Source organism: Nesoenas mayeri (assembly GCF_963082525.1).
Source record: "Nesoenas mayeri genome assembly, chromosome: 2".
NCBI classification, from domain to species: domain Eukaryota; kingdom Metazoa; phylum Chordata; class Aves; order Columbiformes; family Columbidae; genus Nesoenas; species Nesoenas mayeri.
The window spans coordinates 35,804,174-36,092,531 of NC_137543.1; the positions used below are offsets into that span (position 1 = coordinate 35,804,174).

Genomic DNA, 288,358 nt, shown 5'->3' on the forward strand with positions numbered 1-288,358 from the left:
ATTTAAAGACAGCTAGCAAAGTCTTCAAGTCTACATAAAACCTAATGCTTTCCACCGTTCTTTCTTTTCAGCTTTAATGCCATGTTGTCCTATATAGTGAGTTGTGGTAATTAGTACTAGAAAAATCCTTTAAAATAATCCTGAAGGCCTGACTTATTTTTATATCAATAAAGCTTCTGTAATTTCTTGACTGTCTTGTAGCTTCAGAGAAAATTCAGAGTACCAGCAGAGTAAGTGTAGTGTGGGAGGGGTTCAGCTGAAGCATAAATTAACTGGTTTTCATTTCCCCTTAATAAAGAATTTCAGTTTTTCCACAGCTAACTGTATAATCAATTTGGTCCCCTGCTGGCTTGCTAACTTGCTGTTGGCTTTGCTTCAATAATATCAAGCCTGTAATGAGGGAAATGGGAGGCTCTAATCACACAGAGGAGAAATAAGCAGCTGCGATTGAACGTGTAGTTTAGCTGTGCAGAATTTTGCTGTGGCTTTTATCGCCAAAGAGCTCAATTACATTTCCCCCCATGCCCGCCTTGCTTTGGAGGCTAAAAAGCAGTGTACTCCTCCATACTCATTAATCATATTTCACTGATTGGGTGACACTAAATACTTAAATCCTATTCAGTTGTCGGCAGCCCTGAGCTTACTCCTTCTCTGTAAAGTTTTACCTTTAAGCTGTACTTGCGTAGCCAGGGTGCATTGCAGCTCTGCCTTTCTATATTAGTAATGTGACATAATTTCATTTCATTCTGCTGTAAAATTGTTAGTCAAAGTGTATTTTACTTGTAACATTATTGTACCACAAGTCTCGGAGAGATTATAAGAAAAAAAAAATAGTATAATAACTGCTGAGTTTGTTTTTCCTGCCTTCACCATGCCTAGAAATTATACCCTGTGTTATGGGTTTGTTCAGTTAGTCACTTGTAATTCCACATTTTTTTCCAGCACTTTGGATATACAAGACACAAGTTAAACATACAAGATAAACAAAGATTATCTTTAGTCACAGTATCGCCAGACAAAAGGCTCTTCTGAGCTAGCAGTCCCCACCCCTACATTTCTATTTCTGCTCTTCATTCTAAACGCTCTACTTCTAGTTGCAGATAATCTGCCTGGCAGAACTATGCAGAAAGAAAAGTCTTTATGTCAAATTAAACCTACTATTTTTTTGCTTGCTTGTTTGTTTGACTTCAGCATTTTTGGGAGAATGACTTTTGAATTTTTTTTCCCCCTGTCAGTGCAGGGGGGCATAAGTGGGGGGAGGAGATGGAGTTAAAGTTCAGTTTTAGTTTTCTGTGTCATTTGGTCTCATTTTGACTTGTGGCCATGTGACTAGACAGCATTCAGTGTCAGGGAAGGCAGAGTGGGGGAGGCTGAGCCAGTGGCAGAAAAGCTTAGAAGAAAAGTAAAGATGATTAATTAAAAATTGTGTATTTACTTTTCTGCATTTTGTATTATTATGGATACACAGTTGTAGTTCATAAACAATTTCTTGTTGCTTCTTGTGGTGTTTTGGAATCTTCTGTGTTCAGAGTCATGCTGAAAAAAGCTTTTTTTTTTTCTCTTGCACACCAACAATAGAGGTTCAATATTGCTGCAGAGGTTTCTGCCTATTTTCTGTGTCATCAGAGTCCTTGCTGTCATTCCAGAACATGTGCCCTGTTTGTGATGGTAGTTTAAAAAATAAAGTGATGTGAGTGTAATTGCAGAAACAATCTTGTTTCCATTTATGAACAGGATGAATCTTAACATTGATTCTATTAATATGGTACCTTTAAATGCACAAAATGGTCTTTATTTTGAGAGAAGAGTGATCAGAACCAACAACATCCATCCGTCACCTTTTTTAGTGGCTTTGAACATCCGACATACTGTGTGTGGGTGCATGGGGGTACGTGAACATGCGGGTATGTGCTCAGACATCAGGAAGTCAGCTGAAGGTAGGCCCCATGGCTCATCACCCTCTCACTCTTGCAGGCCCAGAGGACCACGCCATTGCCAACAGTACTGGACCTCTGGTTGCTTTACTGCTGTATTTGGGCTGTACTTACTAGATACAGTCCAAAAACAGAGCACAGAAGAAATTGTGTGGGCTACACCCTGGCAGGGTAGAGGCCTGGAGGTGCCATTCAGCACTGAGGAGAGGCAGGAGGTGCCGCCATGCAGGAGGCAGTCTGGTTGCAATGCAAGGATGAGCCAACTTAATCTGCTTATTTCAAATATAATGGGTACTGCCAGTGGATGAGGCTTTAAGGAGTGGAGGATCCTACATATGTGATGGCAAACGTTCTCTGATAGTCCTTTCTGTGTTGGCTGGATTAAGCACACCCAGTCCCGCATTCACTTTGTTTTCTGGTTGGATCCCAAGATTTATGGACCGTACCAGGCTTTCTGTCTTGGCTCATAAGACAGAGTTGCATTGCCTTTTAATTCTTGTGATTCACCATTTTCAAATCTGAGTGCGTAAAATTAAGGATGAAAAGCATGTTGTTTTGGTTTTAGTACTTCAGAAAGAAAACAAAACCAACAAATACACACAAACCTAGTTATTGATGAAGTTTAGTATTTCTCGCTCTGCAGAAAGCAGAATGGTTTGTATTACAACATGACTACTCCAAAGTTTGAGAGAATAACAGCAGCAGTGATAGCTCTTGTGAGCAAAAACTGCACACAGACCCTACTGGGGCTTTAGTAGTTCTGGTTATATTTATTACAAACTTGGCCAGAAACTGTCCATGATCAAGGCAGTTGTCAGTAGCAGCCATTACTTGAAGCACTGTTTGGGAGAGAAGAGCTGGAAAGCCTTGAAATAGAGACTTGATTCAAAGGAAGCTTTGGTGGGATGAGGAAGTACCGAAGTCTAATGGTAGCACTGCTCTCTGCTAAACAGTGAAGTTTGTGGCTTTCCACTTCAGATGATTTATCATTATTTGAGTACCAGCTTTCAGACTGACATGTTTTTAAAACATTGGTCAGAATTCTTGTAAAAAATGCAGATAGTGAGCCCCTAGTCCTCATGATGAGTACTGTTCATGAAATAATTTAAGAATTATTGAGAGTATGTACTTATGAAAGGGATCTGTCTTCTCCTTTTAGTCCTCAACTCTTTTGTTGTGACTGATGGAGATACAGTTTGGCCTTTGCAAAATTAAGTCCTTCTCCCTGGGACTAGCAGAAAGAACCACAACTCATTTCTAATTTGCCACCATTCATCTGTAAGGCTTTGAATGGTTTCTGGCTGGAGTGAATTGACTTAATAGAAAAAAAATATATCCATTGCCAACCCCCTCCTCCATTTTCCTCCATCATCCTGTTTTATTTAATGTTTCCAAACTTTCATAACATTTGTGAAGTGGAAAATTCAAAGCCTCTTAACAGTTTAATGTTTTCCTTACAACCTTTAAGACCTTTTATCTCTTTCTACCCTTTGTATCAGTTCATTCCAATCTATGCCAGTGTGCTGCCTGTCTTCTGGGAATTAAATCTGAACCAGATTTAACTAGTGAAAGTGGTCTTCTCTGCTCTATTAGAAGAGAAGCATCACAGCAGCAGCCTGAATTCTACATACTTCTTTGTTTTACTACATCACCTTGTGAAACCTCCTCCAAATTGCTGGCTGGTGTCCCCTGCAGGGCTGCTCTGGCATGTCTGCTCTTACCAGCTCAGCCTTCCCTTCGCCGACTTCGCCTGTGCCCTCCCTGAAATAATTTTCAAAGCTTGTTATTGTATTTTCTTAGAGTGTTTTCATCCTCTCTGTTTTTTGTATTATCTTAATTCTCACTAATGCCATCAGACCCTCTTATTTTAGCATTATGCGATGTGATTAGCATGTTGTTTACAACACGCTCTGCCATTTTATTAATGAAAATGCTAAATGAGACGAAACCAATTTGCAAAGCTCCTTAAGCCCATGGAGAGCTAAATAAACTCAAATACTCACTGCTTACCTTTCTGTTTTTTAAAGGTGGCTTTAAATGGCTTTCAAGACACATAAGTCAGTTTGAAGTCTCTCTTTATGGGAGATTAACAAGACACATCACCAAGCAACATGCAAACCTGTGAAACAGGCCCTACTATTTCATGAAAACAACCTAGTTGGGGACTACAGGTGTTACTTCAATTTTTAAGGCATTTTAAATAAGATTGCATCATCAATTTTATTTAAGCAGTTGCTATTTCTTTCAGGTGGACTTCTTGCTGCACCTTATTTGGAACAAGCTTTTTTCTCTTCTGATCTGCTGCCCTGCAATAAAATGAAAGCACTCCAGAATTTTCTTTGTGAGGTTATCATCTGTGACACGTATTGAAAAGGTATGCTGAGGGTTAAATGTTCTCCAGAATCCTCTTCAGTAATTCCTGACTTTCAATTTAGAAAATAGGCACCCACCCATGTGACTACGGGTCCAGACCGCGGGCTGTAAAATCTGCTGGATGTGAGGATGAGGAAAAAGGAAGATTTTAAGCACACCCAAATATATGGCTTTATCGATTTTTTTGTCTGATCTTAACTTTCTACAGTACATATTAAAATACCTTTGAACAATTGTATCTTATTTTTTCTGGACAATAGTCTTGAAATGCATTAGTATTTTTTGTTGTATCATCACGCTTGAACTGTTTTCTTTTTGTTGATATCCTATATGCTCTGCTATGTTAAAACCTTCTCAAAGACTTACCTACAGTTTTCTGGCTGAAAAATAAAGAGTTTTGTATTAATAGTAATAGAAATACAACATGTAGCACTTTAGAGTTTTATAGTGTTCTACGGAAATTAAAGGCCCACTGCTTCCTTTACTATTAGTATTAATTGCACCACCTTATCGTGGTGATGTGGTAAGAGTGAATTTCCTCAGCGTCACACAGTGATGTGGTTAGATTGTCAGATGGAGAGGTGTTGGGCATTTCTGGCCTTTAGTTTGGTACTTTTCCAAAACATTTTATACATCTGATATTGATTTTGCTTGTTAGTGATTATTCTGCCAGCTGATGTGCTGGGGAGGTTGCTTCTCCTTCTTGTAAATAAGTAGGATTATTTTTTTTCTGTATAAGTTCATTAGATGGGATGCTGCATCTTCGTTTTTCTTTTTAGGAGGTGTGACTTACGTGTTAATGCTCATTTTTGGACATTCCACTATATTCTGTGTTTGCCCAAAATTTTCACAGAAGACAGTCAGAATATTCATTGAACTTTGTGAGGTTATCTATTTCCTGAAGGTATTTTCAGGCCACAGTTTTAACAAATTGCTAGTTATTCTCTGTGCCCCAGTTTTTGTGGAAACATCAGAGGGGACCTGATTTTCAGAAAGCATTGAGGACATGAGAACAGACCACATTAAAGTTTCAAGTACCCTGAAATTGCCAAGTGTTGAATCTTGGCCATTACTGCATTCATTTCCCCAGATCGTACTCTGTACTTTGCATATGATCTAGCATAAAAATAAGGAGTATTTTCTCTTGTTACATATTTGCTGTAGAAAGCATCTAATTTAAGGAATTTAAATGGATGTATAATTCCTGTGCTTTACTGGATTCATACTAATGATTTCAACTATGTTAAAGTGTGTAAATACCAGCTTAAAATTTCCTCTTCAATTGATTTTATCTTGCCTACTTACCATGCAACCAAATATTTTTCACTTTGCTTATATATTTTGCTTGGTATTCCTGTGGAGAATCTGGAGTTATGATGGTATCCCTCTGTTTCTCCTTATATTCATTTGTTCATATCAACTTTTTTTCTTAGGAGACCAAAGTTCTTTCATTGATATCCTAAAGATACCTTGCTCTCCTGTACAATACTCTTCTTTCTGCACAGTGACTATTTGTTTGGGGTATTGTTGTTGTTTGTTTGTTTGTTGTGGGGTTTTGTGTGTGTGTGTGTGTGTTTTGTTTTTCCTTTTGAAATGTATTTAATGCAGGTATAATTCTTTATTTGACTTTCATCCTCAGACATGTGGCTTTTTGTTTAATTTCTAATGAAATTAAACATGGATGTCACAAAACTTGCTCTCAGTGAAAAAACAAAGATCTGTTTTGTGTCTCAAGTTATATTGTAGTATATCAGTGAAGGCCTTGGAGAACTGTTCTTTGTTTCTTCATGGAACTGTAAGCAAACCCATGTTACACAGGGTCTTTTTACTGTCCATTACTTTGTTCATTTTGAAAGATGATATCTCAGTTTCCCATGTGAAGTTGCTATGTTCCTTCTCCAGCTAACCTAAGAAAAAGATGTTGTTTACTTTAAAAGATTTCAAAGTCTGGGCAAGCTAAGATAGGCAAACAAATCTGCTTGCATGACAACATTATACTACGGGCCTGTATATTCTTTTCTTCATCAGAAATGGGATTATGGCACGAGGATACAGGATTTCTTATCCATATAATTTGATGGCAGGAAATATTAAAATAAACTATAAACTCAATTTGCAGCTTGTCTTAGAGAGGAAATTGGGATATGACTGGGTAAAATACAGATTTCAGACTAGCAGCTAAAAAATGTGGATTTGCAGAAATAGAATGATTACATAAGGTTCTCTGTCATTTTCTTTCAGTAACATTGAATATAATTACCTTACCATTTATCTTAGTAAATGTTAGGTTCCCAGGGAAAGCTACATAAACACGAATTTTTGTATCCCTTAAAAAACCTGAAGAGACTTCAACTAACTATATTCTCGGTGAAGCTTCTCTGCCTTAATTCATGTAACCAACTAAGGAATTGAAATCCAGAGAAAACAGTTATTCCTTTGTGGTAAATTCACTTCTACAAACAGAACTACTATCTTGTTAATTTTTTAGAATTATGAGGGCCTACTTTTTAAAGGTGCTGAACCTCTTCTAATTAGTTTGTAGGTGAATTAATTGCTTATGGAAGCTATTCTATTGAGATACAAGGAAATTACAAGATGGGCTTTGCTGCTGCAAACCCCACCCCTGTGCCCCAGGCCCGTCAGCATCAGATCCATTTTCTTTATGCTCATTTTGAGCCTGTTCTCTTTCTGTATGAAAAGTCAAAGTGGGAGCCTGTTGGTACTGACTTCTGAGGCTGCTCTTGGGGGTGCTGCGTGGTACCTAAAGCTGTGCTGCTTCTGATGAGATGCACTGCCTGGGAGAAGCAGCAGGGGGTTGCCCTTTTGTTACCATCATGTAGGGATTTTGTTTTGTTTTATTTTTTTATTTTCCTCACCTCTGCCTGATGCTCAGGTTAAAAAGAAAAAGAAAAAAAAAAGGCAAGAAACAAACCAACCTCAGAATTTTTATTATTTTTGTATTATTTCTTCACCTGACTATTGCTTCCAATTGCCAGTAGTGCGATGATGTGGAGCCCTGGCTTTGGAGGGCTGTGTGAAGCCACATTGCACTTGCCAAAGCCCAGCAGGGCAGGAGCCCCCAGCCACCCCATGCAGCATGTCCTTCTCCCCCAAACCCTCCCCTCCACACACACTTGCTCAATATGGGAGAAAAAGCAACTACTCCATGGTAAAGGGAGCCTGGGGATTTTTTTTAACACTGTTGGTGAAAGAAGAAGTAAAGACCAAGAGAAGGTAGGATGGAGGCAAAAGGAGGACACAGCTAGAAACCTCATGTGTGCAAATCCAAGAGGTATAAATTTGTGCCTCAGTCCTGGCTTATACTAAACAGACCCATTTGCCCAAGTGGTAAATCATAACTCATTATTCTGGCTGAGAAGTCCAAAGTAGTTGATTTGTTTTCTAAAAGTCAAATACTTGCATTGCTTTTTTTCACCATTAAAACCATACTGGGATTGCTAGTTTATGTCAACTTTGAAAGTTCAGCTTACATTGTGTTTTTTTCAGAAGTTTTAAAAGAAGTTTTTAAAGGTTTGCCTGACTTCCAATGTCTGAGCCCCTCCTGCATCTGGAACCCCAAATGCACAGGGGTTTGGATGTGAGGCGAGGGCTTAGTTTCTAATGTATAAAACACACTATGCAATCGGCTGTGAAATAGGACAGATGTACCATGCCTTTTAATAGAGTTAAAAGCATAGTATGTTTAGGGAATTTTAAGCCTTCAATTTGGAGCTGACACACTGCAAGCTGTTCAGCTTCCATTGCCCTGTTCATAGGAGCATTTTCTCCAGGGTATTATTTATACTTCAAACAGGCAATAAGTAGCAGTATTAATAGGAACAGCTTGCAATGCAGAGAGAGGACTGCTGCTGGCTGGAAAAAAGCTCAGGGTATGGGGAGGGAAAGGTTGTCTGTGGTCTGGTTTTAATGCTGTACAACTTATTTTGCTTTATGTGAGTGATGTCAGTGTTGCAGTTCCATCCTAATGCATGGGATGAGGTAAAGGTAACATTTGGCATTCATAGAAAAAAGCTGACGCAGGGTTTTGATGCAGATTTCTACCTACCTGTGTGTGAACCTGTTACACAAGAACTACAAAGAGCTCCTTTTTTTTTTTTTAAGTAAGTGGTAGTTGCAGACACTACGATTTGAGGTAGGGCAAGATTTCTTTTCTGCTTGTATCTAGAATAATACTTGCATTTACAAAACATGGTATAAGGTTGGATCACATTATCTCTCTTGGCAGCTTTTTTCAATAAAGCCATGTTGTATTTCAGTGTAAATTCTATCCTTATTGCAATCTGTACAGTGTTTTCTCATGTTTTTCCTTTCTGGATTATAGGTAGGTAGGTCTTAGAGGAATATAGGAAGTCTGAGATCCCATTGCTGCAGGTATAAATAGATACTTTACCAAACCTTGGATATTAAGGGTTTTTTGTTTGTTGGGGTTTTTTTGTTTGTTTGGTTGGTTTTTTGTTTGTTTGTTTGGTGGGTTTTTTTGTTGTTTGGTGTGGGTTTTTTTCAAAAAAACACTTTACTTAATCTGAAGTAGCAATTCAGTCATGATTTGGTTATGGATTATGGAATATCTAATATGTATGTACATTTCCTCGTTTAAGAAATAACTTGATTTTCAGTTTCACTTTCATTTGCATTTAATTTCCAGGATTTCTTACTCAAGTCACCAAACTGGCATTTTGCATGTAAAGAGGAGAAATTATCTCTTGAAAGTATTCTTGTTTATTAGAATTTTATCTGCCCAGAAATAGACATAGTTTGATCTTTTCCTCTTTTAGCTTCTGTTACTTTGTCTCTTTGCTTTGACTTCAGCATGTTTAATTACATTTTGAGATATAAACCATTATATTACAAATTATAAATACGTTTTTTAAAAACAACATATTCTGAATGGTGGTGTTCAGATAAAATTCCAAATGTTTAAATACTCTGCTTCTACAAAATAAACAGCATTAATTAGGAATTATTCTTGCATTACTTCTTCATTCCATTGTTTGGGGTTTGCCAGCTTACTTGATTTTCTTGTTTGAGTCATGTGAATTAGGAAGACTTACTCGATGTAGCCAAGAAACTCCTTGCTTGTGCTCTCCTTGGTATCCGTGGTTATCATCTACTTTTTCTACTTTTTGAAAGAATAGTGAGAAAGTACTCAGGAAATAAGCTCACACAGTGAGTAAACTGCAATTTGTTACTACATATTTGCATAGGCCATCTGATGGTTACATCGACATACAATACATGACTTCTCTAACCAACATGTTTTCTTACACCACCAAAAATTGGCAAGTATTCACAAACAACATGTCAGTGAAGAGGATGCTAAGAAACAGACACTGAGGTATTTCACACACTTTAAAGTAATGAATCAAATAAAATTATTGAATAATATCATGAGCAGCTCCTCCAGAGAAAAAGGATGTAATCCATTTAATAGGAATATGTAATATTTTACTCCGTTCTTATGGGTACCTTTTAACTTAAGATGCATTTTGTCATAAAATTGCATGTAAGACAGTCAGCATGGAAAACCAAACTATGTGTTTTGTTATACAACAAAACAAAATGTATTATATTTACTAATATTGACACATTCATAATTACATGCAAGTTATGCACAATTATATATTGGTTTCCTTGAATAACATTCATTCTACATGTCACAATCCAGGGTTCCTTCTTTATCATCGTTATTAAAAGAAAATGAAAGATTTTATCAAAGCAGTAGGGGATGAGATGTAAGTAATTTCTAAAAAAGCTTTTTTATGTTTGCAAACGTGGTTTGCCTCAAAATTGTAAGTATTTTATGAATATTGAAGTGTTGGACTGATTAATTTCTTTTATTGATTTTATTTTAACAGAGAAAAAATAATACATGGATCTACAAAAATGAGTATGAAAAAAGTATCTTCAAAAAATACATAGGTAGAAAATAAATTCAACCAAAGGCACATTTGGAAAGCATACTGTATTACGCATGATTCAGTCTTGCAGGAACTGGCTAAAACCAGGCCCACCGGCTTCACACAAACACACACATTTCAATTTCGGACTCCAAATAGCTTAAATAGCCTCCTGATTAGCAAGGTACTTAGGCATGTAAGTAGTCTCACTGAGTATCCCCAGCAAAGCTAAATATATTTGCCAAATCACTTACCTAAGGGTGTCTCCTGAATTTTTTGAATTGTTGCATTGTTTACCCTGCTCTAGTTTCTACCAAGAGTGACTCAACAACAGTTAAGCAGCCTCTCAGTGTAGGACACCTGTCTATGGTACCAAGCCCTGTACTTGGCCAGTTTTTCATTGTTCCTTCCAGTCACTAGATGCAGGGTGGGGATGGGGATTGCAGGATGGGGTTTTATTTATTTTTAATTTTCAATCCACCCATTCCTTATCTGGTATTAAGCTTGTAATGTTTGGCCAGGAAAAATCTTTTTGCAATAAACTCATACAGTCCTTAGCAAAATGGGATCCCATTCAACAATTACTCACCGAAACAGCAGCAGCGTGGTTCCCTCCTTGAACCTATAGTTATGTGGTCTGTTTCAAAAAATATATAGATATGGACAGAATAGCTGAGCAAACGTGACCATCTCAGTTTCATAGACAGAAATAGTATCTTTCTCCACCCTTGGAGGTATTTTTCTACAAATCAGACTGTTTAGCTTAAGACTATAATGAGACATTGTTAAGACTTTCCTGTAGTTAAAAGAGTCGTTCTCTGATACTACAGAATCACAGAACAGTTGGGGTTGGAAGGGACCTCTGGAGATCACCCGGTCCAACTCACCTGCTAAAGAAGGTTCACCAGAATATTCCTGATGCTGATTGGTTGAAATACGACCAGTACAGAAAATGTGCCATTGTCTTTGAAAAATTCAGGCAGATCTATACATAAGAAGTAGCACTATTCTTTGTTTATTATATGTTGATTTAGAATTTTGATTTTGCCAAAATGTACAAAAAATAGTGTTCTAAACACCCCTGTTAGACTTATTTCTTTAATATGTTTGAAAAATAATGACACGATGAGGTCTTCAGTTGAAGTGGTGTATGTCTTTACATCAACATAATATCTGTGATAATAAACTGCATTTTTAAATTTAAAGGTCCTAAAGTCAGGATGGTAGATCTGATCTCTGAATAGCAATGAACAATGCCATGTTGTTAGAGGGGTGAGGGAGAAATAAAATGTTTATTAAGATGTGGAAAGGCATATACAACCCAAGTGGCAGATGAAGTAATGCGTCCGACATCAGTAAGGCCCCAAACTAAGCAGTATGCTCAGCATCAAAAATGCATCCTTTTCTTTGCACCGTAGCAGTTTGAATGAGCAGGGACCAGCATAACGTGCCCTAAAAGGAGAGCTGGAAGGCATGGAATTTCTCAGGCTGGAAGAAGACTGAGAAACACTGCAGCAGCTCTGCATGAGGGTGAGAACAGGCAAAGAGAGAAGGGGGAAGAAAAGTCTCCAATTCTTTGGCAGATTTGAGAAGATAGAGGCCTAAAATGCAGCAAAATAAACCATGTTTAAGCGTTAGGAAAACTAATGGTGAGGAGAATAGAGCAATGCAGTATCCTGTGAGGCTGAGCTGTCTTCATCACAGGTCATTAAGAACAGGTTAGACCAATCTATTAGGAGTGAGATGGATGTTGATCATCCTGCCTTAAAGGAGGGGGTGGACACAGATGGCCTCTTGACCTCTTTCAGTCTCATGATCTTGTTTCCTTTTTTCTGGATTCAGGGTATGTATTTACCAACTCAGCTGAATTCAAACTAAGAGGGAATGTGACAGTTTTCTATATAGAAATTAAATTCTTCCTCATACTTTGTCACTCTTTCATGTGAAAATAAACACCTCTGTCTCAGCTCTCTCTGTCCTTCATGGGACTATTTTTCCCTTTGGTAAGCATAAGACTGAGACTGGATAGAGAAGTATACAAAGGACAATTTGTTTTAGAAGCCTGAATTTTGGCAAGCACAGTATCTGTAACCATCTCCTCAAATATACTTGAATTGTCTAATGCAGGTCTGTCTTAATTAGAGAAGTCAATGTGAGGAGGGGAAAGCTTAGGCTGCAACTTGTCTTCTGAGAGGGACAGCAGAGAAAGGACTGTAGAGGTAGTGGGGGCGAGAGAGCTTCATGCCGCTTTTCTTCACAATGTTTGGGCCACAGCAGCTCTTGCAAAACACTTGTTGATTTAAACAGTGCAAGCCGAACTATTGACAGAGCCGATTACCTCAGCTGTCAGGTTGGAGTCACCAGATAATGGTAAGGTTGAGCTGGTTAAGTTATGTGTAAGTGCACACATGGTTACAAATTGCTCTTTTCCAAACCATTCAGTGCATTTGCATCATCTTTAAAGCACCCATTCAAGCATGTATTATGTTACTGCAAATACAAGACATAAGTTAGTGTATCCATTTCTCTTTTAGTTCTTTTTTTGTTTGGTTGTTTTTTTTATGGAACAACTTTACTGTTCAATATTTGGGTTTGCACTTACTATGATAATTATTAGAAATGTATGTGAGAACTTCAGTGGAATGGCTGGGATGGTATGGCATAAGAAAAAATACCAAAATGTAATACAATTGTAGCCTCTTCTTCCTTCAGCCTTGGCTTTGCTAACATTGCTGTTTCCTGATGAGCCATATTTAATGGCTATGTAACAGGCACATGTAGTAAAACCAAAAGCAGTATCTCTGTCTACAAATCCAGAGATGTGAGAAGGTACTATGGTAGGTAGGATCACAACTTCGGAAACATGAACTATCTTTTACTGGTATAGAGCTGTTTCCGTGAGTATGTGAGGAGGCTGAGGCTCAGGCGCTAGTTCTGATGCCCAGTGATTATTTAAGTCTACACTGTTACCTTTCCTGATACAAGAAAGGAGAAAGAAAACCAGATAATTGATTGCTGTATTGTGAGCAATATGTCATCTTGATCCTGCATATGGAGATTCATGTGTTAATAGTATCTTCTTCTAAAGCCCAGAAGTGGTGGAACCCTGACCTCCAGAGCCTGCAAATCCAAGGACCTGCTCGGAGGAGGAAAGGACAGATGTCTGAAGTTGATCAGGGAAATCTTCACCTCTTCTGGTTATTCTGCACTCTCTGGCCCACTCTTTTAGAATGACTGTTCCCCATCCCTGATGCCTTCCTCTGGTGAGTCAGATGAGGTTGATTGCTAAGGTGCTTTCAGAGGACATGCCGTTAGGTGAAATGGAGGTATTCTGAGGGGATGGAAAATTTCTGTTCTACTATGTAGTCCAAAAAGCTCAGGGACAATATTTTTTTTTAATATTTGTTTTATTAAAATAGTTCCATATATAAATTGGGTTATTCTGGAGTTTGGAGGTGGAAGTAGAACCACAAACATGAGCTTAATAAGCTCTGATGAAAATGCAATTGTAACAATAAATATAAAAATAGATTGAAAAAAAAAAGGCAAAAACCACCAAGAAACTAAATGTCTGGATTTACTGAACTTGCACATACATAAAACTCTTCACTCTGTCCTGAAGGGAAGCCAGGCTTCTTATATTTCCTTTTTCATACTGTCTGGACTTTATTTACTTCAGTTAAAAATGTGTAAGATCGAGCTTCGGTGCTACCTGTAAATCAAAAATCTATGGCCTCAAGTTTGGAAAGCCATTTAACTGGTTCTGTGACTAAATCACTGTCATCCTTCCATCTTGATTTCATCTCTTTCATAACGCATTAAGAACTTCAACACAGAGAGGCAGATCTTAAGTCTGCTGCGTGAAATGTGCTGCTTGTACAGACATGCTGAGTTTTTGCTAGTTAAAAACACGCTTCACCACCACTCTGATTTTTATTTTTTTTATATCTTCTGTGCTCTGATTACATAATCTAGTAAATTTATGTATGTACATAACTCTAGATTTACATAGCAAGTGGCCAGTGGAGAACACAGATTGACCATCCTCAAGGTGTAATCAGCTTAACAGTGAATTTTAAAAGTACATTATACACAGAAGATGTAGGGCTGAGAGTTGCACAATCATTATGATTTAGGAGGAAAGCATTCTAATGTGGGTGGTCAGTGATGAGAAGTAATCCTTAAATATGAATTAATAAAGCTGCCTTAGAATAACTTTTAGTACAACCCAAAGACAACAGCACAAAGTGTGTGTCTAGGGGGCTTGGTGAAGTGTACATCTCCCCTTGCTAAAGGTGGAGTTGCTTTTAATTCTGCCCTTCCTTAGCAATGCTTTCTATTATCAAATTCCTGTCAAAGTACAAAAATGTATGCATTCAATTGCAGGAAATCAAGGGAAGAAGACAGTGTTGCACAATTCTAAACAAAAGGTAAGTTAACATATTCAACAGTGTAATCACCAGGGGAAAAGAACATTGCTCTTTAAACAGCAAAAGCATAATGAAACACTTGTAGCTCTATTTCTTGCATGTCACTTGGTTATACCCCTTAACATGTATGCTTGAGGGCTGTTAACACTTTTGGTTAAAGTCAGAACATAGGGGTGAGCTGGACTGTGTTCATCTTCCTTAGGGGAACAGCTATGTCTTTTTGACTAAACTGCATGAATATACAGAATATGTCATAGCATAACTGTTGTGGAGCACATGCTGAAGGATGAGAATATGGCAGAGACTAAAAGACAGGCAAAAATAATGATGAAAGAGGAAATACAGGCAAAAGGGGAAAAAAAATATGGTGAAAGAGAAAAACAATTGGAGATTTGGGAGAGCAGTAGGAAATTATGTCAAGTAACAGAATGATTTTTGTTTTCCACAAAAGAGTATCACAGAGCCACAGGATTCCTGAGGCTGGAAGGGACCAGGTCCAGCAAGGTAAAAATGCGAGATTGTTGGTATGATATTAAAATGCAAGAAAAATACACACATTTTTGGTACTTGTATAGCAGTTTTGCTTTAGCTCTACAGGTGTAGTTCCCTCAGTTAAACATTATTTTGTCTTAGCATGAACTGCTACCAAGGTAGCATGAGAAAAAAAAAGTGATTTATTCTAGTATAAAAAATATTTCCACAAATAAACATTTTTATAAGGTGAAACTGATCTTGATAATTTTCTTGTATTAGAAAAGTTTGGAGCTTTTCAAGGTTATCAGGTTTTTAAAAAATATGAAGTAAATTACTGAATTAATAAGACATCAATGTAGAATAAGATGTTTAGTTAGCCACATTTTATTTACAGGTTTGTTATTTGAGGTGCAAAAAATATTTTTTTATGTCAAGTTTTTCTAGGACAAAAAAAAATATCTACTTTTTAATTTTCGCATAAACACTATATGCCTAGGACATCTTCATCACTGCAAGCTCTTAATTAATCTGGTGTAGCAATGTATTTCAAAAATACAAAAAAGCCAAAGTGCTGTTAAGAAGCTGAGCCAGATCCTAGGTTATTTGAAAGAGCATAGTGCCAGGTAAGTCAATGTGTTATTTTGAGAGGAGAACTTGGTAAAGTGCTAACGGAAGGAGATCATCAGCGATACTTTGGAGATGTGATGTGAGGTCAGAGGGGCAGCATAATTCTAGTAACAATAGGGTATGTGTATCCTGACAGGTTTGGGTGCGTATGGTGTAAGGGTGGTGGTGACTGGAGGAAGCACTTGGTGGCTGGAAAAAGGAGGGAGATCCAGAGAACCACAGGCCAGCCAGCCTGACCTCAGTCTGTGGGAGGATTAAGAAGTAAATCCTCCTGGATACCATGTCCAGGCATTTGAAAGACAAGAAGGTGACTGGGGACAGGCAGTAAGGGTTTGCAAAGGGCAAATTCTGCCTGACCAACCTGACTACTTTTTATAACAAGATAACTGAGTCTGCAGAGAAGGGGAGAGCAGCAGATGTCATTTAACCCTGACTTTAGCAAAGTTTTTGACACAATCACCCATAGACCTCCTTTAACCACATTGGAGAGGTATAAGCTAGGCAAGTGGAAGATAAGTTAGATGGAAAATTGGCTGGACCATTGGGCTCAAGGGCTATGATCAGCAGTAGCAGGTCCAGCTGGTGGCCAGTATGCTTCAAGGTTGAACACTGAAGCTGATACTGTGTAAAAACCTTTTTGTCAGTGAACCCAGTGATGAGATGAAGTGCAGGTGGCAGTATGTTGGGAAGGAGTGGTCAGCGCACTGGAGAGACCTCAGGAGGCCTGAGAAATGGGCCAGCAGGAATCTCATGAAGTTCAATGAATGGTGGTGCAGCATCCTGCATCTGGGACAGAATAGCCGTTTACTTTATCATCTGGGGGACATGTGGATAGAAAAGAGCTTTGCAAAATAGGATTTGGAGGTCTTGGTGAGCAACAAGTTAGCTAGCAGTGTGCCCTTGCAACAAAAAAGGCCAATAGAATCCCTGGCCATAATGTCAAAAGAAAAGCCAGCAGATCAAGAAAAATGGTTATTCCCATCCATGGAGTACTTGTGAGATTCCATCTGGACTACTGTGAGCTCCCGAGTCCATGAAAGACATGGACATAAAAAAGTGTATCCAGAGGAGGGCTGCCACGATGGTGAGTGTGCTGGAGCACATTCAAGAAGAGGCTGAGGTCAGGCTGTTAGTCTTGAGAAGAGAAGCTGGCATGAATGTTATAATTCTCGTCAGCTGCCTAATGGGCAGTTGTAGAGAAGACGGAGCCTTCTTTGAGGTTCACAGTGGCCTTTTCACTGTGAGAGGCAATGAACACAAGCTGGAACAGACCTGTTAGATCTCAGGGGAAAAGAAAAATTCACAAATATGGTCAAACACTGGAATAAGTTGCCCAGAGAGGCTGTGGACTCTCTATCCTTGAAGACAGTAAAAGTTCAGCTGGATATGACCCTTGGAAATGGGGCATAACTTCAAAATTGGCCCTCCTTGAGCTGAAGGCTCAACCAGAAGACCTTAACAGGTGCCCCTCACTCCGAAGAGGTTGAAGATGATACAGTAGGTTAAAATGGCTTTAAATTTCATTTTATTTTCTTTGTGGGTTTGAGTAAGGTATATACTGTGTCAACAGAAGTCTGATTGGTTTCATAAAGACCATATTTAAATCCACTTGGAAAAGTTAATAAGTGGGGACTCAATTCTCCATAAAGTTGGGCAGAGTGAATCTACAGGGTAAATGTAGCTGCTCCTGAAAAAGACTTTGTGCGCGAACAGATCTGTTACATGTAGCTCTGGTGCCAGCAGAGCTGCACCTGTGCAATGGAACTGCTTATGGTCATAGAATTAAAGACTTTCTTCTTCCCTTCCTCCATTCTTCCCTTCTTTCCTTTCCTTCTTTTCTTCCAGCAGACCACATAAGGCCTTATGTGTTAAAGCCGCAGACAGAGACAGCAGCCATACCTGAGTAGCCCACCAAGTTCATAAGCATTCCACAATTTGTCCATAATCCTGTGGAAGAATAACTTATTTGAAAATCAGTTAGAAACACACCTGCATATGGTAGTTTTACTCACAGTACCCTGCGTACCAATATTTTAAGAAATATGTAGAAAAAGTAAGTAAGAAAAAAGAACATTGACAATATATGTTTATACTGATCAGAAAAACGTAGTTTGCATTCAGGTTCTGATTTTATCCTGCTGATTTAGGGAAAAAAAAAAAAAAGTTATGACAGAAAATGCAACCAAGCTTCACTGAAAGGTTTGTAGATTTCAGTGAATAATGGAGTGAATGTATAAAGTGAACAAAATAGCCAGCAGAAGTATAAATGGGAGAAGGATGAATATGAGCTCATGGCATAAAGTTTATATTACTCTTGTTTAGAACAGATGAAGCTGCTTTTGCAAAACTGAGCTCAGCTCTAGTCAGCACAATGCAGCAATGGTGACACAGGAGGAGGTTCAGAGAAGAGCTGTAATGCTGAATAAAACCCGTCACAGAATTGTTTTTATCGAATCTGTTTCCCAGCTGCAAGATGGTGTTTTCCCTTTAAAGAACAGCAGTTAACAATAACAAAATTACTGGTCTTCTCACACAGTGATACTTGTAACCAGGGGGTTTCGATTTTGTCCTTAGATGACAAAATGTATTTGCTCACGAGTTAGAAGCTTATAATGAATTTCAGTGGATCTGAGCATATGTGTGTAGTTACATCCCCTCTCTCAGCCAGTTTGACAAGGACACTCAGCCGCATCAGATTCATGGGGTTTTGTCTATGTTGAGACCATAAACTTTGTGCTATGTGTGCTGTCTTTTCTGCGTGTACTGCGGCAAGTTAAAAGGTCTTCCTTACTCTTAAAGGTGCATTTAGGTGCTAGTTTAATAATGATTTTTGGTTATGTTAAAGGAAGTGTGGAGTTGGAAAAAAGTCAAGCTTTCCTAAATGAGAAATGCTGGAATTAAAAGTACCTGTGCAATGGAATGGCTTATGGTCATAGAATTTAAAACATTCTTCTTCCCTTCTTCCATCCTTCCCTTCTTTCCTTTCCTTCTTTTCTTCCAGCAGACCACTGTTTCATTTAGCATAGGAGAACCAATGAATCACGACTGTGAGGTAAATGAGATTATTGCCTGAATAACTGCTAGTTTATTTGCTACAGAGATTTGCACAGATATAACAAATGAGGCCAGAGGAAAAGCTCTGTCTCTCCAGAACTCTTTGCCCCAGGTTTTTTTCTCATACAAGCAACTCTTATTTGCCATGTCATTTCAAAGTAATATTCTGAATTCTCTGCACTCCAGACAGAATTAACCTTCAATAACTTCGCTGCCTGCCTGTGTATAGGCAGGGTAGAAGAGCTTCATGAAGACAGAGTAATTTCTCTGCCAATTATGGCTGATGTGGAGAAACATTCAGAAAGGTTGTCCTCTCCAGCTGCTGCAGCCCAGTGCTGGAACATGCTCTTCTGGACATGTCTTCTGGACATGATGCCAAAAGTACTCCCCCTAAAACAGTCACATTTAATGTAGGTAGGATGTCTGGTTAATTTAGCAGCAAAGCTCTAACTGAGCATATGCAAACTACAATCCCTCCACCCCCATTTCCTAATGGAACTGAATTCAAATAGATTTCCAATGGTCATCCCTCTCATACCCCAGTTCTTTCTCAAGAAGAGGAAAATATTAGAAGTTTTCAGCAATTTGGTTGCAAAGACTTTTTTTCAAATGGGAGAGGAGGGTGGGAAAGACAGTTTTATTTTAATTTGTTTGGAGAAACAATTGAACTATTTTTGCCCAATGAAAGAAAAAAGCTTAAAATAAATGAGCCAAACACAAGTGTGGGAAATTGTATGCAGCGCGGTAGGACAAAATATAACCATGTGAAAAATAAGAGTTATGATCGAAAAAGTATTGGACAAGCCTAATTGCCAGCAGAGTTAGACATACCACCAGTATCAATGTATAATCTGTGGATAGCTGCAGAAAAACTTGAGGCCGCACACCCATGTAAGAAAATGTAAAAAATAACAATTGTTACCATGTGTAAAGTACAGCTCGTCATTATCCACACACACGAAAATGTAAAGCTTTTCTTTTAAGATAGGATTTCTGCAGTGTGGAACGCTTCTTGAACTAAAGGGCAATGTTTAACAAACATCCTCCAGCCCTTAATAATTTTTAACTCACATATGCACTCCAACCTCGGAAAAGCCTGTATCTTCATCCCCCAGTTCCTGGGAGTGAGATACAGTTGATGCTGTGTATTTGTGACACGATTTCCAGCATGTGTGTGTTTTCCTTAATTTTTTCTTTTCTATTTTCTGTTTTTCCAGGGGCAAAGAAAGGAAATAAGAACGTCCCCGCTGCCCCCTGGCTTTTGTGTATATGAGCCACTGAACGCCCTATTAAGGCTGATTGCTCCAGTCTCGCTTGCGAGCGAGGTTCCTCCGAGAGCGGACCGCAAAGGGCCACATTTAAAGTCTGGCTCTCCGAGGGCGAAGGACTTTTTTCATCTTTCCCTTCCCCTTTCTCTCCCGTTCGGGTACCGGGGAGGAGGCTCCCGGGATCGCTGCGCAGCGCTGCGAGCCAGCGGGGCGGCTGCCATTGTCCCTGCGGGCGGGGAGCGGGGCAGCCCCGCGCTCCGCCGAGCGGCATCGGCGACGGGCGGCGGCGGCCCCGGCCGCGCCGCGGTGCAGTGCCGCCCGCCCAGCACGGCACGGCCCGGCCCGGCCCGGCCTCCCCCAGCGCGGGGCCCGGCCGCTGCCGTCGTGCCCGGGGGCAGGGGGGAGTGACTTGTGCCTCCCCCCGCCTCCTCCCCGTCCAGCCCTCCTCTGAGTAGAAGGGGAGGAGGGCGAGTTGTGGGAGGGTCTCCATTGAAATAAACAAGCAGGCAGTTATTAAAACGGGAACATGGCGGCCGCAGCCCCAGCTTCAGCTTCATCTTACAAAGCGAAGGTCAGCGCTGGCGGCAGCGGCGGGAGACGGTACTGACCCCGGTAACGGCTCCCGCACGCCCCCTCGGCCCCGGCGCTGCTGGGGGTGTGCCCGAGCCCCCCGCGCCTCCCCGGCCGCCTTGTGTAATGCTGGGGGGACGCCCGGGGCCGCGCCGGTGCGCGGAGGGGCGGCGTTGGCGGGCGGCACCGCGGCCGCGGTGAGGCGGCTTCCCCTGCGCCGGTGGCGGGGGGGAGTGGGGCAGGAGCCGCGGCCCCCTCCGTTGGGGAACCGGGGGTGGGGGTTCGCGGAGATGCCCCTCGTCAGGGCATAGTGCTCGCACCTCGGGGGCCCGGCGGGGGCGGATGGGGGGGGCACGGGCTTACTTCGTCGGGACGTCCCCCATTTCGGCTGAGCGGGAGAGGGAGGGATACGGCACCCCACCCTGTGGAGGGGGCTGGTTTCCTGCTCCCAGGCCAGGCGGAGGTCGGGTGCCGCCTCTCCGCGCCCCTGGCTTGGGGCAGTAGAGGGAGAAAGTGCGAGGAGCCGGGGAGGCGACGGGTGCTGCGGCCGATCCGGGGGGGCAGGGAGCTGCCCTGCCCGTGCTGAGAGAGGATGGGGCAGCTGGGGTGCGGAACGCAATTTTCAAGGGATTGGTTAGGACATTCCCCCCCTCTCTTTCCCAAGCACACACAGACGGAGAAACTTGGAGGGAGGGTCTCTCCCCGGTGACAAAAGGGGTGATTTGGGGAACAGGGCGGTGTTCACCCATTCCCCGGGTGACAACGACTTGGCGTGCAAGGGTGCGGGCCGCTTCGTTTTCCCTCAGCGGGGCCGAGCTGGCCGTCCCGTTCCCCGCGCCGGGCAGGAGCCGCGCTGCTCGGTGCCCTCTCCCCTTTCGCCGAGGCACCCCGCCGTTGCTCCGCGCCCGTAGAAGACGCGCGGGGCTGGAGGGGCCAAAGCGGGCAACTTCTGTAACTTTCTGCGCGGGGGTTGCGTCTGTGTGTGTGCGCAGCGCAGCGCCGGGCCGGGCTGTGCCGCGGGGGCGGGCGGCGGGGCGCCGCAGCCGCGCAGCCAGGCCGCGACCGCACAGCTGCGTGCGAGCGCAGCCCGGGGCGCCCGGCCGCCGCCTTCCCGCGGCCCGGGGAGGGGTGGGGGCCCGGCCGCCGCAGTGCCGTGTGTCTGCGTGTGTGTGCGCGGGGCGGGGAGCAGCAGCAGCAGCAGGAGGAGGAGGAGGGGATGGCAGCCGGCTGGGCGCGGGGCCGGGGTCCCTGGGCGGCTGCCGCTGGCGGGGCGGGCGGCGCCGCTCGCTCCCGCTTCCCTGTCGGGGGCGGCGGCCGCAAGGCTGCGCATAAGGTGGCGGCGGCTGCAGGCGGGCAGCTCCGCGACTGCCTCTGCCGGGAGTGGGCCCCCACGCGTGTGGGGAGCGGGGGAGGGGTGAGGAGATGTCCCCCGCCCCCGCAGAGGGCGGGTGCTCAATCCCTTCCCGCCTCCGCGGGGGGCGGTGTGTGCGCTGCCGCCTCCGCGGGGACCGCGCTGCCGCTGCGCTCGTCGGAGGCTCCCGGGCGAGGTGTAACTGGAGCCTCGTCCCTTTCCCTCGCTACCCCTTGCTCCTTCGCCTGCGCCCGGGCGTTTCCCCCCCCAGCCCGGGAGTCACATGTTTCTCCTTCCAGAGAGGGGCGTTCAGGCCGTGTAGTTCGTCTGCAGGAAACCTGCCCGAGAACCTGGCAAAAAAAGGGGGTGGAGTGGGGGGAGGAAGGTAAGGAGGTTGCTGGTAGTCACCGGGAAATAATGATACCTGAATCGTAGTTTTGTGTTAGCCTGTACACTTCTGTTTGAAGTGTGCATAGGTGGGAGCCCACTGTCCAAATACATTTGTAATTTAGCAGGAAGAGGGTCTCCTTGTGAAAGGAGAACAGCTTGTTTCTTCAGTAATAATGGATTGGTTTTGTATTTCTCTTTTTTTTTTTTTTATCTTTCGGAGCAGTAGGGAGCAGGTGAATAGACTTTAAAATAGATAGTATTTTTATGGTATTTAAGTAGAGTTTGAGCTAAGCATATAGTATCTGGCTATGACAGTTACAGCAGAGCTCTGTTGCTACTGTAAATAAGTAAGCAGTTTCAGACTGCCAGGCTTTTTACTTAAAGCTGTTTTGTTGTTGTTCTTACTTTGCTGCCATTGTGGCTAAAAGCAGTCATTTCTTTTTTATCCCTTTGGGTTTTTATGTACCGAACTATAAAATCAACTCTAGCCAGTTAATTTCCTGGCTCTTTACAACCAGATAGCGGTATTGGGCCACCTGGTGGGCTCCTCTCATGGGGGAAGCCTCTGTGAGTGTTTGAAGGGAGGGGGCTGCTGGTCCTCTGTGTGGGATGCTCTTGGAGAAATGACAGTGTTGCACACCATCGTTAATGTCATATTAAAACTATCATTCCCCAAGGCAGGGCACTTATTTGCTTACATGCAGCTTAAGACCCCTGTGAATGGAAACTGATTGTTTTATCGCAGTTGGCACCTCCTACATAGTTTTCAGGATGCTTGCTTGTTTACGTCAGCATTGGTGTCACAAATAGCATATACCAGGTTTGTGCATATTTACGTGTACAGTTGCGTATGCAGGCACGTATGGATGCTCATACATTTGCGTCCCTTCTTTTGGCATTTGCTACTTGGGGACTGGAACACAGAAGTCAGCTCCATTGTGTCATGTGAGATAAAGATAAAAATTGCTCCCAAATGGTTAATCCCCAAGTTTATGAGAAGTGCTGTGGTAAGTTTAATGTTCATAGCCAGTCTTGGTCGTTTACAATTTTGAACAAAATACTTTGCATATACTCAACCTTGAGAAATATTAAGAACAACTTTGAAAAGGTTGATCATGCAAGTATTTGAAGAATCATGTAATTTTTAATACATCTTGATTGGTGAGCATTATGCAATAAATGCCTGACAAAGGTGGTGTCATCATCTCATTTTTTCAGCCACCATACTCTTATTTTGTATAAAAACTGAAGATTTCTCAACTTTGTTTTTTCTCAAGCTTCTGGTCTTTACTAGGGAAAGGATCCACATATGACATGCAGTATCTCTGCAATGCCTGAAGACACTTCTTCACTGAATGTGTAAATCTCCTTGTGTTCCTTGTTGTGCGTTCTGGTGGTGTCAGTGCTAAATTTGAAACTTGAGACATATGAGGAAGGAATGCTTTACTGCTATCAGGAATTACACTTTTGGAATAAGACAGTTCAATTTAAGTTTTTAAACTGGAGCTGTGCTATTTGGGAGAGAAAAGAGTCAAAGATTGTGGTGGAAAAATTACAAAATACTGAGGATTTACTTGCATGTGATGTATTGCATTAAACAGAAGCTCTGAAGTAAAAGTTAATTAAGAGTAATGTTTTTGTTTTTATAATCATTTAGGATGTAGCTTGCTCATTATAAGGTTGAAAGGCTCTGTCGAAAGAGGCTCGTAAGCAGGCTGTAATGTTGACATTGCCAACTTTTCCCTCTGTCCTGAAACAAACCCAGTCAGAGCTGGCCCATCTGCAGGGAGCTCAGGTTTTGCAGCAGGAAGAACAAAGTCAGCGAGCGAGCCAGCTGCTGCTGCAATGCCCACTGTCTTCTGCTCCTTGCCTTTGTTGCCGGTGTCACTGCCTCGCTGGCAAAATCTGGGCTTCTGCGCTCAGCTGGAGTTTCTTTAGCACCTGACACCAGAATTGCAGAAATGGCAGAGGCTCACGAGGTCTGAGCGTGGAGGATGCTGTCAGTTCATTTGAAAGAAAAAGCCGAACTAAAGACTGGTACCGAATTCATATATAAATGTAACTCTCTTTGTCTGGCGAGTGCTCGTAGATTGTGCGTTGGAGGAAGGGAACACTAAAATAAAACTGTTCTTGCCGTGTTCATTTTCTGTATGTTTGCTATGGTTGACATATCTAAACAAGGCAGTTTGTATACAAATAGGTGTAAAGTATTTAACAGATTCAACACATTTCTGCAGTATTATAGGCATTAAAATGCTGAGTATTCATTTATTTCTGTGTTTGGCTTTGGAGGTCAGAGGTCAGATGTGTTGTTACAGTATATGCTCTTCTGTGTGACACAACATTTTAAACTAAGAACAGAGTAACATTGTTTACTTTATGGAAGGCACATTACAGCATCCCTTCATTCATGTTTTTCTGCTATTATTTAATTTAGTTACAGGCAGCTGCTCTGGCAAGATCTCTTATTTTTATTGTTAAATGAGGTGAAGTTCACTGCAGTACTTGGGGTTGTTTTTGTTTTTGTTTTTGTTTTGTTTTTTTGGTTTTTTTTTGTTTGTTTGTTTGTTTTTTTTTTAAATTAGTTGTTAAAACATTCTCGTACTCCTGGTGGCAGATAATGTCAAATTCTTCAATGTAATGCTGGGAGCAAGGGAGGCAGAGAGGAAGAAACAGGGAGGGTGAGGGGGGGAGAAAAAACCCTCCTGAGCATATGGAGACATCCAGAAAAAGATGTGCATCGTCAGCTGTGATTCCATTGTGTGCTTGCAGACGGGATCCGAGCTCCTCTTCTCTTGGGAATTTAAACCTTACAGAAGTATTCTTTGGCTTTTACCAGTCAGGATAATCAAGCTTAGATAACATATATGTCACATATTTACTATAAATAATATTTTGATAATATTTTAACATTTCAGGGAATAAATACAGTTGCCAGGATTCCTGCTCTGTGTTGGAATATATTTTTGAATAGATATACATATTGGTGAAATGGCAACTTTGAGTAGTAAGAGTAATTTGTAATATTACATCAGTGGCTACATATTACTAAGATATCTTACCAGTTCTATAGTTAGTTTGTCAGCAGTATTTACATTATGCAAACACTCCCTTTTTTTTTTTTTAATGATTCAGTAGCTTAGCCTTTTCAAAACATACGAAGCAGAAATGTGACATGAAAAATGCCAGCTTGTATAGTTTAATCAATTTAGGATACAGAATTAAAACAAAAAAACCCCCACAAACAACAAAAACGAAACAAAACAAACCACCACATAGGGATTGTTTTAAAGCAGTGTTTGTAAATAAAGCTATTTTTTCCGTATTGTGAGTATTCAGAAATAGTATTTACATGATTAAAAAACTGAGTGGAATAATTTAATTTTCTTTTATTCAGTCTTGCATTTACCTATGACCTAGCATAGCATTTCCTCTCCTGAGCATTTGTAATACTTCTGAATTTATACAATTATTTTTGAGTTGATAAGTAGCTTGAAAAAGAGATCTTGAATGTGGTGGATTTACTGCATTGTGTTTATGTTACTGTTTATGATTTTTCAGTCTTGTTCTATGGAAATTGCACATTATTCAAGTTACAGACTGATGTAAATTTTCCCTAAGAGTTCTATGGAAATACACATAACTCCTATGGAAAGTGTATGGTCACTGAGGTGCTTGGCATTTTGAAGTTTGAAATTAGTTCATTAATTTAAATGTCTGAAGCTGTACAATGACTTATTAACAATACAGACATTTTTTTCTTCTGCAGCTGCATATTATACCATTCCAAGTCTTGCATTTCCTTAAATGGCTTCCATAACAATCTCCCATTAATACAGTTACTGGCAGATATGATTCTTGCTTTGCCCTCATTTTAGCAGTTATAACTGATAGTAAATCTCACTCTTTCTGTGACTGTCCTGCCATTACTTCAGTATTCAGAAGCCTCTTTGTAACGTGCATTTGCTTTTTGCAGTTAAGATACAATGTCCTTTGTAAAAATCCTAATTACACTTTTCCGTTTGTTTTTAAACTTCAAGAAGTTATTGCTGTTTGGAAAGGATAACTTATATTTTGCTAAAATACCCCACACTATATGGAAACCATTAATGTATTAATGAGAAGTCAGAGAGTATAGGTGAGAAATTAATTAAAATATCTACTGAATGTGTTGATTTATCCATAAATCTTAGGTAGCATGGATCACATGAGCTGCTGGGGGGCAATCCTTGGACATAGCAACAACAAATATCTGATGCAGCAGTGACTCTTTTGATGCTTTTTTTAGTGAGCTATGTAAGATGTATTGTTGTTCTCTGGTAGGATTTATAGTGGGCATATCACAATTTGCTGCTTTATTGGCTGCCTCAGTGGAAAAGTCTGAGACTGAAGAATAGGCATGGAAAGTAAAATAACATTTGACTTGTTAGGTCAGAATTACTATGGAATTTTATTCTTACTCTGCCCATGTTGTAATTCATCTGTGTGTGAGTGGGTTTAGTTTTTCATTGCTGTCAATATTGATCTCTAATGAGCCTTGCCTATGGATTTTGAAGAAAATCACTCCAATTAAAAACAATGCAGTATGTCACCTATTTGTGCCTCACAGATTATGTAGGAGGTACTAAATTGCATTTGAAAAAGAACTTTATTAGGATGTAGGAAAGTCTGCCTATGAATAAATTTGATGGTGTATGTACTGCCACTTTTATTACAGGTATTTTTATGTACTTAGAAATTCATCATATGTCTGTGTGACAGAATAAAATCTAAAACAAACAAAAACCACACACACACAAAACAACAAACAACAAAACACTACAAAGAAACCCAAACCCTGAGGTTGTATGTTTTAATACTTGTGCATGTGAGAGTTCAAATATCACCCAGTCTACACTGGAGGTAGACTTTTCCCACCATGCTTTGAGCTCACAAGGTAGTTCTTCACTCCTTATTCTTTATAGTTTCAAAACTAATGTTAGGACTTGCTGACCAGCCACTTGTGTTACTTCCAGAAGTAAATGCAGTTATCGTCAACTAATTTTACTTGCTACCCTTACATAAGTTTGAACTTTGGTTTCCAGAGATATGAGCAATGACCTCCTCCTTTTCTATCATTTTCCTAAAATAGATTATTTGTGGAGGAAGATTATGAATATATACAGATAAATACATTATTTATTTTAGCCTATTTCAATTATATTTGCAAGGAGAAAAGCTCATCTTCAAGTCTAAATCTTCATACTTTTTTTCTGAAATAAAAACTTACAACCAGAAACATACTGTTTTCTTTCAGTATGGCCAGAATACTTGTTGCCTTTATCTTAAAAACAAAAGTCAACCTGTTGATACTTTACTGGCTATAAAATGTAGCTCTAATAACATAGTTTAAGGCTTTTTTAAAAATTATTTTTTTATTTTAAATTGCTCGGCGATTTGCGTTGGCATTTGCAGTGCATACGTACTTCTGCTGCTTTTGCTGTATTTTTTTAGAATCATGGCTCACTTTGATATAAAGTTATTGAATTTTTAACGAGGCCTCAAACTGTTTTCATGCCACAGTTCTGTATGAAAATAGTATTAACTGCACGATGGTGAGATGATTTGTGACATCTTCTTTGTGTAAGAATGAGGGAACCTGAAGACTGTATGTAGCTGAAAAACATGTTCACTAAGCTTGCACACTGTAAATGATGGTCTCTTCGAAGTACGTCTGACAGTGGTGGTCATTCACTCACTTCTAGCTAAGCTGTGGAGTTGATATTTTGTGTTTTGTTCACAACTTAGAGTTTTTGTGGGGTGAGGAGGTATCGCATTTTAGGTACCTGGAATATAGGTGTCCATTTGCACTGGAAAACAAATAGTTGGCTCTGCATGAATGGAAAGACTAAAGCATTCTGAAGTCAGAGAACTGTGTGTTACTCTGGGCCGTGTCACTTGTGTTTAGTTATTACGTTGACCTTTAAAAGGTTTTCTTTTACCCTTTGGGAGATGGGGGATTGAATGACGATGTTGGAAAACAGCAAGTGTGGAGAATGGTGGCTATGGTGTTGTCTCATATTGTAACTAATGCTGATAATTGTGTACTGTTTGAGGGAGAGACCCGTTTTTCACGTAGGCCTTTGTGCAGGGCCTATTTACAGGCCCTTGAGCAGCACCATTAACAGCATTATGTTGCTGTGAAAGCTGACTTTATGCAAGAGTGGTTTCTCTTGAGATTTGAGGGGCATCCCAAGAACCTCTCGATTCTTGTGGGAATTTGCATGGGAATAGGTTACTAGCATTGCCTTTTGCTGCAGTGTTGGCTTTCTTTGGTTTCAAGCTTCAGAAACGGCTTGAGAAGGGAAGGCAGAGGACTAATTTAATCGTTCATTACTTCACTGACAGTCTAGTTTAAATAGAGGACTAAATCTGGAATATACCAGATTATACATCTGTTGGGTATGTGAGTTTATTGCTAGTTGGTGCATAATTCAAGATTTACTTGGGAAGAAAGATCTCATTCATAATATTTCAAAGGTAGTGCTTCTACTGCGAAACTATCATGTATTGTCTTGGCTTTTCAGTCAGTATATTGTTAAGTGTTTTATGAATAGAACAAATGGGAATTGGCAAAACTTGTCATTTCCACTGTTGCTACACTGAGCCCCCTGGGCCCCAGTGTAATGGTCAGGAGCCACGTTACCTGTGTGCCGGCTCTTGAAGCTGCAGTGCTGGAGGCCATGTAGATCAAGAGGAGAGACCCAAAAATAAATCAATGATAGGAAAATACCAGTGAGCAGCCATGCTAGTTATCAAGAAACAAAACGGTAGCAGAATAGTAATTCTCATTCACTGGCATATGGGAGCTGAAAGACTGGAGATGAGTGGGAAATACTATTGTCTGCATGGGCACTCTCATTGTCACTGTTCCCCCGTGGAAGAGGTCTCCCCACTGCGGGCCGGGGCTGCATCTGCGGGTGAGACAGCGGCTTCTCTTTGGTGTGTCTCTCTGAACTGCAAGTGCATAACAGACACTGTAAATCTCACAAAATCGCCAAAAAAGTCTAGTAGTGTTTTACTTAAGAAAGAAGTTGTTTCTAAATTCCATTTCTCTTGAGGCATAATTAGTGTGCTTTTTTCTGTTGATGACTCTTGCGGTGTATCTTTCATTTTCTTTATGTTCTGCCTTTTTGTTTGTCAGAATAAGTAAGTAGAAAGCTCTTCTTTGGTAGCTTGCTTGGGTACATTTGACATAAAGTACTGTTTGACCTACAAACAGGAGTGCAGGTATAATATTTATGTGGGTAGTGACATGCTCCTCTTCCCTGAAGAACTGCATATTGCTGTGTGATGTACGTCATCTGCTTTTCTGGAGTCTTAAGGACTATACTAATGAAGAAATTTCTGTTTATGTGTCCACTGATAATTGTCACTCGGGCCAGGAGTATTTGAAGTGGAGATTCGGAGAAGAAACATGCTTCTGTATGTGCAACTCTAAATAATGGTTGAAAGACATTTTAAAAGAACACTAATTTCTCCTTTTTAGAGATTTGAAACTTGTGTGTTATAAAGTCAACCAGCCAAGGAGTCAACCAAAAAAGGAACCAACCCCTTTCACAGAGTTCCCACAGATTCTTTTGTGAAAATAAAGGCTGTGTACCTACCATGTAAGTTAATGTAAACATCTTAGTTGCTATCACTGTGAATTTGCAGTAGGCAGCAGAGGTAGAGAGGAAGTCGTGTGCCTGGAGTGATTGTGCAACTGGAAGGGGGTTGTAGTTATGTCTGGAAAAAACAGATAATGCTCTGCAAAGTTTATGTTTCCCTCCTTGTGTTTTGCTTAAAACTGCGGTGTGCTAAGTGTTGTATTTTAGTTTTCCTATGCCTGTCTCCAAAAAAAGACTAACATTTTTCTCTCAATTTTGTTCCTAGTATGCCTGAGAAGTATCTGAGTCGTGAGGCCCCCTGCACGCACAGCCCCTAGAAATCATTGCCTGCCTCACTGAGTCTTGGTGAGTTGTCTATATCCTATTGCGTTTAATTGGACTGTGTTACAGTTTTATCTTCTTCACTGGGGAGTTTGATGTGAGATGTCTTAAACTGATTGTGTGGATACAGCAGAAGCCTTGGTTTTAGAGACTTTAAAAAATAGTGCCCAGGCTGGTTATGGAGCAGAGACCTTGCTTTAGTGCCAGGACCAGAGATGGGACTCTGCTGAGAAAGGCTGAAGGGATCAACATGTGATGTTCTTCCTCATTAAGTTTGTTTGATATTTTATACTTAACTACAGAATTGGCATTTTTCAAATGTGCTGATTATGGTCTGTCTTATGGCAAAGGTTGAGTATGAAATAATACAAGCTTTTTCATCCACCTATCTGCACTAATAAATTACTTAAATTGAGGGTTGAAATTGGTATAATGACACTGATGACTTAAACTGCTTGTTGCTCAAGAATTACTGTCTGATGACTCCATCGGGCAGTGCTGTGCCTGTTTAACTCCGCTCATAAGAAGGGATAATACTGCTGAGATTTAGAAAAAGGGACCCCTGCGGATTGTTTAAACACAGACTAGTAATAGCTTGGTAGTGCAGTGAAAGAAAGTAGAATATAAATGCCATGTTTTTATTTTAGGTATGTTTAATATATCAGTAGACTCACTTGGTATAAATCTTTTACAAATATGCATTTGAGATTTTATGTGAGAACCTTTTCAGGGTACTCATGAATAAATGTCTTTTAACACATAGAGTGACTTATTAAGGTCAGAAATATGTATTTTTGAGGTTCGCACACTAAATATAGAGGTGGGAAATGAGCCTGCTGAAAAGGTTTTCAGTTGTTTAGGGGATAACTTTATAAAATACTGACTGTTTATGAGTAAAATTATGAATGTCCACATCAAGTATCATTTCCTCTTGTTAATTATGTTGAGCAATTTTTGCAAACTAATAATGTTTTTCATAAATTAATTGAATTTTCTAGAATCTGTGAATGAAAGCAGATTAAGAAACTTTCCAGTGCTTCTGTTTTTTCTGCTTTTTCCCTGGACTGTTCTGATAAAATAATTTGTAGTTCATTGCATTCAGTGACATTTATAATACTATTTATTAGTTTGTTTGTGTATTATGTTAACTTGAAAATGCTCAGCCACATAGATGTTATTACTTATTTACACTTATTACTTACACTATATTACTTATTATTTATTTACACTATTTATCTGGGCTGCATAATGATCATAATGTGCACGTGAAGGTCTTCTCAAAAGGAAATAGTAAGAATCTATTTTTTTTCTAGTGAAAAGGACACAGAACGAGTTAGATATGTAGAATAAAAAAAAAAAAAAAAAAAGAGAAAAATGTCACCACCAAAATTCTCGAAAGAGAACTTGAAATTTTGTTGTCAAGCTGATAGCATGTTTGTTTGCAGTTGTCTGCATTGTAATTTTCCATTAAAAAAGGAAGGCAGTAGGTAAAGACTGAAAAAGGTAAATATTCAAATAAAAAACAATTTGCTTATAGTTAGTTGTGTGGTGGCTTTTTTTTTTTGTTTTGTTTTTGTTTGGTTTTTTTCCCTAATATATGTGGGCTAAAAAAAAAATCCCTCTCTTTTGTTTAGTATTGCTGCATTCTGCACCAAAATTATAAATTTGGTTTTCAACATGCCAGAACGCAATATGATACGTGTACAGATACTGAGTAAAACATAATTGCTGTGTTTGAAAAGTTCAAAACCTTTAATAAGAGCAAGTAGATAAATATTTGTGTATGAAGTTTATGGTGATGACAGTGAGTAAAATACCACTGTAAAAAATGGATGTAATGAAAGGGTTTAGAGGGCAAGGATGAAGTAGAGAGGCAATCCTCCACTCAAAGTATCCTTTTGCTCTGAAGTGGTTAGTTATCCATGTGTTCAAGTGACAGACAGTTCAGCAAAAGTAAATTGTGTAACACAAGGAATAATTTCAAATTTTTATTCCTTTGAATCCTTAGGAATTCTTCCATTGATTTCTGAATGTCCAGGATTTCAGTCCTGTCTTAGACATACTCAGATGTTCACCTCCGTCACAAAATCAGAGAGCTGTAGCTGTTTGTTTTAACCAGTACACCCATCTGGAATTATACTGGTGCCTGAAGGATGTATTGATTGGAATTTCATTTAAGAAATCCTGGTCACGGCTTTTGATGGGAGCTGCTTGTGGAACAGATGTTGAGTTTGACTGTGTGTTTTGAGACTGCACCACCACTGTGACTGAAATCGTGCACATTCAGCCTGTCTAGCACTGTATTAAGCTTTTTGGAAGGTGACACTTCTGCTAAATACTTGTTGGATCTATTTTTATATGATATAATGGCTAAGAGTGTGAATCTTGACTGGTTAAATGGCTTTAGAATATATGTATATGAACTGGTATGAAATGACATTAATGACAGAATTTGTTGCTGCTCTCTTGGAATGTTGTTAGTTGGGGTGGTGGGAGGTAGCTGCTGTGTCCCACCAAGAACCTGTGCAATTAGGATGGTGAGAAGTTTAGCCTTTAAAAAACTCAGATAAAAAATACGAACTTTAGTTCCTAGTGTAAAAGTTTCCAGGCAAAAAGCATTTTTTTTTCTCTTTCTCCTTTTTCCATGAAATGGCTTGCTTTGTAAGGAACATTTCTCAGCAAAAAGAACATAGATTAGAGAAATCTCAGTTTTCTGTCACTCTCAATCTGGAGAGTCTGTTTCAATCTAACTTTGTAGTGATTGCATTGGCATTTGTGTTGTAGTTAGTGTCAAGCATGATAGATAGAAAATATTTGTGTGTCTTTTCCTTCTGAGTTATAGTACTCCTTATTGTTGTTTACAGCAGTAGTAGATGAAGAAAATTCTGACAGATGTCTCATTTTTGACTGTGTCCTCCTATTGCATGTGTGTGTGAAGGGAATGCTGTCAGAAAACAAAGTGCAATACTGAAAATAGAGTGCCTTACATTGGACTGAGTTCTAAGAGCCTTCAGGATTAGTTTAAGGATTCAAGTGAGGAACCTACTGAAGGTTCCAAGTACCAAATCTGAATGAGAGAGAGCTTATTCCTATCAGCATGCAAAGCTGGGCTGGGCTGGTTCCTACCTAGAGCTCTGGAGTAAGTTCAGAGCACCTTAATTCCCCGAGGAGCTGCATTTCTGAAACAACTGAAATAAAATACAGATACTTATCACAGGTATAGATAATCTTCATGGAATCGGGTCTTCTCATTTGCAGAGGGATCTGTGAGGGATATTCAACCTATGTTGCATTGGTTTGTGATCAATAAAGGGAATGTATTCCCATTCCTCGACCTCGAAACTGGGGAGTTGTGTTTTGTATGAAATAAAATCAGATTTTTCTGTTTTTAGTCAGTCCTGTTCAGTAGCAACATTAGTTAACATGAATTGCCTATAAAGATGCCTGAAAAAGTGGATGCTTGATTATAGTGGATTTAAAGCAATCAGTGTTAAAATGATACTCCTAATCTGAGAGTGAAGTTCTGTGTGGGTGGTACAATGAGAATGGAAGTGTTGAGAAATGAACATCTATTAAGATTTATGAAATTGCACCCCACAGGGTTGGTTTTTTTTCCCTAAAATTGAAAATGGGAGATTATGGAGATCTTTGATTTTTATTTTGTAGAAAAGCTGAAATTGACGCAAATGTAATATATTGCATTTCCTTTAAAACTGATGAAAATTGAGAGTATTGTATCGGGAAAACTCATCATGCTTGCAACTAGCAGAACTATGTTTCTTAATAATGAAAGCAGTTTTAAAGTACTTTCATAGTTTTGAGGCCACAATGTTCAAATTCATTATAGAGTAAACCATTCTAAAATATGTAAACCTCATTAATTACTGTGACTGGATTTTAGTGGAGTGCTCTTTCAGTGAACTTTACAGAATTGGTGGAATCGGACTTCATATATACCCAGGACTGTTGGAAACACTGTAATTCAATTGATTGGAACTTGCCTTCTGTATGTAGCTATATCCTGGAAGAGTATTTTTAACACTTCAGTTTCAGTGAGATAAATAAAAAATATTTAGGAAATGAGATTGCTAACTTGGTTTTATTCACTTCTTAAATATTGGTTTTGACTTAGCAATGGGCTTTGCTAAGAGTTTTTCATTTCTTAGCTTGATAGGAAGCTTTTTATATGGGGAAAGGTATAGTATATATGCATTTGCAGAAGAAATAGCTGTCATTATCATCCGTGGAAAATCAATATATATTTTCAATATAGATTGATGGCATTGTACCACCAGTATTGGAGCCTGGGAATTCTAGAGGGGTCAAGAACAGGACAATTGAGCACTTGCATCATCAAAGAAGATGAGATGCATTTACTTGGGCAGATTTTCCTCTGGGCCTGCCTTTAGTCCCTGAATCGGAAGAGTGAAATATTTACCTGGCTTGGCTCTTGACAGTAAATAGTATTAATTAAATACAGGGCCTGAAAATGACACTGGTATTTCAGATTAAGGCAGCTACATTTTGCCTTGGCTTTCCGGAAATTGAATTCCAGTAGTCTGTTTATTTGACAGCATTATAGTACAATAATTTGAGGTCCATGGATATCTCTGTACATTAAAGTGGGTGAATTTTCATATTGTCACAATGCTGGGATGTTAGGCTCAGAAGACTTATGTGAATAGAATAGTAAGTGAATTTGCAGCTGATTAATGTAAAGTGTGGCACAGTATGTTTCCATCTGATTAATTTACCTTTATATAACTGGACTGGCAAGAAATTACAGGTTTTCTTTTTGAAATAAACTTGGGATGTAGAAAAATGGTCTTAGATGAGTTACAGATGTTAAGAAGTATTATTAAAATATTTGGAAATATCAGTGAGTTTTGCAGTTATCATTATGAAGGGCTGTAACTATTCAAAATGTTTTACAAAATCATCTTTTAGTCATCTTGCCACAAACAAAAAGGGGTACTGACACTCCTGTGTACACATTATCTGTCAGAGTGTAAATTCATTGGTGAACATTATTTAGAACAGTGGCCATGATAAATGAAGAATGTGCTCTCTTCTGTTCTGACATCTCTGTTTTTGTGGTCCTGATTCTTCCCTTTTTCCATTATCAGTGGTTTTGTTCCTTCAGTAACCTCAGTTCAATAAACTACTGTGTTCTGTATACAGCACACTCTGTATCTTTCCAAATGACAGCAACAGGCAATCTAGGAATATTTAAATTTAGAATTGAGAACAGAATTAGAATTAGAATTTATAGTGGGTATTGTAGGTATTACAAATCAGTTCATCCTTGAGAGAAACTATAGTAGTGTCAGAGGGAGTTAAAATGCTTCCATTCATGGTTTTTCAGCATGTTTTCACTTGCTTATATTTGGATATTCTTACTTAAATGTTGAATCATCATCCTTACAACTAACACATGGAATTCAACATCCCTTTTTATGTTGGATGCCTTTGTCCTTCAGTCTCCAGGTACCTGTTTTACAGCTATAAAGAGTGCAATGCCTTCTGTGTGTCTTTGTTCAGGTTGTAAGCTTGAAACTCTACTGTGTGGTGCCACAGTTTAGCAGTATTTTAAAATGGGATAAAACCATCTACATTTTTCTAAAAGTAGGTGGCCAACACATCTGAAATTTCACTTGGGTTAATTTTTATGGCCTTTCAGTTTTCAGTTGTGGTTTTTTCCTTGGCTTCTCTTCACAAATCCTGGTTAACCATGTTTTTATTGCTGAGTCCTGCTGAACAGACTCATGTAAAACTCTTTCTGTCTGGAGTTACTTTCTGAAAGTTACATAATGTATCCTGCAGTTGAGCAGGGTTTATGTGTGGCTGATGGTACACGAAGCTTGGTGCATGACTACTGATGTTTAAAATATTCCTTGTTCCTGACTGTGATTTTAGTCTTTCCTTCCTCATGAGCTCGCTCTTTTTGTCATTATCCAAGTTCCGAGCTCCCGATCAACACTGGAATCTTTGAGGAATCAACACGTGAGTCTGTTATATAATATTATACCGAACTTAAAGCATACTTGACACAAATCCACAGAAGCAAAAAAACCCAAACCACCCCACATTAGGCCATTTTATATGAAATATCATATATTATTCTACCACTATCACACTGCAACCCCTACTGTATACTACAGGCTAAAGGGTTTAACTTCTAAAGGGTTAAATAGATTTGTTTATTAATTTTCTGCTTTTATTGATTAGTGTCAAATATACTGTGTGTATAGCACATCTGATTCACAATAGTAGGCATTTATTTTTGAATATCAGTATGGAACCATGCATATGGTGTTCTGGTCCTGTTTTAGATACTGTGGGCACTTCTTAAAAGAAAACAAAAAGTATCAGCCTGCTGCTGCTGAACTTGTTTCCAGTAACAGTAGTTGTCAAAGTTGCCTCCTACTTGGTCTTCCTCTTATTCGTTTCATCTCTCCATTTATGAGCTATTTCCTTCCACCCCCAGCTTCCAGGAGAAGTGTTTTATGTGTCATGGTCTTCTGGTACAGTCTGATAAAGCTTTGGGATGGTCCATTCTCCTCCACCTTTGCTGTCAGTCAGAGCCCTCAGGCAGCAACATAGGAGATGTGATGCTTTGGGTCAGGACAGCTTGATCCACAGTTGTGAGACTCTGCGATGAGAGTTGGACGTATTTGTGCGTATATGTGTATTTTGAGGGGGAATTACTTGCTGAAAATGTATTTTTGGCTAGCTTGAGGCTATCAACAAGTTGGTTTGAATTTCCTAAGTAGCTTCATTGAGGAAGGAGGAAAATTCCCTTTTGATCAGAAATGCTGGAATGGCTCACATAGGAAATTCTGAAATTTAAAAGTTTTGAATTGTTAGGCCAGATTCATAGAAAGGGAGTGGTAAATAAGCTGTGGGGAGATGCCCTCGCTGTGGGGTATGACTCTGAGCAGGGAGCTGCTGTGGGTGTGTGAGGCGAGGGCTTTTGCTGGGTAGAAGGCAGAGGGACATCTTGTGATGGGGCAGATGTGACTCTGCTGCCTGGTGCCCCATCTCACTCCCCAGGAGCTGCAGTTCGATCTGCTGCGCCTGGCCTCCACTACACTGGGGGCAGGCAGGTCGCCAGTGGTTTACAGCTGTGGCAAAGAGCATCTCCTGCTTCACCTGGGGTGACTGCAAGGGCTGGGGAGCCTTTTCCTGTACCCACAGGGGCACTGGCATGCCTGGAAATAGGGAGATGCCCGTCTTTGCCACAGAGAGGGGAAACAGCAGGACAGATTGCCGTGTGCCGCATCCTTCTGAACACCAGGATGCGAGTGCACAGTGAGATGGAGGAGGAAATCATGGTGTTCCTGATTTAGAGCAGAGGTTTGAATTTGGGTCTCCTGCTTCTTAGGAGATTGCTGCTGTCTCTGGGCTGCTCAATGTTTTTGAGCAGAGCTTTGCTGCTCCTGAAAGAACTCTGCTTTTTTTTATTGGTGTGTAAATACTTTGTTGGATAACTGATTTTCCTACAGGGGCAGTGAGCACTCTATCTATTGTGTGTGCCCTACAGTAAAGGACAGTAGTTTCTTCACTTGCTCACTTTTATAGATTTAATTTATTTATATGCTACTCATAAGGTTGTCTTCTCAGACAAGGTACTGCAAAGGAAGCTATAAGGTATACATTCACAGATATATTTAGCAATTAAATCCCCTTGTGGATGCTCTTAATGCTTTGAGATAGCTTACTTCATGTCAAAGTAGGGTAGGCTGTCTGAAACAAGGGCATTTTTCATGGTGAACTGAATATTTGCACAACTTGAAACAGTTTTAAAATACATTTTTGTTTTTTTGTTTTTTTCCCAGTTCAGTGGCTGAAACGAAAAATCTATTATAGGCACAGCTCTGTTCCTCCTATCAGAGGTATCATTGTCCATAATTAAATGGATACATTTGACTTCAAAGGTATAATACAAATTAAAGTTTCACATGGTTGCCACTGTGTATGCCGTCGTTTTTTCCAAATTCTTTGATAAGGTCAGTGTGATGTGTTTTACTGTGTAAAACTGATGAATTCTTGAAAACCTAAAAGGATCAAAATGAGACGTATTTAGATCTCCCAGAACAAATGAAAAGTAAAAATGTGAACAGTATATACTGTGTCTGGCAAAGGTGGAAACAAACCCTTAAACATTTCAAACCACTGGTGTTTTAAAACTATTTAGTGTTACAGTAGGAAGGGTCATATGCTATAACTTTTCTTTCTGTTCTCGTGATTTGGGGACTGTTCTTACTGTTCTCATTTTGTGGAAATATCATTGTATAAGCGTAGCGGTAACTTTTTCATAATGAGCTGTACTCTGTTCTGTTATGCTTGTGTAAATATTTTTTATTCAAGTTGTATTGCAGAAGCTGAGAAGGGAAGATGGTGAGTCTACCCTCAGAATTTCCTAGGGGGAGGAGGGACTTTTTTAGAGAGACGAGATTCTGGGAAGGGAAGTAGGAGGGTTTCTTGCAGAAAGATTGAGCTAACTAGCAATACAGAAAAGGTGAAAATGTAAAATCCAATATTGGGTCAAACCTTCTTCTGCTAATTGAAAATATTTCTCACTTGCATTAGCTGAATATAAAGACAACACTGTGTTTTACTGTTTTTTAGCTGATTTTGGTTACCACTGGCAGGGAAGGAAGTCTATAAGATGAACTGCTATTTTCTTACACAGACAATGTCTTGAGGAGCAGAATAAATTAAAGCAACATGGTTTTCTGCGCATACCTGCAACGACGTGAGAATTTTTCATTTAATATTTTAATAATTGAGAGTGTTTTTCTTTCCTGTGTGTGTATGTTTGTTTCTAGGTTGTAATTAGTACTGCAATTGTAATATCAGTTTTTAGTTCTGTCCTATTGCTTTGTTCAGGGTACTGGGTAATACCAGCCTCTCTTAAACTGTGCTGGTGCTGGGCTCTGTGGCTCTTGCTGTGCCAAGCTTTTGCTGTTCTTGTGTTGTGCTGAACAGGCAGTTAAAACTATTTATTCAGGCTGGCTGAGGGTCAGTTGCAAAAATTGAACATATTGTTACCTTGGACAACTTTTTTCTTTTTGTTTAATCAACAAATAATTTAGTTATGGTGACAGGAACCATTTGTAGAATCTGGGGGCTTACATGCCCCTACATGTGATGGAAATGTCTCTGTAATTATGCCTACGGGAATGATTTTACATGGGTAGCAACAGCGATGGAGCTTGTCCTTGTGCGGGAAAACTGGGAGCTTACACTTGAGTGCCAGATTTGCCAGAGCTGGACTAAACAAGTCACTAGAGCTGCAAGGCCCTCACTTTCTTAGCTGTAAAATGGGGTTAACCTTCATAATTATCTCCGTATGCAGAATTCAGATTCGTTGGTGTTTGTGGGTTGTGTAGGGAAAATAAACAGATGTTTATGTATTTCATTTCCTCAAATGTAAATCAAATGCCTGCTTCTGTCTACCTATGTCGTGATTTAATACTGAAATTGTAAAAAATGCCAGAGAGTACTTACCTACTAAAATGTTGAAGTAATGGCTTTTTGCTATTTTATTAAACAATCAACCTAGATTGTTTTGATTTAGCAGTATTTTTGTCTACTATGCTGTAAGATAAAACATTGAGTATTGACTTCACATTTGACAGAGGAACAATTAAAAATTATCTCTGTGAAGGGTGACTGTGGAGTTACTGTTTGAAATTCTAATTTAACATTTCAGTAATGGGTTGAGCCTGCTCTGAATCCTCTGTGGGATTATTTGATTTGCTATCGGGTTAACCTCAAGGAAAATGGGATGTCTTTAAATTACTAGAGGTGCTAGCTATCACCTTATCATGGAGCCACATGGGAGAATTTGTTGTTTTAAATTAGGATTGTCACCTGGTGTCTAAGGGATTATATGAATGGGATTTATTTTTAAGATGTACCTTGAGCTTGAAAGTTGCCTTTTTTTAAATTACTATCAACTATATAATTGGAGATTGATATACCTGAGGGATAAGGGGAAAATGTTGTCTTTACCTGAGGGAAGATGGACTTAGGATTTTGGTATATCTTTTGTCTTCAATGTTATTTATGCATGGAGAAGTTTTTCTTTTGTGTTTCTTTTATTTGCATAAATGTTTTGTGCCCCAACAAGAATAATATTTTTTTCATAATAAAATTGATTATTAAATGGCATTCATGTGACTGTGGAACTGAAGGGAGAAGTTCTGCTTTTTATAAGTAGACAAAGAAGCAGCTTGAATATTTTGCAAGTTTATGCATGTAATGTTTGTCCTGCCAAAACCTTTAAAATTAATTTGCAAAGTATCGAAATACAAGTACTCAAATGTTGTATCCTACATAAAGGAAGTATTCGGCAGTTAATTAGTAACTTGAATTTGGGAGGGGAGGGGAAGGCAGGATTTCAGTTAAAAATGAATTCAGCGTTTTACTTTGCACTCTATTTTATATTGAATATTCTGTGCATACTGCTGTTACAATTTTTTCAGCTGCGGTTCACCTTTAGAAGTCATATAACATACCTAGTCATATTTTTAGCAAGTTACATATTTCCCAATCTTACATATTAAATTAAATTTTTAAACATCTATAGTTTGTGATGTCATAGAGTATAAATTAATTCAATGAAAAGCTTAGCATAATATATCATTTTAATGGCACTTAGTGTCTCTTCAGGAGTACTGAATGGAGACAAGCTGTGCAGTGTGCATTGCATATACTGAGAAATTTCACAAGACTCTTTGACATGGGTTTTGAAATGAGTTGTGGGCTCAGCTCCAGCGCTGCTCCAAGCGTAGCCCTGGCCTGCAGAGCTTTCTGGTGCCAATATGTCACATACCACATGCTTGTATTTCACCTAAGATTTGAATAACCATGGCTATACACTGTTTGAATTGAGTTTTTAACATAATCTACTTACTGTTGCTTCCGAGAATTTTATTTTGCGCTTTTTTTTTTTTGAACACAAGTATATTTACTCCTATACAGTTCCATGTATATGAATTTGTAATCAATTTTTAATTTGTATATTGACATGTTTTTGAAGTTGATGATAGCTATGGAAATATAAGTTTTGACCAGGTCTGAGGACTTGCGATTTTGGAATAAAATACTGGGTAAAACCACAAGAGTCATCAGTTTTGTACACATACAGGGGAGGGCAACTTTTTAGGATATGAAAGTTTTTTCCATGCTTTCTAGGAGCTGACAGATGTAAATAACATAACACAATAAGGGTCATAAAAATAGGAAATAGGCAGATTTATTTTACAATGTTTCCATCAGAGGTTTGTTTACAAAAAGATTTCTGTCTACTGCGTTGAAGTGCACGTAACTGGGTGCTGGTTGTCACAGGGGCCAGCAGGGCCGGGCCTGCAAGGCTCTATTAGAACTGCTAGCATGCCCGAGCTGGGCTGCCTGGCTACTTCAAGATAGCTTTCTGGTGATAGGAGAGGTCCTATAGCTACTCGTTTTCTGGTTACTAAAAATAGGGGTGCTGGAGTAAGGAGTGTACAGCAGCAGAGCACAAAAAGCCCTCCCCAGGCCTCCAAACTAAGATTTTTAACAAGTAAATGCTTAAAACAAAACACAGCATCTCCCCATGGCGGGCAGAGGCGCAGGCCAGCTCACCCCGAGTTCTGGAGCGTGCTTGGAGCTTGTCTGAGCTGTTTGGAAAAAGGGTGGATTCAAGCTGCAAAAGTAAAAAAGCTCTTGTAGGGAATGCTTAATTTGCTTCTCTTCTTTTTCCTAGAGGGGAAATACAAACCGAAGTGCCTTTTCTGACTCCAGCTGTAGTGGGGGTGTGTGGGAGTTCACACAGACAACTTCCAGACAAGTAACCCCAAATACGAAGTATTATTATGAAATAGAAATCTTCAGATTGGGGCTGCTATCGAGCGTGAAGAAGAGAGACTTTATTATTGGTAGATTAAATGCATCATATTTGTCTTTCCTTTAACCCTGTTGTGACCCTTCAGAAGGTGAAAGGTGGCTCAAACTCTTATTAGCTGGGATCTGGAGATTTCCTGGATATAAACTTATGTGTTTCACCAAATGATATGGCCACAAATCATCAGACTTTTTTTTAGAATTTCAACTTGCCCCAAAGGTAGAGTTCAAATAAGAAAAAAAGGCTAGCACTTTATGACATAATTTACACAGACTGTTTAATGTGACAACATTTTGTTTTTACTAGCTACTATTTTTATTTATTTGTTTATTGTTTGTTTATTAGTAGATTGGTGGTTTAGGCTGTATTTCAGATACGTCTTCTCTTCTGTATTTATAGACAATACCCACAAAGAATAAAGAAAGAGATATAGATTTTTTTATTTCAAGCTTGCTTAGCATGCATAGAAAAGTGATAAATATGTTCCAGGTCCTAATGGAAAACTTCAGTATTGTAAGGAATCTTTTTTTAAGTCATATTTTTGGGGGATTCTTTGCCATGGAAGTTGTCACTCAGCAAATCATCTGCTAGTAGTTTGGGTTGTATTTTGGAAAGTAATGCATAAGACATTTTCTCTTTGTTTTCACATTGTTTCCTCCAATGGCAACAAAAACTGCTTCCATGGGAAACTTGTAGTAAGAGTATGGATTGAAGTATTTTTAGTTTTCTTTAATGCAATTAAACATCTGGAAGATGGCAGAGCCTTCATCATGTGAGCAGGCAGCTTGCTACAGAATCTCAGGAAATACTCTTGACCGCTTTTTGTAAATGGCTGCTATAGTTATCTGGTGTCTATTTTTTGTTCAAGACACTCAATTTAGTTGCCTGTACACATTGTTAGGGTTGGTTTGACATCTGGCCAATATTCATTTCTGCTTACCATTAAATACTTACTATCGTGCTTTTTGCCCTGTGCGAAATTAATACGTATTAAGCTTCATGATTGTCTTGTGGTGGGGGTTGTACAGGAAAGTTGGTGACAGAAAATAGTCTAAGAACCTAAACTGTGTATCTTCTAGATATTAATGAGAAAATCAATAGAGTGATGACTAGTTGCAAATAAGAGAGTCTAATTTGTAAGCATTGCTAACAGCTCAGTCAACTGAGTTCCTTTTGTAGAAGCACACTGTATTGCAGAATGAGAAGCTGGTAACCCAGTAGCCTCTGTGTAAATAAGCTCTATGATAGTGAACTTTTTGCCTTCAGATCTGTACCGTGTTTGTATTAGCTGGGTTTTTAAATACAGAATAAATGAACAAGAAAAATAACTCTCTGGCAACAACTAAGAGGAACACTTCATAAGGTGTTTAAGAAAAACAACCTTGATTTCCCTCTCTCCCCCCTCTACTTCTCTGCCTTCACAGTCTCTGCTTTCTGCTCGTGTCCGGCTAAGATAATATAGTAAATGTCTGAGCTCTTGCAAGTAAGGCTGTCACATTGATGTTTAACTGACTTTGAAGCAGTGCAGCTGTAAAGGGGAAATGAATTCTGTTCTCTGTCAAAGCTTGTAAAAAAGTGTTTGTTTTAGCAGCTACTGAAGATGGAAGTATTTATTCCATGACTGCGTTGGTTGTCAAAGCTGGACATATTTTCCTGTATTAATAATATTTGGAATTTTTCATTAGTTATCATTTCCTGTTGATTCTTGAAAGGAGTATTGAAATGCTGATCACTGTCCCAATCTTTTCAGCTCTACTTTCTGCATTTGAATGGAAATCTTGGAATTCCATGGGGAGGGGGGGAATGGTGTGGTGGTGTGTGTGTATGTGTGCGCATGCATGTGTAATTATGTATTATATAAAACTTAAAGCAGTTGCAAATGTTTGACACTTTTCAATACGGAAAGGCAATAGGTATTTGTACAAGAGAAAGAGGGTCAGCCCTTCCAGTTTGTCAGGTGATGGAAGACTGTACCTAATATGCATGAAACACAACTGATTAGTCATATTTCCTTTTTAATTTTTTTTTAAATATGACTTCTGACATAGACTTTTGGTCCTGTTATATAGAATTCTCTCAATATGAAAAGACTGACTGGGATTGGAATACTTACTGTTACTGAAACGTATGTTATTCTGTGTAATTAATTTAAAACCTTAGCCATTCAACACAAACAAAATCCTCCTGAAGTCTTTCTGATGCTATCGTGAAGTGTTAAAAAAAGGTGAAGTAATGAGGCTGGAGTATTTTTGGTTTATTTGGCTGTTTAAGATAGATCATCTAGAGCTGAGACTTAATTAGGTATAAGGGGTTGAAATTGGAAACAATAACCATGCTAAGTAAGCCTGTCAGGATCTTGGCATCATTAGAAGAGAGAGCAAGTGGTGGGGGAAGCTGGGTTTGTGCTGGTGTTGCTTACAGTGGTATGTAACTTACTAATTACCTCTACTGCAAAATGGTTGGTAAAAAGCCAAAATACTGCTTCCCTAGTTCCCTAGGATCCTTGTTTTGAGAGGATTACACTTCCTGGTGTTTTTACAAGAATTACATGGATGCCAAATTTTTTCCCAGGCTTCTCTTTGATGATCGGTACAATGTAAGAGGGAAGACTGACAAAAAATGACTGAGGAAGTGGGTAGGGGAGAGAGAGAAAAAGATGTGAGAAATGAACCAGATGGCTGTGTAGTTGTGTGTCTTCCATACCCTCCTCATTTTTAGTCTGGTTTCTAAAGGAAATGAAACTCATGATCATGACTGAGACAAAACATGTTTATGTGCCTTTGAGGGGTAGTGTGTGTGTGTGTGTGTTTGCTATTTCCTTCCTTTGCCCCAATGAAACTATGCTTCCACAGGTTGCAAGAAAATATGTGATCAGGTAGATGACTGCAATCCTGTTAGTGAAAAAAAGGACCTTACCTGTTGACAACCCTGGTTCAGCATCAGAAAATCATCATGGGAGAGCAAAATTATGGATGGCTGAGGGCACAAAGTCGGTCAAGTGCAGAGGTGTTGGCGTGTTTGTCAGACTAAATTTCCATGCACCTTTCTCTTTCTGCTTGTCAGCTGGAGATTGAAACATTTTTTGATGCAGAAGAATTGTGAGGTTTGACTTCAGTGTTAAAAATCAGAACGTATGTTATATCAAGATGCTGTTTCATGTGCTTCAAAATCTACTGATGGAAGTCATGTTTGATATTAATATAATCTTCTGAGATATATCTGGGTGATTAAAATTTAGAACTCCCTTTCTTTAAATAAAAGTGTGAAAAGCTTTCTATACACTGAAAAATTCAGGTTGAGCATGCAGATTGCAGATGGTTTCATTCACCTAAAGTTATTGTGATAGTTGTAGTCTTACTTTTCATCTGTGGGTTAGCCATAGCGCCATGTCTTAACAACCATTATTTTTTTTTTTATATATAAATCTCCATTGATTTTTCAAGGTGGAGGCAGGAGGAAAATATAGAGTGTTCTTTGGCAGTGGGGCAGTGCAGGCCTTCATTTGTCCTTCCCCACATCTGACATAATGATTTTGTCTGTCAGTGCTGTGAGTTGTTTCAGCTTCAGATAATCAATCTGATTAAGTATCTTGGCAGTATTTGATATTATACAGAAAGCATTTGAAATGGCAGTGCTATTTCACTGAGCTACTGCTCATATGTAAAGCTTCATTTTAATAGTCTTGTTGAAAACGAAAACTGAGAAGAGTGAGGTGGAGAGATATATATGTGTATATATATGTACGTGTATGTCTTTTAGCACAAGTGGTTGTAGACATAAACCACTGTGAGAACTTTTTCTTGTGTGCCTAGTTCCTGTTTGGATGAGTGAAAGCAGTGAGATTTATGTATTAGTTGATTTTAAATGTTACTCAATAAAAAGGCTGAGGAAAAATGTATCTGAATGGTAACATGGTATAGACAAGTGTCACAAATTCAAGCTGTTACTGGCCAGCTTAATGTTTATCAGAGATTTCTGTGAGGTGGAAGGTGCCCTTGGTCAGGTCTTATGACCCTGGTGAGGGCAGCTGTACTTCAGGAAAACTGGAAAATGCAATGTCTTCTTACTTGCCCTGGACAGAGGTTCTTCAGCATGATTGCATCCCTCACTTCAGTGGTTGGTTGGCTTTGTTTCAGTTTATCTTGCAAAATGACACCTCTTAAAATTTTTGTACTGGGATTTCCCCAGAAAAGCCCATCACTTGTCAGCTCCCCCTGGGACTCACCAAGTCCAGTGCCCGCTGCAGTCTCTCTAGAATCCAGGAGTCTTGGTTTCATCCCTCTCATCTCACCTGTCTTCCCTCCCTTTCTCACTGCACAGTCAGTGTAAGAAAGGCTAAAACTTTTCAACTCCATAACATCAAGGCAGAAATTAACTTCACAGAGGAAAAATGAAACAAAACAATCAAACTTTAAAGAAACTTACTTTCTAGTGAAAACTTTCTTCATTCACCTTTCTCAGCATTAAAAGTAAAATAGCACAATGTGCCTGGTATGTGCATAAATGCAAGCCTGAATTAGCTTCCTGACTACAGCAGAAAAAATGCAGGGATGCTTTTTAAGGAATGGTTATTTAAAAGTAATGTGTTTTTGTTGCAGCATGATTATATATTTAACAGGAAACTAGGCTGCAGTCTTTATGACTAACTCTTATTACTAGTGCTCCCTCAGTTTCCAGGAGATGATGACTATAATGCTATATAAACTCTTCAGGTATGTAGCATCATCTTTTTTGTCCTATGGTATTACTGCTCAATCATGATTTTGTAAAGCAAGGTATTATATTCAAAACTTGTATTAATGAGATATTTTTGTTTTCCTTATAACTGCTTGTTGGTCTGGGTGGACCGTAGGAGGATCATAATGGGACCACATCCTGAAGGTTTTGTTTGTTTTGTAGTTCTTCATATACAGAAATACAAAGTTTATCTGGAACTTGTGTTTTATATGGAGGAAAAATATTGGGGTTTTAAATCAGTAAAACATACCAAAATAAATCTCTTTTTGAGATGAAATCAAACAGGGAATTATTGTGAAGAATTTTTTATCCTCTTACATATATTTTTAAAAGGCTTTTTTATTCACAAAGGTGAGTATATAATTAATAGCGTTTCTCAACCCTACGTTATTTGCTGCATAGGAACAGTACTTACCTACAATAACTCTATAAAGGATGGCATGTGTAATTGCTCAGAACTCCAAGTAACTTTTCCAAAAAGGTTTGTGTGGGAAAGAAATAATTTGAGACTTGTCCTGTACAGACTTCCACTTTAGAGTCAGAAGCATTAAGCATTAATAATTTACTGAAGACCACTAACCCTATTTGGTTATTTTGGTAGCAATGCAGGTATTTTCTTATAGATTCATCGAACAACTTGGGTTAGAACGTACCTTAAAGATCATCTAGTTCCAACCCGCCTGCCATGGGCAGGGACACCTTCCACTAGACCAGGTTGCTCAAAGCCCCATCCAGCCTGACCTTGAACCCTTCTGGGGATGAGGTATCCACAACTTCTCTGGGCAGCCTATTCCAGTGCCTGACCACCCTCATGGTGAAGAATTTGTTCCTTGTATCTAATATAAATCTTCCTTCTTTCAGGTTAAAGCCATTACCCCTTGTCATGTCACTACATGCCCTTGTAAAAAGTCCCTCTCCAGCTTTCTTGTAGATCCCCTTTAAGTACTGGAAGGCGGCTACAAGGTCTCACTGGAGCCTTCTCCAGGCTGAACAACCCCAACTCTCTCAGCCTGTCTTCATAGGAGAGATGTTTCAGCCCTCTGATCGTCTTCATAGCGCTCCTCTGGGCTTGCTCCATAGCTGCATGTATTTTATGATTGTTCTTTAAAATACCAGGAGTGTTGCTGTCAGTGTGCCTTTTAGCATCGTATATTACCATGATTTGACAGCTGAGAAAACAAGCATGTGAAGACTGACATTTGTGCCAGATGTCTTTCATTATAGATTTTATAGCCTTAATTTTTCATGTGTACACTTTATATTGGCAGCTTTAATACTTTTTGCACATGAAGCTTAATTGTCTTTTATGCACACTTACATTTTAGTAGATTTTAGTAGATTAAAATTTTACCACAAAATGTACTTGTAATTTAAATTGCTGTGCAGAAAGTAAAAGCTTACTGAAAAGATGACCTAAAAAGTTCTGACCAGGCTTTTAGAAAAATTAGTTGAAAGCATCTTATTTTCATAGAGAAGCTTTGGACCACCTGAGGAGCTCGATGCTGTATTTTTCCTTTTATTGCCTTATGGTGGCCCTTGAGAAACTCTTGTGATGCTACTTTAAGGAGTAGACAGGGTCCTGTTAGCCATAATCAAGTGTATAATTTAAATTTTTGCACTGACGTAGCTAGATTCTGATGATACATATTATTTTATGGCGGTCTCCGAATCCTTGACAAACCAGTGCTACTTGAAGCTTGAGCTGTCTCTTGGGTTGGGCCCTTGTGCCACTTGGTTTCCTAACACATCTGAGAATCGTCTCCCAAGGAGGACCTAAACATAATGGAATCCTTCCATGGTCCCATAGCTCCTGCTGTATATTCACACCAGCTGTCAGCCCCTTTTCATGAGAGTATCTTAGGAGATGGGAGTGAAGGGTAAGAAACACAGTTTAAGGCTTTAACAAGTGTCAGAAGTTAAGCAGGGTAGGACTAAGCCAGATGTTTATTTTCCTTTTCTCAAAAATAGGGAGATATCTGATATATGCTAGTTATATCTGAGGATGAGATTATGGTTTCAGAAGTTTTTCACAGACTATGTGGACAAATGAGAGAATCTGAAATAATGAATAGGTAATGTTATGGCGTTTTACTGTGGTGACAGGGACTTGAGTTGTAAAATTTCCAACTGTTCTGATTCAAGTAAAGATTTTAAGTATCTGTAGTAAGAAGCAGGGCTGTTCAAGTGGGTTGTCTTGGAGTGGCATGCTTATCCTCATTCAGAAGTTCATCCTGAATCTTCTTACGACAGGACTGTCCTAAAACTGGAATTTTCTTGCAGAGGAACTGGTTTTGGTAAGTTAGTGGTTTTTAATGAACTGTCTTTTAGAAAAATCTGAGTGCTGCTAATCTGAACAGCCTGCAGTTGCAGCAGTGCCACCTGCTTCCCTGCAGTGGGAAAGAATGTGGAAAGGAACAGAAACTGAGTACCATGGCGTTTGCCCTAACAAGTTTATGCTTTTCTTCCAAATGAGATTTGATTCTGGAGAAGGTGAAAAATGGTGGGAAAAAGACCCATGGTTGCAGTAATAAGATGGTGAGGGAATCCAGTAAAGTCCGCTGAACATGATGGAACAAAATTTCATGGGTATTTTTAAAACAATAAATATAATAGTTGACTCATTTATGTATTTCCTTTTACATAATGTCCCACCCACACACTTGTTTTGCTCCACTGTACTTTACAAGGCTCTCTGTGTTTGTGTGTAGTATCGTTGCTGTAATCCTGTCCTTCCCTCTCTCCACTTCTCCCTTAAGAGCTTTCAAATAATGGTTTGAAATGTTAATACTTCTTTTTCAGAAACATTTTTCCTCAGCTTTCAAATGAGCACCACTTTGAGTTGTACCTCTGATACTTTTTGGTTTTCTGCATTTAAGAAAACAAATGGAGCGCTCTCATTCTTTGTTTTACCTTTGGTAACAGAAACCATAAAAATGAATAGGACCTAATTTGTGCTGGCATTACAAATCCAATGTTATCTGCATACATTTGGACACAATTCAGAATTTTAGTTTTATGAAAAATATTTTCTCATCTCCCTTTACCAAATGCAGAATTTATGTGCATTTTCATATAGCATAGTCATAGAGGTAAATGAACAAAAGCATGTGCATGTGGAAGGGCAATAAAATGAGAATTTCAATTGCAGAAGGCTTTAGAAACTTAAGATACTTGTTTATTCTACTCAAGTGACAAATGTTTTTGGCAAACAAACTGTTATGACATGTTAGTTCAATTGTAAATATAATAATTTGTGTATTTGACTACAGATACTATGATAGATATTTTTATAACCATCCTTTAAGGACATATTTTATTTTAAAACATTGCAGTCTCCAAAAAGTACATAAATTTCTGCTGCACTGTTTACATCAGTAAGATCCAGGAAATTCTAAATTGAGACGTACTTGTGCATTTTTCATGCACAAGTATATTCTAAGGCTTCTGGTCTCAAATCTCCTAAATCAAGAGCTCAAATGGTGACTTCAATAATCATAAATTTCTGTGTTTGTTTTAGTATGGACAACATGTGTGGCATTGTTTCAACATAATTATGTGAATTAAGTGTTTATGTACTTTCTGTATACCTCGGGATTTGGTCAATAGAAGAAGTTAAAAGTCCAGCCTCTCGGGATTCAAACAACCAAGTAAATAAATAAATTGTCATAAAGTCTGGCAGAAGTGGAAAGATTGGGGTATTGCATCCAGCGCTGTTCTACAAATTAAATGAGTGTTTAGCTGTCTCTCAAGTGTAATACACAAATAGATGGTACTAAAATATGCACTGTTATTACCAGGCAAAGGACTTATGAGAAAAAAACTTTAGAGCAACAATTTTACTTTTCACATAAATGTGTTTTGTTCGTCTCCTCTACACGTAGTTTTCCTGTCCTTTTGTATCTACTGGTGTTACATCACTTGCACACTTGGTTTTTAAATGCTCTTGTGAAAGTATCACTCTATTACTTCCAGCTGAGTAAGTACTCAGTTGCCCTTCATAAGCATTCCAAGTCACGTCTTGCAACAGTGACAACACTGTTAGGAAAACAACTGAGTTTTTAAAGCCGTGTTCTAGTTCTGGTGCACCATGTTAGTGATACTTGGAGCTGATTGCAGGCCTATCAATGAATGGTGATGCAGTAATTTCAATTACTTCATTCAATAGTGATGTACATGTTGATTGGTTTTCAGATACTAATCCTGTTCCTTAATGTAGCCATTGGCCACATACGTGAGCTTGTCCTGTTGAGGAACAGCCTTTGGGGAAAATGAGTCCTGAAACATTAGGGCCTGGACTTCATGTATTTGCTATGCACTGGAAAGTAAAGAAGAAATGGGTGGACAATTTCAAAGACAATGACAAATTACCACTGGCCTATACCAATATAAAGCAAAGAAAGCATCAGACTTTTGTAAGTCAGAGTATAACATTTATTTCCTCAATCACTTTTTATGAAATTTGTCTCGTACTTAAACTTTTAAGTTCTCTGGCCGTTAAAGTGCTGTCAGTAGTGAAAAAATGTTGGAAGGGTACGCAAGACAGGTTTTATTCTAGCGCCAGTTGTACTATTCAACTTTAATGTCAACAAATTTTGTCACCAGGAATGTAGTATAACCAATAGAAGAGTAAAATCTCAGCCCAGCTGTCCGGGGATGATTACTCTGCTGTTGTAAATTAGTGGCAAGTCTCGCGAAAGAAGCTTTCCACATGGGGAGTGCTTTGGAGAGTATCAGCTCAGGCTTCAGCTGCCTTTCATTTGCCTGCCTTAACTGTATGTTATGTCCATCTTTGCTCCTTAAAGTTATGCGTAAATAATTACCTGTCATCCTACAAATAGCCCAAGAGAGCTGTGACTGCAAAGCCAGCTTGGAATGGGCTGCACACAAAAGGACAAGTAGTTTTTCTATGCATTTGTTTGTGTTCGAAATTGCTTTTTGTTGGAATTTTTCATTGTGCTGTCATTCTTCAGCTCTGTAATTTCAGGCGGCTACCATACATGAAGTTCAAATCCTCATGGTAACCTGTTAGTACTTTTAAGTCCATGTATTTTCTAACATTTTATCATTTTTCTGCTGAATTATGGATGTTTCATTTAGTTGTCTTGCTTTAGCCAAACATTTTTGTTTGATACTGCCAATTCCATGATCTGTAGGGAAGGTATGCTTAATTTCAGATCCAAGGACACTTGTGAAGGGCACACACATGTGTGTTCAAAGACAGAATTAAGAATAAATTTTATGAGTTTTTTCTTTCTGACCTTTTAAAACTACAAAAATGTGTTTTAATGGGTTTCTTCAATACCATAGTGTATGGAAGCTTTGTATAGTTTTTTGTTCTACCTTGTTCAAAACCTGCTTTTCATTGCGTCTTTGCTTTTAGTTTGGATCCTATGAAATGTGAGAGTCAGATTTCTAACGTACAGCATGTTGGAACAGGTTTTACTGCATCTTTCTTTCCTTTAGTGTGTTTGGGTGCCTGCAGATTTGAGAATTATCTGCCTTCACTTGCTGATTAGAACATTTAATTTCTTTGAAGGGTTAAAAAGGACCTACCTCTGTAAATCAATACAAATTTACCTATCTTCAGCTGAAACTGTAGTTTTTATGTATTTTGTACTTTTGGTAGATGTGACTTGCTTATTTTAATTAACTCCTGGGCAGAAGTCAATGATCCTGAGAGGGAAAGACCCAGCCAAACCAGGTGTATATTCCAGCTCTTGGGGTTTTCTACTTACTGTCAGAATTACTTCAAAACTATATCACCTTGTTTTCTCATTAAAACTAGATTCAAGGCTACAGCCTTGCATGCCTGCCCTTTTAAAAATTTACTTGTTTTCCTCCTCCCTCCCCTGTGTTTTAAAATTACTATTATTTTTGTATGTTCGTGCAGAAAACCTTAATCACTGAAGCTTCTAAAGTTGAGGGGTCAGGGTGCTCCTCAACTTTGCAGTAGAACTATGTAGTTTATCAGTTTTATGTAAATTAGATATGAAGAGTATTTTCTTTAATTATAAATTGTAGGTGCGGCTGTGTTTGATTTTGGTGGCATTTTGGGCAGATCTACTGGTATAAGGATATGCTTGTGGGTTTTTAATTTTTTAAGTTATTTGACATTTTTGTGACACTAAAATTGTACTATGGCTAGAAAACAAAAATTGAAGCTCATCAGCCAATGAAGATTTTTTCAATCCTGTTGAAATTAATGAGGAAATTCGAAGAAACAATGATTTCCAAGGGCATCTCAGGTGTATATGCAAGACCTTTTTAGACCTGATTTAGTAATCTGTGATTTCCGTGTTCTGAATGGCCGCAAGGAGAAATGTTCTTAAAATTTGTTTGTATTGTTCTTCTCTTATGGTGTTTGTACATCGTGTTTCCTAAAACCTCTCATTAGCTGTTTTTAGATAAGCCAGAGAAAAAAATATTGTGATCATGGCTTGTAAGTTCTTAATTTTTGCTTTATGAAGTTAGCTGTTCAGAGGACTCAAGTATATGTCTTATATTGTTTCACAGAAGCAGAACAAAATTCTGCCATCTTTTAAATAAAGATGGTAAGTTTGACAGTTGGAGCAGTTTTTCCAATTGTCCAGGTTTCTAAGGCCCCTATCATGCTATTTGGTTTTGTGTGAGCTTTTTATTTATTTTGGCTTACTCATTTATGGCTTTTTTTTCTTTGAAGAATTTCCCTTTGGAGATTTTATGTGTGTGTGTGTTGTTATTTAGAGATATAACAGAAGCACTGGAGAGAAGCTTGCTTCTTTTTTTTTTTTTTCCCCAAGAGATAGTGTCACATTTTAATTTGTTTTAATTTTTTACTGCCAATGTTCCTACAAATGGAGGCAGTAATGTTTTGTTACCTGAGAAACGTTTGTACTGCACTGAGTTGTATGTATCTCTTCAGAAAACTTTAGTGCACTACTGTACCATCAGATTTTCATTTAAGAAACCAGGAAGATACATGTTTGTTTGTGCACCAGTATTAAACTGAAGACTTGCTGGATACCAGTTCCACCTGTAGTTCCCCAGGTCGTGCTGCTTGTGCAGAGATACTGATCTTTAAGGACGTTCAGCAGTCTGTGCCAGTTGCCCCTTTGTATGTTGCAGAGTTTGTCAGACAAGGTGTATGTTGCCCTGGAAGGTGGCTCGTTTGTGAGGAGGCTGCATGTTCTCCCACTTGGGGCTTTTGCGAATGTTATGAAGCACAATTTAAGTTTTGCAGGAACGCTTAGCCCCGTAATCTCTGTTGTCTAAGTTTTAACATATGTTGTATTAGCTTGTTAACACATGAGACAAACCTGAATGTTTCCAGCTGTTATTTGAAATCCTAGTTCAGAAGGACACTTGTTCCAAGAACTGAAATCTATTGCATTTGTGTGACGTGGAATAGAAATAAATATGCTATCATGTAGATTTAGTTACTAATAGCATAAATTGATGGAAGTGCAATGTTTATGTAGAACAATACTTCTTGGAAGAACATTTGGGGGAAACAAAATCTTTATCGTTTAAAAAAAACCAAACCACCAAACACAAAAAACCCACCCAACCAAACCCATTAAAACCTAAAACTGAGGGATTGCTGATGTGCCTTTGCACCATACCACAGAGCAGGGAAACATGTTATGTTTTTTCTTCTTCGCAAATCCTGTGATTTCTTGACTTCCCTGGTTATCTTTTAAACCTTTCTGGCTGCATGGTGAGGATACAATGGCATGGTCATAGGAAATCCAGAAGAAGCTGCTTTGCATAGTGAAGTGGAACCTGCTGTGTGCTTTGTTGTTAACAGAACTGAAAAGCACAGCCGTGTAGGTCTCCAGTTATAGCTGGTGTTTGTACGGAGCCTGTGTTACCCTGGGAAGTTGTGCTGGCGGTGGCAGAGTACACAGAGCAGCATTCCACAGAACTTGTGACTTTGTACCCTGAAAGTGTTTAGCAACCTGTAGAGATTACAACACCAAATATTTTAACTAACTTTGAAAAAGTTGCTATTACAGGGAGAAAATAATCATTTAACCTTAAATAAACACTTTCTGGAATTTGTTAGGAAAAAAGATACGTTTTTATTCTTATTTTCTGGTTTTGTTTCTGGGTAGACTGTGCACATGTGGAAAGGTTTTGCCTTCTCTTTATTATAATACTTTATCATGGTGGCCATACAGGGTGGTGGTAGCAGCAGCATTTTATATTGAGTACAACTACGTAAATACTAATCTAGCTATGAAAAGACAATAAAAGGTAGCTTAAAATACAACTGAGGAAGAAAAATCAGTTTTTCACAGTGCAACGTAAATCTGACTATTCTGGACAAAATACAGTTTGGAACGTACATACCCGTTTATTGCCAGTCTTATGACTGTGTCTTGGCAAAGTGCATTGACTTTTTATCAGGTGGACAAAGTAAAAAGTAAACTTTGTAGATATCAGGGAGACTAGAAGCTCAGTTCTGGAGCAGCAAATTACTGCCAGGATGTAGGTATTATGAGGCCAGAATAAGTTTAATAATAATAGTGAAATTGTTAGCAATATGAAATGCCTTAAGCCCATCTGGAGGTGGGTGAGACTATAGGAACAGCACCCTTTTCTCCTTACAGCTCTGCAAGTATTTTTGCAACAAGCTTGCCTTATGTGTGACTGAGTAGGCTTTAGCCATCGATTGGGCTTGACTGTGAAATGCTAGTGGAGCATGTTACATTTTAGATATTTTTGGTTTACTTTCTGAAGATGGACCCTTAGACATGGGTTTGTTTGTTGGCCATGCATAAAATTGTGGTCCACTACATGCTCTAGACTATATATGTGTCCATGCCACATTTAAGTGAGGGTTGTGTCAACCTGAAAGGCTTGCATGCCAGCCTAGCACAAAAATATATCTCACAGTACAGACTGAGGTGTTTCCTCAATTTTGCAGTGGGCAGAAATTGCTCCTGTGCTTGGACGCTTCTCAAGTTTAGGGGTAAGTGCCTGCTTGGTTCCTGTACTTGTGTGTCATGTTTGACTTTTGTTCAATGAAAGCCAGTCTATATCTGACAAATCGCTTACTTTATACTTTCACTTTGGTGTAGAGTTTAAGGGTTACTTCAGAAATAAAATGATGTTTCTGATTTCTTTGCCAAGGATAGTAAATTCTGCTATAGAATTCCGGTGAGTCATTGAAACTATACATGTAAGTATTAAATTAAAATGGTGTTTCCAAAGAAGTTTTTTAAACAAAACATTGTCTGAGTGATGTTCAAAAAACATTTTTTTGGTTTTTTTTTCAATTGGCTTAGAAAGCTGATTAATGAGAGGGCCTTTGGGTCTTGAAAAACCCTGAGAGTTTGTATTTGCTTTTCAGATGTGAAAAAGGGTTGTATAATTGATTAATATGAGCAGCCTCAGTCTTTCAGAGTATAAATAAGGAACATAGCTCCAAAGACACCAATTTGGCAAAATAGCTTGGATATGTTTGAAAACATTATTAAATAATTACTAGTTTTGACTTAGCTACTATTTCTATAGAACCTCTAATGGGTATTGAATAGGTATGAAAGGAAAGGTTAACTCCTTGACTTCTTAAACACATTTTTTTCTTTTTTAACTTAAACTGAGCCAGAGTTTTCCAGAATTTTTTAGCAATGGAACAGCTCTTCTTCAGTATATTCAAGACCACTGTGCTCTTCTAATAGAGACTTACAGAGAAAATACTCTAAATAGGACCATGTGCCAACCAAGGCCTTTTGGACCACCATTTGGAAACTACTGCTTTTTAATATATGTTTGTAAGCCTGTAGTATAACTCTTGGCCACAGCATGAACATGCATTTTAATAGTGTTACCTCTGTAAAAATGACAACACTGACTGTCATGATTTTCTTCTTAGATAAATCTTCTACTATTACTACATTTTTCCAGCTTTTCCATATTTGACCTGCTGTATTGGAAAATGTAAGTTTTCACACTTGAGTAACTGTACATGTGGAATCATTTAAAATAACAATAAATACACTTCCACATATGGACTTTTCATGGGCCCTGATTTTCAGAACAGTGATTAAATAAATGCTCTTTTTTAAGAAAACATTTACATAACATTTAACTGAGTAACATACAGTTTGTTAAACAGAGATATCTCCTGAGCTGGAAATTAACCTTGCTAATTTATTTTCTTGATTCAGTTTTTATGAAATGTGAACAAGTCCGGCTTTCATAACTTATTATGGACATATCAACTTGGATATTATGAAAGTGCAATTGCAGAATTTCAAACAGTAAAATAAAAAAGTTAATGTGGTTAAATTTATTCTCATGTTCAGACTGAAAATGGGTTGAATAAAATCTGAGTTGCTTTTATGCCAAAAGCTTTCAGATTTTGGTTGATGGTTTCTCACATGTATTTCATCAAGAAGACTATAAATACTTGAAAATAGCAGCAGTGAATTAAGCAGGGTTTCTTCAGTCTAACCATAGTGCTGTTTCTGTGGCGTTCGCAGACCTCTTAAATCTTGTGGCTTTTGGCTTACATTTTTAAAAGTAATTTCTTGCTTCATAGTTATTTCTGTGGTTCTGTGATTGTGTCCGCATAGAGTCGAAACCTGGCACCTGGGCTGTGTGCCCAGATTGCCCACGGTAGCTGTGCGTGCAGGACACCAGAGCTGTGCGGCTGCTGCCCGGGGCTGGTGCATGGGCTTTGCCTTCCAAGGAAGTTGCAGCAGATGAAGCAGCATCAGCCATCGCTCTGTTAGGGGTAGCTGCACTCTCCTCTTTACTTGCAGGTAGTTACCAGTTACTTCTGCTAGGGCAGTTCTAGTTAAGCTCTTTGGTTTTTACCATGATGTAAGGCATACATCATTTGGCTTTATCTTTGTTTCTTGGGACCAAGGTCTGTGTCTGATGGCAGTCAATAGGTGCTTAGCCTAAGAATGTCCACACCTACAATTTCCCCTGCAGACTCCCCTTTCCTAGCACACCGCTGTCTTGTGAGCTGCCCAGTCTGTAGGTCTTGCTGTGCCAAGCAAGTGGAGGTTGTTGAAGTGCCTGAGGTTGTGTGTGCGCTGGAGGCTGCTCTTTGACTGCACCTGATTTTTGTATCTCATTATCAGCAGAGTGAGCAGGGCCGGTCTTGTTGGTGGCCTTGGGGCAGCCCTAAAGAAGCAAGATAGTTACAACCGAAGTATTTGGTTGTTGAGATGCCTCTTGCTGTACAACAGTTGTTCAGAGGGCCTGTTTTCTTGCATTCCACCTGTCCTCTTTACTAAACTCTTAATGGAGGCTATATGGGAAGTCTGTGAGGCTTTCTGGGAGGTTTGTGATACTTGTCTAAAGTGATTCTTAATGGAAAAGTTAATGAAGAGCTGGTGTGACTCGGAGATGCTGTCTCAGTAATTGGCTCTGTCACATGTTCTGGCTTCAAGAGCCAGCTCCAGGAGACATGATGATTGAAAAGAAACTTCATGCCATGAAGAAATGCTCTGACCCACTTCATCCATCTGTCTGGCATGGTGGTTACTCATTCCTGAAGCAACAGAGATCAAACATTCCCAGGTGTGGCCCAGCATCATTTGCTTTTCACAGAGCTGGCTAAACAGGGGGTAAGAGATTTCATGAGGGTTACTCTAAGCAGGCACACCTCCTGTGTCAAAATGATGTCAGTTCTGTGAGGTTGTTAAGGCTGGAGGATTACATACCTTGGAGTCAGCACTGCATCCTTCATCTTCAAGTGAGTCCAAGTATGACTCTTTCTGCAATGTTAATGTTGTCATATAGGTACTTCTTGGTAAAGACGTTTTCTTCTACCAAGACTACTTGGTGTCCAGTGCAGGTCTGAAATCTTCCACCTAGGTAGTTTCATTCTCCATGTATTTCAACTCTCCATAGCAATAAAAAAGTGCTGCTTTTTCCTCTTAGAGGATTTCTTTCTTCACTTAGGCATCCCTTGCAGAAATCTCCTCAAAGATTCTTTACCTTGAGAAGTCTTCCCACTTTCCTCTCTCATTGTGTAAGAAGTGCTGATAGAACACAGGTCTGAATTGGTTTGCCTTGCAAAATGATCACCCTTGGCTTCTTGGACAGTTCCATCCAAAGCAAAATCAGTTGTCTTTGAAAGGCCTGGGAAGATTGCAGCATCTTGTTTGCTGAGGCTCTGTCTCTGCTGTAGCCAAGACTTCCTCAAGCTTTCTAGAAGTTCTTGTTGATATATCATGGATATCATATGGGAAGATCTCAGTTTTCTTTGATATTCCACAAGTGAGCTACTGAGCTACTTGGTCTTGTTCAGCTATTCTCATTTAAGTGCATAGTCTGAACTGTAGTAGGTCTCTGTTTCCCTTCTAGAATTGCATACAAGGGCAGATAGCAGTTATCAATTTTTCTTTAAAACATGTAAATACTACTTTGAATGTTTTAATGAAACCATACAGAGCCACTGAGCTCTAGCCTGTAGATAAATTACGTGAATATAAATAGAGATGAGAAGAAGTTTTGCTTGGAGAGTCTTGTGGCTGTGCTCAGGAAAGCCTGTTTCTTTCAAGTGACTTAGAGGCATGTATAATCCCAAAGCTGGATGAATGGTTCATATTCCAAAGTGCAGCAGGGCAGGAATGCCCAAGTATAGTGTCTGGATGGGTCCATCGTCTATGGAAAACTACAGACTTTGGTTGTTGCCTTGAGAGGTTGCCCAGAGAAGTTGTGGAGTCTCCATCCTTGGAGATAATCAAGACTTGTTTGGACATGGTCCTGTGCAGCCCTCTCTATCTGACTCTGCTTTGAGCAGAAAGTTGGACAAGATGATCTCCAGAGGTTCCCTCTAATCTCACCCACTCTGTGATTCTGTGATGGTGTCATAGTGATTCAAGAGTAACTTTCACCAGTTTGGGCATGATGATGGGAAGACAAGGATAATTCCATGCACTTCAAAGCAACAAGAAGAAAACTTCAGGCAGTATCTCTCTTTGAGATTCTCTCTCTGGTTGGGTGACAGAGCAGCAGCTCTGAGCCTTTCTGAGCCAGCATCAGTTGAAATCTGGAGCTGTGGATGAAGGCTGGGGGTGCTTCCCACCATATACCCCTCTTATTTCACTCAGTGTGATCAGCTGTTCTTTTGGGTCTGAAAATGGACCTCTTCTGTCTGGAAAAGAAATATTTGTCTGTCCTGTGTCCAGAAATACGATAGAGGTTGATAAGATCAAGAATGACGTGGAGATATTAAAAGGGGGACAGTTGTCAATTAATTCCACACCCCAACTCCGCAGTCCAAGAACTAAGGACACTAAATGAAATTAGCAATGGTTCTTAACCCAAAGTGTGATGAACGTGTGTAAGCCCTTATTTCTGAGGCAGAGGAATGCAGTTTGCATTCTGCCCTAGTGGTACTGTAATTTGTGAACTCTCTTGTAGCATAACCCTTTGTTCTGTTCTTCTCTATTCTGAAGTGGGAGGGGAGAAAACAAAGCAGAGTTCAAGGATCACTAGATGAAAGCTGCTTTTTCTTATTAATACTGAAAAACTATTTGGCATCTTGAGGAAGAATAACATATTACCAGAAGAAATCGTCCTGTGGCGGTGATTTGAGAGTATATTCTTCATCTGGAAGTTGCTGCAGTGGGAGGGTCTTGGTCTACTTGTATTTTTGGTTGCTGTACTCATTTGCCTTTTTCAGACATTTGTATATTATTTTTCTTCACAGAAAAGAAGATAAAGTTAATGAAAGAATTGTGTTACATAAGTAAAAAACTCAGTCATAATGCATTTGCATGACACTGTAGAATATCCAAAGCAGCAGTGATTGATGACTGTCAAGCTACCATTTCCCATGTTTCAAAGTCTTGAGTGTGTAATGTAAACTACATTATCTAATAATTTGTGCAGGAACATTCCTGAGTTTCATTAGTGGGAAACAATAAGGTTTTAATTTTGAACTGCAGCATCGATGTTTTAACGTATGTGACTGAACTACAAAATTGTCTGCCATCAGTCTTCAATAGGGTGGATAGTTTGATTTAGGTTTTAAGTTGCGTGAATGGTCAAGAAAAATTCTCGTCAAGACTGGTCACGAAGTCTTTTCCCTTGGCCAAGATGTAAGAAAATGATCCTCTTTGTTACCCCTTTGTGGAATATTTGCCACTGTGACTGCATGCTGAATCCATGCTTTTTTTAGGATCACTGTGACATGGCTGTGAGTTAAGGGATCTCCTAACCTGCATGATGACTTTTGGAAGGTAAATCAAGAGGACATGGGAGGAGACAGTTCTCTGCTGACCAGTTAAAGTGATTCTGGCAGTGCCATTTCTGCTTTGGTGGTGAAGTGAACCCAGCTTTATAACTGCTGGTTATGACCATGATGTGCTGCCAAAAATTTTGTAGGAATGCAAGAGAGGAGAAAAATTTCAACTTGTAACAGCTTATACATAATCCAAAAGTGAATGGAATTTCATGGGGCAAAATGAAAACATTTATGTAGCCCACGGGGATTTCCTCTGCTGAGTATCAGAGGTATACAGTAAACTGTTGAGGTGTAGGCACTGCTGCTTGAAACAGTTTCAAGGTCTTTTATAATGAAAGGAGTTAAGCGGTTCAAGTATAAGGGTTACTAACAAGTCTCATTAGAAACTACATAGCAGTGTTACTTGAAATGTCCTATTGACCTCAGTAGGTCTTTGTTTTATTTCTTTTTTCCTTGTTGCTCTTTGACATTGAGACTGTGTTGAAAGATACTGCGATTTGATGTTTTTGGGTATACCTGGCGTTTTTATCTCAGGGCCTGGCTCACTCTGGGCCAAATTCAACTTTGGCAAACAAATGTCCTGAAATTACTAGAAACTTAATTCTTTTTAAAGTGAGTCTTGAAATTACAGGAGTTATATATCACGATTCTGAAGTTGTTTGGCGTAATGTAGTTAGATGTATGCATTGTAGTGTGTGTATTATATAGTTAACTATTGGACAAAGAATTATTTCGATGTGTTCTAGAAGATCATGGTGTTTTCCAAATCTACAGAAGTCCTAACCAGATTCTTATTACCGGGCAAACAGCAGTCTTGAGAATAATAGGAAACCCCTGCAGGGTGCCATTAACTTTCCTAGTAAACCTTGCAAGACAGAGGCTGTCACCTTATGTTTGTGCAGCTCGCAGAACAGTGAGGCTTTAATTCTAAATAGGATCTTTGAGAACAACCAAAATGTTTTCTAAGAAAGAAAAGAAAAGAAAAAAAGAAAGAAAAGAAAAGAAAAAAAAAAATAGAAAGTTTAAGGATATCTGAGTCACCAGCTCCCCATTTTGCGACACTGGCCCGTTCAGTTAAAGATTGTAAGAGAGAACTGGCAGGTATGTTGCAGTTTTGGAAGTGTTACTTCCCTAGGTATACAAAAATTTTTTAAAATTGTAGAAGGCAAATACAGTTGATAATTATATAATGTAGATTTAATCAGGATATGACTGGAACTGCCTTAATCTCATCTAGCAAGCACCTTCAGTGACTAATTGTAGCTTGACTTTCTGGAGCTGCTGTTCTAAGATCTAATCTAAGAATGAAAGAGTTAATGAAAAGCAGTGTGATAAGAGTGCCGTTGAAGACTGAGGGGTTTTCCAGTTCTCATGTAGAAGTATATTGAAAAAAAAAATCAGAATTTCTGGAAATTATAGTTCAGATAAATTATCCTTTGGGTAATTTGTTTCTTTTATGTTTCTCTGAAGTTAAATAAGCAAAGGTAAAAATGTTTGTAATCAGTCTTAACTACTTAAAAGCTTTTCAGAAGGTAAAATTCCTGAAGGCTGTGTAGCCCCTTCATATCAATGCCACTGGTAAACAAATAACAGAAGGAATTGCAGGTAAAGAAAATAGTTAATTGCTGGCAATACCACCTTCATTGTGTGGGGTTTTTTGGTTTTTTGTTTGTTTGTTTGTTTCGGTGTTTTTTTTGGCAGAACTCCACACAGGGCTCTGCAGTTACACGGTGAAGTAGCAAGTGATTTTATTCTGCCAGCCAGGCCAATATAATCAACATCAATGTGAAAAAATTATAGATAACTGCAACAGAATTCTCTCTAATATTTAACCTGGGATCTCTGGAAGTTGAGTGCACACGTGTTGTCAACAAGTAGGTCGCAGTACCACAGCCGACCCTTTTTTTGTGTTTGTTTTTTTGTTTTGTTTTGTTTGTTTGTTGGTTTTTTGTGGTGTTTTCTTTTGTTTTGTTTTTGTTTGTTTGGTTTTTTTTTAATCTTGTACAGTTTGTGTATGTTTTACCTGAGAAGCTTAAGGGTCCTGATTTGTTTATATTGATATGTTCCTCATCTGTGCACATTATTCTTGGTAAGTACCTTACGAAGATGGAAATTTAAGGACAGCTAAAGTAAAAATGTATCAGTAGTGTTGTTTTAGTAGAACATACTAAGATGGCAAAGGTTGTAACAATAAGAGGCATAGTTGGTGGGTCTATATACAGAGGTCTTGGCTCCCATTGCAACTAGACTGGCTGTGGCATAGCAAAATTACATATAGGAATGTAAGGAATTAAGTCATAAGATTACCAGGAGTTGTAAGACTTGACTGAGTCTAAGTATATAAGAATATTTTAACACTTTATTAAACTGGACAGTTAAACACAACTTGCAGAAAAGACCTAGAAAAGTCATAACCCCAACCCCAAAGCACAGTTTTTTATGAGCAGGAGCATATGAGTAAAATAAATTTTGAATCCATGCTCTTAATAAGAATGCAGTGGTAGATTTATGATAGCAAGGAAAACCTCCTTTGAGATTTTTGTTTAGCAGCTAATTCTTATAAAATTATGCATTACTTGATACATGAATCAAATGAAAACAAAAGGAAGTAGAGAATTAGAATAAGCAGACTAAACTGAAGTCAAGTATCGGAATAAGCAGACTAAACTGAACATTTAATACTCTCATGAACTTGAGTTCAGCACAGGTTCGGTACATGTAAGATTTTGTGCTTACTAGTTGAGCTGTTTTGTTTGAAGCTAATGGTTAATAGCTTAGAAGTTGATTAACTTGTCATACCAGTCTCACCATACTTTTGTTTTTCCTCAAACTAGATGAAAGGTTCCTTTAAGTATGGTTACTGTACTACTGCATTCCTGCTGATGCTGGTAGCTAATGACACGCTTTGTTGTAGAAATCAGGAAATGTGGGTTGAGCCTCTGGGATCTGTGTGGCTGGAGTATGAAAATATTATGTCTTAAATGGCAAGGTCGTGCTGGAGCAACTTGGTATGTAACATGTCTGTAGCTTTTGCTTTTCAGATTAATTTACTCTCTGTGGTGCTACTTCATTTCCATCCATGCCAAAATACTACTTCTAAAAATAAAAAATACCTTTCTAATAATAAGACTTCGCCATATTTCTTAGGGTGTTTGGGTATGGGCATCTGGCTTCTGTCACCAGTGCTGTCTGATGGCATTTTCATTCAAAATCTATTGGACACACAGGTTCTGGTTTGTTAAGTGGGCTGATATTTAAGATGAATTAATTTCCTTATATTAATTTAAACAGCCCTTGTGGTATGCAGCTTTATATTTCCATTTGAATTTTTAATTTAAATACAAAGAAATTATTCATAAATGTTTACATAATAGAATGCCATGAAGTGCAGTTAATGTACGCCAAGCTCAAATGTTTTTGCTATGAGACTTTCTTGCCTGTTTGGCTTGTTTTTCTAAGTTTTCAGTGAAGTGTGGGTGGGGTAGAATTGGCATTGGAGATTAGAGAAAGATTTCTGGATTTGCAATTAATTTTACAGAAATGTTAGGATGCTTGTGCTTCTTAGAAATTTCCTTTTGACTACATTTGATGAAAAGCAAGATGATCTTACTGAAATTATGTTGACACGTCTTCCTAAATTAAATACCTGGACTGTATGCTGGATGTTTATGGAAGGTCTTAGATTACTTTTTTTCTGTCTGTGGAAGTACAGCCTCAAAGTATCTCTTGGGGCTGCTGGTTGAGTTGAGAGCTTAACATTCTCCTTCTCAACGTCTGGTCTCCCTACTGAACACTACATCCCTTGGAAACTATTATGTACTGACTCATTGTATTTAGCTGCATTAAGGACCAGCTACTCAACCATGATCACAAAGGATAATGTGGATAGTTCACTTCTGCAGAAACAAATTTCATCCGATTGAGAACACAGTGGATATTTGCGTGGTAGATGTTGCAGTTTAACTCCTGCCTCTCTGTATTGACTTCTAAGTAGCTGTGCACTTCCATCTTCTGAGCCATGTCCTTTCATGCAAAAATGTAAATGGAAAGATCAAAACCTATAGGTTTTCAAGCATGCCTGGACAGATTATCATTGTTATGGTGTGTACAGTCAATTCTCTGGGCTGCCTCTTGTGCATTCCTTATTTATTCACAAGGAAACGTGACCTCATTTTAGTGGGATTAACTCATTGAGAAAGCCTGGTGATTTTAGCTTTCATGAAGACTGAAATATAGAGAGAATTCACTGAGGAGTGTGATGAGTAGTGACATCCCCTTGTATTTATCCTCTCTGGCCTGCCTGGAGGTAGGGAATCTCCTGCAAAGAACTGAGAACTGGCTAGAAGTGTGTACTTATGGTCTGCTTTTGGGATACATGGCAAAATGTCATCATTTCCTGTAGGTTTCCTGGACAGTAGTGAGGTTTGAGGAATTATATAGTGGTTCTAAAATAATCTTTCAAATAAACTTTTAATATGAGAAGGAATCTGGTATTTCTTTAGTCTCTTCCCCCCACCTCCCCTGCTGTGATCCTATAGAATGATGCAAAAATCCATGTTTTTATAGCTCTCCCATTTTTGTTCACTTGTGGAAAGAGGGAAACTCGCAGTATCTTAACTCAAACTTTTCCTTCAATAAGACATGTAACAACATTTTGCATATAAAAGCAGTACATTAAATAGTTAAGTAGACTTATTATTTGGCAAGAAGGCTGCAACTATTGAAAGGGTGAACTCATCACAGATAAGAACTGAAGAAGTGGGTGAATTAGAATATGAGAGATGGATTTTTGTAAGTAGACTGGGAAATTAATATTCCTAATTGGTCTACAAAATGGCAAGATGCCTGTCCTTCTAGTCTGTATTTGTTTATTCAGGTTTTAAGTCTTTTAGTTATCTTTTATATGATCTTTTAGAAAGTGCTTGCTAGTGTAATTGTGATTCAGTAGAGTAATGCTTGCTTCATTTTTTTTGCTTTAAAAACTATTCTTTTGTCTTCTACTGAATACTGTGTTAGTTTCCCCATCTGCTTTAAACAGTTGACTTTAAAGTTTGTAAGCAACATTTGACCATAAAGATGTGACCAAATAAAAAATATAGCAGAATACTTATTTTGTTTTCAGTTGACTAAAGCATTTTTTTAGCTACAACCACAATTTCTGTATGTTGAAGATGAGGAGAGTACAAGGATGGGCTATTTCATCTGTAGGCAGGGATGGAAAATGGTTACTGTTTTAGGATCTTGTTTTGAGTTGTCTTTGGGGGGCCTGGGGTGTGGTGTTCTGGTTTGTGTTTTACTTTGTAGACCAATATATTAAAACACACACACAAACATCACTGCTGAAAACCAAACCAAAATACCAACCCCAAAACTCTGCTAGGCTTCCAGTTATAACTTGGAGTTCCAAACAGGTGCCTCCTGCTAAGAGAATGAGATATGCAAATCCAGCATCTCTTAAGTTTTCTAGAATGATATTAAATCTGCGAAGAAATAACAAGGTGGTGAATACAGTGCCTTTTAAAGGTTTTGTTTTCCACTTCTTTCCATTACTTTTTATCTTGTTTTATTTTTTGCTTCATGAATAAGAATAATGAATTTATAGCCAATGTTAGAAAATCTGGCTATTTTAAAGTATTACCAAATGCAGACATTCATGAGGTTGGAGCCAAAGTTCCATGACTTGCCAAGGCAAGACAGACTCAGTAGTAAGAGAAACTGAGTACATTGCCTTCAGGAAAGCATTCAAGTCTCTGATAACACCGGAATTCTTTTGTTGGTTAGATCATTCATGAGGAGCTACCTGCATACAATGGGTATCTTGCCCTAACTCACCTAAAAGAAGACCAGTCTGTAGAAATACTAATGTTTTTCTTTCTTTCTTCCTGCCCTCCCCCCTGCTTTTGGCTAGAATACTGCTGTCTTTTGTTTGTTGTGTAATTTGTGCAATGCTGAAGCAAATTCGAAGGAAAATTATTATGTATACTGAACGTTCTAAAATGTAGTTTAGAACTATCAGGACATAATTTTACCATAGTCCATTGAAAACTGACCTTATATAAAATCTGTAGTGTATTTGAACTACTTGTTGGATAAGGAGAAAAATCAGAAAACTGTTAAAGCATGTGTTTGTTGACCTTTGTGTAGTATAGTTGTTGCATTTAGTCCTGGTTTCAGACTCTGAAAGTCAGTAGTGCTGGTTGAGAGAGACTGAAATTAGGATCTTTCTCCACCCCTTTTTTAATTTAAAAAAATAATCTACATTATTTTGCAAAAGTTAAGGGGAAATAATGGAAAAATTGTCTGATAATTTAATTGGTGTTTTAGCATGACACTTTTAATATATAATCAGGGCTTTGGATTGAGTCAAACTTGGAAAACTTTGCCCTTATAAGGGAGGTGAATGGAAGATGAACCTAAAATAGGAGACTTGGCACATGCTTAACATGGTCAGAGGGGTATGAATGTAAGGACTGTTTCCAACAAGATAGCTCTAGAAAAACCACAGCATTTTAATCTGCCTGAAGTTTTGGGCAGCAGGATTTCCCAGTTGTGTGATAACCTCAAATAAAACTGTTCAGCATCAAAAAGCTGTAGAACTTGTGGTTCGGAAAGAAATCTGGAATTGTTCTTTCTAGCTTTTAAAAAATAGAAATATGAAATTGATATATCCCTCTTGTAATAATCTCTGAAGTAGCCTGTACACTATGGATGCTCTTACATCCTGCTGTTCTGAGATATTTGCACCTGAAGCCATAATAAAAAGGAAATATAGGTTGTGCCTGCATGGTATGTACTCAGCCCCTCTCCAGAACTACTCACTCATGTTGCTAAAATGTTCATGGACTAATGAGCTGCCCTTCTTTCTCCGTTAGAATTACTTTTAAAGTTTTGCTTAGCCTGAAGTAAGGGAACTTGCATTGGTACTGCGTGAGCAAGTTACTGTTTGTCAGCTAAACCTCAGTTTTCTGTGCGTGCTCTTACCCTGTTAAATGTATTTCCATTCGCCATTATTTTTGGTAGCTGTACAGCATAGATTATCCCTCAGTGAAAAGCTGGACTATTTTACAATGAATGCAAGGTGCTGTGGGTGTAATACCATACACCAGGATCACGTTCGTGCTGGCCCCAAGGACCTTGCGTCCACTACAGAATTGTCATCATCACTTCAGAACTAAACCCATTTACAGATGATGCCTTGCTGAAGGCTTTAGCTAGAGATATTAGAGCTAGACCTTTATCATTTAAGTAACGCTGGGAGATGGTAACCTGTATCCAATTAAAGGAAAAGTGTATGTCGGGTTTAACTGGCATGTATTCACTTAGCTCAACATGTCACCACTTTTCTTTGTTACAATAAACCTTTGATCTGTTTATATTATTGCACCTTATAGACATTAATGCTTACAAGCCTAGTGGGATATTTGCTAGGCAGTTATGCTAATAAATCTATCCATTTAATATATATTAGGGTTAGGCCTTGCCTAGTCCAGGCTTTAGAGGTGTGATCCTGATTGATTTACCTAGCTCCATCTAATTAACACCTCTAGTTAATGGAGTTAAAGCCTAGGGGAAAGCTTAAGCACTAACTCGTGAAATTTAGCACTTTTTGAAGAACAATTGCTTTGTCTTTGCTAGAGTTCTAGTAAGGAGTTAATTAGATCAAAACAGGTAGCGGATCCAACATCACTCTTAATTTCCAGGCAAGGTAGTGCCTTAACTGTGTGCTTCCAGAATTTCAGGCTTTCTGTGATTCAGGACGGTTTTTCTGTTCAGCTTCCTAGAGTTGTGGGTGTTACAACACAAATGTGATGAAATGTGCTATGCTTTCCCTAAATACAAAGATATCCTGCTTTTAGAAAGAACTTAATGACCATTTGAAACTCAGAAGTTCAATATTTAAACTTGTTTTGCATTAAAAGCAGTGATTATGATTAGGCTGTCTGCCTGTCTCAGGGTTTCATCGCTTAGTTTTGAATTATTAGCCCTTTTCAATAAATACTGGCAAATACCTCAAAAGGAGGAGGAATAAATGTCTCAAATGCATTTATAACAACACAAAGTCAAGTAAAGGAAAGAGACTTCATTAGTGCCTGAACTGAGGTGTTAGACCCAAAAGAAAATGATATAGGTTAGGGCGATTTCATAAATGTCTCATGCATGGGAAGAGCTTTAATTTGACCCAAGTCAAGTCAACCACGTCACACAGTTCTGTAGGAGAGTAAGCTTTGTTAGTCACAGTGCTTGTTGAATGACTTTGTTTAGCAAGCACATACTTAATTTACAAATAGCTTTACGTTAAGCAATCTGTATCAAACAAGATGGCTATTGGACGTCAGCAATTTGCGTGCATGGTGAGTTAACTGATAATTTTACTTTAGATTTCAAAGATGCATGCAAGATACATTACATTGTCATGAGTAAAGTCAAAGCTTAGTCTGGGATGATGAACTGAAGTTGATTCAGAACAAAAGCTGACAGTTTCATGAATTCATTTATTTGTTAATGCTGTTCTGTAGGCTCTTTAAAAAGCCTTTCTGTAGGATGATTGAAACATCTCTTGGGTGTAATCCTCCATGTAAATGATTTTATTTTTTTGCTAATAAGTCTTTTCAAGTAAGTTGTGTCGAGGTGTCAGATCAGAGAGGTTTTCTTTCTGTATACAAAAGTGAAAATAAAGTTTAGATGCAATTGTAGGGGAAAGATTCTGCAGCTTTCTGGTAAGTGTCAGTCTGTCATCCCAGTTAGAGATGGTATAATAGAGATGGGCTAATCTGAATCTTTCATATCACACTTTGCTGAGTGACTTGATGTCTTGATTCTCTGTGGGAACACATCTAAGGCTTTTCTTTGAATATTGACACCGGTTAGATAATTGATTATATCTTATCACTCTTCACTGTGTGTGAAAGTCAACATGTATCTGTACATAATGGTTGCATAATGGCATCGGTAGGCTGGTCACTTTTCTGATGTATGTAGAAGTGCTTAGCAAAGGACATTTTTAATGAGGAATTTATTTTCTTTTTCCCATAAGAATACTGTTTCATGTTTGTAATGTTATTTGTTAGCTAATTGGGAAGAAGTGGGTTTTTTTTGCCTGCAAATGTGTTGTCTTTTCTGTTCATTCAGAGCTCATTTATTGTGTGATGGGATGAAGCATCTTTGGCAAATCTCAGAACTGTCTGATATCTGTTTCTAACATGGTCACTGCCTTGGAAAGATTTTAATTTAAAGCATTTCTTATGTAAGTCAGAAATGTAAAAGTGCTAAACTGATATTTATTGCTTTTAGCTAGAATTTTGTTAAAGTTTTAATAAAATTTAAAATTTATTAAGTGTTTTAGAACTGCTATAATAAAGCATCTTTTTAAAATTAGTCTTTTTCTATTTTGAGAACATAGCTTCATTTTTCCTCATCTCTCCTGTCTGCTTAATTAATTAAAGGGATCAGTATGGCTTCTGTTTACATCTCTGTGGCCTGAAATTATTTAATTGTCCTGCTTTGCTGTTTTATTCACTATATATAGAAGGAAAATGAAGTCATTGTGGTGTGGGTTTGTTTGTGTTTTGTTTTGTTTTGGGTTTTTTTGTTGGTTTGGTTGTTTTTTGGTTTTGTATGTGTATTTGTTTTTTTTAATGTGTGTCAGAGACAGATTATGGTACTAATTTAATAATGCCCTTCTTATGCACAGCAGATCTTTTGGCACATGAGGAGTAATGATGGTAGTAGACTGGGGCGTGTAAGATAAACTGGAGTCCTTGGGCAGCGATGCAGGGTGCCAGCAATTCCAAGGCAAAGCACTTTTGTTCCTAACTGATGCCATCAGCAAACCAAACCAGCCAATTTTTTATGGAATTACAACGACATTCCACGGGTAATGTTGACAAAATTTAGGGATTTAATGCATCTTTGAAGCCCAAGTAAAATTATTTTGGAGGGTTTTAGCGATGCTGGGCTTTTATTAGAGCAAAGTGCTGGAGTTCTCCTGCCCTGCGTGCTGGTATGCACATGGCAGTTCTGTAGCTGCGTTAACTCGAGTGCAGCTGGGATTAACTTGTGCTGCAGAATAGTGAAGTAGTCCCCAGTTTTGCCCCTTTCTGCTTCTCGTTTGAAGATTCTCTTCACTTTCCATTCCAATAGAATGAAGATGGTGGTGAAGGAAGTGAACTTTATGGTAAAGAAGAAAAAAGTATGTATACAAATACTGATGATTTTTGGTTTTTTTAATGTTAGGAAAGTGAACAATTTACATAACTCAAAAAAAATCCAAATATAAAAAATTACAGAATAATGTTGTTTTGATTTTTTAAATTATTTTTTAGATTATTGACTGATCTTTTATGTGGGGAAGCTCCAGGAGTTAGAAATACATGGTCATTAGGGATTGTCTCATTCTTTTCAATTCCTTGGTGAAAGGAGTCTCTTAAAATTCACTTTTTGGTATAAGGAAATTGGAAAGTAGCGTGTGAAGGAAGAGCAATAATGCAAATTGGATGAATATGTTTGTATGAAGAAATGTGAGTGAAATTATACTAATGTTTTTGATCCAGAAGAACCTACTGTGAGGAATATTTGCTTCCATAAGAAAATCTTTCCCTTTGTTTGAAAAAATAAACTAAACAAAAGTGTCAAAATGCCACCAGCAGAAAAACCCCACATCACATGCCAATTTCTGATTGGGAAACTGAAACAGATCTAAGCGTATTGAGGACATCTGATTGTCAGAAATGGTGTCACTAATTATCTGTGATTTTTAGGCAGCCCTCAGGGAAATTATTTTAAGTGTTAATGACAGAGCATAAGATTAAGATCTGCTAAAGTCACGCTACAAATGAGAACAGTTGACCCTCCAGGAGATGAGGAAGAGGAGAGGAGGATATTGTGGGAGATCTCAACCTGAGGGGTAAATACCAAGTGCTGGTAGTACCATAACTCTGGGCATTATAGAGATGGCAGCTTCCTTATGGAAGACATTTTGCACCCTGCTCTGAAAAAAGGACATTACATCCCACTGTGTGAAACAGAGGAGGACTGAATACACAACTGAAAAAATTGCTGTGAGTTTCAAGGCATGATCAAGTCTGAACTAGTTGGGGAAAAAATAAATTATAAAGCTAGGTGCACATAAATTTGTGTATATTTGTGTATTTCACACTGAAGAAAGTGTGAAATACACAAACGACAAGCCACATGATTTGAAAAAGAATTGCTTTAAAAAAAACCACAACAGCAAACCAACACTCTGCAGATGAAAAATGATAGTATAAAACCCCTCAGTATTATGAAGAGAATGAAGGCAATTTGGGAATGGAGTGTCACAAATCAAGGTGTGTGCAGGGGGAAGAAGATTGAATCTAAATCAGAAGCTTGTGATTGCAGAAAATAACAAAAGAAAAAGCAAAGCAAGCCAAGGAAAAAAACTGTAACTTAGCAATTAACAATAGAGAAAATGAAGAATGTATCTCTCTTGTATTTAAAACAAAAAAATCACCAAAACCTAAAACAAATAAAAAACCCAAACCAATCAAAACCCGCAATATGTTGTGGTATTGTGAACTAATGATAAAACACCTTTCCTGTCCTGGCTGAGGAGGCAACCAAACAGCAGAGCAGTTAGTTTGCCAATTTCTGTCCATTCCTTTGTGAGATTATCTGCAAAGCTATCTGTACTGAAGATGTTGGGTTTTCTTTTCCATTCCACACACACCTCCCAACCCATTACATGTGCAAAATTTAGATATATTTGGAAGAAGTTTAATATTGTCTTGGGCAGGATGAGCTGCCTATTCTAGACTTAACAGCCTGACTCCAACCTTAGATAAAATCGAAAAGGCTGACCAAGTACTTGATTAACCAGGAATTAAAACAGAGCAACTTAATTAATTGCCAGCCAATATAGTTTATGTGACAAGATCATCTCTGATTTTATCTGGACCAACAATTAGTAGTTATAATGTAATATGCTACAGTACAATACAAAAAGAGCTCAGATAAAGTTTAGGTGACTAAGTGCAGAGATTGCTGCCCAGCTCCTTCCTTTCCTCAGTGGTAGCTGTGCAAGGACAGTACAGTGTTCCCTTATACGTTTTAAAAAATATATTTTGTTTTGTTCTTTTAATCCGGAGCCATTGAAAAACAAAACAGAAGTAGCCTTGGAACAAAGAGTAGGAATCAAGACTTTCTTCTCCTTAATAGAGCTCTCTAACTTCAGTCTAAAAAAAAAAAGGTTGTGTATGTGATCACATTTTGCCCATATTTCCTCCAGTCATTCTGCACAGTGAAATACATATAAAGAGAGCGCAAATGATGAGGATTTGGATACTTTCAGGATTTAAGGTATAATTAGATCCATAGTTGCCATTCATTCTGGATACATTTTTAGATGGCTGTATGGACCATACAGTTGGAGTTGATGTTGCACAGAATTTTAAGAAATTAGAATAAGGCAAAATCAAAGGGATAAATACCTTCTATGGTAATATTGGCTAATGAAGATGTTCTGAATGAGGAATCGTTTAGCAGAAAACGAAGTGACTGATTTGGTCATATGCCCTTAGATATTTGTGTTAGAAATAGATCTTTGTTATGAAAAATGTCTGCAAATGATACAAAAATTTTAAAAATCATGAATAATGGGGAGAACAAGCAACTACTAGAGAGCCCTATGGATTGCTTGACAAGTGATAGCAAGGTAACAAAATGTGCATTTGAATAGTCAAATATGTGTCCTACATGCAGAAACTAAATTACAAAGGTTAGAAGGGTGAAGGTGAATAATCAGCTGAACCCAGAAGTTCCTAAATAAGCCCGTTGAAAAGGACTAATACAAATGTGGGTGTGTAGACAGCATAGAGCAGAGGAAAGATGATTGCAGTAGTCGGGATGTTGTATAATTTCTGTATTATGCTATGGTAATTTAAATTGCTGTCACCCACAAGTTTGGTTCATAAATTTGAACTCCTCCAAGTCAAATCTTTTGATGAAAGAATCAGAAAAGAGCAGAAGGAGCTGAGAACCTGGACATGCTTCCCTTTGAAAAGACAAGGCTGAAGTTGGAAGAGATGGCTGTCATCTGCCTCTGCATTCCTACACAAGGAACAGTTCTGCAATAGTGGGCCAATAAGTTAAGCAAACAAATCTATAAGCAGATCCAGGGGCAGGAAGTCTAAATAAATTTAATTCAAAACAAAAGGTGCATGTTTTTATTGGAAAGATAACAACAGCAGAATATTATATTGCCGTATACAGGAGTGGATTTCACAGCTATTTTTAATCAAGATCAGATTTTTTTTGTGAAGTAAAGCACTACTTCAAAGATTAATTTAAAAAATACTTTAGTTTTGTTACATGCAGTAAGGTTTTTGGATCACAGTAGATTTTCTGGTTTACTAATCTGTGCTCTCTAATGTGATCAGGTGTTTCCTTACTACATGTTAATAGTGTGAGTCTCCTTCAAAGGGAACCCAAAAGAGACGGTAGAAAACATCATCATATGAAATCCCCACTTCCCCAGCATGATAAACATCTGGTTCTTTGTAGGAGACTTGAATTAGTTCATTATTTTAAGTTCACAGACATCTTGAAGTGGGGCTGTGTAATTTACACATTATATTTGTATTAAAACTTGTGCTAGTAGTCCTTAAATGAACAGTTCAGCAACAAATACGATGCCAAAGAACCAGAGTTGCCTCTGCAGTATATTTTTGATGTTTTTCACATTTAGTTGAGAAGTTTTTCATCAAATGCCCCTGTTTACAAAATGGATGCTTTATTCTTTCAAACATGGTTTACTTAAATTAAGAAACATTATCTTCTCTATTCTTTCTCTCTAAAGCCTGATCTATTAATATTTAAATATAATTTTGGCTATAACCTTTTATATATAAGACATAGAAACCTATTTATATACAAAATATGTAAACAAGTAGAAACATATATTTATGCATTTATATAAAAATAAAACTCGCATAAAAAATTGTGGCCTGTAAAGCTGACAGCCCACATAAAAGGGGCAAAGAGTTGGAGAAGGTTATATTTTAAGCCAAACTGTTAGTATAATGTCTATAATTTGTGTTGACAGATCTTTGCATGAATATGAAATCTGATTTTCAGTTGCTTCCATCTTTACCAAGTTTTTTTGTGGTAGGTGTCTACCTACAGCTGAATTAATAGATACTTGTTCTGTATTTTTTAGTGGAAAAATTCTAGCTGTTTTTTTGAATGAGACTGGCTAAAGCTGTATTGTGTCCTTTTTTAGCAGTTCGGTAGACTGTATGCTTTGGAGTGAAAATTTAGGTTATTTTTTTGGATTAAAAGATACATTTTGCAATGCATTTTTTTCTGTCCCCAGGAAAAAAACAAGCAAACTTGGTCAGGGTGTAAGCTTTAAGATACTTCAATATCAGTAGTTGAAACACTGGGAGATGTTGTCCGTAACAAGTAAACTTGCGCTTTGCTCAGCTTCTTTTGCAAAATAAGTGCATTATCTGCATGGACTAGCTCTGCCCTCTTTTCTTGACGTTTCTTATTCCAGGTGGGGAACATGGTGCTTGGCCAGGGGGATGGCAGGTGGGTCTGAGGGCTGAGAAGGAAGGGAGAACCACATTGGATCGAGCTGCAGATGGAGAGGCAGTTCCATCCAATGGTACTGTGTGTGCCAAAGAGGAGGTGGGGTAACATATTTTCAGAAAATAGTCTTATTTAGGGATGAAAGCAAAGATTAGAGACTTACTGTCTTTCTGCTATTCATAATTTCTGTAAAAGTAACCCATGTGAGCACGTGGCTTCTTGCTTGCCTTGTGAGCTTGAGATGCTGGAGATCTATTCTGGAACTGCGAGGTATTTGCTCATCGTGACTTCATCGTGCTTGCAGTCATGATGCCAAGTGACAATTTGTTATTGTTGCTGTTGCTTTTTTCCAAAACCCAAGAAATGACATACCAAAAGTCTGGCACAGAAGTTAGAAATGCCAAAATTCACATTGTTTGTGCAAGTGTAGTTCAGTTCCTTGGCTTCATATGTGTAATGTCACAGGCCACAGGCTTTGACTTTGCCACTGTGTTGTATTTTACTGCTGGATTTCTGTTTTATTTAGCACATATGATGGACCTGTTCTTTGTAGGGGTGCTGTTGGATTGCTGTCTTAATGATAGAAGAAAATGGATGTTGAGAATAGAACTAGGCAAGGATTGCAGTCAGAAAAATGCAGTCTCTGGACCAAGGCAACTGTAAAGAACTGAATTCTGCCCCGGGCTCTGCCACCCACTTCCCGTGTGATGCTCGCTTGCCACTCAGCTTTTTAGGAGGTCGGCACTAAATAGGTGTCTTGCTTGCATGTGCTCGGCTTTGGACTGATTTGCAAAAATGCTGAGTGCTCAGGATTGTCAAGGAGAAGCTGTACTTCGAGTCAGGAGATGATGTGCTTTGAATATTTAAATAAATATATTTCCTGAGTAGTCTGGAAAATAAGAGCCTAACTTTCTATAAAAGCCACCTACGCGTATATGCTGCCTGTTGCTCATGCGAGAAGCAGGCATAATGCTGATCCTACACATAAATGATGCTGTAAGTGAAGCAGGTCAACTTACTGATGAACTTCAGACAAAGTTTTCTCAGGAAAATAATCGTCGCCACTGGACTGTTCTGAATAGTGCAATAAATGATGCGTGCAGTCATGCAGTGGGCAATGAAAGAAAAGAAAGACAAAATTTTGAATATAATGAATATTGTACTGAAGTATAGAGGTCAGCACAATTGGAAAAAGGCATGTATGTGGTTAAATGCATTATAATTCATCCATGTGAGCAGACTGATTTGCTCAGGCAAGCTAAGTTAGGTCCTAACTCAAGAGCTTGATTTTTCTGTTCCTCTGCTCTATTTGTTTGAGTGGTTTTGGGGTACATTAACATGGAAACAAAGTGAATGCGATGGTAACTCATGTTGTCATGTGAAACCTGTTTTGGGTGGTGCAAAGGGATTTTGTGAGGGTTTTTTCATGCTTTTTCCTCTTGTGGTTTTATAACTTAACTCTGTTGAACACTGAAAAGTTTTATGTGGATGGAAGGAAAGCAGTGTCTCTTTCAGATACCAGAAAGAAGTAGCCCTGGAATCACTTCCACTTGCTGTCTGCAGATGGTTTTAATGGCTTTAGTCTCCTGCAGATACTCAGTTGCACTCACGCCAAATTACCTATTATCTGGTAACTGGTTATAAATACCAAGGGATAAAACAACTCTGAAGAAAGCTAATTTACGGTTGGAACTCCAGATCTTCTCTCATACGTATTAAATGTTGTATTTCATTCCTCAGTTCATTGCCTTCAGCCTTTTGTCAGGTGTTTGGGGTAAGGGAAGCCAAAATGCACTGCCCGAGATGAAAGCTCCTGGGACAAAACTAGGACCCATAGGGGTATTGCAAATACAAGCAAGTACAGAATTTGCTGATGCTCAAAAGTGTGTGTAATGGAGGGGTTTATTCTGTCTCTGTGGATGATTAGTGCACACATGTTGTTTTTTTGAAGTTGTGTACTTTAAGAGACATCTTAAAAGCTCAGAAAGAAAATTACTGCTTTGGAACTGAAATAAACATTTAAGAATGGCCAATATAGGAAACATCCGTACCATATCACAGAGTTTGGTTAAAACTTGATGTACCTCTTCCTCCCCCATCTAATAAACAACCAAATCTTCATTAGCTGCTGTACTTGTGAACAGCCACAAGTAAGTTATCAGATGATCTCAAATATCTGGTGCATATGTAGCAGAAAGGAAACCAGTCTGGGACAGATAATGCAGAGTATTTTTTGTGCTCTGCCATGTGAAGGGAGACTCTGCAGTTCAAGAAATCCAGATGTACACATAGTAAATTAAAATGCATTGAAGATCCAAACATTCAAATGAGTAAACCTGTAAGAATAACCAGTATTGCTTGGGATTGTGTCTTTCTGCTGTTTTTCTTCTGTTCGGGAATTTGAAGGAAGAAGGACTTTTGTGGTTGGTGGTGGTTGTTGTTGTGTGGGTGTTTTTTTGCCAGGAGGATGGTACTACTCAGAATAAGGCTTAGTATCCCTCTGTTTTCCACCCTGAGATGAGGGGCAAGTATATTTTTCTTGGAACCAGGAAATCAGTTTCTTCTGATGATGTAAAAGTACAAAGCTAGAAAGCAATAGAAGATGAAGGATTAAGCAATTACAGGAACCGTGAAAGGTAATGTGCACACCGGAAGAAGTGCGTGTTTTCAATGGCTAACACTGTCATCAATTGAGATCATATAATGTAATTTTAATCTTAAAATTTTGCTGTTCCATTGTCAAAACACCCAATTAAAAAGACAGTTTTGTTAGACAAAACGATTTTGCTCAGAAGAGCTACAGCAAATGGATAATTAATCAGCACTGTAGCAGAGCTCTGCAAATTTTTGCTTGCATTATTGATAGTGACAGCCAAAAAATCCCAAGGAAACAGAAGGGGACAGTTGATTTGAGATCAATTGATACACAGATGCTTTTACCTGTAAAGAAAAATACGATTCTTACATGCTGAAAGCATGTTTTCAAGCAGTTGCTTGCTTTTGAATTTTAGGTAGTGTTATGGAATTTGATTCTAAATGTATTAACATGTACTGCTGGAAAAATACAGTTGTTAGATTTCCAGCAGTCAAATAGTATTAGTGGTCCCAAAATGTGCCATTGGTTATAAGTGTTTTTTTTCTGGGCTTCAGCCTTTTCTGTTGATAATGCTTGATGCTTGTGACCATGTGTTCTCTGAGCATCCCACTGCATATATTTTGCAACAGAAGTAGATAAAGATTTACAGGTGCCTTTTTGGCATTAATGCAGATGCTTCTTGCAGTGAAAGTTGTAGTGAGAAAACTCAGGGTCAAACCTCGCAACCTTATTTGTTGATGTTGCTGCTGTTAACTGAACTCAGTACAGTCCTATACACCCTTGTGAACTTAATGCTCTTGCGTTTCCTACTTGAGCTTTCTCTTCGATCTCTGAGTGATTTTGGCACATCTCTGAATAAGGACTCAAACCCAATTACTTTTCCAAGTAAGAGATTTTCAGCAAGTTCTTCCCTCCTTCCCCCAGCCTTCTGAACTGTTTTGAAGACTGGTTTTTAGAAACGCCAAGCTGCTGCATCTTGGTCAGGATATAACCTTTTTTTGGTCTGTGTCCACTGCCAACTTTAAAATTAAAATGAAAGTGAACATTTCTAGTCAGTTTAAATATCTTGTGGGTTTTTTTAATGTTATATTTAAACATATATGTAATTACTGTTTAGTTTTGCCTCCCCTTTTTTCCTATTCCAAGGAAGCTTGTTTGGTCAGGTATTTAAAAATAACCCTCTGAGAAGAACTCCTGGAGTCATGTTTACTTGTGCAAAGCCCCAGCTGAGGTTGTCCTCACATTAAGCCACGGAAAGCTCTGGGTTGCTGCTCCCAACTCTCTGGGGCCAGGCCTGCAACACCGTGTTGGTGCTGCCACGTGCTCCTGCTCGTCCCTCAGCCAGCCCCTGACTTGTCGCAATAGCCAAGTTTTCCTGCGACAAGCATGACTGGTCGACTTCCTTTGCTTGTTTGTAATGCCCAAGCTTTCATGTAGTGTCTCTTCAGCATCCCAGCTGGACAATTGCTCTGTGCCAGCCTTTCCTGTAGCCTTCCATGCCAGGTCCCTGTTTGTTCCTTCCCTTAAAAAAAGAACAGAACACCACAACAGAATCTTCTTAGAACTTTCAAGATAGGGACTACAGTTCTCACACACTTAGAATACTTTGGTTAGTGCTTTGGTTAGGGTATTAGTATAATTTGTCTTCTTCGGGCCAGTGACTTGCACTAAAGTTGCTACTAATGGCTGTAGAGCTGGGGTGAGTGGAAACCATTGCAGGGAGCCTTGCAGGGCACTATTGGGAGATGCTTGGTTGAGCAGGATTCGTTCTTGGGTTTAGTTACCATGATAGGCTTGTATTTGCATACAGATTTCCTTTGTTTTTCCATGAATCTGCTCTGACTAATCCTTTGGCCTGTATTTCATTAAAAGTGTTGACTGCAGAATGATGGTTTGGTAAGAGATGAAACAAAACTTTTCCTTTTTTCCTTTGCATGTGCATGTACAAAATAAAAAGTACAGGATGACCTTTTTTATTTGATAATTAAGAATGTGCCTGATGTTGTTAGGAAAGCTATAGTCTAAGAATACAATTCACTGGTCTTTTTCTAAATTAATGCCAGTATGGTGTATCAGTTCTCACTCCCACTTATCCTCTTATTCACTCCCCTTCCTATCCATCCCCCACTGCTCCCTCCCTATTTTTAGAGACAACACAAAGCTGTTTTGCTTCAAGTGGGGGACAAAGATTAGGAGAGTTTTAACGTTTTGCAGCAGATTTCTAGCAAGCAGATGAGCTATGTTTGCAGATTTTACTCCTACAATCGGTCTAAATTGTTTCTACATTGTATTCATGAGTGCTGCGTTTGTTTACCTCTAAAAAATTTCACTTCTTACCCTCAGGCTATCAGCAAATTGCGGCTGAAGTTTGAATTGTGGCGAATCTGTGTGTAAGGAGTACAGATTCGCTTCTTCTCCGTATGAGAAATGGTGGTGTGTAATGTTCCCTGCGCTCCTGCACAAATGAAACAAAATTCAGAATCTCTGCGCTCCTGTGATCTGCAGACTGCATTGTGAGGAGAGGAGTATTAAAGAAGGCTGTTTATGTGGTGGTGATAAAAATCACACATACTTTCAGGAGACCCAGAGACCCTGCAGGTTTTATTAAACTTGGAAGAAAATCACATCTGTGTTTGCATATTTATCTATATCGATAAATATTTATAACTGGCATGGAGAGGTGTTGTTAAGACTGCTAATGTTTACGTTTGCATCAGATGCAGATCTGCAGCATTGCGAACTTGATACTGGATGAGGATACTGGACTTCTAGGTTATGTGAAGCATACCGAATGTTTCAGAATAATTATTTGTTTACAGTACTTAATAATGTGGGAAACATTCATGCATTAGTTTTCAGTTCCTTTTATCTTAAAGAACACAATAGAATCTGTTGCTTAAAAAAAGGGACGATTCAAGCAAATGTTGTCAGTATAGACAGGTACAGAGCAGTCTTGGCATAGTGAGAATATTTCAGTTGAATAAAATAATTAATTCTTTCAGCTTTAAAGTCTGAGATAAAAAAGTGTTGTGCGTGCTATTATTCATAAACTTCTGCTATAGAAAATGTAAGTTTCTGCTACAGAAAATGTAAGAATGTGATGCTGGGTGTGTTTACTGAAAATTGAAGTTTAACATTTTTCCCTGGATGTAATATAGCGTGCACCTGCACAAGGCAACACATTTTAATCAGTTCATCAAGGCCATCTAGGAATCTGTCCTTGTAGTTAAAAGCAAGTCGATCACTCCACCCTGGTAGTTTTCCTCTTTCCTGAAAGCCCCATCCTTCTGAAGAAAAGTTCTTTTTGCTATCTCAGGTTGCGATCAGCACCCATTCAGCTTAAGGCCGTGCCTGTCAGTCCCGTGACAAATTCTGGCTACTCTGCAATCACGAGTGAGGTGATGAAACTGGGACTTTAAGTAGCATAGGTGCATGCAGTGGAGCAATCAGAGTTATTAAAATTTAAATAGTTACCCAGCTTGCTTATCCACCATTATAGGAGATCTTGTTTTATATTTTATGCAAACTTATCTAGCAAAAAACCAAACCAAACCAAAACAAAGAGATCTTAGATTTTAATGAGAATTTAATTTGGCACTGCCATTAGGTGTGTTGGTTCTTGGGTTTTGTGTGTGTGTTGAACTCTCAGTTCAGGTTTTTGCTTCCTTTTATAAAGGGTTGCAGTAACACTCTTTGGAAGACACCAAAGGTTTGTCTTTTGTGAAGTTGATACTGATAACAGGTTGTAAAGGATTATGGAATCTGCACATGGCTCAATGCATTTGGGCTTTTACAGAGCAGGTTTGACACCCAGCCAGTTTTGGTCTCTGTAGACCTAATAAATGAAAGAGATTTTTCCACTGCCCGGTCACAGAAAACAAAAACGCAGCTTACTGAATTGGCTGGTCACTGCCAGTTTAGGAAGAAAAAAAAGTCATTTTCTTGCCTTGTATAATAAAAGCAGTAATAATTAGTAGAAAGCAGAAAAACAATCTCATATGCTTTTTGTCCAGTATTTCAAGCCTTAAGAAAAAATCTTTTTTATGTATGGTTGTTATAAGAACTTTTGAGAACTTTAAGTGTTAAACTTCAGCAATCAAATTGCATATTTTCAGACAGCTCTTAAGCAGAGGGGTTGTTACAAGAGTCTCTTTCAGGGTTAAACTGTTGCTTTTCAAACTCTTTCTGACACCTCCCCCTATGAAAGCAAAATAGTTCTCCTTTTCTTCTTTTTAAATTCAAAATAAACCTATAATTGGTTTATAGGACCTTGCACTCAAGTTGATGGCATTTCTGCCCGTCTGGGATGCAGAAATGGAGGAAGGAGGGGAGCCCCTTGCATCTGGTTAGCAGATCCAGCTCTGTAATTGTCTGGAGATCAAAGAACCATTTGATGGTGGCCGTTAACACCTTCCAGCATAATATCCCCAGCTCCCTCCCTGCCCATCCTCCTAGTGCTGCTCAAAAAGTTGGCACCCTGAAAGACTTACCTCCTGAACGGAAGGAAGATAGATGGGATGAAAGAGGAGGCAGAAGAAATGTGAGGTGGGAAGCCCTGGTCGTCCCAAAGGGTGATTTACGAAACCTTTTGCAGGCCATTGATAAGAATGGGAGGCTAGCTATCCTGCTGACAAGCAAGAGGAGAAAAACAGAGGGTTGGGCATGCCAGCTGGCCAGTTATTAAAAAAACCCAAGCAATGTGGCATCTAAAGATGATTGGTTTGCACACTCAGATGCCCTGTGTGTGTGCAGCAGTACCAGCCATGCCAAGGGTACGGAACAGGAGTCTGCAGGGCCATGGCCAGGCCTGTGCACCAGCCTCTCTACACATCCCTGGGGGGTGGAGTGGCAACTCAGAAAACTGGAAAATTCAGTTGTCTCATTTGCAGTCATTAAGACAGCAGTAAAACTGGCCTGCCTGGTTAGAAACCAGTTGGGTAGCAAACATATAAAAGGCCCTTAGCTTCCTAAAAAAGTGGCTGAAGGGAGGAGTAGTGCTTGTGTGACTCAAGGGGTGGATGAGGTGGGTCAGTAGTCTGAAATAGAGGAGGGTGGAAACTGGAAACGTGACACAGGGGTGTTCAGGATGCTCGGAAGAGGTGCGATGAGCGTGACTGACAAGTCATAGCAAATTGTGAAGCTCTCTTTACCTCCTTTAATTTATCTGTAGTCAGAATTACTTTGCACCCTATCTTGCATGGAAGCATTACTTTAACTTGGTGAAGGCTGTGGACTGAAGTTGCACTGAGCTGTAGATACAGCAGGAATCCATTTACTTTTGCTTCTACTTAAACTTCAGGAACACTTGAAACAATTAAAATATTTCTATCTCTTGTAAGAGATGCAACTTATTCCGTTTATATTCAGCAGAAACAAAAGCAGTTTCCTCATTTTTGGAGGTGTCTGCAGAAAGATCCTGGAACCAAAAAAGAAAATGATTCATCAAATTTAGTCATAAAATTGGAGCTGTTTTGATTTTTAGAAGAACTGAGGAGAATATTTGGGGCAGGTTTTTTTAACCAGTATTAGAAATTATATATGGTTTATAGTTTTATACATCATGTGTTTATCTATATAAATACATGTGTGTAGTACAAGCTACCTGATGTTTTAGTAAATAGAGTAGAATTATCTAATTTAAAACTTGTATTTAAGTGCTGTACGTTCTTTTTTAAGTAGAAATTAATAGGATTAATATATAATAATTATTTTTTTCTGTATTATAACTGCCACTGGAGGTATGTACTAAAACCATTTCACATTTGGGAGATTATGCGATAAAGAAGCTGTTTCTTTATCCGGGTTCCATAGTGAGTTGCCAATGAGTTGGCTTAAGGGGCTGGGGAGAAGGATTTTTGGCAAGAAATCCAGAAATAATAGAAACCAGGCAGCTCAATTTGAACCAAAATATTGAAGTTACTGTTGTTTTTTTTCCTCTTTGTTGAAATATTTACAAAAACTTTCATAGCTGCTGCACTGTCCAGTTTGAAGTGTATTAAGTGTGTGGTGTTCATGGTGTCCAGCTGCACTGACTGAAGATAAGGGACGTCCCACTGAGACCATGGATGAAGAATGGGGCTTGATCCGGCCATCAACTGTACTGGGGTCTTTTTTCTGTCCTAGCACAAGGGACTATGCCAGTCAGGCTTGATCACTTGATGCTTCCTTAAGTTTTTGAGGGTTTTCCCCCCTGTTAGTAATTTTTCTCACTGGCTACTGCTATAACCGTGTGAAATTTAGTCATTTATAATTATGATGTATGATACAGTTCTGCCATACTAGCTGTAGACCGGTTACCATGACTGTCAGCCATGGATTACAGTTTGGAAACTGCTGTTGGGGTATTCAGAGATTCTTCAGCCTCAGGAGGAGATAGACAGGAGATGGCAATAGTCATGGGGCTGCAAACGCACATGGTTCAGAGAAGAGTTGTCTAGTTTAGACAAATATACTCACCTGACAGCAACCATGCCTGATTTCTAGTCTTTGGGAAGGAAGTGTTAATCTCTGTATGCAAAGTGGAGAAGCATCAGCAGGTGAGTGAGAAGGTTTGGTATGGCAGGATAAATTGATCTAATCTGGTAGGGGCAAAAAACTGGTGACTTCTGGAAAGGAGTCTTTTTTTCCTTTTCACTGTCATCTTCTCCACAGTCTTGGCCAGGTTGTCATGTTGTCCGCCTGTCTTGCTGGCTGTAAAACTTCTCTCAGCCTTTGGTGAACCGATTTAATTCATTACTCTACCAAAAAAAAGTTCAATACCAGATCAGTGAGCTGAACAGGTTTATTAAAGGACAAGATGAATGCAAGGAAAGGGACAGGATCACAAGAAGTTTTTAATAGTATTAATAGTCAGCTCTTAGGTTAGCACCCTGGTGTAACAGCACACTTTGAACATTTCTGTCCAGAATAATGTAGTGGTGTTTGGGGTATTTCCATGAGAGGAAGGATTTGTGGGTTCAAATAAGTGATCTCAAAAAGGAGATGATTAAGTATTACAAATCTAGCCCAGGGAGCTGAAAAGAAATCAGTGTATTACATCAGAACCATCAAACTTTGAGGCACCAAAACCACATTTGTTCACAGGGTGTCTGTTAGAAAACTCTCTCTGCTCAGTCTCATCATAGGTTTCAGGCTCAAAACCTACAATTTGTGGAGCTAAGCTACTGAAGTAGCAAGATGGTGTAAAAAAGGACATTTTGTTCAAAGAATCTCACACATTAGGCACAAACAGTATAATAGAGTTTAATGAACGTTGTTTTATTAAGGAACCTGTGTGTGACATGCGTTTTTGTATGTTTAGGAGCAATCAAATGTCTCAGTTCTCCTATTCGTTATTCTCTGCTCTGTGGATAACTTCTTGTGTCTTTGGCAAATGTATGAATTTTAGAACATATTTTTGAATTTCTGAAATTTATCTAGGTGAAAACTAAAGTCTAGTCTAAAACTAGTCAAAAAACGCTGTAGCAGAAAGGAGTTTCTGCTCACCAAAAGAAATGGTCACGGTGTGTTCCTGTGCTAAGCCATGATAATGAGAAAGGCGATAACTTAAAAGTTTCACTTTGTTAAAGTGCTGCCAAATGTGTGTCAGGAGTTGTCTTAACTCTGAGATATATCCTAAGAGCCAGTTTGGTGGCCAGAGAATCCTGTATGTGTATTTGCATGTAATCTAAGCCCTTTCTGTTAGCTTTCTATTCAAGATACCCTTATATCTGCGCTGTTACTCAGTTTTACTTTTATAACTGATTTGATTAAAAGAAAAAAATAAAATCACACATAAGTATGTTACTTCCAATTTTAGCAAATCTAAGATTACAGGGTATTATTTTGAAAACTTAACAGACTATAAGTAGATTTATTTTTGTTTATACCATATGGATAACATACTACTGTGTAGATTTACTGCTTGCACTGTAGCTGGTTTTGGCACTGTCATTCACAGATGAAGAAAAACTCTCTACACGAAGTGTGAGGTGAGTTTAAGTATTAGTCTAAAATAAGCGCTTGTGAAATGATCAACTAAAACATCTAGTCAGCCACAATATTGCCTGAGGTGCTTGAAATTGCTGTAGATCCTAAGAAGGTCAATGGGAGAAGTGAGTGATCTCCCTACAGTTGTGATACTTTGACTCGATTTGCACCCAGTGTCCCTTCGAAGCTGAGTTCCCTTGAACTCGCAAGGATGCTGGGGATGGGGTTGGCAGGAGAGGGTCGGTGTTGTGGATGCTTCGTGTGTCAGACAGACACGGGCTTCTTCTCATATGATGATGAGCCATAAAATTACAGATGTTGTGCCACAGCAGTGGCAAGTCAGTATTGGTAACTTTTATTTCTTCAGATTTTTCTTTAAATAATGTGCCCTAAGTCAATACAATCAATGGAATACACATATAAGGTTGCTATTTCATTTTAATCTTCTTTTCAGTGTGAGGACAAGCTGTGAGCAGCTGTGTACAATGTATTGTGGAGCAGTAACCTGAATGTGAGCGCCTGTTTATTTGCATAAGAACCATAATGTTTTATACTGAGATCATTGTATTGTGTTATTTGAACAGATTGAAGTAAAAGAGTAAACTACACTATACATGATGATCAATGCAAGAAGTAGTTTTTGTGTTGATGCTAGTTATATAGGATATTACATTTCTTTGAGATATTTTTTGAAATTAAGAAGGGAAGCATGATTTGGGGATTTTTGATGATTGAAAGTTCTAATATTGTAGGAAATTATGTTCGTTATGATGATTCAGAGAACAGCTTTCCTGAACAAACTTAATAAGAGAATTAATTTTACGACATAGAGGAGAATCCCTCGTCAAATGATGCCATTATATCGATCACAGCAAATATGCTATTTGCATTGTAGTGTGGCTTTTGTGGTAATTGTAGTAGTAAGAAAAATCTGCTGAAGGTTTTCAGGGAATAACTCGTACTTCAAAAATGCTGCAAACTACTTAAAAAGAAAATTAAAACAGGAAAAAAAGGGTGGGGGGGAAAAAAAAAAGAAAAAAAAGGAAAAAAAAAGGCAATCTTACCATGAATTAATGGTCTTGGATGAATCTTTGTTGTTGGGTAAGATGTTCAATACACTTCAGCCAGCTGGCTTAAGTCCTTGTGAGAATACACTTGTCCTAAAGAAGATTAGTCGTTCTGATGATTAGTTTGCTGCACTGAACCTCACCTTTTTCTTGACGCATATAGCAGAGTGTTTATATATTCACAAATCTTATATAAATACATGCAGTCCTAGAGCCTTTTCAAGCATTTCCTTTATCAGATTTTTATGATTTGTTGTACATTAAATCTTTCCTACTTGGTGTGGTGTTTTAGCCCATAAATATTGATTTTGATGACTAAACAATTAGGTTAGTTCATGTTAAAAAACCAACATTTTTAGAGTTCTGCTGGATTTCAGATGAGTTTTTAGGAACACTGTATAGTGGTCTGTAGGAACTAAATCTATTGCTGTTTCTTACAGCTGAGAGACAACTACCAGTGCCTGATACTTCTAATCAGTTGGGCAATGCTACATGAATGGAAATACTTTCTTCTCCTTTTAGTTCATTGAAAAAAAGTCCTTTGCTGACAGCAAATATGTTATAGTGTGCCAAATGAAATGGTGCGTGAAATTCTGCTCTCTTTTTTAAGGAAGAAGTTTAGTGTAGTTTCCATGATTGTACATTGAAGTAATGAAGTTTCATTCAACCTAATTGTATTTTGCATCTTAACTGTAACTAGTGATCAGATAATTATTCTGGTCTTAAAAAAAAGGAGAAATCTAGCTATTACAGATGCTGGATAGCCAGTTTCATTACTTAAATTGAATTCAAGATATAATAAAATTATTTCTTCGTAATTTTTGAAAATGGAAATGAGCTTTTAATGCCTCATTATGTTTTACACACTGGTGTTAAAGCTTTTCAGTTTATTTTTGTAATAAACATGGATGTTCTAGGAGTATGCACATGGGTCGCATATTTTTTTGCCATAGTTAATAAGTGCTTTTTGAAAATTAGGTAGATCAGATGTCTCTAGATTAAATACGATCTCACAAGAATAGTCAAGTCATTCCTTGAAAATTCTTATTTCTAATTGAAAAATAAATGTTGTAGTGTGTTTAATCCATACTATAATTTGCATCCCTCTATGAGCATGTGACAGTTTCTGTTTTCTTGGCCTGCTCTTCTGGATTGTGTTTGTGTAAATACAGAAGTATTTACAAGAGCCATTGAAAAGTTGTTGTCTTGTTTGCTATTAAGACCTCAGTTAAAAAAATCCGTAAATTGTATTTTGCTCTAAAAGAAAGCATTGTCTGTTTTGAGAGGATTTCTTCTTTCTGTATATTATCTGGCTATACATGTAAAGACAGTGTGCTGCATTTGTTTTTTATGCTAAGTGCTAAATAGAGAAAAGGAAAGAAAAAGTTTCCCAGAGTTTCATAGGAGAAGGTCGTTTCCCCTTCAGGCAGAGGCAGATGATCACAGGCAACAGTATTGCATGAAGTTACTCTTCCTTGTGGTAACTGATACACAACTGCTCCTAATTTAGTGCAAACGTGAAGTAAAGTGGATTTGCTTAAATTCTCTCTGTTAGCTGTGTGACCTTCATCGGGAATGAAGCTAACCCATTTTACTTCATTTTTTTTGTGGCCTAGAAGTATTTCCTGAGCAGCTGTAGTGTTTCAGGCAAGCATTGGTACTTCTAGGATATCAACACTGGCATCAGAAGAAATGGCTAGCTGGACCGCCTGCTGTTTTCTGACGGTGTGGCTTGAACGTAGCTTGCAGGCACACAACAAAACTGGTGGTGGAGACAAAGGTGTCTGGCGTGGCGTTTGCTCTGGCACTGTCCACCCTCAGCCGCTCCTCAGTTTGACCACCGGTCTCGGGTGTTAATCTTTGGGCAGTTCTAATTTCAACAAGCTGCATGACTTAGGCTGTTAAGGGCTGTAAGGGGAGTGCCAGGAGTTGAAATAAGGAAAGCTGCCCCATGCTTCCCAGTATAGGATGTGGGTTGGAGCTCTTTATAACTTTGCAAAACATTACCCTTTGGGGCTAGCCAGTTGCCTCTAGCTTTTTTTCTTTTCCCTGACAAAATTATTTAGCTATCTGTAAGAATGTGTGGAAGAAGTTATCTCTCATTTTAGAGTTTCCTTAAAAAAAAACAAAAGAGCTTTCTTTTTTTTCGTGTCCTTCCCTTTGAAGTAGAGAGCAGGAGTTAGAGGCAGCATGGGAAGCACTGGTGAGAGGCACTGGGGAAGAAGAGTGGTGTATGAGTCACAGCTTTTCCTTTGTCAGTGCTGTGAAAATCTCAGATCTAACCAAACTGCAACCTTCTAAAGAAATTACAGATTGTGTGAGAGCTGTATGGCCTGGAAAGGGAGGGGAGGCTGGGCTGGGAGACAAAATTGCTGCCTCGTACCCCAGTACCTGAGAGTCAGAGGTGGACTCGTAGGGCACTGGCACACCCTGGTGTGGTCCCAGCCCTGAAATACTGGAGGGTGTGAACAGGGGAGACAGGCCTAAGATGAGAGTGGGAGTTAATATGATATCCTTTTGGGGAAGAAAGGACAGAGGGAGGTGAGGGAGAGTCAAGGAGAGAGTGTGGCACTGCCAACCAAGGCTGAGGATAGGCTTGGCAAGGGCATTGAAGGTGGCAATGAAGGACCGGAGCCTGAATCAACGTGGCTCAGAGTCTTGATGAAAACAGGCAGAGGAGTTTACTCTGGAAGGTCCTTTTCTGTAGAGATCTTCGAATATAAATGAACAGTCTTTGATTCCAGTAGAAGCTCTTTGAGACTGTGTTTAACCACCACCTATGGCTGTTCACCATGCGGAGGATTGGCTTGCTTTTGTGACAATTTTACTCTTTTGCCACAAGAGCTACATGGTATATTAAAGATTTCAACCCCATTGCTGGTTTGAGTAGGTGTGTGTGTGACTGCGTCACATAGGGGTCTGATTTCTCTGTTTCTTTTTCCTAAAAGTGGCAGATGCAAACGTTTTTGCAGTGAGGCAGTGTTGAAGTCAAGGAATGTCAAAACTGAGATTGTCTTTGCAAAGCTCTTTCATTTGGCCCCTCCTGAGGAAGCCTCACAAATTAGCAACGTTTAACCACGTGCTGACGTGGTGTGTTTTTTTTTCTTTTCCACAGAACCCCTGCTTCGTTCCATGCACAGGATGGACCTGCTGTGGGAATGAATCTGGTTGATGCAGTGGAGAAGGCTGTTCTCTGTTATACCCCTGCCTCACTTCCAGCAGAAGCCGGGACGCGCGTGGCGGGCCAGGCAGGGGACCGCAGGAGGCAGAGGCCGTGCTGATGCTCTGTGCAGCTGCATGCTGCCCTGGGGAACAGGACTCTCTTCCCAGCTGTGCTGCAGACTTCCCAGGTGATGCTAGGTAAGTTGCTTAGTCCTGTCTTTTCTCCTGCCTTCTCTAACCTGTATGTGTCTTGCTTTGTTGCGGATTACTTGAGATCTTTGGATCTGATGTGGCAAAGTGCTGAGCACTGATAACTGCAAGTGAGGCAGTGAGGGTTGAGGTTTGAAAGTGCTATATAAAGCACAATGTAATGCTAAGTGCTGTGAAAAAATTAGCTCAGAATTGTGCCAAACTGGAGACAAAGTTATCTTCAGAACTGGAGAATCACTTTGACCTTAAAGCTGCCACCACTTTAGGTAGGAAGTTAGGAATAACACAGTTATTCTAAGTTAGGAGTAACAGATTAACAGTAGAACTAACCATTATGTTGATGAAGCACTCAGCTGCACCACTGAATTCACAAAGAAATTACTTGTTCCGTTTTCAAAAAAAAAATTGCGCAGCATGCAGTAAATAAGGTATGGGACTACCTGCCAAATACCAAGAGTAAAACAGATTACTGTTTTGATTAGTGGTAATTCTGTATGCTGAATGAAGCAGAGGTGCTGTGGAAATGGTATGACATGACTGCAGTGTATATCATGCCACAGAAAAAAACAAAGGCAAAGCTTAGGTTTCTCTAAAACTTACTTTACTGTAGATGCTTGTGTCGTGTAATATGATTTGGGGTGCAAGAAGTACAGCATTTTTTCATACTGTCAACTCGGATAATACATGTATATAAAACCAAAACGACACGTAAATTCATCATTCATCACAGGCACATGCCTCATGTGCCTGGTTATTGTATCGGATACAAAGTAGGCAGTGTTTGTAATGCCCACTATCAGAATGGCTTGAGGTCAGAATTTCATCTGCATTTCTTCAGGCTCAGGATTTGTGTAGTCCCAGTGCGATGTCCATAGCTCGCTACAATGCTGTTGTAATCTGTAGATAACAGAGAATTTTTTGGCTGAGGCATGGTTAAGCTAAATATTGTTTTAACTTAGCTAACGTACATGCAAAATATCTAACATTGGATCAGATTTTATGAATTAACCAAGAGCATGTCTTTGGTGCCTAGAAACATAGTGAGTGTGTTTGCCAGATAAGCTGTTACTTGCTGTTGCAGGAGAGAGAGAGACAGTAAAAGCTATGAAGCTTTGATAATGGCTAGATATTATATTAAATACACAGAGTAAGAATGCACGTTCCCCTTCCAGCCTGCTCATGGGGGATCTACTACATATGGCTCTGTGAAAGGCTGCAGTAATGCTGCAGGCGCCAAGCAGTATTTTTAACTGCTGCTTTCTAAGAAAACCCGAGGTATTTTTGTTTGACTACTGCCATGCAGTGCAAATGGTGCTTTAAACATAAACAAAAGTGGGGAGGGGGGGGTGGACGACGACAGACGACACCTCATGACAATCTGTTTTTTATGAGCAGAGGGTAAAAATGAAATTATTTGCTTTACCTAGAGTATTGAAAATCATGTTGCAATTGGACTGATGCAATAGCGCACATTACGAAAGGATGGCACAATTTGCAGAGCCCGCTGGAGAAAAGCAGGGTACTGGATGGGGGAGCAATTGTGGGCCTGCAGGGCAGCTCGCTGGAAGGGTGACGTGGGGAGGGTTATCGGCTGATATGGGGAGAGGAGTGCCAAAAAAAATAAAAACTCTGCCCTTGTTGCGTATCCCATAAAATGGGGGCAGGGGTTGAGGAAGGTGACTTGTTTTATCAATATGCCTACTTTGTTTCGGTGGCACGTCTGTTCCATTATGGAAAGTGTTTTCTGTTGTGTGAAGGAAAGAAAGGATGGGAATGGAAGCTGGTTTTGAGCTAATATGTTTTGAAAACTCCTAATAATAGTGGAATTTTATTCAGCACACTCTATTTCTACAATAGAAAAGTAAAATTCCTTTGGGTTAACTGCAACATCTGTTGAACAAATTGGTTCAGTTTCATGAGTCTGTTACTAATTCAGAGAAGTAGATGGTGTTTTATAAAACCAGTAGAGTCAGGGGGTTAGTGCCCCTATTCTTTCATTTTTTGACTATTATTAAAGTAGGTCATTTTGAAAGGTTATGTTATAATGAATACAGTAATACTGTGGTTAATATTTGTAGTATTTAAAGCTTTACCTTTGCTTTAATGAGTTTTCTTCACTGTTTCTAATCAAGATTACTAATATTCTTTAAAGTCGTGGGTTTCCAGCTTTTTATCAAGTTCTAAATAAAGAAGTCATTGTATAATTTTTTTAAAAAAACCTCTTTTGTTGAATTTCTACTCGTATTTCTTTGTTTCTGCAGTTTTTTTCTACTCTGTTTTACTTACAAGGTTTGAATGTTAATGAAATTTTAGTTACTCCTACTGCTGTTTTCTTGTTTGGACTAATTATTCTATGTCTGTAACTTCACAGTCGTGGGAGGAATATTGTAGGTGACAAATTAGTTTATGGCTTCACATGGTAGAAGCTAAGAATGTCATAACAGTTAACAGGCTGATGTCATATGAATTAACAAAAGAAGAAAAAGGGAGAGATATCAAACCATTTCCAAGGTTCTGTTCCCATGCATCAGGAATGCTCTAATCTCATACACATATATGTATCTTAAAGTAGTTTAGGTTTCTCAGATACTTCTCTTATCAATTTAATCACTGAAAGGATATCACAAGTAATGTTATTATGCAGATCAGATTAAGTTCTGTGCTTTACTGGTAAATATATAAAATCAATCCAAGTACTTCTTGTGTACGACTTGTAACTAGCTGTAATATTTGCTACATTTAAAGGGAAAACCTGAACTTTGAATGCAGACACTAAATGTATATATATATACACACACATACACATATATATATACACACATATATTATTTGTAATGCACATGTGGAAAATACAAGACTGGCATTAAGCATGTACATTCAATGTGATTGTAAACTGTGGCCTTTTCAGCTTTGTGGTCAGGGTGTCTGGCTGTTCAGAGTAGTTCAGTGTGTAGGTAATGAGAGATGTGAACGGAAGTTGATAATACTTTCAAATGTTACTTTAGCGGATTATTTCTTTCTTATTATGGCCATTTGTGAAGTTTTAGTATGTTAATTATGTTGTAATTCTGTTGTGTTTAAAGTAGAAGGTATTGCAAGTATAAATATAGAGGGACAGCAGCATGGGATGTCATTGCTTTTGAGGGATTGCTGGGTTGAGGAGGAATGGAGATGTACAGCTGAGTTTTGTGAAGGTGCACATGAGTATTTGCAACACAAGAAGCTGCCCCACTGTTGGTAAGATGTTCCAAACCACCTTGTGTCAGTTTTGTCCTTGGCGCAGCTCGCTGAAGTTGCAGATGACGTACATGAGATGAAGCGAGGGGGAAGTTTTGTGGCTTAAGTCCTGTGCCAAGTCTTTTTGAAGTTGCATGCAGCAGCTGTGCTGTAGCTAAAGAAAGGCTTTCTTTGCCTCCATCGTAACATCTGCATGATCTTTAACAGCAGAATTCTTCCACCATGATGTATCATACAGCTAATCCGGGCTGCCTTAATTAAGGTGCTGTGTTTTTATTATGTTTTTGTTTTTTCACCTTATTAGAAATACTCACATTACTTTTGGGGATAAGTTTGCAAAGATCTGGATTTGAGTGCTTCTGTGTGGAAACAGTCTGTTTCAATCAAAAACAGAAGGTCAAAAGAGGAGTTGAGATTTTGTAGCTCACCGAGGCTCTGAAGGTAATCTGGCGGTTTTAGACTGCACTGTGTGAATTGGATTTTTCTGTGTCCTCCCTTGTTCGGAGGACAAGGGCTGAACATGGGGCCAAGTTTTGTGGAGATGTCACAAATGTGGCATCATTGCAGCTAACCTTGGTCTGATGGCTTCCAGAAGCATGGTCTGCACCTTCCCTGCTGAGGTATTATCCCGTCTCCCTCGTGCCAGCGTTGCTGCCGCTGCAGCTCCAGAGTGCGTTGGTTCAGGGGGCCAAAGCAGTGGTCAGTTATAGCCGCCTTTTTGGTTGGGTTCCTGGGCTGGCTCTTTAACTCTTCGAACTTGCTGACTGCAGAGCTGGATAAACAGCAGAGCTGAAGATGACCTGGAAGAGGGAGGGCAGGACCAGCCTCTTCTAGTTGCAAATTGGCTTGTCTGCCACTTTGAAATCGCCTTGACTTGAGGCAGGAAAAGGCAACCGAGGGAAGTGTTTTTAAAGAAACGCATGAGTTAGACCATATGCTGTGTTTAGTTTGAAATGTAAGCAAAGAGAAATCAATAAATCAGGTATAATTGAATTTGAAATTTTAGCTCTAGCGTTTCTCTTCATTGGGGATTTTTGCATAAGGACTTTTAAACTGAAATTTAATTCTTCAGATTTGAGACTAAGAGGTCTGTATTTTTTCACACTTAGCACTGCAAAGCTGGCAGGTTCTCATAGTTAAGAGGGTGGGATCTAATGGTCAGAAATAAGAGATTGTGGTCTTGGAGAGCAAAACAAAGCTAGTAGAAGTTCTGACACTTCTCTGTGTTAAGGATTTTGGTGATCTTGACTATAAATATCTTGCATTTATAGGGAGTACTTCATTCTCAAGCAGTATGTCACGAACTAAATCTGGAAGAATACATTGTAAATTAAATGTGAGTGGGTTCTTTTTTTGTGAGTAAGAATTATCACATTTTATCATCAGGAATTACTGGATATGCGTTTGCTTTTCAGTTGAACAATGTGATCAGTCTTCCTGCTATAATCTCCTAGGAAAATGACTGTCAATGGAAAAGCAGAGTGCTGATTTATGTAATTGTACTCATTGCAGAAGTTTGGTTTGTGAGATCTAATTAACATAAATAAGCGAAGTAAGAGAAAAGCCACAGGAAATGTACTGCACCTTATTAGGGTTGTTAAATGGTATTTTCAAAACTATCTTGTAGTGAAATAATGATTTTCTTTGATCCATGCTGCAAGAACTGTATTACTCCCCATACTAAGTGTCTATAAAATTGACCATATATTTGCCACAGTGAAGAATTACTAATGTCCAAAATAACAAAGCTGCTATTAGAAATTACTTGAAATATTGCGTATTGAGTGGAAAAAGATAGATCTGCCAGCATGCGTAATTCAGAGCGTAGCCTGCCTGCTTGGGGGAATGCGCCGCACCTGCCTCCCCAGCCGAGAGTGATCGTGACCATGACACACGGGACTGAGCACGCCCCGGGTGACAGCTGGGCGTTTCAGACTCACACGTGGAAAACATATGTGTTTCCTGATGCCTAAGAAGTACAGTTAGGTCCCAGAAATAGAGGTGCTTGACAGCAGTAGTCCAATATACGCATTTTATCCACATGCTTAAAAACAGTTAGTAAAATAAGATCTTAAGACCAGTGTTCAAAACTGAGCACATTTAATACATTCTTCTTCCAGCAACATTACCATGAGGTAAGAGCGAGCAGCTGAGAACTTGCTTCGAAAACAGGAAGTGCCCACATTTGTATAAAATTGCATAGTTTCAGCTGTCATAAATGTGGTTTCAATGCAGTTGCAGGAGTAAAGCCCAAAGTAGTTATAACCAGCTTACTTCCTCTTTCAGTCAAAGTGCAAATAGCCATATAATTAACAATCTGTGCCTCATTTTCTCTAGCTGGGTGAAGTGTTCTGTTTCGCCTGTACAGTTGCTTTAGAAATAGAGGGAACTTGACTTACTTAAGAACATTTTAAAATTACACAAATATTCTCGGTCAGAACCGAATCTGTGGATTCACAAAATAGGATCTTCGATTGCCCCTCGAGCTTGGCAGCAGCACCGAGACCTGTGAGCGTGGCTGGCGGGCGGCCAGGCTCCTTGGAGAGGAACAAGCCTTGCCAAGTTGGCTTCTTGCCATGGTAAACTGCATGGGGCAGCAAAACCTGCTGCAGAGCTGGTAGACAGTTTTTTCTCTTTAGAGACTTCCCTTCTTACATTCCATTACAAATTGGCTTTATTCAAACTCTTTTATCATTAATTTTTTGAGGACTGATTGCTCAGCTTTTTTTGACAGCTTTTTTTCCTGAGTTAATTCACCCATCCTGCCTTTGGATCTGCTCATGCACGTAGTAGAACAGAAAAGCATAAGTACCAAAGGATAAAAAAAGTTCATCTTCTGCTCCTGTACCCTCTCGGGTACAGGTTGGTTCAAATATATTTTAGGCTGCTTGGGGCCTTTGAGGAGAGCCCTAACGTTTCATCCGGAAATGGCCTGTCGTCACTTCTCTATCTCTGCTGGCATCAGGCACTTGAGCGGCAAATACCTACTACCTTCTGAATATTTCCCATGTACTGTGCTTGCTGGGAAGAGCTGGTGAGAAGCCTTTCCAGGGAAAGGAGCTCTCCCAGGAGAGATTGTTCAGGGAAGCTCTGCTTGGTTACTGAAGCTGCAGCACTTGCTGCATGCGGTAATCGACAGTAGACCTTTTCTTCTTGTGACAGATTCTTGGAGAAAGGTTTTTCTACATGTGACAGCACTGCATTTTGTAAAGCCCTGTGAGAAACCTTTAGGCAGAGCTCAACAAACATTACTCTGTCCTAAAAGTAATATGAAAAATTTCCCTTTCCTAGATTTCCTGTTCAACTATCAGATAACTAGTGGAGAATACTTACTCAAGACCTTATGAAATATCATACAGTCATAGTGACCATCTTTTGACTTGAGGCAAGAAAGTTCCTAGTCCTTAGAGGACTGTTTCATCATGTTCTGCCCACTGTTTTCTGTTCTTGAGGAAAAGCTGGGTAATCAGTTTTGTTGTCACTGGAACAACCAGAAGCACTACAGCACTACCAGAGCTTTGACTCATCTTTCTGAATGGAATTTTAAAAAACAAAGCAGTCTTAATAGCCTTCATGTAAAAAACAAGATACATCCAATAGCAATTGTGAAGGAAACAGAAATCAGGACAGAGTTCTGCCTCAAGGTCCCTAGTGTTTTTAGCTGTGCTTTAGAAGGGGAGACAAGGGAAGACCAATGAAAGTGAGAACTCCTTTGTGTCCTGTGAAAAATGATGCTCGTTAGATATATTGAGGTGTTTCTTTCATTCTAAATAAAATTTTGGAACTTTCAGAACACAGCAAGGTTTCCAACACATTTAATTGTGGAAAGAATTCCTTCCTATTCTTGTCTTCCAATGTTTTAAGAGAGCATAGAGCTGCCGCTCTGAAGAGGATGGTTGCACTGCTTCTGCTTACTCTATGTCTATCTGTATGGGTAATAATTCATTGTAACATCAATATAACATTACCTGCAGTCATTCTGAAGAGCCTTATCTTAGGTGCTTGCCAGAGTTACTCATGTCTGTCTTTGCTTAGCATGACATGGCCATGTTTTCCTCTGCAGCTTACTTCCTAGCCCAAGCACAGGCGATGAAATGTGCTCATATGGCACTGTGTTTTATCACTGAGTTAAGGGACTGGATGGGTTTGTGTTGTAAAGAGGACAGTAGGGCCAGTCACTTCCATGCCATGAATAGATTGCTTTTATTCATAGAGGAATATGGTCTAAACAGTGGTCTGTGGGCCAAGACCAGCCTACAGGAAATTTCCATCTGCTCTGCTTTTTGCCAAAGGGGCTGGAGAGCAGCTTTGCAGCAGCAAATGCTGCCCAGCAACTGGACAGTGTTGGAGACTTGCCACAATTCAATTTAGAGGGCTGCCCCTGAGGGAGTGGAGAAGGGTGGAGTGGAAGGGGCCAGGTAGAAGAGCCTCCTTTCTCTAGCGGTCTGATCCTATTTCCATGATGACATCTGGACAGTATTTCTCTTGTGGCATGTGCAGGCTGGTCGGGTTGGTGGCTGCTCTGAGGACTAGCAAGTGAGGTCTGTGAGAATTAGCTGGTGGGAGGATCTGCAGCCAGCCAGCAAAATCTAATTGCAAACTCCTTGTAATAGGTGACCTCTTTTAATATAAACCCACATCCTTTAAAACAGTTCATTAAAAATGCCTTTATCAATTACAAGCTACCATGCCATTTAAAAAGCATCGTATTTGCATATGAAGTAATTCAGATTCAAACTTTAAATTGCCATTTGAAAAGTCTAATACTAATTTTTGAGTGGATTTTGATATTTTAGTTTTATATGGCCTTCTAGGAGAATTTCTAAATTAATTTCAAACCATAACTACTAAACCTGAAAAAAAGCATAGGGAGCTAGGAAGTTCTGAATATATATAAACCAAAATTTTTTTAAAAAATTGTATGTATACTCTTCATGGGCATGCAATGGTAGCCTAGAAAGTTTCCATTACCCTGAGATAGTACACATACCTATTACTTGAGAGCACTGAATACCTTATCAATCTCTGCAGGTCATTCAAAACAAATGCCTCTAACAATTATCATCACACTCGGTAGTGTGTTTTTTTCATCGTGAGGTTAAATATTAAATGAAGATTTAGATTTTTATAAGATTTGTATTTTTTAACTTTTGCATTTTTTCAGATTCACTGTTTTAAGAATTTTCGCTCTTAGGAAACCATTATGCTCTTGTAATAATGATGATGGTTCAGGTAAAAATGAAATAGTAGAAAAATAATGTACGAAGTAGGTGCTAGTTTTAAGATCTCAACTTACTATATTTCTCTATCAGCTGATGGTAGAAAATACTTTAAGTTACTTTTGTCTGCATGTATTTATATAAATAATCTGGATTACTTAATTAAAATACAGTCAATCAGAGAAATAGATGCATTGCTCTAAAGAGTCATTGCAATTAGCCTGGCAGAATAGTTGTTCTTAAATAAAAACGAATGAAAGCAATTCTCCTGCATCACAGTTCCTTGGTGTCCTTGGTCTATGGACCTACATGAAATCCAGGTACTTGTAAATTCTCCTAAGACTCATCAGGCTTCTGTAAGGTTTCAGGCTCTGGCATGAAAGATCTGTTTGCTGGGCACAGATTGTTTCTCTTTATCAGGAATGGGGCCCACATGAGTCAGCTAACCAAACTGCTCAGATAAATGTTGAACTCTCCAAATTGCCTCAGTAATACAAAGAGTGGTACAAATTCATAATTCTGTTGCAAACTTTCTAAACTCACTTTTTGCATTGTAGAAAAACGAGAGGAGATAGTCAGACAAAATAGCAAATGGCTTTTTAGCATTGCTATGCTACTGGTTCATATTGGGGTTTGAGTCAGGTTTCCCAAGTTCTCAGCTTCACTCCTTCAGTCTTATCTTCTTTTGCAGTTGTTTGAGCTCTATACTTGGTCAAACTTTTCTACCAAGGTGAAAATTTTCCCTGTGTTCAGACATGGAGATACTTTTGGCTACCTTCAGCCTTCCCCTGTGCGTGTGTCTGTTCTGCTTTGAAAACTGCCTACGAAAAGCTATGAGATAGATTTAAATATTGTGGTGCTACTTTTAGGTGATCTGTTGATACAGCCAGCTGTTTAGTGTGGTCCATCTGAACTAGCTTTCTGTGAAACTGTAATAAGGTCAAACATTCTGCTTTATTTTTAGCCTCATTTCCTATGAAAACAAGGCTCATGAGGTCACACTGTGTGCTTGTGTACATGCCTACATGTCCCTTCATCTCCCCTCAGTAGCTTTTGAACCTGTTGGTGATTTTGATCACATTTTTTTGGCACAGTGAAGATCTTGAAATTCAGATCCCACAAGTTTTGTGATTATTTTCACAGTTGAATATAGATGAGAGCACCTAAAGGTGCCCTGACAGAGGGGAAAGGTTACAGCATGAAATAATCTTATTAGTTGCCTGGGAATCCAAGTGATGGGAAAAGAGACTTTAAACAAATGTCCCAAGTGTGGGAAAAGCTTCATTCAAAGCTTTCACCTTTCTAGACACCAAAGTCATCCAACCAGGAGGGGAAAATCTGTGGGTGATGAGGCTTAATTAATTCGGTTGTTCCTGGGACTACTTGTTCCATAGATATTTTAATAACAATAATAGTGATGTCAATAGCATAAATAACTTCCATGCAATATATTTTTGCATATTTAATTTTTAAGGTAAATATGTAAGAATATTATTATGACAATCCTGATTTTCAGGAGCAATTTTTGTTTTAACTGTGAGCATTCATTTAATTTCCCTATTAGAGTAAGCTGGGTAGTTGCTTCCCCCTACTTTTAAAACCACAGGTACTATAAATGCTTTGCAGCCCTGATTTGCATGTGGTTCTGGATTGCAACTAGCCAGAAACGCTGGAGCATTTTTCAGGGGGAATTCATAGCAGTATGATTGTGCTCCAAGGGAGTTAACTGGGAAGAACAAGGTTGGTACAGTATGCTTACTGAATATGGAAATAATAATAATTATTAAGCTAACCAACAAGAAATGTATTCTTAATAAAATGTGTGGGTTTTTTCAGTATAATCATGTGACTGTATAATACAAAAATTGCTATGAGAGTGGGTCAAAGATTACACATAGCAGAGACTTGTGTGATTGGTTATGAACAAGCGAAAATAGGGTAAACTTTTGACCCGGCAGCAGCAAATGGAACTGTGTAAAGCACCTACAGATGGCAGGATTTAAACATATAGTCGGTCTCTCGCCCTTTCACAGCAATTACGATCATATTACACCAGGCACAGAGGGGAAGGTGCTCCGTAACTGTAATACAGTGCGTCTTTGAAAGTTTTGAATATGCAGTTGCGTGTTTCATTTTTGTAGGACCATCAATTAGCTTAGCCAGAAGAATTCCACTTTTGTTGCTTGTGTTTGACTCGACGAGTTCCTGACCAGCGTGCCAAGTCCATTTGGAACAAAAAAATCATTTGAACAGTCTGAATAATGTTGATAATTCAGACTGCAGCGGATTTATTGCTAAGCTTGAAAGACTCGGTGGAAGTTTTATGCTGTTCCACTGCTGATGTGGGGTTGAAGGGACGAGGAGAATGTGGCCACAGAGAGAGGTCTAGGAAACAATGCCCTCAAACTAGCTTCTTGTGTCCTTGTGTAGATCTTCCTGTTTGAGTTGTAAGTTTGCAAAGCTTGAACAGCAAAAAGACCAGATGATGAACTGTGTTTATTTGACAATATTGTGGCATTTAGACAATTCAGGGGCTTTCAGGTTTTTTTGTACCTATGAAATACTTCACAAATTAGAAAAAGTGAGTCTTGTGAATTAGAGATGAAATGCTTTCCCTTGAACTTGTTGGTTAACAAAATCAGAAGCCTAGTTGCACTTTTGGCACAGAGTGATGGTTCTGAAGTCGTCCAAGCGTATTTCGTGTAATTCACTGCCTTTCGGGGAACTGATTGAAGCAGGGGTTGAGGGGCAGGTTTTTTGTGTGTCTGTCCATGCATGTGTGTGGACTTCTCCCAGGTTTAGTTTTATTTATCACACTTTGACGTATCAGCATTTGGGGAAAAAAGTCTGAATTATAGAAGGCATGCCTCCTTCTAGTTGTGATCCAGCCACTATCTTCTCCCTTTCTGTGTCTCTGCTTTGCCTTCTGGCCTGTAATCTGATGCGTGTGCCAGATGTGGGGAGGTGGAGCAGAAGCAATCCAAGCTTTTAGACTATTTCATGGAGGGGGTTATTTTATTATATCTGTGGTTCACAAAAATTTTCCTTTGGTTTTCCAGAATGACTTCTATGGAGAGTAGAAATTGCAAGCATATGGTAATAAGCTAAATAAGATACTGAAAAATGCTTTTTGGAGGAAGAGAGAGTTTTCAAATATGGATTAAGGAAAGGATTTTTTTTTTCCTTTTAAAATCATGCTGAAGCTTGCACTGTACTTGGGCTGCTGGGTTTAATTCCCTTTTTTTGGAGACAAATTGTATTCATTTTAGCCATGCCTGTACCTGCAGCAAAGAGCTGCTGCTTGAAGCTTTAAGGCACTTAAGCAGCTCAGTGATTGCTACCTCATGAGTTTGATTCAGTCACATAAGATTTTAAAACTTTCCTGGTTGTTAAATACAGTGAAATGAAAACTACGTTTCTCAAATGCCAGACAGCACACACTATTGTAGACTAATGCCTTCTACCATTTTCTAACCCCCATCTCACCAAAAAAAGAACCATCACCAAAACAAGCCTTAGGTTGTTTATGAATACCACCCATGCATTCCTCTCTTTTACTGATGAGCAGCCTCAGATATCCAGGTTTGAGCCACAGTCAAAATTTGCCTGGACTCCTTGAAGCCCCAGCTCTTCCTTGGAGGCTTCTGAGCCCCCCAAGTCCTGCCCCTCGCTCCCAGCAGTGGCCAGAGATAGGGGTTTGGCAGAGTGACCCACAGACCTCCTTAAAACATCGTGGGGTAACCTTGATCTAAAGGTGTAATAGCAGCATGATTCCTCAATGTGAGGTGGTTGTGTCTGTTGTGTTAACGGCTTCCATGAATTAGTGCTGTCTGATGGCAGCTGTTCCACCTGAAAACGGGGGCAGTTGTTGCCAGCTTTCTGCCTCCTAAGTACCAACTTCACATAGGTGTTCTGGGTTTGTTGTATTATACTTGGGAGTTGCAAAAACCAAGAGCAACTCGGTAAAGAAAAAATGTTCTTAATATATGGAGTAGAAAGGAAAACTAATTAAAGAGATGGGTTTCGTACTTCAGAAAGGAAGCGATTTTATCTAGTTATGTTCTTTCATGTTCTTTTTGAAGTATAAAAAGGTATTGAAATGTTATTACTGAAATGTTATTATTGAAACATTATTTGAAATATTATGAGATTATTCCTGTAGTTTCACTGATTAAAATAGAAACCTAATTGAAGGACGTGTACCTTTCACAGGTATTTTGCAAATAATAGCCTAACTAGTTTTGTAATCCCGTAACTGAAATATCTCCAACAATTACTTCTACTTAATAAATATGCTATGTGCTTCTATAAAATGTAAAACATGTTAACACATTGACCAAAAGAAGGGATATATTAAGTGTTTAATGTACTATATACTCTCTATGTAGTATTTGCCAGTGACACGTGCTTTACGATGCCTGCATTTTCTTCTTTTAGGTTCTGATCATTATTTCTTGCCGTGGTGTAACAGAGCTGCTTATAATTCCTAATCATTGCTGGAAATAAAATAGTTAAAATTACTCTCCTAGTATCACTCAAAGCTAAGTACGAAGGTTTCCATTATGAGTTGCACAAAAAGTTCTTATCTACCCCTTGGTAAGTAGGTGAAATGCCTGTGCGCAGTACGTGTAAGCTTAGTTTCCTTTCAGTGTTGTCTAAATATCTAATTTAGTTTTTCTTTCTATGTACTCTGAGAGAGTAACTGACAAAAGCTATAATTTCTTAGACTGTGTCTCGCATACAGATACAAGTAAAGCATGATGGGCTTTTTCTGCCCCCAGAAGACAACTTTCTAAACATGCTGGAATATTTCCTTGTTGTCCTGTATTGAAACGTTGCTCCCCAGTGTCCATACTTACCTGGTCTTATTCAGGTTTGAAATAAGTGTGGCAAAAGACCACCATCACCGCTATACTGGTAATATTTAGGTTACTGCAAGTGAATTATTGTCACAGGAATATTCTGGATATTGAGATGTTTTTAACCAGTCATTAAACCATTGTATAATCATTACAAATAAATGAATACATAGATTATAGTTATAGTATGTGCTATAACGCGTAGTTTTTTGCATGCAGCTCACAAAGCTAAGTGCTGGCTGTTTAACTGGAGAATAAAAGTAGCAATTTCCCCATATAGATCTAGCTAAAAGAACTGTTTGTCCTGATACATTTATTTTGCTACTGGAATAGTAGACAAGGTACAAATTTAGACTCCCCCCTCCCTGCACTGAAATTAAGGTGAAATATTTATTACATGAAAGGGCTGAATTTGGCTCTTCTAACTTGTAAATGAGATAGGACCTCAACAAGATCCCTGCTCCCAAGTTGTGTGATCTTCTGAGAGAGATTTTCTTTACAAACAGCTCCCCACCTAAGCTGTCGAGATCACTGGCTTTGCATGATGTACATGACATAACAAATACCTTGAAAATGAAAAAATTGAAGTGACTCAACATGCTTGTTTTATACAGATGTGGGAATTAGATTGATAATGGCCCTTAGCAGAAGAGAGGGTGACAGGAATGTGATTTTTGTGCCCCCCATTGGCTCAGGGGGTGGTTTTGACCTCCTGACGGTCAATCCCGTGGCGCAGCAGGAGCATTGGTAGGGTGCAAGTGAGCAAAAGCTGCTTGGCACCAAGCATCAGCCCTTCCCGTGTTTGTAGATGTGACCACTTACAGCTAGTAAGCTTATAATAATTTCTGCTTAAGCAGAGGTGCTGAAAGTAGCAGTGAAAAAAAAAGGTAAGGAGCTTAAATAAGGGGAAGGTATGGGGGGCAAATAGTGGTGAAACATGTGCTTTGAGAGGTAATTAGAATTGTCCGGTTCCATTCACACGGGGGCTCGTGTTTGTCCCGGTCCTCGATGCTGATGTTCTTCTTTACACATCAGCTGTAGGGGAATAGGAGACTGAAGTCCACCCAGAAGTGTTACTTATCACTCCATATTGGAATTTTTTTGCAGTATGGCATAAATATCAAGACTTTCGAAGGCTTCTTGTAAATCCTGTGCAGGGATTTTTTTATGACGTGCAGACATTTCATTTCACTGTCTGAAGGACTCCATTTGCACAGAAGAATATATTTCATTTGGTCTTACAAATTATTTTGTATTTTGAAAGCTTAAAAAATGCTTTTCTCTAAACCAGATTGCTCTGCTGTGGATGACTTGATTGGAAAATAGCACATGCCTCCCTGCCTACTTTGCATTTGTTACCTAAATGGAGTAAATTCAGCTTGGAGAGGCTTGGGAAGAAGAGAGGGATTTAAAATGATTCCCCTTTAATTAATCCCAGGAAAATTCTGGCAAATCTGTCTTATCTTAGTGCATGCTGTATGTCTTTTAACTCCATTTCATTCTGATCACATAGACAGAAATCAGTTTTGTTTGGTATGTTTTCTTTTTTCCTCAGTGATACTTTGGTTTGTCAATAACCAGGTTTTGGGTTTACCTCATTTTAGCACATGCAGAACAAGGAGTGTGTGTGGTTTGCGTTTTTTTTGGTTTGTTTTTTTTTTTTAATTTTTAAAAGCTTGTTTTCTGTAAAGGAAACATTCCAGTGGTGGCATTAGTTAAATCCAGCTTTGAAGTGCTGACCTTTTATGAAATAGTGTTTTACTACCAATTGTTATATGCCAGTGGTGATAACAGGGATGATAATTTTTCCCTCCTGTAAAGTATAAATCTTTGGTTTGTTTAAACATCATGCTATTTGAACAGAGTAAGCTCTCTCTATAGCAGATTATTGTATGTTCTTTCTTTGGGGAAAAAGAAAGAAACAAACACAAGCAAAACAAAGAAACAACCCAAGGCGTATTGTTTTGTTATCTTTCTTGGCTAACAGATAAAAACCCTGGGTCCTGCTGCTGCTGCACTTCAGGGGGCAGCTGTACAGATCATTTATGTGTGTTAGATGCTTCTAAGTCCTCAGCAGTCTGAGACAATGTAAGGACTCCATCCTGAAAAGTAAAGAACATTCTGATCTTACTCCAAGAAAGCATTTACACATAATCTTTACAGTTAAGAACATGAGTGGAGTCTTGGACTTAGTATTAGGTAAGACAGTTCAGAGAATTGCAAGATTAAGTATTTAATACAAAGCATTATTACTGTGGTGTTAACTAAATAAACTGTCTCCCCACAGTGGTACGTTCTCATAAATATTCTCATATATATGTATCAGTTTGGAGTTGCAGTTAAACAGTTTTCTGTAGAAAGCTTTTTGCACATTTATTTTTTATTTAAAGTATTTTTCGGAAGTTGAAGTGAAATATTAACGCTATGGAAAACACCACTTTTTAGCTCATGAAAATATAAGTGAGTATCTCAGATTTCCTGGAATTTTAAATGTGCCTCAGGTTTTTTTAACGTAACTTAAGTCCTAGTAGTGTACCTTCTTTTGGTAATGTTGCTGTAGGTAGAATCAGCCTTTCTAAAAGGAGTTATTTTCTGGTTGGACTGTTCACAAGATGTCATAAAATCAATATCAGAGAATAATCTGCTGAAGTACCTCTCTGTACAATTCATATAATAATATACTACAACTAGGACTACTTCCTTCAAGTTCAGTCTGGTGTCTGATGTGGTCTCCAAGAAATCCTTAATGTGGAAGAAGACAGCTTTGTTGATCCCTCTTCAGCAGATCCTGACAGCTCTGCCCATGGAGCCAAGATGTTTGTACAAGATGCTTCTGGGGCATCTCTGTACTGTCCTGTGATTTCTCCTTTCCTCTCATGAATATGTTTAGACTTCTATATTTGTAAAAGAGCCAACATCCATTGTGCTTTCTCATGGGTATTGTTGAAGTTCAAGGTAGTATCTGACTGTTTTCATTGTATTGCTGTAAGTTGCAACCTGACTAAAAAGGCAGCAGGCCTGGTATTACCCACTTAAATGCACCTGGCTTACTGAATGACCTTGCATAGGTCATTTTATTTCTCTGTTCATCCTGAGATCTATAAACTGCAGATAATAAAACATATATCCACCTTTGCAAAAGCTCTTTGAAGTCCATGAGTAAAAGGTATCCCATAAGGTCAAAATATGAATTATTTATTGCTACATGACATGCACAGCATGCAGACTGTAGAGTTATAGAAATCCTGTCTGTTCCTTTTTCCCTGGAGAACAGAAGTCATACCTTCAGAGCTCTACTTAGAGAAGAAGTATTTGTCGTATGAAATCTAATATAATCTTTTTGTGTATGAGTATGTGATAATATCTCCGAGGAACTGGTTTCAAGTGTTAATACCCAGCTTCTTCTGACAAGTGCAAATGCAGTTTTCAAAATAATAAGCATTTTAAAAATAAAGAATGAATACGAGAAGATCATAAAGAATAGTCCGAGGCAGGGGGAAGGTTGGCTTTTGAAGTAAAGGCATAGGAATTTCATGGCATCAAAACTGTGGTAGGGTAACAGATCACTTGACTTGTAGGTGATTACTAATACTCATAGCCATTATCCATTTCCCAGTATTTGAAATGCCAGCAGTATACTTTGAAAGAAACTGATTTTTATTTTAGTATGTTTTGTAGTGTTTGTTGTAGGCCTTACTTGTCATCAAAGTACAGAAGGGGACAAAAGGCATGTTTTGCGCATACTATTTACAGAATGTATATTATTAATTTAGGTTTGTGTTATCCAGGATAGGCAAGTCTGGACTTTACACTTCAATGAGAACATCTTCATTTGTGCTTGGGAAATCAGTAGGCAACTAGCGCAGATTTTGAAGAACTGTTATACAAGTTCCTACTGAGATACGCAGCTTTAATAATTGCATTTCTCTGTATCAGTTTTGGCCTCTGAAAGAGTTTAAGGAATGGTCTTCAGCATAGCACACTTAAATTATCTAGCATTGATATCCGTGACATTAGCATAAACTTGCTTGGTCTTTAATCCAAGTCCAAATATTAGGTCAGAATTGTATCCAGCTAAATCCAAAAGTCTTTAACTATTTGGTATAGGCCCAGCCTTTCTAATACAGACAATAGAGGCAAGAGGGTTCTTGCTCAGATTTTAAAATTCCCCTGGGGATAACAAACTCTTGAGTAACTTTGCTTCTCTACTGCACTATTGGGTGAAGTGCAATTTTGCAGCTGAGTTCACGTCCAGTTGAAAAGATTAACGAGATGGAGAAGGGAAGCAGTGCTGTACCCACGTAAGAGATTTTTGAGACCACTGTTCAAAGAAAAGTCACTTCTACATGTCTTAATACAGTTTGTTTAGAAGACTGTACTTGTAGGCCGTAGTAAATTGTCTGGTTAAAAGGAGCCATCTGCTAGGAAATATTTCCCTTCGTGTTGCCTTCCATCTTGGTTCTCTTCCATTATGCTTTAGGCATCACTTTGCTTGTTCTTTGTATTTGTTTGATACTTTAATCTAGCCCTCTTCACAGCTGTAGAGTCTGAGGACTTTGCTGCTCTGATTTTTCTTATCTGCCCACTGTTCTGACTCTGAGAGTGGCTGAGGTACTGCGGGCTATATATTAATAAAGGTAATTCATCTATATAAATTTACATATAACACAGATATTAAGTGAGTGTGATGCATTAAAGATTGCAGAGATCCTGTGTCATTGAAACCTCCTAAGTACCTAAAACCTAAATGTCTACTTTATCACTTCCTCTTCTTTCTTTCTTTCTCCTTATCCTTCTCGGTAATCTCCATTGCAAATACAAATGTTAGTATTAGCGTTACGTTGGGCTATACCCGGCTCAGTATTCCCTTTGCCGTTTTTTCTCCTTGTATTATGAAATATTTAAACTCATAAAATAATATTGCCACCACAGAAGTTTTTTAAAACCCTGCTTTAGTAGAGAAGAACAACATTGCAGCCAGGAGCTGTAATCTTATATTGCCTGGTTTTCTAAAGTGGAGACATTTTAGTTGACCCTGTTAATTACTTCCCAATGCATCACTCATTAGTTGCACTACTCCCTTGTTGCGCCACTCAAAATTTGTTTTCAGATATGACCCCTCCTCAGTGCCAACTAGTATATGCCTGTATATGTATAGTATGTGCAGCTAGCATATTCAGAATTATGTTAAATCCAAAGTCTTCAGAGGAGGTGATTTAAAATCTGCATCTCTCTCGGCTAATAGGGACATACATTTGCCATTCTGTATTGGCTTCTTTCCATGTTTTGTTTCTTTTTTTTTTTTTAATTTTACTTTCAACATCTTTGCCTACTGGTCTGTAAGGGCTTAGATTTATGGGTGCTCATTGCTGTGTGTTGCACCCACTTCCATTAAGATTAAAAAAATGAAAAACTTGGGTTTTTTCAGAAGTTTTTCAAGAAAAAAAATCCTTCAGCTGCCCTGTAATACCTTAAATTTCTTTGAATAATAATATCAACAAACACATGCAGTGTCAAATATGCGTATCAAGAGAATCACTCCAGTTTGAGAGCAAAGCTTCCTTTAATATTCACTAATAGCCCTAGTTCACTTAAATTACATAGCATCCACCCCTATTGGGCAGTTGTCTGGGAGAACCTTGGCTCTGCTGAGCTAAGTTAGCAATGATTTCCAAAACCTGAGCAGCTTGTCAGAGAGTCTGTGCAGATGTTCCAGAACAACAGCATCTCAAACCCACAACACTCCTCATATGTAATAAAGAACAAATCAGCTTTCCAGTGTTCAGGACCCTACATGGCCTTATCAGTCAAAATTAACACCGCAGCATCATCTGTAAATCAGTTGATACAAATGCACGTCATGGAACAAAAGTGCGAGATGGTCTTGAAATGTTACTCAGCAAGTGAGGGAGGCTGGGTTGCCCTTGGACAGCAGCAGTGGCCGTACACTTGGTGTTGAAGGTGATGATCCCACGGAGCATCGTGTTTCTCAGATAGAGGCGTAGTTTGGAAGCACAGAGCGCATCATTTTTCTCACAGTTGCTTTGCTGCTCTGTTGGCTTGTGGTTGAATTTCTGACTTTTGAAACCCATATATGACTTTATTTCACAGATCATCTCTGTCTTCTTTTGCCATATTGCTGTTAAAACTGCCAGCAAAATGTTCTTTAGGCCTTTTTGTCTTGATGTGTTGCATGCCCTGCCACTTCTCTCTGTAGTTTTGGGAAAGAAATTGCTCGGGAGAAGGGACAATTAATTTCAGGGACTTGGCTGATCTCTTCTCAGAAGGATACTTCACTCAAGGTAAATGGCTTATGCAATGTTATTTATTATTACCTTATTAACTTGAAGCTTAGAAGATGTGGGTTCTTAAGAACCTGGGACAGGCAATTTGTAAAAATCTAAATAACTCATAAATCTCTTATTAAGGGTGATTTGCTAAGGGTTTTAAGAAATAGTCCTGTGAACTGTGAAGTACTGCAGTTTCAAGATGAGAGTCATGACAACTATGTGTTTGAAAGGTAAAGATAGGAGTCTCTTTGCCAAAAGCAAAGCAATGTAATAGCCATATATTGTTCCAAACTTGTCTTTTCTCCCCATTTAAGTGACCTTGTTATCATCTTGTAATTCAGTACAACATGCTTAAGCACAGAAAATGAAATGTGCCATCGATATTGTTGATCTTTTTGTTGGATTAGAGTAAGGTAATGCTTTTGAGATTGCTTTTGTGGAAAATTCAAAATGTGCAAGCATGGCAGGGGCCACTAATTTCACACTGAGGGAAGATTTGTCAGCCCTGCTATTTGCAGTTGGAAGCAGTTGTAATGTACCTGCCATCAGTTTTCAAAGATTACATCTGACTTCAACTTTTCATATTGATGTATTATACAATATAACATTGATATGTGTGTGTAGGAGCTCTCAGGATGGGACAGGATTTTCTATATGATCTAAATATTTAAAATTAAAATGATTGAACTCTATTCTGTTTCTTAGCCTTTCCTTTCAGTCGTACATATGCACCTACCTTGCAGTTCGTTTTAAGGAAAAACCTACAACAAACTGAAGTTGAAAAGGAGATTTCTATTTTGGAATTCAGTGTGGTGAACTTCTCCCTTAAGAGTTAGCAATAGACCCAAGTCCTGGCACGTTTCCTCTCTAATCATAGACTTAAATATTCAACACTAAATGCACTGGGGCTTATTTGAAATTATGTAGCATTTCTGCTCAGCTTTAGGTCCCTGTTAGAATGTTATTTCTTGTTTCTACTGCGAATAATTATCTGCATGCCTAATTTTTTTGCTGCTTCTTTATTTAGATGAAATGAGTATTGCCTTCTGTGTTTTAGAGCTGTCATTTGTTATTACTGGCACTAATAGCAAACCTGCAGTTCTGTTGGATGAGATGCGAACAAGTCCAGTTTCTGCTGAACAAATAACTCATTGTTTTAAATATTCCTACATTCAGTGATTGCCATTGTATTACCACAAGTTTGGGGTTTTTTTCTCTTTTACCCTCACCAAGTAAAATTTGAAGTTCTTGAATTTTCACAATCTTTCAGTTAAATTTCAGTTTTGTTGTATCAGCCTCATTATTAAAAGGAGCACAGACCAATTCTCCTAACGTTGATTTTGTTTCATATCAGAGTAATTATTTTCTGGTAAATCAAATGAATTCCAGCTGCTGATACTTTTCCTTTCACTTCTGTTTTACTTGGTCGGCTGCATTCTCTGGCTCTTGGTTTTCTCATCAAATAGTGTTATCTCTGACAGCCCTTGTGCTTGGGCTCAGTTAAACAGTTTTGAGGTTTGTTTTGTTTTGTTTTTCATTATTCTGTCTGATTCTGATAGAAATTATTACCAGAACACTTTAAAGCTCTTAACAGAAAAGTTAACTTTCTTTAGTTTCTTTTCTCTACTTTGTGTCATCCACTGATATTCTGGATGTTTAGTAATATCGAAATTTGGGGCATGACCCTGCTTTACTGAGCTCTAAATTCCTAATGGTTAAGGCATGTGGTCAGTCCACACTGTTTACTGTTCATCACTGTTTACCATTCAGCATTTACACTGACTCAGTGCTGTTTGTTGTGTTTGTAAGATTTAGCTAGAGTGGATGATGCAGCATTAAATTAGCTTATTGTTTATTCCCAAATTTGTAAGGAGCAGCTGTTCCTGTGTTCCAGTTTCTCCCATGTGAAGCTTCTTGTAATCATCCTCTTGGAGAGATGTGAAAGCTCAGAATTTCAGGGTCTGCAAGATAACAGTCTGTGTGGCTCCTTCTTGCTGCTCTTGGGAAATGGCTTTTCAAATGCCTGCAATGGTGCCTGCAAGCCCCACTAGCAGTTAGAAGATAACTACTGAACATAGATGAGACTTGAGACTTTTATGACTTATTGGGACATGTTAACTTTCTCTTTGGGGAGAGATCAAGGTGCAGAGACCCATGTATTCATGATCAGGTATGGTAATTTGCTGTATCCTGGACTAAAGGTAGAGGTCCTACTTGCATTAAACACAACAGCAACTTTCTGTTTCAAGGAAAGCCACGGGCAGTGTATCAGATCTTGCCAAGTTTACACAGCATTGCTGTTATGGCCAGATGGAATATTATGCTGTGCTGCTCTGCCTGGTTATCAGAGACCATGAAAATTCACCAAATGATTTGTTCCTTAACCCTCTAGCTTGCTTGAGTCATATGATGTCATTTAGAAATATATCTGTTTCAGCTGAGAAAGCCTACCTTGCCCTTGGATTAATTCATATTATTTTGTTCTGCTATTAATAATAAACATTTTCTAGTCTGACTTCTGTCTTATTTAAACTTTTGCCTAAGTCTCAGCCATTGAATCTTGCCAGCTGTTGGTCCACAGATTTCAGGAACCTTTTATTATCAGAAAACTTTTCCCATGTAAGTACTTCTGAGGTGAAATAAAGAGTTTGAGCAGATTTAAAAAATGTATTCACTGAAGGGCACATTCTGTAGACCTAAAAGTCATTTATTTAAAAAGAAATCCTGGGCTCTTCATAATTTAGCTACATTCCATTAAACACGGATGGCAGCACTAGATGTTATTACATTTATGTAACGTATCATGTTAATACAACATTTATTTCTATGCTGTAGTATTTCCACTCTGGTTCTGGTTTTCTGTGCTTGCTCAGCTTCCTGTGCTGGGTTCCTCTCATGTGCTGTCAGTGCGGATGGAAGGAACCCACGCTCTTGAACTTGTATCTCTGTGGGTTGGGGCCCATCTCCACCAGAAGGCACCTTGCTGTGTGCAACCTGTAGAGAGCACCAGCAAGCACCCTGAGGCAGAGAGCAGAGGATCTGACCCTTTTTTAGTTTGCAAGAGGAGAAGGAGCTGAGGCAGGAACTGACCATTTCGAGATCACTCTGAAAGATACCTTTTTTCTTCTTTCATCTGCCTTCTTAATTAAAGGTAAGAGAATGAAGCAGTACAGATTTTTAAAAACAAATCCTCAGCATTACTCAAAAATCTCAGTAAACTCAAAGTCATATTAAAAAACAATAAAAAAGCTGCACAATTGTCAATGGATATGCCCATACAAAACTTAATCGCTATATATAGTCACACTGCAGTATTGAGTTCTCCAGCTAGATATTGCAGAAACTTGCACACAGAATACTCCGAGTGGATGGCTGGGTACACACTTAAGACATTATGAGAGCCTTGGTAAGCTGTGTTCAAGAAGCATGGGCATTTTCGTACTACAAAGAGAAGTCAACAGTAATATCTGAGACACTGAGAAAGGAAGGAGTGTCTTTTCATTGCCCTTGTATAGAGAGAAGTCACAAGGTACTTAGCACTGTAGGTATATATACTGCTAATACAGAGACTGACACTGAGAAATGCCAAGTACTCCAAATTCCAGTGGAAATACATTTGATATGATTCTTGTGTCTCTCAGTAGGAGATGCAAAGGTCAGAAGAACTAGATTTATTTACAGTATCCTATTTATTTTTCCTCAGCTGTTAAAAGGAGAAAGAAAAATCTACTTAGCTTTCAAGTAGTGGTGGATTAGGAGTTTCTGAAGAGGTAAAATGTTAATGTCATTGATATGTAAATCAATGGGTTTCCAGTTTTGGCTTGAAATCTCTAACATTTTTGTTAGTGTTCAAATAGAAGAATTTTAAAATTTTACCTAATATTTGAAACTTGTATGCTTGCTCCTACGTTTATTTAAATGTAACACATGAAAAACCATCCTGGTGTCTTTGTTTCTGACTTCAGCATTAATACACTTATTGTGCTTCCTGGAAATCAGTCCCAATCAGTCCCTGCTGCTTGTTCTCCATGCCGGTGAAGGGCTTTGCCCTTCCAGGCTTTCCCATGAGTAGTACTTAATGCTGCCTAGTCAGCTTTTCTAAAAGTCGGTGGCCACTTGCCTTGAATGAAGCCTAGAGAGTCACCTTTGTAATCTTTCAGACACATTTTGAAGTGTCTTACTGTTCTACAGGATAAACAAGGGCTGTCACTATAGCTGGCAATTATGGTTCCTCTTTGGGTACTCTGAACTGAGAGGGCTAAAGGGATTATGAAGGTGGAAATGTATTCTCGTGGATATGGCTTAAAGGATGAGAACAAGGACTAAAGAAGTCATAGTTTGGGACTAAAAAGGTTGAAAAGATGTTTTGGGATTGCTTTACCAGTCTTTGCCTCAGGTGCAGGTATGTTAGAAGAAGGGCAGACAATGCCAGATTGTGTTATGGCATGTCCTTGTGTCTACCCAATTCACTCTTTCTTAAGAGAAAATAAAGGAAGAAAAAGAAAATGCAAACTCAAGAGAACTGTGAAATGCATGCAATAAAAGCAGTTTTCTGTTTATCCATTTTAATTGTTTGATCCTATGAAAACATAGATTGTAAATCCTGTAGTGAAGGTAGAGCTTCCTTATGTCTATTGCAAATCCACCTGTGGCTGGGCAAACCAAATGAAGTATCGATGAAATGTATTTCTTAGCAAAAACTTAGATGAACCTCTTCAGCTGTGTAAGATGTGTGTCTTATCCTAATACAAAAATATCTGTAGTGCCAGAATTAGTTTTAAAGGTCACTCCCTCATTGCTCATCCCCAAATTATGTGTACGATTCTTGTGAAACTAAAGGGAGGCAACAATTCTGTATGTATTTGCTGCCTGATAAAACCAAAGACCTTTCCTCCTTTGTAGTTGCATGTTTCCTTATTTATATTCAGACAGGTGTTTTCTAACAGGAATTTTTTTTCACTCGTTTCTTTCCCTTTTGTCTAGAACATAGCACAGCAGTGGTGTGTTCCCTCTTCTCCGTTTGCTTTATCTGTACTCTGTTCTTCACTAAGCAATCTTTTTAATGTCATCTGTATTCTTTCACTCCTTTCAGTCTTAAATTCGTATTTTATTGCTACAGCGACGCTTTTCTGTTACCTCCTTTTTATTTACAAATAATTCCTTCCCTAACACCATGATTATTGTGTTTGTGCTCACCATATTGTGTTGTCTTTGAATTTCTCATTTTATGATTCCCATAAATATCAGCAGTACAGTTTTAGTTGTGATGTATGACTGGTATGCTCAATTTTTTTATATTTTCTTTAGATTTGTACTTCACAAGTACAATTTTCCTTCTGGTTCTTGTCTGTTAATATATTTTCTTGAATATCAGAGGTGTTCTCTGTAATCTTCACAGTTTTTCCCACATTTGTATGATTTTCCAATTTAACCAGTATGCTTGGTGCACCTTTCTTCAACTAAGGAATTAATATGGAAAATGCAAGTGGCAGTTCTTGTTCTGTTGGTCTTAAAGTTATATGTAGCTCCGAATAATATTAATTTTGCTTACCTTATATAGTGTTGCACTTTGAGATGGAGGAACATAATTAGAAAGAACCAGCAAAATAAAATATTCAATTTAGTGTATATGTTTATATGTTTTTCTGCTGATTATAGAGTATTATACAGTTGCCTTATGGAACCAGATTATTTCCTCCTGGATATAGGCTCTTTCTAAAGCATGAGGAAGTGAAAGGTTCACGTTGCTGCAGAAGGGGCCCTGTTCCCATTCTGTTTCCAGCTTCTCCACTGCAGAAGGGTTGTGCCTCAGCTTTGATGGTGACCTTGGAGCAGGGACCTCCCCCGCCCCCAGGGCCCTGGGCACCTGAGTCAGGCTGTCCCGAGGGAAAGGAATAAACAGAAAAGGTGGCAGGGCAACACTGGCGAAGGTGGTTCATACAGGATAGACACTATTTCCTCACAATTTCCACCTTATTTTCCTATAAGTACAACAACTGTCTCTCACACTGACCTTCTCAGTTTCTGGAGAAACTCTAAGCTTATGATCAGTGTTGTCTTTGAGGTGAATGGTTTAGTGCAATGGGAAAAGATGGCAGTAGAAGGAGAAAAGGAGATAATTCTGTTTCCTAGTTCAGATTGTAAAAAGACTAAGGTACAAAGCTGCAGAAGTTGTTTTGCAGGCTTGAAAATTACCTTAAGATGCTTCATCCCAACTTTCTTAAACAGTTTACAAACCCCGATACTGAGATGTCAGGTGAATGACGGCTCTGGTCTGTGCCATCCTGCGCCACCCAGCGCTGTCAGAGGTGGACAGACCCTGGGGAACAATTTGGATGTCTTTGTGCTATTCGCCAAGGTAACAAGGAAACAGTGCGCCAGTGCAGAAGAGGAAAGTTTTGTTCTGCTTGCAGTCTGTGAAATGCTTCAGTGAAGGTAGGACAGAACAGTGTGGTTGTGTGTATACTTTGCTTTTTGCAAGCAGGAAAACTTGTGAATGGTTAGGTGCAAACCTGCCCGGGGCTTGGCACTCAGGAGGGATGGGAACTCTGAAACTAGAGCTTAGGTTTCCCCACTTGGCAGTATATTTGAAAAATGCTCAAGATGTTTGTCAGGATACTGAGTTAAAGGAAGATAAATGATGTTACTTTTTTTTTTAAAAAAAAAAGCAGCATTCATGCTGGATGTTGTAGTGCGAATCATTTGTTATTAGTGCTTTTTTTGTATTTGCCAGAGTGTTGGGTGCTGGGAGGAGTCGAACCATACGATGTTGCTGAGAGAAGAATATTTATTGCAGTAGAACTAAAATTACAGGGGAAAAAAAAGTACTCTAGGGGGAAAAAAGTAATTCTAGCATTCCAGATATTCTGTATTAAGCATCCTTAATATTCAGTTTAGTCTGATATGACATGTTTATGATCAGTGTGTGTGCTCCTATGAAGGCACTGCCTAAAAACGTATTCGTTAATTAGTTTTGGTGCAAGAAGTAGAAAGAGCACACGTCTTCCTCTTCTCCACCGACAGCACAGTTTGCCTTTCGACAGAGGAGGATGCAAAATTATTTCAAGCGTGCCAGGTTTGGGTTTCTCCTGGAGTCGTACCCTTAAAATCAGCAGAAGAGAGGGAGGGGAGTTACTCTGTCTATTATCATCAAGCTCTGCTAATGTAGCCCGGGTGCCACGTGACTGCAGAAAAGGCTATTATCTCAATGAAAAGGAAACTGCTTTTTAGAGCAGCAACAGAACAGAAGCAGGAGGAATTTTCGAGTACTCCACCATGCTGGATTGTCAAAGGGGGATCTCTCTGATCAGCAGTTAGGGAAGGATTAGCGTGGCCAGTTTGTCAGCTGTCATTAGAAGCAGATGACAGAGATGATAAGCTGCTGTGTGCGCACGTCCTCACTCAGCATGTGCTTTGGTTTACATCAAGACATAATACACGTTTGGGATAATGGAGAGCTGGTATTTTTAAGGCTGTAAATTTGGTGGTAATTGTCTCCTTTTTATTATTATTATTTTTCCTTTTTTTTTTTCCCTCCTCCTGTTTTTAATAAAAAGCTAGTGTGATGGATGGGGAATTTATCTACATCTTGATCTGAAGACGCAGAAAAACTAGTGAGATCTGCCTTCAACTGCAAAAGCTGGAAGACGACAAGGTGTGTTTCTGAAGTGCCGTGACTTCATTGTTAATGCTGGCTTTTTGCACGTACGTGTGCTCCCGTGTGTGCATCGGAGGTGTCTGGGTGTTGTGGGGGGAGGTGAGGGCGATATTGGTTTGGAGGAGTGAGAGGAAGAGCTTATTTCTTTTTCTGCAAGAGAGTTTAAAGATAATGGTTCTGAATAACAAATGCAAAGAAATAATGTAAATTTTATTCTCCAGTTTCTGTAGTTCCCTGCTTTTTAATGGCTACAGGTGTGCTTGTGGTTGCCTGTGACAGTTTTATGGCTTTATGAGGCTAAATATATCTTAGTCAGTGCACAGGAAATATTTTTGTAAGCAAGTTTTCTAGCATCCAGAATAATACACAGACCCGTCTATTTTTTCCCATTGTCAAGAGGAGGTGGAGCTAGAGAGTGTCTTTTTCATTGCAGTAATTACTGTTCAATATTCAGTAATTTCTATGCCTGTGAAAAAGTACAGAGTAAGTCAGACTGAGACATTTTTGCAATAAAGCTTTCTCTTTCTGACCAAAAGCTTAAGTAGACAAAACACATTGCAACATTCATAGTCATTATATAACTTTCTCTGTTCTCTAATCTTAATAGTTTTCTTTACAAGTACGCGATCCCCTGAACAGAATGACATTCAGTTAATCTTCAGACCTTGTATTTATCTCATGGTTATGCATGCTGATGTCATTAAATATCTTTGCAGTATTTACCTTTCTTTTAACCTTGGGAGGGCAACATTTAATATTGCAGATTAATTAATAATAATATGCCTTGAAAAAACATATAGATAGATGTAGATAGTTTCTTGTGTTAAGTGAAGGTAGTATGCTGTCTCCCCTGACTGGGAAGTTATTGCAGGCTTCTTGGCTTTATTTTCCTGTCGTACACAGCATTAAGCCCAGCACTGCTCTTTACCTCACAGAAATAATACTAATCCTGGACTAAACACACACACATGCAAACACACACGAATCACGTGAAGTGTTTGTGTTTACATAGGAGTGCTGATGGTCACTTCTCTAGAATTTTGCCTCCGAAGTTAAGGGCAGGATTGCGGAGAGGCATGTAACAGGTCATTACTGCAGTTCACTGGCCATTTGCTAAAAGTGTGTTTTCCCAGTTCATACTCAAATAGTGGTGGTGACTGTCATGCTTAAACCCCGTTTAGTAATTAACTAAGGAAATGCCTTAGTTTATTTTATTTAGAACTTCGAAAAACTCATGCTACTTTGAGATAGGAGGGGGGAAGGAAAATATTGTTGTTTTTCAAATTAATGTAGTATGTGTTTGAAGACACTTTATTTCATACTGGGAGGGCAGAGCCAGAAACATAAACAAGTTAGCAATATTTATTTGCTTGTTCTCTCTTGTCTTGGTTTGATTATTTTAATTGCAGTATACCTACATTTTGATACAGAGGCCTGGGGCAGGCGGTGCCGTTGAGGACAGGCTTGAGAGCCCGTCACGTTCGTGGCAACAAATGTTGAAGCCACAAGAACAATGAAACTTCCTCTCTGCTTCTTGTGTTTTCTTCCTTTATTTCATTACGGAAGATCTAACAAGATAGTGGGGGCCAAGTAGTGCTTACTGAAATGTTAGTACCTATGTTTTGTAGAAAAATAGATTTTTTTGCTGCTTGTAGGTCACTTTGATTTGCCTGATGCCTTTTAGAACGTATTAAGGGGGGAAGTGTCAACAAGGTCAGCCTTTTATATAGACTGCTCTTCAGGTGGCTCCGTGCTCTCACAAAACTCAAGTTGGGGTGTTTTCTTTCATAAGCAATTTGTTACAGAAGGTATGGTATGTAGCATACGTAAAACTTCAAGCACTATCTTTGACCAGGGTTATTTTGTTTGCCCATTCTCCAAATTTCTGTGTGCTACTGTAGGCAACAAGGTTACACTGGTACTGTTCAAAAGGTGTTGCTCTCCTGTTGTTGTTGTTGTTGTCTTCTCTGTAAGGTAAATTTCTTGTGCAAGGAAGGAGGGAAGACATGATGGCATTGCAAAATATACCATGTTATAAGAACAAAACCCTTATTGGAAAGTCTAAGCTAGAAGAGCACTTTGGAGTATTTAATTTTACTCCAGAGTTCTCAGCATGATATTTAATAGCAAATGTAATTGAAAGTCAGCTGGCTGGTCATATTTTTGCAGTCCAAATGTATTTATTTACTTAGACCAGTGACAGAGAAAAATGAGCAAACATGGGAAAACAACCTTGATTCTCAGAATCTACTTCATTAATAAATTTGTTTGCGCACTACTTTAAAGTAGCCCCATAATTGTAATAAGAAAGCTGAGTTCAGGACTGAGGACTGGGTCTACAAGCCAAGCTGTCTTAGTGGAGTGAATGAGAAGACTGTTTCTAAGTTGATAATCACTGTACCTGTGAGGAAATCCCAATGGAATAATCTTGCTGCCTGCATTCCTCCTCTGCTTTTCTTACTTGCTTACATTCAGCTGTGGCAGGCCTAGAAGGGTGCCTGAATTGGACTAAAAATTATTATTAACAGGTAAAGCTTTAGTCTCTGAAGGTGAAGGGTAAGACTTGAAAGCCTGTGTGTTTCAGAAGTGGGCTGCTCTCGGTACCCGACAATCACAGGAATTTGGTGAAAATCCTAAATGAAGAATCAACCCAAAAGTTTGTCGTAAATGTACTTAATTTTCCATGTGTGGTGTACCCGAATCTCCTCTTTGCTGTTCCCATTTCATTTTTTCCTATGCACGCTGTCCCTAAACAGACTTTGTCAGGATACTGTAGTGTTCTGATTTTCCATTCCTGACAGCATAGGCTGTTGTGATTTAGCAACCATCTAAGAAAAGATTCGCATGTAGAAACTTCAGTTACAACTGCATGGTAATAAAATTATTTTTGCTGCTCTTCCTGAAGTTTTTCCAGGTATTTGTTCCAACTACTTTAAAATATGTTATTTTTAACTTTGGGCTGTGGTTTGCAGGCTTCTGGTCAAGTCCTTATATGAATGTAGTGGGTGTTTCTTACCGTCTTTAGTAATTACATTTCATTATATTCCAAAATTAAAAATTCTTGGAATATATGCTAATTCTTTCTTAGCTCTTGTGATTCTTCTTTACCGTTAAATGGTTTCATTATTAACACAAATTAATTTCAGTTTATTTTTACAAAGAGAATAAAATGGCTGATAATGAACATTCAGCTTTAATAGTAGAGTAATGCTATTTTCCTTGGGCTGCAGAATACAAGCATAGTTGTGTCAGGCCCACAGAGAGATTTATGTCCTACAGAAGAGAGAAATAACAGTTTGACATCTTCCTCTAGCAGACTAGGAGGAAAATCCAAACTTCAGTGAAGTCAGTGATAAAACTCTGATTTGAGTCCTAACTTCCCCTTAGAACTCTGATTCAGTTTTTTCCAGGATGTCATTTCAGCTGTTAAGGGAGCTGTGGTAGGGCTTATAGGGTGTTGCCTGTAAGCATTGTGGAGGCCAAAGGTATATACGGATTTAAGAAGGAATTAGGCACAACTGAAGCTAGGTTCAGAGGGAGGCGGAGGGATGGCAACACCACAGCTAAGCCTGAACTACTGATTGTCAGAGACAGAGAGATGAGGTATCAGGGAAGGATGATTCTGCATCTGCCATGTACTTTTTCCAGAGGCATCTGCTAATAGCTTCCATGACAGAGTAATCACTAACTGCCTCTTTCATTTGACTCTTACAGCCGTTCCCCTGTATGTTTTATTTGGTCACAGTCTGTATTCATATATATACACATATATACACACATATATGTACACACACACAGTTGCGTGTACAAAGCTTTCGTCCACAAGGTTTTATTCCTTGGCAGTTGACTAACTAAACTAACAAGATATTTATAAGCTGTGCTTTAAAATGGCAATTAAACTTTCGTCTTCTTTAGTTATCACTGGTTGCAGTATTTTACTAAAGCAAATAGAAGAGGATGAATGAAGACCGACGTGAAATTTGAAGTCATTAGTAATTGTTAGTTGTGTTCACAGGTCAGTATTTAAACTCAGGTATGTGTTAAGAACATGTTTGATTAGGGTGTACAGGCTACTACAGAGATGTAATTTTTATCAAGTTAATCGTACTTCCTGAGTGTTTGCAAGGCACTTGTGTGTGGCTTTGACATTTGTTCTATTAATTTTTATTTTTGTGCTTAGTAACAATGTACTTAGTACTCTGTCTTTGCCGAGAGTTTGACCTACATCTAACACACATCTGTATTAAGTACAAAACTGTAATTCTGCGTGGTGAGAGATGATACAAGTGCTGTCTTTTATGCATATTGCTGTATTCTCTCAAAAAGCAAGTATTAGTTTGATTCTTCAAACTTTAATAAGAATTTTATTCTCATGTCTTATGCTGCTGCTCCAGTATAAATGGGTGTTACGGATGTGGGTACCAGTATCATCAGGAAGCACTGCTGAGGAGAACTACTTGCTCATGCAAATATGGTGTAGGAATAGGGGCCAAACCCTGTCTGGTCTCTCCCATAACATCTGGGACCACATCGTTGTCACTAGGCCACCCTCTGTGACCAGGGCTGAGGTAAGCCTCCTTATAGGCTGAGAAGGATGCTGAGTTTTCTGAGAGAGATGCTCTAAATGCATTCCAGAGGCAGAGAGGATGGGTAAACCAGGTACCATATAGAAGAAGATAACTTGGGTTTATGATTTCAAGAAGTGGTACAGGGTTTTGAACCTCATGTGGGCACCAGCACATCCCTGAATGACAGAGGATGTCAACATGAAGTCTAATTCACCTCATAGCCAGCTGTTAACTTTACTATGGCCACAGCCATTTGTAGAGCTGAGTACTGGCATTTATTTTACTTGCATCTAGGTATGTTTGACTTCGATCTGTTGTTAACTTGAAAGCTGCAACAAAGAAGCTTGAATTCTTAATTCTTAAATTGAAAATTCATTATTTTACACTGTTAAAATAAATGCATGCTTATGAGAGCATCTCAATATTTTAGAAGGAAATGTGAAGTATATAAGTGTATCTTGTAGGTATGTGTGAAGGAGGTTATTCATTCACCATGATAACAATGTGAAAATGTGTAGAAATGCTTTAGATAATGTTTAGGTACACTTCCTGCAAATCAGAGTTTTAATTTAGTGCATTCAAAATAGTGGCCTGAAGTTTCAACATGCTTCGTAGTTACAGGTGATTGGATAGAAGAGAATAACAAAACCTCTTAGTGCTGCAGCTGTGTGAAAATCAGAAATGTGAGTTCAATTTTTGGTTAGACACCAGAGAATACACATAGAGCTGGATTTTCTGAACTGCAGCAAAAGAGAGATCATGTGTTTTCAGTAACAGTATCCACTCTGGGACTGAATGAGGATTATTCTGATGGCAGGTTAGAGCCACAAAAGGTGGCGTGCAACATAAGCAGCTCTTGCTGAGGCACCAGTGCAAGCCTGGGTTGTACATCACAGAGCACCTGAGTGTGTAGAGATGCTAAATTGATCCTAGTGACCAGGAGGACCAACACCTCTTCAGCTGTGTGAAGTCATTGAAATGGGTTGATAAGTGATGGAGCTCAAATTCAAATTTGATAGGATTGATACCTTGTGTTTAATAACTCTATCTATTGCTTAACTGTATACAACTGATACGGAAGCATGATGCTGAGCTCTCTGGCTCACCCTCTGCTTTTTACTTTTTACCATTACAGAACCCAGTTTTCTGAGCTTTTTATTAATGGAATATGCTTTATCTAAAGTAAACAGACTGGTATTTGACAGGCAGTTAACTGGAGTTAAATTCTAATGTAGTCATGCCCACACCACAGAGATGCGTTAAATTCCTTTGTCAATTCTGATTGGTCATATTTTTCTCACTGATGAAGGAGGCATCTTGAAAATCATAGTGAACTGTATAAGCTTACTGGTGTTGTGAGTAATGTGTACATTTGTATCAGATATATTTAGGAGGTTAGAAAGTGTTGCTGGGTTTGAATTTTTCCATGGTGCCTTACACTTGTGAGAGCAGTTGTTTCATTTCCCCTCTCCCTGGTCTGGTTTTTCCCTTTCTCTTTGGTGGTTTCTGGGGGGGAAAGTTGGTGTGGGATTTAAGTGGACAAGTAACAGTTTTGAAACTGAGATTGACAAAGAGGTTTCAGTAGGAGTTAAAATGTGCTTAACTCACTATTCCAGAAGTACCATCAACTGGAAATGAAAGCTATTGAAATACAAAGTTTCCTATAATATTATCCTTTTCTATGTTGTTAGATTTGCTTCATTTGTCAGCTATGCTGTTCACAAAGTTTTATATTAAATCACAGTACATTTGAAATACTACGCTTCTAAATCAGCCTTGTAAGTGAGGTTGTTAATAATTGTGAATGTAAGGAAAAAATCTAGATTAAATAAACATCCTAAATGGGAATTTGGACTCTTCTAATGAAAATGCTTGCAGGCTTAATTTTTTTTCTTTTTTCAGGCGTAGTTTGATACTTGTTAAATGCAACTCAAAGATTAAATAGTTTTGGAATGTCTTTTTTAAAAATTTATTTATTTTTTATTTTTTCCTTTTATTTAGTTAACCACCACAAACAAAATTATGCAAGAGTGACTGGTATATATACAAATAATGTTCTGTCATTGGATTTTGGGTTTTAATCTGGTGTTTTAAGGGGACGTTTAGTTGTATTAAGCTACATTTCTCTTGTCATTGTGTATTAAGAATCAGAAACAATTCTTGATAACAGAAGAGAGGTGGAATCCCAAACCTGAAATTATGATACAGAATCTTGAACAATGTTTTACAGTAGTACCCCCTTCCTCCTCTTTGACAAGGTTTTGGTGAAAACAGACCTTTCCTTTTTTAAAAGTGGAAATGGAGCAAACCTTGTGTATGTTATCTTAAAAATGGTACTTTCTTCCTCTGATATTTTTTCCTCTGTTGTCTTATGAAAGCCTAGTCTTGCTATTCCTGGGCATATTAGAGGTGGCTGACGTAGGCTAATCCGTGAGCAGCTGAGTGAGTGGCTCTGGTAAGAGCCTTAGTCTATGGGAATACAGAGGTAGGAGCCATCTCACCGTGCTGGGCTCAGCCTGGAGGGGCTTTTGCAAAGTCTCCAGCAGAACCAGGGTCTTCTCAAACCTGTGGTTTTGAGTAGCTGAGAAAAAACTGTTTCTCCTTCAACATTTAGGTGGAGTTTAAGGAAAGTCCTATTAAATACCAGGCTGTAACACTGAACATTAACGTTAGCCATTTATTTGATTGTTACAGCATGTGTTAAAAGAGCTGCTGCCGCCCATTTGCAGCCTAATGTGTTTATTAGACGAGCTTCCCAGTGGCATCTTGAAGTGTCTTTCAGCTAAAAAATTCATGAGCATTATTGGCTTTCAGGCTGCAAATGGAATATGTCTTCTTCTTACTGTCTAATACACCACTCTAAAGCCATTACACAGGAGTAAGGGAAAAGATATTGCTGAGGAAGGAGCCTTTGGCTTAAACATTCCTTTATAGTCTGTTACAGCTTTTTGTAGACTGAGCAAAAATGTGGGTACTAAGTGTTGGAGCCAGTTTTCTGTTCTTTTATACAGAGGCTCAATGACATTTGCTAGTAAATCAATGTTCCTTCTCTTAGTTCTAGTTTGTGGGGTTCAAGAACAAAGTAGAAGATAGTAAATATTACCACAAACCTTGTTTTAATGTTATTTGTAATAGTCTCTCCTTCAAAATGAAAGTGTATCTTTGAAGTTACAAGTGTTATTTCCAGATATAAAAGCCTATGGATGCACATCAGACTTCAGTACAAAACTAGAGATTTTCAGTTTGCTGCTACCACCTTCCTTGTAGAAACTGTTTTCTGATTTTGCTTTATACTGCATGACTGCTGTAGGATGGCAAAGATTTTAGGCAGTTTCATCTATAGTGAAAGTGGTAGGACTACTTCAGGAAAAAAACATACCATCGAATAAGTTAATTTGTGTTTTTAATATGAAGTTACCATCACCAACTGAGGTACTGGACATCTTGCTTATTTTAACAGACTGGCATTGTTTCATTCAGGGTATATCCCAATTCCTGGTGTTCAGTGATGAAGGATGGGTATAGTAGTTGGTTGTAGAATATATGACTTAGATATACCAGGGATGCAGGAGGATAGTTTAACATATCTTTAACTTTATTTTCTGTCAAACTTTTTAGCATTGGATCTCTTGCTTTAATTTAATTTTACCAGACAATACAGGGTTTGAGTTTGTTGGGTTTTTTTACCCTGTTCCGTTTATTTCCCTTGACTTTCACTTCTATTTTTTTACTCACTTCCAAACTCTTATTCATGTCTTTCTGAATTTCTCAAAATACCTATGGCAAGACAAAGTTTGCAGATGAGGAGGCTGAACTTGTCTGAGCACAGGATGGTGCATGGGACTCAGTTAGCTGGTTTGGATTCTGATGGGTGCTACGATGCAAAGTGCTGGGAGTGTGAGCAGCCCTTCCTCCTGCCCTGCTGTGGCTCACCAGTAAAAGCTCGGCCTCCAGTGGCTCCAGTTTCTGATCTGGCATCTTATCCTGTCTCTGACAGCCGTTTCCTTTAGAGGCCTGGGAAAGTGGCTAGTAAGTATTGCCTTCTTCAAAAGGGTTGATGATTGAAGTGTGTATCAATACTAAATATTTTCTGATTCAGAAATGCAGCCAGTGAAAAAAAAAAGAGTTCCTAAGCTGGGAAAAAAGTGAAGAATCAGAAGTTGCATGTGACTTCCAACTTTCCTCTGGCCTCTACCGGAATTAATGCTACACAGAGTACATCAGTAATTTTGAAACTGAGACTGAAAGCTTCTAGTCATGAGAACTTCACAGGAAAAAAGTATGAATTATAATGGTGTATGTTAGAGTTTATAATTAACCACAGGAGTATGAGTTGTTTATATTTTTTAAGTTGGGCTGTTAAGAGAAAATTTTTGCCAAACTTTTCACTGACTTGTAGTATTTTTGGTCAGTAAACAGTGTTTTTGCTGTTTATTACTCAATAAAACAGTGACTTTAATAAGCCACTACTATATTTATCAGTTGTATCTACACTAAGTGCATGCATTATGTACTGGAAGCATGGTAGTATAGTACTGCTACCTGATTGTCTGCTATATGGTACTTTACCTTTTGTTTGCTACTTTTCAGATTGAAATAACAGCTTTGAAGGTGTAATCCTCATTTATTCTTTAACTGCATTTGTTAGGCTTATAATAAATCTGACAGTTTAACAGGCCTTGTTTGGAAGATAGCCTGCCCTGATAAGAGATAAAATGCACATTATCTTCTTCTACATTGACTCTGGATGATTAACTGGATTCACTGATGCCGAGGATCAGTGCTGGAAGGTTTAGTCTGTATGCCATGTTCCTTTGTGGCACATGAGAAGTAGAGGAGACGTTATAAATTCACACAGCTGATTTGTGCTAGTATTTCTTTGTGTCCTCCTTCAAGAGGCTTCTATTTTTCTTCTCTCATGTGTTTTATTTTTGGGTTTACATTGTTGTTTTTTTTTTCCCTTTTGAAAGATGAATGTCGTGTAAAAATATGTTTACTATTGCTTTATAATTAGGTTAAGTCTCTCTGTGTACTCTGAGTGGTTGCTGATGGAGGATGTGAAGGAGGATGTGCTGTCATGATGAGAGTAGAAACTATTGTTTTGTTACTGATAGCAAGAAAAAAAATTAATTGAAGCCTCTTTCATGCTTTGTCTTTTCTAATCTCTTTACATCTGGTAGAAGCCGGTTAGGTCTCAATGCGTCTAATTACTAATGTATACTATCCAAGAGTTTATTAATTTAAATTTTCAGCATTTGTGATTTGCATTTAGCAATTGGAAAAATTAGACCGAGATTTTGTCTACAAGTATTTTGGATGCTTAGGCCTGTGTCAGCAAAACAGAGCAGGAAAATATGCCTCTGGTGTTAAATGTAAGTACAAAGTAAGTATATACTGACCTGAGATATCCTGTTGGTACAGGTCATCTGTGGGAGACTAAAATTAGTTCTTTAGGTATTTTTAGTAATAATAATTCTGATTCTCTAATTATCTCCTTCCTCAAATGAAAATGCTGCCAGTAAGTATATTTATCTTTCCATTGCTTCTCACTGATGCCCAGTGGAACTAAAGCTTGAGGGACATCTGAGGCAGCATTTGAAGTTCAGCCCTTACTTATTTTTGTAGGGGGTTTTGGTAGGAAAAATGGAGAAAACCTTAATACATATTGAGAAGAAAAATCTGCTACCACCACTGGAGGCAAAATACTAACCTCATAGCAGAATATTATGTTTGTATTTTGGAGTGCAGTACAGCTCGCAGACAACTTAGACAATACAAAAGGGAGTGCCTGGTCTTGCATGACAGCTCATTCTGCAAGACATGCATTCAAATTCAGCTTCGTAAGACATTTACTTTCAAATAAAAATTGGTTTAGTTCAGCATCTGACATATCGTGATGCTATTTTTTTCATTAACAAACATGTCTCTCTCGCTCCTCAATGCAGTGATTACTGCTAGTTTTGCTTTTACTAATTCCTAATTTGGTTAATCCTTTTCATATTCTATACCACTCTAAATAAACCTTACGCACTTTTTCTTGATTTTTGTTTCAGAGACATATAGAAGAGCTGATACTACATTTCTGTTTATTCTAAAGCGCTGAATGAACTGAACTGTTCAGTTTCTTTATCTTTCTTTTTTTTTTTTTCTGCAAATTCCTGCAGAGATGTATAGAAAGATCAGAGGAGCAGGGTGAATGCTGCTTTCTAATCTAAGGTAGTTCGCTATAGGGGAGGTTTACTGGAGTAAAACTTGGAGCCTGTAACTTGTCATTCTACTTGCAGTCACTTCAGTTTTGAATTGTTATGTTTCCCGAAAGAAATCAAACTTCAAGTCTGAGAAGCTGTGTGGTTCTGTAGCCAAAGAATATTTAGAACAACTTTAAAAGTTTCTGAATTATCTTGTTTAAAATATTAATTTATTGAATGTTATGAAATTTTGTGCATTATAAAACTATTCATAATAATGAATAACCAAGAAATTTTAAGATGGATAAAATAATGTGTATGGAGGGAGTTAGGGCTGAACTAGAAACCACTATAGGCAATTCAGCTGCTCCTGACCCACAGACATTTGTATATCTTATATTAATCTATCAATTCCAATCTAAATTCGTGAGTTTTTTCCCTTTTTGCTTGAAAGTTTCCTAGGTACCTGTTCTTTGGTACTACATGTGCTCCGAACTACTTTCTTCTGAAAGATGTGGGTTTAGTTCTTTGCTTATGTCACATTAAATTTGTAGAGATTCCTAGACCTTACAGAGATCTTTATCTAGTAGTATATGTAGATTTTGCCTGTGAATTTGCTCACGGAAAAAATAATGAAATAGCTGCTTTCTTTTTAAAAGACGAGTAAAGTGGGAGGGTGCTCGCCTCTTTGACTTGACTTGTTAGGGTCATTGCTGAGCAATGGGAGATCCATGTTTGCTCTCATCCTCAGCCTAAGGGGTTCAGACCTTAATCCCTTGTGTCTTAAGACTGTGTTTGAAGTACTTACTTGTGAGTTTAGTTGGTATGGACCACACACCGAAAAATTCCCACGGCACTGCAAGAGTTAATTAATGTTGCCCTCTTTGCTTTGTAAATGTCCAGTTTTGGCAGGCCCATAGCCTGTCACCTAGGAGGTTGTCCTACATGTAGAAAAATACAGACTTGAAACCCCTCTGCAAAGTGGGAACTGAATCTCTGCTGCCCAGTTTCTGGCTGTTTTTGTTGGTATGTAGTATTTTGGAAAAGCAGGGCAGCAGGTTATCTATCCATAGCTTCTCAAAGGTGATTCTTTCTCACGTCTCCTAACTCAGGAGGGAATTTCTGAATCCCAAGAGAATAGCAGAACTCTGTCAGTCCTGGTCAGCCCCTAAATACCTAGGGAGGAAGGGTCTGGGGACACAACATTTTGAATTTACTACTGTGTACTGGATACTGCTGAGTTATTTTCATTTTGGCCTGTGAGATTTAGATTGACTTAGTATCGTCTGTCCAGCTCCTTACTTTCCAAGGCACCAAGTTCTGGATTTTGCATTCTGCTCTGGAACACTGGCACCTACAGCACAGGAGCTGCTGAGCCTATATACATCTTTGAGGAGGTATAGAATATGATTTTTAGTTAAGATACAGGGAGAGCAGAAAGCAAACATGGTAGTAGCTGGTAAATTTCCAGAAAAACTTTGAGTAAAAATAAATGGGTAGCTCATTTCTCTGCTGAGAAAAAGGTGTAATGGGCTGTAAGTGCAAATGAAATAATACTAATGATAAAGAAAATGTTTGTTTCGACCCAGACATTATGTTTAATATGGGGAGAAGAAGGTACTAGTTTCATAATAATTATACCGCTTTTGTTCCCTTAAATGCAGAAGGATGAATTCCAGATGTTTGTGATGGGAGTTTAGTTGTTAATGTGTCCCCTAAAGGTTGTTATCATAGACCTAGTGGAGTTCCTACAGAATAGCATCAGTGTGAATGCAAGAAGAATTGAGCTATGCATTAGTGAAGCCACAGGTGAAACTTTGGTTCCTGTAAGAATAATCTTCCCTTCAAAGTAAGGCTGATGGAGTAGGTGGGGAAACTGTCAATAACTGTTCGGATTTCTTTTCTTAGGGAGGAAGGGGGAGTGGAAGAGGGTGTTCCCTCTTACTCTGACTTTAATTCTCACTCCTCTTGAGGGAGATGACGACTATTGAATGTTTGACAGGTTTTCATAAATGATTGTACTTGCTTTTCTGAAGAAAAATAGCTAACCAATTTATATTTCTCTGGTATTACTTGGGAAGCATAAGAAATGAAGGGATTCCCCAGCCTGATTTTTCTTCTGAACTTTGTCACCATCTGAGTTTGGCTCAGAGTCCAAGATGATCTCAGAAATATATGGCTTTCATCATGCTGATGTGTTTTTTTTTCTCACACCAGTCAGTGAAAAATTTAGTCATTGGAACAGAGCTCCAAGGATGGTTCCAGCTCTCCAGTGACAGAGACCTGGAATTGCTGTGTCCCCACAAATTCTCTTTAAATTATTTTCTTTACAGTATATTGCTCCTTCTGTGGAGCAATGTTGCTGCATGCTTGTGAAACTGCGTATTTTCAATAAGGTGCTTAGCTCCTAACTAGTTAGACAAATGTATATTTCTGCTTTTGTGTTTAGATAAATTAGGGCATAACTGCTGGGACTAGGTATCAGTGTAAAATATGTAGTTGTAAAGGAGCAGCCAATGCCACAGGCCCCGCTGGAGGCTGTGATAGATGTTTCATGCCCTGCATTAATGTCAGCGTTGATGTGGAACATGAATGCCCTGACTGGGGTCACTGGGAATGCCCCAGCAAGTACAGAATGATGGAGTTTGTGATGTTGGATCTTCCCTTGGAGAGCTCAGCTCTGCTCTGCTGCAGAACCTGGGCCTTCTTGCTGCTCTTGAAGTGGGTTGTTCTTAAAATGTTGACAGTGTGTATGTATATGTAAATATACATGCCCTGTGTTGCATGAGCTTTTTAATCATTTACATCATCTCCCCATGTCCTTTGTAGTAGTGTTTTCTGTCTCCAGAATATCGATACTTATTGAGGGGCTTGTAATCAGGGACAGACGATGCTCTGATGGTGTGCAGGACAACAGATGACCAGGAGTGAGCCAAGATTTCCTCAGGCTGTTTATTGCACAAATTATAAGCAGCTGCTGTTGTCTCAACACCATAGCTTGACAAGATGTTTTCTTTATGAGGTAGATTATATGTACAAAATATTTTATCAGTTCCTCAGTGATCTCTAGTGTTGACAGATGTTCTGTTTCTATGATATTGTATGTGTACTTGTTGCAAGCATTATCTTCTGATTTTTGACTAAAGCAGCATGTGCTACCTTTTCATGTAGTGGGGATACATGTTTCGTTTCATGTATTTCAATTCTGTTGTGTTTTTCTGGTTGTGTGGCACTGTGGCTTTTCCTTTGTCTTTCCTCACTCAGCCTTGCAAAATTGCCACGAAAATTCAGCAACCCAGGCACAAAACATACTTATCTTTTCTTACGTAAACAGTAACAATCAAAGAGATGATAATGCTTTACTTTCCCACCACAAATTTTCTTCCGAAGGAGTCTTGTATAGCATTTATTGGGGTCACAAACACTATTTTTATTGGTAACTTTCAAACAATTTCAAATGATAGATTTGCTGAGTAAAAAATGAACTGAGCATGGAAGAAATTTAGAAATATGAACACAGAACTCATGATTTTTCCACCATAAACCTTTCTTGCACTTTCTTCATTTTAGTTGCTGATATGTGTTCAAGATGAGTGGGATGGGAGAAAATACCTCTGACCCATCCAGGACAGAGTCAAGAAAGCGCAAGGATCCCGATCAGCTTGGACCCAGGTTAGACCATTTATGTCTGAAAATGCTGAAGGAGAAAGACTTAGAAAAAATGTTACACGTGCACATATTTTTCTTAGTCATTAGAAAATTACAAACTAGCCATTCTTGCAAAGACAAGACAGTACCAAACTACTCTGATTTAGTAATTCTGTGTTGTTGTGGGATTTGGGATGGGGAGTGGAGAGCTATTGTCTTCTCTTAGTCTTGTTTGTTTTAAATCCAGTCTCGTGCCAAAATATACCATTTAGGTGACAATATAGAAGCTATGTAAAAATATTTTTTGGCTGATTACTGCAGAGAGTGTTCAGTTACTTGTTTTTTACCATCTTGCTTGTGCATCCTAATCAGGGACTTGAAAAATGTTTTGCAGTGTTATAGCATTTGCCTTAGCAACACAAATAATTTTTAAAGCATAACCACTCATTCAGCATTTTTTCTTATGGCTGCCTTTCATATCACCACATGGATGCAGGGAGTACGGATTGTTTGGTTTAACTTTCTAAGCTGTTTTATTTTTTTTACTTCTTGTCACTATTTGATGCTCCTTGGATTCTCGACGTGATGAGGAAGGAGACTTGTAAATATTCAAATCCCACCTCCCACCAGTTAATCTTCTATTTTGAACTTAATATCCCAAAACTCTTTTGAAACAAAAACATAACTGCTGGGCAAAAATAAGTGATTTTTTTAAATGCTTCTTTGCTTGTTCCAGAGGAAACCTTTCTGCTTGAGAAGCTTGTAAGTTATATTTTTTGTAGTGAGAGAAGGCAGTTCTGTTTGTTAAAGTAGTCTCAAACCATTTGAAATTATCTTTGAACTGGCCAGAAAGCAAACAAGCTGACATTAAATACATTTTCATAAACTCTTCTTTCAGCCCTAAAAGAAGCACCGAGAAACGCAATCGTGAGCAAGAGAATAAATACATAGAAGAACTTGCAGAACTGATTTTTGCAAATTTTAATGATATTGACAACTTTAACTTTAAACCTGACAAATGTGCAATCTTGAAAGAAACTGTGAAGCAAATTCGTCAGATAAAAGAACAAGGTAAGAAGACTAATTAATTGACTGAATATTTTCTGTGTTGATTGTTACATTATTTTTGGCAAACTTGATAGTCTCTTCAGCTTTTCTTTAGCAAATTCCCAGGTTTTTTTAATCAGTAATGAAAAATTCTGTAATGTTATGTAAATGGAGTGTGTTAAGTATCGTGTTCAGAATTTTAAAAATAAGCTTTACAGAAAATTCAGAAACTGCCCAGAGAGAGGAACATTGAGTCAGTCCAATGTGTGCATCTAATGGAATTGCAATTAGTTATGCTTTTACAGAAGTTAAACTAGCAGAAGGTCTTGGGGGAAAAAATAAAAAGACTGCTTATACATGCTTACATGGATGATGAATCCATGTAAAAAAGGAATAAACCAGGAGAGTGGGGTATGAAAGTGTTCTGCATCCCCCTTTTTGCTTTCTTTTGTTGATATGAATAGATGTTGTGGACTAAATTATCTGCGTCCCTTAAATGATGACATCATATCCTCAACTACAATAGATTTGAAACTATTCTAATCTCTAGATAGGGTCCTGTTATAAATGTAAACCAGAGAACGTGACAGTTTTCTTCCGGTTCTTTGTATAGAAGATTAGTTTTGTATTTCTTTTCTTTTGATATATTTCCTATTTAAAGAAAAACAAACAAATAAACAAATCTTTTAGAAACTTCACATTTTTGGAAGTGGGTTTTGTGGCACAGGTGTGTCTGAGCAGGCATGAATAGCACTTCAGGTCATTGGGGCACATTTAAATTGTTGAGGTAGGTGCATATCGTTTTAATGTAGAAGATTGCAATCTCTTTATAAACTGTGTTTAGAGCAATTGCATTTGCTTTCAAACAGTTTAATTAGTATCTTTCACTTTTTCGGTGTTCTGTGATGTCTGTGGGAAAATAATGCTTCCTTTTCCATACTGTACCTGTGAAGTTATAAAAATGCAGATTACGTGTTGCATAATTTAGATACGGATTTATTTCTAAAACAAATAGAAAAGTAGGTCTGCCGTTTCAGACAACAGCCTATTCAAAGCTAAATGGAAAGTGTCAAATTGTGTCAGCTGCCTCCAAAATGGTTCTAATGGATTAATCTTGGTTAATGCTCCTGTTTTTCAGCTTGTTCTTGTCTAATTGCTGTTAGGTTGGAGTAATTTTTAAAATGAGTGTTTTAGTGAAGTTACTGTGCTCCATGTTAGAAGTATAGCTCTTAACCTGGCACAGTGTCCATCATAGTTTTGCACCCTGCTGGCTTTCGAGATAATCACACGCGCACACACACACACACACACACACACACACACACACACACACACACCTTATTTTGTTTTCTCCTTCCTTTTCTCACTTTCACGTTTGGATTTTTGTTTTGCTGTCACCAAGAAATACATTCTTTGTATCCTTTCCGAAGAATGGATAAGGAGAAAAAATTGTGTTTTCCTGGGAAGTGGGTACACAGAGAAAAATCTGTTAGTCCACTTGGTAATTCTCTCAGCAGTTCTAGAACCTCCAGACCAAAAATCTGTCTCTAACTACTGACAACTGTGGCTAATGCAGGGTTTTGTTGTTCAGGACCAATAACATAAAAACAGTTTTCATGTTGTTATAAAGTGTTCACACTCATCAGACCAGGTTACATGTAAATTCTTTAAGTCATCGTGGGCCAGAATTGTACCAGATCTGAATGTGCACTTGACTTTCTAAGCTCATAAAGTTTTATTGCAAAACCAACTGAAAATACAATTCTAAATACAGACTAAAGTGCTATGAATACTTATTATTTCAACAAGTAGAAGTAGTTTGGAACCCTTGAGCAATACAGATACTAAATTACCTTTTATGATGTTAATTTGTTGCACAAGGTTCTTCAACTGAGAACAATTAAGAGTGTCTGATAACTGTTTGGGCCTTTACATAAAACTCACAGCAGGTACAGACTAGACTTTAAGCCTCTCTAAGGGGCATTGCAAGACATGGAGACCTTCGAAGTGGTCATTAATAGTGTCTCAGGATCTAGAAACAAATATTAGAGCATTTGAAATTATTCTTTTAAACTAATTTAAAAGTTGTATGCCAATGGCTACATAGAAGCTACATCTGCTTGTTCTAATAGCAAATTTAAAAGGCTTTTTCCATTTTAAAAAAGTTCCAATGACAGCATATTCTGAAATGCAACATTGTTTTGGATCAGGCATTTCATTAACAAATGGCATTCACATATAATAAACTCTCAAACTGTATGAATACAGGACATCTATACTACTGTTGAGTGTCACAAAAACCCCTGACCTAAGCAAGCCAAACAGGTTGGAGGCCTAAAGGGGCTATTACTGTCGCATGTATCATGCTTTTTAGGTAGTTTATCACCTCACACTGGGAATCCTGTGCTTATATATATATTCAGCATTTAAAAGCATTAACTTTTAAGTTGTCCCAAATCTTTCTGATTGCCTTTCCACTGCCAAGAGATGTTAGAAAATCTTTGCAGTGGTGAAACACTTGTATCATCTTAAAGATGTCTGTTTCTAAAGCAAAGTTGTGAAAATAATACTGTACTTGTGTAAAGCGCCAGAAGACTCAGTTTAAAAAAATCATATTTTCTTGCAGTTAAGGTGTTTTTTGATTTTTAGTGTTACACTAAATACCTGTAGGAGAAAACTGAATTACTGTCCTGAAATTTCTGAGTGATTCTGCACTGCTCAGGTTTTGTGCAGTGGGTCTGCTCTGCATTCCCTCAAAGACAGATTAGATTAAATTAGTGAAAATTTATTTTACAATTTCATTATCTAGAAGGTTTAGTGAAGAGTTTGGATTTTTGAAATACTAAAAATTCTTCACAAATTTTCTTCTTTGTCTATAAATAGAATCACACATTAAGGTCTCGCTACTTGTAAAAGCGCAGTCAGTTATAACTACCTTGTAAAGCTACTGAAAGCAATAGGTTTTGTAGCTGCTAGTGGAATTTGACAAGGAGACTTTATTCTAGGTTCTAGGAATGAAAATGAGGGAGAAAGAAATACACATTGATATTCATTTCCCATGTCAAGCTTGCTGGGCTAGTAGCTGAAAAAAGTAGTAGATATTTTGCTGTAGTAATACTATATAATTTAGCATAATGTTACCCTGATCTATTTTACATGCAAATATATGTTTGCAATACTATATCTGTTATCTTTATATCATTTCTCACAGTATATACTTCAAAGATTGTTAGTTGTGGTATGTTCGAGATTCAGTTTATTACAATTTGTAAGCAAGTTATAAATGTATGCATGTAGCTGAATTTCATTAGAAGAATTAAAGATATTTGGAAGATGTAACCCTTGCATGTAGTTTTAATCTGGGGTTTGAAATGTTTTCAGTACTTGGGAAAATTAAGACAAGTTTCTTTATAAAAAGCTTAATTTTCTCCTGAGGACTTCTACAGTATTATCTTACAGTGATTGGATAGAGATTTGTTGGATGTCCAGAGGAGATGAAAAATTGTGATTTTAGCATGAAGATGAAACAGGAGTTATATTCATGTAAATCTTAAGTGGATATTTCTACTGGGGATTTGAGACCTGTTTTTCAAGCACTTGGCAAAAATTTCATACAGTTTTTTATTTATAGCATAAAAGTGGTATGAAATGGTGGTTTTATGGTTGTGTTACATGGTACTGAACGCAATTTCTCCTTTATTTGCAGTCTGTGTTGTTACTTTGAAAGAATAATAGTCATATATGTGGCAGATGTGTTCATAATGTACACAGATGTGTACAAGCACAGTAAGTTCCAATTTGCGTGTGCCTAATTAAAAAAGCTTGGTTTGGGTGAGTGTAAAGACCACTGGGGATAAATGGTACTTTATGTGCCAGACAGCCAGGAAACTATAAAGCCATTTGATTGTACTTGAGAAATACAGTTAGTAAAATAATGTATGATTGATTTTAGGATCCTACCTTATTTTTAAGAAACAACTTCAGCACTTAAGACAATTGCATTCAGCTGAAAGTGTTTTCTAATATCTGAAGGCAACAAAATTCTGACAGCAAATAAAAGGAGTCTGGATTTTCTTCTTCCTTAGTTTCCAGTGAGGTGTTCTGTTTCACATCAATCTGATTTGACTTCATACATACAGTAGACCTTTTCCTTGAATGCTGTCATCTGCCTGACTCCTCTCGTTATGTTAGCATTTTTCTTTTTCATTATTGTTTTGGTTGATCTGTACTCCTTTAGCTGATTCGTTTGTTTTTATTCTAGCTATTAAGTATGATATAAAAATTAAATCTTTGCCCTTAATTTTAAGCTCTTTTTATCCATCATACTAATCTCAGTCTCAGCAGGTAAATAGTTCACATTTTAAAGCAAAAATTATCTGTTACATTTCACTGCTTGAACATCTCCTGGTTCAGGCTTTGAAAGCTCCTTTTCTTCATTACCTAGTTGTGCTTTTCCCCTCTTCTGTGGATATTAGCAATGCAGTAGGTACAGAGAATGCTGAAGATCACCTTAAGCTTCTTCAGCAGTTTCTCTAGCTAAGCTGTCTCCTCTGACCCCTTCAGTTGGAGTGCTGAAGAATGTGTCCTGACATCAAATACAAGACATGTTGGTTGGTTGGTGTTTCTCTCAGGTCCTCTGAGTGCCTTTTATTAAACTCCAGGTCTGTACCTCTTACTGTTCTCCTTCTACTCTCCATGCCTTTCTGTTTTCTGGAGCCTTTTTTTTTGGATGGCATCCACCTGTCTTATGTAGATTCATATGTGGTGGGATATAACTTACTGTGCCGAAGTATCCCCGAATGTGATTTTGTGTCTCAGTTCCATTTTCCTGCGGAGTTCAACTTATATGTGTCACCAGTTTCAGAAGAGGTTTTGTGCTCTGTAGATCAGCTTTTCAGTAGTACAAGGAAAGGGATATAAGGCTGGTAATTACCAGTCTAGCTGTTAATGTACACTTTTGAGTTGTCAGATCTTGTTTTTAGAATAGCCTTAAAAGACAGACCTTGGGCAGAATGAATCACCATGTGAAAGCTCAGCAACGTTGGGAGAAGACATACTTGGTGAAGAGAGACATGCTAGAGCAATAGAACCTGTATGAAATAAAAAAAGGCGGCTTGTTGTTAATCTTATGTATCTTCTTTTTATGGGTTTATATTCGATAGCAAAACCAGTTTTTGCTTCCCTGTAGCAGTACTACTTTGTAATCACAGGGTCACTCCTGCAAATATTCTATTGTTGCCTCCAGCACCAGTATGCAAGTAAAATTGCTTGCAGAAGCAAAGCAGCATGGTCTTAAAGCTCTAATGAGGTGTTACTTTGGCTGCTACTACTTTGAATTTATCAGATCTGAATTTAGATTCATATTTCCCAAGATATTTAAGCAACTGCCTAACTTTAAGCAGATGAGTAATCCCTGTTAAGTCAGTGGAACTGCTTAAAGGTTTAAAGTTATGTGCATAAATATCTTACCAAATCAGGATATTAAGACAAGAGGGTGTATTCAGACTTGGATTTTGTTTGTTGGTGTTTGTTTTGCAAATATTTCAGTTGGTAAATTTTACTGTAGTTATATTTTTTTATGCTAATCATATTTGAGATGGCAGGAGATTTAAAATTTATAGCAACTTTTCAGTCTTTTTTTTGAAGGAGTTCTGCGTGGCTATTATTGTTATTTATATGTGCTGTACTTTCAGCCTGATAGGATTTTAAGACTGAATTAAGTGTCAGAGGAATTTGTGCTGTGAAGTTGAGAAATTTATGCAGAACATCTACAAAAAAAATCTATTACTGTATTTGCTTTGCTGTCTTCTCTACCTACAGCCGAGAGTGATGCACTGAAAATGGCTTCGATCTTCCTTTGTGCCTTGTAAAGCTCTTTGGCTAAATATCCGGTTATGTTGACTTTATTACTTGCATGCCTCCAGAGAGCTACTGATTCACTGAAGAATTGAAACTGGTTTTAGGTAATGCAGACCATCAGTTTCTTTTCTGGCTCTGATGAAAAGCAGTCATTAGCCAACAGACCCATCAAGTGGGAAATTTCCTAGGGTTTGCTTATTTTACTGGAGTTGCATATCATGCAGACTAGTTGGCTTAGGTCTTATCTACACGTAAGTTATGAAACTTCAGCTATACTAATAGTTTTCTGTGGAAACAGTGTTATAATTTAATGAATGATTGATCTGAGGAGTAGCTGAAGATGCTTTTATGACATATACCTGTGTCCACACTGGGCTCAAACTATTGAGAGAGTTGGGATTATTCAGCCTGGAGAGGGGAAGGCTCTAGGGAAAACTTTCTTGTGGCTTTTCAATATATAAAGAGGGCTTATAGGAAAGACGAAGGGAAACCTTTTAGGACAGATTTAGATTGAATGTAAGGAAGAAATATTTTATGATGAGGATAGTGAGACATTGGAACAGAGAAGCTGTGGATGCCCCATCATTGGAAGTGTTCAAGGTCAGGTTGGATGGGGCTTTAAGTAACCTGATCGAGTGAAAGATGTCCCTGCCCATGGCAGTGGGGGATGGACTAGGTGATCTTTAAAGTTCCCATCCAAACCAAACCAGTCTGTGCTTCTCAGATTCTCTTGCTTCAAGAAAACAGACAAAAATAATAATAAAATTGTACTCAAAATTGTGAAACCAGGGTAAAACCTATGCACTTAATAGGCTTTAGTGGATTGTAGTAATTTTTTGCTTCCAAATAATGGTTAAAATCCTATGGGCTGTTTTAGAATAAATATAGCCTTATTCCCCCTCAGTTAATGAGTCTGCTTACTGATCATCTGATTAGGAGATTTAGGTTATTATTAGTTATATTTCTTTAGTTATTATTTCTTTTGACTAAAAGCAACATTAGAGTGGTCCTAAGGATGTTGATGTACAGGCTGCAGATGAATTCATGGGAAATGAGGCAGCTGTTAAAAGCCCTGATCCCACCAACCCTGCTCTCCTTTTGGCCAGGAGTTTCCTTTCCCTCCATTACTCTGACAGTAGCATTTGTGCAGTTGTGTGGTGAGCCTGAGCAGTTTCTTTGATTTGACTGGGAGGAGAGGATCTGTCTCCCCAGCGGTCCTTGGTGGGGCCACCTCCAACACAGGTCTAAGTGTGTCAACAATGACTGAGCCATGGGCTAATGCCCACAGCTTTCTTGCAGCTGTTGGACATTGCAGGCTGTCAGGTCATGACTGTCACTTCACAGAATCACAGAATGTTAGGTGCTGGAAGGGACCTCACAAGATCATCTAGTCCAGTTCCCCTGCTGGAGCAGGAACACCCAGATGAGGTTACACAGGAATATGTCCAGGCAGGTTTTGAATGTCTCCAGAGTACGAGACTCCACAACCACCCTGGGCAGCCTGTTCCAGTGTTCTGTTAGCCTCACTGTGAAGAAGATTCTTCTCATATTTAAGTGGAACCTTCTGTGACATGTCTCTTCTCCATGAGCTTCTACTTTGTTGGTGATGGATAGCTTCAGTTCTAGAGATAGTTTTCTTGACGTTTTAGACCAGAAACCTAAGCTTTGGCTTAAAGTTGAAGAGAAACTAAATGTTTACTCCTGACTGTTCAGACAGTGGTCTTTTTCAGGTGGATACAGAAATTATTGGCAGGTGTTACAGGAAAACTTGCTTGTTTGTTTTTTATCCTATTTGTATTTTGCATTTCTTAGATTTTTTCTTTTTCATTTTATTATTATAACTTCTAAACGACCAAGAGAGAAAATAATTCAAATTAGTGGAGCATGGTTATCTATTTTATGTTCTGTAGCTGCAGATATGGTTGCGATCTAAGAGATCTATAATACCAATGTTGGGGAATGCTATAAAGCAGAGGTGTCAAACTCATTTTCACTGGGGGCCACATCAGCCTCATGATTGCCTTTGAAGGGACGAATGTAATTTAGGACTGTATAAATGTAGGAGCTTGAGACCTCTGCTATGAAGGATTGAGCTGTTTCTCCTGTATTTAACGTGCTGTGGGGAATATGTCTCAAGTGTTCCCTCTTTGTTCTTTGCAGGACTATTTTCATTAAAGTTTTGTTAGTTTAATATTTAACACTCATAGCATGGCCTATGTATTTTTTACTTCTGGGAGTGTAGTAAAAATGTCATGTATAAGAAAGAACGAGACATCTCTTCCTGAAATTTAGGATTTTGGAAGCTACCTGCTTGCAGATAGTGCGTTGTTCTCAGGCTGCATTTAAACTGTCACTGAGCACTTTAAACTTCAAAACTTTACAGGTTTTTATTTGCAGTTTATCACGTAATCTCTTATGAACTGTAAGCATAAATGCATTTAGCATTTTAAATTTGAGGGAAAAAAAATACAAAAATATATGTACGCATCCAGCCTTCCACAACATTGAACTAAACTTTTGAGTCTAGTGTTTCTCACCAGCTGCTCTGTCTCTAGAGGTGTCTGGCCAATAATACCAAGTTTAGGTGTTAAAGAAGATTGGGGGCTTCTGATTTGAATATTCATGCTTATATGTAGTCTCTTGTTGCTGTAAGGTATGCAGTGTAAAAGGTGCTGACTGTAGAACACCAGGGCTTGCTGTGTCCTTTAGATTAGTGAATGAAGTGTACTAATCTCAGCAGCACGTAAAGCAAGTAATTGAAGGAGATTTCATGTTAACTTGACTGTCTCTGTGGAGCTTAATTTATGGAATAGCAAATCAATTTACTGAGAGTAGTGACGATACTTCAGTCAAAAAAATAAGATCATCTATTATAAGGAACCTAGCTTTTGTTACACAGCTTTTATCTTTGCTTTTTAAAGACTGCGGCCTGAAAGTGATGATACAATATTTACTCACAATAGGGTGCAATGCTTTTCATACTGTGCTTGAATCCTGAAAACCTGTGGATTTACAGCACATTAAAGAGGTATTGATCAAAGACTCTGTCTTTAAACTAGAACCAAGATAATTGCATCTGTTCTTAATCATGCATTTTGTTATTTCTGTAAAGTATTCTGCATACGGACAACTGCACAGTTAGTTAGAAATAGGGGTCCTCAAATGTGAAATGACTGAGGATATGAAAAACAATTACTACTTCAGCTTTTCAGTTCCTTTTATGAAAACCCACACTGTGCAACTGGGGAAAAAAAAACAGACAGAAGTTTGAAGGATGACGTGGCAAATGGTCAGTTATTTGCTCTGTCATGTACACTTTTGAGCTCCTCATGAACGTCCTCAGGCAGATGGTTAGAGAGCTGAGACATATATGCCTTCTCTTTCCTTTCATCACTGAAGAGTGTTGGCACATTTATATGTATGTTACAAGACAATGGGTACTCTAGTCTGTGCACAACACACTTAAACACACCCATACCCTCCCTCTTCCCTCTAAAAGCAAACCTCTCTTTAGCTCACAGAAGATCGGAGCAAATGTCACAAGACAGAGACAGAAAAGTACATAAAATTAAGTCCTGCTGAAGTAGGAAACTTTCAGAAGAGATACTCCATAACTGGAGATGCTCCAGATATTGCCGTGTTATCTGATACAGCATCCATGTGCCCCTTTGGAAGAAGCAGCAGTGTGGTACTGCCGTTCATGGAGGCTCTGTTCATCCCGAAGCAGAAAGGCCCGTCTCTGCAGACCTTGCTTTGCTTATTGACACACAGCAACGTGGAGCGACGCAGTGTCCTACCCCAGAGCACTCTTCAACAGGCAAGGGCAGGATGCGGCCTAACATCTGGAATATGTAACCAAAGTCAATTCACATGTAAGGTGCGGATTCTTAGTGGAAAATTAATTGAAATTTGAAGCAACCTCATGAAGAAATTGGTGGGTGTGATAGATAGCCCTCCCAGTCAGATTTCAGTGTCCTTCAAAATAGCTATTCAGTGAGGTTATTGGCATGATGCAGGAGTCACTTGCTGAAACACTTTGGGATCCTTTACAGAGGTGCAGCTAGGCAGTTAGAGTGGTCCCTTGTCACTTTAAGATTTGTGAGCATGAAGAGTGTTGGCCTTTTGCTGGTACTTTTTCTTCTGAGGCACAATTTCCTAGAAAGACTTGGAACAGCCTATGGTTCCCATGATCTTTCTGGGGGAGGTGTCTTCCAGAGACAAGTTATTCTTTGTCAAATTAGGTCTGGGCCTATGTTCGGCATTGAAGAGGAAGTGTTTTAAGTGTAACAATTGATTCACTTGGAAATGGGGGTAGGGGAATGAAAAAAAAAAAAAGAGGAAGGGATGTCAAAGTTCTAAATTCTAAATATAGGTTGTAAAACTCAGAGAGACCCTTATTTAGACTGTTCTTGGTTTGGTTTAGTGTTGGGTGGGAAAATATCGAGGTATTTTGTGCCAATAACATAAAATTCTTCCTGTCTCACTTATTCTCTGCAAAACCTTTTACCTGCTAAGCTTGGAGGAAATATTTGAATGTTTGAGTTTATTTTTCTGTTCTTAGTTATTTCTTAATATCCCCCTTGACTTTTCTGAATGCAATACTCCCTGTGACTAGCTGTCAAAAGTGATATTTTATGTAGAGCGGATTTTCTTTGTATTAACCTATTTCTCTCTTTTCTCTTGAAGGGCTTTATTTTTCAGCCTTTGCTGTTTTATTTTCTCTCCTTTTAATTATCCTGTGTTTTGTCACTTTTCCACCAGTTATCTTCTCTCTTGCCTTCAGTGTTGCTTTAGCCATAGTTTTGGGATCAGAATCACCATACCTGGGACAGTTTTATTCCATTCACTGTTATCTCTCTCATACTGTTTTTTCTCTTAGTGCTGCACTAAGAAATCAGCAAATAGTTTTAGGGAATCTGTCAAAACTTACTAATGACTCCTTGAGTGTTACACCGACTGATATCAATGACTATTGTGGTTACTATTAAGCTTGAAAGTTAAGTCACCATCTGTCTATCTGCTTGAGATTCTGATTTTAACTGGACATCATAATGCAGCTTGTCAGGTCATTATACTTAATGTTCAAAATGTAATTATTTATTTGCAGTTGACAATTCAAAGTGTAAAGATGCCCAGTGAGCTTTTTTGTCTTGCTTTTTTGTATCAGTGATACAGTCAGAGAAGCCAGTCCATAAAACCTTTATTAGATATAACTGAGGGAGGATATTGACTTTCTCAGGGTCATCATGAGTTACTGTGTAAGAATATTCTTCCTTTCCCTGAGCTCTGTGATGGTTTTGGGCATCGTCATTCTTTCTTTCTGAGAAGCTCAGACAAGGAGCATATGTCATTTATCTGAACAGCTTAAACCCCTTTCAAAAGTGGGGGTTTGTGGGTTTTTTTTGTTGGCTTTTGTAGGCTGGGTTTTTTGGGGGTGTTTGTGTTGGGTTTTTTGTTGTTGTGTGGTTTACTTGTTTGTGGGTTTGGTTTGTTTCATTTTGTTTTAAGAAGGACTTTGGCTCAGATCTACAAATGGCTTAGAATTCAGATACTTTATCTCAAAACCCAGTATCCTTAAATGGTTAGGCTGAGGTGGACCCATAATACTGTGGAGATAACAATTCTTATTTAAAGGTCTTATCTGTTGGTGCTCTAATGTATGAAGTGAGGAGCAGGCACCCATGTTCCTTTTTGCAAGTGCATAAGTAAATTGCAGACTGGAGGAAAAGGTTCTGGATTATCACTTCGCCCACAGTTAAGGGAACTGATGTTAAGGCAGGTCAAAGTTTCTCCTCAGAGGAGAACTCATAAAGCTCACTAAGAAAACAGAGAAAACAATATTGTTTGTGTTTAATTATTTTTCTCTTTATGGATTATACTGACATTTAAAACTAGGTGCTGATCCCTACTTCATGACTCTGAAATAGAGAACAAGAAATGATAATGCCTAATTAATTAAGTTGTAAGTATGGATCAGTCTATTCAAGGGAGCCCATTTGTACCTATCAGTTCTATTAGTAGGCATTTTAAAATGTGACAGAACAAATTAATGTAATTGAGATTAAAAGCGGCTTTGTCTGGATGTAAATCTTAGCCACAAGATAAACCAAATTTTTCTAGGGTAATGAAAAAAAGATCTTTTAATTTTAGAGAATACGTTAAATGATATGTGTTACCAGTCATTACCATCCTTCCAATAGCCATGCTGTGTTCAAGATGTACCTGATGTATAGCCACTGCTGAAATATATGAAATGAATCTTAAACACAGTTTTGTAAAGGATTTGAATTAAAAAATTCCTTTAAGTAACTAACGTGCAGAACTAAACGGGTTCTTTTAAAAAGTGTGCTTTTTTTTTTCCCCCTTCAGCTTTCATTGCAGTAATAGGAGCATTTCTGTTTCTAAATTGACTTAAATGTTTGGCTGAGGCCTGTGATGGTGGGTTAGCCAAGCAAGAAGAGGGGCCCCAGCTTCTATTTCTGAACACTAAGCTATTGTAGGAAGAAAACTTTACTTGTCCTTAATGATTTAGAGCTTTTTCGTAAAAGATTTATCGACTGTAATCTGGAAGCAGTAGGAGCCCTGTTATCCATGTTAGCATGGACACATTAAATTAAACTTGTTTCTGTTCTTCCTTAGCTGTCTTCAATTATCTGTGCTCCATTTTGGCCTGGGCTTCACTATGGAAATTTTTTTCTTTCCTAGGCTCACAGGGAGACCATGATCCATCATATTTCTTTTCGGTGCGCCATATTAGGTCTCCTAAAAACTCTAACAGTCGTCAATGGCAGTTTATAAAAGCAAAAAGATTTTTGCCTGTTGTTGTGAATGATCTGGTGTGTCACAAAGATTTATCGTCAGCATCCTAAAATAAAGAAGCTATTTTGTAATCATGGCAATGTGGCATTTGAAGAAAGGGAGTCATCTGTTTCCTTTTAACAGTTGGTTAAGTACATAAGAGTGAGACTTCAAGAAATGGAGTCTGGCTAGATTCATATTCCTTTGCAGTATGTTATTTTGGCCTAAGTTTTGGAAACCTATAGGTTTAATTAGCTTGGCAATTGCATCTGCAGATTCTAGTCTAAATTGTTAACCCTTGTATCTTTATTTTCAAAATCTCGCCTTTGTTTTTATGCATCGAAGAACCAACTGGAGAGCTGTTAACTTTTGTGAAAGCAATACTTTATTTCTGAGACAGTGATGAAACCCTGTTTTGAACAAAATTATCACATCCTACCATTTTTCTTGTCTTCAAAAACATCAGTTCAGCCAAAAAATTAAAGAACATCAGGCTCCCACCATCTAGACATTCATATTAATACCATTTTTGGAGATGAATCATCAAAACAAGATGAGGTTACTCATTAAGTAAATATCTAACACTTACAAAATTGTAAATGCCAAAAAATACAGTAAAATTTTCTGTCCTAATTCAGTACATACCAAAGAAAATAATTACTTTGTTAAAGAGAGTGATGCCAGATATTTGTAGCGGATATTTCAGTGCAGAGGTCAGTTAGCTTGGCTCTTTCCTTTGAAATTCAGCCATATTAATGTAACAGATTTTAAGTCCATGCTGATGGATGTGTGCCATTTGTTATCGTGTACAGCTGAGTAGTTCGGTGTGAGTGTTTTCAAGTCATCTAAACACCAACAGAGGAAAATGTTTCCTGAATGTGGAAATGTTTGTGTATACAGCTACAGATACATGTATTTGAATCTGCTTACCTGATTCGAGAATAGAATGATAAGTGACTGATTAAATTGATGGTATTTTGGGGTAAGGCACTGACAGCCAATATACTCGATCAACCATCTGTACTCCTGTGTTGTCAAAGTACTGTATGTTAGGTACTTATAAAATATTGTAAATTGCACAACAACCAGTCAGAGATCTGAGATTATACCATTTACTGCACGTTCCTAGGAAGTGTTAATGCAAAACAACCCCAAACCTCTGGCATTTAAAAATGTGTTTTAAACTACTGAAAATTACGAATTCTCAGCACCATCCTGGGTTTTGTCCTTTTGATAGGGAAGTCCCCTGGACAGGCAGCATCTTTGATGATTAATTTATTTATGCCCTTTCTCTAGTCAGTCAGTATACACTGTAACCATATTGTTAGTGATCTTTTTGGAGAAAAGAGAAACAATGTAGCTTAAAAACATGGGAATATAAACACACATTTGATTTGTCAGCTCGGAAGTTAAGCACACCCTTCCATTTTCTATAAAAATGTATGTTAAAAGAACTCAAATAGTTTAATAAGCTAAGACCTGTTTAAAAATTCTGCAGGAGTGAAACTACACCCAGTTATATTTCTTTTCACTTTTTAAAAAAAAAATAGTGGGAAAAGTCTGTGTTGCAGAGTGTCCAGGGGTCAACAGCTGAAGGTTGTGATGGAAGGTTCTTCCATGTTCAAGAGAAAAGCAACAACTTTCCACTCCCAATGTGGTAGTTTGACATATCCTCATGGTTTAAAATGAGACATGGAGTGAGAAATCGTTTCTGGATCCAGGATTGCTTTTAGTCTTAGCTCAGATTTAACTTAAATGGTAGGATGGTGGTTGTCCTGCATCTTTACTGATAAATAAAAATATTAGAAATAATCTCAGCGGAGAAATTATTTCACTTGCTAAGTTGTTTTGTACTTCTATGGCGTGCCAGGGATGGATCAAGCTGTTGAGGATTTGGGGGGGGGATTGTAATTCTGGGATTTACTTCAGTCCCCAGTCCTTAACCTGCCAGAAACTGGTGACCTCCTGAGGTTGTCCCAGACGTGCCTAATCCCTGCTGCTGCCCTAAACAGATAAATGTTGGAGTGGAAGGTGCATATTTCTGCAAATGATGCTGTATGTGTAAATAATGTGGTTATTCATAGAGGGTGAGACTCTGCCTCGGTGCTCTGAATGGTGTCCTGGGGCAAGGGGAGGAAGGAAGGGGCACTTCCACCCCTGCTGCCTTTCTCCTTCCTCTCTTCCAAGAAACAGACCATCGAGTTTTGTAATAATGAGAGAAAAAAGGGATCATAGATGTGATGACAGAAAAGACAGGCAAAATGAGAATGGGGAAGAAAAACTAAGGAAAAGGTAGTAAAATGCGTATTAAAGTATTTAGCAAAAAAATACGTACAGAGATACTATGTTTCTTTTTGTCTGGTAGGTAAATATTATTCTTGGTGAGTTGAATTTCATGTTTTTTTGCCCTTGATGGTCTAATTCTTTTCCGGTTTAACTGAGCTGGAGGCAATTATTTCTCAGACAGTACTTCCAATGGTAGTTGTATGGGGTGACAAAACTGCTGACTTGCACAAAAGAAGAACGATTGAGAAATGTCAAAATTATTAAGAGAAATGAAACGAGCTTTAGTTTTATATATTATTAGTTCCATTTGTTGCTATTACTAAATCAGTCACGGTTTTTCAGTGCTTATTTTACTTTCAGTGTCTAAGAAAATTTTATACACTGGCTACTGTTACTGAATTTTTCTAAGCGCAGACATCACTCAAAGCTTGAAAACTCCGTGAATGTTTACTTATATGTGGTGGTTTTTTGTGAGAATGAAAAGCTTTTCGCAGAGCTGATGTCTTACTGCTGCTTTGGCAGGAAGGTGGGACAGGTGGGTGCAGGACAGGAGAGGGACTGCATCAATTACAAGTGGGAAACACCGCAAAGAAGGAAAGGCGGCGTTTTAAGTGCCGTTACTACTGAGAAAGTAGTCAACCTTACAGCTTTCCAAGGGCTTTTAGCTTAAGCCCTGGGGTCATATACCATTTAAGTGTGCTTCCACTACCCGTGGTAAATATGAAGCTAAACAATATGGGTGTTGATGAGCGGAGTGGGGCGTGGGGAGGCATGGGGCACTGCTAGGCCAGGCCTGGCTGAGCTGGGCTGGGCGAGTGGGCTGGCGGGTGGGAGCATGGGCTTTTCCAGCCAAAGAGGAGCGGAGCTGTGCTAACAAGAGGGTTGTGTGTTGGGGAGGTGGGCAAAGCCGTGCTCTTAGCTTGCTCGCAGTGAGTAAACGTGCTGAGAAAAAGTGCAGCTGTGCTTTTTTAATATGCACTGCAGGAGATTTCAGCAGGCTGATGATATATCGTGCATTAATGTTGAAAAGATAAACACATTTGGAGAGCACAGGAAGGCCTTGTGTTTTTATGTTAGCAGAATGCTTCCTAATGAATAAGAACGTGCTGCTGGCTTCATGGAGCCATATGGCAGCTTTTCTAATTTTAGTTCAGTGCAGATGCATAATTCTCCCTTGTTTTACCTCCTAAAACCTTCCTGAGATGTTGCATAGTTTTTCCTGTAAGACTTGATCTATAGTTTCTGCGGGAAAAAATGTATTTGAGAGTCAAATAGCTGCTTTGCTCTGGACAGCTGTATGCTGTATGATGAAAGAGCAACCTCACTACATAATCACTTCCCTAAAATAGTAGCTAACTTTATTCACAGGGATGGGATAAACTGGTCTTAAAATTGATTGCTGAAATAGTTGCTGTTTCTCAGGCACTGGTCTTTTGAAAGATTACTTACTTTCAGGGAGAAAAAACAACTTGTGGTGAGGCAGTGGGAACTGGGTAAGAAACGTGCGTGTGGATATCAAGTTCCATGTGGGCTGTGGATCGTAGTGCTTTGAATTACGCGGCTACAAGGCAGAGCTGCTTTCCCTGTGGTTAACCAAGCATCAAAATAACTTACACGTTCTCACTGCTTTGGTTCATCGTGTGTAGTGATCCAAAACTACTCACATTACCGAATACAAGCTTTCTTTTATTGTTTTGTTTTGGTTTTGTTGTTTTTTTGGTTTGGTTTTCTGTTTTTTATTCAAGTCAATGCATTTGAAGGTATCTTTTGTATAACCCTGTTCATGTTAAAAATCTCCATGTCTATTGATTGTCCATAACCACAGTCAATATCAATACTTAGCAATAGTCATGCACAGATGTTATTAAATCTAATATTTCAAATGTTATTATTAAATCTAATACTTAAAACTGTAATGTCAGCTAAAATATAGCAGTTTGCTAAGTATACTTTCTATTACATATTAACGTTAGTTTTTAATACTTTATCTACCCTCATCTTTGGCTAGTTAGATGCTTATGCTGTTTCCTTGATTGTTTGGATTTTATTTTTGCATGGCAATTCAGGAGAGATCAGAAGGACCACACAGGCTAAACTTACAAATATGAATGAGACAAGACAAAAGTAACTGTCTAATGCATATAAAAAAATGTCCAGCATTCCACCAGCATTTCTTTTTTGCTCCTCTTATTCTACGAAGAACTTTAAGTGTTTCTCCTATGACAACTAAACTAAATGTGTGTTGATGTAAATTTTCTCTTTCAGGTTATGCTTCATGTTTTTGCAATCTCTACAGAGGCTATGGTTTTGTTCTTCAAGAATGCATTTTGGTTTTGCAGACAGCATCAAGGGGGAAATATTTCTGTAGCTAGTTTCATTAAGGGAGCTGGAGTAGACCTCAAATACAAAGAGGGCTTTTCAGGTGGTTCGGCTGGTCCTGCCTACCTACCTCTAGAAAAGGAGGGTTTGAAACAACCAAGAGAAGGCAATGCCTGTCAGTAGTGCTTATGAGTCTGCTGTCAGAAAGCCAAAAAGAAACCGACACAGCTTGAGTTGGGAGGAAGGTCTCCTAAGTTAAAATGTAGCAGGGAGGCTTCAAACTGTTGCATTTGGCTTCTCTTTCTCTGACTTACTAATTTCTGTTAAACTAATGTGATTTCACAAAGGTTTGCTTTCAGAATCTAGAATGAGCTTCAAATAAAGCTTGAGGCTTTCCCACTGATAAATTTGTCTGAAAATATTTGTGAGGGCTTTTTTTTTTCTTATTTCTTCTGCATATTAACATAGAAAAGTAAATACAATTTATGATTACCGAGGAGATGCTCAATTGGAAATATTCATATGTATTTTAGCATATTACTGCTAATGCAATTGTAAACTTACCCACAGTTTAAAGTCTAAATTACACACATCACTAAAATGCTGCATAACTGGATGTATATATTCTTTATAGTATCTCTCTCAGCAGTACTTGTATTTTATTTAAATTTTTTTCTCTCTCTCTAGGCTAAACTCCTAATTGAGTGGAGTTAATCATTACTTGATATGCATGAAGTTTATTCTGCTGTAATTTAGATACAATATGCTTGATCCCTAGTAGCCATATTCTTAAGGATGGGGCCAGTTTCTAATTTAATGCTCCCTCTTCAGTGGAGAATTCCTTGCGTGGAGGTGAAGCCATGGGAAGTCCCTTTCCACCCACTAACTTCATCTGCCAGCACAAGGCTGTATTTCTCTTTCCATCCTAAACCTCCGCTCTGGCTTTGCTGCTGTGCCCATAGGGTGCCTGGTGACGCTTTCCCAGCGTTGTACATTTACTTGCACAGGGACGTGGCTGTTCTAGGAGGCAGCACCGCTGGAAGGTGCGAGATCAGGGAACCGGCTCCCGCTTTCCGCATTAGTGGCCAATGTGGAAAAATGTAGCGGCTGTGGTTAGTCATAGGGTAACACCAAGCAATTCCCACGGGGCTGGAAAAAAAAGGCTTCTGAGAGGCTTTGCAAGGTTGGGCCTCTGCAGCTATTTTCCTAACCCCTAACATTCAAAAATCATTAATCTAGTGTAGAAAAAATAAACTCTCTGTGCTTTTGATTTGTTTGTAGGGCCCCCAGTGAACCTAAAAAAGATGGGAGAAGTAGAAAAAGGAAAAGCAAACTTTACATTTTTGCACCACTACTTAACACCAGAAGGTGAAACTGTTAAGAAAAACAAAAAATACTGACTTGTGATAAATGCATGAGTGTTGTCAGCAGCAGAAATTCATGTATCAGTTGGTTTTTTCCAACCTTCCTGCAACAAATTTTTGTTCTCAATTAGCCCCACGTGCTGTATCGCTGAAGAAAAGATTTGCATTTCATGATGCTCCCCATGCCTGCCTGTCGGAACGACACTGCTGACAGGGTTTGCACTTACTTTTCCTGTATGTGCTGATATAGCCTTCATGAGGGGCTTTGTAGTTCAGTCAAAAATGCATAATTTACTGCACAGCTCAACATTATCAGTAGCTGCAGTTTATGGCATTGACATAAGTTACTGCTGCTCCTACTCAGAGGCTGTCTGAGGCCATGGTTTCCTATACAGTGCTGCTTAAATAAGTGTGTAGGGACCTGTGGCCTGAATGCATAACCTCCTCTAAGCTCTCCAGCCACTTAACTTCTTACACAATTAAGTTACAGATCCAATTATGAAGTCCATAATTTTGGAGCGCTTGTGATTTGTAAAGCTTTTCAGAATGCCTAACTGAATGTCAGGAGTAGTGTAGTGAACGTTGTCACCATCACTGCGAGAGGCTGGCAGGCAAATTTTGTGTCTAAATAGCATTTTTGTATTTTCTCCGTTCATTTCACTTTTCTCCCTGAGCAAACACTGTATTTATTGCTTCCACAATGATGTTTGGCCCTCTATGGAAAAGGGTATCTAAGGGAAAATTGTGAGTTTGAATGGTTGTGAGGGACAGCTGATGATGGAATGGAAGTGATCAGGGATCAAAGGGTTGAAATGGAGAAACGGGGAGGCAAAGGGGAAAGCATCCACTCTCAGGGACTGGATGTGAGGCTTGAGAGATCCTTGGTCTGACCTGCTATTGCAGCTTCTATGTTATTTACTGTTACAGTAATTTAAAACTTTCTTCTTTTTCTTTGTATAAAGCCTCACCTGTGTGCCCAAAAGAGAACAGTTGTTTTTACAGGTATTTTATTGGTGGTTTGTATGACCTCCATGGTTGTAAGAGTGAAAAGAATCCACAGCCAGTATTTTATATTGAAAAACAATTGGTAAAAGTAGTTTTTGTAAATCAGTGAAATCTGATGTCATACATATACCGGGTAGTGAACGTGCTTACACTCCATTGCCATACCGTATCTGCAGCCCCTCCATTTCTAGCACATAGAGAATAATCCCATGTTCTCCGATACTTGAGATGGTATCAATGGCTGAAGCAGTGAGGGGATGAAACCAGGAAGCTGGTATCCATATCCATTATAACATTTTGCAGCATGAAACCAGGGATCACTTTATGCTACCAGGAACAGATGGGAAACAAATATAATCACCGACTTTATTAAAAGCTCAACCCTATTTTTAGAATCTTGTAGAATTCTTTCACAATTTTTAGAACATGTTTTCAGTATTGTACCAACATATGGTGCCACCTCTGCTATATTGTAGTATGGGAAGGATTGTTCAATTTTTTTCCATTACACTTGATCTCTGCTTTTTGCCAAAAAAAAATAAAAAAAAAAAAATAAAAAAGAGAATAGAAAAAAGAAAAAATCCCACTGCAGTCCTTGGTCCTAACCAGAAATAGTAATTTTGTATCCTAGTGAGTTTAAGGGATAGAGGAAGTGTAGTTATATCAAGTGTATTTATTTCTATCAGATTTTGCTAATCAAATTGATTTAAAATTATTCAGTTAGTTGCAACAGTCCATCTTCAGAACAATTGTGTTTCATCATTATTCACAATGGTGTTATATTGTATATGAACATACCCTGAGAAGACAGCTAACATTTTTGTGACTCTTCTTTTCATGAAAGCAAGAAACGGTAGAAATCTAGGATGAGAGGCTACTCGAGTGACCAAAGCCTTGTTGCCAACGGGTGATCTCTCATAGGAGAACACTCAGAAGCGGTTCCTTTACTGTCTGTCTAAGCAGCGTATATTCACATTGACCTTATAACCTTTGCCGAGGAAAGAGTTCAGAGGAACTTTGGCTGCAGTACTGTAGATCTACAGATAGTGCAAAATACCGTGTGTACATTCAGATACATTTCAGTTTGTATGACTGATGCTTTAATTTCCAGTAAGGTTGATTTTCCAAAGACCCTTTGCTCCATCTGCATGTGGTACTTTCAGTAATTCCTGTAATTAATCATCTTCTGGTTTGTTGTTGTAGAAGGCATAAATTCTTGTTATCATAATTTCTTTAATTATTTTTAATATTTTAGATTGAAATATAGACCTAGCTTTTACATAATTGCTTGAAAAATAATAAAAGAATGTTTTGAGTGTAGAACTAGCATCAAATAAATACTCGCTTCATTAACTTACAATGTAGAATATGTATTTTATACAGTGTTTTTATTACTTTTATTACTTCTCCCTTAAACACCACTATCTTTCTTGGAATAGAAAAATTAGTACAGTCCATTACGTGATAGGAATTATAAAATCTCTTGATTTGAAAGTTCCAGTATGTCTGAATATCTCTTACATTTGGAGTTGGGTGTGATCTGTGATACTGTATATAACATATGTGGCATTATGCTCCAGAAACCGTAAATCATTACTTTCTTGCCTGTAATTTTCAAATACAACACTTGAAATTGTAGGGAGTTTTAGTAACATATTGGTAAATAAGGCAGCATGAAAATTATGTGATAGTGAAAATGTGAGTGGAGGCATGGGAACAGAAATGAGGCTGCTGGTTCTCGGTACTGAAACAGTAGATTGCGGACTTATGTTTTTCCTTCTAAATATAGCGATCGTGGAAAAGTTGTGCAGCTGCGAGCTTCGCGTGCTCTTTTAGATCAGTCTCTTAATACACCTTGATCCTTGTTCTTGCTCATTGCACCTTTATAAGGAACCCTTGTCTTTGCCCAGTGTTATGTTTTGTAGTTTAGTAAAATATCTAGGAGCAAAACAGCAGGAGTTATTTTGTTTGTGTCACAAAACTTGAAAAGTGAGTAGCAAATATATTAGTTATGCTTCTGTTGAATCATGATGGGAGACTATTTGATCTCATTTTCAGAACTGTTGCACTGTAACCATCTCATAGCTAGTTTCAATACTCTGTGGGCTCTTACTGTCTCACTTAAAGAGTACTGCTCTGTCATTTAATACATAGTTTTCTTTATTGCAGAGAAAGCAGCAGCAGCTAATGAAGATGAAGTGCAAAAAGCAGATGTATCATCTACGGGTCAGAGTGTCATCGACAAGGATGCACTTGGACCAATGATGCTTGAGGTGAAGAGCACAAAATTCCTTCATTTAAGCCAATTCTACTCCCCCTAGGATGAAGACCAGTGTAATAAAATGACGAAGTGCAGTTGGAGGTTGCTATAGAAGAACTGTCAAGAGAGACAAGCCGTCCTGGCTACTTAGGATTACGTCACTTAAGAGCAGGCAGCATATTTCTGTTGGGTTCAGTGATGAAACTCTCTTTAACTTGCAGTGGGGAGAGGCAGAGAAAGAGATGATTCAGCTGCTTTGTAACACAGGCAACTTGAGGGGCTTCAGTTGGTAGCAAGTCTTGGGTGTGTGCATGTGCATGTTTTATTTGTTCTAAACCACGACAGATTTGGAAGACCTGATGTACCTAAAAATCGACTTGCATATGCAATAGTATGCATGTGAATAACTAATTCCTCTGAAATTGCATGTCATTGCTATACTGTTTAATGGTTTATCAATTCAGCACTCACAGCATGACTCTTCCCTCTAGAATATGAAAGTAATCTAGGAGAGTTTTTCAAGCCATGCATTTCAGTTTGGTCTGTTAGGATTCCTGTCTGATTTTAGTTGTTATTTTGATATCTCAAAGCACTGCATGCATAGGCTACCTAAAACCTAGCTTCTAAATGCATTAATAGTAATGTTGGGTAGGTTTGTTATCTGGGATCCTAATGTCATATGCTGCTGTCCTTTGACATAACTGCTTTATCTGCTTAAGCTCACTTGCAAACTGTTTATTCCTGTTCTGACTGTGGGCTTTATCTTCATGGACAAATAAATGTTAGTTTAGATAAAACAAAACACAAACTCTGAATCAATCTAAAGGAACCAGCTTTGGCAGCAGCATAATTATTCCATCATTTCTGAATGTTGCAGATGCATGTTATAACAGTTTTAAGTATTGCATTATTTTTTATTACGTACAAAATAAAGGCTCCAAAATCACCATAGTAAACATAAGGAAGATTAGACAGGTTGGAGTGAAAACATTCTTCTTTGAAAAGTGGGGGTAACAAATTAATTGATTGAATATCATATTATGCATGCTCACTGTTGTTGTTCTTGCTATCAAACATGGTTAAACATCCATCTCTTACATTGCTATGTTAAAATTTATCTTTAATTTCCTATTATTTTAATCTCTTTTAATCACAGGGGAAAAAAAGGATAAGATGATTTTTTTTTTCCTGGCTTATCTTGCATGATCGGCTATTGCGGCAAACATGACATGTAAAATCACCCGTCTGTTCCATTATTCCATTTAATTTAGTTTTCCTTTGCAGTAAATTCATTGCATATTAACAGTGAATGATTGTGGAACTAAATTAATATATCGTGGTCCTTTTGCACCAAGAAACTTTAAAGGACTGAAAGTTGTTATACATTTGCTCTGAAAACACTACAGATACTGTCTTTGTGTCTTTGTCTCCTTAAGGAAATGAATTAAGTTATTTCATCTTTACAGAACCCCTTTATGCAACCTCTTCAAAAACCTACCGTTTTCTAGTGCCAAATAGTAATAAAAATGGCAAAGCTGATGTACAGTTTATTAGTTGATTTGGTTTAGAAATGTAATTGTCTGTTTTTATTAAAGAATAAAACTGAAGAATCCTCAAAATAGTGAGTGTTTCCAGCTGAAGAGAGTAAAATTCATCATGCAGCTGCTTCTGAGGAATATTTTAACATATTTCTTGATTAAAGCAGAAAGCAGATAGGAGAGGGTGAAAAAAAAAAGTCACGAGAGAGCTGACAGCATCTCAAAGAACACAAATATATTTTCCGTTCCAGTATATCACCTAAAATAATATCTATTCTCCTGTTTTCTCTTCTAGCGTGCTGTCCATTATTTGTTCCTCCATTTTACCAGTAGCCGTGAAGAAAAGTTGTTTATTGTGATCACATACATCTGGAGACAGAATTAAGAAATGATTGCAGAAGTGAAAGCTTCTAAATGATTTAACTGGCTTGATGCATTAACTTGCTCAAAAGCCTGCTGCTCCTTACCTGCAAGATTAATTTATTACTAGAACAGAAAGAAATGAGAGACTGGCATATGAGGCCCTGCGTTACTGTAGGTTCAGTTGACCACTTCTGTGGTCATCTGTAAGGAGCAGCTGTGAGGAAATAGCACAGAGCACTTTGGCAAGAAAGTTGCTATAGTAGGAAATAGTAGGGAAAACTGAATGCAACATTCATAATCTCTTGCTTGCCATCTCTGTCTTTGAAAGTTTTCTCCTTAGGACTCCAATAAACATCTGCTACAGCTTTGGTTTTGCGATCCCTTTGAATTAATGTGAGTATGGACCACTGCCGAGCAGAATGGTTCAGCCAAACCCACACATTTCTGCCAGCTCTAAACACCATGTGGTTTCATGGTGGACCAGTTCAGGGGACTGATGTCACTAGCATCTGGGTTTGTATTGTTTTGTTTTGTTTTTTTCTTGGATTAGTTTTCAGCCAACTCTGCTCTCTAGTTCGGCTCTTCATATCCTCAGTCAGTACAGGCAGCTGTCATGGTGTAGAGAGCACTGAACCAAAGAGGCCATGCTTACCTTGGCTTCATGCAGTGATGAAATGCAGTCTTAAGTCACTAATCCACAACAAGAGATGCTGATAGAAAACTGTATTAGAGCCTCAATTAATTAAATCTTGTAAGTAATTGTTAGTTAAACTAAATACTAGTCAGCAAGAAAATGTCATAAATGTTACAAAAGCACGTAGAAAGGAGGGAGCTCTCCAAAGACCACAAATTACCAAGAGGAAGCAAGAATGATCAGAAACATAAAGAAAGCAATGATAAAAAACAAAGTCAGAGATGAAAATTTGTGACAATTAACAGGAGAGAAAAAAAGACCTATTTATCTTATTTTAGAGGCAGTCATGAAAAGTACGTGCCTCTGCATTATTTGTGGGTTTTATTATTTTATAATTTAAAAATAGAACAAACAAAGTATTTGGCAACCATTAGCTCAGCCAGTCTGCTTGTGTGTTAAGTTTTCACTATCCCTCCCCTTTAGCAGAATCATTAACTCACTTTGTGTGGGAAGGACCTGTGGAGCTTGTGTAGTCCCACCTCCTGCTGCGAGCAGGTCCGACTAGAGCAGGTGGCTTGGGTTCGAGTCCAGCTGAGGTTTGAATATCTCTGAGGAAGGTGATTTCACAGCCTCTTTGGGCAGCCTGTTCCTGTATCTGACCACCTTCATGGTGAATTGTTTCTTTTCTTCTATTTCCTTTAAGTTCCCTGTGTTGCAGCCTGGGTTTGTAGCATCTTGTGCTTCCCCTATGAACCTCTGAATACAACCTGGTGCTGTCTTCTCTTTAGTGTTCTGCTAGGTGGCTGAAGACAGAAGTAAGATTCCTTCTCTTTTGTACTGTCTGGATTTGCTGGCTGCTTGGTAGTGTATGATATTTTAGTATGTATCTGCAACCTGTGTACATGAGAACTGCCTGCTAAGACCAACACACAAGTTGTACAGCATACAAGTTTGGTCATATCAAAAAATGCCACATGCCTGTATACACTTGCTATGGCAGCTCCTCCTTGTTAGACTTTTGCAGCAGCTATGTTCTGGTTTAGTATGGATCCACACGCTTTTAATTAACCCATAATGAATCATGGGTTGCCTGGTTTTTCTGACTTGTTTCTGTCCCTGGAGATAGCATAACTAACAACTGTTCTAATGATTTCCCACCAATCGTTAGAGAGGTGAATAAATCAGGCAAAGCTGCAGAAGTCTGTATGGGTTAATTTTTAATTGAATCCTTAGACCAAAAGCTTTAAATTTCAATTTATACCCCTTTATCTGCTCATATGACATGAAGTTAGAGGGATGTATTCTGAAATATTTCTACCATCCACAGTCATGCTTCCATCTTCAGGGAAACAAAGTTTGCATGAGAACTTCATACTGATAGTCAAATTTTTACTTGATCCTCATCAGGTAGAAGTGATGTGGTATAATATTTGGCTTAGGCTTCAGATAACATAGAGCAGATATGCTGGAAAGAATGCTGCAGCTAGGTTGTCACCATCACAGGAGACAAGGTGGGAAACCAGTCAGAAGTGACTGATTTAGACACTTCCTTGGAGAAACTTTCAAGTCCTTTGGAATACCATGGAGCTGAATTGAAGAGGTGAAAATCTTAATTCCTGTTCCCTGGATCACGTGTGGACTGAATTAAACTGGTGTCAAATAAAAACAAAACAAAACAAACACAAAAAAACCACAAACCAAACCAAACAAAAAAAAAAACCCAAACAAAACAAAAACAAAAAAACAAAAAACAACCAAACCACAAAGGCAGTCCTGGGAGGAAGGACTAAAGCTGCTCACTGCCTGCTCTCTGCTCCCTTTGCCCTTCTATGCTCTTAACCTCTTGCATTCCTGGCTGTGTGGGGCCTCACATCCATGAAGATGAGTTGCTGGGCATGCAGACAGAGCCTTTTTCTTTCTGCCAGTGTTTTCCTTGCCTTGTGCCAGCACATCTTATGAAGTTTTCCTGGGATCAGTCTCCATGTGCTGCATGGTGGAGTGCACAGGCTATAGGTTTAGCAAAAAGCAGGTTCTGGTCTAGTTTTCTTACTTCATAGTCAGGCGGATAGGTAGCAACCTCTTCCACTATTTTGGTTTGTGTGTTTGGGGCAGGGTGGTGGTAGTTTATTTCCAAGTATGGATTTCACTGGTTTGCAACTTCTTCACATTTCTGTGCCTTTACACTGGTTTGATTTAAGTAAGGTCAGTTGCACAATCTGAAATGTGTCCTTTGCTGTTACAGACAAGAATATAAGAACTGGGATGCAGAAAGATTCATCTAAGTCTTCTGAAGGGAATATTTATTCTCTGGTTATCTTGTTAATCTGATTATTTGCTGTTGTGTCTCTCTCTCTCTACTTTAATTTTTTCTCCCTTTAGGCCCTTGATGGGTTCTTCTTTGTAGTGAACCCAGAAGGTAATGTCGTGTTTGTTTCTGAGAATGTGACACAGTACCTGAGGTACAACCAAGAAGAGCTGATGAACACAAGCATATATAGCATCCTGCATGTAGGGGACCACAATGAATTTGTCAAAATCCTGCTGCCAAAATCCTTAGGTATGTTCCTTTCCTCATAGCATACCATTACTTATTTAACTTTGATTTCGTGAATCAGTGTTTCAATAACTTAAGTTAATGTCCTTCCCCTACTTACAGTTTCATCATATACGCTCTATTTATTTTTAATGTATGTATAGGCTGTATGAATGATTAATATTGTTCTCAAAAGCATCCTCCACTCCTTCCAGATTCCTCTTTGTTAAAATTACTCTTAGTAACTCTTGTTAGTTGATACTTTTAATGGATCTCCAGAGTGAATCACTAAAAGACAGCATTAGTTATGTGAACTCTCTGTTAGTTCTCTATCTAGGCTGGTTATTCTAAGAATGGCCCAAGAAAGGGGGAATATAAAAGAAAAATCAGAAAACTCCTTATAGTAGAATTTTTATTGCAATGTTTTCAGCCTCACCAATATTTACCCTTATATTTAAAAAACTGTTTTTGTTAGTCGCAGCCATTTTTAGATTCACATTAATATTGGTTTTAATGGCATTGGGTTTTGGAGGAGGTGAAAAGAAAGAGAAAGTCAATACTGGGCATCTCATTTACTCACAGCAGTTTAAAAAGTATTATGCAATTCACTTCAGCATTTTATGACTTCACTTATAAACCCCTGAAGAATCAAAAATGTAAATGGCTAAATCCCATAAATTACTGCCTTTATTGCATTTTATGACTGAAGAGGGCAAGTGACAAGTACTTTAAATACAACCCTGCAATTTCCTTGTGTGCTGTTACATTGATTCACTCTGACTGATGTCCAGTACCTATATTTGTGCGTCTCGGGATTTTGTTTCCTTTTATACTTCTCTTAAGCACTGTGTTAGGCTTTAGTTTTATCCATCACTGCACCCAGGTCATTCTCATCCCTTCAGCCTTTCCCATTGTAGCTGAGATTGTGTGTTTCAATATATTCCTGATTGTACTGCTTCCTGGGTTTTTTCGTATCTATTAGTTTATTTTCTTTCTATTTCTAAACTGGACACAGATTTTTATACAATGCTGCCATCTCTTGTGTATTAATCACTTAAATACAGTGGACAGATCCTACATACTGCCTTATTTCTTCCAGGCATATAGATAAACTTGATCTACCTAGTAGGCTTTTCACTGTGCTGCATAACTTTCACATGCACCAATATTTAGACTTTCATCCTGTTTTTCTGCTGTACTGTTGTAAGTCACTTGAAAAAAAAAAATAATTGATAGCTGAACAAGTTAGCAGTGCTCTTAAATACAAGAATTTTATAAATTACCGTGTTATGTGCTCTAATATTAAAAATAGATTGTTGCTGTTAAACAAGCCTGTTTCCCGACCAGTTTGCAAAACACCTTGATTAGTTTCCTGTGGATAAGCAGCAGAAAGGACTGCTACCCGATTTATCTCACTATATGATCTTTGCTTTGCTTAGTGAACGGTGGATCTTGGTCTGGCGACTCTCCTAGGCGTAATAGCCATACCTTTAATTGTCGGATGCTGGTAAAACCTCTTGCTGATCCTGAAGAATGCCATGATAACCAGGAAGCACATCAGAAATACGAAACTATGCAGTGCTTTGCTGTTTCTCAACCAAATTCCTTCAAGGAGGACGGTGAAGGTAATTACCACTTTCAATTTGTGTTAGTATTTCCTCTTTCCATACTGTGGCAGTACAGCAGTTTCTGTGCCGTTGATAAAGTGAGGGGAAATTGATGAAGTAGCTTCTGAATCCTGAAAAATGGAAAAATGTTTAGTTTTTTTCTTTTTCATTTAACTGTAGAAATATACCTTCATTTGGATTGAGTGTATACACTTGCATGCACCTATTTGTTTAAGCCAGTATAATTGAAGTTGACAATAACGCTATTTACATTAGAGAGATATCTTGCGTTTATATCACTGCAATTTTAAGAAGAATGTAGCTGACTGGGAGGAAAGTTTCAATGGGCAGTTTTTTGAATTCTTAGAATTTTAAGACAACTGTGGTTCACCATTTCCTTTACCATTTACTAGTTCATCAGGTAAGTTTCCTCAGATTATATTTTGAGGATTCAGATAAGTAAAAGAGGCTTATTGTGCAGCTGCTGTCTCAGGGACTGCAAGCATTTGGGGCATGTTTAAGAAGTGTGGCTTAGAAGGTACAAAACAGTGAGTGTTGAAGAAGTGTCCTCTTTGTGCATGCAGTATATTCTTTTTTATTACTTGTCTCCTGAGTGGTGGGGCTGCTACAGAAAACAAACCAACCTCTCCTGTGTTGTTTAAGGTTGTAGAAAATAGTGAATATGTAAAACCACTGAGTTCTATCTGTCCTCGTATTGGTACTAAATCTATTATTTTGATCCAAAAAGATTTGTGGAAATTTTACAAGTATTTCTGAATTAGTTGTGGAAACAAAATCTTCCTCTTGTATACAAATTACTGAAGTAACGTGTTTTTTTTTTTTAAGATTTGCAGTCTTGCTTGATTTGTGTTGCAAGAAGAGCTCCAATGAAGGAAAGACCACTTCTTCCTTCGTCAGAGAGCTTTACTACTCGCCAGGATCTACAAGGTATTGTGAAATAGGTTTTTTTCATGTCCTTTTCTTTCCTTCCCTTCAAAAGGGAAATTGCAGTAACAAATATCTTATCTAATATCAGGCAAAATAACTTCACTGGACACAAGTACCATGCGAGCAGCTATGAAACCTGGCTGGGAGGATTTGGTGAGAAGATGCATTCAGAGGTTCCATTCGCAGCACGAGGGAGAAATATCTTTTGCCAAGAGGCATCACCAGGAAGGTTAGGTTTCATATTTTTAGTACTTTCTATATTTAAACTGTTTGTACTTTGTATCTGTTGTTTGTGATTTCTTTGTTATGTTTACATGGAGCAATCCAGGGCTACTGACAGTCCCTTTTTCAAGCTGATTTGCCCAGTGCACTGATGGCTCTCTCTAGAGAGGTTTTGAACCTTTCTCCCGTTTTGTTTTCGCCTGCTTTTTATAACTGTACCATGTTGGAGGCTGCTTTAAATCTTCAAATTGTCTCAGTTGTTTTAGGAAGAAAGACCATTGTGTGTTGCCCACTAAATTACTCACTACTCGTTATTCTTCAGAACCTCAGCTCACACATTGCAGTTCATTGACCTGTATTCCTTTTCTCTACAAAAATGGATTTTTACTGTCACATTTCCTGTGAGAAACATTCAGGATGAATTACCAAAGATGCAGCACTCGTGCTATCTGGAAACCACCATTGTTGTACTGTATCTAGCTGATAAGTGGTGTAGGATACACCACAAGCATATCTCTACTCAGTCAAGATCATGGTAGGTAAGGTGTAGGAGAGTGCTGTACTATTTCTGTAGTAGTGACTGGGTGGGGATTTTTATTTTCCTAAAACCGTGATACTGCTAATTCTAGTAACAAAGATTGAAATAACTAAAACCAGCCTTTTATAGTCCACAGGAAAGTCCTTTCAAAGCCATTGGGGAATAACTGGAACATTTCCAGTGCAGGAGCATCATTCTTTGGATTCATGTTTGTAGAACAGAGTTTACAGCTGGCCTGTAGCAAATAGTTGCCATGGTCGTTAGGGAACTGGCACGCTGACTTGGAAACTAAGTTGTAACTGGAACCTCAAATTATTCCACCAAATGTATTTAAAAAAAAAAAGAAGAAAGAAAGAAAAAAAGCTTTAGTCATACAGTGTTAGTTACATGTTCTTTAATATGTTCTGTTTTCATGAAGCCTTCAGTTTTCATGTTGGGAATGTGGGAGCACAGAAATACTGTCATATTTCATGTAACAGTTTTTGGGGTATATACAGTAGGAGTGCTAAAAATTCATAGCCGTATGCTGTGATTTTAGACAGAATTGAAGAAGGTGGTATGTGATTAAAGTTACAGTAGGGGTTTACAGAGCAGTTTCAGATAAGGACCTGTCTGTGCCAAAGGTGATTTACGAGTTTCTGTTATGGCATGCAGCCACTTGTTACTTCTGTCTCCTTCAAATGATTCCTGACCAAATTAGCAGCTCCTAAATTCGATGCCAAGACTTGAGTGGGCCCTCTCTAAGCTATCTGTGAAGTGATAAAAAACACCCATGTTTTGGAGTTTACACGGTATAGTTTTGCAGGAAATGCTTAGGATTGTTGTATAAACCATAGAATTAGCCTGAATGAGGGTGCTCTTTACATCTTGTGGAAGTGAAGACTCTAAGTGATAAGAGGTGGAGGAAGAACCTCTGTAATTGCTTTACTGCACTGATCCAGCACTGCAGAGGAATAATGGCTGAAATAATGGCCAGTAGTGCGGAGAAGAAAAACAAGGCATCTCTTGGGTAGTAGCATCTTTGCACTTGACTCAGGAACCTCTTGTGTTTTTTTTTAAGTCATTATGGTTTGAGAATAGAAATAAAGAAAGTAACAGTGTCCTACATGTAATTCAGCGTTACAGTGCAGGGGGGTGGAGATCAGAGTTAGCTTGATAAACAATAAAAACTGCAAAGTTTTTGAATTAACTCTCAGTATGCTGAGTGCAAAATATACGGTAAGTTTTTATTGGCCACAGTCAGAAAAATAGCATTTCCTCAAGAGGAATACGGAAACATTCTTGTTTGCTTAAAGAATTAGTTTGGAAAATGATTTAAGTAGAGATTTCACTTGTATCCTGTTGGCATTGAGTACTGGAATTTCCGGATGTGGTATATGCTTAAGTTAAGAGCTTTGGACCTTCTGGTGCCCAAAGGTTAAACTGAAACAATGACATACCTAACAGTGAAATTTTGCTTTGTATTGTTTCACAGTTGTAGGTTTTTGTTTTTCTTTACATTTTTACACTGAAAACCCCCTTCTGGTTGTTTAAATTGTGCTTCCTGTTTTCTCACTGCCTAAATAATACTTTGAAACCTTGCAGAACAATATATAACAGTGAGGGGGACAGGGAAGGAAAGCGATCGTAACCAGTCCTGCAAGGCTGAAAATCTGGTAGCTCTGTAGAGGAGACTATTTAATAAAGCCACACTCAGAAAACTCGCTCATTTCATTACAACAGGAAATATTAAAAGACAAGCAGTTAAATGAAGATCAGATTATACTGTTAATTAAAATTAAAAACAAAAAAAAAAAAAAGAAAAGAAAAACAAAACAACAGAAAATGTGTATGTATGAAAAAAAATAGGAAATTGAAAGTATTTGTATTACTTCATTCCTATTTTCTTCCTAAACAATTACATGACAATTCTGAAGTTAAGTATTTTATTCCTGCCCTATCTGCAATCCTAATGTAATAGTTTTTGGACTAAAATTAGAAAATGACCAGGTTTGTTTCATTGATGGCAAAGAGTGACCAGTAGAATAAACATTTGGCGATTTGCTTTACCGCAACTTGATTTACATTTTTAATTAAAGAAATGTCACAGGGGTCTACAGAAGTTGGAGAATTGAATTTGTTAAGTTCAGACTTACATTGAAAACTTAAGGGCTGCAGAATATGTGCAGTGAAGTACACCCTGAACCTGAAGTGCAGTCATATCTAACAGTGGGGAAGGGTAGCACAGCCCCAGTTTTAGTTTAGGTAATTGTATTTGTAATTTGTTTAAACTGTGTATTTTTGTATTTGTTCTTTAAAAAGTAATAAATTTTTGTTCTAGTTCTTCTTCTTTCTAATTGTTCCTACATAAGAGATTTATGTACTTCTTAAATTAAAGAAGTAGGGAGAGTAACTGTTGCAAGACAATTTAAGCAGGCAATAAGAAGGAAAAGTTACAGTCTAATGGAAACAGATGATCTAGAAACTAAAGGCATTCATATTAATCATCGCGATGTAGATGATACAGATGAAAACATTTATGAGGAACAAAAGGAGTTAGACTTGTAGTTAATAAAAAGTGAAATGGACATCGAGGACTTCTTGGTCCACTCCTGAAATACTCTCTATTTCATAGTATCTGCCCTGTTGTTGCTATCAGTCCTTGTAGGTTTCCTTTTGATCAGTATGTGGGATCCTTTATGTTATATGCATCCCATCTATTTATTTTCAAAATTTTCTTCTGTGTTTTTGTTTGGTTTGTTTCTGTTTGTTTGTGGGGGTTTTGTTGTTTGTTTGGGGGTTTGCTGTTTTGTTTGGTTTGGTTTTTGTTGTTTTGTTTTGGTTTTCGTTGTTTTTTTAAACAGTGTCTTTGATATCAATGCTGATGGATTTAGAACATCAGATGTTGAGTGACTAAACTACTAATACTATAGTTTCTCATTGATTTAATTGTTATTTTGCTTGCTTGCAGTGCTGAGGCAGGGACTAGCGTTTAGTCCTGTTTATCGGTTTTCCTTGTCTGATGGCACTATCGTTTCTGCCCAAACGAAGAGTAAGCTCATCCGTTCTCAGACGACTAGCGAACCTCAGCTTGTAATCTCCTTGCATATGCTTCACAGGTAATCCTGACTGGTTTAGTAGATCCACACTCTGTAGAGAGACAGGGAAAGTACAAAGTTTCTCAAGCTAACAGATTGTTCAAGGCTGATAGACCTTCATTTGACCTGGAACTGATAGCATGAAAACAAAATTAAGTTTTTGAAATCAGTGCTTAGAGCAGGAAAAGATTGTAATACAGTTTCAGAATTTAAAAATGACATGCTGGAGTTTCACATCAAAATTTTCCATTAAACATCCAAAATTTCCTTTAATCTCATGCTCTTCATTTCAATATTTTAATTTCCTGTATTTTGCATAGTAGACACAAGAAGCTTTCCAAATGTAATTAAATCTAGAAGACTTTGAAGGATGAAATTCCTGTCGTTCACAGTCAGTCATAGATTGCGCCTGGCTCTTCTTTAAGTAATATGTTACAATTATTAGAACTGCATGTTAGACAAATCACATATTTTAACTTTTTGTCTCTCTTCATTCTTTTCTGGTAGCTTTCACATGCCCAGTCCTGAGAAATGCCACCACTGTTAGTTTTTTTTCAAGAATATGATAAAGTCAGGGATAAGTAATCACTGACCTCAGAACTTCAACGTAAAATTGAAATTAAGTCATTGCATGGCCTACTATATTTGCATCAGGTTTTATGTTTTATTTGCTGATTATAATTGCAATGTTGTTTCCCCGTATCCACAGTATCACTTTTTTGAGAGGAAGAAAACAGCTCTGAATGTTATTAAAACTGAAACCATTTTACGGAGATGGTAGATTTGGAAATTGACTCGACGAAAAGCTGCCTGAAATTTGTTTTCTTTGGCTTTGCTGAGTTCACTTGGTATTTCATGAAGTGCTAGATTTTAAATTTTAAAAAACACCGTTAATTTTAAAATGGTACTTGGAAATATACTTGCTTTTTTAAGTAGAACTCTGGTACTATTGTATTGGTAATAAGGTTTTACAAACCTACCTCTCCTTCTACAGTTAATGTTGATCACATTTGCCTTTATACCTAACGTAACAAATACAAAGTAACAAGCTCCACTGCTCTGTGTATTTCAGTTATTTGCGACTTTAGCAAAATGCGAAGGTTTATCTGCACTTACCCTGTGTAAGCAGGAATTTTTTTGTCTTATCAAAAAGACATACTAGAAAGGTTCCATTAGTATTTGTTTTTGGAAGTTCAGAGTTGATGTGATTTTTCTCAGAACCTCATTTTTTTTTCTTCCTAATCTACTTGACTCTGTTTCTTTTATAGCTTTTAGCATTTGGGAATATGTCTGATTTTTCTCATTTAAGTTTAGCACAGAAGTAAAAAGTATATTATGTCCTCCCATAAACTAATTAAAATCTACTGAGGAAAAGAGAAGTGACCTTCAGGTGCTCTCACAAGAGCTTTTTCTCTGTGTGTGTGTGTCTCTTCTGTTTCCTCCATCTTATAGCCTACATCACCAAAATATGAGTTTCAGCTCCTATGTGTGTGTTTTTTCTCTTCTCCTCTTTTCCTGAATGCCCATGCAGGACTGAATTGCAAACAGACTGTTCCCATTCTGAAGTTGTATCCAGTAGTTCTCTTGGCTCACATGCTGTTTTGGAGAAGTATCGAAATACTCTGGCAGTGTAGAAATGTGACTTTTTCAACTATCTTTTCACTATGAACTCGTTGGGCAGATAGCCCACTCCAGCCTTGTGGTGGGGCTAACTCACAGAAATTCAAAACTCCAGCAAACAGCTGTCCACAGCTGTCTCTTAAAACATGTATTTGTTTGGGTCATATGTTTCAGATGAGATTTCTGTCAGTTCTAGAAGTTAGCTCTTGCCAAATTGTAGAGGAGAGACATACATTAAAGGGAAGAAAGTCTGAAATTGTAACCTATCTGCATTTCTAATGACTGTCATTTAAATGAGGTATAATTTTGTTTTTCCTCTCTTCCGCTGATTTGTTAATGAGATACTGAAAAACCATACTGTTAATGTGCAGCCATGTTGAGAGTTGCATATCACTTTTCTCAAATTGTCAATTTGTTTATAATTGTAAGTTTGTTGTGTTATTGTAAAGCAAGGTTTGGGGTTTTGCTTCTTTTTCTGTAATGTAATTGCAAGCTGGCCACTGTAATTTTAGCTAATGGGTTCTTTTTCCTCCCCTTGCCACACAGAGAGCAGAATGTCTGTGGAATGAATCAGGATTTGACTGGACAAGGAATGGGGAAGATACTGAACCCAATTAGTTCCAGCAGCCCTGCCCATCAGGCCATGTGCAGTGGGAACCCAGGTCAGGACATGACCATCAGTAGCAATATAAATTTTGCCATAAATGGCCCAAAGGAACAAATGGGCATGCCAGCAGGCAGGTTTGGTGGTTCAGGGGGAATGAACCATGTGTCAAGCATACAAGCATCCACTCCTCAGGGTAGTAACTATGCACTAAAAATGAACAGCCCCTCACAAAGCAGCCCCGGCATGAACCCAGGGCAGCCAAACTCTATGCTTTCCCCACGGCATCGTGTGAGCCCTGGAGTGGCAGGAAGCCCTCGCATCCCACCCAGCCAGTTCTCCCCCGCAGGAAGCCTGCATTCCCCCGTGGGAGTCTGCAGCAGCACAGGAAATAGCCATAACTACACCAACAGTTCCCTGAATGCGCTGCAGGCCCTCAGCGAGGGCCACGGCGTTTCTCTGGGATCCTCGTTGGCTTCACCTGACCTAAAAATGGGAAACTTACAGAATTCCCCTGTGAATATGAATCCTCCCCAGCTAAGCAAGATGGGAAGTCTGGACTCTAAAGACTGCTTTGGACTATACGGGGAGCAATCAGAAGGTACAACTGGACAAGCAGAGAGCAGCTGCCATTCAGGAGAACAGAAAGACAGTGGCGATAGCAGCATGCCACCGGTTGTCAGTGGCGAGAGACCTGATGGACAGAATAAACTGCATGACGGAAAAAGCCAGACAAAGCTCTTACAATTGCTGACCACCAAATCAGATCAGATGGAGCCTTCACCTTTGTCCAGTACCATGGGAGATGTTAGCAAGGACTCCACGGGAGCGTTGCCTGGGTCTGGTTCATCACACGGAACCTCGCTCAAGGAGAAGCATAAAATTTTGCACAGACTATTGCAGGACAGTAGTTCTCCTGTAGATTTGGCCAAGCTCACAGCAGAGGCCACAGGCAAAGAACTGAGCCAGGAGTCCAGTAGCACAGCTCCTGGTTCAGAGGTGACTGTTAAACAGGAGCCAGCGAGTCCTAAGAAGAATAATAATGCACTACTTCGCTACTTGCTAGATAAAGATGATACTAAAGATATTGGTTTACCAGACATACCCCCAAAACTGGAGCGGTTGGACAGTAAGACAGACCCTTCCGGTAGCACAAAATTATTAGCTATGAGGACGGAGAAAGAAGAGATAAGCTTTGAGCCTAACGAACAGGTAAGCGAATCTTTGCGTTACATGTGAATGAGATGTTCTAGGCTTGCATTCCTGCCATCTGACTTTCTTCCAGACTTCCTCTAAGAATAATTTCTTGACACTTCAAGAGGCTGTTACCTGTCTCTTGAAATCCAGTCTTCACTCAAATTTCCCGTTGGGGTTGCTGAGTTGTGATCATTGCTCTGTTTTGAAAAAAACAGACTCTGCCTGTGAGGAGATGGATAACACAGGGACTGAATGCTGGGGAGCCTTTCCCAGCTGGCAGTCAGATGAAGAGAAAATACCAGTGTTGGTTAATGCTATTAATAACTTATTGACAGCTTCTCCCATAGGCTGTTGTGGAACTGCTGTGGGCTGGATGGGCTCTTGACCCAGCCCAGCATAGCAACTACACTTCTCCCATCTAGAGCAGGTTCATGCTCAAGGGCAGGAGCTGTTTAAAAGGACTAATATCAACTTTGCATTGCTGGTCTTTGTGCTGTACTTGATCTGCAAATTAAAATCAAGGCAAACAGAATTTCATTGTATCTGTGCCAATTAGGGAGTTTGTTGTTTTGAGTTGTTTTGGTTTGATGTTTGGTTTTTGTTTTGTTTGTTTGGTTTTTTTTACTTGAAAGTTTTTATATTCAACCCCAAGTTCCTCTGGAGGATTAATTGTTCAGTGCAGAGGTTATCTGCGTTGAATTTTGCATTCAGAATTTCTCTGTGTTGTGCATGTGATCGTTGCCGTGCTGCACAACATACTAATAAACTGTATGTTCTTAGGACCTATGCTAAAAACTACTATTTCACTTTCAAAAAGCACCGGGTTCACATGACCCAGAACGCTCCAGTTTTCAGAGGTTTGCAAGAAAAAGGGACACAGCAGAAGCAATTTGCCACTGCAATATTACTGTTTATTTTATTTATATAATAGGGAAGTACAATGTCAATTTCAGTATAAGGCATTTTCTGGGGAGTTAATAACTAGTTGGAGTTAATGATCCTTAGCTTTGTCCTACACTATCAACTCCCCCAGCTGGTCATTAATTCCTAGGCAGTGCCCTGTGCTTGAAGCCGTAATTTGTAAATCATGATCAGATCATACACTCTAAATGTTCATGACTCACTCACAGCCATATCCTTCACTTTTAAAATATTGTGTATTTTTAATGTGCAGACTGGGTTTGAACTTGTTTTTTTGGTGGATCTATTTTATTTTTATTATTCTATGTGTATAAATACATAACTGTTATATTTTCTATATTGTATTTTGAGGCTGAGGGAGGGCAGAAAACATCCTTTTAGCCCTAAGTCACAGGACTGGCTTTTTATTTTCTTTTACTTTGCCCTTTTGGCAGTTTCTAACCAGTAGACAGTTCTTTCAATGGTGGTTATAACCACAGAACATAGAGGCCAAACATGCCACTACAGTGTGGACACAGCATTGTTAAAATCTCAGTTATCCAGACATCTCCTAAGGTTACTTCACTTCTTGTCTTTCAATAGAATTTGACAGCTATTGCTATTACGTAGGAGCAGTTGTGTTTTTTCAGTCCTTCTAGGGGGAGACTGAGCCAAATTAGACTAATTTGTACAGGGATTAATCCTCAATCGTGGATATTAGTTTAGTTCTGAATACAACTACTACTTTGTAGTGCCTGTAGAGGGAGAGTTTAGATTCTCTATGAGAACTTATGCTTTTTTAGGCTAGAAAAACACAGCTATCAAGAAATTCACAGCTAAACTGGCAAGAATAAACTATAGTAAAAATATTTAATGGATTTCAATTCTTAGTTCAGATCCTATATACTGAAGTAAATACTGGATTGAAGGCAGAGATCCTTCAGTCCTCCATATTTGATACTGGACAAAAACATAAAATTTGGTAATCACAAAAAAAATTGTGTCCGAGTAGATCAAAACCATGGCTTTCAGATAGTTTACTGCCCAAGAATTAAATTCCTCTGGAATTTAGCTGTTTAGTCCAGGTAGTCCTGTGAGCGCCTTTTATCGTTGATGGAAAAATAGAAAAATACTCCTTTAATGTGTGCCTAAATTTGGAAGGTAAGCTGCTCCTTAGTGATGTTCTCATTGACCAGTGGTAGCCAGGGTGGCTACTTTAGACTAGGTGCCTTTTTCATGACTGAAGATAGCTAAGTTGCATCTCACCCTAAATGTAAACAAATAACTTATAAATATAACTTTAAAGAGACTTCAGTGTATATGAGCATTGCCAGCCTCAAGCATTAGAAAATCAGGTCCTCAGTACTATGAACTTTGTAAAGTGAATATTCCTTTTTTATTTTTAGGCTTCGTTTCTGAGGTCAGGGGAGGGGTTTGGAATATAAACTGTGGATGTGTTGCCTTTTCTTAAAATTTGAAGACAGAGATTGTCTCCCAGGAGAGAGGGAACTGGAGGTATAGGAAGATTCAGGAGTTGGGGCTGTTCAGAAAACCGCGAAGCAGTGCAGGAGTCACGTTGAAGTGGTGAGGGCTGAAATGCTGAGCCTTTCTCAGCACCAAGGTGAGGAGAAGCCAGTCCTGCTGCTGGATAATGACAGAAGGGCTTTTCTTGCTCCTGCTGGTTGTAAATAGAGTTTTAAAACCTACTTAAAATGCCGTGAAACCTGGAGCTGAATAAACAGAAGTCCAGTGTGGAGTAGGAGAGGAAATAGCGGGGAATATAAAATAGTGTAACCATTTAGCTAGCTGAAGGCCAGGCCTTTAAACAAATAACCACTTTACCCCAATTATAAAAATCACTGAAAATATTTAGCATCAGAAACTCTTCAGCTTTGGAAGATGGTCTCCCACAGGAAGTGCTCATTGCCTAAATTTAGATCAAAGCTGGAACTATTTAGTACAAGACCAGAACACAGATTCTTGTGCTAAATTCTTCCATCCCCCTGCATACTTCCCCCCCTCTTCTTCCTCCCATATGTAAAAATTAGCCATGTGCTTGTGTTACCTGTTTTGCAGGTTTATTTAAAACAACTTCTCCCTGGGGAATGTTGTATTTTTAAGTAGTCACCGGAATGTGCAGTTTCTCTGGAAAGTGTAGTGGAGCGGCGGTGTGATGGCCTCTGCAATGGGGATCGGGGAGCTGGGAGGCAGCAGAGCCATTGCGTTTGCTCCTTTTACTTTTGGTGTGACTTTCTGAGCAGGAAATGCTTTGAAGTGCACCACTGCACTAAAAATAGCGGTCTTCTAGGTAGAGTGTTTAAACATACACTTCTGCAGAGAGCAGCAACTGACAGGAAGCGTTTCTCAAATGGCAGAGAATATTTCCAGCGCTGCCGTACCTTTTTCCCTTCCTTGGTGGGATGATGGTTATCAAGCTCTATTAGGCTGATTGCTGTTCCAGTTAAGGCAGCTGTGGGGGAGACGATGAAAGAGGGACCTGCTGGGGAGGCTCAGCAGGGCTTTTCCTACAGCACCAACAGTAGTAGGACTTGCTATCAAGCACCGCGAGGGTTCATGCTGTTCTCCACTGTTAGAAGGGGAAGGCAGTGAAAACATGAGTCCTGATTAGCTACAGGTGTGTTTCATAGGGTGTCCCTCTGCAGTAAAACTGCCTTCCTCCACTCTCCTTGTCCCTTGTGGGGCTGTGTGGTGGGACTTCATTCTGCACATTCCTTCCTTGTTCAAAGCTGCTTGTGCTGTCTCGCAAAAAAAATACCTCTTGTTGTGCTCCTGGCTGCAGCCAGCACACACTGCTGCTGGTGAGGAGCACCCCATGTGGTGGTCAGCAGCTGGTCAGATCTGCCCAGGACGGGCTAACAGCTTGATGGGAGGAGAGTGAAACTGTAGGGCTATGTCAGAGAAACGTCATGCACTGAACAGTGTTGGGTTTTGCCTTGCTAAAGAAACATTCTGTTTAGCCCTATTGTTTTGCGCTGCAAAACTCTTCTGTAAAATTTGGTATGGATTCTTATATTCATATAACAGATGAAGAAAACAAGACATAGAATTTTGAAATAGCTTGCTCTCTGAGAAAATGCTTGGCTTAATGTAGAATAAAATACTTCCGTCTGTAAGTGTACTTTCCTCTTTTTTTAGCCAGTAGACAATATAGACAACCTGTTTGTCTGACAGGGACTTTGCTATGCCACAGTCTCTCCCAGTGTTGTTCCAGAAATCATCTGAAGTGTTTTGTCCTAAAACTTAGAAATCATTCTGCTGTTCCTCACACACTTCATCAGCTCTGCTCTCTTCTTGATTTATGTGGAAACCAGTATCTTCCCAATACTAAAATATTTTTCTGTACTCATGCCTCTCATCTTCCAAAAATCTATTTCTTGATGTCCAGAACCATTAAATTCATCAAGGACATTGGTTTCTTCTTGATCAAAACCTTAGAATGAGGATTCCGTTTTCTGTCTTTCAGTTAGGGTTCTGTTTCCCAATGTTAGTAGTAGATTAGCCTGATAATATAATGGGATTTCTAGCCAATTGTTTGTTTAATGCAGTTACCAAGGAGAAAAAGATGGCATTGATTCCACTTCTGATTTACTTTTTCCTTCTTTTTTTTTTTTTTTTTAATAATCCTTTTATTTATGGCCACTTTAGAGCGAGTATTTGGTTTTGTTTACCTTGTATGATGAAATGTTCTGCCCAGGCGACAGGGGTAGCTAATGAGCTAACTTGGAGTTTATATAAGGCAGGTATAGTTTCAAGTTGTGTCCCCACCAAATGACGTCCTGTTGTAAGGAAAAAGCCTCAGATGCCTTTAACATATGTGATCATAAAGGAAATGTAGATTTCTATGAAATTTGGAATACAGGGTCTCAGTGCAAGCTGTGGGCATTGCCAGTGCTGGAAGAGAGATCTCCGGAGAGTTTAGGATCTTATCCAGTCCTTTGCAATCCATGGAAGCTGAACTTGACATAGCAATTTTTGTTGTAAACCAGACTTCATGTTGAGGTGCAACTGCCTTTCAGTAAGCAATTAACACTTTTATCTATGTTTCCCTACATGATGGTGATAAGTACTTCGAAAGCATGTTAGTTTTTCAAATGCAAAAATATTTCTAAGCACAATTTGTCTTATGTTTTCTGGTGCTTAGTGTCCCAGTTATACGGAGATTGTTGTAATTGCATTGCTTAGAGATAGTGAAAATATGTGCACCAGAACTTTCTTCTGATCCTTAGCACTTTATCAGGCACTTTTTTTTAATTCATGATAAATAATTGTGGTACAGGGAGGTGAGAGATGTACCTTCTATTTACATAAAGTTTAGACAATTAACAAAATAAATACAGAACAGAAAAGAAAAACCCCACGAAACTAACCAAGTAGATATTTTAATGCTAGTTTCTGTGCATATGGTGCCATTTGAGAGTGAGTCTGGAAAGACTTAGGGTAAGATCTTAGCTTGATGTTAATCCTAAATCTGTTTAGAAATTTTGGAGCAGTTGAGAACCCTCATCAAAAAACAAAGATTAAATATTTGATGTTTATTATGTTACACAAAAAAAAGGAAGGTTATGTATTTGTGTTGTTATAATATATCTGTTGTATCTGGCCTTTCTTTGCCACTTCCTCAGAAGAATTAAAAGCACCTCGGGGAGTGCAGTTTTCTGACACATTTAGATCAATATGTTATTCACTGGCTTTGTTTTGGGGTGGTTTTTTGTGTTTGTTTTGTTTGTTTGGTTTGTTTTTTTGTTTTTGTTTGTTTGCTTGCTTGCTTTTTGGTTTTTTTTGGTGTTTGTGGGTTTTTTGTGTGTTTTTTTTGTGTTTTGTTTCGTTGGTTGGTTGGGTTTTTTTGCAGGGGGGCGGTGGGGGAGGTGTTTGGTTTTAATACATCTGATGTTTAAACACAGACTCACAGTAGCCAGAATGTTTAAAAAAAAGTAGGGGGGGAGAAAAAGAGACATAAAGTCCCACACAAAACCAAAAAAGAAAACCCTGCAGCATATAAAACTTCCCTTCACTGTTGTCTGCAATATGCTTAATGAAGGCCACATGTCTTAATTCCCCCAAAGAGTATTGAATCATCTTTCTATAATTTATGGTGCTCTACATCAGTTTCCTCCACTGGATCTTGCACTCTTCTTGTACCATATCTTCCAGTGCTCAAAATACGTCTCCTATAAACATCACTCACAACTGTCTCTTGGAGCACCTTTTTGAATCTGCTTATCACCTGTCCACACAATGACTTATGCTTCCTATAAGCACACTTGCTTCCTCATGGCTCTACATTTTCTGTTGATGTGCTGTGTCCACCCAACTGCTCATAAGTGCCTTGAAGGCAACGAGTCAGCAGGGGGATTTGTCAAGAGTAGGTAATGTCGGACCAACCTGTTTTCCTCCTGCAAGAGGGTAGCGGGATTTTCAGCACAAGAAAAGCAGTATATGCTGTGTGTCTTGGTTTGAGTAAGGCTCTTCGGTGCTCTGATGCGTGGCATTCTCGTAAACAGATTAGAGATGCATGGTCAAGACAAAACTTCTCTGAGTGGGTAGGAAGCCCTTTGGAAATCCTTACACAGAAAGTAGTTACTTAAGGATTCCTTGTCAAAACAGAGGTGCTGCAGGAGCTCATGCGGCATCTAGAGCCTGCTCAGCGTTTGACCTGATGAGAGAAGAGAGGTTACCTGTGGTAAAGTTGCATGTGACATGCACATGTCTGCAAATATACTGGAGGATGGAATTCAAATTCAGCTGCAACCAGGAGATATGGAGGAAAAAATCTTAGGAGAACATTCAGAATGAACAAATTATTTAGTTGAGAATAACATCAGGAGACAACTGGCTAGATAGGACTTTTTCAGAGCTGTATCTAGGGATCATAGTGAGCACGAGGTGAGTTAGAATCCATAATGTCATGTAAGTAAAAAAAAAATCACAGCCTCTTCTGGAATATACCATCAGTGTGTGTACTCTGTGCACATTTTTTCCTATACTCAGCAGTTGTAAGGTTTCATCTTGAGTTCTGTTCTGGACCTGGCACGTCAGCAAAAGTGTGGATCAACTGAAGACAGTCCACAGCAATAGCAAGAGTAATGAGAGGTCTAGAAAGCGGCTTATATGCTGAAGAAAATTCAACAAGTTGAGATAGCTGAGTAACTTCAGCTTAAAGGCCAAAGAGACACATGTTTTCAAATACAGAAAAGGTTAGAAAAAGACAGGAGAACACAATTTGTTCGCCAGATTCAAAGTACAAGAGGAAGGAAGGGCCTAAGCTTCAGTGGGGGAGATTTTGCATTTACACTGAGGAGAAAAGCTCAAATAGTAAGGATGGCAGAGTGCTGAAACTAATTCCCCGGGGAAGCTGTGTATTTGCTGTCATTGGATGCCTTTAAGAAGAGGGTATGTGAACTTATGAGGGGAATGGCATACTCTGATTTTACCTTCAGGCTTTAAATTCCTTCCAGTCCTATGATTCTATGATTTCCTACCATTTTGCCAGTAACACCAGACTTCAGATCACCCACATGCTGCTTTTTAACTGAGTAAACTCCTTCCTCTTTTGCACCGTATATTCTGATCTGTAAGATTAAGAGGCAATGTGGAAGGAGTAAAGCGTAATACCGTGTCTATCTGCAGTCAGTCATCCAAAAAAAGGTATGTAGAGATGTAACCTCTAGGTATTTCAGCTTCCTGTGAATAAAATAGCTGGGCTTCCCAGGAGCAGGTTAGCGGTGGCAGCAGGAGTTTAGTCCAGACCAATCTGCAAAGCTTCCTGGCTAGTCTGGGAGAGCCTGGGTAAGTAGTTGAAAGCCCTCTCAGGTATTTCTACATTATCCTGGGATCTGCGGTGTAAGCTTGCACTCAACAAGTAACAAGTGCACAATGTGGTGGCAGGACAAAAAAGAACAGGAAGAATTGTATTTCAGTTGTGTGCATGTTTGTGGTGGTTTTTCTCAGTTCCCCATCCTTCACGGCTCGCTGCTCACTCTCTGCCTCTCTTCTGTCATTGCACATTTTCTAGCAAAGGCACTGGTTTTGAGTAGATCTTTGCTACAAATACTGTCATGAAATGTTTCTTGTGCGTCTTGGTGGTAACTGAGACTGGGCTGCCTGTTTGTAGTTATTACCCAGAAGAACTCTCAAAGTCTTACCTATTTGAAAGTTTAACATTGAAGAATATACTTGTATTAATTTCCAGATTTCAGTGAGAAAAGGATGTATTTCTGAGTGTTTGTAGACAGAGAAACTGACAAAAAATACTGGTGAAAATCAGGGGGATTTTTTTAGAAAAACTTGCAGGTCAGTATTTATGTTAGTATGGGATGAACTTATTTTTTTCCCATCTTTATTTCATGGTAAGTCTCTGCTAAATTGATTGCAACTAGATTTTGCCTCTTTTTTCTTACTGTAGAGAAGTTATTTTCACTGATTTTGGAAGTTGTGAGCAAAATAAATGCCTAAATCTAGTAAATAGCTGACAGTTTTTTATTTCTAGGGCTTCATTGAAATGTATATTTCTTGCCAGTTAACTTATGTAGTTATTCATTGTTAAGGTTTTGAATGTAACAAAGAAAATGCATGTGGGGAATTGTCTTAGCCATGAAGCAACTTTTCCATCATATGCTTTTAATCAAGTCATAAAGAGACTAGAAATATGGTTGTGCTGAAAGGAATATTGGTTATACCTACATGAAGCCCTATCTTTATCACTGTTGGATCTCTTCCCCTGCCCAATTTTCCCTGCTGTTTGCACCGGCCACAGAGCACACTGGGAGAATCTCCTCTTGGCCTGAGGTACAGACCGCGCAGATTCATATGTTCCAATGCTGGGGTTTTGAAGGGGTGCCGGTGCCACACCGGGCTCCCCAAATGCAAGGCAGACAAGCCCTCACAGTCCCCTTTCACCAACTTTGTGAGCTTCTTCCACATCAAGCTTCTTGCAGGAAAGGTTGTGGGCTGCCTGGCTCGGCGTGAGGACGCCGACCGCAGGAGAACAGCGACCTGTACTGTGGGTTTGTGCTTTTTTTTTAATTGCAGCCAGGCAGTGAATTGGATAACTTGGAGGAGATTCTGGATGACCTGCAGAACAGCCAGTTACCGCAGCTTTTCCCAGATAGCCGCCCCGGAGCGCCAGCGGGCTCCGTGGACAAGCAAGCCATCATCAATGACCTCATGCAGCTCACCAGTGACAGCAGCCCCGGCTCGGCCGTGGCCGCCCAGAAATCAGCAATGAGGATTTCACAGAGCAGTGAGTCTGCCTTCTGCACGCGTGTTGACCAAGCTTGCGAACCCCCAAAGCGGTGGCGATACCCCCGGGTGGGCGGGGGAGGAACCGGGCGGCCCCTGGTCATGGTCTGGCCGTGCGTGGTGACGGAGCGCCATCTGCGGTCGTCCCGTTTCCAAACGCATGCGGAGATTATGTCCCAACTCACTCAGCACCCTGCAAGTCTGCACCCTCTGAGGAGTTTTAAGGGATGCCCTCAAAATAAATTGCACATCCCCTGCTGTGGCTATAGGAGTTACTACTGTTGCAGGGACTTGGGCATGGAGAGCTCGAGCATTTTGTTGTGATGCAGATAGGTCCTTTGCGGCAGCTCTTTCAGTAAAAGGGGTGAGAGAGGCTTTTCTAAGCGTGAAGGGGAGTCCTCTTCTAAAACCACAAGATTAATAGAAAGACATATGATTAAGAGGAGTGCCTGAGTTTAATTTGAAATTGTGGCTTTTAATTGAGTCACTTCTAGCTGACAGTGTTGCTTAACTTTATTAATTAACTTAGAAATCAGCTCTGAAATGTTGGTCTGCCACCATAGAATAGCAGAAAGTGAGCAAGGCAGGAGTCTTATCAGCTAGAAATAGTATAAAAAGCCACTGCTTCATTTTTTAATCCTGTTGTCCAGGATGGCAGCATCTGTTTACTCCTTAAACATACACTAGTGGGGTTTTTTTAATAAAACATAGAGCTTAGATAATCTTTTTAGCCATTGTGATGTTATTAAAATAATAGTGTGACACTTTCAAATGAACTGAAATTATTACTTAGAAACATTTAAATGAATATTAATATTAATAATATTAATGTTTAAATTCATATTAAAACCACTAAAGATCCTTAAATTACCAGTTGTTATCAGTGTTGCTCAGAGAAAGATGCTTGTATTTAATTGTAGTCATTTTTGTAAATATGGGGATACTACCAGCAGCAGCACGTAAGTCAGAAGGAAGTCTCTGTGCTTCTGAAATCTTTAGCATATTCTTTTTGAAGAAATGTCTGTTGGTTCCTTCCACTGCAGCCTTTTGGCTTTCCAGAGTTAACCTGGCTTTAAATCTGCTTTGAAAGCTACTGGCAGTACAGTAGCAGTATGACTGTAAATGAGAGTTTCTTGGTGGTTAGCAGCAGTTCTGTCACAGGAGCATCCTGTTTCCCATGTAAATTAAAGCCCTTAAAACTTCTTTTGCCCAGCTCAGTCTTGTGTCTGTGACTGATTCCCCTAGGGAACTTCTGCCTTGTTTTCAGTAGAAAAGCTTACAGAAAACAGGTGCACAGAAATAGTGGGTGGCTTCTCATACACTCATAGAAAAGCAATGTAGAATGGATGTCAAATCATACACAATTCCGAAAGAAGTTTGTGGGTTTGTTTTTTTGTTTCTTCTGAAGAAATAAGCAGCTTTCATTTTACAGATTTTACATGAAAACACTTTAAATATTTTTATCTGTTCAACAGGAAAAAAAAAAATACTTGAAAGCTGCTAGATTTGCCAGATTGCTAGAGTTTGTTGTGAGAGGAACAGGGAGCCTCCTTCAGCCCTGTCCTGACCAAAAGTAGAGTATGTGATTTGAGCAGCATCACATCTCAACTGTGTTACTATTTTGTGCTGCATTTCCAGCTTTCCTTTTTGTAGGATCTGTGAGTGCTGGCAAATCTACCCATGCAGTAACTTACTCATCTGTGTGATTTTTCAAACTTCTGGGACAAACTGTTCAGAAATTGTCATTAAAGTTTGGCTTCGGTTAAATCCTTAGACTTTATGATGCCCCTAAGCTTGGCAAGGTCATTTTTGTCTCATAATTAAGTTTTATTTGCTTGTTTGAATGGACAGTCAAGACAAAATTTTGATCTCATGGTTAGGAATTAGGTGTATGTGATGTGTTTCGTACACACACATATAAGCAAATTCACCAGGCAAAGAACTTATATTAAAAAATAAACAAATACAATGAGTTCCTGTAGTCTGGTTTTATAAAATAAGAAGAAAAGTCAGAGACCTGTGTAATATGTTTCTGTACTTTTTAACAAGCTTCATAAACCTCATCTATGTTCTTAAATTCAAAAGTATCACTACTTTGATCTAAAATAAGAAGGAAGTTCTTTAACTTCTTTATAATGTGGCGAACATAAAAATGCAGAAGTCACTCTAAGGATACCGTTATATCAGAGCCTCTCCTAGAGGAAGCTATCAGGAAGTATTGCAAATAATTTCACAAAAATGTTTAATTTATTTGTATGTATTTTCTTGGTATGATTGGAAATGGAATCATAGGCACAAGGTCAGTGCTTGATTCATATTTGAGAACTAATTGTGCACATAGGGGATGCTTTCATGCACTGGAACATTGCCCAGGGACCAGCTGAGCCAGATGCTTGCCCGTTATGACCTGCAGCTCACTTTTCTGAGTCAGTCTGCAGTTTTCTTTTTAGAGGTTGATTTTAAGAGCACAAAACACCCCAACAACAGAAAATAGTTATATAAGGGTGACAGTAACCATGAAGCATGGTTCTGTTTCCCAGAATATTACGGTGGCACAGCTCTAATTCTGGACTGCTTATTTGCTGTTGCTGAATCATGGAAGTATTCATTTTTATTAATGACAAAAAATGTAAAAAAAAATTAATTTAAGAGGGAGATGTAGAAATGGGGCTGCAGGATCTGATATGGACTCAACCTGTCCTTAATTTTGGTGACTCCTTCAGGGGCACAGCTTATGCTGAAAAACTTTCAAAACTGAGTTAATTCCTAACAATCTGCCTCAGGATGACATCTGCATGCAATTACAGTCCTACTAGGTATAAGATTAACTGGCAGTAGTATTCACATCACATAGTGGTACATATTGCTGTAGTGGCTCTTCTGTCAGTTAAATGGCACCATTTAAAGTTTTAAAAATATATAGCATCTCTCTTTTAGTGTCAGAATGTTCCATTTTGAAATTTACATAAAAATGTCGAGAGGGGATGTTTCTCAGACAGATATGGAGTGGATAAATGGTGCAGCATTAAATAGCTCAGCCCCAGAGCTTAAAGTGTGTTTAGGTTCATTCTTTTTTTTTTTTAACAAGTAAAGTTTCCATTCTTGTAACTTTGTTTTTTTTCTTTGCTCCTCCTGTCTAGCTTTTAATAACCCACGAGCAGGGCAACTGGGCAGGTTATTACCAAACCAGAATTTACCACTTGACATCACACTGCAGAACCCAACAGGTGCAGGAACTTTCCCACCCATAAGAACAAGCAGCCCCTATTCAGTGATACCTCAGCCAGGACTGATGGGCAGGAATGAAGGCATGATAGGAAGTCAAGGAACCTTAGGCAACAGTAGCACAGGTAAGATGACTTTCCATGTTTTTAAAACACACTTGAGTGACAGACTATAGCATATGTAACTTAATTTCAGGGTTACTACAAGTACAGGTTATTATAAGTACTTTCCTAAAAATCTGGAAATAATTGTGTTTCAGGGGCTGTTATGTATTGGCATATTTATTTTGAACTTCTGTTTCTGCTCTTTATATGCTGCTTTTCACCTACCTGAAAACTTCTAGATGAACACATTGTACTGGCAGTTAGAGTCTGTTTCACATCAGTGTTCCAGATTCAGCTGAGGCTTAGTTGGGTAAAGATTCAATCTCTCTGCCTCAAAAAAGCAAATGAATGAAGCACTTCTCTGTAGAGGTAGTTCTTTCAAAACAAAATTGTGGGCAGTACTGTTGTCCTTATGATGTGTATCTCTACAGACCTTGGTTTTGCCCTTAGTTATCCTTTATTTGTTAGCCTTAGTTCTCATTTTAAATTAAAGAAATGCTGATCTTTTCATCATGTTCCAAAAAAAAAAAAACCATTTTGGGAACAATCAGATGTTGCAGTAGTGTTACCTCTTCTCATGGATTATGCCTAATCTGAGGTGCACTGATTTCTTCATTTTTCCCTTTTATGCAAAGCTACCATAGGAGTTTTCACAAGAAAAGCTTGGCTGATTGACTTATTTCAACTAATACATAGTCTGAGACAGTCCAAGTGTGCAACAACTGCTAAAAACTCTGAGTAAACAAATGGGTACTGTAAGTCCTTTCCGTTAGCTATTCACTGTCAAAATTTTATATTTAGTTTGCATCAGTATTAAAAAAGACTTACTGCCAGACACTGAAATATCCTATTTAAGCAGTTTAGAGGTCAACTTGTAGTCTTTCAAGTGTCCTGTTACTTTCATGTTCTGTATACGTATTAGAGGATGTTATTCATCTTATGTATACAATTTAGAGAGTATTATCTGTGTTCCTGCCATTTGCTCTAGCACACCACATATTTCAGCTGATAGAATATGTACACAAACAGGACAAACCTGAGGGTGTAACACTGAAGCAAATTTTGTACAGCAGCTGAAGCAGTGGCCCTCCTCAGGGGGCTTTTCTCCTTGGTTATATATCACCAAAAGTTGCACTGAGGAGTAATAAATTTTTCTGTGGCTTTTAGTATTCGTTTAAGTGTCCTGCAAAATGCATCTGGAGAGACCAGTAGTCCAATCTGAAATCAGTGTTTTGTCTGCTCTCTTGACTGTATAAAATGGAAACGTATAAATACTGTGACTGTACATCAGGGGTTTTGTGTTGGGGGTTGGTTGGGGTTTTTTTGGTGTCCGTAAGAGTGTAGTACCCTATATATTCCAAGTGTAAATAAACTGCATCAGTTGTTTACGGTAGATGTAGAAGGACTTCCCCTAAAATAACGGTAATGAACTTCACCATCTATCGGAAAGTTCCTGTGAGTAATTTCCCTGCACTGTATAATGATTTGAAATTATCTGGGTGAGCCTCGAAGCTAAGAATGCTCCAGGTTCTGAATGAAAAGACTCACCAAAAGATGTTTGCAGATTGTGAATTTAAATTCAATCCTTCTGATTTTTAAGTGTGTGTAGCGATAACATGTTGTTACTCAAGTCTTCATTCTTACTTAGCACTTAGAGAGTAAAGCACTGACACACACATCAGCAAACGTGATTCATTTCCTGAGGAAGGAAGTCAGGGCTATCCACACACCCGCGGCACCTGTTGCAGACTGCATGTGGGAACACTTACTCTGAACAGCGTTTCGGAAATGATAAAAGGATCTTCCTCATGTTAAATGTATAATAATCTCCAGTCCCTTGACTAAGCAGTGTAAGGCATCGTTCTGTAGCTTTGCACATCTGGATGGGCAACTGTGGTACAATGTACTTTGAGTGAAACTGCTGCATTTTCGTTGCTAAAAATGCAGCTCATCAGGCAGTTGTGATGGTAAAGCTGTTCTGAATCATGTGCCAGTGCCTGAGTCTGTTTGCCTTTTTGTGCAGGAATGATGGGTGGCAATGCCCCTCGACCTGCCATGACATCTGGAGACTGGGGAAGCCAGGCTCCTGCTGTGAGGGTGACCTGCGCGCCTACCGCGACTGCCATGAACAGGCCGGTGCAAGCGGGCATGATCCGCAACCCCACGGCCAGCATCCCCTTGAGACCCAGCAACCAACCTGGCCCCAGGCAGATGCTTCCATCTCAGGTCATGAATATGGGTAAGTCCTGACAAGTATGGAGTTGCGCCTTTTGGCATATGCTGGATTGTCAAAGATGAAGCAGGAAGAAGAAAAAAAAATTAAGCAGAAAGCAAACAAACAAATAAAAGAATCGCTTCAATTAGGGATTTGATGAGAACTGTATTCCACAGTGAAAGTTTCCTGTGGAAGTGGGAAAGAAGGTATGTAATACACTGACTTTTATAACTAACTTTTATAACTTTTATAAATAATGCATGTATTGATATGAACAACTCCTGCTACTCTGTAGGTCCACAGTGGCATGGGCAAAGAGAGTATGGAGTTGCTCTTGCTCATTAAAAACTGCAGGGTTCTTTAAAAGGGAATGCTGGCAACACAATCACTGGGTTTGGTCTCTGTTAAAGCAAGTACCTTATGATATTGACTATATACTGTCCTTTTCTTATGCTTATCTTACTAATTTTTGCATTTCTGCCACATCTGCCATTTTATGATTTTGAACCCCTCCCAGAGTTCTCATGTTATTTTCGCAAATTTTAATAGCAATTTATTAACCAAAAAAAATTAGGCTTTTAAGTGTAATGTTACTGAAGACTTAATGTTTTTGTTTGCTTTTACTGCAACATGGATAATTCAATGGAAAGAACTGGTATGGAAGCAGATTCTTTTCCCAAAAGTTACATGGTTATTTTTCCTTGATTAGGGCCATCCGAACTGGAGATGAACATAGGAGGACCACAATACAGCCAACAACAGGCACCTCCAAATCAGACTGCACCATGGCCAGACAGCATCTTGCCTATAGATCAGGCAACTTTTGGTAATCAGAACAGGTGAGTCTTAATGTCACATCAAAACATGGAGAGATTTTACAGGCCTATATTTTATAACACCTCACAGAAACAAAGTTCTACATAAAATATTCACCAAAGGTATATCAATTTAATTCTTGTAGTGTTTTATATTCATTAAATGTGTACATGTTCCAGTACTACTTCTAAATGCTCTCTTTGCCATTTAATGTGTTTGAAGTATTGGAAGTTCAGTATTACTGTGAGTGCTGCCAGTGCTTCAGGTATTTGCACCATTTTCACCTCTCGAACGTTAATGTGGGCATGATTCTGTCTGGTTTTGCTGTTCTTATTATTAATAACTACACTTAACATGAAGTGTGGAAAAATATCAGGGCCTTTGTAATTATAACATAGGTGTCTTTTTGTGCAGCGAGGTAGTGTTTTAAGTAGTGCACGACACAGTTAACTTCTGGTTTTCGGGGGATTTTTTAATTGACCTAAATTCTAAAGTCAAGGAAGGAGTGGTGAAGTGGAAGGAAGCCTGTCTCTTCTCTAAAGTTATCTCCCTCTCAAGTAACCAGAACCACAGTCTGATCACAATTTATTAATTGATGTGTAATATATTAACTTTACTCGTTATTAAGACATTTAAATAATGCCATAACTATGAAAAGCAGCTTACACTTTAAAAAGAGCCAAATCTTCTTCAGAAAGTTTGCAGCTTAAATTAGAGAAATTGTTATGTGTGTGGGCTGTGTAAGTGATATAAAATGGACAGATAAGGGGGAAAAATTGAAATCTTTTGAATTGTATAAGTTGTGATATTTTTCAGTAGTGAATGAGAGGACCATTGAAAAGAAAATGAAGAGAAAGCAGTTGGAAAAAAGTGTGTTTGAAGAAAGGTTTATCTTCAGACTGCATTCTTTTAATTCTCATTATCAAAGGTTGTCTGAAACTATTATCAGTAAATTTAAGTGTGTAATTTTCTCTGTTACTTTTCGAACTTTTTCAAGCTTTTCAAAATTTCCTGGTGCTAATTGTCCCCATGTCCATATACCATAAACACTGTTTACATAACTTAATTATTCACTTTAAAAATAGCTCTGTAAAATAAAATGCAAGACTATGTTTGGTCAGCAAGCCAGGCAGAGAATTCTTCCATTCTGTTCCCTTAACATTTCTTATAATTTCCTTGTAGCTGAAGATGGTGAGAAAAAATTCCCATTGCAATGAGTCTGAAAGTAATCATATTTTGATCATTTACACCCAATCTGAGATGATGAATTGTTTGATCCTGTCATTTAGTCGCTGGGATTTGTATTTTTATAATCTGATTATTGTCATGAATATTAAATTTTATAAAAGTTAAATGGTCAGTAATTCTTTTAGAGAAAAATTAAACATTTTCATTGCGGCACATAAAAGAAATAGGGAAAAAAACAACCAAACCAACAACAATGAAAACACACAAAAAACCACAAACACAAAAAAAGTAATTGTCATTGTTTAACATGCAGAATTTGATGAATGTTTTAAAATTTTTCTTATGTATTCATACCCATTTACAATTCGAGGGAGGTTTTTTGGCTTTTTTCTAAATCATAGATCCATTCTTATAAGTCATCTTTAAAGTTTGCAAGCTATTTGGTTCAAAGGATTTTTTTTAATTTTGCTCTTCCCTTTTACTGATTTATAATTCCATCTGTGAGAGTTCTAGAGACTTCTATAGATGCGAGATTGATTAACACTTTGCGATATTTTAAAGGTGCATCATATGTATACTTATTTTTATTTTTACAATCCAGGATCTAATTAAAAAGAATATGTTTTTATTAGTTTTCCTGCCTGCCATCCTTTGATTTTTCCTGTGTATCACCTGACGATGCGGCTCTTTCCTTCTGCTTTGCTTTGACATAGAGATTAGACTTCCATGGCAACCATATATCTCATTATGGAAACTAACGACACAAACATGTTTCTTTGTTTTTCCAAACAGACATGTAAAAAGGGTTCACATGTAGTGCTGTTTCCTCCCTCCATGTGTGACAGCTTTTGTTGTCTCTGAGTAATTATCTGGGATGAGATTCGGCCATGATGTGCATATTGTAGCTGCCCTTGCAGAATGCTTTGCTCTTTCGATTTTCTATTGTAATGTTGTAGCATTGTGTGTGAAGTAGGGCTCGTGTGTGGACTCCGTAAAACAAAAATCTGTCATTTGGCTTCAGAAAAGGTGTCATTTCAGATTTAGTTTGTTTCTCGGTAAGTTTTGTCCTTTGGGTTTGGAATAAACCTTTATTCTGCCTTTGTAGCTGTAAGCATGCTTTGCATACAAATTCAGGGGTGCGGTACACAGGATTTATAGAGCCACAATGCTCTGCCTGACAGTATCCAAGTTCTTGCTGACACCCTTCTGAGGCACATAACCAAGTGCATAAACTGGTACCCAAGTGTGCAATTCCGTAAGATGGGCTGAGCTGATGCAGTGTTTTGCTGCAAACAAAAAGGCAAATGTCCTTTTCTTCCTGCTTCCTCATGCTTCTGGTGAGCTCTTCCAGGTGTTCGGTTTGTGCAAGCTCAGACAGTCCTCGGACCCCTCTGTGACCTCCTTGGCTCACTTGGTCTGATAGAAAACCAGTTAAGAGGAGTGTCTATGGAAATCAGTTCTTTTTCTACTTGTGATAGTATACTCAGCCTATCATCTAAAATTCAAAGTTGCGATCGTTTAAAAAAAATATGTAGTCTTCTGTGTTCAGTGACTATATTCTATACTGAATTCTCTGCTCCTCTCTTAACCCTGTAATAAGAAACCAGCACTCAAGTGTACCTTTGTTGTGCTTGCCTACTTGTTGGATACACGTCACCTGTAAGATCTTAACAGGCATTAATCATGCTCTTTAGTTTTCTTTGGGTAGCGTAACTTTAATCCAGAATAATTTTCTAAGCCAAATTGGCAGCGATTAAAATAATTTCTGTCTCCTCTTGCTAGTTCAATTTGAGTACTAATCCTCTGATATTATTTCTTGTTTTTCAGCAGCTGTTTACCAACACTGTGTTCTTGTTTTCACAGGCAACCGTTTGGCAGCTCACCAGATGATCTCTTGTGTAATCATCCTTCAGCAGAGTCACCAAGTGATGAGGGTGCTCTCCTGGATCAGCTTTACATGGCATTAAGGAATTTTGATGGTTTAGAAGAAATCGACAGAGCTCTGGGAATACCAGAACTAGTTAGCCAGGTATTGCATTGTGTGTTTTGATTGCTGCATTTAAAGGATACGTTGTCAAGGTGGAGGTGAAATGTGTGTTGAAGAAGGGGATTATAAACCACTTCTTGCAAGCTAGGATGGAATTACTTATTTTGGTGGGAGTCCATCTAACGGCTCAGTGTCACCAGAAAACCTTCTTTCAGCCCCAGGTTTAATCTTCCTCCCTCTCCCCTGCCACCCTCACTTAACTCTCCCTTTTCTGACCTGTGCTGAGACACTTCATTTTATGCAACTAACCTGAGCTAAACTAAAAAATGAACAAGCTTCTGTTTATGTGGTGGTCAGAGGAACAGCTGTATGGGAGAAAAGTAAGATCACAGCCAGCAACAGGTTATAGGAAAGAAGATAAAAGAATATGAAGACCTAGAATAGAGGAGCCAGATCAAGACCTTTGTGGGACGGGGGCAACAAAATTTTGCATGAGCAAACCTGTAATGTGTAATTTCACCCATAGTTTTTCTCTTAGTTGATCAACATGTGTCAAGGGACAAGTTTCACCTGAAACAGCTGATTTCATTCCAAGCACCAAGTGTGCTTAAAAAAAAAAAAAAAATGAGGGGATGGAAGTTAGTGCTTGATGTTTCTGGCATCAAAATTTCATTTCCAAAACCAGTTATACATGTCTCTATAATGATTTAGTATTCTCAGACAAGCCTAGAATCCATATTGCATTTCCCAGCACTTATCAGTGTCCTGAGCATAACTTCTCAACTATCTCTGCATTTTAAATATAAAATAGGACCAATGAAATCCTGCTTTGGACATGAGAAAACTATCTCCAAGCCTGTTTGGTACAACACAGAACTCAGTGAGGTGTTAATCCGGAGACAGAATTTATTGGTGAACTTTAATTTCGCAGTGTGAAACTTTCATGCAATATGACACAAATTTTGGGATGCCACCACAAAAAAAAAAAAGCATAATGTTTTATTTCAGGCAAAGTGGTAAATACCTTTCTATTTAATTCATATCTCAGTGGAAACAGATAAAGAACTTTGCAAATAAGAGAACTATTGCATTTTAGAACATGCTTTAAAATAGCCATCAAACATTTTATAGGAGCCTTAAATCTTTTTTTCATGAGGGCACTGAAATTTAGATTAACTTGATTTCCAAGGTCAGTGTGGAATAAGCTATAAAATTATTCTGGCTAGAGCAAATACTGGAGGAGTATCTAGAATGGAGTTTAGAATTGTGTTAGCTTTTTTATGCTAATGGATAATCAGTTTCTGTGAAAGTGTCTTGAAAGAATTAGCCGCTCTGTTCACGTTAGCTTCTATAATAGTTTCAGGCAAGTTTATTTGAAGTCATTGTTTTGTTCAAAGATACTGATAAAAATCTACTTTCTTATTCATTTGTAACATCTTTGAATTTATCTCGGATTCAATGGCAAAAATATGCTGGCATCCCTTCATTTACAGACTTTCATGTAGCATTTGTCATTTCAAGTTTTTATTCGTTAGCAGAATGATACAATGGCTATGTTAAGAACATGACAAAGATTGTGGGTCTTGAAAAAGGGGGAGAAGGAGAGAGGAGAGGAAAAAGGAAAGGAGGAATTTGTCTCGATGATTGTTTTTACCCTCAAAATACACATCTTCTTTTTTCAGTTTTGTATATAATTGAGAAAATTTATGTCATTTTCTTTTGAAAAATGTTCACATCTTAGAAGGATGGTTTTTGGAGGGTGGCTGTGTTAGTCTCGTATGATCCGGTGAAAAGCCACATCCCACCAACTGTTTCTGTTGTTTCATGTCTCTCTGCAGAGCCAAGCTGTCGACCCAGAGACCTTCTCCAGCCAGGACTCGAGCATCCTGATGGAGCAGAAGGCTCCGGTCTTCTCGCAGCAGTACGCGGCGCAGGCTCAGATGGCGCAGGGCAGCTACGCGCCCATGCAGGACCCCAACTTCCACCCGCTGGGGCAGCGCCCGGGCTATGCGGCCCTGCGCATGCAGCCCCGGCCCGGCCTGCGCCCCACCGGCATCGTCCAGAACCAACCCAACCAGCTGCGGCTCCAGCTGCAGCACAGGCTCCAGGCACAGCAGGTACAGCCCCAGCGGCGCCCACTGACTGCTAGCTTGCTCCAAATAGACCCGGTCTTAATTGTGTACCGTGCTTTATTGTAGTCTAATTCCATTTTTAAACCAGAAACACTAACCGCAGTGAGTGTTGCTGAGACAGCAACTTGCACATTCTCTTTGTTTTTCTTTTTGGCATCTTTGTACTATTCTTTCTATAATACTGTGCAAGAGTGTGCCTGGTGTTTAAGCCTAGGCAATACTTTAAGCCTAGGCAATACTTCTTTGAGCAAGGCTGCAGTGGTCCTTTTTGTTATATGTCTTTTTCTATTTATAATATCTTGGTCCTTACAGCAGTCTAAATGACTTTGTAGAATCATAGAGAACTTTGGGTTAGAAGGGACCTCCAAAGGTCATCTAGTCCAAGCCCCCTGCACTGAGCAGGGACATCTTCAACTAGATCAGGTTGTTCAGAGCCCCCTCCAGCCTGCCCTTGAATGTCTCCAGGGATGGGGCATCTACCACCTCTCTGGGCAACCTGGGCCAGTGTTTCACCACCCTTATTGTAAAAAATTTCTTCCTCATGTCTGGCCTGAATTCCACTCTCTTAGTTTAAAACCATTACCCCTTGTCCTGTTGCAACAGGCCCTGCTAAAGCCTGTCCGGATCTTTCTTATAGGCCCCTTTTAAGTATTGAAAGGCTGCAATAAGGTCTCCCTGAAGGCTTCTCTTCTTCTGCTTGTTACCTGCATCCTTTTATTTCCCTTGGCCTAGGTCTACTTTTGAGGATTATTTTAATTTGTTGGATTTTATTCATTTTTAAATATATAGGTTCATAGTACTATAAGTAAGATACTAATGCTTTTCTAGTGGAGGAGGAAACATCATAGGATTAGAAACTAAGAGCTTCTACTTTGAAGCTGTGATACCTTAACACTAACACAGGTTGCCCAGAGAGGTGGTAGATGCCCCATCTCTGGAGACATTCAAGGCCAGGCTGGATGGGGCTCTGAGCAATCTCACCTAGTTGAAGATGTCCCTGCCCATTGCAGGGGGGACTAGATGGACTAGATGTCCTTGGAAGGTCCATTCCAACTGAAACTGTTCTATGATTCTAGGATCATTTCTGTCTTCAAATATAGCACGAGGGTCTACTGCAGACGAAACATCAGCAGTCTAGTCCCAAACTCAAAAAGAACAGGGACTATAAAGGCAGCATATTTGATAAACAGGTTAATGCCTGTGTTGTTATTTTATGGTATATTATCTCCTTAAGAAGCAGAATTCTACGAAAGATAATATGACTTGAGCAGAAAAACTGGTCCCTGATTGAATATGTAAAACTAGGTCCTCAAACCGTGTGATCAGGAAGTAGATGTATTAATATATACCTCTATATATATAGACTTACCCTTTTCTGTTTTTCCTTCCTAACACTTTTGTGTTTTGGTGTTGGGTTGTTGGTTTTTTTTCCTTTAGAATCGGCAGCCACTGATAAATCAGATCAGCAGTGTCTCCAATATGAATCTGTCTTTGAGACCTGGCGTGCCAACACAGGTGAGCAAAACAGTACTTTAAAAAAAAGTAATTTTGTTTTTTTGTTTCTCCCTCCAGTTAAATACAGTAGTAATGCTGTGTGGTAAATACATACATTACGTTCTAAAGCTTGAATACAAATAATGCAGTCTGTATGATAAGAAGTATTTTACTGTTTTATTCCTGAGAGTCTACCCTATATTTACATGTGGTGGATGGTTCTTTACCTGAAATATGATGTAACTGCATTTTTAACCAAGCTTCTCATTTCCAGAAGATGCATTTTTTTAATGAGCTGCTCTATTTGCCATTACAAATCACTGCAACATTAAACACTGCTATTATTTCAGTTACTGACTCTTGCACTGTTGGAAGTCTTTCCCAGAAGAAGCATTAATTAGATTATTTTCTCCCATTTAATATTATTGTTAATTGTGTGTTGGGGGGAAGAAAAGAGCTAGAATCTTCCTGATTGCCCTGGTAAAGATGCCTCCACTGGTCAGGTTGCCTTAGAAGGGGTTGTTGATATGTGGTGGTGGTTCTCCCTGCAGGGCCCTATCAACGCGCAGATGCTGGCGCAGAGGCAGCGGGAGATCCTGAGCCAGCACCTGCGGCAGCGACAGATGCAGCAACAGCAGCAGCAGGTGCAGCAGCGCACGCTGATGATGCGAGGACAGGGCTTGAACATGACCCCCAGCATGGTGGCTGCTGGTGGCATTCCAGCAACCATGAGCAATCCACGGATCCCGCAAGCGAACGCACAGCAGTTTCCGTTTCCTCCAAACTACGGTACTGGTTCCACCCACCCTTGCAATGTGTTCTGGCAATCCTAACTCCCCAGTATCCTCCCCTGTGCTGAGTCCAATCCCCTCTCCCACAGCCCCTTGCTTACCTCCCTGGGAACAATGGGAAACGTGGAGCTTCAGGCCCATTGGCAACATGGTACCTTCTACTTTCCTGGCTCTAGTACGGTGTATTCTCTGAGCACGGCTCTGTTTTTTTTAAGCAGAAGTGTGATGTGTCTGTTTGCATATATCTATACCTATAAACACATACAAATATGTATGCACACAGAAACATGTGTATGTGTATGTATCAGCTTGATGGACTCTGAATTTTGACTACACTCAGCAAACCAATATATATAGTAAAGAGTGCCAGTGAAGAAGAAGATATATATTGATGCTGGCCAATGGCATAAGGTGACAAGAAGCTTCATCAGAAGAAAAGCTGTACATAGTCCTTTAAAATTATTTTTATATTGGTGGGGATTTTTTGCATTTTGGTAATGAGATATTGTTGTAAGTATCAGGTAGATTCTTTCCCCAAAAAGGTGATTCTTCCTGTGTGCATTATAATGTAAAATTAGCAACTAACTATTGAGTTCAAATAATACAAATTCATTTCAGATTAGGTATTTCCTTCCCTGTCCTTAAACGTATGTGTAATATTATAGCTATTTTTTAATATATTTTATGAAGCTGTATACTGCTTTGTTCTGGGGATACATGGTACAGTTACCTCCATGCAGTTTTTGTAATACAGCTTCTTTATAAGTATTGTATAAGTTATATTACAATCATATTAAATAATATGTAATGTGCGGTTCTGCTGATATGACAGATTATGTCCATCTAATTCAAAATTTGCTATCTACTCTTATTGATCTGTTATCCTTCACATCAGTAAGAAGTCATGCAGACAGTGAATATAGCAATATATTTCATACCACCTAAGTCTTATACCAGCATTAGGGTTGGCTTGTTTCTGTTGAATATGCTGTTTGTGATGAACTTAAACAAGACCAAAATTACTTGGTTTAAAACAAAATTTCTGCACACAATTGGCGTATAACAACTTAAATTACATTTTCTTTGCATCTAGATTTTTTTGGGGTTTACAAAGTCATGAGGTGCTTGCACAAAATGTCGTCTGTTTTTGCAAGGACACAGAAATAGAGATACTAAGGTTCTAGGAACTTAAGAAAAAATTGAGAATTATAGCGTAAAAGTTAGAAAGGTGGTGCTATGCAGTAAATGGGTCATGCATAACTTTCACCAGAAAGGATTTATAGACAGAAGCAAAATGTTTTATTTGTTGTTTTGAATGCAGTTTCTGGATGAAAAACAATAAATTCACTTAACAGTGTTTTCCTTTTGGTCTGTAGAGAGGAGAGACCGCTTGTGTGATTAGGACACACAAGTAGCCAACATACTTAGCAAAATGATTTTTTGAAGGTTATACATAAGTATTAGTTGATGATGTCTTGCTTTTAATCTAGATCCCACACTAAGACACAAAGTTATAGGTTCCACATGCCATAAGTAGGACTGTATAAAGACTTGTCTGCAGGTATGAGCTCTTGATTTGTTTTAACTTCGAAGGTACAGTGGCTAAATTGCTGGTTTTCTTCTTCAGGTATTAGTCAGCAGCCCGATCCAGGCTTCACAGGGGCCACCACTCCTCAGAGTCCACTGATGTCCCCAAGACTGGCTCATACGCAAAGCCCCATGATTCAGCAGTCTCAGGCTAATCCTGCCTATCAGTCCTCTACGGAAATGAACGGGTGGGCACAAGGGAATATGGGTGGAAACAGGTAAATCCAGAACAAAACCAAAATGAACATGCAAAGTAATGGGGTTGTTTATGGTCCACACTTATTTATGGAGTTGTTTATGTGTAATTCTTTGCTTGGTTTTTTTTTTTGTTGTTGGTAACTCTTTATCCTAAAAGAGATTTCTTTTCAATTTGGCTTGACGAGTTGGTTTAAATTCTGACTTCATACGAGGCAAAGTGAGTGCATAGCTAAAAGACCTGCATCCACACAATGCATTGCTTTGTCTGTGATAACTGATAAAACACTATATATCCTTAAGATGCACCTCTGCTGCACAGTGAGCTCTAGCCCATAACATTTGTGTGGATGCACTTCTTCTGCATACAATTTCCATGTGCTCCCACACTGCTTTCCACATGGCTGGATCAGCTGAACCAGAGCCTGTGCGTTCCCTACTGCTCTGGGATTGCAGTGACTGGATATCACCTCCCACTTTAAAGGCTGGAGCGCAGCCAGGTTCAGTCCATTAGCGCTTGCACATTCTGGTGGTCAGCATATACCTGTCATTCTCCGAGAGCATTGTAGCATGCCTCATGCATGCTGTCACCTTTTCAGCTAAGGCCCATCTCCCAGTCAGTAGAGCTCCAATATCAAAATATTGTCCACATTGAATAGGTTGGGTGTTGAACACTGTCAGGCAGCAACGAGCTTCCAGATGGCAATGATCTGTGCTTTTCAGTGGAAGACAGGAAGAACTATCAGGTTGGCCTACAGCCTCTAACACTTGACGCTGGGATGCACACAGTTGTCTCTAGCACAGTGCTTTTGTCATTCTGAAGTTCTCAGGCTGTTCCTATTATCCCAGCCCAGCAACACATCAACTGGTTGACGAAGATTTAATAAACCCAGAAAAACAGTATTTCTGTGATGAGGCTGACCCAAGTTCCCCTTAAAGCAACTGATTTGTCTCTCATCCTCGTCCTTGCCCATGCCTCTTCCTCACTGTCTTCCTGAAGCACCTTCAGGAGCCATAGCTACTGCTGACGTGGCTTCTGCTGGGGTGGCAGCAAGGGTAGCTCGATAAGATTAATGGTTGGCTTGCTAAACTGCAGCTCGATGGACATGGAGACATGTCAAATGCATTTACACAAGCCACTGAGTATTCACAATGATCTGTAGTGTACTGTTTCAGTCATCCAAATAACAACTGAAAAATGGGGTTAGGTGGCCTGAAAAGACATGAAGTTGGAAGGAAGAGAATGGTGGGATTTTCTGAGTTTGGTCCTGTGCCCAGAGTGCTGTTGCACTCCACCAAGTCTCACAGTGCGCAGCAGTCGCATAGAAGAGTACCCGAGTGCAAGGTTGAGTGCTAACCCTGAGAGATTTCCTCAGCTGTGGGAGCAGCGCTTTGCAGGGAAGTCAGCCACTGATATGGAGGCGATTACTGTGTGCCACCTGACACGCAGCAGCCCTTCCATGGGATTTCAGTCTAGTGCAGATCCTCCAAACAGACACATTGTCAGCAATAATTCCCTCATTGACTGTTGGATTACACTCCAAGAGTCGAAAAGACTGATATGTAAACAGTTATGTGCCTTTTGGGAAATCTAAAAAAGTCTGTCATGTGACTTTCAAAATAACGAGTAGGAAGATACTATCCACAAAGCTCTGGACATGGAATAAAATCTGGGATGAGATCTTCCAGTTAGTCCTCCTTAAGTTGTTCTGGCCTTAAGGGAACATAAAGGGTAATTGTCTTAGACTTTATGTTGGTTCTTACAGTGCCACATTTTCAAAACCTGATGCTAAGATTTAGTAAATGAACTTCTGCACAATTGCATGTCTATATTTGTGAGCCCACTTGCCATATTTGAATGTGCAAATCTGGTATTCATATGTGCAAATAGCCTCTTTTGCAAAAAGGTGTGTTAGACCAGATCCAATACCAACTCAACAGTCCTGTGCTGTGCTAACACTGAAAGGAGAAAAAGTGGTTTTCCTTTCCTTCCAAAAATTAGCTTTCCCAAACATATTTAAAATATATACAGAATCCTTTTAGACACCTGATTGGCTGTTACTGCACACACATAACAGATTTGTACTCTGCCATAGTTTCACACGCAAAGGCATGTATTTTTGTGCACAGACGTGGGACCTTAAATGTTGAAAATCTATTCCTTGGGCATTAATGTAGCTGAAAACTAGTCTTTCCTTTGAAGTTTTCATAAATGACAGTATGTACGAATTCTAGTCTAAGGTATATTAAAAAGAGAGTAGCTTCTTAGTGGCTTCAGCATTCTAAGTCTGACACATTGCTTTTTCCATTCCTTGCTGTAGCATGTTTTCACAACAGTCCCCACCACATTTTGGGCAGCAAGCAAGCACCAGCATGTACAATAATAACATGAACATCAGTGTATCCATGGCAACCAACACAAGTGGTATGAACAACATGAACCAGATGACAGGGCAGATCAGCATGACCTCAGCGACCTCTGTGCCTACATCAGGGTTGTCCTCCATGGGTCCTGAGCAGGTGAGAATTTAAGGACTTGAGATGACAGCTAGAGGATTTTCTTTGACTTTCAGTAGTTTTTCAGGTCCGCTGTGTTGGGCTTGTAACTGCTCTAAGCCATTATGTTTCTTTTACTAGTTTTCTTGAGAAATGATAATGTTAAAAAGGCTTTGTTTTTAGCTCTGCACTCAGATAACCAAGGTGACTGATGAGGTAGAGAGCACCTTTTGCATCTAAATTTCCCGTTGTGGCCTAGCACCACTGTAGCTAGCATATGTAGTTGGTCCTGAACTCCCGTGGAAGCACGTGTGGATCTAGCTCCTGTTCTCAGCAGGTAAGTTTCCATAGCACAGTTGCAGGTCACCAGGTTCCTTGCCGATTTTCTCAGCAGGGGAGGCCAGGACTGAATGGCAGGCAACTGTTTCCTAGAGGTAAGAGTGACAGATGCTGGCGTGGACAGTGTGTGGAAGATGCTACTGCCCCTGTGTTTGTAGTATCAGACAATAAGCAGTCAGCTTCAAGAACTATGAGTCTGGCACCTTCACGAGGTCCACACAAACAAGTTCTCTTAATTGACAGGTTCATATGTTTGTTCCAAAGCTGTGCTCCTGTTGTTCAACACATAGACTTGAAATTATAGCTTTTCTTAGAAATATTGGCAGAAAAGTACTTCTTGTGTCTTCAGACAGTATCTCCTGTGGTGGACAATATCATAAACCTTACTTCTGACACCATGAAGTCATAGAATCATTTAGACTGGGAAAGACCTTTAAGATCAAGTCCAACTGTTAACCTAACACTGTCAAGTCCACCACTAAACTGTGTGCCCAGGTACCATGTCTACATGTCTTTTAAACAAGTTCAGTGATGGTGACTCAACCACTTCCCTGGGTAGCCTGTCCCAGTGCTTGATAACTTTCCAGTGAAAAAAATATTCATAATACCCTATTTTCTAGCCTAAACTGAGTAACAGACTATTTACTTTTTTCATATTGTCCTTCAGCTTAAATAGCTATTTTATCATGTTTCTAAAAGAGACATTCTATCAATATTCTATCAATATGTTTTGTTGTTGTTGTTTTGATGTTGTTGGATTGCTTTGGTTTGGGTTTCTCAGGCTTTTTCTTGCAAGTTCAACAAGCCACAGTGTTTCAGTCTCTTCTTGTAGGCTTTAAATTCCCTTTCCTTTTCTGCACCTGTTCCAGTTTGAATCAGTATTTTCTAAGCACCAGAGCCATGTGCGTAACACTAGTTCTTCCCCATTTTTCTTGGAATACTCTGACAGATATAGCCCCAGATCACATTTGTCTTCTACAGCTGCCACATACTAGTGACCTGAAGTAATCTGGATACTCCCAAATGTGTCACCTTCTCTGATATTCCTAGTTGCTACACCCAGCTATAGCAGACTTCTTTTTGTTATTAGTTCCCAAGAGCATACTGTTGCACATATTTAATGTAATAAAACAATAGTAAAACCAAAAAAGAAGAGAGTGGGGATTTGAACACAACAGCCCAGTCTGATTTCTCAGCATGCCAATGCTACATAACTTTCCCCAGGAACCTGAATTGAGAAACAAGCATTACAGAAAGAGATCTGGGTTTATTTCAAAGATTTCCATGCAGACTACTGTTTCCACTAACACAGTTGTTGCACTGCTTTTCTTCCTCTTAGACTGGAAGATCGTTTCAAGATAGCATGCATCTAACTTCCAGCAAGCTGAATAGGCTGAGGTTCTTTATCCATCTCAACATTTGTTTTTCAGCCCATCAGTCCCTTTGCGGGTCTGCTTTAAACCCCGTTGTTGTAACCTCCAAGTATGAACAGAGTAACCGGAGATGGTTATTTAACAGCGACTGCACCAAAGCTGGGTAGAGTCAAGTTCTTCTAATTTCTCTTTCAATCCATGGGTTGTCTTGCTCTGTTGGTGACAATGTCACACTAGGGAGCACATACTAAAACCCTTACGATGGTCCCCAAATTTTCCACAGCATGTTCTGCATAGATGAAACCTGCATTCTTTGTTCCCAAATGTATTGCCTGCCTTAAGTGCTCTGCCTCATTCTGTAACAGTAACCTGTTTTCCTCCTGATTTATCACCCCAGCACTGTGTCATCTGCAAACTCTGCAAGCAAATGTTTTATGTTTCATCTAGGTCAGAGGTGGCCAACTGGCAGCTGAGGGGCCATTTCTGGGCCACAAGACAGTACTTTTTAGTCCTCAGGAATGTTTGCTGTGCTGCTTCACATTTTCTTTGCTGAGAGTCAGGAATAAATAAAAATATTAATATTGAATTGGTTTATTTTTTTTCTGTGTTCAGGGCGTAGTGTTTTACAGTTTGGCGTCTTTATTTAGCAGTTGACCCAGGCTGTGCTAAACTTTTTCTTGTAACTGGTGGTTTTCAAAATGACTATATTTTCTGTAATTCTGCTGACAGTTGCCATTTCATTCATTCTTTTGGCTTTTTTAACAATATCACCTACACTTTTACTTACTTATTCATTGCTTTTTTTGTTGTTCTAGAATACATAATTTTAACTTCACACATTCTTTCTAACCACAGTGAATAACAGCGGTTATGCTACGCATGTGTTCAGGCTGCTGAAAAAAAAATCCTACTTCATATGTTATTGGATGGTTTTGGAAGTAATATTTTTTTACTTGTTAGTAAAAAGCCGTGCCTGTGCTTTTTTACCTGGTGAGAAGCACATATAGTACTTCTGGTACCAAACAAGTTTGTTTGGCTCTGTCTCCTGTCCCTCTTTGTGACACTATATTCTATCATACAGGCATATCCAGAGCTCAGAAAAGCTAAGTTTGGTGTTTTATCTGCTCATACTGGTGTATCTCCAGCTTCTCTTGTTTACAACCTAGCATCACCAAGCAGAAAATGAAGATTTTGCCCAAAATGTTGTGTTCCCCTGGGCTTGCTGTTTCTGATGCTTAGGGACTCTTTCATGTACTTGAGGGATCAAGCCTTGTCTCATTATCGTCTTCTCCCTTATAATTACCTTAAAGCTCTCTAGGCTATTCGTATTAGTGTCTTCTAGGAGGCTGATAGCAGGAATGCTGAAATGCTGGCTGCCAGCTCTGCAGGTTTCTTGTGCCCAAAACAGCTTGCCTAGGCACAGACAAAGTCTCAACCTTCACAGTGTTGCCCTGTTCACACAACTTGCTGTCTTCCTGGTAATCAATGTCACCTTGCTTGCACAGTAGACTGTTGGTATGTTTTTGCCTGTTACTTACTTTGCATCACAGATCCATGTTATTTACTGAGTTGTCAGAGGAGCAATATGAAACCTATGCAAGAGAAGAGACTTTTCAGTATATGAAATAAACCACTATTTAGACATCCACTCGGAGCAGATATTTATTAATCTGCACAGGTGCAGTACTCCGCAGGCCAGGATTATCATGGCATCTATGAACTGTTATCTTGAAGCAGTATTTTGGTTTTGTTCAGCATACTGAATGAAAGGAGCTCTGGAGTTGTAGAAAACTTTTCTGATTAGACACCTTGTACATAATTCTGCTTTATTAGCAGGAGGCTGTATTAATGTGCATAATTGCAAAGGAATTGTAAAACATCTTTTATCTTGTTTTTGTCAGATTTCCTATCAGGTATAACACCACTTCACCTATCTTCAGAAAAGAAGCCTGTGCATTCTGATGAATGTTGATCAATAGCTGTAAACACTTTTCAAACGTGGATTGTGTTACTGAGTCAAATGCATATAGATAAAGCTGCAAAGCTGTCTGCTTTCTTTCCAAACAAAACAATGTTGCTCTTTTCCTTTCTGATTTAAATTTTCAGATTCGGGTTTAACAGTCTGCGCTTTTGTATTAAGAAATAGAAAGCATCACCTGAAGGCTTGCGGCACCAAACAACCAATTTCTTCAGAGCTGAAATTCATATGGCAAAGATATTTAAGTTTTTAATCTTTCCTGTTGAACTGTAGTCTTGTCTCTGGCAGCGTTTGAAACTGCCTCTTTTGGTGCTTGCATGGGACTGCATTTGTCTTTGCGATGTTTCGCAAAATCGGTGAATAGCAACAGAAACAAGAGTCGGGAGGACCTGAAATAAGATTTTAGTGTGGTAAATTCAAGACAGTCTTACCCTGTTGCTGTAGCAGGTTGCTGTAGCTAAAGTGAGGTGATGCAGCAGCAGAATCTCCTCTCCTTGGCAACACAAGTCTTCTAAAGGGCAGATCACACAGAAAACATCTTTTTTCCTGCCAGCAAAATCTGGAGGGGCATATCTTTGCTATTATCACATCCGTCTAGTCTGAGGGAAGTAACAGAGAGAACCAATCCAAGAAAGACTCTCTAGGAAGAGGTTTCTCTCCTTGTAAAAATTCTAAGGCTGGATTTTCTAGTATTTCAGAACTGTGCCGAAAGTTGTGTTTTGTATTTCAAACCAGTTCCTACACAGTGAGATTAATCCTTTGATTGAGAAAGCAATGCTGTAAATTTAGCAAGCTACTCTTTCCACATAGCTAAGCATGACAGACCCCTTGGTTGTGCACAAACACACAGCTTCAATACTTTTCCTGTGGCTGTGTTCAGAAAACTGTTGAGACTATCCCTTTAGGAAAGCATGCAGCTGCAGGTTTTCCCATTTAATGCTATCTTTCTTCTGCTGTTTATGAGCAGAAAAATAAGTGTCATTAAAACTAGCTCAATAGTTGGTATAATTCAGCCTGCATATTATCTCATCAGGCTTCGAAAAAAACGTGTGGTGGTTTGCAAGCAGAAAAGTTGTGTGTTATTGAGGTTAGAAAAGCAGTTATGTGTTTCTGCTTTCAGAAATTTCGTAGCAGGCATGTCCTCTTCAAATAATACTGACCTAATTTGTGGAGCCTGCTTTGTAAAATGTGCACAAGGGTCATAGTATCAAGAATGAAATCTTTGTTGTTGACTGTGAGGCAGAATAATATGAGTCAAACACATGCTGTGCAAGAAGGGTGCTCTAGCTCTGTAGTCACTTCCCCAACTGCAACATCATCTCTAAAGTGAATGTTGGTATATGCAAGTAGCATAGTGGTTTATCATTCCCAGCCCTCTTCCCAACGTATTTTTTAATTAATTCTCCTTAATATCTTGTTACCAATAGGTTAATGATCCTGCTATGAGAGGAGGCAATCTTTTTCCAAACCAGCTGCCTGGAATGGATATGATAAAGCAGGACGGAGATGCAACACGGGTAAGAAATGCCAAACATAGGCGTGCGGAGGCAGCAGCACTGTAAACACAGTGTGGTCTGGAATGGATGCAGTATCTTTTTACTTACTTACAAAGTTGAAAGTCCCCAGGGTAATAGTAATTAAGCTTTTTGCAATTACTTTTTTTTAATTCCACTTTGGGTGACATCTATATTAAGTTCCTTGTTTAGATCCCACTAGCATTACCAAAGTGAATAATACAGAATACATTTACATTAACAGAATACAGTACATTATTGAATTAACACACAGTCACATTCAGCAGACTTATGTATAGTTGTATTTGCTTTTTACAGAGCAATTACATGACTATTTGCTGATGCTGGGAAAGACTTACTGTTGATTTATATTTGCACTGCTGCATGCTTAACCCACTTCATGTTTCATCCTGCCTAAGTGTTTTTTTCCACTGCTCATTGCATTATATATACTTAGGGTAAAAATCTCATGAATTATTTAATTTATTACTTTCTATACAGTGCTTCGTCTGAGAAGAGTAGGAGAACTGAACTAATTTTCACACAAATTTCCAGCTGACAGGGTAATTAGCGTTTGCTTAGGTCAAAACCGATTTGTATTCCAGACGGTAACAGTACTAAAGGAAAGACATTGTGGACTTCTTGGCGTGGGGCCAAGTCAATGAGGTAGTTACGTGCCCCATCCTCAGTGGAAGGAGTTTTTATAGAAACAACCGGCATTTAACATAAGTTTGTTACAGCAAACGCGGCATTCCGAGCCCTGATGCGGCTTGCAAGTGGAGCGCGGTATTTTCCCCGCGTGACCCGAGCATCGCGGCTGTGCAGACCCCCCAAAACCTCTCCGCACAGCGAGGCGGCCGCGCACCGACACCCGTGTCCGCCCCTGCCCCCGCTCCCCGCTCCCGCCGTGCCGCGGGCGCCACCTAGCGGCTACCGCCCGCCGCTCCCGCTCAGCGCTCCCGGTGCCGAGTTTTGGGCGGGAAGGCTTTAAAATTGGCCATTTCCTGAGCTCCGTGTGGCGACCGGGACAGGCAGGTCGGGGCCGTCGTTCCCGCAGGAGTCATTTTTGTGTAACCTGCTGGAGGTCCCTCCCTTGCGCCAGTGTTTCCTGTCATCTCCTTGGGTGCGGTGTTGACATCAGAAAGGTGGAATTAAATAAATGAATTTCCCTCCTATGCTGAATCCAATAGCAAAGTTTAAAGTTTTCTACTGTTAGAGAAAAAAAATTCAATAATAAGAGAACCTAAATAAGTTGACTGCAAGTGTAGCAAGAGTAGTGAAAATAAATGTGAAAGTATTGAGGAAGAAGTAACTGTACATCCACTTTATTGTATCCCTATGTGTGTGTGTGTGTGTGTGTGTGTGTGTGTGTGTGTGTGTTCAAAAGTTCCTGGAGGCCAATTCTTTTCACACCTCATGGCTCATATCAAAATACAGGTGTCTGTCTTTGCGAGTGGAGAATCTGTGCATAGAGAGTCTCTTCTGCAGCCATTTCTTGATCACTTTAATAAAAAGGTGCAGTGTGTTCTGCTTTAGTAGAAGTTGTCAGATACTAAGGTGTTATATTGCTACTTAGCACGTTCTCTAACCAGTTACATTTCATGTGCTAAGAGAAGCCAGACTGTCAGAGAACAAAATACCAGGTATCACTGAGGAAAGAAAGGGAAAATAAGGCTTATGAGGCAGAAGCAGGCTAAAGAGGAGGAAGGAGGAGATAGATTTTAAAGAATGGTTGAAGAGATAAGGAAAAGAGAGTGGATGTGACAGAAAGGGTAGGCAAGAGAGTGGAGAGAAGTCAGGGAAGAGGGTGCAGGTAGAAGGGCTTTGGGCAGGGGATCTGTGGGGCTTCAAATTAAAGTAGTGGAGTCAGTGCCATGGCAGTGAGACAGACAGTGGCCATGCAGGAGAGCAGTTTAGTCTCACCTGGAGAAAAGTGACTCCTTAAAATCTCTTGAATTATTTTGTAAGAGTACATCAGCCTGCACTTTGTCATTTTATATTCTACTAATGTAGCTCTGACCATCAGGGAAAATGTAGATGGTTTATATGCACTATAAATACTTTTTACTGAACTTTGAACTGCAATAGAGGTTAAGTAGGTACTATTTTCATGTGTCTGTGATATAAACTACTGCTATGTAACAAGTTTTTTTTAAAGCTCAAGCTGTGTAATTAGAAAGCTGAGGAGAGGATTAATGTGCTTCATCCCTTGGCAGTTGTGGCTTTAACATATGAAAGCTGAGAAATTCATCTTACAAATAAGAAACTGAGAAACTCATCTGACAAATTTTAGGGTTTTTTCAATGTTTTGCAAAGTTGATCTCAACATCTGTATCATTTAGAGGGATCAGTTCTGTTTAGACTTGAGTAACCAGGAAATAATATGCTGTTGCTGAGATCAGTACAACTATGGATGTCAGATTTCTACGGTTACTGTTTCAGTTTGTTTGCTTAATACTGTTTCACTTCAACATGCTAAGGATGAAGCTTCTACAGCATAAAACTTGCAAGGATACTACTGTTTAACAGAGAAGCTGTTTTGCAGTTAACCAGAGGACACAGAATTTTCTGTCTGTTTCAAGGCACGCTTCATTTGTAGAGCTGAAAATAGATGCAGCTGCAACAGTTTAATATATTGTTTTGCGATTATTGGAAAAAATTTGTATTAACTAATTTCACATGGTAAAAGCAAATTTTGAACCTGTTGCTACTTAAAAATAAATGTCTGAAGCATACTGCTTGTAGCTGAGGTTTTTGAGGGGTGTCCAGTTTAACTTACTACAGTATAGCAATAATCTTACAGTCAATGGTCTCTGGGATTTTCAGGTTACTTCTCTACTCTGAAGTTGCATACATTGGCCAAGGTATTCTGAGCAGTTTTTCCCACATTCACTATCAGTCTGGAAATCATAATTTGATGTATTTCTTTAAAGTCCTGTTTGCTTTGGTTACATCTAAATAAAAAGGGGTGGAGGAATGTTTTTCTAGAATGTGCCTTCTTTGTCCTCTTCCCTCCTTTATATATTTTATCACCCTGCAACTCAAATATTTGTTAAATTATTTTTCTTTTTTTCAAGTCACTGGTATAGTGGAGGCATTTATTTAGCATCTCTGTAGAGATACTATTTGCTAAATATCCACTCTGAAGATAAGGACATATTTGGATTTTTACTTCTGTTCCACATTTTATGGTCAAAAAACCACTAGCAGGGTCCCCAAACTGCCTCCTAACATGTCTGGGAGAAGAGCCAAAGTTTAGCTTGTCCATATTAGTTGGGATTTTGATGGACGCAAGTGTGGTGTCTCTGCACTGTGATAAACAGAGGAAGAGCAGGAGCAGGACTCACTGTGTTGGCCTCCAGACTGTGCTTATGGCTGCTCACCCCTAAAGAGCTGCGCTGGGAATAGCAGGTGTACAGAACAGAGGACCTTGCTTCCCCAAACTGCAGGATGGTTCCTGACGCTGGCTTTATTTAACAGTAGAGATACATTTCTAGTCCTTCTGTGATTGCAGCGGAAGGTGTGGTAAAGTCCAGACCGTGGTGCAGACAGCTTCCAGAAGGCAGCCTAGCAGCATGCACCTGGTCCGGTGAGGAAGCTCCTGCTGCCCACACTGTCCTCGAGCAAACAGGGTCTTCCATGTCCTGGCAGGAGGCTGCGAGCGAAGAGCTGCTCCACTGCCAGAGCCACAGGATACGAGTGAAAAGCAACCCCGTGGGAGAAGAAAAATGGGGTTTGGCTGGATTGACTCTGTGCCCTGACTGACCACAGCACCCCATGGGACCAGGGGCTTGCAAGGGGAGGAAGGCAGAGAGGTGCAGGCTGCAGTCACTGGAAGGGACAGTCTTAAAACAACTGTGAAAGCCACATCCTGAGGTTTTCTTAAATAAGAAAGTTCAAGCTAATCAGCTCAGCTGAAACTAGTTTGTACTATGTCTAAAGATACTGCAAAGATACTAAGTAAGAAATAAAGAACATCTTCTTCTTTATTCCTTTTTTATGATTCTTGGAGGGGAAAGTGAACAAGGCAGTTGTTTCCTTTGAGATTGATACAGCAGTAAGACAGGGAGATTTTGCACATACCCGAAGTATGAGACTTCTCTTAAACCATATTGCTGTACCTTTAGCTGGTGTCTACAGGAGGCAGATGATCCTGAGTTGTTAAAATGTCCATGATAATTGGAATGAATTAAGGACCTAAGAGACAGTGAAATTAAACCCCCGCAGATAACGAATCATAGAATAGTTTGGGTTGGAAGGAACTTTCACAGGTCATCTAGTCCAACCCCCCGGAATGAGCAGGGACATCTTCAGCTAGATCACGTTGCTCAGAGCCCTGTCCAGCCTGGCCTGGGATGTCTCCAGGGATGGGGCATCTACCACCTCTCTGGGCAACCTGTGCCAGTGTTTGACCACCCTCATTGTAGAAAATTTCTTCCTCATGTCTAGCTTGGAATGAAATTACAGGTCAGTTGTATCAGTGTACATAAAGAAAAGCCTAGCTTTATAAATTCAACTTAATTTTCAGGTTTAAAATAAATACACTAACATATGATCAACAGTGGATGCTGCATCCAGCTGTTGTTGACCTATCCATCTTCACTGTCCCAGAAGGAACAATTCATTTGCTTTTCTCCAATTTCTCCTTTATTTTTTTTGCTTTTTTCTTTTTCAGAAATATTGCTGACCCTGAGGATGGTTCGATTGCTCCTTTCTTCAGCTGACTGGGCTTACGGCCCCAAATCCTTACCGGTTTGAAGAGCTGTGTCTGTTTGTCGTGACCCAGCCGAGCTGCCAGCGCTGGTGGCAGCCACTGCCGCCGTATTACTCGGCCCCGCCTGCCCCAGGGAGCTGGGCGGTCCTGGCCCAAGAGCAGCCTCTTCTTTGACAGTCTGAAGCTCGCGGACAGACAGTTGCTCAGTCTGTTCACTGCATTCACCTTAGTGCAACTTAGATCTCTCCTGCGAAGTAAATGTTGACAGGCAGTTTTCATAAACCATGTCGGATTGAATGTATTTAAATGTATGTATTTAAGGAAAAACAACCATGCTCTCGTTCTGTTTCTGTTTAGTTCTAGACTTTGGTTTGGTTGGGTTTTGTTTTTGTTTTTGTTTTTTTTTGCTTTGTTTTCCCTGGCTTACTCAGTCTGGTGCAAAGGATTCAGTTCCGTCTGAAAACTGGTGTTTTAGACTAAGGCCTGCATTTTGGGGCGGAGAGGAGGCGTGGAGGAGGGTGTAGAAGCAACGTCTGGTGCACCTAGAGACCTCCAACGAGCACGTTCCACTGACAACAAGTCAGAGAAGATGAACCAATGTAGAAAACTACACAGACCAATTTTGAATGGGGTTAAAGTTGTAAAACAGATGACAATTACCCTGTGAGAGGGCTGTTTATAAGGGGTGTTTTGGTTGGGTTTTGTGGTAATGTTTATAATGCAAGTCATGAATCCAAAAATACAAGTTGGTTATATTTGTTTCTGATTAAATTCCTGGCAATCAGCAAAACCTGATTTTTGTAATCTGGCTCTCCTGACGTCTGTCATCTTCCTCTTCTTTCTAATAGAATTTAAAAAAAAAAAGAAAAAAAAAAGAAAAAAAGGTTACCCCTTTATTTCCCTGGATGTGTTTCCAGCAATCTGGATGGCCAGTTACTGGGTGCTGAACAGCAAAGTTCAATGGTAATGCATGTACTGATTATGGTAGTGGCAGAATTGGTGCGTAATATCAAATAGCTCAAGATACCTGCTTTAAAGCATGATAATTTATGGGTCCCATCCCCTTAACTGGGAAAATAACAGTTCCTGTAATACCTATAGCAGATATCACTACAGACTTCACCACTATCGTGTGTTTCTGATTATTTTAAAGCAGTGTGAACTACAAGGACGTTTTGTAAGGTACACACAATCCAGTTTATATGTAAACAAGCAATAATTTAAGTTGGAAACTTAAGTGTTTTACTTGTATAATTTTTGTGAGATATACATGTTGTGAAGTTGATTCCAAATGAGGTACTTCAGTATTAAATTAGATATCTTCTTAGCCGTGTGTGTCTCCTGGAAAAGTGTTTTGTAGAGGATCACAAAGCCTTGATTAGACCTAATTTGTAGGCTTGAGACTTCTCATTTTCTAAACGTTGTGATTCTGCTCATAATGTCATTTAACTAACCTATATTATATGCAGCCACTGTAGGAACCAGTTCTTGATTTTTGTATGTTTATATCCTTTCGTAACAAATCTTAGAAAAACTGTTACTAAGCAGGCCACTGTTAGGGGGCAGGGGTTTTTTCTTGCCCACTGTGGTTGGAATAATCTTTTAGTAAACTGACACCAGTTTCTGAGGACTTTGAATACGAAGAAGTTGATGGTTTTGACCTCTGTTTTCTTTCCGCTGACCCCTGATCCACACACTTGCTAACCTGAATGCAGATTTTTTGATGTCATGTAAAATGCAATGCATTTTGTAATATCTCATCAGCCATGCCTTTTAGGAGTGAAAGGTTTATTCTGTTGCCATTTAATGTGCTTTGGTTTTCAGGTAGGAGTTAAAATAAAATAGCAGCCTTGCTATATTAAGGCTGAGGAAACTATGAGAAAGATGTTTCCAAATAGGCTGTTTCTGTAGAAGGCTTTTGATGAAAGCCCAGGAAATGTACAGTTGTGTTTGTCCCTAAGGAGGGCAGCGCCACCATTCTAGAGAAACAACATTTTTCAGCTGTCACTGTTCTGTTACCAATTCAAACAGAATATTTATTCAGCTGAGCCATCCTCTTTACCTGCTGATGGGAAACCAAAATAACCATCAGCCCTGAGATCTGCAGCCTCATTCCTACAGCAAGATTTTTGTTAAACTTGCATTATATATCTGACAAAAAGTGGCTTATATAAGATATATATAAATTTGAAGGAATTAACTTCATGCACCTCAAAGTGTAAATGAGTTTTAAAACAATTTTGTTTCTATTCATTCTCTTGGTTCTTAATGGTAACCTCTTCAGATAGATTATTCTTTTTCACAGTGGACAAAATAGTTTAAATTTGTCCCATTTCACGACAGACCTGCGAACCCTTATCATCTGTAGTGATTATGATACTTCATCATCCATTGCCATTTGGAAAGGAAGGAGATTGTACCTATCACTTTGGCTCCATTTGGGTTCATCGTGACTTTAGTCATCTTCTAACTAATGAAAGAGAAAAGTGAGTGAAGGAATCTTCTGATCATATTGATCACTATGGAAACAAAAAAAAAGCCAAATCAATTCCCTTCATTATCAGTATTTTTCATCCTGTATACAGTAAATTTGTCGGAGAAAGTACTTGGATTTTGTTTAACAGAACAATTAATCAGTGTTCTACTTACTAAATGTGAAAGGCGCATAATGTGAAAAATAAGCATATATACATGGTCATGCGACCCGTTTAAGTGTTCATGTAATGTGGTAAGTTTAAAAAGTGAAGTGAGCTGTTTTGCTACAATGAATTAATTTGTACTCGATCTTTAAAATATTGTCCCACACCGGTATCCCTTTGGGCCTGTATTAATTAAAAGCAATGTTTTTGCAGTTTATACAATACATTTTTTAATCTTTGTTTAAAAGCGGAATTCATATGAGCTTAACAGATGAAATGGGTGGCACAGCTCCACTTGCAGAACCCAAAGATACACAATCAGTTTTGAAATGCAACTTAAGCCATTAATTGTTGGTGTGAATTTAAAAGTTTTCTAGTATTTGTATGGTAGTATGCTGCCTAAGAGCAAAAGCATTCTCTGCACAGAAGAAAATTTACTGTAGTGGCTTTGATTTTAATTAGAATTTTCTCCCTGATGTTTCTTTGTAGACTAAAACAAAACCTTTTAAGTTTCTTACTACAGGTAAAAGCTATGTGCAAGAACCTCAAAATGCTAAAATCTAGCATAATGCCTTAGATCTGTTTTTAAGTCTTGTATATTCCTACATAGCTGTCTGATGTATTATATTTGTATAGTGAATTGTGTACAATTTTGGAATAAGTGCGTCATCACTTAATCTTTATGTTGTTCAATAGAGATGATGGACACATTTCTTCAAGCATTTACTGTCATTCAGTTTTTTCCCTTTATGTCATTTGTGGGTTTTATTTGTACAGTTCATCATGAAATTGCATCTGAGATGTGTGTATATGAAAAGATTATACAAGGGTAAAATTAAGCAATATATAAACTATGGTTCTTCAGGAGAAAGCTTACAGTGTTTCAGGTTGTGATTTATTTTCAAAACGGAGTTGACTCTGAACATCACTTTGTTCACCTGCATTGATGTTTGTATTTCTAGTGTGAGCAGTTTATGCAAAGGTAGATATATTCAGAGAAATTTTAAATACATTTATGCAAGTTAATATTGCTTTGCTGATGCTATTTGCTTATTTGATGTTAAATAATGCTATTGTAAATAAAGAATTCTGTTGTTATTGCATCATTTAATAAATTTTAATGCCTTCGGGTTTTACATGGCTTTAGAGATTTCAACGTGTTTCTGTTGTGTCTTCATTTATTCACAGAAGGGTATAAGATCTGATACTACAGCACTAGAGGGTAGATAAATTAGCAGGTTTTAAAAAGACAGCAGGCTTTCCATGTTGAAGCTGCTTATATATTCCAGCTAGTTGTTGCTCTCAAATCCTTTTATCTTTATAGTGCTATATTAATGGAGAAGTATTTATTGCATAGCTTAATGTGAAAACAGTTCACTATGAGTACTTTTTATATCGCAGTCAAGACAAAATAGACATCTTCCATGATGGTTTCAGCAGAGGCGCAGACCCTGAATGATGCAAAGTGGGACGGGGTAGAGTTAAGGGCCGTTTCTCCTTGCTGTGCCAAATATTTTCATTTAAAACACCTTGAAATGTTTGCTTGGTCAATTTAAAACAAACATAAAAGCAGCTATCACGATGTTTGTTTATCAGAATCATCTGCTGCTCCCTCTGGGAAAAGAATGAGGGAGAAAAGCTATTTATGTTAAAAATTTTAGAAGAGTACTCCAAAGAGGATTTATTTAAGACTTCCAAATACTCTTTCACCATTTCTAGCAAAACAACAAGGCTTCTCCTGCGTTCTCTTGGCTTCAGCAGAATGATGGTGATCATTGGATATAAGGATAATACAGCCCCATTAAGGAAAGCAAGGAAGGGAGAATGTTTCTTCCCAATGCAAGTTCAGAAACAAGTAGATAAAACATCTGGGTATAGCATAAGGAAAAATGTTTCCTATTGGAACCTTGCCTTTAGGCACAAGTATTCCTTTATTATTTATTAATATTAAAAATTAAAATTCTTGACAACTGGTTTAGCTAAGACTCCTGGTGTCAACCTAAATATGATGAGCTAGTGATGACCTGACTTTAGGAAATGATAATGATAAACTGACTTTAGGAAAGAAAAGTGCTGCCTTTAGCTTTCTGGATCAGGCTTTGTTGACAGAGACCACTCACAGGGATGGAACAGGGATGCCCAGAGGCTTTGAATTATTCCCCAGCTTTGTTGTTCCCTGTATATCCCCGTTCTCCATGTGTTGTGCACAGTACGAGAGGAGGGCTCCATGTCACGCTGTTATTGGGGTCAGGCTATGGCAAGGGAAGAGATCAGCTGCGGGAATCTGCCCTCTGCCTCAGCTTCTCGGGCTCCGACGTGTGGAAGTAGAGATGCTAAGCACAGAAAAATTGTGGTGAAACCGTCACGATAAATGAATTCTTGTGTTGAAGAAAGCAGAACCCCGAGCAGCTTTGGATGGTTCTGTGGCCTTGGATATGTAACAGGTACATACAACTTGTGTCCTTGTGTCTGTCTGTGCTACGGTGTTTCTAGGTACATGTACACTGTCTCTACAGGGACACAGTCCACATCAGCAGAGCAGCTCTGCTGCTCCTTGTCCTTTCTTATAGCCACAGCAATAAACCACTTCTGCTCTGACCTGATTTAAATCACAGTTAGGGTTATTTCCACAACAGCATCTGCTGCCGTGACTGGGATTTACACATCCTGCTTCGCTCGGGAGGACCATCAGCTGCTCCCTGCCAAATCCCTGGTGCTATTTGAAAATCCCTGCTGAGACTTTGGCTGAGGGTCATCGGTAGGCTACTGTTGCGTGTGGGAATGGCTCAGTCCCCGGTTTTAATGCAGGTTGTTCACTAAAAGTTCCCACTCTTTAGCCGGCTAAAAGAGGGAAGAAAGATCACAAATTGATCAAGTCCTTCGGAGAGGTAGGTCAGGAAACGTCCAGGTTGGAATTGCAGTGTGAATGAACTTGTATGAATGGTGGTGCTTGAGAGGTGGGTGTTGAAGGCTGTGTCACTTAGGGACAGACTCTTGGAACATTTCTCAGCTGCAAAAGAAATTGCCCAAACAGTTAAAAGACTCAGGTGGTGTGACCAGCCCCATTAACCCTTCCCTTTCTCTGTTTCAAATCTGAGCTGCCTTTGGTACCACTGCTCATGATCCCAACCTTGGCCAGCATGGTAGGCTCATGCTAGATGTTGTCCCCTGGAAAGACTTGTCCCTAGATTTGTCCCTAGGGATGTTCCTGAGAAGATAGTGCAGGAGAGGTGGATAAACTCTCCTATTGCTCTCAAAATGTCTCTCCCACCCCAGTTTCAGGCTGTAGTTCACTTCGTTGCTTCACGTGAATTGTACTACAGCTACTCAGGAAGCTGGAATGACCCACAGTGAACCCGATCAGAGTAATTTACTTAGCTCCCTGCAAACTGCAGGGCAAGAGGCTTCGAGAGACAAGAAGAAGAACAGATATTCCTGCTCTTGTTCATGTGCCCACTCAGTGGCCCACCCCAGCAAAGCAGGATTGTGACTGTATAACAGGATTTGTTGGCTCCAAATTTTAGATTAGCTCGCTACAACTTTTTCTTGCATGCATATATATTCTTAAGTTATTTGTGTATTCTCGATCTATTTGGAATAGAATGAAAGCAATGGATTGCTTTAGTGAGGTCACTGAGCTAATGATGACATCATTAAAATGCTGCTATATCTAAAGATATGGCTAATGCTGGAAAAAGAAAGTTGAAGCACTTTGGTGTGTGATTTCCCTTTTCTTAGTAGTCCACCTTAGCAGAGGCTGTTACTCTCCTGCTCCCTGTCCTCTCCTATAGCCATAGCAACAAACTGCTTCTGCTCTGACCTAAAAGTTGTAACTTGGATTATTTTGACAACAGCATCTGGTGCTGTGACTGGGATTCCCACATCTGTGCTTGTCAGTGCAAGTGCTCGGGCACAGAGAGCCCACAGGTGGGAAGCTGGGCATCAGGGTCTACTGTGGCACTGCGGTCTTCAGAGGATCAGGGGACTGCTCGTAGGTGTGACCTGTGTGTTTGAGAAGGTGTAGGAGGCAGAGCACTTTAAGTCTGGAGTAAGGACGATGTAGAGTGGGAGTAAGAGTGATGATGAAGACTTTGTGTCCAAACTGAGAGGCAGATTGGAGGGCTTGGGATGCAGTTTTTTAAATCAAAAAATCTAGATTGATCCAAGGAGATGACACCTGAGGCCACTTCGGTGACTGAATGCTACACAAGCGAGCTGCAGGGATGTCCCTCCCTGCTTGCCTTTAATGTGCATCCTCACATCCCTGTGGAGAAGGAATACCCCCTACAATCCTTCCGTGAGGGAGGGAAGCTGATAGGCTGCTGATTACTTTATAACAAGCCATAAAATCATAACAAAATCCCAAAGGAAAAGGAGAAGAGTACTTCAGCAGCCCAAAAGCCGAATGCTATAGGCACATGAACACTGCTGCTGGTCATGGCTACCTGCTCTTATGGGGCGATGAAGGCAGGAGGCTGTCGAGAGCCCTGTACTGTGGGTGGGTGGCTCTGGCCCGGGGGACATCTGTAAGGTGCCACTGAGCAAGGTGCTAAATACCAGCAGCCGTGGGAGCTGCTCCTGGTCTGGCACCCAGGGGCGGCTGGGCAGTGACAGAGTCCCCAGGGCTCGTTTTAAGCCTTTACTTTTTGTAGCCATAATTTCAGAGTCAATTTTCACTTCACATGAAGACTTGCCCCACTGCTGGCAGCAGGGATGCTCCACACCAAGGGGTGCCCAGCTGAACCAAGTGTGTGTGAGCCAGAGATTTCCTCTCCAAGTGAATCAGCATTTCTGTTTGCCCTTCTTTTTCCCATGCAGCAGAAGCAAGCTATTTCCCTGGCCAGGTTGAAAATATATGTCAGGACTAGCACATCAAAACTGGGTTATTTTTTATGGAGCAGCTCCCCAAGGTGCCATGGTCAGCAAAACCAACCCCCAGCTTGTTTTGATGGCCGAATTTCCAGTCATTCCCAATAAAGGTCTGGAGCATCCCACTCTTCTGCTCCCCTCAACATCTCTCCTCGAGGTCAGGATAATGCCTCTAACCTCTGAGGGCATAAAAGCCTCTAAAGATTATCTGCAATATAATGACAACGGTTCCTCAAAGCCCTTTGCTTCTCCTGGGCTATGTGTCATCTGGCTTCTAGAAAAAATGATATTTTTATTCTGGGCATGTTTACAATGTAACTAATGATGAGAATTTTAAAATCTCACCTTTTGTTTCTCTTCATTTTTCCAAAATCTCCTATGTGAACATGCCTCCTCCACAAGCCATTTTCCTGTGCTGTGATACCTGGGCACAGGGTAGCCAGAAGATTCCTGGTTATCTGGCAACACTTACTTTCTAAGGGTAAGTCAAATTTTTCCATACAATTCAAGCTTCAAGGCTTATTCCTGTAAATCTGGTACTACTTTTATGCTACTGATGCTGCATCAATAAAACCATGTTAAGCTGCCTGCCTGAAACTGTATCCTAAAGCAATGCAGCATCAGTTCTGTCTTACAAATGACAGAGGTTTCGAACAACCCTGAGAAAGTAAAAAAAAAAATAAAATAAAATAAATTAAAAAAAAAAATCATTTAAGCTAAGGGACTCTCTCAAGCGAGTTTCAGAAGGCTGCATTCCTACCTTCTCCCTAAGCCTCCCGTGCGTATTGGATGTCTCTGGTGTATTCAGTACTTTTGTATTGCAAATGGAGGTTAGGATGGAGAATAAGGCTGTAGGCAGGAGAATTAGCCAAATACATTTAATACAAAGTAAGTAAATGTTCAAACTCAAGTTTGGGGTCAAAGCTGTGCTGGGCTAACTGTGGAAGGAGTCTTGCGAGGTGGGACAGCGTGGATCAGTTCTGGGTCTCTCTTGGCAGTGATGTGTGCTTGTATTTGCTGTCTTATTGTTTATGTCCTGAGTCAAAAAAAATAAGGGGAAGTTCCAAATAAAAGCTTTTGGTAGGGAGGAATTACAGTGCCTGAGGTCCTGTGCTCTGAATACCCTCATTCCCTCAGGCAACTGGCGATTCTTTCTCAAACTCTGTTTCAGAGCACTTCACTCAGGCCAGGTAAGAAATAAGGACCGGAAGGAGGACTTCACCTCAGGTCAAGTGCAGTCAGCGACTGTGTTTGGAGCAACAGTCCTTCTGTCTGAGACGGTTTAGGGTGATTCCTGATACATCCCTTCTTTGGGATGAAGGCAATACTTTACAATAGATCATATGGAGCTATGCTGATGAATTTTTTTTAGCACACCATAACCACTCAAAGGGCATCTAAACCTGCAGGAGTCAGACCTGGCTGTGTTTGTTCCCCACTCCAGCTATGTCTGTGTGCAGTCTGGCTCGTGCTGTGCCCCAGGAAGCCCTATGCTGCCTTGCTCTGCGAGAGACCCATGGGTGCAAGCCCCCAAGCTCTCTCACTCCATTTTCTCCTTCTACACGCGACTGCACGGTGTCACCCACTCAAGGGAGGGCTCTGCAGTAATCCATCCTGCTCATGCCCTGCCTTCCATAAGGTTTTGTCCTGGACTTAAGATTTCTCCATCTCCCTGCATGAGCAGGGATGACATCCTGCAATGGCAAGGTGCATACCTGGGCCCCTGGGATCCCGCAGCCCCTTCCAGGTTCCTTTTCAGTGGCAATTGCAACATGTAGCCACCAGGGAGGAAAGGATATTAGAAGGAGAAAGTCTACAAAAAACAGGATTAAACCTTGTAGAAGGGAATCACCCATGACTTCTGTAAGGGCCAGCTGTTTTCCCCTGGTCCCATTCTGGGCAGGTCCTGGCATAGACCTTGACATGGAGCCTGTGAAAACCCAGCAGGAGCCCAGTTTCCTGCCAGGCACCCAACAGGCAACCCCAACCTAAAGCAAAATCACCTCAGCGATGCCCATGAAACAACAGTGGCTGACAGCATGCTGCTGTGTGTTCAGGTCATCAGAGTGTCAGGGGTGTTTTTAGATTTTCCAAATCCAAAATGCACACCTGCAATCGCCGAGGCACTCTTCAGGGGCTGGGGGCGTGCTGGGGAGCACGGAGGCACGCAGCCAGGGTGTTTGCCCACTGCAGTAGGTGCTCATCCGTGAGGAGCATTGCTCCTGCACCCCAGCCTCCTGTTCAGGGATGAGGCAGAGCCCACCAGGGCTGCGGTCCGGCCCGTCGGGCGCGCCTTAGAGAGGCGGAGGGCAGAGCTGGCAGCAGGGTAGGTGGGTCTGGGAGGCCTAGGCCCCCACCTCCCCCCGACACCGCCAGCCTCGACGTGGAGAGGCGCGGCCCAGTCCCCCCAGGAGTAGCCGCGGCTCCGCCCCAGGGTAAGGGTGCCCGTCGAGGCAGCCCCCCTAGCCCGCCCCCGAGGCTGCGCGATCCCTGGGGCGAGCCGCCTCCGCCCGGGCTCCCTCCCTGCCCTCCCCGGGCGCATATAGCCGCGGGGGGCCGACGGGGGCAGGCCCGCTTGCCCCGACGGCGCCGGGCGGCGGAGGGCAACGAGCGGCGGCTCTCGAGCCTCCATCCTGCTCTGCAGCGGGACCCCGCGCCGGCTGCCTCTTCACTTCCCGGCACCTCCTTCCCTTCCCGGCCCGGCATGGCTCTGTCCCTGGCCAGCGAATCGGTCCCCGGAGACGGCGGAGACGCGATCGGGATGAGCCCCGCCAGCCTCGCTGCCTACTACTCCCCTTTCCTCCCTCCCGCCCAGTACTTCGAGGCGGCTCCCGACTTCTTCCAGCCCCTGAAATCCCTGGGCGGGCTGGTCCCCGCCTCCCCGTCTCTGCCCCCCTTCAGCTTCAGCAGGGTCCCCGCTTTCCTGAGCCAGCCGCCTCCCTTACCCGCCGACCCCTTCCCCGGCCTCCCCCTACCCCTGTATGCCAAGCCGCCGGCCCCCTTCCCTCCCAAGGAGGTCTCACCCCTCGAGGCGGGGGCCCCGGGCTCGTCCCCGCCGCCCTACCCGAGCCCGCCGCGCAGGGCTGCAGGCAGCCCCGGGGCTGGCGGGCCGGCGGGGCAGAGCTACAGGTACCACTTCACCGAGGAGGAGCTCAACGCGGTGCTGTACGGGGCGCTCCGGAGCAGCCAGGTGGCCGGGACCCTGCACGCCATCTCAGGGCTACGGGTGACCCCCGCCAGCCCGGGTAAGGGGATCTCCGGCGTGTGCGCAAGCGGCTGCTGCCAGCGGCGAGAGGAGCACGGGGTGACACCGGGCGGAAGGTCGCTCCTTGCCGGGTGTGCGGTGGGGTTTGGGAACGGTCCTCAATGGGGTGCAGGCGGTCCCGCGGCAGTCAGGCTCACCAGGCGCCGCCAGGGGCACGTCGGGCTTTCCTTCCCAGCGTCTTTCGTGCGTTATGAGCCCACATCGGGGAAGATCCAGGGGGCAGTCCGGCTGTGGCCAGTGTCGGGGGTGGCAGGACCCACTCCCTCTGCCCTGCACCTGCACGGCGCCGGGCTGAAGGAGGGGTCCCTCTTCTGCAGGTGCTGCGGACTCTTCCTCTGCCCCGCTGCTCGACAGGGACTCGCTGCAGCTACCCGAAGGTAGGGGCCCGGCGCTGCCTGCGCCCCGCGCCGTGCCCAGCCGCGACCGCGCCGCGCTTAGCCCGCCCTGTCCCCCGCAGGGCTCTCGGTGCTGCGGGTGGTGTACGGGGACGTGTCTCAGCTCGGAGTCTTCTGCACGGACCCCATTCCCAAAGGAGTCCGCTTCGGCCCTTTCCAAGGCAAAGTGGTCAACACCAGCGAGATCAAGACTTACGACGACAACTCGTTGATGTGGGAGGTAGTGAAGGCACCGGCGGGCTCCGTCTGCACGCCTTAACGGGGCCGAGCAGAGGCTTTCGGCTGCCCCTCTCCCGTAGCCTGCAAGAGGGGCTCAGCCAGATGTGGGTGGTGGGGTTGGTGCAAATGGGACGTGCGCGGGAAGGATCGGTCAAACCTGATCCAGTTCTGGATACTTTCCAGATCTTTGAATACGGGCACTTGAGCCACTTCATCGACGGCAAGGGTGCCGCTGGCAACTGGATGTCCCTGGTGAACTGTGCCAGGTTTCCCGAGGAGCAGAATCTGACGGCTATCCAGTGTCAGGGGCAGATCTTCTACGAGAGCTGCAAGGAAATCTTGCCGAAGCAAGAGCTGCTGGTGTGGTACGGCGACTGCTATGTGCAGTTCCTGGGCATCCCCATCAGCCTGAAGGGCATACCGGAGGGGAAGAGACCCCCGCAGCACCCCGAAGGTGAGCCTGCCGGAGACCCCTCGAGGGCCACTGCCCCTTTTTCCAATGGACCCGTGTCTGGCCGGGATTAGATTCGCGTTAAGGGGGTAAAAGAACTCGGGTATCACCTTTTTTTCCGGCTATATTTTACTTTGAACGCTTCCCACTCCCCGTGGTGAGCCGGTGGCAGGGTGAGCGGCGCTGCCCGCGGGGATGCTTTAGGATGGCGGTGGCCCCACAGCCCTGCTCCAAGGGGTCTGTCTTCCCGCCCATATAAAGAGCCGGCCTCCCCTTCCCTCGTAGCACCCCAAAGCAACAACTTCCCCTCGGCACCGGGGAGCCCGGGGATTGCAGCGAGGGCTGCTGCCACCTCTGAGCAAGAGGCACCCCTTGCACCCCTTTCCACCCCGGCAGCTTGCTCTCAGCTCGCCTTTCCTCCGGGAATTCAAAGGGTTCAGCTGACGATCGCAAAACATCTGGCGGTGCTGGGTTGAGCTTGCTTCGGCTCCGCGGCACCATTCTTCCAAGGGGGATCTCGTTTTGGAAGGGGAGGGACTTTCGGGGGGAAATTCCTTGTTTTGGTCCTGTTTTATCCTCTTGACTTAATTATTATTTTTTCCTGCAATTAACACTCTCTCAGTAAATGGGGCAGGCTGAAGTCGTTGCGATTCGATAATGCTGATATTGGTTGCAGAAGAAATGTCAAATGCACTTACGCCGCGAGTAGTTCTGCTTGTAATGTGCAGAAAGTATGATCTTCTTATAAGCAAAGCTTACATATGAAGAAAACAGATATGTGGCAATGCAGGGAAGGCTGGAGAGGTTGAGGGATGGGTGGACTGGATGCAGCAGTAAGAGAGAGAAGCGTTTGGCAAATTGGCATGGAAATTTTTGTAGTTGTTGTCTTGAGGTGCCTGGTTCAGATAGCTGGTGAATTGTTCGTTTTATTTAAAGGCTTAAGTCAAAGTTCCTGTTATTAAAGGCAGAAAAGGATGTGTAAATGTTTGAAAAATGTCCTGTGTTCGCAAATTCAGCGTTTAAGAACAGTTTGAAATACAAAAGAAAACCAAATAAACATGTTTTTGTTTTGCAGTATTCTGAAAACGATAGAAAATATGTGCAATTTTGGGGGGAAGAGGGGAGGTATGGGAGGTAAAATTTATGGACAATATTGATAATAAATATCCGGCAATGTTTCCTTGTGCACAGATGCTTTTATGTGAGACTCTTATTGCTTGGTTTTTTGGTTTTTTATTTATTTTCACATTCGCTCGCTCTGTATGGGGATACAAAGACAAAATCCTGTCTTTGCCGAAGTCAGTAGTTAAAAACAATCATTTTATCAGGTTGCGGACCCTAGGTTGAGTGTTAGAAAGGCGCAGTGTGTATGCTTAAGAGATTTGATGTGTATTTTGTTAATATTGCCAGAATCCATTTACCATTATTACCTTCCCGGAGACCTAAAATTCTCCATCGGGTACCAGGTCTGACAAGGAGGCAGATCTGAAATGAGCCCCTTTTGCTGTGGTGTAACGGGAGGTGGCACTTTCCCTTCTGCTGTACAGAAGCCGGGGAGAGCTTTAAGTGTGAGCGCTGCGGCAAGGTTTTTGCCTACAAGTACTACCGAGACAAGCACCTCAAGTACACTCGCTGCGTGGACCAGGGGGACCGCAAATTTCCTTGTCACCTTTGTAGCCGATCCTTTGAAAAAAGAGACAGGCTGAGGATCCATATTCTCCACGTTCATGAAAAGCATAGACCTCACAAGGTGAGCCTGCTCCTGGGTCTCTCCGCGGTTACTGGCTCTTCTGGGGGGAATAATTTAAGGAGTCTTTTGGCTAAGGTAAGATGTTAATGTTCCTCCTGCATTTCTCTGGTTGGACTGTTCTGCCTGCATAGGAAGAGTTTGTCTTGTGCAGCAGAGCTTAATTGAAGAAATTTAACAGATTTACATTGGGAAAATAAACCCCACAGTCTCAGCAAGAGTTTGAAAAGAAACAGTATTTCCCTTAGGCTTTTTTGAATGTTTGCATGTGGGTTTTGCTACTTTCCTTACACAGAGTGGGACTAAATTTGTTTAAATCTGTTCCACTTGCCCATGATCACGAGAGACGATGTCTGATGTCCCTCACTCCCCCGCTTCAGTCTGAGAACCCACAGACATCTGTGTTGGATATAACAAGAGTTAAAAGTTTTACATTCAACATGGAACAGATTTTCAACTGTTGGAAGCAAATCCTTGCTGAGATCTTGCCTCGTCTCCAAATACCTCTCTGTAGTGCCGCTTTTCTCCAGGAGCACTAGGAGTGGAAAATCAGGCTTTTCCTAAAGGTTTTGGAAGGGGCAAGTTCCAGTGCTCGGTATGGCAGTTAAATCAGTCCTAAAAAATCCTCCAAATACCTATTTTACAGATTGTCCTGCAATAATGTGATTTTTTCAGGAAAAGCTTACATAACTAAATCAGCAATATTACAATGTCAGAATATTACATTGATTAAGTTATGGATGAAAAATATTCTATTAAATATGAGGCTTATCATTATCCTATCTTCTGCTTTTTCTTTCCTTTCCTAGAGCATTTCTTTTGAAATGCATACAAAAAAATTGCTTTAGAACAGCAGGAAGATAAACTTGTTCTGGATATATTGCATTTGTGTGAGAATGGATCAACTCAAAAAACAAAGATGGAAAATGTGTCCGGAAAAAACAAACAAAACCAAAAGCAAACAACAACAACAACAAAACAACCAAAAAGACCTTTTTTCAAGATTGGTCACAGCTTAATTTATTTTGAACTTATGAACAACTTATTTCAAATTATTTTTATGTGGAAAATTATTTTGGGGCTCATACAAATTGAACTGAATCAGTTTAAGTCTCTCAAATGACTTCAGCCCCCTCTGATCTGCGTTTTGTCCAGTTGCTGCTGCCTGCAGAGCGCATACCATGACAGGCTCTTGGGTCAGAGGATGCTGCTTGTGACTGACACAACATTTCTAAAAAATTATTGCTATTTTAAAAGGTCCCTTTAAATATTATTTTAGGAAATTTTTTTTCTTTGTTGAAGAAAAATTCCAAATAACAACTAGAGCTTCATTTGCATTTTTAAGAAAAAAATATTTTAGATAAACTTTCAGGTGTGGATTACTGAAAGTAGATATTTTCTATTAATGTTCTGAATAAGGATGCTTTGAAAAGCTTTAATGAAATATTTTTAACCACGTACAGAAAAAAAGCTTTGAAATTTTGCATTATTTACCTTTTATTAAAAAATAAAAATCTGTTATTTAAACCAGATTAGAGTTCTGACTGCATTTTAAATTGTTAGTGCTTGGATTACTACCATGTTTGTATATACATAAATACATAAATATGTGTATATAGGAAAATGCATGCATGTGTCAGCCATATATGTAGGGGGTTTTTAGCTATGCTGTTTTGAGCTTTTTTGACTTGATTCTCCCCCATATTTTTTTCCTCAGTGCTCGGTATGTGGGAAGAGCTTTTCTCAGTCCTCCAGCCTGAACAAACACATGAGGGTTCACTCTGGGGAGCGCCCCTACAAATGTGTCTACTGCAACAAGGTGAGGCAGATCTCTGACTCATGCCTGCACCCCAACCCGTCCCTCTGTCTGTCCTCTGCTGTGCCCAGCATCTCACTGCACTCAGAGAGGGTGGCTCGATTTTATTTGAAGAAAATATCTACTGTTTAAGTGGATATCCAGATGAGTATCTATTCTGGGTGCCATTGTGTGTTGAAGTGACAGGGCAAACAGGGTCTGGACTCTGTGCTTCTGCTCCCCATCCTATGTGGAATTTGTGTTCCATTCCAGCTTGAAGAGCTGTTGCAGGGATAAGGTCTAGGAAAGCTTGAGAGCATTTCAAATACCATCCAAGGCACTTAGCTAGATCAAATATTCCCCTTTCTAGTCAGATACTTAGATTTTCATCTTCCTGACACTGCTTCTGGAGTGCAGTGAACAGATAAGCTGAACCTGCAAGTTTTGATTTTGCATGTGCCTACCTTGAAGTAATGGGGCCATTGATGTGCAACTGGGCATGGAGGTTGCATTTGAAAAATAACATAAATAAAGCTATACAACGCTGATAAAAAATGTGCTCAGCTGTTACTGCTCTCCACAGGAGGGATGATTCAGGTGAACTCTTCCTGTGAGAGCAATGACAGCTCTCTCAGCAGACAAGGGTGGATATGCAGGCTGCTGTTGGATGAATATCAGTAGGGCTCCAGGTGCTATGGAGTGTCCATCTAATGCAGAAGCACTGTCAGCAAGTACTAAAGTGCTCCTGATTTTGAAGAGAGATGTTTTGCTTATGACTGGCTGGACTAACACAGAGCTGAGTACCCTGTAGTAAAGAACCTTAGAAGTAGCTCGTTTCAGCTATTATTTTCTTTTTCTCTCCCACATATCCCAAACACCTGTAGGCAGTGCTTAGGATGAAATGCCATCCTTTAATATTCCAGTCAAAGGAAGAGATGACAGAGCTTCACAGGTTGCTCTGTGAACAGATCTCTAGGATGCATGGGACCTTTGACCAGCCCCCAGCCATTTTGGTAGGACTGCTGCAGATTGGATCAGATAAAACCATCAGTCCTCAGGATGCAGCTATCCTGTGACATAGCCATTTCTGCAGCTGGGAAACCGGAGGCTATTTTAAATCATCTTCACCTGTTCTTCCTACGCAGTTATGCTTCATGATTCCTCTTTGCCTCTTCTACCTTTGACCATGGCTATGCTCCAGGCCAGCTTTTCTTTCCCTGCTCCTTTGCTCACTATCAGCTTGGTGACATCATAAGATTAAGGAAAAAGTGCTGGGCCAAGATCACCATTCTGGCCCTCAAACACACTCTGGCCCTCTTGATATACCCCTCCAGGAACATTCCTGTAGGAGGAATCCCAGAGCTGTTTGTGCTTTAAGGTCCTTAGTGAAAAGGTATCTGAGATGTATTGCTCTTTGCAATACTGAAAAATTACTTGTGATAGTTTAGCAACATAACAGTAATAAAGAGGATTTATTTTGTATGGTCTGCAAATAGTCAAGGGCCTGAAAGTGTCTTTGGAAAAGAAAGAATGGGGAAAACACGGGAAACTTTGCAACAATTCTGCTCAAATCTTGGTGAGAGGGTTTTCTCCCCAAATGCAGGAGGAGTTTTTATGAGGGAGACAAAGCAAAGCATGATTGTGCACATTTTACTGCTCAGGTGTGTGTGTGGAGGGCAACAGGCTGGAAGGTCTGACTGAAGGAAGAGCACAGTATGATGGAGTGAGAAAAATTAAACCCCAAAAGATAGATACTAGACTGCATGATGAATTCCAAGCCACTCTATCTGAACATGAAAGGGTTTAACTCTGAAATAAAAAATGGAAAGGAAAATCCGCCTTATGTTTCCCAAACATAAAGAAGCTGTAAAGGTAGTTAGTCCAGTATTGACTTTTTATCCTTTGACATGTAGAAGATATTTACTGATGTGTCTGGTTAGAATTCCTTCCCAGCTTTATCTGACTCTGTGGACTCAGCCACGTCTGTATAGTGATAGCTGTTGGCTTCTGGTTTGCTGAGAGCTGGTTTTTTGGGGTTGGTTTTTGTGGTTTTTTGTTTGTTTGGTTTGGTTTGGGTTTCTTTGGTTGGTTGTTTGGGTTGTTTTGGTTTTATTTTGGTTTGGTTTGAGTTTTTTTCCCTCCAACTATGTGAGGATTTGAGCTATTTGAGGATTTATTTTCAGGGTACAGTGCTTCTGGCAGGGTCTGGGTTAGCTGAACTTGGGGCCTGTCTGTGTGAAAATAATGACTTTCAACACTTTCTCCCCACTTTCTGATCCCTGCCCTTTCAGGCATTCACAGCATCCAGCATCCTGCGCACTCACATCCGCCAGCACTCGGGGGAGAAGCCCTTCAAGTGCAAGCACTGTGGCAAAGCCTTCGCCTCGCACGCAGCCCATGACAGCCACGTGCGCCGCACTCACAGCAAGGAGAAGGGCTGCACCTGCTCGGTGTGTGGCCAGCACTTCCCCGAGCAGGAGGATTACCAGTTCCACCTGAAGATTCATGCTGCTCATTAGTCAAGAGCCCCATGGACGTGTCCTGAACTCACTCGTGTGTGTTGGTCTATGTGCATGTGTTTGTGTTTGGTTGTGTGCACACTACAGGAGGTGAGATTTACCCTTGCAACGACTCTGGGAATGGCCAGTCCCTGGACACTGGGCATATTTCTGAGTGCAGGGGACAGAAGTTTTATCTTGCCCAGGTACCCTGATACCACACTGGGGTGAAGTCGAACATGCGCTACCTCATCTTTCCCTTCCTCTCCTCCCATACCCTAATTTCCAGAAAAGGAAAATACAGGCAAGAGGGAATTTCACCTCCCATGAACCTGTTGTGCATGAAAATCACTGTGAGGAGTGTATATGTGCCTCTAATGCAGCACATCTATGGACTGCCTGGTACAGTTCATACCAAAGCTTGTGTGAAGGACATTTTTGTCAAGTGCATTTCCAAAAGCCATTTAACCTGTTGTGTTTTGTTTGGGTGCATGACCAGGTATGGGCTCTACTTCCCTTCAATGTGTAAGCCTTTTAATGATGCACTATTTAAATGTGAACTGCCTCAGAGATACTGACTACTGGACCAGTACAGGGGCACTTAAGCAATTCAGCTGCAGCGACATGACGAGCTTCAGGACAGTGAGACTGACTCTTCCAGAGGATGCTGGAGCCCAGGTAGCCCAGGGGAAGTGTGGCAGGGTGAAGACAAGATGTCAGTAGAGCTTAGTCCTGCCTTCTCACAATTTAGAGAACCAAATGTGAAGATATTCCAAAGCACCAGTGAGCTCTTAAGGGGTTGCTGACAGTCAAGTGGCCTCATAGAGATGTTGCACTGTGGCCCTGGCACAAGCCAGGAGCAGGCCTGATGCCACCACTGGGCTCTTGTCTCCTGTGACCATCTCTTGTCTAGAAACTTGCCACTACTGGGACTTCTGTCCAGGTGGGCATCTGCAGTGAGTCCTGACATGAAAGCTGAGGCTCCCTCGCTTCTTCCTGTTGGCTCTGTGCAGGATGGCTGCTGTAGTGTCGCTCCTGAATACTTTTAGTATTCTACCATATATCAAGGCGCAAAGCTTTTAAAATGAGCTCTGTGATACTTCTGTTTAGGAAGTGGGGGAACCTTCTCTTACCCTAAATTTAAGATTTGATGTGTAGGAGAAAAAATGCCAGGATTTTTCAGCCCCTAAAGCTATGCATGTGAAATTCCCTCTGCAGCCCATGGGAATGCCTAAACCTCCATGGGAGGACTGAAAGGTTTCACCCTCTATTTTTCCCTGATCCTGCAAGCAAGTCAGGAACGATTTGTGTAGGATTTCTGTTTATTTCTTCTTAGCAAAAGGGAAGTATTTTCTCAAAATGCTTGGGTTTCTTTTCTATAGAAAGAGCTACTACTTCAGTTACGAGTGAAAAAATGTGCTCTAGGATCCTTTTTACTTGAAAGCTCTGGTTTTGTTTCTTTTGCACTCTGAGTTGGAGAAGGACTCAGAATAACATCTTAGACAGCCTGTCTAGGCTCAGATCAAAACAGTTTCAACTGCATATTATAATGGATAAAGTAATTTCAGGGTAAAATCCTAGGTGATTTTGACCCTGATTTTTGCAAACTGTTTTCAAAGTCATAAAAGCCCTAGTGAACAGCATTCTCCAGCAACATAAAATCTCAGCTCAGTGGAGATTTAGCAAAAAGTCCTTCATGAAGGACCACTGAGCATAAGGAGTGCTGTAACTGGTGCAGAAGCCTCTTATCGGGGAGTGGCCAGTGCCATGGGCAGGTGGACTGTGTAACTAAGCGGGGGCTCCCTGTGTCAGTGGGACTGTGGGTCACATCCAGGAGCCCTTGCTGGAGCTGGTTGATTAACACAGTTTGATGTTCCTGGTATGTGATGAGGTTCTCTTAAAATCCTAGATCAGCTGGGATTAACAAGGACTTTGCACAGAAGTGTTGAGAATAGAAGTTTTTATTTTGTGCTAACCTTAACAATATTCAAACACAGAGTAAAACCAGAAAAAGTGCTACCCACACATTTAATTATAACATGATGATACTGTATCTGCAAATATCTATATTGATTTGCACTAATTTTATGTGGTTTATTGTACCTTAAGTTGCTCTGTCCTCATTGTTTTCATAGTAAAAATATTTTAAAAATATTTATAAAACCACTTACTTGTAAGTAAAATATTGAGGCCCAGCACTAAGCAGTATCTGAAATGAGCAAGCCATTAGTATTATACATAATATACATAGGGTTTGCACTAGAATGAAGATCACATTTTGTTCTGGTTTTTTTTTTTCTTATTTTAATATGAAGGATTCCTATAATACAACAGGCTGAATTTTGTACATATTGAAGGCTGAACTGGTGAGCTCTAAACAGATAAAATTCACTCCTGAGCAGAAAATTATCACAGTATCCAGTATCCAAACACAGTGTCCAAACTGCTGAAGTACAGGTTAGGGAATGGAATAGTATGTAAGTGGTGCATCTTCTGTAGTGTTTTTAGCTGTGTGCATTTTCTTTTGCTTAAGAAGCCCCCAAATATGTTGCACTAAAATATTAGCACTCTTCCACAGTATTGTGACGAGTTGTCTGTAAAAGAGTATGTGAAGGGTTTTGCTTGAACTTGTGACTGAAGTTATTGGTTGTCTTGCACATTAAACCTGTATATGTAAATTTGGATGTTAGTTATTAAGATTATTACAATGAGATTAATAGAAAGGATGAAAATTATTTGAGGCTGCAGTGTACACTAGTGGGCTATAGGTGGTTTTCTGCCCAATACATTGGAATTGTGTATTTGAGACACTAGGAAATGGATGAAGGGTGTTTTCTGTGTCATTTGTGAGTCATTACAGAGTCAAACTGTCTTACTGGGAATTTCTGTGCTTGTCCTGCTGGGTAGCAGCTGACTGCATTAGAAGTCAAAGGCACCCACTGTCTTGATGGATTGGGCATTAAGTGTCCCAATAATCATCGAAGCCGAGGCCATTCACTTCTGGATTGAGTTCACTCCCACTTGCAAGCAAGATGATGGATCCGGATTGAGCACTAAAAAAGGCATTTAACTACCCTACAGCATGTCCTCTGCTTTCTGAATAGTGAGTCCCAGCTGTGCTGGGGCTGGGGGCAGTGGGGGTGGCACTTGGCCAGCAGCACACTTCACAGCAGGGTGGGGAGAAATAAAGCAGCAGGAGGGCAGGCTGAGCTGCACTGGCAGCCAGCAGTATATATCCTTCTGCAAGGAAAAACACAGCAATTGTCAGTGCAAATTTTGCTGTTCTTGCCAGACAGGGTTTGGGACATTAAATTTGGATTAGAGAGTGCTCCTGTAGTGTAAGTGTGCCCTGTTTGCATCCACCGAGGTTTTCCTCCCAGGGATTTGCACATTTACTTGCACCTTCTGTTGCTATGCTGCCAGCAGGCCAGTAAATGAGCAGCTCTGGTCAGCTCAGCAAAGAGCAGGGTTTCAGGTATTGATACACACAGATAAAAAAGGAGGAAGCATGTGTACACACTGCACTTTTTCATCTGACATATTTCCAGGACAACTATGTGGCAAGGAAAGCCACATACATGAAGGAAGCTGCACTGCAAATTCAATTAAAGGGGGAATATTTGTGACCAAGGCTCCATCCTTTCTCTGGGAATCCCCAGCTGCTAGGTCCCTCCTGAGGAGACACCATAGTACTTGGTGTTCTTGCTGGACATTTCTGAGCTGAGGATGCAGAAAGCGAACACCCCTGCATCTCTCCAAGGGACCAGGCTGTGGTTCTGCATTCTGTACTAGATCCACCTCTCCTGTTCTCTCCTTGTTGTTGTTGAATACAGGATGGCAGCAGCATTTTCCACGGCAGTGACTGTAGCAATACACCATGTGCAATAGGTAGCCATGTTTTTCACCCAGTTTGGCTCAAGCAGTGGCTGTGGTTTCCCTGGCTGGGGCTCGTTCTCACTCCATTGTCCAAGGCAAAGGATTACAGAAACTGTATCTAACATATGCACCCTGACTCTTCTTTCTCCTAAGTGGGATTAAAAATGGTCCTGTCAAGGGGACCAGCAAGTCACATCTTTGGGGTGAATCAACCCTGTTAAGACACTTGTGGATTTTAAGTGCTTTGCATTAACTGTGTCAGGATTTTTTAAATGTCAAATGCAAAGTGATCTAAACAGAAACAAGAGGATGGGCAATCTTGGCTGTTTTGTTGGGGAGGTGGGGAGAGACATGAGCATGTGTGAGGCTAACTCCTGAAAAGCCTCTCCTTGGTGAATGACAATGATGAGACAAAAACAAAAAGGTGGTCCCAAAGCTCAGGCTGAGGAGTGCCAGAGAACAAAAGGCCTGGCCACCGACATCTGCTGCCTCCAGCATCTCCCTGCTCTTAAAAGTCCTGGTCCCCATCCCCCAGCCACTGTCTCCCTGCACTCCCTGAGGGACTCAGAGAAGAGGGAGGTGATTAACCACGGAGGGAAGGCAAAAAGCAGCAAGGAGCTTAGTAAATTGAAGATAATGCCACAAACAAATATTGATTAGAGCCAAACTACCCATTAAACACAAGAGATCATTCACGAAGGGAGACCTGACTGGCTATCCACTCTTTCAGAAAGCCGTTTCTTGGGGTCCTCCATCACTTGCATGCTTCTGTAGCAAGCACTAGTTTGGTTCACCCCTATGGACACAGCGACTGTCACCTTAATTTCCTTTTCTCTTCTCACTCATGCACACACATGTTCCCTTGCACCTTCTACCTTCTGGCTCTCCTTAAAATACACAGTGCAGGGCGCATGAGGGGTATCAGGCAACTCGGGCTTTACTCTCTGCTTTCCTTCTTTCTTGACCTCGTGTAAAACATGTCCAGATTTTCATTAGGACTAGCAACTATGTTTTTATGGTGTTTGACTCAAGTTTTAAAAAGGAAGAGTCTCCAGCAGTGAATGCCTTTTCTGAAAAGCCAGTCCCTCAAAGGTGCCTGGGGTTGGGTGTCGGCAATGGGGGGTATGTGGGAGCACTGAAGCACAGTACCACAGAACCTCTGTCTGTCCTACAGCAGGATCCAAGCAGCTTTACTCCATCTCCTGTAGAGCGAGATAAGGACCAAGCAAAACAAGTCGATTCAATGTGAATCACGCTAAGCCATTTATTACAGAAACAAGTCTCCTTATATACGTAACTATATTCTAATCACACGTCCACGCTCCAAGCATGGATTCGTTAAATGAGGATCGTGGGCTGTCCGTGCTCTGGAGTCTCACTGATGATACGTCCGATGATTCACGCCACGCCAGGACCCCGGTGATTGAGGAACGCCCCTCTTTCTCACAGCAGACTCTGTTCTCGAAGTGGCCTTGAGATACCTTTGAGCCTGACTAATTCAGCAACAGGTCTTAATCTATCAAAACCCATCCACAATCTCCAGCCCCAGGGTCACTCTGAAGCACCTCTTGCTGTAGTGACCTCCCTGGAAACCCCAGTTTAGATGTATTGCAGCAGTGGCAAACCAGGTTTAAATCCACAGGACTAACCTCTGCCTAGCCCAGCAATTTAGTAGTGTAGAGAGGACTGCTGCATGCCTTAGTGTGAGAATGCCACACAGTCCTGCAAACTGGTAGCATCAGTCTGCAAAGTAGCAAGGAGAAAATGCAATATTTCCCCTTTTGACTGCAGGGACCTGAGCAGAGCTAGCAGGAGACATCTTGGTCATTAACAGAAATGAAGTAGCAGAGAAAAGGTCCTCCATCTATCAAAGAAGGGGAAAAGGATGAATTCTTGGGTTATACTGGCCAAAAATTGAATTCACAGACAATCCCTGAAGTGAAATCAAGCTGTGGAGTCCTCTCCCCCTAGAGAGAAAGGCTTGAGTCCATCCTTTGGTTTAATCCAAGTAAAGCCAGTGATGTTCCTTCTGGAGCTGCAGGGCTCTGTGTGATTCGGAGGTTGCTGACCCAGTGCAGTGGTGGTGGGGATGTGGTGGCAGGCTGCTTCCTGGGGAAGTCTAACTTTCCCACAGGTGACCCCACCGCAGCAGGCAGGGCTGGCGGCTGCTGACGACCAGCTGAGGAATTACCTATATTGATTCTCTAATAGCTGTCAAGGTGGAGGGAAAGACTACTCTGCCACAAGCTCAGGGCTCTTAGCTGAGTGGGAGCACAAACGCCCCATTAAAGGCTTAATTCAATAGCAATCTTTACTAAAGTAAATGGAAAACTGCACCCCCACAGCCCCTGCCCCCAGTCCCTAATGCAAGAGCCATTACAGAGCAGGAAGGCAGCGCACAGGAGCATGTATTTCTGCAGTATCGGTTTCACCGACAGACTCTTTTAATGAAAAATGGATTTTTTTTTCCAGGGCTGTGAAAACCCCAAGGAAACAACCAAAGGGGAGTCCATTAATTTTCTTGAACCTCCCACTGCAGCCTGATGTGTGGCTGTTTCCCAGCGATGCACCCATCAGTGAGCGGGAAGGCAGGCTGGCAGCACCCTGCTCTTGCTGCTACTGGGGATGGACAAGACATGAACAGCGAGTGCTGGAGATGGCAGTGCTGAAGGATGCTGGTGGGATGGGATTTATTCCCTCTGTAAGCCATACGCAATGCTGAAAGAGAGATGGTCCTGCCATGGAGGGCAGAAATGCTTGGATCTTCTTTTCCTGGTGTGTCTAAACCTGCCTTCCCCATACTGGCAAAGAAGGCTTCACGCTCTGAAGCCAGTGGAGCTGAGACACCTCTGCTGACTGTCAGTGTAACAAGGTGGATCCAGACCTTTGCTAGTCAAAATGAGATTTTCTCTTGACTGTGACGTGCCTACACATGGTTAAAGGTGGTGTGAAACCTTGCATGGATATTACTATATCACTCTGTCTTAGTAGGCTTCTATTTAACTCATGCCTTTTCTTCAAAGCCTTTTCATCTTAGTTTCAGAACCAGAGGGGTCCCACAGACAGTCACTCTACACAAAACAAAATTCAGCATGAAAAAACATGTCAGCAGAAGGGAAAATTTCTGGGAAAGAGACATTTGGTTGTTCGTCCAAGCATCAGGGTCCTTTAACTGACCCCAGCTGACCCGTTCCCAAGGGTGTGCTCAGCCTAATATTTGGGAGGTTTGAGAAAGGAGGAATGGAGAGGCAGCCCTTCAGGTAGGTTGTTTTTTGGGGGGGTTCTTTCCGTCAAGGAGAATATTCAGGTGCCAGATCTGCAGACTAGCAGGGAGACAGACTCAGAGAAAACCCCTCCAAGCTGCACTCCATGTGGGGAATGTACCTGGATTTAGGCCTTTTAAGCTCCTTTTATGTTTCTGAACTGTTGTGACACTATCATCACCATGTGAACACAACTCGTTTCTATATGCTATGTATTTTTTAAACTGTATGATATTCAAATTAAAAAGTTATGTTGATTTTGGTTTGAGTAACTGGCCAAATCTATTCAGATGGTCTGCCTAACCCAGTTTAATTGCTGTTGGTTTTGTAATTATAAGACATGAGCAGTAGGGCCTGGCATGACAAAAACATTCTTCTTTTATGGCTTTGATTGGTTTTGTCTCCTGGGAGCTGTTCTGGTTGGGATGTTGTTATGACAAAAAAGGTTCTATGAGGAGGCTAAAGGAGAACAGTTGTTCTTCTGAATAAGAGAAAATCATTTAGTTTGGGGGAAATTCAGAAGAAAAGGAAAACTAAAGTGACTGCTAGCTTTTAAAACTTCCTCAAAAATCCATGGAAGTTTTTGTTCCGTGACACTTTAATTAAATCTATCTGGTAGATGAATCACTTCTTTTTCTAGCAGCAATGTAGGAATCAAGATTATTATAAAATCCTTTAAATTTTATCTTTACTTTTTCCTCAGTCTATGCCTTTGGAACTCATCCTCCTCGTAGCAGTTTCATTACGTTAGAACAAATAGTAGTTCTGTATAATGTATAGCAATGGCCAAAGATGATGAATATCATGTTTATTCATTTGTGCTTTTAGTCATTGTCATAGGAAAAAAACCCACTTATTTCCATAATACTTATGACACAAAGTATTAAACTTGCAGGATAATAATAGAGTAGTACTAGGTCAGTTAAAATTAAAATATTCTGGATTATGAGATTCCCATTTGCTTCTATTTTATATAACTGTATGTTTGTACTGATAACTCCCTCCTCCACATTGTATAGGTATCTTCCAACAGTATTCACCATTCTTAACAGAACATTACCATCTCTTTGTTTTGTATTTCTGTGTACGCATATGCATATATTTTTGTATTTGTGTGCATGTAGGTATGGCCATGCCTATACTGTCTATTAAATGGTATAATGTCTATTAAAAATGTCAATTTGAAAAAATAAAGCAACACTGAATATTCAAGTAAACTGAATATAGAACTAATAACTATCCACTCTCAGTTTCATTACTGTTTGGGATGGCATTCCTGTTGAAAAACATAATGAATTTACTAGAGCTTCTTTGCAAGAAATGCCATGACTTTCAAACTAGGTACCCAACACCGTCTATTTATTTCCCAGCCCAGTCTGAACAGAGGATGAACAGAAGACTTTACAGCCACAGCAGATGGCAGCCACTCTTCTTTTCCTACTGATGATCACAGCCATGGTTCCCATGGGCCCCAGTGGGATAGTGGTTCATGCCCTTTCCAGTCTTCACATTGCATTGATATTTGGCATTCCTTGCACTTTTCTTTACATTTCCTAGACCCTTCTGTAATATGAAAGAGGTGCAAGCGCCCAACTGAAGGAGTAAGTCCTTCAAAGCAGTTTTGCTGGCAATAGATTTTATCATCTTCTTTTGCGGAAACTGCTCTACTTCATAGCATTACTATATTGGTATTGATCTGGCTGTGTAGGTCCGTATTTGTCAAGCTTTCAAAGACATATTTTCAAAGATTTCTACATGAGAGAGTAATTAAAGGTCAACCTCATAAATAGTTATAACACCAAAGGCCAAAAGGGAGCTTTTATAGTAATTAGAAACTCATCGGAAGTTTAACCTACCAGCGTTTAATCTGAGGTGCAGTAGCTGCAGCATGGTTGAGTCCCACCACAGCCAGGTGGCCCCATGAGAGCCCAAGCACTGTGGTGAGGTCAGCACAGCCATTGACAAGACCAGACCAACAACTCTGCCTCTCCTCGACCATTCTGCACATAAAGTCCAACATGGTGCAGTTGCTCACCTCTCCTTTTTTTGGGGGCAGACCACTTCCTCAGCCAGCGATTCAGTGGGATTCAGAAGCATTACATGTAGCTACATACATTAACCCACCTTGTAACTATTCTGATACCAGGCTGCCATTCATCAGCCCTCCTCCTCCCCCACCTTCCCACCTGGCTGGGGACAGAGTTAAACTTAATATACTTCAACATCAGACTCTTCACTACTCTCATTTTATCATCATTTGTAGGGGCATTGAATAAAAGAAAAATAAATAATGGATTAATGTATGTCTGGAGAAAAAGGGCAAAGACTTTATAAATTAAATCCATCTTTCTCTAGCTAAACAGGACATTTCAAAGTGTCAAAGCTGGAGGCAGTCAGCTCAGTTAACTACCTTCAGAAGGGTAAAGAGGTCTTTTAGTACTATTAATCACCTTAAAGACCCTGCTCTTCACCCTCAATTTCACGAGTTTGAATTGTTTTGTTTAAACCTGCATCTGATTTAGATTTTACTTGTTTTTTCTTTCTAACAATCTATAGAATTATTTGGAAGCTTCCACCCATTGCCATTCACTTGGATGGCAATATATGAATAAATTAATTGCTTTTTCTATCCAGGTCTTTAAAGATTCTATCATAATCAAGTATTTCCCAAAAAGAATAGCTGAGGGGGTGAAAGGAAACCTGTCAGATATTGTCTTTTATGAATGACCATCTAGACTAGGGCAAAACATTTCTGAATCAGCTTAAGGAATTTGACTCCTCTACTTGCTGAGGTGAGGGATAAACACATAAGTTTTTTCTAATGTGTTTTTTATGTCAGTAAAATACATAAGTTTTCCCAGTCACTTTTCTCAGATATCTAACATGCATTTGCAATGGAAGCTTCTCCTCCATTTAAAGGATTTTTCTATTGTTTAGACACTTTTTTGGATGATGCTTCCTTGGAAGCATCATTTTGAGAGGGAAAGTGACATTCTTTCACAAATTATTAATATATTAAACAGGAAAATTATTATAGAACAATAGAATGGTTTGGGTTGAAAGGGACCTTAAAGATCACTTAGTTCCAACTCCCCTGCCATGGGCAGGGACACCTTCCACTAGAACAGGTTGCTCAAAGCCCCATCCAGCCTGGTCTTGAGCCCTTCCACTGATGGGTCATTTCAGCTTCTCTGGACAGCCTGTTGCAGTGCCTTACCACCACCCTCACAGTAAAGAATTTCTTCCTTGTATCTAATATAAATCTATCCTCTTTCAGTTTAAAGCTATTGCCCCTAAATACCTTTGTAAAAAGTCCCTGTCTAGCTTTCTTGTAGGTCCCCTTTAGGTACTGGAAGGCTGCTATGTAGTTTCCCCAGAGCCTTCTCCAGGCTTAACAACCCCAACTCTCTCACCCTTTCTTTACAGGAGAGATGCTGCAACCTTCTGATCACCCTCTTGGCCTTCCCTTGGACCCGCTCCAATAGATCCATGTTGGAGGCCCCAGAGCTGGATGCAGTACTACAAATTGGATCGTGCAAGAGCAGAGTAGAGGGGTAGAATCACTTCACTCAACCTAATGCCCACTCTTCTTCTGTTGCAGCCTGGGATAAGGTTGACTTTCTGGGCTACAAACACACATTGCTGGCTCATGTCAAGCTTCACATCAACCAACATCCCAAGTCCTTCTACTCCGGGCTGCTCTCAATCCGTTTTCTGCCCAGCTTGTATTTGTGCTTGCGGTTGCCCCAGTCTACCTGCAGGACCTTCCGTTTGGCCTTATTGAACTTCATGAGGTCCACATGAGCCCAGCTCTCAAGCCTGTCAAGGTGCTTCTGAATGGCATCCCTTCCCTCCAATGTGTCAACTGCACCACACAGCTTGATATCATCAGCAAACGTGCTGAGGATGCACTCAATCCCATTGTCCATGACCCCTGAGTAATGCCACTCATCACTGGTCTCCGCTCTGACACTGAGCCATTGACCGCAACTCTCTGAGTGTGAAATCCAAACAATTCCTTATCCACCACGTGGTCCATCTGTCAAATTGTCTCTCCACCTTAGAGACAAGGATGTCCTGCAGGACAGTGTCAATTGCTTTGCACAAGCCCAGGTAGATAACACCAGCTGCTCTTTCCTCATCCACCAGCGCTGTAACCCCATCACAGAAGGCCACTAAATTTTTCAGGCACAATTTATCCCTAGTGAAGCCATGTTGGCCATCAGCAATCATATCCTTATTTAGCCTTTGCACAGTTTCCAGGCAGTTTCCACGATCTTGCTGAGCACAGAGGCGAGACTGACTGGCCTCTTGTTCCCTGTGTTCTCCTTTTTTCCCTTTTGGAAAATGGGGTTTATATTCCACTTTTTCAGCCAGTGGGAACTTCACTGGATTACCATGATTTCTCAAATATGATGGATATTGGCTTAGTAACTTTATCTACCAGTTGATGCCCAGCTCTCTCCAGGCCAGCAGGTGGCAAGTGTTTGTCCCTGGCAAATTATTGTGCATGTTAATAAAAAAAATCTCTGGTAGGAGACTTGTCCAGCTGATTGATGGGTAAGGGTTTTAAAATATGATTTATCAATAAATGTCACTTCAGAATTAACAAAGCTGATAGGAATGTAGCCAGCAGGAACCTTAATTTATCTATGAACAAGTCTCCTGCCCTCCTTCTGGGGGCTTATTACCTGCACTAATCGGGTCTTGGGTCTTTTCCTGATAGATGCCTGAATGCAAGGCAGCGGATTTAAACATAATCATGACAATGACTCTGATAATGGCCGGCTCCATAGCCTAAAGCTGGCCATGGGGAGTGTGAAAGCATCTCGGCCCAGGTTGGCACAGCACTTTCCTCCCTTCCTGCTGGGAGATTATCTCCACCCTCAGGTGTTTAACCTGCTATGAGGGTCAACCCTCTTTGACCTGTTGTGTTCTGACACTAGAATTGACATGTAAAGGTATTTTAAAATGTCCCTATTGATTTCACTACAATGGCTCCTTTGCAGCACAATGACCACAATCCTGGAGCTTCTGGTGGGGCTGGGCTTGTCTTTGCAGCGCCTCTGGCTCCCAGCTGTGTAGGGCAGGCTCTGGTGCAGGCTGGTTCCTTCCAAGCCTTTTTCTTGCTGACTTCTGTCTGCCACCTTCTCCAAGGCCCTGTTACAGCATCCAGTTGGAATTCTGCAACAGAGGGAGGTGTTGGGGCTATTTTAGTGACCTTCTGTTGCTTAGTGATTTCTCTGCTGTAAGGGGGTCTTCTCAGGGCACAAAAAGTGGGAGCAGAGCTGATGGACACTGTCAGAAACTTGGAAGAGCTAGAATAGGTATATTTTAATGCCCCAAAGTGATATCAGTTCATACTTTTTGCCCTTAGATCTTCAGAGGTTTTTGCAAAGACAGATGAGGATAGCAATTCTTACTTTTGCAAATGGGAAAAAAAAGAGTCACAGATCAGCTAAACTATTTTCCTTGCTCTACATAAACTGATGCCAAAAATAGAGCCCAAATCCATGTTAATGGAGCTCAGAAAAAATACTATGCGGAAGTGAGACACAAAGCATGTACTTCTCACAGACATCTTTGCCTCCTTCTCCATTGAAGGCATATTCTTCAAGGAAAGGAGCCTCAGTGCATGGCCTAGAAGGGATCTGCAGCATGTGTCAGGTCTCCGGGCTGCTGGAACCAGCTTTTGCTTTGTGTGCTCTACAACACATTGCTTCTCCCAGAGTATGGGGGAGAAAGAGCAATAAAGGTTCAAGTGAGCTATTCTAAATCTCACTGTCATAAGCAGCAGATCAACACATTTGTAACCACTGTTCACTATCTCTTCATTAAAATCCAAAGCAAGGGAAATTTATCTCTTGAACATTTTGGTCTGCGAATCTGGTCAAGTCCTCATCTTGGTCCTATTGCCTATGTTTTCCTAATCCCATTTGTTCAGTTCTTTTTGCCCAGTTAGATCACTGTATATGTGCCTCCATAACCTTGCTCAGGAGCCCATCTAATAGTCTGCTAAGCTAATAACTCACCCTCCATTGGAACTGGTCATCAGAGTGCATCTATCTCCATTGCAGCTGAGACTCTAGTTGCTGTTCAGAATATCCCAGGCAGCTTGCTTTCAGTTACGTTTCTCCACCTTTTCTATGTAGTTATTTGTTATAGGCTGTTAGGTATACTTGGAATTTCCTTCTCCTGCATGGCTGAATTTCTTTTTGTGCAGGCTTTCTACTTGGACATGAAGCCCTTTTGTTATTTTAAATAATAAACAAATTGTCAGAACTTTGTACCTACTTAAACCTTCAAGATTATAGTTAGCACATACGTGGGAAAAAAAAATCTATGACATATATAGTCTTTAAAAGAAGGACAGATGTTTGAATTGCTTGATTAAAACCCTACTGTCAGCTACACCAATTATGCTGCTTAGAATTTGCTCACTACTAGTCAATTCTTAAAAAAAAATAAAAAAAAAAAGGAGTAATGTTTATGTTGAAATACTAATGGCCTGTTACACCTCTTATCTCCTCAATAAAATTAAGTAGCTACTTTCTTCATATGCTACTCACAGTCTAGAGCGCCGTGGCAAGGCAGACAGGTGAACAACATCCATTGCAAAGCCACTTGCTTCTGTCACAAGTGTTGTCTGTGCCTCAGCTGCTTCAGGGTAGAGGGTTTCAGACTCTTCTTTGAGTGCTAATATTAAAATATTTAGCTCCAGCACGCACCATAATAACTGGTTGCTATTGTTCTATACATATTACTTTATATGTTTCAGATATAAAAAGATGACAAGTAGGACATGAGTAATTTAAGATAAGGTGGGGCCTTTGGATGAATGACAAATTCAGCACAAGCCCGAAAACCCAAGATGAATTCAGATATTCCAACTAATATTTGGCATTTATTTCAACCTTCTCACTATGGTGTTTAGTGCTGAACACATGCACTTGAAGAATACTTTTCACAGGTGTGGAAAGAGGTTCCTAAAAAAGAAAAAAATGATAGTAGAGGATGCAGAGGTTGTATCACAGTGGATGTGCTGTGAGAATCCAAAGAGATTAAACAGAATAGTTGAACAAATAATTCTCATTCCAATGAATCATCAAAGTTTTAGCCATGTTCTGAGTATGAGATTGGGTTAAAATGATAACTAGGGATGGGGTAGTGTGAGACAACAACCTTGTTAGTACTCCTTTCCCGCCTAAGAACAGTGACATAAGGTAAAAAGACAGCATTCCTTAAAATTAGAAAGCTGCATTATCTCTTCGCTTTATTTCTGTATTAGATATTTGCACACTAGAACGTAAAGTCTAAAATTACTGTTTTGTTCTTTGCTCCTGACCATTTTGCTTCTTAATTCTCTTGTGTGTAAATTAATGTGTGTGCACTTAGAAAGGCATGTTGAAGTAAGGACAGTAAAAATGTATAAGCTACCATGGGAATGTAATAGGTTTTCATGTTTGCAGCTCACCAGAGCTGCACAAAATACACAACGTTTGTGTTACCAGATTTAAAAGCCTAAACTTGCAATAACAAAATAACAAATCACATGCCTGAAGTCTGAGGTGAAACCTAAAGTAAAATGGATATCATACTTTCCTTCATATTTTGCAGTACACAGGATTTACTTTGTTAAATAGGTACATTGACAGCTTTTAATAAATATTTTGATATATGTGAACTCACAGGACATCATTTTATATTGCTAATGAAGTAGGAAATAAAGTCTAACAAAATTGTAATATCAGTGCCTTTTTAAGCTATTGTGACACCATTATAATGAGTCTCTAGTTACAAGACTAGAAGGGTGAGTGTGTATATGTGTACACATTTTATTTTTTTTTATCACTGTTTTGCTAGTCTTGGAGATCAAAGTGTCTTATGTTTTAGCCAGAGGTCAGATTGCCATTCTGACCTTTATTAAGCTTTGTCATTTTAACTTAATATTTTAGTTTCTGATTTTTTTTCCTTTATTTTTAATTAGTAAGTCAAGAAAACTGTCTCTGTCTGGCATCGGTCGGGACAAAGCAGGTTTCTTTCGGAGAAAAACACAACTTCATGGAGTAAATCCTAAAACTGGTCCTCCCCAATCAGACTTCCAATGTCTGTGAAGTTTGCTTTGGGAGTTTCATGGATTAGAACAGAACTGAAAAAAAGTCTGAAAAAAATTACTCTTCTTATGAAAAAGTATGGTGCTCCAGGTACAGCACTTGAGCATTTTTACTTCCTCTGACCACAGCATGTTTTACCTGAGGAAGAGGAAGAATTCTTCAGGACTCCAGGGGAGCAACTGGTTTCCTACTGATGCTGAAAATCTCAACAGGAAAAAAAGGGCAACGTCTAGAAAGATTCCCGTGGAACACCTCAGAAGTATTGAACTGAAGCTTTTTGTGGTCTTATTAAAATTCATTTCATGGTTTTGAGGTTGTGTGGCGTTTTTTTCATTTTGTTTTATTTTTTTCCTTTTTTTTTTTTTTTTTTTTTTTTTCCTTTGGTAGTGGGTTTCCAAGACCACAAATGTCCTTGGCTACTCCTTGTCGATAAACTGTTACAAATCCCTTGTAGTACTTTACTATGATGTCTGTAAGCTGAAAAAACAAAACAAAACAAAAGGGAACCCAAAGAGCTGGAAAGAGCATTTGCTTTTCCTAATATGAAGGCTTCTTACCAGAAATTGATTTCTTGATTTTTTTTTTTTAAATGCCTTTTATCATAAATATACCCCCATTACATTTCAGGTTTCAAAAAGTAAGAACTTATGTGATTGACATCTGTAAATACATCTGCATGGTGCATATGTGCCCTTTTTAGTGGTTCTATTGAACATATTTCATCCTAAGAAGTGTGACCTTGAGTTGTTTTTGTTTTAGTATACCCAGCCTGGTTAGGAATCTTCCATTAATGTTCTAAAATGAAAGCTTTAGCTTGGGCCCTTGGGATATTTGGAACAAAGGAATTTCACTGTCCTCTATACACCGCAATCCATTTGTTAAAATATATGCTGAGTAAGATGGATTCTAACTTGAAATACTACATTTGTCTTTAGGGTGATACCATATTTCCCCGATCTTTTCTTCTTGTTGCATTTTTTTTTAAGTCTCATCCCTTATATGTAATTTAAAATAACATTTCCACATATTTGAAGGAAAGAATATAGGGAAAATCATCAGAAGACTTCCCACCCTGCCCTGCTTCCTTTTGTGTATAATCAGCTGTTTTCTTACTTTTCTGGATTTTTGTTGTGTTGGTTTCCCCACCTCCAGGCAAATCTGAAGAATGGAAAAGATTTTATCACATGTTGGAGCTACCACACTTGATAAGCAGGTTCACCCCGTTTAAGCTATGAATGCTTCGGCAGGTAACTAACCACCTGATATGAGAATGTATAATTCGAGGAGGAGCTTTAGTATTAAGAAATGCAGGTAGGTTTTAACCAGGATCTTGTTACAGTCCGAAGGAATATGAGGAAAGAGTTTTAGTAGCTACTACTGAAACAGGATGACATGGATTGGAATGGGATATATAGTCTGTGGTAAGAGTATTGAGAAAACAAATGTAATACAGTGACACCACATTTTACTAAGTAACTACTAAGTATTTACTATTGGTAGTTGTTTAGATTGTTGTACAGTCTAGGAATGACTGGAGGAAGGTCTGGGCTGGCTGAGTCAGCCCTATGTTGTGGTCCCTGCCATCCTCGCTCCTCTGGCCTGGGGAGCAATGGCCTGTCCTTGAAGGCTTCTGCTGAGCTATTCCTTTCCCATTTCACTAGATAAAAATCTTCCATACGACCTAGCATATTAAGCTTTCTATGATCACTTGATGCTGGTAGGTCTGGTTGCATTGCAGGGAAATGCATACCAGATGAGACAATGCCATTCATGGTGTCAGGAGGTATGTTCAGACAATGATTAGGAAGAGTCTCACAGTCCTTGAGGGCATGGCTCCCATGAGAGTAAGAAGCAATATGGCCCAATGTCAGAAAGTGGTGGCCACCATGTTCAGGGCAGTATTGGGACAAAGAGAGAACCCCTCAAATTGGTGCCTGCTCAGAAGGGAAGGAGATGATGAAACTGAGTGACTCTGGGGAAGGAATGGCAGTCCCTGTACTCCTAGCGAAACCTGTGCTGACCTCTTCCCTTGCTGTAGCCAGTTGTGCTCAGCTTCAGAGCACTTTGTAGCGTATGTAAGGGCTTGGCAGCAGGAGCTGATTGCTCTTTCAGTGCTGTCTGCCAGGAGGATTGCTGTCTGTGTCCTGTGATGGTTATCTGGCTTGCATGTTTCTGAGTGGGGTGATGGGTAATAGGAAAGGGAGAAGAACAGGTAATGAAAAAAAGAATAGGTAGAAAGTATCAGTTCCTACCTGAATACCTGTGAAAATGGGGCTGTGTTTTTAGTCATCTTATCAGGCTAAGGTAATGGTCAGGGAAGTAATGGAGGGTGGAGAGGAAACAAATAAGAAGGAGAGGAGAGGAGGAGGCAAGAGATGAAGTGAAGACTGTGTCTGAGAGAACAGAAAGGGAGACAGTGTGGTGGAGATGATCGGGTGAGGTGGATTGGAAACCCTTAGCAGGGAGGAGAAAGTGTTCACAGCCTGGGCTAATGTGGAATTTCACTTGCACCTTAAATCTGCTGCCTCCCATCTTCTCTAGCTATGCAGAACTTTCTGCTGGTGAAGACAGGTTATGTTGATCACCTCCTTCTTGGAGTTCATAGTCGTCCGTTAGGGTTTGTTAACATTACTGCTCCTTTCCAGCCTGCAGACAGGAAGCTGAGGTACAGTGAGGTTGTGTGTTGTCTCACACAGATACTTCCTCCTAACTCCTGGCGCTTAGCCACCAAGACTGTGATATTAAACTCCTCGTAAGTTACTTCCAGGGCAATGTAACTCAAGATACTAATAAATGGGCAGGTTTGTATCTCACATGTCCATTGGTGCCCCCAGCTACAGCTTGATTTCTCCTAATATCCTAAGAGGAGCTAGCAACCAAGGATTTGTAGGATGGCATTGAGGGGCTATGATAATGCAAGACAAAAACACATTCCACTTCTTCAGTAAGGACCAATCATCAGTAAAGACGTAATCTTAATGATTTACTTCACACCCCTAGCATGATTCTGGACTCAAAACTCACACATTCAGAACGATTTTACATAGGTATGATAGAAGTTGTTCAAAACGAGATCCGCTTGCAGCCTAGATATGCTTTTCATGGGGCTGAAACTTCATCTGCAGCTTTGTTTCAGGATAACCCTCACACAATAACTGCTCTGGCCTTACTCTGTCTACTGTATAAAGCTTGGCTCAGACACACACAAAATGTGATTTCATACCTTTAGGAAGCTGTAGGAGCTAACTCGAAACCACTGATACCCAAATATCAGTTGCTAATGCAAAGCTTATAACAAATGCAGAGACACAAAGGAATTATTGGAATTTTTCTTAAATTCTGTATTAGGAAATTTACCTCGATAGTGAGATGTCAGGTACTTAGTTTTAATACTTCAGAGAAATATTAATACTTCAGGAATTAAAATGCTTTTGTAGAGTTTCCTATTGAGTACTGGGAAAAGTGTCTGATTCCTTATCAGTCACAAGACCAAATGTGATAAAAGCCCACTTCTGCCCATGCTTTGTTTTCCAAACACTCAGCCACGGGTTTTGCCTGGAAGCAGCCTCTCTAATGGAAGGTTCCCTAAGAAAGAAATGTCACTCCTCATCAGTGATACTGTACACAAAGGCAGGCAACTGAAAGGCTCAGGAGACACTCCTGCACTAAAGAGCTGAACAATTGATCCTGGCCACAGCACTATTAAGAGTCCTTGATACCCACTACCTCAGAGACAATGTATTGTACAGAGAATTGTGGTTTGTTGTCAGTGGCCTGCAGAAAGCGTAATGGAGATACTTGGTCCTATAGATTGTTTAGAAAGGCAGACATTAATGAGAAGAAAAAAGCTGCTCATGATCAGAAAATGAAAACCCAGTGAAAATAACAATGGCATTTAATTACAAGCCCTTGTATCCTCCCACTGGCTATCCTACCAGTGCAGCTCCCCTCTTGCAGACATTCTTAACACAATGCAGTGCTTTTGAGGTCTGTTATTCTGGCCCTTTCTGGTCTGGAAGTTGTGTGTTTCTGTGTGAAGAATAAATGGTGGATAATTAACAGCAAACATCAGCCTTAGGTATTGACTCTTATCCTAAACTCCAGCGATGCAAACCAGAAGCAGTTTGCATTGCTGAGAAATGCACTGTAAGCTGTACCATTTACTGTCTTCGCTATTGCCAGGACAACCATCTGTCACAGGTTGAAGAATGGAAAAGAGGTTCTCTTTCCCCCTCCTAGTAGTTGAAGAAGGGTTGACCAACTCAAACGAACTGAATAAAGACAGGAGCAAAGCTTTTCATAACAACATGTACGTCTACATTAATGTGCAGTCTCTGCTGAATCAGAGGGAGTCAGGACAATGGGGAAGTTTGCCTCAGTTGATGAGGACTGGGTTAGGGAGCAGTTAGGCAATCTGGACATGCATAAATCCATGGGTCTGGATGGGATGCACCTGTGGGTGCTGAGGGAGCTGTCTGAGGTAATTGCTAGACCACTCTTCATCATCTTTGCCAAGTCTTGGGAAACGGGAGAAGTGCCTGAGGACTGGAGGAAAGCAAATGTCACTGCAGTCTTCAAAAAGGGCAAGAAGGAGGACCCGGATAACTCAGCTTCACCTCCATCCCCGGGAAAGTGATGGAACAACTTATCCTTGGTGCCATCTCAAGGCATATTGAGGATAAGAGGGTCATTAGAGGCAGTCAACATGGCTTCACCAAGGGGAAGTCGTGCTTGACCAATCTCATTGACTTTTATGAGGACATGACAAGGTGGATAGATGATGGCAGAGCGGTGGATGTGGTCTACCTTGACTTCAGTAAAGCATTGGACACAGTGTCCCACAGCATGCTTACAGCTAACTGAGGGAGTGCGGTCTGGACGATTGGGTAGCAAGGTGTGCTGCGAACTGGCTGAACGAAAGAAGCCAGAGAGTTGTGGTCAATGGGGCAGAGTCTAGTTGGAGGCCTGTATCTAATGGAGTGCCTCAAGGGTCAGTACTGGAGCCAGTATTATCCCATATATTCATCAGTTATTTGGATGAGGGAACAGAGTGTACTACCAGCAAGTTGGGAGGAGTGTCTGACACACCAGAAGGCTGAGCTGCCATTCAGCGAGACCTGGACAGGCTGGAGAGTTAGGTGGGGAAAAAATTAATGAAATATAACAAGGGAAAGTGTAGAGTCTTGCATCTGGGCAGGAACAACCCCAGGTTCCAGTATAAATTGGGGAATGACCTATTAGAGAGCAGCATAGGGGAAAAGGACCTGGGGGTCCTGGTGGACAGCAGGATGACCATGAGCCAGCACTGTGCCCTTGTGGCCAAGAAGGTCAATGGCATCCTGGGGTGTATTAGAAGGGCTGTGGTTAGTAGGTCAAGAGAGGTTCTCCTTCCCCTCTACTCTGCTCTGGTGAGACCACATCTGGAATATTGTGTCCAGTTCTGGGCCCCTCAGTTCAAGAAGGACAGGGAACTGCTGGAGAGAGTCCAGCACAGGGCAACAAAGATGATTAAGGGAGTGGAGCATCTCCCTTATGAGGAAAGGCTGAGGGAGCTGGGTCTCTTTAGCTTGGAGGAGACTGAGGGGTGACCTTATTAATGTTTACAAATATATAAAGGGTGAGTATCACGAGGATGGAGCCAGGCTCTTCTCAATGACAACCAATGGTAAGACAAGGGGTAATGGATTCAAACTGGAACACAAGAGGTTCCACTTAAATTTGAGAAGAAACTTCTCAGTGAGGGTAACAAATCACTGGAACAGGCTGCCCAGGGGGGTCGTGCAGTCTCCTTTTCTGGAGACATTCAAAACCTGCCTGGACACCTTCCTGTGTAGCCTCATCTAGGTGTTCCTGCTCTGGCAGGGGGGTTGGACTAGATGATCTTTTGAGGTCTCTTCCAATCCCAAACATTCTGTGATTCTGTGACTTTTGGAGACCTTTGAATCCCATTCTACTGTTGCTGCTGTTATGATAAAATTAAAAAAAAAAAAAAACAAAAAACAAAAAACAACCAAACCACAGCAAAACCCAACACAATCACCACCACCACCAAAAAACAACTGCTGACTGTGGAAGTTAGGTCTAACACACACTCATAATGAAAATACATGAAATAGTGGCAATGGTCCATCATTGAGTGGGAAAGTGGCAGCCTGAGAAACAGAGTTGCCTGACACATTTTGCAGCTGCTCAAGGTGTGCTGAATTCTCTGCTGGAAAATTCAGATGATGACAGGGAAGGACCAAAAAAAAAAAAAGAAAAAGAAAAAAAAAAAGCTCATTTCCTTTTGCCAGGATTTGGTAGCTTTTAGACCTTCAGCACCAGTGCAGTGACAGAGTTAGAGACAGAGGAGGTGAGGGCCATGGGAGATGTGCACAGCTTCCCTGCCCTGTTTTAGCCACCTGTAGTTAAACTTGCGTTGACTTTACTGGGTGCTGCTTTGGCTGTGCTGGGAGATACTGAAATATCACTTCAACGTTAAAATATTTCTGTTGGCATCACTAAAATGAAGTGAAATACACCAGCTGGCTCTGCTGTCCTCAGACAGGGTGCAGGAGAATGCAGGGCTCTGTCATGCCTTCCCAGTGCTGTTAGCATTTTGTGTAGGAGACTAAAATCCCAGCATGCTGGGTACAATCCTCCATCAGTAATAGCTAAATATTCAGAAAAAAGACACCTCAACACAGAGATGCCATCAATATGCCTCTGTCACTGTAATTTTTATTGCAGATGCAGTTAAGGGGAAACAGGTGGTGACAAAATGCATCTCTATACAAATACATTCTTAACAGGTAGTTTTAATTTTGCTGCTATGAAGAAGTATAGGTAAAAGAACAAAATGTAAGTGGCTTTGTATCTTCAGATAAAATTGCTATCCTTAGTTTGCCCTTGCACAGTTCAGCATCAGTGCATTATTGATTGGAATTAGGAAGTTAATAAGGTTTGGGCTAATTAATCAGGTGGGTAGGGACTGGAACTGCACTGCAAGGCTTAATCAAGTCATCAAAGCTCTCAAGCCATGAAGAAGGTAATTAAAGGAAAAGGAAGCCTGTTATATAGTAACAGTAATCCAGGAGAGGACAAGAGGAAGATAGAGAAGCTCCATTTTGTTTTGTATGCTTCTCTGATATAAATCAGACCAAATGACCCAGGTACAGTGCTCAGCTTCCTATCAGCAAATTAAGCTGGATGAATTTATAAATCACGTCAGAGAGAAATTTAGCCCAGCTAGTCTGATTGCCAAGAAATCTGTGTTTGCTTCATAGAGTTTTTTGTTTGTTTGTTCCAATATCAAGCCGTACAGCACATCTCTTACAGCCTGGGACTGTTATCCCAAGGTTGCTGGACATAGAATGAAACAATATGACTTACAAATATAATTAAAAAGAAAACCCAACATGTTTGTTAAGGTAAAATTGCAAAAATGTGAAAGCATTATTTAGTGGCCTATTGAGTGCTTACTATAGAAGGCTGAATCTCAAACTTTTTTTACTCAATTTTGCTTTCCTGAAAGTAATCAAAGTACCGCAAAAAACCTTAGTGCTTTCATTAAGAAGCAATTTTATAGTCTATCTGATTGTCGTTTGCAGCTCATTGTTGTCACATTAACATAATACAGGTGAGTTTTGTTTGGTAAAGACCATCCAAGAAATAACCACTGATGGCCTAAAAGCGGCATTTAATACGTGTCTTGCACATTTATAGTCACCGATGAATCCAATGTTTAGATGTAAACTAGCCACAGTGAGCTGAAGTAGCAGTTTACTTACATCCAGTGTCAAACTATGTGCTATTTTACTGGAAATTTCAGAAGAAAATAAAGATTTTTGTTCAGTAATTTACATTTTCAAAACTAAAATTTCCACATTTTAATATTTTTATCATAAAAATCAATAAAATAATCTTTTGGAGAAAAATTCAGATAAGTATTTAAAGAAACTGTCACTGAAGGAATTAAGTATAGTAAAGGAGTAGGTGAAGCGTTTGAATTTTCATGAGCTGACATTCTCATCTTATGTTCTTACCTGAGGGGATTTTGATTTCACAAGTGTCTAGCAAAAAAAGTCCCACAACAATGTAGTAAAACATTGATAACAAGGCTAACACTTTGGAGAAAGCCTACAGAAAATACACCAGCTCTGGTGATAAATATTTTGGAAAAAGTCCATAATAAATAAATCAAATCTACTGGCTAACATTTTGGAATAAATACAGGAAACATATCAATACCTCTTTTATGTGAAATGCTACATCTTTTATGAAACATCCTTGATACCCTGCAAAGTCAGGAAAAGTAAAGAAAGAAAAATGTGTATTTTTAGAAGATTTCAAAGTTCAAACAAAGGCAAGGTACAGAAATAATTCAGGCCTCCATTACACAAAAGCAGAAACAGGACATAAGACCATGTCTGTGTTTCTTGAAACATAATACAAGAATATAAGTATTGATTCCGATCTAAGGTTGAAAACATTATATCTGAATGGTGACTTTTAGCAAAAAAAAAAAAAAAAAAAAAAAAGGTGAAAAGAATAGTCTAGAAAAGAAGATAGGTATAGAAAACTGTTACTCCTGATAGGCTTTTAAAGTTTCCTGCTGCCTGCATTTTAGAGATTTGATGAGCTGAGTTTGCATTTAGATCTTTTTGCTGATACAGTCCTTGAAGGAACATTTTACTAGTTTACCAAGTTTATCAAGTTCTTTTAGAGCCACTTTTACTGCTGTCAACACTTCAAAAAACACGGCAATGAGCGTAATTACACCCTACTACTTTTTAAACCTGGTCCCTGACAATGTCATTTTAAAAGACACAGAAGAATCTGCTTTAGGTCACATGTGTTACAGTAAGCCCAAGGTTTATGTGGCTGGCTTTACTTCACCAGGTTTCATATCAGGAAGTGACAGTGTGCCTGTACCTATGTCCTCACAGTGACAAAGCAGCCCTTTTATCAGCTAGAAATGAGAGGTTAACTAATAGCACAGGTTTCCTCCAGCACTGGAAAAGAAAAGGTTTTAACTGCAAGTAGGGCAGCTTCTTTGTGGTGTGCAAGGGCCCTCCTGGCCTTGTGAAGTGATCACTTTGGGAGTTCACACTCAGCAGGACTCTGATGGGTTTGCTACTGTCACCACTCATGTTTCCTGCTTGGACGTCTGGCCCCCAGAGACTTTAAACATCTACTGCCAGTTCATTGTTTATGGGCCACAGAACAGCTGTCACCTGATGCCACCATGAGTTATATTCTAGACAGCAGTAATCCAGAACTGAAAATCTTAACAAAACATTAGTGATCGCTTAACTATTCAGTTATTTCACCTATTGATGAGTAACCCTAATGTAGACAATCTTCATCCAAAGGGCCTCTCAAGTGGGGCCAAATCATTCTTGCATGCACACTCATACCCTCAGTGAGGCAACACTCCAAGTGATCTAATGAGGATTTCAGTAGTATAAAAGCTGAACAGAGACTGAGTGAAGGAGTTTTGAATTTCAGCCTGCTGTTAATATATTCAAGCAGCAATGTCCACACATTCTTTCTTCCTGGTATGTAAGATATATGGCCTAATACAAAACCATTGCTCAAAGACCTGGAGAAAATAAAAATGACATGAGGAAATATTTAGCTTTGAGAACACCAGTAAGATTATAATTAGCCAGGTTTATAATAAAGATGGCCAATGGGTGTTTGCCTTTTGAATTGATCTAAAAAGCTATAAAGTGAAGGTATCAATCATTAATGTAATCACTATGGCTGGAAGTGTGCAGGGTCTATAGACAGGTGATAGATGAACATAAGTGCTGACACATTCGTACATCATTAATGCTGAGTTTATCACAGTAATCACCAATAATGACTGCAGTCTTCTGTCTCAGCCAGGCAGGGCACAGTGCTATGAGCTAGGAAAACGGGAAACTTGGAACAACAGTGGGAAGCAGGGCTGCTTGATGTCAAGCAAGCTTTTAATAGACCATGTCCATCGTTCACTGCCAAAGCAGTTTGAGAATTAGTTAGCCTTTCAAAATTATATCCAGTTACTGCTATCTGCCTTGCTTTGGGAATATTCAGTGCTCATAGCATAGCATGGCACTAGTTGTTGGTTTTTTTTTGTCTGTTCATGCCTAGTTTAGTGATGGTATATGCTTCTTCATCCCAGTTTTCTGCACAGGAAGAGCTATCATTTAAGTGATACATTAAATATCATACCCCGTTTTAAAAGGGCAGCTGCAAATGCTGTAATTACTTACTGCCTTGGGAAGATTTCTAAATTTGAATTTTAGGGTCACTGAGCTTCTAACAGGGTGGAAACTTAAATCTTTCAGTCATTGAGTGCTGGGTAAATGTCTCTCTTGTTTGCGAGATGAGGCCATAATCCATTTAATCACTCAGTTGAGATATGTTGGTTACCTGAGCTGATATCACCAGGTCCTTGGCTAGAGGTGCCAGTAGAGTAACAGTTTTGTGCTGGGTCTTTGACAAGGCTGTTTTCACTCAAAGAGATGTATTAGCTCCTCCACTATCTCTTTCATTGCTTCAGCAACAGAAACAATGACTGCAGGAAGAGTGGTTGCCTAAATGACTTGCAGAAAAGTAGTTATTTTTGTTGTCATTGTGATTAGTGTTAGAACTAGTATTAGTATTATATTCTGGAGGTGATATGGAGCATGCAGTTTCATGAAGTAAATGTTGGGTTTTTTTCATAAGAAAAATGTTCATCTCTTTTTAAATTCTTGATAGTGGGATCATATCCTCCTGTTAAAGTGCCTGCTCACATATATGTGTTACTCCTAGCACTACTCTTCCTTTGGACAACAACGACATAGTCTCTTATTTATCTCTTTTCTTTAACTGTTCTAGGCAAATACATCTTTGTGGCTAGATACCAGCTCTTTTACTGTCTATCTGATAGGTGAAAAAACATGTATGTTACTTAAGAATGTATGTTGCTTAAGTGCTATTTTCCATCAGAAAAAGAGGGTACTTCTGCTACTAGATCCTCAGGTAAATGATACCATGTCATTCACACCTTATTCTTCCCAACTTCCCATTTTTCCCAACTCCAATGCTTCGTGTCAAAAATTTGGCTTGATACTTGTTATACCCAGGGAGTGAGTTTGCAGGAGAGCTCTATCAACTTATGGTAAACCAGGGTTGTGGCAGGACCTTGGAACTGACTTTTTTGGAGTCAGCATAATGAAAACCTGTGCTTGGCTGAAGTGCTCTAAAGCCTTAGAAGTTACACCTCCACCTCTGTAGGCTCAACAAGTCATAAAGTCAGACCTGACTAATCAAGTGATCCACATCTTAATTTAATTGTTTCAATTTCTCCCTCTCCTGATAGCATGTTGACTTTGTCTTACAATCACTTATGGAACTTAGGACAAGTTATTTGTCCTATGTTAATCTCGTAATAAATTTGCACATTGTCATTATCTTGTCTCTAAGACTTGTGTCCTGTAAGAAAAGTAAAATAACAATAAGACATTTGGAGTTGAAGAACCTAAAACAATATGAAATGCTGCCATTTCTCACAGCACTCAATTTTATAAAAGATGGGATTAAGAGACAGATAAGCTAATATACTCAGAAGGAGCCAGACGTAGCAGAGGGATGTTTTGCCATTCAGTACATTTTGATCAAACAAACAGTGAGAATAGAAGGAAGACAGGGAAAAAAGCAAAACAAAACAAAACCCAAACCCCATTCCCAAAAAACCTCAAATGCTTTGGAAATGTTACTTTTTTCAGGTTGCTTCAGCTGCCTTGAGAAGACCCACTGGTCTAGCTGGAACAGATGACACACAACTCAGCAGAAATTGGTACAGTTTGCATTAGTTAGCAAATTTTAAATTGTCACAGAAAAAGGTTCCCCTGTTAGTTGTGAATAGGGTACTAGTACACAGATCAAAGCTAGTCAGGCCTGAAAAATCCCTTTTTGAACACTAGGACTGGGTGACAGGAGGGCAGACAAATGCTATGGTATTTTTTTCTCCGTGGATATGACTGTAAGACTGTTGCTAAGGCAGTACAAGGAGGAGAAAAAGTAAAGGAGAAAAATGTTTGCAGATGTGTCTTGCAATTGCTTTTAGCATTCACTGGGTGCACACGAAGAGCATACAGTGGAGAAGGTAAACAAAACCCTCCTGCCTGCCTTTATGAAAGGTTAAGCTAGCCATCTGACTTTTACTTATACTTTTGCTATGTATAACCTTTTTCCTGTTTTGTAATCAACTGTAATACCAAGTGAGTTTATCCATTAAGTCTGTAGTAGGACTTTTATCATGTGGTGGTTACTTCTAAAGAGAAATCCCGTATCCTTTGGAGAAGATGCTTATTAACCTTGGCCTAATTGTGGTCTTGAGTTGTGACTCATTTATTATTTATCTTCAGACTCTTTAACCTGCTTCTCTATCCATTTTAACAAAACAAGGCTACCCTGGAGGATTTGCTTGGTCTAAAATACATGCAGCTTTCCAAGTTGCAGATGGCTCTGAGTGTTAATATCCAGCAACATCACCTATTTTAAGGAGAGTTTGACTTGTTGCAGTAAGTGTAAGTTTTGCTGAGCCTCTTGAGAATAAACAAGCACAAAGTTTGTTGTACTGACTGCATTAAACCTCTTTGTCTTGCCTTCTACAGTGTTCTTGTTGCTGATAAAAGTCATGGTGCTGCTTTATGGGTGCTTTTTGATTATTTTTTCAAGCATTTTAAAATTTGTTTAGCTTTTGTTTCTTTGCTTGTTTTTAAGTTGGGTCATTTTTCCAGTGTGGTGCAGAGGATGTGCCTACAAGCAGCTGCATGGTATAGCTAAAGAAGCAGTGTACCATTGTGCAGGAGTTGGAGTGAATGGAGAAGAGGGGAATATCTTACAGTGGCACATCACCTGCCTTTCAGTGATGTGTAGCCATGAATGCTTGTGCTGATCACTGTTAGGTCACAACTTACCATTACTATCAGGGTTTTACTTTATCAGATCAGTAAGCTCAAAGTCAAAGCTGGCATAGTATATGTTCCATATACATTGTCAGCATTGAACTATAGTTTTTTGGTGAAATGGCAAAAATGACATTTGGAAATGAGCTCCTCAAAGATTTACCTTTAAGATACTTCAGGAATATAATTATTAAGTTGTTCAGTTCTTAAAACATGGGAAGATGCTTTTCTTTGTTGCCAGAATTTTGCAGGAGCTGAGACTTTAATTTTATTGGAACATAGTGCAAAGCACTATAACTTACTCTGAGGGATTTTGTGCATAATTTTAAAAATATACTTTATAGTCATACATTTATTTGCTAATTTTAGTATCATAGTATATTTGGAAACTGAGCATCTAATTTCTTGGTATCTAAAGCATTGAACTGCTTCAACATCATTTTTACCAGCATTCTGTAGGAAAGACTGACTGATAAGTGAGCTTGTAATTGAAAAATATCATCTAAACTTATTTCTTCCCCCCTCAACTAGTTCTGCTTCTCAAATTTCCTTTGATCATGAACTAAAACAAAAACAAAATACACCTTATGGGCAGTTTAAAGGGTAGGAAATACTACATTTCTGTTTAGTTTCAGAAAGGTGAGACAGACCCTTTGTGAACCTACATGTCCTGGCTGCAGAGCTGGCTGGCTCACCAAAGGATGAGTCAACATGTAAGCAATGGAGATGGCTGTGCCTGATGTGGGGAATGAAGCAAATTCCTTGAAAATTCACCCATATCTGACAGAAATGCAGGGTGGATGCAATGGATTTCACCTGCTTCCTCTAAATTTGTGGCACTTATAGAGTTTGCAGGGTTATCTTATCTTTGCAAGTTAGAAAATTTCTCTGACACCAAACCAATAGGATCTTCAGGGGGATTTTCATCTCTGCTTTTCAGCTCAGGACTGCCTGTAGTAAAGACTGGATAAAACTCCCCAAAATCTCTTGTCTGGAAAACTGCTAAACAAAATTTATTCCCAACCTTCTTTTCCTCAGTGAGCCAGATCCAAGTATTTTTAAAAGAATAAAAGAAATTATAACCCGACCACCTTTTCCCATAAAAGAGGCATACAAGGGCAGGAGAGATGTGAAGATGTGATTTCATCCCTTAATGCGTGGGAACTAATGGCTACCTGCTATCAAACACAGCAGTTTTGTTCCTTCATTCCTGGTTGTGCTCTGCTCCCTTTTCTCTGCTACAGATGCTTTTTGATCCCCCCACAAAGAGGCAAATTAGGAAGCAGAGGGTTTGTTTTGTTTTTTTTTTAATTTTGGTTCATTTTTTTATCCCTTTTTGTAAATTTAGTATTCTGCCTCTCTCACCCTTGAACATGGAGCCAGATAAATGTCATTGATGATGCAGACAAGAGGGAATTTGTGGAAAAGTCTGCCTAGAAGCTATAGGGATAGAAACCAGATGTTTGATAAATTTAGCCATATTATGAAACAACACTGCTTTCTGTCACCCAGTAGGCAATGGTTTATTTATCAGAAGTTGGAGGAGATTGGAGGAAAATTCTCTTCCTCCTGCAGTAGCCTGGGGCTAGTGCAAAGCTGGGACAGAGGAAGAATAGGTCTTCACTGTCTCAGCCAAGTGTCCTAATCACTGTCCTAATTCCTTAGTCTGAGGTGGGGATGTCTCTCCAAATTCCTATGCTAGAGAGTCCTTTTCTGGTGAGAATTTCCTGGAGGGGGCTACATTCTCAGGTAACATCCCCACAAATTAGCATGAGGTTTAAAAAACAAAACAAAACAAAAAATCCCAAACTTCTGTTAGAAAATTCCTCAATAGTTCCCACTTGAGACAAGTGCTTTTTGTAACAGCATTTGGACATTAGGTAAAGGTTCTTCACCCAGCAGGTAGTGGAGCACTGGAACAGGCTCCCCAGGGAGGCAGTCACGGCCTCAAGCCTGACAGTGTTCGAGAAGAGACTAGACAATGCCCTCAGACAGGTTATGTGAATTGTGGGGTTTTTCTATGCAGGGACAGGAGTTGGAGTTGGTGATCCTTGTGGGTTCCTTCCAACTCAGGACATTCTATGATTCTATGATTTGGCAGCTGCTGAAAGGCTGCAGGCATGTCACTTGACTATACAGCAGCAACTCAAGAAACCAGGCAAAAGGATGGTGATATGTTGGTAGGTGCTGTGCAGAAATGACCTGGTCTCAAAACACCTTGACTCTCTTATGCTGCATGTATACATGCAGGCACAGCAGCAAAATCATGACTGGAAGGAGGGAACCTTGCAAAAATCAATTTATCCTTGACCCGTTTGCTTCTCTTGGTGGTTCTTTGGGGACTGACAAATAACTGATTCAATATTTGGATGCAATCAACACTGACAATATGAGAGTTAATAAAACTCATTTTCCTCTGGCTGTTTTCTCCCCATGATAAGGGAAAGAATGTTAATTTAAAGTTTTTTTTTTTTTTTAATTAACTAACATTCTAAGTAGCCATAAGCCTCTGCCTCCAGCTAATGTTTAAAAATATTAAAACAAAGCTCAGAGCAAAGTTGTTTGTGTAGCAAAAAGCCTCAAAATTATGCTACCAGCCAAACAACCAAAATTATTATGTTTCTTCATTTTTGAGTGTTTGCCTTTGGGAAATTATTTAAAATTCACTTTTTCTGGTTTCTGATGTATTAAAATAATGGAACATTATTTATCCTAACATAGAAATCATACAAAATGTCATTTACCTGTTCTGTTATTGGTGAAAAGTATACATAAGCAGAGATTTGAGACCTCTGACTTCTGACTAGTAAGGAGCAAAGTGGAACAGGCAAATGGCTGAGGAGTTACCCATGTGTGCAGGGAGGCTTGTGTATAACTGTAAAAGAAAACTCTGGTCCCATTGGATCTGAAAGCAGAGAAAAGGCTCTTCAGCTTCTGTAGCTGAAGTGGAAGAAAGAGGGATCTGTGTGGTGGGATGTTGACTAGCCCTGAAGGGCAGGCAAATCCTTTCACTAAGGATTTATTTAGATGAGCACACTTCTAGTGACCTCTGGACTGTGCTAGACACCTTGTGCAAACATCCATCTAGACTTTAATCACTGAAAGCTAAGTGTGTGGGATGAGTTAATCGTGTACATGCTTCTTGTAGATAGTCACTATGGACAACTTTTTTTCCCATCTGCTTCACATACCTTCTTGGGGTGGGAGGAATATCTCTGTGAAGGTGTCTATTCTGTCTCCACTGGCCATGGAAGGAGCCCAGGTGAGTGGGTCAACCAGAAGCTTTATCTATTGGGTGGCTGAACTGAGACAATTCCCACCCTTGTGTAGATGGGATTATTACAACTGCTGATAAACCTAGGGGTATGATAAAGAAAGCTAAACCAGCACCTTTCTTTGCCATCTGTCGTAATGCAAACTCTGTGGGCAAAACTTCATTTTATGTAGGTTTTATCCAGAGAACGGCTCTTGGTCTAGGCCCTATACCCACCCCACTGTGCATTCAAACCAGTAGAAGATTATTATTCACTTTCGTAATTATTTTGAACTTGTGGAAATACATTAATTATATTGCATAAATTCTGCTGCCAAAGCAGTGTAATCAGCTGTGGATTTCAGCATTACCTCCTCCCCCTAGAGCCAAAAAAGTGCTGGATGGGGTGACTGTCATGGCAGCTTGGTTGTGGCTGTGTTTCCTCTCCACACCTCTTCACAACCATACCAAAATATCTGTAGTTACAGATATGTTGCTTCAACAGTAATATTACACTAATATAGATAATTGTTTTTGAGAACAGATTAAGTCAAAACAACACAAAATGTCTTAATACCAACACAAAAGCATTGTAGAAATAGAAATAATAGAAATAATAGAAATAATATAGAAAAATACAAATAATAGAAATAGAAATATTTATTAAAAGCGCATACAAAATTTGGGTAGCATTAGTGATTCAAAAATGATCAGAACAGCATGTTTTAATAAGTTACTGCCTCCTAAATGAAGGTTTTAACTTTTAAACCACCCAGGTTCTGCACTGTGACAACTCAGAAGCACACAACTTTTCTAGCCCTGCATTTCAGGTGAGAGTATGGCAATTTTGACCTGGATCACTGTAATTTAGACTGTTACAGGTAAATGGGCAGGGCCATACCCTGTCTCTATCTGGATAATCATGACCTCACCATTTCAAACAGCTCTTCTACCCAGGACAGACTATTAATCAACATTTGGTAATTTCAATGAATGTTGTGTCCTAACTAATTTGGGCATAAAGACACTGTTACTGAAATACACCCTGCAAGGCTCCCAAGGTGTGTGTAACTGCCCTCATGACTGATTTCATTAGCTAGTTCCACTTAGAGCTATGAGCTAAATCCTTGGGAAATGAAAAGTCAGCCTTATTTCAGTGACTTCAGTATGTCTGCATAGATTTAAATCAGAGTATTGCATCTACTGTAGTTTAAATATATCTCTGTGTGTTATTTATAGGCATAAATCCAGTTGTTTTGAAATTTACTTTTGCAAAGTTTGGTTTTGCATGGAAAACATACTCTAAAGTCCACTCTACTATTGGATCATCTGTCACTGTCTCCCTGCCTTCCTCGCTGCATTCCTGATGCATTAATTGATAAATACCTCATGGACATCAGGGAAGAGGGATTTTTTCCTTGGCAAGTACAAACTCTACTTACACTGTCTACTGATAGGGCTGAGTATCACATGAGGCGTTTTCATATTTCTGTGATAGAGAAAGGCTCAATAACAACACTTTACAGCCACAGGACCAATAAAAAATACTCTCATGTGCATTAAACCAGTTGATATAATGCATTAGACTGAAACTGGCAAAGAAGCTGAAATCCAATTGAGGTCAGTTCTTTTTATATGTTGTTTCTGTTTAAGGGCTTTAAGACACTGCCAATCACCTCTAATTGCTCTAAACAGTCTGCATTAAGTGTGATTACTCTGTTGAATTCCCACTGTTGTTAGGGTCTTTATTTTAGCAAAAAGTCTAAGCACTTATCAGATCTTCCTAACAAAACACTTTAGCTGCAGCCCAATACCTTAACCCCGCTGGGCTATTGTCTAGTTTCAACTACATCCTGCGTCTAACTATGCCATCTTTGATGGATCTATGTAAATATGGGCTGAAAAGCCCCAGTGAAACCTTTTGTTAAGTAAATTTGGAAATTCAAATAAGGACAAAACACAAATGATTTAATCATAAAGTTTGTGTATGGTCCAGGTTTACACAATATACTTTTTTACAGGCGTTAAAAAAATCTTTGTTATCAAAGCTACATAAATATCAGTGAGACAAATTTTTGGTCACACGAGCTTATGCAATTCTAGCTGCTAGGAGTTAGAAGACACGGTCGAACAATAATGCAGAAATACAACTATAAATAACTGGAATGTATTTGAAATTTAAAGGGAGAAGGTGAGAGTGTATACAGACATCTTGTTTATTTAGCATTTTCCTGATAAACCAAAAGTATGCTAGTAAGGATGCACAATTCTGTACCAGGATTTTGAAGCCTTACTAGCATACTGCACTTCACAAGGTCTTAAATGATTTATCCTAATACACTGTTCTCTGGTAAATGTTTACGCTACCATTTACAGGTTGGGGAAAATAAGACAGGCAAACCTGAGCTTGCTAGCTTGGTTAAGATAAGTACAAATAAGACTATAGAAGCTAAAGTCACATTCATATGAATGCAACAATTCTGGTAGGAGAAATTAGATGTACAGTAGATGTACTCTGCTTTCTCTGTATAGATACTCTGGTTTCTCTGCTGGCAAAGCCAATTTGATAAGTTTTCTTCTTGTCTGATTTTGGAATTCCTCCTCATCGGGATTTTGTTTGCAGCATTGCCCCACGGAGCTGTAGGAGCACAGTGTGTAATGGGCTCTAACTTGCAGCACGGGAAGTGAATTGTATGAAGGCAAGAGGGGTGAAAGAATGAGAACCAGTAACTTCTCAAGACCTTTCTGTCCCCAGAAAAAATGGCAATATAACTGCACTGACAGTTTCATGTAAATTGTGCAACTGCTCTCCCCATCCATTCTTTCTCAGCTGTCACCTTCTGCCTTGTGGGGAAGAATTTCCAGTATGGAAAAACCTGTGGAGTCTCTAGGATATCACCACCGTTTGTCAGATCTCTTGGCTATAGATAACTGTGTTAGCTTAGGCTGCTGTGTAACAAATCAATGAAGAACTCAGTGTTGTGTTAGCTTAGACCACTGGTGTAATGAACGAATGGTGAAATCAGTGTTGTCCTGGGTGTTTGGTGGCTCCTGCTGGACTCCATGGATATCAACATCTGCTTTGGCTCATTTAAAGGTGAAGCTCTACACATGCTGCAGCCACAATCCTGACTGCAGCATAGACTTATGCTTAGAAAGGAAGATGTATTTGAGCTCATATTTTTTTACTTCACATTCTTAATGGGTTGGGTTTTCTTCTTTAATCATCTCAGATTGTGTCTCTCATCTGTTTTATCTGTTGCTCATCTCTAATATAATTCTACCTACTTACAGTAGGATCTTCTTGCTTCCACGCAGACCAAGAGCTCACTGGGTGTTCACCAGAAGGCCACAAGCTCCCTGCAAGTTCTCAGTAGGTTGATTTTGACTTGTGTCACAGCTTTTCTCACGCTAAAACCTTTAACATTGAGTTGTAAGTCTTCACCCCGTTACCAACAAATCATTTATATATTTAATTTTTGAGAAAGCGCACATGGACACATTACTAATGTGTTTGATGAAAAATAGAGAGGAGTTTCATCTCACAACAGAAATACCATTCCCCTGCAAGGGTTTCTATCCTCCATGACCATTGAAAAAAAATCCATTGAGATATAGACATATGGACATAAGAAATAATGAGAAAGAATCTGTTTTATTTTGGCATTCAAAAGTACATTGCGAGTATTCTCATGAATGTCACAAGAAATAGATATATTGCATTACTTTGGTCTCAAACTCAGCAGTGAGTGGCTATAATCTATTTTAGAAGTGCTATCGGTTAAGATACTCCATGGCTTCTTATAGTGAGTAGATTAGCACCTTATAAATCAGTTCAGGAACCAGAGTTGGCCTAAAGGTGCTGGGAAAACACAATATTCGAATGTCCCTTGTCCCAGAGACCTTTCAATGCAAATGGATGAGATAAGTGCGTAAGGAGGAAGAGGAAATCATGAGACAGTGCAGTGAGCTGCAGAACGACAGCAAACATTGTTATTTGCAGTGGCTTGGGGGAAGCAAAACAGAGGGAAAGAAAATTAGAGAGTGAAAGAAAGAGGATTATAACAGACAGCAAATGACCAGAAAGAGGTGAAAATATGCACACAGCTGTTAAGATGTCTTTGGATGTTCAGTGACTCCTGATTTGGCTGCTTTTGTGTTTCCTTCTACTGACTGAATCTTAGTTTCACCCCAAATCATGCAATGTAATGGAAGATGCACCACATCTTCTAGTGCTTATACAATGGATGTAGGAGTCCATGAATGCTCTTTTTTTAACCCTTCTTCTACCACCATAATAGTCTTTCTTTTGACTTTTTATATTCCCCCGAGGGAGTATATATCTCTTTGGCATTTGTTCACAGCCTGTGTTCAGAAAGCCATGCCTTCTCATGCAAGCAGCACCCTGTGTTATCTTTGTGAGACCTTTGCTACTTCTTCTTCTTCTTATATCAAGTTATATCATAAGTGAAGTCTCTGTTATTTATTGCCCAGTGTTTGTTTAGTTGCTCAGGGAATTCTTAGCAAGAAAATTGCAGCATTTGATAGTTTTACAATGCTGTGACATATTTATTCTTTCAGTTCTCTCAATGATTACATTGTTGAAATCACGTTTCTAAAAGAACTATCATAGGCACTAACTTTGTGTTGCATGCTGAATTTTACACTCCCTGAGTAATCCTACACAAAATCAGGTGGCTAGTGAGCATTCATTTGTAAATAATCTGTCCCATGTCATGCTCAGGCAGTTGTTGGCTGCAATAACTCAAATTGTGCTTTTATAACTTGTTACTTAAGGTCTCTGTCCTGATTTTGGCTCACTGTCCTGATTTTAGCTGGCATATAGTTCCTTTTCTTCTTAGTAGCTGGTATAGTGCTGTGTTTTGGATCTTGTATGAAAGTAACGTTGATAACACACTGATGATTTTAGTTGTTGCAAAGCAGTAGACTTTTCAGCTTCTCATGCTTTGCCAGTGAGGAGGTACACAAGAATCTGGGAGGGGTTATAGCCAGGATAGCTGACCCAAACTGGCCAAAGGGATATTCCACATCATATGACATCATGCTCAGTGTATAAACTGGCGGCAATTGGCCAGGGGGCCATGATAACTGCTCTGGAACAGACTGGGCATGGGTCAGCAGGTGGTAAGCCATTGTATTGTGCCTCACTTGTTTTGTATATTATTATTATTATAATCATCATAATCTTCCTTTGCTGTTCTATTAAACTGCCTTTATTTCAAACTACTTTTTTTTTTTTTAATTTTCATTCTCCTCCACATCCCATGGAGTGTTTGGGGATAAGCGAGAGGCTGTGTGGTCGCTAGCTGCCAGCTGGAGTTAAACCATGACAATCTCTTATGCTTGAAGTGAGAACTGAGGAGGAGATAGTTCCTTTTGTGGGCTCATGGTTCCAGGATGGACTGCACAGACTCCAATTTGAGCAGGCAGTCATATAACTAATATTTCGAAACCACAAGACTTTCCAGTCTCTTTGGAGGTAACATTTTCAGAGCAGAAAGTACTACATAAGGCCCAAATTCACATGTAGTCTTCTAAGTATTTTGTACCAGTTCAAAACCATTTTACTACACTAATGTGTACACACTGATCATGTGGGGCAAATAATACTCCTTTGAGGTTCTCCTTTTGTGTCATTGCTTCTCAAAGACAAATGTGCAGGAGATGCTGTTTTTAATTCCTTTTTGGGTCTGCAGTAGTTTGAAGATGATCAGAGATTACTTTAAAAGCGGATTAGTTCTTTTAAGTGCCCTCATCCTCTCTACAAGATGATAAGTCTACAGAATTTTCCTTTGGCAGGTCAGACAACTCTTGGCATAATTCAGTGATTTACTGTTCTCATTTCACAGAGAATCTAAAACCTATGTTAGTACCTGCAACTCATGAATGAGAAAATAACATTACATGTGTTATTATGCATCTTCCCTGTTTCGTCCTGTTGTTTCCTTGTGTAAGACAAGAACTGAAACAGAAGTTGCATGCTCTTAGTCATCTGTTTAATAAACAGTGTGAATTCAGCAGTAGTCACTGGAGGAACTGTACCATAAAGAGGAGTAATGCGAGTACACAATTATGATTTCTTCTACTTGGATTGCAACAATAAGCACTAGTTAGAAGTGAAGTGTAGTTACTTACTATTCACCAAGAGAACATATAGTCTTTCAAAACACACCTTGAAGTTCTTGCAACTTAAAATTGTATGATGGACTATAATCTGCCATGATCTTAGGGTGTAGTTGTTGAATGTGGCCACTAAAGACTGAAAGTACGCATTAACTCTTGGTCACAGTATTTATATATGAATGAGCAACTCCCTTTCTCCCTCCTCAGTGCAACCTCATTAAAAAATATCCTCCACACAAGTAAGAAGTTAAAGACCCACGGCAAATTATGCCAACTCAGGTGCAAAGGTTGTACACCAAAGCAATACTATAGAATGTAAATAGTCTCATTAACTTTAGAAAGAATGATTATTAGTCAAACACTAGACCTGCAGACCTTTTTGGACCCCTAAGCCTAGTTTTCCTTCTGTTTTCTCAAAAGCCAAGAAGTCTTACAAACTCCAAACACAAACATCCAACATCTATGAAGAGGATTTTACCTTCTTGTCCATGCGTGTCTGGAAGGAGTGTGTGCAACTCAGCATGCTTCTAAGACCTTACAGTACTGTGTCCCAGTTTGCAGTGGAGGAATAACTCCAAGGAGGATGCATGTTCCCTTTTCCTTGGCACATGGTGCAGCATAGTGGCTCAGCAAACTCAACACAGCTTATTTAGGATACTAAAAATAACTATAAGAAGTTTGACTTATCTGTTTGACTTGCTATGACTTTATGTAACAAAAGGCAATGAGGCTTCTTGTGCCACCAAACCACTACTGGCGGTGATTACTTGAGTAGCACTTTCAACTGGATGATTAGCAGTTTAGCAGAGATTACACTGGTTTACAAAACTGATTTTCAGTTGAACTGTATATGGGCACTAGATTTTTCTTTTCAAAAACATATTTTACTACTTAGCATATTAAAACTTTCACTGAGCTTTATGGGAGCTAATGTCTAGGCCTTTGGTGGATTTTACTATTTTTATTAAAACCAATAGTTCATGCATCCCTTGCCCTGTCAGAATTTTCAAGCATGATATTAGAGGCCATGCCATTCTAACAAAAAAGCCTATGTCTTCTGACTAAATTTCAGTTGAAAAATTTACATTTATGAAGAAGAGAGGACATCAAAGGATGGCTCACTTGTTGGTCGTTAAAACTGTAAAAAAATACCAGCCTTCTGGCTGAAAATACACTGTGTTCATGTTGTAGTCATGCTGAAAATACTAAATGACCCTTCAGAGTTTGCAGAGAAACATTATCTATTCAATTAATGGACCATAAAATGATTTGGATAAAAGACAAGCCTGAAATGTCTTTAGAAATCCAAGAGAGGAAAGCTAATACTATCTAATTTCTCAAACTTAAGGGATGTAAAAGGTTCAGGAAATGTAAAACATCACTTGCACAGGATTCTGGATAACACTTTAGGAAACCAGAAACTACAAACTGAAGGGGGAGGAGAAGTGCAATATCCTATATGCGGTAAAACACACATTAACGCATGAATGCACACTGTCATTTTCCAGGGGTGATGCATTTAATACACTTTCCAGCTAGGATGACTGAAGAACAAGAAGGTCAAGTGATCTGACCGCAGGCATTGGTCAATGGGTCTGTGTGATTGGAATTAGCACTTGCCTGGTTCCCACAAACCACTACACCAAGACCTTACACAAATATTATTTTTTTTTTCAATCTGTGAAATAATTTATTAGCTGTAATGGCTATTATACCGTGATAAACCAGCAATTTTACGTTTTTATTCATACATATGCAGAAAATATTTAAAAAAAGGAAAACAAGGACTTTGGCCAGTTTGATTTGAAGATTTAATCCTATACTTGCTAAAGTTGCAATATTATCTCAGCTTTGCAGAAAACTACTTGAATTTTAATTTTTTTTCCTTTCATATTTTTTTGTCCTGAATATTTTATAGTATAATAATCCATCTATTATCTGTTAATGAACTTGATTTCAGCTACACCCCTTTATGGAGATTCTGACTATAGCTTCCCTGTCTCACATTCTCATTTAATATTTGGCAGGTCCCTCAAGTGGACACTGCGTAGCCTTAAGGAACAATCATGATGTACAGAAGAGGGAGTCATAGGAGGTCCCCATTGCCACACAATAAACTACAGCCAAGGCCCTACGCCACCCAGTGAGTTACGGTCAGGATTCCAGGTTTTTGTGTTTGCTTTGACTGACTCAAAATCCTAGAATCACTTGAGGAAAACGAATGGTTTCCCAGTTCTAAATACACAGATAGGAAAATGTAGGTGTCTCCAAGTAGAAGAACAGCAGTTAGCAGTGGTAAGGAGTCATTTGCACTGTATACAAAAAGCTGTCTTTGTCTTTCAAAGCCCTGGAAATAGTGCACCTCTGAGTCACACATGGTTGTGTTAATATGGCTGGTTAGCTCATTATACAAACCAGCCTCAAAAGATTAAGAAAGATCGAATTCAGATATTTTAGGCAAACTTAACTTTAATGTCTCCAGTAAATTTAATACAGGTTTATTGCACCAGGAGATAAAACACAGTACAGTACATTTCAGGTTCTGGGTGTCAACATAAGGAAAGTAAAATCCAAGAAACCAATAAAAATGTGTAAATTGTATTAGTCAATGGCAGTTCCTTTAAGTATAGTGAAGTTTTATAAATAACCCTAAGCTTGCTTGCTTTCCAATAGAAGTGTGATGTCCGTCTTCCATGGATATCCACTACTGTCCACCTCCCACATTGTTGCTGCACTGAGTCCATGCTTGCTGGGCAAGAGCAGGACCTCTGCCTAGTGGGAGCTGCTGGGTGCTGCCTTTCCTCTGCCCGAGCATTGCATGGGGTCTTCTCTCTCTAACCACACTGCAGTTCTTGTGCAAACTGCAGCAACATAAAATCTTTGAGGCCTTTATCTCTCTCAGTCTATGAGACCAAGTTGTTAGAACATCACCAGAAGTGAGAGGACTGACAGACGGACAGACACTGCAGGTGTATTATACCTCCTGGTCCTAAGAAAAAGGAAGTAAAAAACTAAATGAGAGAACCACTTACTAGCTCTGCCTGTTGTCTTGTCTGCTAGAACGACTGTTCAACCTTCAATAGTGATCTGCAGCACTTGACACCATTTGTGCTGCTGCTGCCAACACCATTTCCAGGTGAGGTCTCCTCTCGGGCTGTCTGTGCAGATGTGTTGTCTTGTGAATGCGGTCAAGTTCCTGTTTGGAGCTTTCATCCACTCCTTACATGCAGATGGTAAGACTCGGCTTTGTCAAGATTACTTTGAGCTTTCTGGTAGTGCAAATCTTGCCAGTGGTAACACTACTTGTGTTACTGTGGTTTATACTCAGCGCACACTGCCTGAGTCCTGAGCCGATAAGGGAGATATTTCCCCCAAAACTTTGAAGCAGGGAAGCAGAAGAAGGTGCAGAGAGAAGCATGGAGCAATAAACTCCCCCCATGTCTGCAGGTTTAAATTTCATAGGAAAAGTGGAAAAGTAGAGAGTGGCACTGCTAAAACTGCTCAGACTGGATGCAGAGGGGAACACAGTTGCAGACGTACCCGGAGTGTGCACAGGTCAGTGCTGGCAAGACCAGCCGGACACACTGGTTGGAAATGGAGGGCAGAAAGAGGAGGAGGCAGAAAGAAGAAGTAGGAAGGATCCAAGGGGATGCTGTGCTGACTGCACGCACACAACCACTGCCTCATACACGCACACATGCAGCTCTGTCACGTCGGTGCAGCACTGGGAGAGCTGAACTTCCCTACCCAGCTGTTTCCTCTTCTCTGAACTTCCAAAAACCTAAACTAAATATATTGCTTGATTCTGCCTTTCTTCAAGTATATTTGCACATATACTTTAAATTAACCCCTGTTCTCTGAGGATAAATCACTGCACTTCAGACTTCGAGGTGAAGGCTTCAGCAGGCTTGCAGTTGGGAGGCTGAGATGCCTTGTGAGCAGTGCTCTAACAGGACATGCTCCTGAACTATATAAAGCAGTGGAATACAATATAGTTATAAAATGAAGCAGAAATGCTGTATTATATTGATACAAAACGTTATTCCCCCACCCCACCTCTATTTTATAGCATGAATTTGTCCTAAGGGGCTAGCATGACCTTCAGGTGATTTAGGTGACATAATATTGCCCTCTTCTGGTTAAATGTGGAAATAACCCCTTTTTTTTGGTGGTTGCGGTTAAAGAGCACAGTGAAGTCTTGCTGCACGAGAAAACGGGACGGCTTGTTTGACAGTAACTACAAAACGCAAGTCATGTTAAGCTGGGCTTGAGACACCTCTGTGGTAACTGCAGAGTGCAGCACCCAGAGCTCTGTAACCCTGCCTGTCGCAGGGCTGCAAAGGTGAACAGTGCGGGTCACCACGTCTCGCCACAGCTGAAAGAATCAAGCACTGGTGCCTTCTCAGCCCAGACGCTGATTTTCTTCAGCCATGCAAATCCAGGATTTAGATAACTACAAATGCAGTGCAAAATGCTTTTCCCATGCATAAAAGTAAGTACATCTTGCAAATAACCACAAATTACTATTGCTAGACCTAAGTGCTGCGAATTCTAAGTTAAGCTCCACAAAATGAGGACAGTGACAGTTATAAACTGAGGGTTTTTTTCCTTCCTGTGTCTTTTGTTTTTTAAGTGAATTTTCTCACGTACTTGTCTATTAAAAAAATCTTCTAAACTCTTAATGGGAAAAGACCTTCCATTTCCATAAGAATGAAAGAAGCTTAGAATACTGTGTATCTGCTTGCTTTCAAGAGATGGGTCTTTATGAATAAAATAAAATCTTGAGACTTGCATTAAAATTGGGAAAATTGAAGCATCATCTGCATTATTAAAAAGCCTAAACTATTCATTTACACTTGAGGTTGGTTTGTCCCTGGTTATTCCCTTGTCTGTCCTCTAGCCCTGGACTGCAGAATGCTAAATGTGCTATCTTTTTCAAGATTATGATTACATTTAATATGCATAACCCATACAGAGGCTATTTCTAAAATGCAGTGGAGCCCATTATAGCTCATAACTAAATTACTCTTTTTTTGTTTGTTTGGTTTTTTGTTTTTTGGGTGTTTTTTTTTTGAGTTTATGGGAAAACATTATATGGAAAATTCTTGCCATTGCATACTATAGATCCTGCTGGTCCAGAAGATGATTTTCTGATTTGTGTCACTTTTGGGATATATAGCATAATTTAAATGTTTGGTAACAAAAAGGCCAGTTGTTGTCTCTCCAGTAGCAGAGGAAACTTGGAAACAGAGCTCAGGTGCAGCAGAGACATTTGACTGGAGCCATTCAACAAGTAGCTGAAGGAGTCAGTCCCCTCCTAGCAAGGGACCCAATCTAGGATTTCTTCCAGTATTTCAGACAGCCAGTGCCACGAAGATACTGTCAAGAGATGCTGAGGCTCCCATCTCTCACAGAGGGCTGGTGTCCAGCTGTTGCCAAGGGCTTTCACAAGCTCCTTGGCTCAGAGGATGGAGTGGCAAAGACTTTCACCACCCAGCTGAGGTGGGCTGCAGGTCCTGCACAAATAATGACTTCCAGTGAGTTGCAGCTAAAATCCCACAGGGTTTAAATCCAGCCCTTTTTGCATTTCTTCACTGATTGTTATGCAACTGTACTGCTCATTTAATCATAAACACCAGATAAATGGCATCTGGAACAGGGATTGCTTTGTAGAAATACATAGTAATTACATATACCACAGCTCCCCTAGCTACCAGGTCTCCTCTGGCTCTGGTTTCAGGAATGCTCTCTTGAACTGTTCTTCCAGGTTTTATCTCTTGAGGAGAAGAGCTGTCCTTGTCTGTGTGTGTTTTGTTTGTTTGTTTGTTTGTTTTTTCAGATAGACAAAAATATATTCAACAAATGCACCAGGCAAGTAATAGGTCTACTGATGTGTGTGATGAAGCCAGTGCTTTTGTGATTTATCTGGTCGCCTGCCACTGCTGTGTCAACCAAATAGCTCATCCCTTTGCCTTCTGCTTAGGTCCTCCTACACTCCAGAAGTCATTGTTCTTGGAAGTGCTGGGATGACTGTTAATGACAAATAATATTGTTGCGTACACTCAGATTTCTTGATCTGCAGCTGTTGTGTGCTACTGGGTAGTGCTGGCTTGCCATTTCACCCACCCCTCAAAATCTTGTGTACTCATATACTGACATTATTTGCAGGTAATGAAAAAAGCTCAGGTCTTGGAAAACACAATAGGCTGGAGTATCCCCCATTAAAGAGTTCGGAATGTGTTATTTCTTCAAGCAGTCTGTCAATGACAAATTAAATTTGATTTTTCAGGAGCAAAGGAAATCAACAGTCCAACATGCTGTTTAGGAAAAGAAAATGAACACCAGAAGAAACATAGAGCTGACAAAAATTTTAAAAGGAAACTTGCATCTGTCTCAGAAGTGACAGAAGCCTTACAGGCAGAGATTTCCATAGCCAGAAGGAGGCCTATGGGTCGCTCCCTGTGTGGTAGCAACAAAGCCAGTCTCCCAGAGGTGGTGGCTGCTGCTGGACAGGCTGCACTCCTGAACCTCTCTGCAAACTCACCCCATGGAGGCAGCATTGGGGCTGCCTGCCGATAGAGCTGAGGGGCCTCTGGGCTGTGGCCTGGCAAGACCTTCATCCAGAAGAAGCTGCTGTGACCTAGGCATGTGTAGGGTCTCCATGTCAACACAGAAACAGATTGGGAGAGTTGTCTCTGGAGTCAGAAAAACACAGGAGAAAAAGAGGAGATTTTGAGGTATTCTTATTTCATCCTTCGTGATTCTATTAATAATTTTTCCCCCAAACAGATAGATTTTTTGTAGGCATTTATAATGCAGTTGGGAGCAGGAGCCAAACATGCATTGTGTCCATTCAGAAGCTGGGCTATGTCATGCAGGGTAGGACATTCTTCCAGACAGCTTTCAAATCCTTTGGGGCTCTGAACTACTTGTTCAGAGCCACTCAATGAGTTAAATGTAGCGGAGCTTCACTTATGAGCTGGCAGAAGATATAAAGCTCTCATCATTGGAGTCAAGCATGTAAACCAAATGCAGAACTAGTAAGTTATTTGGTGGTTTGAATCACAGTGTTTGTATGGAGGTTGCTATAGGTACATCTAAACAGCAAGACCTGAGGGAACGTGTACTTGTAGCCCAGATATCCACTTTTCTTATTAAGCTAGGACAAGACTTGGACATCTTTCCTCTCAAATTCTGATTTCCATGGGATCAAAACAGAGCACAGAGCTAGGACTCATCTACTCATCTCCTCCTAACCAGAGTAAAGAAGACAAACACTTGGCTTGTATGCAGGTCATTCGTTTTGCTCATATTTATTTATATGAATCTGGACATCCAAGCTCACAGCAGGCAGAATTCCTACTGATATTCACAGGTTTTCTGGGGTGGTGAAGTCCCACAGAATCACATCTTAAAATCGTGTGTCTGGGAAGACCTTTGCACCAAGTCTGGCAGCAATTGTGAGGCTCCATGTGAACACAGATATTCTACCACACACTTGGATATACAGGTTAAAGAGGTGTCTGCTACATACAGTGACGTGGTGACAGAGATGGAGTTCTCCTTCTTTATGATGGAAGGAAAACCAGTAGTATCAGAGGGTCATGCTGCCATTCAGATGGACCTTGACAGAATGCCGAAATAGGCTCACAGGATCCTCATGAAGTTCAACAAGGTAAACTGCAAAGTCCTGCACAACTTCATGCACTAATACAGGCTAGGGCCCACCTATGTGGAAAGCAGCTTTGCAGAAGAAGACCTGGAGGGTCCTGGTCTTCAATGTGAACCAGCAATGTGCCCTAGCAGCAAAGAAGGCTAGCAGTATCCTGGGCTGCATTAGGAGCAGTGTTACCAGTTGTGGAGGGAGGTGATCCTGCCCGGAGGTGATCTTGCCCTCTACTCAGCACTGGTGAGACCACACATAGAGTATTGGCTAAAAAGTAAAAGAGAGACACGGACATACTGGGGAGAGTCCGACAAAGGGCCAAGAAGATGATTAAGTGATTGGAGCATCTCTCCTACGAGGAAAGGCTGAGAGAGCTGGAACTGTTCAGCCTGGAGCAGAGAAGGCTCATGGGGATCTCGTCAATGCATATACACACCTGAAGGCTGGGTATAAAGAGGACAGAGCCAGGTTCTTTTCAGCAGTGCCCAGTGACAGGAGCAGAGGCAATGGGCACAAACTTAGATACAGAAGGTTCCCTCTGGACATCAGGAAACACTTTTTCACTGTGAGGGTCACTGACACTGTGAGGTTGCCCAGGGAGGTTGTGAAGTCTCCATCCTTAGGTGTAGCAAAAGCTGTCTAGACACAGTCTTGGGTAACTGGCTCTAGATGGCCCTGCTCAAGCACAGGGGTTGGACCAGATGACCTCCAGAGGTGCCTTCCCACCTCAACCATTCTGTGATTCTGTGAACTTTCTCAGAATCATAAGACTAGTGGTATGTAATACCCTCCTTCTTAAATAGTTTCAGTTTATCCTGAAACCATGGAACACCTTGTTTTCCATACCTGGTAGTAACCATACAATTTTTAAGATAGCTGAGAGCCTGGTAGCACTGTGAAAATTTGCCGTTAAGGGTCTATAGTCTGTAAGCAGGAACTTAATGTATGACATTCTCATAGAGTGTACACTTAAAAAAAAAAAAAATCCAGCCTTAGCTGGCCTGTTTGGTATAGCATAAAATGTTCTACCATTTGCAAGATCTGTTTCATCAAAGTCTCAAAAACTGAGAGTTTCAAACTAACTATTGCTGACTGCAAGATGCATTAATCACAGATGGTCTCCTCCTCTGTGCAGGTGAGATAGAGTCACTGAACATCTCTATATGTTCTCTTTTATTTGTGCTGAAGTTTAGGAATCTAATCCTCTACTCAGAACCAGCTGATTTTCCCACTCCAGCCGGTCAGTGCGGTGTGGATCCAAGGACAACTTTGGTGCACGACTTCAACAGAAACTTGGGCTGAGTCACTGGTATAGGTAGCAAATCTAGGTAAGACAGCAAATCTACAGAAAAATGTTCATGCTCTTTAAACACCAGATCAACATGTAGCTATTATGATTTTGAGTTATTACTCCAAAATCTTCTTGATTAAATATTTCCAGCATCTTTCCTAAAAAAAATTTGGATGGGTTTTCTTTTTTTTTTTATTTTTTTCCACTTACAGACTTCTGAGATCAGATTCCAGACCAAATGCCCAACACTCTAGATCTAATAAATAGCAAAATATAATAATAGCTAGAAATGTGTCTGGTACTTATTCCTGAGTGGCCTTTGAACTAGTGAAAATGCCAGGATTTGCACATCTTTCAAGAAAAGTCAGCTATTGCAAACAAATGGCCTCACTAAGAGCAGCTGCTGATTTTGTCAACATGTCTTTTCATGTCTTCATTTTCTTAGTCAACATAGGACAGATTGTTCGAGCATTTAGCTGCAGGTACAACTGCAGCTGGCTAGGAAGGGTATATTTAATGCAGTGCAATCAACCTTCCAATGTATTTAAAGATGGTTACCATTGTTTCTTACCAGTCAGCAGGAAGAGGGGATGAAAGGACATCAGCACTTTCTGAAATAGAGCAGAAAATTGGGGTTGTTCTCCTCCTCTTACCCTGCCCTGCTCCACAGTGCACACTCAAACATGCAGAAGTGCTCATGCTTCTGGAACCTAGTGAGGTATAGATTTACAGCAAATGAAATAATGGCACAATAATATAATATGTTGATAGGAAACAGCTGTCAAAGTAATTAAGATTTGATTATAGACCAGAATAATGAAAGTCATCCACTGTCAAAGTGCAGGAAGGGGAAAGTTTTATGAGGAAAAAACATTTTTCCAATCTAGCTACAAACTTAAGTTATAAACAACCACGATATTGAATTATTTGCCCATTCATATGTAATGTAGGTATAATGAAAGCATTGTCATGGGTTTTGGATCTATGTATGAGCCAGCAAAAGATGACGACTGTGAGGCAGACATATCCATTCAGTTCTGAGATCAGATATATTAATATATGCAACCAATACACTGTAAAGAGACATGGTTCCTTGGGGCATGTTCAGGATCCTTTTTCTAACTTGCTGCCTTTGCTCATGAACATAAGTCTGTTCTGTTGTAAATCTGGACAACAAATCCTGGGTGAAACATGTTTCTGTGTCCCTGCTGTGCCATGTTGGCATTTGACTGAGAACAGCTAGAGAATAATTGTAGAGATGACTCTGTAGGATGTGGCCTTTTGGCTTGGAGTGGGTTGGGTGGCTTGTGCAGGAACACAGCATTCAATCTGGAAAAGAAATACAGACAAAACACCAGGATAGAAACTTGAACTGGAAGAAGACTGTTCAGATATTTCCCCCTTTTTTTTTTTCATTCTGGAAAATACACATTTCAACTCACAAAATCATGTCAAACTTTTATTTACATTTTTTAGAGCATTAAGCAGTGGTGTCAGAAAAACTAAACAAACAGTAATTTTTTTCAAATGCATGTTTACAGAGCAGAATTTCAGATTTTTTCTGTTGAGACAGAATTTATTTAGGCCTTCTGAAATAAAATTTTACCCTATTACAATTGATCAAACAAGGCTTAAACAATGATGTATACATATATGGGTATATATCCATATTTCCCTCATGTTCTCCCTAGCAACTTTTGCATCCCATCCCAATTTTGGCCAGGTAGTCATTTCAGAGGTTATGAAAAGAGGTGTTGTCTAGGGAAGCCCGAAGATTAGAAAGTTACGCTGTGTACTCACATGGAGAACCCATAAGGAGAAAGAACTTCTGGGTGGTTGAAGGTGAGAAGATGCTTCAGTCACCACTCACATCTTTTACATTTAAAGTTATTCACACATAAGATCCAAATTCAAAGCAAATCAGTTTGTTAATAAAAATATAGCAGCACTTTTTAAACACCAAAATAATCATTTAGGTTTTGGCTTAGGCAAGAGAACCAGTAAATCAGCCAGCTACTCAGTTTTCCCTCTGCAAGGTACTATATCAGTGAGGGGTTTTCAGAACAATTGCCCTCATAAAAAGGTCGGAGGCAAGCCAAGAAGACAGAAACCATAGGAGAAAAGGCTCTGTAGGCACCATAGGTTAACACTGCTGGTGGTCAGTTTTGGGGCTTGCCCTGGAACTGGCAGGAGAGACCAGAGCAAGGCTGAAGTACAACATGTCTAGCTGGGCACTGTTGTTGTTTGGTTTTGCCTGTGATTCCCTCCACTTTGCAAGGTTATCAAGGGAAGGGTCACGTCTCACCTAGTTCATCTCTTCCCTTAAAAGTCAGATGGAGCATCTACATCCTACAGTCAGAAGCAGGTAAGCATCTCCACAGGATTTGTTTTCCTCTCTTAAACTGAGTCCCTAAAGTAAGCTAAACTGCCTTCCTCAAGTGCCTATTTCTTTCCACTGACTGACAAAGAAGTTCACAAAACCAGCTCAGGCTGCAGCCCTAACTCATAGATGGACTAAATCAGGTGAGTTGGATCCTCTCCACTTTGTACAATAAGGCCAAGGAGTGACTGTGGTGCACAGATCCTTTCTGCAGGGATTGCAAATCTTGCAAAAATTACTGGCAATAGTTCAATCAGTTCCTGTGCTAGGAGAACTGGGTCTCTGATTATAGTCCAGCAGACAGTTAACTGCACTTTAAATTCCTTCCTCATTAATATTTCCAGAAGTCGGAAGTGTTGTTATTATATAATGTTATTTTTAAATGTTGATTTAAATGATTGGTAGCATTTACAAAGACTACATTTTGTCATCGCAGTCATTGACTAGTTATGCTTACCACACTGTCACTGTCCTTTAAAAGATCACAGGGATCTTTATTTTTAATGAAAACAAGCTTTAAAAATATCCTTTGAGAACATTTCATTTTCCTTAATGCAGTCAGCTGCAAATACCCAGACTTCCCAAATGCATTAATTTCTGATTTCCCCCTTATCCTCTCCTCCCCTTACTGGGTCAGGTTGACACTTTAGGCCAGTGCTTGTGTTGTGCAAGGTGGCCAGGGCTGTCTTCCTCCTATGTGATGCGGTGAGAGGCATCACAGCGATGAGATGCCAAATGCCAGTTGAGAGATGTTTTGCTGGGAACACTTTCCATGTGGCTCTTGCATATATGATGCACAATGAAATGCAGGCTACAGTGACTAAAATGTGCAGTGTTTCTATACTTCCAAGTTTATTCTTTTTGCTTGTTTTTTGTCTCCACAAAGGCCCACACAGAATCACTTTAAGAGTCACTTACAAGTAGATGTATATGCATGCTCCTGCTCTCTGCTTCCCAGGCAATGAATCCAGTCTGGAGGCCATAATAAAGAGCATGTTCTACCTCCTTATCTCCTTAGGGACCACAAGAGAGGCTCACTGGTGCTTTTTCCATCTGACTAGTGAACTAATCTCCTTTCTGCCTGTCAGCTGTGAGGCAGACCAGGACCTGCTTCAAAGTGACCAGCCTGCCATCCGTCAGAAATGCACACAGTGAACCACACAAAAAAACCGGAGTTCCTTGTATCACTGCAAACATGGGGCAAGACCCCACAGGTGCTCTGAGTCAGTGTAACTCTGCCGGTTGCAGTAGAGATTTAGGACAAGGTCTGTGTTGTCCTTGCAGGGGTTGCAGAGGGATTTTCTTTGCCTGTGTGGGTTCTTCACATCACAGCTTGTACGGGGTCACCTCAGCCCTCACTAGCATGACTCAGTACTCCTGTGAGGCAGATGGTGTCCAGATGGATAAGCTATCTGCCTCGTCTCAGCCAGCCAGAACAGCTGGGGAACTTGTGTGAGGGCAGTAACCGGTACCAAGGGAGGTCATTAAGGGATTGCTTTCTAGGGGATGAGTTTTGACATCCAGGGCATGCACATAGGAACTGTAGAGTCTGACCTTTAAAATATAGTTTAATTAAGATGGACACTCAGTATATCTGTATCCATAGGTTTAGTTACTGAGACACACCACTACACAACCACGGCTGTATCAGTTCTCACCCTGGGCTGGTGGGTGTGAAACTAGCACTTGGTCCTCTGCAGCACTCCCATATCTGGATCTAACGGGGTCCTGCCTTTAGTTTTTCCTGCCCTTGCTGAGGCCCTTTTCCCATGTGTTAGGTCAAGTAGGGAGGCTCTCAGCTCCCTGTATGGTGGGGTGGCAGGGGAGGGCCCTTGTCTGAAGGCAGCATGGTGTCTGGTGGCAATGTGGGACTGTCTTGTTTGGTATATGCACAAGGAAGGATGTCATTGTCTCTCCCACCTACATACCTGTGTACAGAAAGACTTAAGACTGCCATTGTTTCTCTTCAGATTATTTTGTCTTGTTTGTTGAGTCCAGAGGAGGAACACAAAGATGGTCAGAAGACTGGAGTACCTCTCCTATGAAGACAGGAAGAGAGAGTGCGGGTTGTTCAGACTGGAGAAGATGAGGCTTTGAGAAGACCTTTTAGCGGCCTTCCAGTACCTAAAGGGGACCTACAAGACAGCTGGAGAGGTACTTTTTACAAGGTCACGTAGTAACAGAACATGGGCTAACGGTTTTAAACTGAAAAAGGTAGATTTAGATTAGATAAAACAAAGAAATTCTTCACCGTGCTGATGGTGAGGGACTGTAACAGGTTACCTAGAGAAGTTGTGGATGCCCCATCCCCAGAAGGGTTCAAGGCCAGGCTGGATGGGGCTTTGAGCAACTTGATTTAGTGGAAGGTGTCCCTGCCCACAGCAGGGGTGTTGGAACTAGATGATCTTTAAGGTCCCTTCCAAACCAAACCATTCTATGATTCTATGACTCTGTGGAAGGTGAACAAGACAGACATCTGCAATGGCACCACAGGGGTCATCTGAACACTTTCTTTTGTAGTTAAAAGCACTCAGTCCTCACATGGCTGGAGTTTGATAGTTATAATGAACCAAGCCTGATTCCAATGTAGAGCACGTGGAAGCAGAATCTGATCCCATTTTCCTTCTCTGCCTTTTGTCCTTCAGGCAGACAGTACAATGCAGTTATAAGAATGTCTGCAATGCTGTGGTGATATGTGTTAATCAGAGTACGTAGCATTGCTACTATTTGTTTTATAGTAAAGATACCGTGTCAGATTCCTCTCTTTTGTAGCACTACTTGAAGAAAACCGTGTCTCCTTCTGTTGGTATAGTGCTCCTCAATCTGATTGAGTCCTAGCCACAGTGTCCAAAGCATCAGTGCTTGCTCTAACTGTCCCTGAGAAAAAGTGGAAATCAGAGGATAGACTAATGCTACCAGATAAAAAAGTCTTTTTAACACTGTCACCATGTCCTGGTTTTGTTAAAAACAAGTTTCTCTTTCAGTGAATTTTTTCCTGTCAGCTAAAGCCTTCATATTAACTGCATTTTCCTGGAGAACCAGACACATGTTTTGGTAAAACCTAGCAATGGAATGCAAACTTATTGATAAGCATGGATGGACATCTCGCGAGAGGGGCGACGAGGAACAACTGACCAACTGTGTATAACATTCCATTCACGTGAATACTTCATATAAAATGGGAGATCACGAGGATCTCGGCCCTTCTTTTCCCTTTTCCCTATGGCCGACATTAGGAGAGGACCTTGCTAGTCGTCCCTGTGAACTGAGGCCTAGTGAGAGACTGAATCCAGCTCTGGTTGGCTGTGAGTCTAATCCAGGACTTTGGGTGCCGGCTCTGCAGTTGCTGAGACTTTCAAGATTGGTTTTGTATATTTTGTATTATTTTCTCTATTCTTACTAGTAACATTAGTAAAACATCTTTAATTTTTCCAACTCTCTTCTCTCTGTCCTTCTTTTTTTTCCTCCCAATCGCCTCTCCTGAGTGGAAGGGGGGAGAGGGAGGGGCAAAAAGGGGGAAGTGGGTGGGGGGGAGAGGGGGTTAACAATACATCTGCCAGGGTTTTATTGTCACCCCGCAATCTTAACCCTCGACACACCATCACTTTTATTTTAGTGGACATTGCAGACCATTGTGTTATGATCTAAACTACCTTTCTCTGAAACAGTGGGTTTTCCTACAGACCATCTCAAGGTGGAGTTCATAGCTGTTCTTGTGATATTTATCCCAAAGATTTCTGTTTTCAGTGAGTCAGCTTGGGAATGAAATTAGAGGCACTCTGCTGCTCTTATATACTTTCAGGTCCTGTATAAATAAGGTCCTTGACCACATCCATCTACATGTGAAATCTTTCATTGTCTTACAGAACATTGATATAAGGGGTATAAAGACTGAAACAGTAAAAAATTACCAGCAGTTGTAATTAAAGGTTGTTTGTGTGTGAATTTGGTTTTGTTGTTGTTTTTTTCATCTGTTTTGTTGTTGTCGTTGCTGTAATTTTGTGTGTGTGTGTGTGTGTGTGCGCGTGGGATTTTTTGTCTGTTTTCGGTAAATGCAAGACTTCAGTTCCCACATCATCTTTGCTGTTCATCTTGGATCAGCTAAGTTACGACTAGAATTAATCAAGCTGGCACTGCTATTATCATCAAGAATCTGAGAAACAATGAAGTGACTGGCATTTCATTTCATAGCAGACTTTAACAATCATTCAAAAATAATCAACAGTGATTTGTCTTGTTTGCCTATTGTTTTGAAGAAATGTTATGAAACTGTGGTGTTGTTGCTGCTAATTTTAAAGTGGATTGTTATCCAGCTGCTCTTTAATGGTAATACCTCCAAGGATGTGTTTGGAACAGCTTGATTCAGTTTGGATGAACTGACTGCTGAAATCACAGCTGCACCCTGAGCTGCCTGTTAAAACCTGTCCTCACTGTGCCCACCTCCCTGCAGCCAGTCTCTCTCCAGAAGCTTTTTCCTTGTGCTTCACATGCAGAAGCCCCCGGCCCCATGTACATATAAGCCTGAGAGAAGGCAGTTGTTCTTGGGTGCCTGCCCTGGCCGTGCCCTTGTCTGTCCCCAGGAGGCCAGGGACGTCCACAGGACTGCTCACCCCTGAATAATCTGTCATGGCTATTTACTGCAGCAGAACATGAGGAAGCTGCACTCCTGACTGACAGCAACAAGAGTATCCAGCCAAGTCTCTCACTACACTAAAGTATTGGAGGTCATCGTGGTTTAACCCGAGTCATCAATATAACCACGACGGCCACTTGCTTGTTCCCTCCCCTTCCACCCCCAAATATGGGTGAGAATCAAAAGGGAAGGGAGAAACTTGTGGTTCAAGATAAACACAGTTTAATAAAATAACAAAATACTAATATCCTAGTAGTAAAAATATATATAAAATAGGAATAGAATAGAAAAGATACTCAATGTAATTCCTCATTAACTCTGTTCTCACCAAGCAGCCAGTCCCAGGAAGCAGCACCTGGTCCTGAACAGCTGATCCCTTGGGGTAAAGAGAGAAAAAGACAGAAAGGCCCAGAGGCCTCTGCAAACAGCAGGATGGCAAAAAGCTGAACTAAAGAAAGTCCCAAAGAGAACTCCCCTGGACAGGTCTCCATCCTGGCTCCAAAAAGAGAAGCTAGCTAGAAGATCCCAACTCTACAATGAAGCACGATGCTAATAGCATAGAATATTCTTATTGATCAGTCTGGATGTCAGTCATTCATGCCCCCCTTCCTAGCTGCCTCACATCTGTGGTCAGAGTGCTCAGAACATCCTTGGCTCTCAGAGTAGAGCAATTAAGAACATTAACTCTGTCCCGAGGTGTTATTTTCTTGGTCTCAAACTAAGTATAAACAATGACTATGCTAGCTGTGAAAATAAAGATTTCTAACTGCATGAAGAAAGTTAACTCACTTTCAGTCAAACCAGCACAGAGTTAGACTCCTACAGTCCTGAAATACCTCTTTTGCTAATGTCCTCCCTCAGTTCCCCAGGAGCAGCCAAGGTTATGCATACCCAAACTGATAGATGTCTGATACACATGTTTTCTAATAACTGACATAAAATATTCAGTAAGCCCCAGGACTGCAGTGCTTGGTCTCTAGCCATGACCTAGCATAATTCTCTGAGCAGCTGCCTCTCAGGGCCTGAGGGCTTAATTTAGAGTTCATTGAGGTGAGCAGGAGCTTTCTGTTGGCGCTGATAATGCTAGATCTGGCCCAAAGGTTCAGATACTTCATCATCTTATTCCTAGAAGAGATCCTTAAGGAGTCTCTGCTGGGAGTATTAAGTGTTACTGCTGTAACATGCTGGCCTCCCCAAATCTGAACAAATACCTCCCGAATCTCTTTCTACCTCACATATTACTTCAGAGGGAATTTGGGTGTTATTTTTCCTCTGAGTACCAGGAAACAAGCACAGGTAGAAAGCCTTGCTATGGATTTAGAGACCATTTGGTGCCATATCTGGTTTGAGCATCCCTAGGCAGCATTATATTGCTCAGGGCAAACCTATGAATTTTAGTGTTGTAGCAGATCTATTAACATGCCCCATTTCAGCCTGCTTTATCCATTTCAGTGAGACAACCTTGTGTAATGTAGCTGATGAAACATGACAGAGCACCACAAAGGGCTGCTACATGACTTGGAATATACATTGGGGCTAACTCTGCTCAGAGGTCTAAGGAACGACTTTCACTGATACTAGTGGTAGATTACTACGTTAACAAATAATTAAAAATGCAGAACTATTCCTTTCTAATAGTGAAGACTTACGTTACCTGACCACAGAAAAAAGAGGATAAAGTTGGGTGAATTGCAGAAAATGTCCCCCACAAATGCATCTGCGAGCCCCTGGGCCCCAGGTTTGTTAGAGACAGAAACTCTGGCTGAGTATCTGCAGGTGTGAAACAGGAGTCTCCATGGGGAAAAGCTAAATCAGCAACTGGCAGAGCAGGGATGGGAAACAGTAAGCATGGGAGGTGGACACAGGCCCTTGCAGGGCATGAGGTCTCATGGCCACACAACGTAAATCCCATTTTGTAGAGTTTAATCACATACAGAAAAGAGGGCACAATTAATCAGACAAACCTGATCAGGCAAACCTCTCCCAGACCTACTTTGTCTCTATTATCAGGACATTCAGCTACGGAGAAAACGCACAATTTGAAACCTGTCAGTTGTATCTATTTGTGTTACTTACGTCTGTGAATTATTTTGTACTTTGTTGCTCTGTGTCTTTAGAGCAGGTTCAGGGTAATGTAGTCCCTGGTTTATTTGTGTCCTTTATTATCACAGCTCAAGTGAATACCTTCTGGAAGACATCATCCCTGAAGATACCACTCACTGAACCTGTCTTGTGAGCTTTTGTAATGTACCTGCAGCCAAGCATAAAGAGGATTCACAGCTACTAAACAATTTCTGGCTACCAAAGGAACAGTTTATCTCAAATGCTGTTTTTGCAAATGAGAGCATTAGCCGTGTTGCTTTTCTAGCACCATCTCTGTGGCACTGGCGAAATACACCGCCCATTAAACAACATATGATACTGCCTTCAATGGCTGCATTAGAGGAACCTCTATTTAGCTATTTTCCCTTGGTTCTTGGAGGCAAGGCTGTGGGATTAGATGGTGCAGCAAGAGCCAAAGGCATGGGGTAAACTTTCAAAACGGTGTGTGGCAGAACTGCAAGCACAGCATGTTAGTGAACTTACAGAGAGGAGGAAACTGGCTGCATCTGGAGTCATCTAGGTCTTTCTTTGCATTTCTGAATCTTATCGCTGTGTATTAATACAGTTTCTGTATATAATATTTGGGCTACTGATAGTCGAAGGGCCAGATTTACAGCCTGATTGACACAGCTCCTATAAACTGCCAAGTTTGTACCACCTGACAGTCAAACACTAAGGAACATTTTTGAAGTGTAATTTCGATCATTGCCTGCAATCAATACAAATGTTATTTTTAATGACCAGACTTAATGGGGACATTGTCACTGCATGTGCAGTGAGCACAGAGTAAATTCTGCTGTATCTCAGTCATGTTGTCATCCCTGGTCCGCCCACCCTGGGCATGGGTATCCGAGGGGCAGCACAGTCAGGCTCAGCCCAATATTTGCTGTTCCTGCCCAGTCCCTGGACTCCTGTTTTGCAGAGGAGGAGCAACCTCAGGCTACCCTGCGTTGTGACTGTAGCTGTGACAGGTGCTCAAGAGCAAAGACTTACTACCCTCTCTTGTCTTCTTGCCTGTAATGTTAATCAAGCTGCCTCTTTCGGGATGTTAAATTGGTAGGCACATTTTTTCTGGATGTTTTCCAACGCAGCAATACCATTCTTTGAATCAAATGAACCAATCTTTGAAGCCATCCATCCAAGTTCATCCTTCGGTAACATACACCTAGTCTTAGTTCCATATTCTCAATCACTATTTAAACAAGTTCCTGCATCAGGATGTTTCTTTGCCAATGGCACTGAATTTTTTGATTCCTTTAATTTTTGTTCTGAATGAAATGGAAAATCCTATACAGATATGTTTATACATATCCTTTATGCAGATTTATAAGGGCCACTTAATAGCAATAGGAGGGGCTACAACTCTGTGGCCTCTCCACCCTAATTCCTCATACAAATTAGTTTAACTTCAGTGAAACAAAAAATCCACCTGTGTGGATATAATTGCCTAGTAAGCAGAACTTAATATTCTTCTTGAGGCAATGATTCACATATATACTTAAAATGTCTTCAAATCTACCAGTTTCCTTTTTGTTCAGGAGGTCTTGCAGTGAACATATTTTCCACTATCCTGGTCATCATTTCTCTGAGAGTCAGAGCGGAGTGCCACTGTGATGGGGAGGCCCAATAGAAGAAGCTCAAAAAAACCTTATGTTTTCTGATGTTGTATAGCAAAATAAAGACTGCTGGTTAATGAACTAGTTTAAGAAGCACAATGAAGGATCAAGAATCCTTTCCCAGAATTACGTTAAAGGCTAAGCATTACTCAGACTGTCTGCTCTAAGAGGAAATCATTGCTCCATTTCTGTTCCTATTAACACACACAACAATGTCTCCAAGCAGAAGAGCAGGGAAAAAAGAAGATACAAATAAAGATAGACTGTGGCACTATCCCCAAAGGACCAGGAGAATTCTGAGATTAATTTTCATGCTTTGTTTATACTCATGTTCCTGAGTGAGAACAAATACAAAATAAAGGACCAAAAGCAAGGAACTTGCAGACCAGTCCACTACCATGACTGTGGCTTGACGGAGAGGAAGCCAATATATTAGGTAGAAATTTGTAATGCATTTGATTACTTCATTTCTTTGTATCTTGGTATCTAGTGTTGCAATCCAAAGCCTAACCCATTTTTTTTTTAAAGAATACGTTTAACTTAGAACTACTGCTAGAAGAACATCTAGCAATAAAGCTGTTGTCAAAGTAATGTAGCAAACATGACAGGAGCAGCAAATCTACAGCCAAGCTGGCTGATCCTAAACTTCATACCACCTAGTCTGGGGCAGAGAGAGGGACACAGTGAAAAGACTCTTTTTACCACATTGCTAGGGAGGCTTGGGGACCAGTGAGGTCAGATACCCACTGCCAAGGGGTAGTTTTCTTTGGCAGGTATCAGCCCTTTGGTGAGCAGCAAGAGGCTGGAAGGCAGAAAACACTGAAAGCATCCATTGTTGTGACAACCTGCTTCAGAGCAATCGTTAAAAGGGTCCTGGGTGAAGATGGCAAGAAGCGAAGCAACCTAAAAATCCTGATAACAGCACAGCCACAGACAAAACAGGGTGGATGGCTTTCAGTTGGGTTTCTCTGCTGGTTTTTTTTTTTGTTATCAGCTGTCTGCTCTGCATGAAGCACACAGATCCATGGTATTTTGCAGGGACAATCTTTGTAGGTGTTGTTTAGTGAAGCTGTATTTCAAGTGGAGATTTTTTGTTTCTTTGAGTTGGTCTGGTCTAGCAGTACATTTTCTACAAAGAAAACATAAATCATAAGAACTAATCTGCCTCGACTTGGGATGCACCGTGAGTGGTGGACAGAGCTGTCTATTATTTCTCCCTTTTTTCAGCTATTCAGATTTGTTTGAGGGTATGGAGACCATCAACACTACTAAGAAAGTGAGTCGAAAGTGGATTTGCAGTTATTTTCTAATGCCAAGTGTGCCAGAGGCATCTTCTGTCATTTTGAACATCCTGGGCACATGCAGAGTGGGTGACTAATGTCCATAGCACAGGTTTTGTTTAATTCGATTATGTCATCTGCAGTTTCAGCACTTTCCCTAGAGGGCTTCTTTCACTTCTTTATATTTAAAGAGTATTTTTGCCTAAATGAGCATTTATTACTTCACAGGTTTAGTCATAGCTAAGAAGGCAAAACATTAACAAGAAAGGGAAACAGAGACAGTAATTTATTTTAAATAGTGAATCCCTTTTGCTACTGTCTTTGACAGAGACCTAGTAGAGGGTCATTGCATGGAGTTAAGGTATATCAATATCTTAGGCAGGACTCCTGAGATCCCTTTCAGCCTGTTTTACATGATTTTACACACAGATCAGTTAGTTATAGGCTGTTTTCAAATGCACAAGATGTCCTGTTCTGGGCTGTGTGTGGGAAGGGAAACACAGCTGTCAGGGGCCAGGGGTTCTCTTTTAATTTAATCTTTCTTGCTCTAATTCACTGAAGTATGTTGTTTATCTTTGTATGGATGGGGGAATAACCTCATTTATGTTCTGACAGTCACTAGGCTGCTCTTCTGGAGGGACTAATTGCCTTGTAGTGGAGAGGCACCAGGGTCAGCAAATAACTATATTAAAATACACAGTTATTTTGTATTTAAAATAATCGACCTAAATGTATACAAAGCAGGCACAAGAGAGACAGTCAACCAGCCTTAACTGATGCCCTGTGGTAATACTATACAGTAACCACAAAATCCTGCTGATTGCATGGCTGGATCTCTTATAATCAGTTCCTTGATTCTCAGTTTTCTAGTTTATATTGCTTGAGTGTTAGATAATTACAGTACTCCTTTAATGTCTTTTACCCTTGAATTATTGACAAGTGCTTTCAACCTTAAATCCACTTAAATGTAACATAGATTTCTGAAGTGATCATTATACTGTCTTGTGTGTCTCTTCTATTACCCTCCAGAGACTATATAACATTTGGGTATTTATGTTCATATATGAAGGAAGTATTGGAAAAAACCCTTGGCTATGGACACATGATTAAATATTTGAATGGGATTGTTACTTGGTCTCCTCCTCCATTTCTTCTTTTTGGTTATTCATTGTATCACATCTAAACTTGTCTTGCCTTTTTTTAATTTTTTTTTTATTTATTTTTTTTTTAATTTCAGTTTCTCTTTAGAAGGAATTTTGCACTTATCCAGTATGACACACCAGGCATGCAATAGTAACAGGTACAAAAATAAACATGATACTTTATTTTTAGAGACATTTGATATCAACACAATCATCCAATTTTTCTGTCTGATCAGAGCAAGATGATTCCTCCTACAGTCTCAGGTTGGATTATTTAGTTGATTTTGATAAGAGCTACAGTCACATTCAGTTTTTCCTAACCCAATATTAATTTTAATATGGTTTTTATCTAATTTACATCACCAGAAATTATTCTAAGTACCTGAGTTAGAGGTCTATTTGAGTCATCTCTTGGAGAAATCATTTTCCTGCTTTCGACTATCAGGAATTTAAGAAGACTTTACTGCTAGATATTTATAGGTAAAAAATGAGAATAACCCCAGTATTTTTGGTGCAATGACCCATACTGCCCTGTCACTGTAAGAAATAGCCAAATAAGCTCAGTGTGCTTGCTCCAGGCACAGCTACTCCGTGACTCCCAGGGTCCCACTAAATGATGTTTCCCTCCTCTCCTTGCCAGTCTTGAAAGATGCATCTTTGCTGACCAAGCAGAGCCTTCAAGGTCTACAGCCAAACATGCTCCTGAGGCTGACATCATGGTACCTAAAATACAGTTTAGAGGTATGAATGTTCTGGGCTTTTCTTCATTCAGAGCAAGAAAACAAAACCAGACACGGGAGGGAGCTGAGCCCATGGCAGCCCAGCTGAGCTCCATGGATGCTCTGCCTGACCAGCCATGGTTCTCCCCTTCTTGAGGTCTCTATGTGCAAAGAGTTCTTATCCACACATCTGGCATCCACACACCTCATCCACTCATGTCTGCCATGTGCAGCCCAGGGAATACTTTACGCATGTCTTGCTCTTTCCAGTATTATCTGGGAATGTAATTCCCAAAGCGCTGTTTTTAAACCTAAACCTCTGTGTTTGACACTTCAGCAGAAGCCTTTTATAGAAGTGCAGAAAATGGTCCTGATGGTACTAAAAGGTGGTGCGTATTTTCAAATGTAGAAGAATCTGGATCAAAAATTTATCCATCAAATGGGTAAAACTCAACGTGCTCAGAAGCGTTCAAGTACACTTATAAAATGGTTAATCTCCACGTTAGCCGAGTTTTTTGCTGAGAATTCTTTGACAAAGGTCTGAGGGCTGTTGTGTCTCAGGTTTATGCTCCTCCATAAATTGTTTTCCTTACTGTAAATGTGAGATTATGTAAACCTCTGCCATTGATGATGGATTGCACCTACTTTGGGAATTCTTTTTAGGGTACGTTAGGTTTTCCAAAGTTGTGTATAATGAATGAGACTTGGAAAGGAAAATAGTATTTTCTTATATCAACTACTACAAATAATGTGTCTGAAATTTTAACTCCTAATTCATTCTTCTCCCTCCCAAAGCACCCTCAAATCATGTAAATTGCTGATGACTGATCAATTTGGACTACTACTTCATCTGTTTCCCCTCTCTTACCAAGCAGTGTCAGTGTCTGGATTTAGGCCTATGTTCCTTAAATGGACGAAACTCTGCACACTCAGCAACAGACAAAAATGCATTTATAAGTGGGTTAATCTCTTTGTCAGCTGAGTTTATTTTCAGGGAATCTCAGCCCTTTCTCCTCTCCTGAATTTCAATATACACAGGCTCTTGTAAAGCTAGTGATGGAAATCAGGTCAGCTATGAGATTAGAGGTGTGGGAGTGAGGCAGACGGAACATAATCGGTGCCTGCATGCTGCTACGATTCTAATGACATGGTTACAAGGAGTAACTTTAACCTCAAATGTCCTATGTGTTCTGCAAAAGTGTGTCGAGCCAACCTACCAGGATTTAAGATAAAAACCCTAAAACGAACCATGGCCTTTGCCTTTTTTTTTTTTAAGTGGCAGAGATGAGTTCAAAAGAAAAACAACATAGACACATGACAACAAAAAAAACCAAAAAAACCCAAAACCTCATTGAAATGCAGAAATTTAAAAATAGAAGCTAAAACAGTTTGAGCTTTCTGGCTAGATGGCAGATTGTCTGGCTGTAAAAAAATAACTTAAAAAAACTATGGCCAGAATATATTCTAGAAAACAGAAGAAGTTTCATTATAGCAGTGAAGAATGAAAGCTAGAGAAAACCCATAACATTTCTGCAGTATGATCAGCATCACACAGGTTCTGGCTTTAATTGCCTGCAACAATTCTAATTCACTATATGCAAAACTATGAGCTGGCTAGCTGGGCAGTTCCATGCTGTAACTATTACAAACACAAATAATTAGTATTTGGGCAGAGTATTCTTGGTAAAGAGGTCTTTTTAAAAACTCTTTCCCAAGGTGCTTTGTTATGTAAGTATATGAATCCCAGACTGGTACTTCTAATTAAGTCAGAGGTTTCTTCTGAGGTGAGCACATTAGATAACAGGGACGGAAAGCAAGTGGCCGAGCACACAAATCTTGGAACTTATTTTTAGCCTCTTCATCATACTTGGTCCATCCTTCCTCAAATAGATCAGCTACTAATAGTAACAGTAATGAATTCCAAATACCTTCTGCTGCTTTTAGGACTTGTTAATGTTTTTGTAGGTTCAGTTTGGATCAGACTGTCAGCTAGTTTATATGAAGAGCCAAACTTTTTAACACTAGTGGCGTATTTGGCTTGAAAATGCCAGAGTCACAGCTATAGGACCAGGATTTAATAAAGTACAGTAGACAGCACAGCACAAGTCACAAGCTCCAATTAGGTATTTCAGCCTTACTGCATAGTACTGATGTTTGTGTCTTGCTAGCTCCATCTTTCACCAGGTGCTTTTGTAGTTCTGCACTTGAATTGAAAATGTATTTCTGGGTTTTATTAACAGTGTTTTACTGATTTAACATAACAATGTAGTGTAAAATTATATTGGTGATTGTTCTCACATTTATGAAGTTCATGGCTTTGAATAATCATATGATCTGAAAAAAAACCAACCAACCAACCAAACCAGCCAACCAAACAAGCAAACAGTCCCCGTGTAGCCCCCCCCCCACAAATCAAAGCCAAACCAATCAAACAACCAAAAACCCAAGCCCAAACAACAAAAATAAAAACACCAACAAAAAACCCAGAGGATGCCCCTGAGAAGTTAGATCGCATGATAAGAAAA

The 288,358-nt window shown here is 39.7% G+C and overlaps 2 protein-coding genes across 2 annotated transcripts; both read left to right on the forward strand.

The window, feature by feature from the left end:
• Nucleotides 1–20,589: 20,589 nt before the first annotated feature.
• NCOA2 (nuclear receptor coactivator 2) lies at nt 20,590–207,814 on the forward strand. The gene is made up of 24 exons (XM_080338682.1): nt 20,590–20,649; nt 30,304–30,383; nt 90,501–90,745; nt 132,346–132,447; nt 133,322–133,494; nt 155,271–155,374; nt 160,276–160,453; nt 161,869–162,054; nt 162,883–162,984; nt 163,073–163,213; nt 166,695–166,842; nt 168,988–170,257; nt 179,192–179,402; nt 182,542–182,751; nt 184,754–184,969; nt 185,655–185,784; nt 188,813–188,978; nt 190,775–191,053; nt 192,506–192,583; nt 193,114–193,351; nt 194,981–195,158; nt 197,457–197,655; nt 202,749–202,838; nt 207,511–207,814. Exons 4-24 carry the CDS (start codon nt 132,365–132,367, stop codon nt 207,520–207,522), a joined length of 4,392 nt encoding a protein of 1,463 aa, XP_080194808.1. The 5' UTR covers nt 20,590–20,649; nt 30,304–30,383; nt 90,501–90,745; nt 132,346–132,364; the 3' UTR covers nt 207,523–207,814.
• A 9,947-nt stretch (nt 207,815–217,761) lies between these two features.
• On the forward strand, nt 217,762–225,448 carry PRDM14 (PR/SET domain 14; the record flags this gene model as incomplete). Its single annotated transcript, XM_080339072.1, has 7 exons — nt 217,762–218,302; nt 218,640–218,699; nt 218,780–218,937; nt 219,120–219,390; nt 220,935–221,137; nt 222,852–222,953; nt 225,221–225,448. The coding sequence occupies 7 exons, from the start codon at nt 217,762–217,764 to the stop codon at nt 225,446–225,448; spliced, it is 1,563 nt and encodes a 520-aa protein (XP_080195198.1).
• Nucleotides 225,449–288,358: the final 62,910 nt, after the last annotated feature.

Excerpts from the sequence above, each read along its gene's own strand:
- NCOA2 (XM_080338682.1), top strand. The coding sequence starts at position 132,365 with ATGAGTGGGATGGGAGAAAATACCTCTGACCCATCCAGGACAGAGTCA. Across the intron at positions 133,495-155,270 it reads TCGTCAGATAAAAGAACAAG|AGAAAGCAGCAGCAGCTAAT; the intron begins GTAAGAAGACTA and ends TCTTTATTGCAG. Across the intron at positions 197,656-202,748 it reads CCTCCATGGGTCCTGAGCAG|GTTAATGATCCTGCTATGAG; the intron begins GTGAGAATTTAA and ends TGTTACCAATAG.